Source organism: Mobula birostris, chromosome 14, assembly GCF_030028105.1.
Source record: "Mobula birostris isolate sMobBir1 chromosome 14, sMobBir1.hap1, whole genome shotgun sequence".
Lineage (NCBI taxonomy): Eukaryota > Metazoa > Chordata > Chondrichthyes > Myliobatiformes > Myliobatidae > Mobula > Mobula birostris.
The window spans coordinates 77706222-77976247 of NC_092383.1; the positions used below are offsets into that span (position 1 = coordinate 77706222).

A 270026-nucleotide genomic window follows, 5' to 3' on the forward strand; every position below is an offset into this window, starting at 1 on the left:
AGGATGGACAAGGTGCTGTGAGTCGGCTAACGGGGTCGGACCCCGAGCAGGACTCCAAGGTCCAGGATGTTCGGCGAGGAGAGGAGACAGAGACGGACTCATGTGGAGCGTCTGGTCGACCACCGTTGTTGGTCCCAGGCGGCAGGTCGAGGTGGTCCGAGGGGATCGCAGGGTGAAGGAGGGTCCTGAGCTCCAACTATTTGTGCACGAAGAGATTGAACTTTGATAAGTGTGGCGCCTTTTATTTTCCTTTTATATTTTATCTCTATTATTTATATAGTTCCAGTACTATCGATAAACTGTAATTCATTTAATTTTATCTGGTGTATTGTCTGTTATTTGGCAGGGTGGGGTACATCGCACAGTATCCACACAAATTAATTACCCAGTTTGGCGGAGCCAAGGGCTGTTTTGCTAGACAACAGCGAGATGAGCAACCCTGAGGCTGGCTAGGGGGGCTATATGCCAATATAGATGACCCTCAGCTCACACCTGAGGTGTCGCAGCAAACAAACCTGCTGCTTTGCTACTTCAATAATGCAGTGTACTCATGTCCAGAAGAGAAGGGAACTAATAAACACATTTCAAATTTATATCAACACACTCAAAATGCTGGAGGAACTCAGCAGGTTCAGACAGCATCTATGGAAATGAATAAGCAGTTCACGTTTCAGGTCGAGTCCCTTCTTCAGGATTAGAAAGGAAGGAGGAAGGGGCCAAAATAAAAAGTTGGGGGGAGGAGAAGGAGGATAGCTTGACATTGATAGGCGAAGCCAGGTGGGTGGGAAAGATAAAGGACTGGAGAGGAAGAAATCTGATAGGAGAGGAGATTGGACCAAAGGAGCAAGAAAAGGAGGAGGGGATCTGGAGGGAGGTGATAGGTAGGTGAGAAGAGGAAAGAATGGGGGATAGAATAAGAGGGGAGGGGGGAACAGGTTGGAGGCTACCCAGACAGAATATAAAGTGTTGCTCCTCCACCCTGAGGGTGGTCTCATCTTGGCACGAGGAGGCTATGGACCAACATGTCAGAATGGGAATCGGAATTAAAATATTTGGCCATTGGGAAGTTCCACTTTCGGCAAATGGAGCAGAGGTGCTCGACAAAGCGGTGCCCCTAATTTGTGACAGGTCTCACCAATGTAGAGGCCGCATTGGGAGCACCGGACACAATAGGCAGCCCCAGCAGATGAAGTGTTCCCTCACCCAGCAGGACTATTTGGGGTACAAACACGAGAAACTTTGCTGATGCTGGAAATCCAAGCAGCTTAAACAAAATGCTGGAGGAACTCAGCAGGCCAGGCAGCATCTATGGAAAAGAGTAAACAGTCAACATTTCTAATGAAGGGTCTGGTCGCTAAACATCGACTGCTTGCCCTTTTCCATGGATACTGCCCGGCCTGCTGAGTTCCTCAGCATTTTAGGACTGTTTGGGGCCCGAAATGGAGGTGAGGGAGGAGGTGAGTGGGCAGGTGTAACAATTAGGCCACTTGCAGGGATATGTGCCAGGAGGAAGATCAGTGGAAGGGACAATTTATGTCAGAAAAAAAGAAACAGAGTCAGAAACAGAATGAGAAAATACCGGACTCATAAATGATTGATGAATAGGTGAATGGAATAGGCATCAGAATAACTCTGTAAAAACATGCCATTATCACTCATTTGGAGTGTTGTAGACAGTTGGGCCCGATAGATTGAAGGGGTACAGTAAACATTAGCATGGATGAGTATTTCAGCTTGTATGGCGGCTTCTGGAAGTTTGGTTTCCTGGGAACAGTTAGGTTAAGGTGTTGCTGCATAGAGGTTTGCAAAAGTGATTCTCTCTGGTGAGCACATTGTTAGCTTGAAGCCACTGATTTCAAGTCAGCCGGAGAGATTCCTTTTCATTTGAGACGTTGTTAGAATCTGGTATGCTTGAGCTAATTGAAGGGTGGGACAAGATCCCACAGACAATTCTGAAATGCAGGTGAACAGTTAGAGGACGGAGAGGAACGTGCAAAACATCCAGTTCTTTCAAAGAGCAACCATAGTCTTAACGAGATAAAAGGTCTCTTTCCATACAGTATATTCCTATGATTCTGCAGTTTAAGTTAACATTTCAAGCTGCCATTAAAAGAACTGATAAAGAGGCCCCACCTAGATTGCTGAGATGTCTATTTTATTCACAGACATCACTCGGCCTGCTGACCTTTTTAGTTCCCTGTGCCTCTTTGGCATCAAGATTTAATATAAGGAAGAAAGTCTAAGTTCATTTTGCAGAGACTGGCATTATATTTCTTTGAGCATAGTAAAAGAGGGGTTTTGAGACTGTTATAATAATTGAAATATTTGCCTGGGAGCTGATACAGGGTGAGCGGTATAGCTGTGTGGTATTCGCTGGATGGTGGGGTATGGGTAATCTGGGGTGTCCAGATTAGAACTCAGCTACCCAGGAAGAACTTCCTCACATGAAGAGTAGTTGGGGATCTGGCACTCTCTCACTCACAATGCTGTTTATATTTGGAGCGGGGAGAACGGGGTTAATGTAGGATAAGGGTAAATAGGCTGTTGATGGATGGCACGGACTCTGTGGGTCGAGTGGCCTGTTTCTATGTTCTATCTATCTGTTGTGTATGTGGCCTGGTGACACAACAATGCTATTAATAAAAACGCTGGAGACGGGAGCTAAGGTTCATGGTTCTTTACTGGCAGAAACCGAACTCGACACACACGTACAGATCAATACGTGCCTAATAGCGCATGCAACAACGTGTTACTAATACATAAAGTAGTCCCCTTATTATACTGTAGGCTATACAGTACACTCCTTCCCTTTTTTTTAATAGTGTATCAACTGTTTTTTTTTACTGGGGCACTATGCTAAGCAAATATGTTTACTGTTAAAGAGGATGCTGTCCAAGTTGCATGCCATCTTGGACAATGTCTCCCATCCATTACATAATGTACTGGGTGGGCACAGGAGTACATTCAACCAGAGACTCATTCCACCGAGATGCAACACAGAGCGTCGTAGGAAGTCATTCCTGCCTGTGGCCATCAAACTTTACAACTCCTCCCTTGGAGGGTCAGACACCCTGAGCCAATAGGCTGGTCCTGGACTTACTTCCTGGCATAATTTACATATTACTATTTAACTATTTATGGTTTTATTACTATTTATTACTTATGGTGCAACTGTAACGAAAACCAATTTCCCCCGGGATCAATAAAGTATGACTATGATATTAACATACAAACACCTACACACATAAAAGTTGCTGGTGAACGCAGCAGGCCAGGCAACAGCTCTAGGAAGAGGTGCAGTCGACGTTTCAGGCCAAGACCCTTCGTCAGGACTAACTGAAGGAAGAGTGAGTAAGGGATTTGAAAGTTGGAGGGGGAGGGGGAGATCCAAAATGATAGGAGAAGACAGGAGGGGGAGGGATGGAGCCAAGAGCTGGACAGGTGATAGGCAAAAGGGATACGAGAGGATCATGGGACAGGAGGTCCGGGAAGAAAGACAGGGGGGGGGGGACCCAGAGGATGGGCAAGGGGTATATTCAGAAGGACAGAGGGAGAAAAAGGAGAGTGAGAGAAAGAATGTGTGTATAAAAATAAGTAACAGATGGGGTACGAAGGGGAGGTGGGGCATTAGCGGAAGTTAGAGAAGTTGATGTTCATGCCATCAGGTTGGAGGCTACCCAGACGGAATATAAGGTGTTGTTCCTCCAACCTGAGTGTGGCTTCATCTTTACAGTAGAGGAGGTCGTGGATAGACATGTCAGAATGGGAATGGGATGTGGAATTAAAATGTGTGGCCACTGGGAGATCCTGCTTTCTCTGGCGGACAGAGCGTAGGTGTTCAGCAAAGCGGTCTCCCAGTCTGCTTCGGGTCTCGCCAATATATAAAAGGCCACATTGGGAGCACCAGATGCAGTATATCACCCCAAAAAGTTGCGTTCACCAGCAACTTTTATGTGTGTTGCTTGAATTTCCAGCATCTGCAGAATTCCTGTTGTTTGCGTTTTTAAATACAAACACCTACCATTTGTTTACTTATAACTTAATAATATCAAACTATAACAAAGTAACACAATTATAACAAGCGTTTTTTTTTTACTTTTGGTCTTAGACCCATTTTTAACTCAAGACCCCGGGGGGAGGGGGGTCTTCTTTGCCTCTCCAGGTAACATCTGTCAATAAACTTGTTTGGTTTTAATACAGATTTCCATATAAAAGTCATGAAAAGTTGACCTCTGAGCATAGGGAGTTAAGAAGATGTGCGCCTCCAACTTGCTAAGAGTTCTAGGCAGCAGATCGCCTCCGTATAATGAAGACTCCTCTGTGCAGCTGTCCTAGATATATACGCATCTTTGTCTTCCTTACCTGTATCTCATTTCTTCCAGCTGAGCTAATTACACAGCCAATCTTTGTATTCTCCTTAGAGTCCAAATAAATAGCCTTACCTTTATGACACCATCTCTTATCATAATATAACTTTCCATCTTCTACTTTGTGCTTCATATCTTTGTGCTGGTGATTCAGCAGGAGCACTGGGAAGATGCTCAGGAGAAGACGGAGATGCTGTCACATTCTGTGGAACACATCATTTTGGGAGTTAAAGAAATACATGATAAATTGGAGAACAAGGTTGCATTCTATGCTGGTCAACTTGCAAGGAGTTTGAACAGTAACTCTGAACCCAAGGGCTCTTTCGGGCTGTGGTTCAGGTCCTCAGGGACTGTAAAATTAGTGCAGGATGTCTGTTCTTCAGGTATGATCTGAAAAAAAATGTACTATTTGCTTAGGAGAACTCAACGATCCCATCCTGCTTCCATGTGATCATTTTCACTGTTTAAAATGTATAAAGTGGGGGCTTGAATCTGGACAACGACTCTGCCCACTGTGCCATACTTCTCTAGGTGATGATTATGTACCAGCGGTAACAGAAGAAATAAGTGAAGCTGTAGCAAAATTAGTCCTATTTCGCAAGAGGTGTGATGCATTTTTCGTAGCTTCAGTTTCCATGGTCTGCTTCAAAGATGACTTGTCACCAACAAAGAAGTGGTTGATGATCTGCTGTCTCTGCTGGTTATTCAGAAGTTGGGGCAATCCAACGACTCACAGAAAGATCAGTACATTACCAGTAATCGTTCACCATTTGATGAAGCAGTTGATCAAAATCCTGTTGTTCACTCCATTGTTCTTAAACTACTGTTAAGGTACAGTTTTGCTGACATTAAGGATTACCTGCAGTGCTATCGGTCTGGCTCAAGAGGGAGAATTCCTTCAGGTGCACATTCAGCACAAGTGTGAAAATACAACAATAGAAACCTTACAGATTGTTGCCAGAATTCCCCTCTGTTTTGATGCTGTTTCCCAACTTCTTTGTGAAAAACAAGGCACATTGGCTGAGGATTCAAAATATGTACATGCAAAAGAAACTTCCCTGCAAAGGATTAAGTGTATGATTCTCAATGGAGGAAATGATTGGTTCGAGATTTACCTTGTGTGAAAGCTGTTCTGTTTGAATGGAGATGCTGGTCTTTTCAGAGATTGAAGCTTATTGAGAGTTTGCAGATCTTCCATTATCTGTTCATCTGTTAACAAGTAATTTAACTGCGCAGGTGCAGGTTTTTGTCTTTTGTCGGTAATTGGAATAGAGTCATTAGGTCTCCTCCTTACTTTCCTAGTCGTTATTGACTTTACCTCTATAGAATCTCCTGTGAGTTCCATTGTTAGCCTCTCATTCTCAATCATCTTTTTCTTCTAACTCGATCTTTTTATCTTCAAATTCCTTCACTGCTGCTTTCTCCTCTTTAATATAATTCCTTTCCACTTGTTCTGTCTTCAGTTGCAGAAAAAGCCCTGCATTTCGTGTTCTTTCCTTGTATTGTTGATCTAGTTTCTTCATCTTTTTCTGATACTCCTGCAAAGTGCCTTCCTGTTAACTGCTGTAGCTCTCTTTTGAGAGATGTCCATTTCTCCTGGTACATCTGCTCTTTTACTTCCAGGTAGTCTTCATCATACTGCTTATTGGCAATATCTGTCTCCCTTGCATCCTCTGTACCTTCATCTGAGCCGCGGCCACGGATACTGCATTCGTCTTCATCGGCGACGCTGTCTAGCTCCTCCTCATCATTGTAATAGTCGACAATGGGTGAGAGGAGAGCTGCGGACATCTTCCCCGCTGAGCTGCCCTCCTTTGTTGACAAATCTAGTGCCTTGATGGTGTGCCAATCCAACTGGGTTTTCCTGAGCCATTCCCGTCCCAGCAATGGTGGTCCTCCATTTTTCAGTACATAGAGGTTCACCTGCTGTGTTTTGTCTCTGTAGGTCACTGTCACTTTAATTTTACCTTTGGGATGCACTTTCTGTCCTGTGTAAGTCCTTAGCAGTAGTTTAGTTCGTTTCAGAGGTATGTGAGAAAACAGTCATTTGTAGTCGTGTACAGAGATCACTGTTAAAGCTGAGCCTGTGTCCAACTCCATTTCCAGTCTCACACCTGCCACTTGTGGAGTGATCCATATTACTCTTTGATCATCTATCTCTTTCATGCTGTGAAGTTGCAGACAAGACAATTCACTTGCATCTGAGTCATTTTCATCAGAACTGCTTTCTTCTGTTTTGTATACATTGTTGTGTTTTCCCTTCTGGGGTTTCTTGTTTCTCTGTATTTTGTCCTTTTTCTGCTGTTTACTAGCTTTGCATACTCTGCCAGTGTGGCCCTGTTTGCCACAGTTTCTGCATTCTTTGTCTTTAAACCAACAGTCATCAGGGTCATGTGACAAGATGTGTGTGTGTCACTCCTTTTTATCTCCCTTCTGGGGCAGGCAGACCCTCAGCCCCTGGGGGTCAGCGCCAGCTGTGGTCTCGGCTGGACGTGCTGTGGCTCCGACTGTGTCTCTTGGTTTCCCAAAGTTCCCGACCATGGCTGTGCTCTCGCTTCCCTTCAGACTCGCGGTCTCACTCTGCCTCCTTCTTCCGCCCCTTGGCTCATTCTTTGCGCTCTTCTTCCGAGTGTCGTTATCAGTTAATACACGGTGTTCCGATATGATGTAGGTTCATTAACCTTGTCGCCAAGTTGTTGTGTATGTGGCCTGGTTACATAAAAATGCTATTAATAAAAACGCTGGAGACGGGAGATAAGGTTCATGGTTCATTACTAGCAGAAACCGAACTCGGCACACATGTACAGATCAATATGCACCTAATAGCGCATGCAATGACGTGTTACTAAAACATAAAGTAATCTCTTATTATACTGTAGGCTATACGGTACACTATCTATGATTCTATGAAATAAATTTTTTTGAACTAGGATTGGTCAAAATTCCTTCATACAAATATTCCAAGCAGGATGTAACTAAGAGAGGGGTGATTCAACCATGATCCTGACAAATGGTGAAAGAGGCCAGGAGAATGAGTGGCCTCTTCGTGATATACTGTATTTGCCAAGAGCAACAAGGAGAAGGCTCATAAACAATGATAGGGTCATAAAGCATAGAACATAGAACAATACAACACAGTACAGGCCCTTCAACCACAGTGTTGCAAAAACTTTTTAATCTACTCCATGATCAATCAAACTTTTCCCTCCCACACTGCCCTCCATTTTCCTTTCATCCATGTTCCTATCTAAGAGTCCCTTAAATGGTTGGATTGAGTTGTTCTCCGATGTTGGCAATTTACTTGCAAACGTTTTGTTATCATACAAGGGGACATCGTCAATACACAATTGATTGTGGTCTGTCCTCCGAATGCTTTTCAATCAGCTGATCGGTCGTTATTTCCAAAACTCAATTGTGATGTGCCAGACCACAATGCACAAAGTTCGCCGCACAACTGATCTGCAGTGAGATTCCCTCCCCACATCACAATTGAGTTTCTGAAATGACAACCAATCAGTTAATTGAAAAGTATATAAGGGCCAAACACTTGGAGGAAACACCACAATCAACTGTGCACTGACAATGTTTCATCGGGTGGTGACGAAACATTTGCAAGTAAGTTGCCAAGCTCGGAGAACAACTCAGCCCAAGCATCAACCACACCCAAGCTACATGTCCAGATTATTTCCAGTCTCTTAAATGTCCCTAACTAATCTGCCTCTACAACCACCCGCCAGAATTTACTACTCTTTGTGTTAAAAAAAAACTACCTCTGATATTCCTCCTATACTTTCCTCCAATCCTCTTTAAAGTATATCCTTTTGTATTAGCCATTGCTGCCCTGGGATAAAGATACTGTCCATCTCATCCATGTCTCTTTACAAAATATAGTCATGACTCATCCTCCTTTTCTTCAAAGAGAAAAGCTCTAGCTCTGAATGTGATTCCCTTGTCCACTCACCCTCCCCACTGTTCTTCCTCATGACGCTTATCCCTGTAAGGGAGACCAGTGCTATGCCTGCTCTTCCTCCTTCACCATCATTCAGGGCCTGAAACAGTCCTTCCAGATGAGGTGACACTTCAGCTGTGAGTTTGTTGGGGTCATCTATTATATCCAGAGCTCCGGGTGCAGTCCTCATCTGCATTGGTGAGACCCGACGCAGGCTGGGGGACTGCTTCTTCAAGCAGGCCGCTCTGTCCTTTACTCTGTCCACTGCAAAAGGCAGGATCTCCTAGTAGCCACCCTTTTCAATCTGACTTCCCATTCTGGCATGTCAGTCCATGGCCTCCCCTACTGCCATGACGAGGCCAAACTCAGGTTGGAGGAACAACACCTCATATTCCATCTGGGTAGCCTCCAACGTCTGGCTTGAACATCGATTTCTCCAACTCCCCCCTCCCTCCATCTCTCCTTATCTATTTCCCTCTGAGCCCTACACTCTCACCCCTTCTTCTCACTTGTCCATCATTTCCCTCTGGTTCCCCTCCTCCTTCCCTTTTTTCCATGGTCCACCGCTGCCTCCTATCAGATCCTCTCTTCTTCAGCCCTTTATCTCTTCCACCTATTCGCTCTCAGATTCTTACTTTATCCCCCCCTCCCCAACCCACCCATTTTCCCCCTCACCTGGTCTCACCTATCACCTGCCTGCTCATTCTCCTTCCCTCCCCTCAACTTCATACTCAGGCTTCTGCCCCCTTCCTGTCAAGTGCTGATGAAGCGTGTCAGCCCAAACATTGATTGTTTATTCCCCTCCATAGATGCTGCCTGACTTGTTTAGTTCCTCTGGCATGTTGTGTGTGGTGCTCTCACAGCTTCATAACCACCCTATCAAATTGCAAGCTAACTTTGAGGGAGGCCATGCAGAACAGAAAGTTATCTGGGTAAAAGGAAAAGACGTGAGTGAAAACTTTGTTGCTATTCCCAATTACTACCAGTGTTGTAAGTGCTACAATGCCATCGCAAGTTCCTGACAATGCAATAACGAAAAGTTTGATTTAAAAATTGATCAAAGGCAGAGCTGTAGAGTAAGGCACTACTGGAGTGCTGCCGGATTCCACAGCAACCTGCTGTGCACCCATCTGCTGCCTCTGCCTCCGACACACCATTCACACCCCCTGGGATCTACAGCCTGCAGCCAGTAAGGTTGATGGCCTGATATTCAGGTCTTGATATAAGCAACCTCTCCCTGGAGATGCATCAGGCCCCAGAAGCTCTCTTGCTTTACCCACTCGTTTATCAATTCTTGATATGTTGGCAGCGCTGACAACCATTGCCCATCCCTGGAGGACTTTGAGAAGCTGGCAAAGAGCTCTCCTTTTATAATCACTACAAACTTTCCCTCAATGTCAGTAAAACAAAAGAGCTGGCCATTGACTTCAGGAAGGGTGGTGATGCACATGCCCCTGTCTGCATCAATGGTGTTGAGGTTGAGAGGATAGGGATAATCTGGCCTGGTCCAACCACATGGATACCATGGCCAAGAAGGTCAATCCCTCTACTTCCTCAAAAGGCCAAAGAAATTTGACAAGCCCTTGCCGATCCTGTACCAATTGTTACCAATACACCATAGAAAGTATTTTATCCAGATGTATAATGAATTGGTGTGGCTGTAAAAGACTACGTTGATTTGTGGAAGCAGCTCAGCACATCATGAAATCAACCTCCCCTGCATGGACTCTGTTGGTATTTTTTGTTGTTTCAGGAAAGCAGGCTGTACAATCAATACCCCTACCCACCATAGACATTCTCTTCTCCTCTCTTCCATTAAGCAAAAGCAGCCTGAAAGCACGTACCACTAGACTCAAGAACTGCTTCTACCCTGCCCTTATAAGACTATTGAATGGTTCCCTAATACACTAAGATAGGTTTCTGACCTCCCAATCTACTCGTTATGATCTTACATCTTATCTTTATCTGCACTGCACTTTCTCTGTAGTTGTTACACTTTATTTTGCCTTCTGTTTTTGCTTTATCTTGTCTTGCCTCCTGTTTTTTGCTTTATCTTGCTTCAATGCACTGTGTAATGATTTGATCTGTATGAACAGTTTGCAAGCCAATCCTTTCACTGTATCTCGGTACGTGCAACAATAATGAACCAATTCCAATTCCTCGTAGAGAAGGTGCACCTGAAGTGCTGCAGGTGGGAAGTTCCTAATCTTAGCCAGCATTCCCTGGACAATTCGCCCTACGTGGGAGGGAGAGCCACAATTTCCACCTTGCTGAGGATAGTAGTGCTGAGATTTACTAGCAAAACCAGTTGATTTGAGAGAGAACAGAGACACAAATTCAGTTTATGATACTCCGAATAAATTTGCCAGTTTGCATCATTACTCATGGACTGTTACTGTAATGCCCCATTAGGATGCAAAGGCTTACCTCAATGCAGCTTCATATCAGAGATGTCATGAATGACAATTTTACCTGCAGAGTAACAACTGTTTAATGGACCAGAACTTGCTGACTTGGGAACAGCAGCTTCTCTCGATGTCTGTTTGCATTTGGTCCTGGGTGAAGCCTCTGCATTGGGCACCATGTTTCAGCTATTAACATGCGGCTGTTCAATGCAACGGTTTGATTGCATTTTTAATTGCTGCTGACTTTTCCACTTTGAACTTTACTTTTGGATAATTCTTACAATTCGAGTCTGAGAGGAAGACAGCATGGGAACAGGTTGTTCGGCACAACTCATCCCTGCCAACCATGGTGCCCACCAGCTGGTTCCAGTTGCCCACAGCAACACACCCAAAATGCCGGAGGAACTCAGCAAGCCAGGCAGCATCTATGGTAAAAGAGTAAACAGAGTCAACGTTTTTGGCCCAGACTCTTCCTCAGGACTGGAGAGGAAGAGGAGAAGTCAGATTAAGAAGGTTGGGGAAGAAGTGCAAGGCGGCAGGTAAAAGGTGAAACCGGGGGGGGGGGGCGCTGGGGAAGTAAAGAGCTGGAGAGTTGATTGGTGAAATAGATAAAGGGCTGGCCCATATACCTCTAATCCCACCACCCCCTCCCCACCCCCATCCATGTACTTATCCAAATGTCTCTTGAATGCACCTGCTTCAACTACTTTCTCTGGCAGCTCATTCCATATACACATCACCCTCTGTGTGAAGAGGTTATGCTTGGGACCCCTTTAGATCTTTCACCTCTCACCTTAAAGTTTTGCCCTCTAGTTTTTAATTCCCCTTCACTGGGAAAATGACTGTGTGTATTTGTCCAATTATGCCCCTCATGATATGATGCATCTCTGTAATGTCTCCCCTCAATCTCTTACTTTCCAGGGAATAAAGTCCTTGCTTGCCCAACCTCTCCCTATAACTCAGACCCTTGAGTCCTGGCAGCATCCTTGTAATTCCAGCCAATTAAAGACCATAAGACCATAAGACAAAGGAGCAGAAGTAGGCCATTCGGCCCATAGAGTCTGCTCCGCCATTTTATCATGAGCTGATCCATTTTATCCTATTTAGTCCCACTGCCCCGCCTTCTCACCATAACCTTTGATGCCCTGGCTACTCAGATACCTATCAATCTCTGCCTTAAATACACCCAATGACTTGGCCTCCACTGCTGCCCGTGGCAACAAATTCCATAGATTCACCACCCTCTGACTAAAAAAATTTTTTTGCATTTCTGTTCTGAAAGGGCGCCCTTCAATCCTGAAGTCATGCCCTCTCGTACTAGACTCCCCCATCATGGGAAACAACTTTGCCACATCCACTCTGTCCATGCCTTTTAACATTCGAAATGTTTCTATGAGGTCTCCCCTCATTCTTCTAAACTCCAAGGAATACAGTCCAAGAGCAGACAAACGTTCCTCATATGTTAACCCTCTCATTCCTGGAATCATTCTAGTGAATCTTCTCCATACCCTCTCCGTCAGCACATCCTTTCTTAAATAAGGAGACCAAAACTGCCCACAGTACTCCAAGTGAGGTCTCACCAGCACCTTATAGAGCCTCAACATCACATCCCTGCTCCTATACTCTATTCCTCTAGAAATGAATGCCAACATTGCATTCGCCTTCTTCACTACCGACTCAACATGGAGGTTAACTTTAAGGGAATCCTGTACGAGGACTCCCAAGTCCCGTTGCATCTCAGAACTTTGAATTCTCTCCCCATTTAAATAATAGTCTGCCCGTTTATTTCTTCTACCAAAGTGCATAACCATACACTTCCCAACATTGTACTTCATTTGCCACTTCTCTGCCCTTCTTCCAATCTATCCAAGTCTCTCTGCAGACTCTCCGTTTCCTCAGCACTACCGGCCCCTCTACCTATCTTCGTATTGTCAGCAAACTTAGCCACAAAGCCACCTATTCCATAATCCAAATCGTTGATGTACAATGTAAAAAGAAGCGGCCCCAACACTGATCCCTGCGGAATACCACTGGTAACCGGCAGCCAACCAGAATAGGATCCCTTTATTCCCACTCTCTGTTTCCTGCCAATCAGCCAATGCTCTATCCACGTATGTAACTTTCCTGTAATTCCATGGGCCCTTATCTTGTTAAGCAGCCTCATGTGTGGCACCTTGTCAAAGGCCTTCTGAAAATCCAATGTTACGTACCCTGTAACTGGGTTGCCAAACCAGCAGAAATGGATCACTCAGTTGGAGTCTGGATTGCTAGAACTAATAAAATTTTATTAAAGAAACAAGCAACACAGTACTCTAATCGAAAGGATAATAAATGCAACAGTTCAGCAATGATAAACACACATATGCACAGAATTAAGATAACAGGATCAATCAAGCTCTATCGTTGTCTAGGGGTAAATGACCAAATTCAAAGTGACGCAAAGTTCAGTTCAATTTAGTTCAGTTCTCAGTAATCGTTGCCGTGGCGATGGACAATGTGGGGGGAAGGAGAGAGAGAAGAAGAACGGATAATCATTCAAAATGGCTTCCACTCACAGACCTGCGATATTGCTTATAAGCAGCTTTCGGGCGAGTCCTTTGTGATGTCACCTGAGGTCACCGACTGTGACCCCTCCTCCAGATGCGGTCGATCCTCTGCAGTGAACCTGGCACCCAAGCAAGGGCGGACACACACCAGGTTCCCGCTGATCGTACCTTCCCACCCTGTGCGTCTAAGGCTTGGTTCCGCAACCAGCCTCCCAAATGACTCCCTCCGACTTGCAGGGGGGCACCACTTCCAGGGTCTCGTTACCTCGTGGTGTCGTGTGTGTCTTGCCTTAGCGAACCTGTCCCTTTTTATCCCCCTGCTGGGGTATCGCCTGTCTATCACTTCAAACAGTTCAGGGTTCAAAGGGGGGAGCCGGTCTAGACAGCTCTCTCTCCCGTCCCTTCATTACACATCTCCAAATGCTGCTCCATTGTCTTCCTCATCTCTCTCTCTCCCGAAGACAGGTGGCAGACCAACTGCTGATCACACAGGACAGCTAACATCTATGTGAATTCTTGTCACACCAAATATACAACATCCACTGCATCTCCCTTGTCTAGCCTACTGGTAATTTCCTCAAAAAATTGTAATAGGGTTGTCAGGCAGGATTTTCCTTTAAGGAATCCATGCTGAGTGCTGCCTATCTTGTCATATGCCTCCAGGTACTCTGTAACCTCATCCTTGACAATCGACTCCAACAACTTCCCAACCACCGACGTCAAGCTAACAGGTCTATAATTTCCTTTTGCTTCCTTGCCCCCTTCTTAAATAGCGGAGTGACATTTGTAATCTTCCAGTCTTCCGGAACCATGCCAGAATCTATCGACTTTTGAAATATCATCGCTAATGCCTCCGCAATCTCCACAGCTACTTCCTTCAGAACACGAGGGTACATTCCATCTGGTCCAGGAGATTTATCGACCTTTAGCCTATTCAGCTTCCTGAGTACTTTCTCTGTCGTAATTGTGACTGTGCACACTTCTCTTCCCTGCCACCCTTGAGTGTCCGGTATCCTGCTGTCTTCCTCAGTGAAGACTGATGCAAAATACTTGTTCAGTTCCTCTGCCATCTCCTCATCTCCCATTACAATTTCTCCAGTATCATTTTCTATCGGTCCTGTATCTACTCTCACCTGTCTTTTACTCTTTATATACTTGAAAAAGCTTTTAGTATCCTCTTTTATATTATTTGCTAGTTTCCTTTCATAGTTAATCTTTTCTCTCTTAATGACCTTCTTGGTTTCCTTTTGTAAGGTTTTAAAGACTTCCCAATCCTCTGTCTTCACACTAATTTTTGCTTCCTTGTATGCCCTCTCCTTAGCTTTAACTTTGGCTTTGACTTCTCTTGTCAACCACGGTTGCATCCTTTTTCCACTCGAAAATTTCTTCTTTTTTGGAATATACCCGTCTTGCACATTCCTCATTTCTCGCATAAACTCCAGCCACTGCTACTCTGCCGTCTTTCCCGCCAGTGTCTCTTTCCAGTCAACTTTGGCCAGTTCCTCTCTCATGCCACTGTAGTTTCCTTTACTCCACTGAAACACCGACACATCAGATTTTGGCTTCTCTTTTTCTAATTTCACAGTGAACTCAATCATGTTATGATCACTGCCTCCTAAGGGTTCCTTCACCTCAATCTCTCCAATCACCTCCGGTTCATTACACAATATCCAATCCAGTACAGCCGCTCCCCTAGTGGGCTCAACAACAAGCTGTTCTAAAAAGCCATCTCGCAGACATTCTACAAATTCTCTCTCGAGATCCAGTGCCGACCTGATTTTCCCAATCTACTCGCATGTTAAAATCCCTCACAATTATCATAACACTGTCCTTCTGACAAGCCTTTTCTATTTCCAGTTGTAATTTGTAGTCCACGTCCCTGCAGCTGTTTGGAGGCCTATAATTAACTGCCATCAGGGTCCTTTTACTCCTGCTATTCCTTAGCTCAACCCATAAAGATTCTGCACCTTCCGATCCTATATCACCTCTTTCTAATGATTAGCCAGGTCTCAGTGATGGCCACAATATCATACCTGCCAATCTGTAGCTGTACAACAAGATCATCCACCTTATTTCTTATGCTGCATGCATTTAAGTACAACACCTTAAGACCAGTATTTGATACTATTTGCTTTGATTTCACGGCAACTTTATTGCACTGCAACTCATCCCAATGGCTACACATTTGCCCCATCACCTGCCTGTCTTTCCTGACATCTTTACTGCTCACTATCTTAGATTTATTTCTGTTTTCCCCTTCCTCCGCTCTATCATTCCGGTTCCCATCCCCCTGCCAAATTAGTTTAAACCCTTCCTAACAGCTCTAGTAAACTTTCCCGCCAGGATATTGGTCCCCTTCGGGTTCAGGTGTAACCTGTCCTTTTTGAACAGGTCATACTTCCCCCAGAAGAGATCCCAATTATCCAAGAATCTGAAGCCCTGCCCCCTACACCAGTCTCTCAGCCAGGCATTCATCTGCCTGATCCGACTACTCTTGCCCTCGCTAGCACGTGGCACAGGTAGCAATCCCGAGATTACTACCCTGGAGGTCCTGCTTCTCAGCTTCCTTCCTAACTCCTGGAAATCTCTCTTCAGGACCTCCTCCTTTGTCCTATCTATGTCATTGGTACCAATATGTACCAAGACAACTGGCTGCTCGCCCTCTCCCTTTAGAATATTCAGGACCCGATCCGAGACATCCCATACCCTGGCACCTGGGAGGCAACACACCATGCGGGTATCTCTGTCAGGCTCACAGAATCTCCTGTCTGTTCCCCTGACTATGGAATCCCCCACAACTACCGCATTTCTCTTCACCCTCCTTCTCTCCTGCACAACAGCGCCAGGCTCAGTGCCAGAGACCCGGTCACCGTGGGCGTCCCCCGTCAGGTCATCCCCCTCAACAGCATCCAGAACAAGATATTTGTTGCTGAGGGGGACAGCCACAGGGGTGCTCTCCACTATCCGGGCATTTCCCTTCCCTCTCTTGACAGTGACCCAGTGTTCTGACTCCTGTAGCCTAGGGATGACTACTGACTCCTGTAGCCTAGGGATGACTACCTCCCTGTAGCTCCTGTCTATCACCTCTTCACTTTCCCTGATAAGCACTAGGTCATCAAGCTGCAGCTGCAGATCCCTAACACGGTCTCTGAGGAGCTGCAACTCGGTGCACCTGGCGCAGATGTGGCCATCAGGGAGGCCGGAAGTCTCCCAGGATTCCCACGTCTGACACCCTGAACAAAGCACTAACCCTGCAGGCATGCTATCTAATTCTACACGAATGAAACAGGAAAAATAAGTCTACTCACCCACTTACCTCGACAAACAGACAGACTTTTTAAACCGTTAGCTGTGAGAGCCCTGCTGTTCCTGTCTGTCCGGGCCGTCTGTCTTTCTTATAACAAAACAACCAAAACTGTACACAATACTTGAAGTGCAGCTTCGCCACCATGTTGTACAACAGCAACATACCATGCCAAATCCCTTCTTCACCTCCCTGTCTATTTGTGACGCCTCTTTCAGTGAACTATATATATTTGTACTCCTGGGTCACTTGGAAAAGAAGGGACAACACACATCAAAGTTCCTGGTGAACGCAGCAGGCCAGGCAGCATCTCTAGGAAGAGGTACAGTCGACGTTTCAGGCCGAGACCCTTCGTCAGGACTAACTGAAGGATGAGTGAGGAAGAGTGGAAAAGAAGGGATGTAGTTTTCTTTTCATCTAACATACTTAGCAGTAAAAGTACCACTGGATTTGTCAGGGACAGATGGTGGTGAGTTTGAAAACCACTCCAAAGCCAAGAACCTTCTAAGCTGAAGTTCCCCATGCAGTACCAATGAAAGGTCTATGGTTAAAGGCGACTCTATTACATGAAATGTTAAACTAACATGTGTCTGCCTTCATATCTTAATGCAGGGTCTCAACCCAAGACGTCGACTATCCCTTTGCCGCCACACTGAGTTCTTCCAGCATTTTTTTCTCCAGATTCAAACATCTGCAGTGTGCGGTCTACATATCTGTCTTCTGCAGGTATTCATTAATGGATTCCAAGGAAATATTTCCTGAATTAGTGTTCTCCTTCGGTGGTTAAGATTTAGCCTTCAATAAACATTGCAGATTATCTGTTCGTACTTGCATTGCTCATCAAGGTCAAAGTCAAGTTTATTGTCATACACATGAGTACATGAATACACAGTTGCAATGAAGAATGTACTTACAGCAGCATCACATGCATGTGGTATAATGCAAGCAGCATTTACAAAAGAAGCACAAATTATACAGAAGTTTTACAAGAAATATCACAATAAAAATAGTACATTTAATACAAAGTAAAAAGAGTGGTCATAGGATTTTGGTTCAAGAACAGTGTGGCTGAAAGAAAGTAGCTATTCTTGAATCTGGTAGTGTGAGACTTCAGTCTTGTACCTCCTAGCCAATGGTGGCAATGAGAAAATTTCATGGCCGGTTGCTGGGACTGTGAAAGCTTCTGTCCATAAATAGCTACACTGCAAAAGCAATTGCATTTCTAGAGTACTTCATTGATTTTGAGGTACTTCTAAGTATCTTGAAAAGCTAGCATTGGTACTGACTTGATGGATCAAATGCCCTTTTTTTCTACTGTAAGTACTCTAAAATTGAGATGTTAACTGAAAGATTTGTCACATGAATACAGAAATTTTATAGAGGAGGATAAAAATAAGCTATTGCATTAAATCTGCCCCAGAGTAGTGAAACTAATACTGTACTTTTTAAATGTCTCTTTCTCTCTGTTTCTCTCTCTCTCTCCCTTTCTCCTCTCTGTTTCTCTCTCTCTCTTTCTCTTTCTTTCTAACTCTCTCTGTCTGTCTTTCTGTCACACACACATTTAGCCACCCTACTCCCTCCTTCCCTCCCTCCCCCCACACACACATACATACACATGAGAGAGGCTGGAAGGAGATATAAGTGGTCAGATAAAACAAAGGTGAAGTGTTAAAAGTCTGGAGAATTATTCTTCAATTGAGCAAAATGGGAATTTTGCTGGTAGCAGCATCCATGAGATTAATTTTTAATTCATGGTCTTCAGAACATTTAGAAAACCCATTGCTAGCAAATCTATTATGATTGATATTCTCTTCCTGGGACAGCAGGCCTCTTCTTTTTAGCCAAGCTCAGTTTTCTAAACACAGCAGCTGACTCTTCCAGAGATCAAAGCGTTATTTTTGAATACATTAAAATTCCAACTATATTCTTTTTTTAGCTTCTGGTCGTAAATAGGAGCCAGTCTTCAGTTCTTAATATTGTTACGTACCCCGTAACTGGGTTGCCAAACCAGCAGAAATGGACCACTTAGTTGGAGTCTGGATTACTGGAACTAAGAAAGTTTTACTAAAGAAATAAGTAACACAGTACTCTAATCGTAAGGATATAAATGCAACAGCTTAGCAATGATAAAACACACATGTACACAGAACTAGGGTAATAGGAATCAATCAAGCTCTATCGCAGTCTAGGGGTAAAATGATCAGTCTCAAGTGACACAGAGTTCAGTTCAGCTGAGTACAGTTCGCAGTAATCGCTGTTGTGCCGTTGGAGAGAGAGAGAGAGAAGGATGATATGCAAATCGGATTCAGACAGACCTTGATGTTCTCCGCAGTTAGCTTTCGGGTGAACCCTTTTAATGTCTTCTGTGGTCACCGATTGTGACGCCTCCATTCCGGATACGACCGTTCTTCCACGGTGAACCCGGCACCCAGGCAAGGGCGGACACACACATCAGGTTCCCACCGATCGTACCTTTTCACCTTGTGCATCTATGGTCGGTCCCGCGATCAGTCCTCCAAACTTCCACCAACTTGTGGGGGCACACTGCTTTTCCAGGGTCTCGTTATCTCGTGATCTCATGGTGTCTGTCATGCCTTAATGAACCTGTTCCTTTTATCCCCCTGCTGGGGTATCGCCTGTCCATGAAACTTCAAACAGTTCAGGTTCAAAGCAACCGGTCTGTCAATACTCGGAACTGTGTTTCTTTTTGTTAATCTCTCTCCTCTCTCATTAACATTTTGAACCCTTCTCCATTTGTCTCTCCTATCTCTCTCATCAGCATCAATCTTCTAATAACTTGTTTTTTCGTCACAATATGTAAATCGCAAGAAGTAATCAGCTTGAAGTTAAAAAAATACAGCTTTGTAAACAGATGCACTATCTATGGAAAGGAGGATATTGGGTCACAACACCTGTCTTTTTGCTCAGGAAGTGCAGTATAAGACCTCGAAACTTTGAGGTGGGAGATTTGGTTTACATTCGCCTGAACCCTGCGAGCCGATGGTGGGTGAAAGGGGATGTTGTGGTGAAAGGGGGCTAACAAGTAATTTCAGCACTTGAGGATGCCAACATCTACACCACATCAGGAGATGGCCAAGTGAATCCCTCATTCCCGAATGAGCTAGTGAACAAGACTGGTTAGCCCTGCAACCTAACAAAGCAGAATCCCCAGCTGAAAGCATTGAATCTGGACCAGCAGTCAGTCCTGGGGTTTCTGGACTGTACCGATCAGAACAGACCAGAAACCTAGTGAAATATTATCAACGCAAACACAAGGAAATCTGCAGATGCTGGAATTTCAAGCAACACACATAAAAGTTGCTGGTGAACGCAGCAGGCCGGGCAGCATCTCTAGGAAGAGGTACAGCGGACATTTCGGGCCGAGACCCTTCATCCTGTCGAAGGGTCCCGGCCCAAAATGTCAACTGTACCTCTTCCTAGAGATGCTGCCCGGCCTGCTGCGCTCACCAGCAACTTTTATGAAATATTATCAAGCTGGTTTTGCCTAAAAGTGTACTGGTGGTAAGATGTCCTATCCAGCATGTGAATGTTTATTTCTCTGTCATGTGACATTGCAGGATTGGTTGATTTCAAGGGCTTGTCTATCTATCTATTAACATTTGACCTACAAATCCCTCGTGTGTGAACATATTTGTTGTCTTGTAGGTGACGACGAGTCAAGCAGACCTGTTTGGCTGCACTGGGCACAATAAGCATCCTTAATTGTAACAGTTATTTTATTGGGCTTGTTTCAAAACAGACCACACTGGCCAAGTTGCTTAGTTCAAGGAAGCTTGCAGTCCGAATTAAGACAATTAGCATATCAATAACTGATCTATTAATAAGTTAGGAAGTGTGTATACTCAGGGAGTCAACATTAGTTGTGAGTTGGTGGGAACAGTGTCTCCAACAAGCTTTTAGACTGTTTGTAGAATAGGTATCTGAGGAAAATATTCCATATGTGTGAAGTCTCCCAAGTGGCAAAGAAATGTGAAGAGCCATTCAGGCTTTTTAGGAATGAAATAAGGAACATCAAGAAGAATGACAAAAATACAGGGTGAACTAGAATTCATTCCTCTGGATTCGATTTCTGCAACGGACTATTGGTTCACCAAAATGGTTGGAGTGTCTTTTTAGCTTATAGAAATAGTACTTGTGTTTTGAAAACCCTTTGTGTTTTAGAAATGCTTTGTAACTTGCAAGTATTTATAAGACAGAAGTCCTCTGCAAGTTTTAAATGTGGTTTAAGAACGTTGACTGGACTTAAACGTGTATCACTGAAAATAAATGGACTGTGTTGAAACTAGTTTTGTCAGGCCTGCACATGCTGGCACCTCCTTGTCTCCACCCAGGTACTAGGAGTCACCTGCTGCTCATTTCTAACTCATCATCTGCAGACTATTAATTCCAGTTCTCATCCACAGTCCTTGTTTGCTCATTGAACCAGCCAGAATCAACCAGCTGCTCCTAGTCTTCAGTTACCTTTTGGCCTGTTTAGATTAGTGCCTGATCTCTCTTGTTTTGTGGCCCTTTGTAGCTTGTCATTTTGCAGCCTATTATTAAAGTTATCATGCTTGGGTCAAGCCTCCTCTACGTTTCCTGACAAGATGAGCCAGCAGAGTATGGAAGTCGTCCATTGACGTGAGCACGTCATCCAGAAGCAGCAGGGAACTTCTGACCATCTGCTTACTACTCGCTTCCAACTCTCCGGCTTGATACAGCAGCCCCGCACCAGTCCATCTCCTCCATGTGAGCCCTGGATTCCCAAGCCCAAACACTTCAACAGATCTCCAACCCAAAACTGCAACTTCCTACCACAGTGCGCCTTACACTTTGAGCTCCAGTCGTCTCTGTGAGCTATGGACTCAGTCAAGATTGCTTTCTTCATCTCTCCTTTGACTGAGCGAGCTCTGGCCTAGGCCAACAATAACTGGGACAATCAAACACTATTTGCAATGATTGTGAGGATTTCACTGCTGAGATGAAATATCAAATTAGAAAAATGCCGGTTCCACACACTGGTCATTTCCTTCCTGGATTACGTAATTTCACCCCAGGGCATAACAATGGACCCAAAGAAAGCATGCACCATTGTTGAATGGCCCTGACAGAGCTCCTCCAAATAGCTATAATGCTTCTTGGGCTCCTCCAACTTCTACTGTCATTTCATCACCTCCCTCACCAAGTCACTTACCTCATGGGTAACCTGGTCGGCTTCTGTGGATCTCGCTTTCAAGAAGCTCAAGAGGCACTTCACCACCGCTCCCACTCTCTGCCATTCAAACCCCTCCAGACCTTTTGTGGCAGAGTTGGAAGTATTTTCCATGGGCACTGGGGCTGCCCTCTCCCAGCGAGGAGTGGAGCAGAAGTCATGCCCTTGTGCCTTCTTCTCACACAGGTTCAACTATACACAGCACCGTCATGGAGTAGAAGGAAGGGAGCTACCCGCTATTGAATGGGCCTTGGAGGTATGGAGAGATTGGCCAATAGGAAACACCAAGCCCTTCCTGATCTGGACAGACCAGCATAACCTCAAATCCAGAACCACCAACTCAACCCTCCTCAGCCTTGCTGTGCCCTCTTCTTCGAACAATTTAACTTCAGCACCTCCTATCGACCCGGTTCCAAAAACTGAATTTTGATTGGTTGTTGTTCTGTGGATGACAGCCAGAGGACAAACTCTCTGAGATGTGGAGGAGAGAGTAGAAGACTCGTCAGAAGCGGGAGATGAATTGTGGGCCGCAGTTCCAACACAATAATCTGAGGGAAGCCGTGGAGGCAAACAAAAGTGGTATATTTGAATGCATGCAGTATACAGAATAATGTACATGAACTTTTGGCACAGTTAGAGATTGGCAGGTTGTGGGCATTACTAAGTCATGGCTGAAAGAAGATCATAGTTGGGAGCTTTACATCCAAATGGAACCCATTGTATCAAAAGTACAGGCAGATACGCTTTGGGGTGAGGTGGCTCTGTTGGCAAAAATTGAAATCAAATCCCTAGAAAGAGGTGACATAAGATTGGAAGATGTAAAATCCTGTTACTGCAAGGGTAAAAAGACTCCGTTGGGAGTTGTATACAGGCCATCGAGTAATAGCCAGAATGTCAGATACAAATTATAATAGGAGATAGAAACGCCATGTAAAAAGAGCAAATTTATGATAGTGATGTGGATTTTAATATGCAGGTAGACTGGGAAAATTAGTTTGGTGCTGGATCCCAAGAGAGGGAATTTGTATAATGCACAGGAGATGACTTTTTATAACAGCTTGTGGTTGAGCCCACTAGGGGATCAGCTATTCTGGACTGGGTGTTGTGTAATGAACCACATTTGATTAGAGAGGTTAAGGTAAAGGAACCCTTGAGAGGCAGTGATCTTATAAGATAGAATTCACCCCCTGCAGTCTGAGAGAGAAAAGATAAAACCAGATGGATCAGTATTACAGTGGAGTAAAGGAAATTACAGAGAGATTAGAGAGGAGCTGGCCATAGGTAATTAGAAGGGAATAGTAGTAGGCATGACGGTAGAAGAGTAATGGGTGGAATTTCCGGGGCAATTCGGAAGGTACAGTATAGATACATCTCAAAGGTGGAGAAGTATTGTAAAGAGAGGTTGAGGCAATCATTGTTGTCAAGGGAAGTCAAAGACAGCATAAAAGCAAAAGAAAGGGTATATAATATAGCAAAAATTAGTGGGAAGCTCGTGGATTGAGAAGATTTTAAAAACCAACAGGAGGCAACTAAAAAGGCCATAAGGAGAGAAATGACGAAACGTGAAGTCCAATAATATAGAAGATACCAAAGGTTTTTCGGATAACCTGTATAAAGAGTAAAAGAGAGTAGAGAGTAAATATTGACTGCTGGAAAATGACACTGAAGAGAGCGTAATTGCGTACCAAGAAATGGCGAATGAACATAAATATTTTGCGTCAGTCTTCACTGTGGGTGATATTAGAAATATGCCAAAAGTTCAAGAGTGTCATAGGCAGAAATGAGTGCAGCTGCTATTACTAGGGAGAAGGTGCTTGGGAAACTGAAAAGTCTGAAGGTAGGTAAGTCACCTGGACCAGATGAAGTACACGCCAGGATTCTGAAAGAGGTAACCAGAGATATTGAGGAGGCATTAGTAATGATCTTTCAAGAATCACTAGATTCTGGATTGTTCCCGGAGGACTGGAAAACTGCAAAAGTCACTCCGCTCTTTAAGGGAAGGAGGCAGAAGAAAGAAAATTATAGATCATTTAGCCTGACTGCAGTGGTTGGGAAGATGTTGGAGTCCATTATTAAGGATGAGGTTTGGGGAACTTGGAGGCACGTGATAGCACAGGCCAAAGTCAGCATGGTTTCCTTAAGGGGAAACCTTGCCTGATAAATCTGTTGGAATTCTTTGATGAAATAACAGACCAGATAGACAAAGAAGAGTCACTGAACGTTGTTTACTAGGATTTTCAGAAGGTCTTTGACAAGGTGCTGCATGTTTGGCTGCTTTCTAAGCCAAGAGCTCATCGTATTACAGGAAAGGTACTAGCTTCAATAAAAGCTTGGCTACCTGGCAGGAGGCAAGGAGTGGGAATAAAAGGGGCCTTTTCTGGTTGGGTACTGGTGACTAGTGGAGTTCCGCAGGGCTTGGTGTTGGGACCAATTTTTTTCAAGTTTTATGTTAATAAGTTGGATGATGGAACTGACGGCTTTATGGCCAAGTTTGCAGATGATACAAAGATAGGTGGAGAGGCAGGTGGCATTGAGGAAGCAGGGAGTCCGTAGAAGGATTAATACAGGTTGGGAGAATGCGCAAAAGTGGAAGATGGAATATATTCTAGAGAAGTGTACGGTTATACACTTTGGTAGAAGGATAAAAGAGTAGACTACCTTTTAAATGGAGAGAGAATTCAAACATCAGAGTTGCAAAGGGACTTGAGAGTCCTCATGCACGATTCCCTAAAGGTTATTTTGTAAGTTGAGTCACTGGTAAGGAAGGCAAGTGCAATGTTAGCATTCGTTTCAAGGAGAATAGAAGAGCGAGGATATAATACCGAGGCTTTATAGGGCATTGGTCAGACTACACTTGTAGTATTATGAGCAGCTTTGGGCCCCTTATATTAGAAAAAAGTGTGCTGGCATTGGAAAGGGTGGTGAAATGTGGCCCAGTGTAAAGGGTTTGCCGGTTGATGGATTTACATAATTGTGGATGGGGTGTGCATCACCTGGTTGACTGGGAGGGAGGTCTTGGCTGCCATTCTGTTACATCTCAGATCCATCACTCACTGAGGAGTCCCATCACCCAGATCACCCTGGGTTGTCAGGGGCTGGCCACAGGGGAGGGGACATGCAGGCACCTCCCAGCTAATAGGAGTGGCCTGCCACTCATTTTTAACTCTTCCCCTGCAGCCTATTTAACCCCAGTTCTCATCCACGGTCCTCGTTCATTCATCAAGCCAGCCGGGCTCAACCAGTTGCTCCAGGTCTTTAGTTTCTTTATGGCCTGTTGTGTTTAGTATCTGTTCTCTTTTGTTTTCTAGCCCCTCATGGCTTGTTATTTTGTAGTATGCTATTATAGTTGTCACTCACCGCTGAATCATCTCCAGGCTCTGTTTTTGGTTCAAGCCTCCTGTGCATTTCCTGATACTTTGTTATCTTCTCCTTGGTAGAGAACGGGGGTGGGTGGGGGGGATCCAGCCCTCAAATAGTGGGTACCAGCAGCTAAATTTGTCGTGCAGAATAAACAGTGAAGTGAACTAGTCTTTGAAGATTGGGTAGTTACAGTATGACCTTCCTTTAGTGAGAGTACTCACGGCTATTTATATCAGATAGGGCTTAAGGTCTTCATCTGAGATTAGAACTTCATAGTCAGCAAACTCACTACTATCAGACCATTTATTGCCTTTGAGTCTCGGTGTGATTTGGTGATTAAATCATAGATGCCAAGAATACGCCCTGAGCACATTACAGCTACATATTCACCTGAAAACACAGATATAAGATGATTATAAAAGATCCTGAGGCAACATGTGGTAACAATTTTCATGTTACAAGTTATTATGATCTGACATGCACTACCCAAAAGGCTGTTAAAAGAATAATAACTTTCAAAACTGATTTGGATGAATTTCTTGAAATTAAAAATACAAAAACTCAGGGCAGCAGAGTGGCTCAGCTAGTAGAGACATTAACTCACAATTCCAGACTCCTATTTCAGTCCTGACCTTGGCTGCCATCTCTCTGGAGTTTGCCTACCCATTTTGTGACAATGTGGCTTTCCTCTAGGTGCTCCAGTTCCCGTTTCCTCCCACAGCACAAAGACCTGCGGCTTGGTAGAGTCACAAGGAACAACTGAGCAGAAACAGACCTTCAGCCAATCGAATCCACAGCCGTCAACTGTCCATTTCCACTAATTCTACATGATTACCCTTTTCGATCTCCCCACTTTCTCATCCACACTTAGCCACACTCTAGGGGCAAATTATGGTGGCTAAGTGATAAATGGGGACAACATATGTGGTCGAACACCGTAGTTTGGAGTCGATGGGCTGAAGGGCCTGTTTCTGTGTGGCAGTCCTTTATCACTGTGGAAGTGCTGCTGAGTGGCAATAGACTTCTTCTGAACTGTACCATTCTGTGATTCTACAAAATACGAATGCAAGAGAGTTGAACGATCGAGCAGCTATCAGCTAAACTCCCATTACACTATCCAGAATCTAGTCAGGCAATTTCTTCAAACTGATAATGATCCCTAAGGGAATCCATAATATTGTCTGGCATGGATTGTCCATTTACAACATGCTTTACAGGGAGATTGAAGTGAGGTTAACGTGCCATAAAATTGTCTGTTACTGATGAAGTATTGTGTGATTGGTCAGTAATGAGCACTGATGTACTGCGTGATTGCCTGTATGGAAAATGATGTACTGTCAGATTTGTTGGTGCTGAATAACATGATTGTCCAAATCTGATGTCGTACCATGATTGGCTGGTACTAATGTAATGGTTGATGCTCGACACTGAGAGTTAAAATACTGTGTGATTGCCTCTTAGGAAAGGTAATATACTGTGTGACTATTTGATACTGAAAGTAATGTACTGTGTGAGTGGCTGGTCCTGAGGATGCTTTGTTGTGTGATTTGCTTGTACTGAGTGTAACCCTCAGGCTTGCCCAGCTCGTGTTCGTGTAGGGGAAACAGCCTTCGGCCCTGCCAAACTGGGTAATCGCGTTTGTGTGGATGCTGTGTAATGTACCCCAGTTACAAACCCACAACGCAAAATATCAGACAGCACACTCTATGCAATTAAATGATTGAACTTTATGAATCTTAATCTGAATATAGGGTTAGTAATGAAAATAAACAAAAAAAAGGCCCAAGTCAAGTCAAAGTCACGTTGCAGCACACTCAGTAGTCATTCTTCCACTACCGGTCTCCTCCAAACATTGCCAACCTTCAGACCCTCAGATCTCAGTCCATCCGTCCGGTGGTCTACCAGCTCTCTCCACACGCGTCCTCCCTGCTCTCTCCACACACGTCCTCCCTCTTCCTCTCTCCTCGACAAGAGACCGCAAAAACAATATCCTTCCAGATACACAAGACAAAACAACAATCTCCAATTGGGTAACATGCATACTACAGTCCTGTTATCTCCAGCCATAACCCAAACATCGCTGCTACAGAGAAACCGTTACCTCGGCAGTGAACATTACAGAGAAGCCATTACGTTAGCCTTAGCAGTGAAACTTTACAAAGAAGCCATTACATTCTCCCCCCACCAAATTTAGTCATGTCCTCATGACGTTGAGATAATTCACCAACCCTTCCTGCAAAACACAAAGCGCAATCCAGGTGCAAAAGGCAGTGACATAGCTTCCTAGAACAGTAGATATCACGCCCTGTTCCCCAGGTGCTACATCGGCCAACCTATCTGGTGGTCTCCTAATTCTCTGAGACCTCCGTACCTCCTCACTTAACTCTTCAGGCTCAAACATTGCTGGGGATACTTCAGGTCTACTTGGCGAATCCTCCCTTGATCTATCACTCATGCCTCCCTGCAGCTCGGAGCCCTCTGTCCCATGTCCAGGCTCCGCTTCCTCTCCTTCAGGGTCCTGCTGTAACCCAGGCTGCCCACAGATAGCCCCTCCCCAACTTCACCTGACTCAGTGGGAGAAGGGCCAGGAGTCTCTTCCTCAATCAATGGGGAGTTAGCGAAAGGCAGCATGTACCACACATCCAGATCACCACCCTCTCCCGCTGTGGGCCCTGTAGTCGCCCCGCGTTTTTGCAGAGTCCTCTTACTAGGTGTAGCCTCCAAGTTGGGCTCTGGGTCTACCTTGTCCCAGGGGCAACAGGTGGTTCTGATGGAGAATCTTGACAGGTCCATTCCCCTCCTCTGGTTTCACCCGGAAAACTGGTAGGTTTGGCATCTGACTCTCCACCTCATAGGGTGTGAGCGCCCAGTGGTCAGCCAACTTGTGCTTTCCAGGTAGCCCCAGATTCCTTATGAGGACTCGGTCTCCCAGCAGGAGTTGGGAGAACCTCACCTTCTTATCGTACCTCCTCTTATTTCCTTGATTCTGCTTGGCGGCCGCGACCGCAGCCAATTCATAAGCCCTTTTCAGCTCTCTCTTATATCAGACACATACTTCAGATAAGGCTTCGGTGGTAAGCCACCTTCATCAGTCCCAAAACAAAGGTCAATGGGCAACTTCACCTCACGTCCAAACATCAGATAATATGGCAAGTACCCAGTAGCTCATTTCATGTACAGTTGTAACAGTGAACCAGATGCCCAATATGTTGACTCCACCTTCTCTTCTTGCTGATTTCTAGGGTCCCAAGCATGTCTAGCAAGGTCCGATTAAACCTCTCTGGCTGGAGATCGCCCTGTGGGTGATAGGGCGTGGTCCTCAACTTCTCAACTCCAAGCATGCCCAGTAACTCATAGATGAGTTGGATATCGAAGACCCATCCCTGATCACTATGTATCTGCCTGGGAAGGCCATAATAAACGAAATACTTCTCCCATAACACTTTTGCCACCGTAGTTGCCCTTTGGTCCTTAGTAGGAAAAGCCTAAGTATATCTGGTATAGTGGTCCGTGATGACTAAGACATTCGCCGTGTTGCTGGCATCCGGTTCTATGGACAGGAAATCCATACACACCAGGTCCAAGAGCCCTGCACTCTGCAAGTGGGACAAAGGAGCTGCCCACATAGGCAGTGTCTTCCGCTGTATGCAGCGAATGCATGACTTGTAGTATTCTTCAACCTCCGACTTCATTCGGGGCCAGTAAAACCGGTCTCTGAGCAATCCATAGGTCTTTTCCACCCGCAAATGTCCAGAATCATCATGAAGTGACTTCAACGCAATCCTCTGATACTTCTTGGGCAGAACCTGCTGGCAACACCAAGGTAGGTCCAGAGGTGATGTGACCCGGTATAAGATCTGGTTCTTCAACTCCAACCGAGGCCATTCTTTCAGTATTGGAGGCACCAAAGTGTGCTTCGTCTTCTCTGCCTGAGCCATGTCTCCCTTTTCAACCGCAGACCAAATAGTGCCAATGCCCGGGTCATCTCACTGAGTAGCTGCCACTTCCCCAGAACTCAATTCCGGCAGCCGATTTGTCTTCAGAGCTGTCAGGTTACAGTAAACTTGGGGTATGGCATCATCAGAAGCCCCCATTTGTTCCACTGCTCGATCCTGCCTCTCCTTTTCCTCTGCCTTCACGGTGATGGCAAACTGACACATGGACTTCACCCCAGGGGCAGGAACGCTATCCCACTCCTCGTCCATGTCCAGTCCCTCAAGCATCCGCATCAGTGTTCCGGCTCCCTGGCTGGTACTTCAGGCTGAAATCATAGGCAGGCAATGCTGCCAACCACCGATAGCCTATGGCATCCAGTTTCGCCCAGGTCAGGATATAAGTTAGGGGGTTGTTGTCTGTCCTCACCTCAAACTTGGTCCTGTAGAGATAGTCACTCAGCTTATCCACCACCGCCCATTTTAACGCCAGGAATTCCAACTTGTGCGTGGGATAGCTTCTCTCGGAGGGCGACAAACTCCAGCTGACAAATGCCACAGGCCTCAACCCGGTGCCCTGATCCTGATACAGGATGCCCCCTAAACCCTCTTGGCTGGCATCTGTGTGCAGTATATATGGCAATTGGGGGTTCGCAAAAGCCAGCACCGTCGCCTGGGTCAGCAGCTCCTTCAGCGACTGAAAAGTCTCCTCACATTTTACATCCCACCTCTGTCCAAAGGGCTGTGACGGGTTTAGATATTCTCCACCCTCCTGTCCTTTTTTCCCTTTCTTCCCCAAGGGAGGGTAACCACACAGAAGCTGATTCAAGGGGTGGCTCACTTTGGCGAATCTCCGATAATAACCACAGAACACAAGGAATGAGCGCAGAGCGCTCACAGTCTGGGGCCTCAGCCAAGTGGTCACTGCTTCTATCTTAGCCGGGTCTGTAGCTACTCCATGCCCTGAGATTACATGTCTGACATAGCTAACAGACCTTTTGCAGAACTGTCACTTGTCCAGGGAAAGTTTCTACCCTTCAGCTGACAGGCGGCCGAGCACCTTAAGTAGCCTCACTTCTGATGGAATATTCCCCAGGCTGCTCCATGAGGCGAGAGAAGAGATTGCTGAGCCTCTGGCTAGGATCTTTATGTCCTCGCTGTCCACGGGAATGGTGTCCGAGGATTGGAGGGAGGCGAATGTTGTCCCCTTGTTCAAAAAAGGTAGTAGGGATAGTACGGGTAATTATAGACCAGTGAGCCTTACGTCTGTGGTGGGAAAGCTGTTGGAAAAGATTCTTAGAGATAGGATCTATAGGCATTTAGAGAATCATGGTCTGATCAGGGACAGTCAGCATGGCTTTGTGAAGGGCAGATTGTGTCTAACAAGCCTGATAGAGTTCTTTGAGGAGGTGACCAGGCATATAGATGAAGGTAGTGCAGTGGATATGATCTAGATGGATTTTAGTAAGGCATTTGACAAGGTTCCACACGGTAGGCTTATTCAGAAAGTTAGAAAGCATGGGATCCGGGGAAGTTTGGCCGGGTGGATTCAGAATTGGCTCACCTGCAGAAGGCAGAGGGTGGTGGTGGAGTACATTCACATTGTAGGATTGTGACTAGTGGTGTCCCACAAGGATCTGTTCTGGGACCTCTACTTTTTGTGATTTTTATTAACGACCTGGATGTTGGGGTAGAAGGGTGGGTTGGCAAGTTTGCAGACAACACAAAGGTTGGTGGTGTTGTGCATAGTGTACAGGATTGTCAAAGATTGCAGAGAGACATTGATAGGATGCAGAAGTGGGCTGAGAAGTGGCAGATGGAGTTCAACCCGGAGAAGTGTGAGGTGGTACACTTTGGAAGGACAAACTCGAAGGTAGTGTACAAAGTAAATGGCAGGATACTTGGCAGTGTGGAGGAGCAGAGGGATCACGGGGTACATGTCCACAGATCCCTGAAAGTTGCCTCACAGGTGGATAGGGTAGTTAAGAAAGCTTATGGGGTGTTAGCTTTCATAAGTTGAGGGATGGAGTTTAAGAGTCACGATGTAATGATGCAGCTCTATAAAACTCTGGTTAGGCCACATTTGGAGTACTGTGTCCAGTTCTGGTCATCTCACTATGGGAAGGATGTGGAAGCATTGGAAAGGGTACAGAGGAGATTTACCGGGATGCTGCCTGGTTTAGAAAGTATGCATTATGATCAGAGATTAAGGGAGCTAGGGCTTTACTCTTTGGAGAGGAGGATGAGAGGAGACATGATAGAGGTGTACAAGGTAATAAGAGGAATAGATAGAGTGGATAGCCAGCGCCTCTTCCCCAGGGCACCATTGCTCAATACAAGAGGACATAGCTTTAAGGTAAGGGGTGGGAAGTTCAAGGGGGATATTAGGGGAAGGTTTTTTACTCGGAGAGTAGTTGGTGCATGGAATGCACTGCCTGAGTCAGTGGTGGAGGCAGATACACTAGTGAAGTTTAAGAGACTACTAGACAGGTATATGGAGGAATTTAAGGTGGGGGCTTATATGGGAGGCAGGGTTTGAGGGTCGGCACAACATTGTGGGCCGAAGGGCCTGTACTGTGCTGTGCTATTCTATGTTCTTCCAAGGTGGATCCAAATACACCAACACCTCTAGAAAGTTCATGTCACCCACCGTCTTCTCCATGACCCACCGGAAGGTTGCAGGGCCTCCCGATATCCCCTGGGGCATCCTTTCTGACTGGAAGAATCCCAGGGAACGTATAAATGTCGTCTTCTCTTTGTCGGCCTCACTCATTGAGATCTGGTAATACCTGCTCCTCAAATCCAGCACACTGAACCACTTCACACCACTCAGACAGGCCAGCGCATCTTCAACCCTCGGGACCATGTACTGGTCAGGGACGGTGCGCCTGTTCAGAGTCCCATAGACCACACACAAGCCTACCTTCCCGTTCTTCTTCCGAGCCACTACTATTGGGGACACATAGGGGCTTCGGGACTCAGTGACGATCCCAGCTTCCTTCAACTTACACAACTGCTGCCGCACGTCTTCCACGTCTGCAGGGGCCAGTCGCCGCGACTTCTCTCTAAACGAGGTGTCCTCGGTCACCCGGATAGTGTGACGAGTGCTCTTGGAACAACCCACATGAACTCGCCAATAAAAAAGACACCTTCCAATTTCAACATTTTCTCTACCAGCCTCCTTTCCCAACCCGGCGGCACTGGGGATCCCCAAAGTTGAATGACTCAGCGGTCAACTTCTCCCCCTTTTCCAATAGTTTCTCCCCGGCGTGCCTCACGGGGGGCACTAGACATTACCGTCACCGGGAACAAATGCGCCAGGGGCATCCCCCGCTTGAAGGTGACCTCCCTCTTCGTAGTGTTCCTGACGATCACTGCCATCCTGCACAACTGAGGGCTTCTGCAATTCGGGCCTCACCAGTACCCCAACAGGCAACCCCGACTTCCCTTCATGGTCTTCCGGAGCGTCCACTAAGAGGGCTTCGCCCGCAGGCACTCCGGGAAATCTGGGGCGACCCATCACTCTCGCTACTTCCCTGGGCTGTACCACCATTGGCTTCAACTGGGTGAACCACACAGTCACCTGTTTGAATTCGGTATCCCGCCCAGTGCTGCCACGCACTTCCTCAAAAGGAGCTCGAAACACTGGGTGCACGGGCAATGTCCCCAGAAAGATCTCACCCGCCTTCTCCTTGCAGGCCCCCATGAGCCTCCTCACAAGAGGGGTTTTGGTCCCCACCAGAATTGAAACGTCGCCCGTCTCCACAGGGTCCGGACAAACCAGCACCACTGTATCGAGAATCTCAGACACTCCCACATCAACCTCCGAGAACTCCAATTTCACTGACAAGTAACCGCCGTATGGATAATCACCAGCACTGATACCCCAAATCTCCAGTACACTGAATGGTGTCAAGGGTAAATGCTTCAAATACCGGTTGTAAAACGAAGAGTGTAGTAACGTGACCTGCGACCCGGTGTCGAGTATGGCTTTAGCATATAGTCCCTCTATCAGTAGCGACACACTGGAGTTTGGTCCCACTAAGCCTTCAGGAATAGGGTCTTATGCTTTCGGGAGTTCCTTGGTACATTCCTGGGAACGTGTTCCCCCAGAGACACCAGGCCGTTCCCTCACTGGGTCTCCTCTAAGTTTCCCTTCAACTCTCCCTGCTTTAATACCCAAGGGCTCGCTCTCCGAGAGGCTTCCTGCCACACATTCCTGCCGGAACTGTCCTTCTTCCCCACAGTTATAGCACCCGCTACTGGCCGCCCTTCTTCTCACGGAACCCCGGCCACCCGCTGCCCTCTGCGTAGTCTGTCCCCTTGGCCGGGGGGGAGGGGGTGCCCTCTCTACCAGTCCTATCATACGGAGGGTCCACACCCACTGTTAACACCCGGGACATCTCAGTTCTCAGCTCTGCCACCATTCCCCGGGTTGGGCTGGCCCCGGTCACGTCACCACAAGGGACTACTACTGAGGACTGTACCCTGTCGACGGAGTCCTCTCGCGCCCCCAATGCGTTCTTCTCCTCCCGCACCTCTCCGATCAGCTGAACAAATGAGGGAGGGGGGCACGTTTTACGGGACTGTCGGAGACCCCAAGCAATCATGCCCTGGGGCTGGGCGCCCTTGGCTATCTGGTCCATCCTTAACTGATCCACCTCAACCGCCTGAATGACCCCCACAGCGCCGCAAACAATTTAGCTGTCTCTCTAACTGAAAAAATGTACGCGGAAAGCTTCTCCCCTTTCGCCTGACGCATGTTTTGAACTCCCCACCCCCATGAGCTCCAGTGGGCTCCCTGTCCTACCAAAAGCGCTCTCTAATGCATCTAGATACTCAGCAAGGGCAGCAGAGGGTTGGTTAACTGTCACGCCTCTTACTACATCAGCCGCCAACCCCTTCAAACTTTCAACCAATCTCTGTCGCTTTTCGTCATCAGGGCACTGCCACTCATCTAACAACTGAGAGTTCTGCTTCACCCACCTTTCATACTCCTCTTCCCCCTCGGGGGTGGGCGTTATTCCAGAGAGAATTCTTAGCTTACGGCGGGGACCCACTGCCGGTGCACTGGGCCACTTATTCGCCAGGGAGGTAAGGGCTGACGCCAACTCAGACCCTCACTCTTCACTGGGGGACGAGGACTAATTAAACTTTCCAAATCCGACCACTCTTTCCCCTCACTCCTCAGAAATGATAGAAACCTGTCTCTGAAATCTCCGCCCCAACTGTAGGCAACTCAGCTTGTGCCCCCGCCTGCTGGACTCCCTTCTCCTCCTCCCTGACAGTATGGACAGGCCACGGCCCGACCTCACCTGGGGCACTGATAGATGCTGGCAGTCACACCGCCGTTACGTCAGCACTAGTCTGAACTAAAACAAGGTCTGAGCCCGCCACTTTATCAAACCTTTGCGCTACAATTTCAACTTTGCCAACAGCTTTAACCATACTCAAAAATCGATTTAACAATTCATCTGGGGTACGAGTATCCACTCCACTCAACACACACGCATTGGTTACCAGCAATCCCACAGAGGCACACCACTACTGTACCCCAGCAGCATCCATACCAGCACAGAATTAAACAGAGCAATCACACAGAATCCAGCAGAATCAGTCCCGAACGTAGCCCCCACAATTGTAACCCTCAGGCTTGCCCAGTTTGTCTTCATCTAGGGAAAACAGCCTCTGGCCCTGCCAAACTGGGTAATCGCATTTGTGTGGATGCTGTGTAATGTACCCTACAAACCCACAATGCAAAATATCAGACAGTACAACATATGCAATTAAATGATTGAACTTTATGAATCTTAATCTGAATATAGGGTTAGTAATGAAAATAAACAAAAAAGGGCCCAAGTCAAGTCAAAGTTACGTTGGAGCTCACTCAGTAGTCATTCTTCCACCACTGGTCTCCAAACGTCGCCAACCTTCGGACCCTCAGATCCCAGTCCACTCCGTCCGGTGGTCTACCAGCTCCCTCTACACGCGTCCTCCCTCTTCATCTCTGCTCGACAAAAGACTGTGAAAAAAACATCTTTCCAGACTCACAAGACACAGCAACAATCTCCGATTGGCTATCATGCATACTACAGTCCTGTTATCTCCAGCCATAACCCAAACATCTCTGCTACAGAGAAACTGTTACCTCAGCAGTGAATATTACAGTGAAGCCATTACATTAGCCTTAGCAGTGAAACATTACAAAGAAGCCATTACATGAGCATGAGGTACTATGCGATTCCTTACTGAGGGGAATGTACTTTGTAGTTAGTTAATATTTAGAATGATTGACTATGTAATTTACTAGTACTGAGGAAGAGATAGTAAGGCTCCGATGTTAATTCTTCTTGTGAAGCTTTTAAAACATTCCAATGGAACTTTCCCTTCTGGCTTTTTCAAGAATTAACAGAAATATTATAAAATGTTACTGAATCCCAAATAACCTGGCTGACAATCTTGCAGTAGCTGCTGCTTATCAAATGAGATTCCATTATCCCACTAAAAATTAATTATTAATCCTCCTAATTCAAAATGCAAATGCCTTATTAAGCTCTCAAGATGAGCAAGATAATGGAAATAAACCATCTTCCCCTGTGCTACCAAGATAATGGGGAGAAACCATCTTTTACCGTGCTCGCAAGATAATGGGGAGAAACCATCTTCCCCTGTGCTCGCAAGATGATGGGGAGAAACCATCTTTTCCTGTGTTCGGTGATTTATTTATCTATTTATAAAAGTGAACGTGCTTCACACTCAGCAGGGATAATGCCATGGAAACCAACAGCAGAATTGATGAATTCAGTAAGGTGCACAGAGGCCACTGTTTGGGTTGGGCATCAAGCAGAAAAGAGATGTCCCTTTCCACCTCTCACCCATCCTGTTCAGTTAATGGTAGTACAAGGTTCCACCCGTGGACCATGGCTGGCCACCACCAGAGATCCTGTTCAAAACTGAGGTTTTGATTTCAGGAAACCTAGAATTTATTGGCATCTCTCCCTGGCAAATCACCAATCAACCAGACTGAGTTATGACTGAAAATGAACTTGCATTCCTAGATAAAGTTTATTAATGTCCAGGACATCAATGCCAATGAAGTACTTTATGATGTGTGGTCACTGCTCTGTGGGAATTACAACAACCAATTTGCTTGCAGCAAACTCCTACACCAGTAATATGTCAATGATCTTTTTTCCTAGTAATCTTGATTAAGGGCTAAATATTTGCCCAGGATACTGGATGAACTCTCAGCTGATCTTTATCAGAGAGATTGAGACTGAATCCAGAGATCGAATACACACTCTAGATGACCTTCCAGTGCAGTGCTACACAAACAGAGGAGCTATGTTTTGAATGAAATATTAGACCAGGAAACTTTCAGCCCTTTACTCAAATAAAAGAAGCAGTATTTAGAAGAACACCTGTGGAATTATCCACTGCCTCCTGAAACCCATATTTATCCCTGGAAGAAATATTCTATCAAGTCAATCTTGCTTTGCTACTTGAGGTATCTTGTAGTGCACAAGTTGACTGTCAAACTTCTCTATATATAATAATATGATTGTACTTTTGTAGATGATACATCATTGATTGTGAAGAATTCTGAGACATTGTGAGTTTCTAAAGAAATATTATATGGGAACAAGTTTTTCCTTTACTGAAGATTGGGAGAGTGCTGAGAGGAAATGGCAATTGCCTAATTCAATTTGTTCGCTTAATGACAAAGCTGGTCAGTGCTGGAACAGCCTGATAAGTGTTACAAGCACTGTAAATTGGTGATGGGGTTTCAACAGTTGATTTAATGACAGCGGAGATTGAAACAACAGGACGCAGCCACTTGCTGTTGTGGAGCTGAGCCAAGCTCACAGCCAACTGTTTAACCAGCTTTGGAAACAGTAGGAGAGGCAAGAAAAGTTCCAGGTAATTGCAGAATTCTGCTCTTCCAATCACTTATTAATGAACCATTAGGAAATGTTCATTGATGCAGCACATTATCAGAGTTGATATCTGCTGAAGAGACTAGAAATCTATTCCCTAGAAACAGGAAGGCTGAAAATTGACCGAATAGAGGTCTTTAACATTATGAAAGGTTTCATTAGTATGGATGTTTTCTGTAAAATCACCTAAGAATTATAATTTAAGATCGACTCAGTGACCACTTTATGAGGTATAACTGTACACCTGCTAGTTAATGTAAATGTCTAATCAGCCAATCATGTGGCAGCAACTCAATGCATCAAAACATGCAGACATCGTCACCAGTTGCTGTTCAAACCAAATATCAGAATGAGGAAGAATGAGATTTAAGTGACATTGACCATGGAATGATTGTTGGTGCCAGACAGGATGATTTGGGAATCCAAAAACTGCTGACCTCCTGCAATTTTCATGCACAACAGTCTGTAGTTTACAGAAAATGGTGCAAAAAAAAAAACCCCAAAAAATCCTGTGAGCAGCAGCTATTTGGATGAAAACACCTTGTAAATGAGAGAGGTTAGAGGAGAATGGCCAGACTGGTCCAAGCTGACAGGAAGGTGACAGCAACTCAAATGACCATGCATTACAACAGTGGTGTGCAGAAGAGCATCTCTGAACGCACAACACGTTGAATCTTGAAATGGATAGGTTACAGCAGCAGAAGAGCACTGGCCTCTTTATTAGGTACAGGAGGTACTGAATAAAGTGACCACCGAGTATACATGGTAGTGTAGCAGTTAGCACAATACTTCGCATTACCAGCGACCGGGTTCAACTCTTGCCACTGTCTGTAAGGAGTTTGTACTTTCTCCCTGTGACTGCATAGGTTTCCTCTGGGTGCTCCAGTTTCTTCAGTCCAAAGATGTACTGGTTGATAGGTTAATTGGTCATTGTAAATCGCCCCATGAGTAGGCTAGGGTTAAATCGGGGTTGCTAGGCAGCGCAACTCGAAGGGCCAGAAAGGCCTATTCCGCAGTGTCTCAATAAATAAATAATAAATATAAATTCAGGAGAAATGTTTTTATTCAATGAATAGCTACTATCATAAGAGGTTGAAATAAATATTGCTGGGTTTGAAGGAGAGCAAGATAAACACAGCAGGGATAGAACATGTATGACAAGAACAAAAAGAAATTAAGGAGGATGCTAATGGAATAACAACCTCGATCGGTTGAGCAAAACAACTTATTTCTGCACCATTAATGCACATAAACATATCATAATCTATTCCATTATTGCAAAATGCTCATTGAACCAACTGCTTTTGTGTTCATTGACCTGCATTGACTCACAGAACTTCTAAACTCTTCGAGGTAATTTTCAAATCTCACAGTTACCTTGTTCCTTCCCATTATTGTAACTACTCCTTACAAATTCACTGCAAAGTAAGAACATGATTGGACCATTTTGTCCACAAGCTTGTTACGCTGGTCAATGAGATCATGATTAATTCTTGACCAAACTTCATATTACCATAAACAAAAGAGATCCAATGTAACACACACAAAATGCTGGAGGAACTCAACAGGTCAGGCTGCATTTATGGAAAGGAATAAAGATTTGACATTTCAGGCTGAAACCTTTCATTAGGACTGGAATGGAAGGGGGAACAAGTCGCAATAAGAAGATGGGGGAGGGGAATAACAACAAACTGGAAGGTGATAGGTGAAGCTAGGTGAAGGGGAAGGTAAGTGGATGGTGGAGGTGGGATAAAGTGGGAAGCTGGGAGGTTATAGTGGAAAAAATAAGTGCTCAAGAAGATCAATCTAATAAGAGAAGAGAGTGGACCCTGGTAGAAAGGGACAAGGAGGGCATCAGAGGGAGGTGATAGGCAGGTGAGGAGAAGAATCAGAATCAGGTTTAATATCTCTGGCATATGTTGTGAAATTTGTTGTTTTGTGGCAGCAGTATATTGCAGTAGGTAATAAAAACTTTGAATTACAGTAAATATATACAGTATAAAGAGAACAGTAAATTAAATAAGCAAAGAGACAGGAAAAAATACTGAGGTGATGTTCATGGGCTCACTGTCCATTCAGAATCTGTTGAGTGAGGGGAAGAAGCTATTCCTGAAATGTTCAGTGTGTGCCCTGAGGCTCCTCTACCTCCTCCCTGATGGTTGCAATAAGAAGAGAGCATGCCGTGGGTGATAGGGGTCTTTAATGATGGATGCAGTCTTTTTGATGCTTCACCTTTTGAAGGAGTATTGGATGCTGGTTTTTTTTCCAATCCTGTGCAGTGGTCCCTCCATACCAGATGGTAATACAACCAGTTAGAATGCTCTCCAATGTACAGCTGTAGAAATTTCCTCACATCTTTGGTAGCATACCAGTTCTCTGCAGACTCTTAATGAAATACAGCCTCTGTCATGCCTACTTTGTAATTGCATCAATATGGTGAGCCCAGGACAGATCCTCAGAGATGCTGACACCCAGGAACTCGAAACTGCTCACACTCTCAACTTCTGATCCCTCAATGAGGTCTGGTGTGTGTTCCCTTGACTTGGCCTTCCCGAAGTCCACAATCAATTCCTTGGCCTTACTGACACTGAGTGCAAGGTTGCTGCTGTCACAGCACTCAAAGAGCTGATCTACCTTGCTCCTGTATACCGCCTCATCACCATCGGAAACTGTGCCAGCAATAGTTGTGTCATTGGCAAATTTATAGATGGAGTTTGTCTAGCCGCAGAGCTGTCGATGTAGAGAGAGTATAGCATGAGCTAAGCTAGCATCTTTGAGGTGCACCAGTGTTGATTGTTAGTGATGAGGAGACATTCTTATCCGTACAGACTGTGGCCTCCTGGTGAGGAAGTTGAGGATCCAGTAGCAGAGGAAGTACAGAGGCTCAGGTTTAGGGACTTGTTCATTAGAATTGAGGGTATGATTGTGTTGGACATTGACCTGCAGTCAGTAAACAGTAGCCTGACATAGGTATTAATATAGTTTAGGAGATGCAAGTCTAAGTGGAGTGCCAGTGAAATTGCATCCCCTGTAGATCTATTGTGGTGATAGGCAAATTGCAGCAAGTCCAAGTCCTTGCTTAGGCAGGAGTTGATTCTAGCCATGACCAACTTCTCAAAGCACTTCATCACCCTGCCAGCAACTGGATAATAGTCTTTGAGGCAGCTTTCTCTGCTCTTTTTAGGCACTGGTATGACTGTCACCCTTTTGAAGCCGGTGGGAACCTCCGACTACTGCTGTGAGAGATGCTCTTGAACATTCCCACCAGTTGGTTGGCACAGGTTTCAGAGCCCTACCAGGGACATCAACAGACCCATCTTGTGAGGGTTCACCTGCTTGAAAGATATTCTGATGTTGGCCTCCGAGATAGAGATCGCAGGATCACCAGATGTTGCAGGGATTCGCACAAGTGTAGTTTAATTCTCCCTTTGAAAGCATGGATAAAAAGTGTTGAGTTCATTAGGGAGTGAAGCCCCATAGCCAATCACAACGTTAGGTTTCGCATTTTAGGAGGTAAAGGCCTGCAAACCCTGCCAGAGCTGGAGTGCATCCAATTCTGTCTTTAACCTTGATTAGAATTGGGTTTTTTTTTTGCCCTTAAAATAGCTTTCCGTGGGTTAAACATAGAAACATAGAAAATAGGTGCAGGAGTAGGCCATTCGGCCCTTCAAGCTTGGACCACCATTCAGTATGATCATGGCTGATCATCCAACTCAGAACCCTGTACCTGCCTTCTCTCCATACCCCCTGATCCCTTTAGCCACAAGGGCCTTATCTAACTTCCTCTTAAATATAGCCAATGAACTGGCCTCAACTGTTTCCTGTGGGTTGTACCTGGACTTCTTGTATAGTACTGGATCATCAGTCTTGAGTGCCACAGATCTAGCCCTCAGCAGGCTACAAATCCCCTAGTTCATTCACAGCTTTTGATTTGCGTATGTCTGGTATGTTCTCAAAGGCACACACTCATTCACACGGGTCTGGATGAAGCCGATAACAACTGTGGCATGTTCATTCAGATTTGAAGCTGAATCGTTGACTATTGTCCAGTCCACTGACTCAAGGCAGCCCTGTAAGTGCTCCTCCACCTCCCTTGACCAAACCTACATGGTCCTCACCACTGGCACTGCAATCTTTAGTCTCTGCCTGTACGCCCGGAGTAAAAGTACAGCCAGGTGATTAGACTTTCTGAAGTGTAGGCATGGGGTGACATGGTAAACATTCTTGATGGTGGTTTAACAGAGGTCAAGTATGTTGGCTTCTCTGGTTCCACAGGTGATATGCTGGTAGTAGCTGTGCAGAGAATTTCTCAAGCTGGCCTGGTTGAAATTTCCTGCAGTGATAGGGAAGGCATCAGGGTGCTCAGTTTCGTGCCTGCTGATTATGTTGCTCAGCTACTCCAGTGCCTGCCCAACATTCGCCTGAGGTGGAACGTCCTCCACTACCAGGATGATGGTGGCAAACACCCTCGGCAGATAAAATGGATGACGTTTGACCACTAGACGTTCATGGTCAGGTGAGCAGGACTGAGAAAGAACCACTGCGTTTATGAGTTCATCATATAGCATACTCCACTTCCTCTGCCTTTAAAAGACTGAGCTGTTCTGTCCTTGCGGAGAATGGTAAAGCCATCAAGCTGCTTGCTGCAGCCGAAATGGTGGGGTTAGCCACGTTTCCATGAAACAAAGTACACAGCAGTCACTGATGTCTCTCTGGAACATCTTGCTCTGAGGTCTTCAGTTTTATTTTACAGAGGCTGTATATTCACCAGCAGGATAGTCGAGAGTGGAAGTCTAAGGCCTCTGTATTTCATTCATACCTGTAGACAAGCGCAGTATCACCAATTGAGTTTTCTTAAAGGGGAACCACACTTGCAGTCCAAGTTTTCTGTCCAAGGTTAGTTGATTTTGAGTATTGATAGATTTTTTAAATGTCTTAAAATGATGCTGCTTATAGAAGTACCCATGGCTGTGACTATGATTTCAGCTGCAGTAGTCCTAAATCAGAATATTTAATGATTCGCACCAGAGCTGCACGCAAACTGTCACTACTTAATGTGTCATCTTACTGGAGTCGGGAAGGGGTAAGAGAGAAGCCAGAACGGGGAATGGAAAAAGAGAGAAGGGGGAGGGAGAAATTACTGGAAGTTAGAGAAGTCAATGTTCATGCCATCAGGCTGGAGGTTACCCAGATGGAATATAAGGTAATGCTCCTCCAACCTGAGAGTGACCTCGTCGTGGCAGTAGAGGAGGCCATGGACTGACATTGGAATGGGAATGAGCAGTGGAAGTAAAATGGTTGGCTACCGGCAAATCCTGCATGTTGTGGACAGAGCAGAGGTGCTCAACAAAGCAGTCCCTCAATCTACGACGGGTCTCACCAATGTAGAGGAGGCCACACCGGGAGCACAGGATACAGCAGAAGACCCCAACAGTGAAGTGCTGCCTCACCTGGAAGGACTGTTTGAGGCCCTGAAAAATGCTGAGGGAGGAGGTAAATGGTCAGATGCAGGACTTGTTCCTCTTGCAGGGTTCCAAACAGATTCGCAGGTGGTCTTGCCTCACCTGGAAGGACTGTTTGGGGCCCTGAAAGGCAGTGAGGGAATATTACCATTCTGCTCCACTTCTGGTCTTTTCACTTACCAATATGCATTGCTCCACCAGCAATCGTTGTGACTTTTATTATTTAGATCTTAAACTCTGGATTTCCCTCCATAAACTTCCCCACCTGTATGGGTGGAACTAGAGACCAATATTATAAGACTGTCACTAAGAAAGTCAAAAGAATAGTCCAAAGACACTATGTGAAGAGTGGTAAGACATGGAACTTCATACCATAGGAAATTATGGAAGCAAAGATTAGGCATGGATTTAAAAGAAGGTTGCACCAATACAGGGGAAGCAGGGATTAGAAAATTAATAGATTTAGATGTGGAAAGATGGAAGGTGACTTAATTGACATTCCAATGAAAGGTTACAGACCTGAAACATTAACCCTGTTTCTCTCACCAAATACTGCCTGATCTCTTTGGAATCTCCAGTATTTTCTATTTTAATTTTGCTTTCCCATCTATCTTGTTATTTACTTACTGAGATAGAGTGCAGAATAGGCCCTTCTGGCCCTTCGAGTCACGCCTCCCAGCAATCCCCTAATTTAATTTGAGCCTAATCACGGGGCAATTTACAACAACCAAAGAACTAACCAACCGGTACGTCTTTGGACTGGGGGAGGAAACCGGAGCGCCCAGAGGAAACCTACGCGGTCACAAGGAGAACGTATGAACACCTTGCAGGCCGCAGCGGGATTGGACTGTGGCAGCTGGACTGTAAGGCGTTGTGCTAACCTCTACGCTACAGTGCCGCATAACTTGCATTTGTTTGCTTGTGCAGTTTTTTTTCAGACAGATCCACAAAATCCAAGTAGCTGGATACCTGCAAGCTCTGTTCTCACTTCATTTATTCATTGGTTATAAGGTTCCCTCAGCTCACAGGTTGTTTTAATCACATCTCACATCTCTTTTTGCGTTTCCTGGGCTGCTGTCAGCTTTGGGCTGTCAGGACATCTGACGCTACACAGATGTCACAACGTCATGAGGTGTCTGATACTAGAGGTGCCTGTAAACAAAAGGCTGTCTGTCTTCAAACTGTCAACAAGAAGAACTCAAGAGGCCAAATTTATGGGTGGTACTGCAGGCATGGTGCTTACCAGCATTTAACTAATTTTGTTTGATCGCTTCCTCGAGGTTCCATGCATTGGGCCAGGGAGCAGAGCGAGTTCAAATCTGCAGAAATAGAATCTGGTTGAGGATAGCAGGTCATAATTATCAACATCCCAATACCACACATGAAAGATGAGGACAGGTACCGAGGAAGCAGTCTGCAGCAAGTGACTGAAGCAACATTCTAAGGTCATGAAGGGGAACTAGAGCCCCATGTATGGTTGGGTGGGCATGTGGTTTGGCTGGGGCCTGCATTGTGTGTGTACACACTTGCACACGCACAGGCCCCAATACAAAACACACAACCACTCAGAAAGACACGCAGATGTATTAAATAGAGTATAAATACTAATTATTGGTGTGTAAGCAGTTCTCATATACTAAGAGAAGGTTAGATGTTTAGATATCCATCATCAAATTTATGAACTATGAACCTATGAATGTAACATACTGTTTTTCTTTCTTGTTACACTACTTTTTAATATTTTTTGTTTTAACTTATACTAATCCTTATTATTATTATATAGTTATTGCCATAACTTTAGTATTTTATGTATTGCACTGCACTGCTGCCACAAAACAACATATTTCATGAGATAGATCAGTGATTATAGACCTTATTCTGATTCTGACTAGTTATCTGAATATCAGTCAGCTGCCGTACAGGTTCTGCCTCAGTATAATGTTTGCTGTGGAACCTGGCAGTGAAGAGTGAGTCCCGTATCACTGACAGAATCAAAGGCTACGTGTTTATTTAAGGGATAGAAATCTGGAGTCAGGCTTCAGCCTTGCTACAGACTGATAGGCCAATAATTCTGGGAAGGCAATGCTGAAATTGTACAATATAGCCAAAGGACATGAAAGGAGAGGGGTGCAGTGTGGTTTCACACCCTTCACTCTCCAGTGACTGCTGAAATCGACAAAATAAATCACATTTGGTGGCAGTCTCTAACCAGTTAACAGCTATAATGAAAATGCATCATAGGTCTGCCTGCAATGTGGCACTAATTGGCAATTGCATTCCAGGAGGGCAGATCATCACTGAGCGAACAACGTAAAGGTCACAGTGATCCAGCAAGGGCAGGAGTGATAGGGAGCTTTTCTTTGTCTATTAACACATTCTAATCCTAAACCACTATCAAATACAAGTAGCTATCACAGCACCAGGATTTCAGTGATAGCTTGGCTTCGGGCTTGACTCCGTCAATGACTCCCAGGGCCAGCTAAATTCAAAGAAATTTCCATAAATCAAAAGATTTAAAGTACATTTATTATCAAAGTATGCATGCAGTATACAACCCTGAAAATCGTCCTCTCCACAGGAAGTCACAAAGAAGGACCATGGAAGCAATGCATGCAAAGAGAATTATCGAACATCGAACCCCCTCCCTGCCCCACATGCAAAAAAAAATCACGCGACCGGCAACAAAAAAAGAACGAAAACACAGAATATGAAACACAAAATCAAAAGGCATATTTCAGTTCAGGTCAGCTCAGTGTTTATTATCTGCAGGCTGCACCAATACAAAAATCGCCCAAAAGTAGGAACAAAGAAGAGCGACCATAACTAGAAGCAGAACACATCCTAAAGACAGAATTTGAGTCCAAATCTACAATCTGCGTTGGTTAAATCTTGCTCTGTCACCGTCCGCCAACAGCATCGAGGGAGAGAGAGGTCACTCAAGCGGGAGGATCTTCCCTCGCGAACAGCAAAAGGATGAGCCAGAGACCGCCATGCGCGCAACCGCTTTCTCCGGCAGCAGCGGGCCAGAAGCTGGTCGATGGCGCTGAACACCCATTCACCTTCCGCATCTGCCCCCCCCCCCAGTGAATTCAGTCCTCCCCGGCACTTTAATCGGCGCGATCAGCGAGAGATGCTGGCGACCATAGGCCCGCACCCACTCCCGGCTTCCCAGCCTCCGTGCTGCATAGTTTGGAAAACTCGGCGGCAGCAAAGCGCCAGATCATGCGATGGGCCCCGACTCACGCTGCCAGAATGTAGGCAACAGGCTCTAACAGTATCTGAAATAAAAAGATGTGAAAGAAGTGAAAGGAATTGCTTTGCCACCCGTCTTGAGGATGTAACTTTTGGCATCGTCGAGGTAATAGAGAATGTAAAATGCCTCATCTCTGCAGAAAATGTCCTAGAATCAAGACTGCTACTTAGAGACTTCAAACCTTCAAAGCTTTCTGGTGACTCTATCTGTGCCAGTCTCCAAATGAGCATCTGCAGGGGAAAAGAACAGAATTAACACTCTCTTTGTAATACAGGAGAGTCTGAAGATTAGGGGAGGGATGCAGGCTGAAAACAAAATCACTTTATTCAAGTAGCGATCAGTGGCATGGTCTCCTACAATGAGGGGTTTTTGACTGATGTTCTCGCTCTAATTGCAAATGAAATGACATTGAAAAGCGCCAAGAAGGAATCTGTTTCATTCACATCTCACTGAGAGTGGCGTTCTGTCTAGTGGAACTGTTGCAATACAAAGAGCTGTCAATAAGGGATCGCCATGGCTACGACGACAAAGAAATGATGATTCACACACACACGACTCACAATCATCACAGAAACAGATATTCAGATGCTCTTTGTGAGTCACAACCTGTAGACCAATCTCATCAAACTGATCCCGCACTTCAAAGTCACAAGGCTGAGGTAATACATGCATGAATGTGATACATCTAAAATGAGGCAAGCCCGTCTAATAATCAGGAGCATTTACTGTATACACTTAATGCTACAACAGGGCAGGCTAACCAGTTTATTGCTTTTTATCCCTCTGAATGTTAAGCAGCTTTTGTTTGGTAACGCAAAAGGAGGAACATAAGATCATAGAAATAGAAATAAAAAACATTAAGCCATTCATCCCTTTGATCCTGCTCCACTGTTCAAACACAAAATACTCTGCAGATGCTGGGGTCAAAATGCTGGAGGAACTCAGCAGGTTGGGCAGCATCCATGGAAATGGTCAGTCAATGTTTCGGGCCAGAACCCTTCATCAGGACTGAAGAGGGAAGGGGCAGAGGCCCTATAAAGAAGGTGGGGGGAGGGTGGGAAGGAGAAGGCTGGTAGGTTCCAGGTAAAAAAACCAGTAAGGGGAAAGAAAAAGGGGTGGGGGAGGTGATAGGCAGGAAAGATGAAGAAGGAATAGGGGAAAGCACAATGGGTAGTAGAAGGAGGCGGAACCATGAGGGAGGTGATAGGCAGCTGGGGGAGGAGGCAGTGTGAAACAGGGATGGGGGAAGGGAGGAGGAGGGATTGACCGGAAGTTGGAGAATTCTATGTTCATACCAAGGGGCTGGAGACTACTTAGATGGTATATGGGGTGTTGCTCCTCCAACCTGAGCTTGGCCTCATCATGGCAGTAGAGGAGGCCATGTATGGACATGTCCGAATGGGAATGTGAAGCAGAGTTGAAGTGGGTGGCAACCGGGAGATCCTGTCTGTTGTGGCGGACAGAGTGGAGGTGCTCGACGAAGCGGTCCCCCAATCTGCGTCGGGTTTCACTGATGTAGAGGAGGCCACACCGGGAGCACCGGATGCAATAGATGACCCCAACAGACTCACAAGTGAAGTGTTGCCTCACCTGGAAGGACTGTTTGGGGCCCTGAATGGTGGCAAGAGAGGAGGTGTAGGGACAGGTGTAGCACTTACGCCTACAGGGATAAGTGCCGGGTGGGAGATCCGTGGGGAGGGACATGTGGATCAGGGAGTCGCAGAGGGACCGATCCTTGCGGAAAGCGGAGAGGGGTGGAGAGAGAAAGACGTGCTTAGTGGTGGGGTCCTGTTGAAGGTGGCGGAAGCCACTGTTCAAAGCTGATCTTTTCTCAATTTGTGCACTCTCTCCTCATACCCCTCTGAATCTAATTCCCTATTTCCTTCTTAAGTATATTCAGTAACTTAGCACAACAGACTAGAGGGTGCTCCAGTCAATAGGGCACAAATTTAAGGTGACAGACATAAAACATAAGAAATAGGAGCAGAACAAGATCATTTGGCCCATCAAGTCTGCTCTGTCATTCCATGACTGCTAATCTATTATTCCTCTCAACCCCATTCTCCTGCCTTCTCCCCATAACCCTTGACGCCCTTACTAATCAAGAACCTATCAACCTCTGCTTTATTTAGACCCAATGATTTGTCCTCCACAGCCACCTGTAGCAATGAATTCCACTGACTCACCACCATCTAGTTAAAGAAGTTCCTCCTCTCCTCTGTTCTAACGGGACCTCCTTCCATTCTGAGTCTGTGCCCTCTGGCCCTAGTCTCCCCAAACCATAGGAAACATCCTCTCCATGTCCACTCTATCTGGGCCTCATTCTTCTGAACTGCTGTGAGCCCAGAGCCATCAAACACTCCTCATTTGTTAACCCTTTCATTCCTGGGATCATTCTCATGAACTTCCTCTGGATCCTCTCCAGTCCCAGCACATCCTTTCCTAGAAAGGGGCCCAAAACAGCTCACAATACTCCAAGTGTGGCCTAACCAAAGTATTATAAAGCCTCAGCAATACATCCTTGCTTTTATATTCTAGTCCTCTAGAAATGAATGCTAACACCACCAAAGTAACCTGCAAGTTAACCTTCAGGGAATCCTGCACAAGGGCTCCCAAGTCTCTTTGCACCTCAAAGTTAGGAGGTGGGAGGTTAACAGGAGATCGGAGGGATGTTTCTTCACTGCACAGAGGGTAGTTAGAGTCTAAAACACACTGCCAGAAGAGGGTGCAGAGCAGAGGCTCTTTCAGCATTTAAGAAGCATCTCTGCACTTGAAGCGCTTGAAATGTGGGTAGATAGTATTAACGTAGGTACATAAAGCAAATAGCATGGACGTGCTCTGCAAAGAGGCCTGTTCCTGTGCTGTATGACCCTTTTATTTCTGTGGTGTAAAATTCCACAAGTTCAAAACACTCTGGGTAAAGAACTTTCTGTTCATCTTAGACCAAATGTCTTACCCCACACCCTCATACTTATTCTTGAACCTATCCCTCCCCAGGCAGCAGAAACATCCTCCCTGTATAACCCTGTCTTATGCTCTATGTTTCGAAGCAATCTGCTCTCATTCTTGGAAACACTAGTGATTACAGGTATTGGTGATCATTCTCTCCTCACACCACAGACCCCGTCATCCCAAGAATCAGTCTTTTAAGCCTTCTACACTAAGTAAATCTTTCTTCAGGTAATGAAAGCAGAACTGCATGCATTCCATGTGCACTCCCATCAAAGCTTCTATAATTGCGGGAGTGAATTGGGATGATGTTTTTGCAGGAAAATGTACTATGGACATGTTTAGAGATCTCTTGCAGGATGTTAGGGATAAATTTGTCCCGATGAGGAAGATAAAGAATGGTAGGGCGAAGGAACCATGGGTGACAAATGAGGTGGAAAATCTAGTCAGGTGGAAGAAGGCAGCATACATGAGGTTTAGGAAGCAAGGATCAGATGGGTCTATTGAGGAATATAGGGAAGCAAGAAAGGAGCTTAAGAAGGGGCTGAGAAGAGCAAGAAGGAGGCATGAGAAGGCCTTGGTGAGTAGAGTAAAGGAAAACCACAAGGCATTCTTCAATTATGTGAAGAAAAAAAGGATGACAGGAGTGAAGGTAGGATCGATTAGAGATAAAGATGGGAAGATGTGCCTGGAGGCTGTGGAAGTGAGCGAGGTCCTCAATGAATACTTCTCTTCGGTATTCACCAATGAGAGGGAACTTGATGATGGTGAGGACAATATGAGTGAGGTTGATGTTCTGGAGCATGTTGATATTAAGGGAGAGGAGGTGTTGGAGTTGTTAAAATACATTAGGACGGATAAGTCCCCGGGGCCTGATGGAATATTCCCCAGGCTGCTCCATGAGGCAAGGGAGGAGATTGCTGAGCCTCTGACTAGGATCTTTATGTCCTCGTTGTCCACGGGAATGGTACCGGAGGATTGGAGGGAGGCAAATGTTGTCCCCTTGTTGAAAAAAGGTAGTAGGGATAGTCCGGCTAATTGTAGACCAGTGAGCCTTACATCTATGGTGGGAAAGCTGTTGGAAAAGATTCTTAGAGATAGGATCTCCGGGCATTTAGAGAATCATGGTCTGATCAGGGACAGTCAGCATGGCTTTGTGAAGGGCAGATCGTGCCTAACAAGCCTGATAGAGTTCTTTGAGGAGGTGACCAGGCATATAGATGAAGGTAGTGCAGTGGATGTGATCTATATGGATTTTAGTAAGGCATCTGACAAGGTTCCACATGGTAGGCTTATTCAGAAAGTCAGAAGGCATGGGATCCAGGGAAGTTTGGCCAGGTGGGTTCAGAATTGGCTTGCCTGCAGAAGGCAGAGGGTCGTGGTGGAGGGAGTACATTCAGATTGGAGGATTGTGACTAGTGGTGTCCCACAAGGATCTGTTCTGGGACCTCTACTTTTCGTGATTTTTATCAACAACCTGGATGTGGGGGTAGAAGGGTGGGTTGGCAAGTTTGCAAACAACACAAAGGCTGGTGGTATTGTAGATAGTGTACAGGATTGTTAAAGATTGCAGAGACATTGATAGGATGCAGAAATGGGCTGAGAAGTGGCAGATGGAGTTCAACCCGGAGAAGTGTGAGGTGGTATACTTTGGAAGGACAAACTCCAAGGCGGAGTACAAAGTAAATGGCAGGAAACTTGGTAGTGTGGAGGAGCAGAGGGATCTTGGGGTACATGTCCACAGATCCCTGAAAGTTGCCTCACAAGTGGATAGGGTAGTTAAGAAAGCTTATAGGGTGTTAGCTTTCATAAGTCGAGGGATAGAGTTTAAGAGTCGCGATGTAATGATGCAGTTCTATAAAACTCTGGTTAGGCCACACTTGAAGTACTGTGTCCAGTTCTGGTCGCCTCACTATAGGAAGGATGTGGAAGCATTGGAAAAGGTACAGAGGAGATTTACCAGGATGCTGCCTGGTTTAGAGAGTATGCATTATGATCAGAGATTAAGGGAGCTAGGGCTTTACTCTTTGGAGAGAAGGAGGATGAGAGGAGACACAATAGAGGTGTACAAGATAATAAGAGGAATAGATAGAGTGGATAGCCAGCGCCTCTTCCCCAGGGCACCACTGCTCAATACAAGAGGACATGGCTTTAAGGTAAGGGGTGGGAAGTTGAAGGAGGATAATAGAGGAAGGTTTTTTACTCAGAGAGTGGTTGGTGCATGGGATGCACTGCCTGAGTCAGTGGTGGAGGCAGATACACTAGTAAGGTTTAAGAGACTACTAGACAGGTATATGGAGGAATTTAAGGTGGGAGCTTATATAGCAGGCAGGGTTTGAGGGTCGGCACAACATTGTGGGCCGAAGGGCCTGTACTGTGCTGTACTATTCTATGTTCTATGTTCTATGTTCTAATTGTACTGAGAATACCTCCCTCCCGTACACAAAAACTCTTGCAGTCACAGCCAACATACCGTTTGGCTGAACACAACAAACAATCAGCTGGAGGAACTCAGCAGCATCTGTGGCAGGAAGTGAATTTTAGGTCAAAACTTTGTATTGGAACTCAGATACTATTTGACTTCTTCACTGTTTATTTGTTTTCAATGAATTGTGGACTAACTTTCTCATGGCTGCAGAAACCTGGCATGGAGGTTCAAGCACACAGGGTTGAAAGGAAGCTGCACTGAGGGTTATGGACTCAGCCATCTCCATCACGGGCACCATCAGGACCATCACCATTCAGGACATTTGCAAGATGGCAGCATTTATCATAAAGATAGATCCTGGACATGTCCTCATCTCAGTACCACCATCAGGGAGGAAGTACAGAATGTTTTTATAGGACACCTTCTTCCCCTCCAACATTAGATTTCTGAATGGTTCTTCAACCCATGAATGTTATCTTAACATTTTGCTCTCTTTTTGGACTACTTATTCACTTCTTTAATATATTTCTTATTGTAATTTTAAATGTACTACACTTTACTGCTGCCAGAAACAACAAATTTCGTGGCGTATGTCAGAGATAGTAAATCTGATTCTAATCCTGGTTGTTTTTTTTTCTTTAATATATTGCTCATCTTTCACCTTTCTGAATTTGATCTGTCCAACCATAAAGGTCAAGTCTGTCTGATTACTGTTACATGAGCTCTCAGTTCTTCAGTTATACCACCTCTAATAATACAACCACCATATTTTAGTCAATAAACAACTCCTATCAATGGTTTCAATCCAAATTAATTCTCATTCTATATCATGATCTGCAAAGCCAAGATCTTTCTTTTTACCTTCCCTTATTAACAATGCTACACCACATCTTTTCTCTCAAAAAAAAACGGCAAGTGCTGGAGACACACAAAGTTCCAGCAACATGTACCAAAAGAAAAGTAGAGTTAACATTTCAGCTCATTAGCACTGCGAAAGTGAAAGTATAAGTTAGCTTCAAGTTGCATTATTTTGTTTTTGTTTCATACTTCCAGAATCTGCAAACTTTTAATTTCCACTTTCTGTCTGCTCTTTCAAAGTAAGTTCAAAGTTCAGAGTAAACCTATTATCAAAGTACATACAGTATACAAGGGGTGATTGATAAGTTTGTGGCCTAAGGCAGAAGGGGTCAATTTTAGAAAACCTAGCACATTTATTTTTCAACATAGTCCCCTCCTACATTTACACACTTAGTCCAGTGGTCGTGGAGCATACGGATCTTCAACCTCCAGAAGGTGGTCCACAGCAGGGGTGATTGATAAGTTCGTGGCCTAAGGTAGAAGTAGATGAGGTATACAGCTCTTGTTACATGTACATACAGTTCAACTCCTTGAGTGATTATGCAGAAAGTTTGAAGTTAGTAACTCATCTCCTTCTACCTTAGGCCACGAGCTTATCAATCACCCCTGATGAGTTATTAACTGATGAGTGCATTTTCCCATCCGAAGGTGGTCACTGGGACAAGGCAGCAACCACTCCGATGTCTGAGCCATCCACTTCCACGAAGAAGGGAAGGTTCAGGTTAGGAGACACCAAGATGGGAGCTGTTGTGAACCGCCGCTTAAGCTCTGAAAAGCATCCTCCACTTCAGTAGTTCAGACAAAAGGGCCCATGGATTTCTTAGCGCCATCAGCAGAGCCACCAGGCTGAAGTTCCTGATAAATTTCTGGTAGAGGTTAGCAAACCTCAGGAATCGCTGGACTTCTTTGATACTGGATGGCAGTGCCCAGTCTCTGACCGCCTAGGACTCGTCCATCTTGAGATTGCCATTGGAGGTGGTGAAACCCAAAAATGAAGCAGTTGTCACCTGAAACTCTGACTTCTTCAATTTGATATAAACTCCATGGTCTCAAAGCCTCTTCAAAACGTCCCTGACATGAGCGATGTTCTCCTCCAAGGACTTTGAGTAGATTAGGATATCATCCAGTTAGACCAAGGCATACTTATGGAGAGTATCCCAGAGCATGGTGTTTATAAAGGCATTCACAAGGCCAAAGGGCATGACCAAGTACTCGTAGTGCCCTGTCGGTGTATTGAATGCAGTCTTCCACCCATCACTTTCCCTAATATGGACCAGATCGTATGTACTCGTAGGTCCAGTTTTGTGAATACTCTGCTCCTTGGAGCATCTCGAAAGCCGTTTTTATGAATGGAAGGGGGTAGCGATTCTTGGCCCATCTACACAGCCACAGGATCCCACCCTTCTTTTACAGTGGCGGGTGAAGTGGAGGGCTGAATGAAGCCCATGGCAAAAGCTTCCCTTATGTACTCCTTCACTGCACTTCTTTCTGGGCCTGAGAGGACATTTGATCAACCTCACGGGGGACAGGTACCGGGCAGCAGGTCTATAGCACATGCATAGCGTCACTGCAGTGGAAGACTTTAGGCCTTTCCTTTGCTGAAGACCTCTTCCAAGTCCTTGTAGATAGAAGGAATTTTGACCAGTTTGGGTGTTGCTATACCCTCTGGGCGTTCCTTCGAGGACAACTCCCGAGGCCTCTTAGGTGACAGGGATGATTCAACAGGCCTGTGAGCCCTCTCCCCACGCTCACAAAGTTCCTTTGTAGAAACAGTGGCCAAATAGAGTCCAAATCCCCGTCTTTATCCTCAGGCAATGGCAGCAAGGTGTTATAGAGGGTTCTTGCACCCCCCCACCACCCCGGGGAACAGGCATTAAGGAGTCTTTCACTTCCATGAGACATGGTGACTACATTCCTTAAGCTTAGTGGCAAGTTCCTCAGACTGCTTGGGCATCTCCCTGGACCTTCTCTGAACTATAGATTCCCTCTCTCTAGTTCCAGTGGGAACGCGATTGAACTACATTGGGACTCACCCAGTCCCGTTGGCCCGAACCGGCCTGTCTGCCCTTGAGGACCAGAATAGGTCTCCAGAGGGTCTCAGGTTCCCTGGCAATGAGGGCTGTCTCCTTATTGGGTACTGGTCACGGGAGAGTCTGGGTGTCGGAACACCATGCCGCAAACAAACCCACTCACTATGACTGGACCAAGCAGTGGTTCTGTCCTCCCTCCGGTCCGTGGAAGGGTTATGCTGGGAAAGCCAAGGGTACCCAAGGAAGAATCAATAATGTAGAAACTAATGTCTTCCACATGATCCCCTATTCTCATCTGCAACACCAGTCTATTGCTGAATCTGCCGGACCCTAGCGGGTGGCTGTCCAAGACAGTTGCAGGCGTGGGCTAGTTCAACTCTCTCAGTGGTATGTCGAACTGACTTGACTCCAATGCCGGGACCTCTCCTCGGCAGATAGTCCGATGCCACCAACCTGCATGGGTACAACTGGATCTTGAGCAGGTGATGGGCTGTTCATGGTCCGAGGTTGGAGAGTGGAACTCCATTGTGTAGGGACTGGCCTCACACCGGCCGTCGTCGACCTCCTGGTATGGTCCAACTCTCGTTCTGCCCGACGATTATCAAGGTGGATGGACTGGTCGATCAGAACCTCGAAGTTCTCTGCTGGGTCTCCCAAGGCACGGGCATCCTTCAGTTCATCTCAGAGTTTGTGGAGGCATAGTGTGGCCAAGGCCTCCTTGTTCCAACCACTCTCCCGGGCCAAAGTCCGAAATTTGATCCCAGAGCCTGCAGCTGACTGCTGCCCCCCAGTCAAATCTTCATCAGGAGGTCTAAGATTCGGCTGGCTCTGGTGGGGTGATGAAACGCCTTCCTCATGGCGGCCCTGAATTCCTCCAAATCCGAGCAAATCTCTGTCTAAGTCCCCATTGTGCAGTGGCCCAGGCCAGGGCTCTTCCTGTCAGAAGAGAGATAATGAAGGCCACCTTTCTGCACTCTGAAGGGAACCAAGACGGCTGGAGCTCAAATACTAGTGACCATTGGACAAGGAAACCGCAGAAGAACTAGGATCGTCGTCGAATCTCTCCAGCGTTGGAAGATGTACTGGCTGTGTAGAGCGAAGTTGGCCTCCTCCCTGCAATAATTAGCATGCGGGGATCGTGTATCTTCAGGTTCTGTCTGGAAATTTTCTCGCAGTGGTTGGCCACAGCTGACGAAAGCTCTGATACCCCTCTGGCTGAGTGTGAATTGGACCCAAACACTGGGCCATCTGAAGCAAGGTTCAAGACACAGTGCTACACTGGACCTGAGCTCAAAGCAAACACTAGACAATATCACAAGTAGGCTTACGACTGAGCATCAAACCACAGTTCAGTTGTTGCTTAAATATTCAACTCTTGGTGCTTGAAATGTGATTACCGATTAGTGGGACCATCCTGAACCCTCAAAGGGGCTGTGTCAGCTATTCGTACACCGGGGAGTTTGAACACCTAAATCCTGAAAGCTCGCGTGGTTGGGGGCATCTTGTAAAATATAGATATAACATCCTCAAATTTACAATTTTAACATGTTGCTGCATTTTGTGTCCATTTGCTGCTCGCTTTTTTTTCTGCTGAACATTTAGAGTCAGAGTCAGAGTCAGAGCGCATTACAGCACAGAAACAGGCCCTTTGGCCCATCTAGTCCATGGTAAACTATTATTCTACCTAGTCCCATCGACCTGCACTCCATACCCCTCTCATCACGTACCTAGCCGAATTTCTCCTAAATGTTGAAATCAACCCACATCCTCCTCTTCCACTGGCAGCTCATTCCACACTCTCACCACCCCCTGAGTGAAGGAGATCCTCCTGATGTTTCCCTAAAACATTTCACCTTTCACCCTTAACCCATGAACTCTAGTTGTAGTCTCACCCAACTTTCAGTGGAAAAAGCCTGCTTGCATTTACCCTATCTATAACCCTCACTATTTTGTATACCTCTATCTAATTCCCCTTCATGTTCCTACGCTTTACAGAATAAGGTCCCGAGCTATTCAATCTTTCTCTCTAACTCAGGTCTTCAAGTCCTGGCAACATCTTTGTAAAGACTCAATCTTATTGATATTTTTCCTATAGGTAGGTGACACACTTCTGTCACCTGCCCTGTCTTGTTCCTTAACAGGAGATCCCATATTGCACTCTCTCCAGTTGGGGCCTCTATATATTGATTAAGGAAACTTTTCCAAAGACATTTGACAAAGTCTGTCCCATCCAGCCCTTTAATAGTATGGGAACCCTAGTTTTTGTTCACTTTCCACACTTACTAGGCCAAAGGTACTTTATCAGACAAAAGGTCTGAAGCATCAGTGCTGTGTCTCTTTCTGGATATGCTCCTGAACTATTTTCATGTCCTAGATGTTTGGTGGGAATCTATAAAAGAATAACTATCTTAGGTTTATAGCACTTTTCAAGACCATGGAATATTCCTACAAAACAAACCAGTCACAGAACCATCAGCTCAGGAACGGGGAATTGAGTCTAACTCAACTGTACCCAAAAATTCTATGTTTATTATCAGATGCTCCATGACCCTCCATGTCCGGGGAATTCAAGTGCTCATCTAGACACTTTGCAATTGCTGGTTCCACCACTCTCCCCGGCAGCACATTCCAAGTCCTTACTACTTTCCAGCTAATAACTGTCCCTCTCAGATTCCCTCTACATTTCTTACCCCTTAACCAAAATCTACGACCTTGCTTCAAGGCATGTATTTTGAGCCCTGATGCAGATTTTTGAACCAAAACATGGACAGTTCCTTTCTTGCAGTCTACTCTATTTATATCCTTCAATTTTAACTACCTCAGTCATAGTCCCACTTAACCTCTTTTCCCACAGAGAAAACAGACCTAGCCTCTCCAGACTCTCCACATAATTCAAATGCTCCAAACCAGGCAACATAGATCACTATAGCACAGCACAGATCCTTTGGCACACAATGTGTGCTTACAACCTACTCTAATATCAATCTAACCCTTCCTTCATACATAGCCCTTCACTCTTCTTTCATCCATGGGCCTATCCAAGAGTTTCTTAAATGTCCCTAATGTATCTGCCTCTACCATGGCTCTCGGACACGCACCTATCACTCTCAGTCTGAAAAAGCTTATCTCTGAATTCTCCTGTACTTTCTTCAAATCACCTTAAAATTATGCCCCTTTGTATTAGCCATTTTCCATCTGGGAAAAAGTTTATAGCTTTGCCTCTTATCATCTTGTACGCTTCTTCCAAGTCACCTCTCGTCCTGCTTCATTCCAAAGAGAAAACCCCTAGATCATTCAATATTCCATCTTCCTGGTGTGAAACTGGTGTTATAATAATCTATTTTAGTTGTACTGTTTAGGAAATAAATATTCATCAGCAATGCTACTCTTTTCAAATAGAACCCTTGAATCTTTTATGTGCGAAAGAGCACATAAGACTTTGGGTTAAGACCATATCTTTGGCAGCACTGAGTGTTACAATGGTATAAAGACTTGCTTTTTATGTTTAAAACTCTGAAAAGGGACCTGCCTGCAATTTTCTAATTCAGCAGCAAATGTGAAAGCAACTGAGCCACAAAAGAGCTGAGAAGGAGTGTGTAGAGGGAGATTAATCTGCATTCATTGGACACTTTAATAAGTAACTGCCTGAATCTAATAAATAGGCTGCTGAGTATATGCTTGTGGTTGTCTGCTGCTATAGTTAATCCACTTCAAGGTTCAACATGATACGCTTTCAGAGATGATCTTCGGCACACCACTATTGTAACACGTGGTCATTTGAGCTACTGTCGCCTTTCTGTAAGCTTGAACCAGTTTCCTCTGACCTCTCTCATTAACAAGGCATTTTCACCCACAGAAGTCACGCTCACTGGATGTATTTTGTTTGTTAGTCCATTGCTTCCTCTTGAGCTGAGATGAGGCCACCCTTAGGGTGGAGGAGCAACATCTTGTATTCCGTCCAACCTGATGACATGAATATTGATTTCTCCTTCTGGCAAAAATTTTCCTCTCACCCTCCCCCGCCCCCCCATTCCCCACTTGGGCCTTTCACCTCTTCTTACCTGTCCATCACTTCTCTCTGAGTTCCCCCCTTCCTCCCCTTTCTCCTATTGTCTGTTCTCCTCTCCTATTAGATTTCTTCTTCTCCAGCCCTTTACCTTTCTCTCCCACCTGGCTTCACTATCACCTTCCAGCTAGCCTCCTTCACTTTCCCCCCAACTTTTTATTCTGGCATCTTCTCCCTTCCTTTTCAGTCCTGAAGAAGGGTCCTGGCCCAAAATGTCGACAGCATAGTCATTTCCACAGGTGCTGCCTGACCTGCTGAGCTCCTCCATCATTTTGTGTGTGTTGCTTTGGATTTCCAGAATCTGCAGACTTTCTCGTGTTTTTTTTTGTCTTTCACACCATTCTCTGCAAACTCAAGAGACTGTTGTGCTTGAGAATTCCAGGAGATCAGCAGTTTCTGAGATACTCAAACCATCCACCTGTCACCAACAATTCCACAGTCAAAGTCACTTAGATCACATTTCTTCCCCAACCTGATGTTTGGTCTGAACAACAATTGAACCTCTTGACCACGTCTGTATGTTTTGTATGCATTGATTTGTTGTCACATGCTTAGCTGATCAATTATTTGCATATTTGCATTGTGGACCAGGTAGACTACAGCTCAAGGTTCTAAAAGAGGTTGCTGAAGAGATTGTGGAGTCATTAGTATTGATCTTTCAAGAATCCATAGATTCTGGCATGGTTCTGGAGGATTGGAAAACTGCAAATGTGAATCCACACCTCAAGGAGGGAAGGAAGCAGAAAAAAGGAAATTATTGGCCAGTTAACCTGACCTTGGTAGTTGGAAAAATGTTGCAGTCGTTTGTTAAGGATAGGGTTTCGAGGTACTTGGAGGCACATGATAAAATAGGCCATAGTCAGCACGTTTTTCTTAAGGGAAAATCCTGCCTGACAAATCGGTAGGAATTCTTTAAGGACATAACAAGCAGGAAAGAGAAAGGATAATTGGTGGATGTTGTGTGCTTGGATTTTCAGAAGACATTTGACAAGATGTTGCACATGAGGCCGCTTAGCAAGGTTAGAGCCTGTGGTATTACAGGAAAGATTCTGGCATGGATAGAACATTGGCTGATTGGCAGGAGGCAAGAGAGGGAATAAAGGGAGATTTTCTGATTGGCTGCCAAGTACTAGTGGAGTCTGCAGGGACTGGTGCTGAGACAACTTCTTTTTACATTGCATATCAATGGTTTGAATGGCAGAATTAATAGATTTGTGGCCAAGTCTGCAGACGGTACAAAGATGGTTGGAGGGGCAGGTAGTGCTGAGGAAACAGGGAGGCTGCAGAAGAACTTAAACAGATTGGAAGAATGGGCAAAGGAATGGAGTTGTATGGTCATGCATTTTGTTAGAAGGAATAATAGAGTAGACTACTTTCTAAAAGGGAGAAAATTCAAAATTCCAAGATGCAAAGGGACATGGGAGTCCGAATGCAGGATCTCTAAAGGTTAACTTGCGGGTTGAGTCAGTGGTGAGGAAGGCAAATGTAATGTTAGCATTTATTTTGAGAGGAATAGAATATAAAAGCAAGAATACAATGTTGAGGCTTTATAAGGCACTGGCGAGGCTTCACTTAGAGAACTGTGAGCCTCTGAGAAAGGATGTGTTGACATTGCAGAGGGGTCAAAGGAGAATCACAAAAATAATTCTGGGAATGAAAAGCTTATCATATGAGAAGCGTTTTAAGGCCCTGGGGCTGTATTCGCTGGAATTTAGAAGAATGATGGGAGATCACATTGAAACACATCAAATATTGAAAGGCCTAGATAAAGTAGATGTAGAGAGGATGTTTCCAATAGCAGCAGAGCCTAGGACCAGAGGGCGCAAACTCAGAACAGAGTTATTCCCATTTAGAATGGAGATGAAGAGGAATTTCTTCAGTTAGTTAGAGGTGAATCTGTGGAATTTGTTGCCACAGGCAGCTGTAGAGACTGGGTCATTTGATGTATTTAAGATGGAATTAGGTTCTTGATAGGTTAGGGCATGAAAGGCTATGGGGAGAAGGCAGGAGAATGAGGTTGAGAGGGAAATGGTTCAGCCATGATCAAATGGCAGAGCAGACTTGATGGACTGAATGGCCTAATTCTGCTCCTGTGTCTTATAGTCTTATGGACTTAATGAGCAGGTGTACAGGTGTACCTATTAAAATGGCCACTGAGCATATAATCTGTGTTATCTTGTTTCAAGGAACTTGAGGGTCAGTGCAGATTGGTGTACCTATGACAATGGACAGCTGATGGAAAGGAAGTGATGGGGAAAGATTAATGAAAAGATTAATGTAGCAATTAGTGAAACTTGGCTACAGGAGGGGCAGGACTGGCAGCTTAATATTCCAGGGTTCCGATGTTTCAGATGTGATCGAGGCAGAGGAATGAAAGGTGGGGGAGTAGCATTGCTTGTTAGGGAAAATATTACAGCAGTGTTCAGGCAGGACAGATTAGTGGGCTTGTCTACTGAGTCCTTATGGGTGGAGCTGAGAAACAGGAAAGGTATGGCCACATTAGTGGGATTGTATTACAGACCACCCAATAGTCAACGAAACTTGGAAGAGCAAATCTGCAGAGAGATAGCAGGCAACTGCAGGAAACATAAAGTTGTGGTGGTAGGGGATTTTAATTTTCCATACATTGATTGGGACTCCCATACTGTTAGGGGTCTAGATGGTTTAGAGTTTGTAAAATGTGTTCAGGAAAGTTTTCTAAATCAATATATAGAGGGACCAACTAGAGGGGATGCAATATTGGATCTCCTGTTAGGTAACGAATTAGGGCAAGTGACAGAAGTCTGTGTAGGGGAGCACTTTGGTTCCAGTGATCATAACGCCATTAGTTTCAATTTGATCATGGACAAGGATAGATCTGGTCCGAGGGTTGAAGTTCTGAACTGGAAGAAGGCCAAATTTGAAGAAATGAGAAAGGATCTAAAAAGCGTGGATTGGGACAGGTTGTTCTCTGGCAAAGATGTGATTGGTAGGTGGGAAGCCTTCAAAGGGGAAATTTTGAGAGTGCAGAGTTTGTATGTTCCTGTCGGGATTAAAGGCAAACTGAATAGGAATAAAGAACCATGGTTCTCAAGGGATATTGCAACTCTGATAAAGAAGAAGAGGGAGTTGTATGAAATGTATAGGAAACAGGGGGTAAATCAGGTTCTTGAGGAGTATAAGAAGTGCAAGAAAATACTTAAGAAAGAAATCAGGAGGGCTAAAAGAAGACATGAGGTTGCCTTGGCAGTCAAAGTGAAGGATAATCCAAAGAGCTTTTACAAGTATATTAAGAGCAAAAGGATTGTAAGGGATAAAATTGGTCCTCTTGAAGATCAGAGTGGTCGGCTTTGTGTGGAACCAAAGGAAATGGGGGAGATCTTAAATAGGTTTTTTGCGTCTGTATTTACTAAGGAAGCTGGCATGAAATCTATGGAATTGAGGGAATCAAGTAGTGAGACCATGGAAATTGTACAGATTGAAAAGGAGGAGGTGCTTGCTGTCTTGAGGAAAATTAAAGTGGATAAATCCCCTGGACCTGACAGAATGTTCCCTCGGACCTTGAAGGAGACTAGTGTTGAAATTGCGGGGGCCCTGGCAGAAATATTTAAAATGTCGCTGTCTACGGGTGAAGTGCCGGAGGATTGGAGAGTGGCTCATGTTGTTCCGTTGTTTAAAAAAGGATCGAAAAGTAATCCGGGAAATTATAGGCCGGTGAGTTTAACGTCAGTAGTAGGTTGGAGGGAGTACTAAGAGACAGAATCTACAAGCATTTGGATAGACAGGGGCTTATTAGGGAGAGTCAACATGGCTTTGTGCGTGGTAGGTCATGTTTGACCAATCTGTTGGAGTTTTTCGAGGAGGTTACCAGGAAAGTGGATGAAGGGAAGGCAGTGGATATTGTCTACATGGACTTCAGTAAGGCCTTTGACAAGGTCCCGCATGGGAGGTTAGTTAGGAAAATTCAGTCGCTAGGTATACATGGAGAGGTGGTAAATTGGATTAGACATTGGCTCGATAGAAGAAGCCAGAGAGTGGTGGTAGAGAATTGCTTCTCTGAGTGGAGGCCTGTGACTAGTGGTGTGCCACAGGGATCAGTGCTGGGCCCATTGTTATTTGTCATCTATAGCAATGATCTGGATGATAATGTGGTAAATTGGATCAGCAAGTTTGCTGATGATACAAAGATTGGAGGTGTAGTAGACAGTGAGGAAGGTTTTCAGAGCCTGCAGAGGGACTTGGACCAGCTGGAAAAATGGGCTGAAAAATGGCAGATGGAGATTAATACTGACAAGTGTGAGGTATTGCACTTTGGAAGGACAAACCAACGTAGAACATACAGGATTAATGGTAAGGTACTGAGGAGTGCAGTGGAACAGAGGGATCTGGGAATACAGATACAAAATTCCCTAAAAGTGGCGTCACAGGTAGATAGGGTCGTAAAGAGAGCTTTTGGTACATTGGCCTTTATTAATCGAAGTATTGAGTATAAGAGCTGGAATGTTATGATGAGGTTGTATAAGGCATTGGTGAGGCCGAATCTGGAGTATTGTGTTCAGTTTTGGTCACCAAATTACAGGAAGGATATAAAAAAGGTTGAAAGAGTGCAGAGAAGGTTTACAAGGATGTTGCCGGGACTTGAGAAACTCAGTTACAGAGAAAGGTTGAATAGGTTAGGACTTCATTCCCTGGAGCATAGAAGAATGAGGGGAGATTTGATAGAGGTATATAAAATTATGATGGGTATAGATAGAGTGAATGCAAGCAGGCTTTTTTCCACTGAGGCAGGGGAGAAAAAAACCAGAGGACATGGGTTAAGGGTGAGGGGGGAAAAGTTTAAAGGGAACATTAGGGGGGGCTTCTTCACACAGAGAGTGGTGGGAGTATGGAATGAGCTGCCAGACGAGGTGGTAAATGCGGGTTCTTTTTTAACATTTAAGAATAAATTGGACAGATACATGGATGGGAGGTGTATGGAGGGATATGGTTCGTGTGCAGGTCAGTGGGACTAGGCAGAAAATGGTTCGGCACAGCCAAGAAGGGCCAAAGGGCCTGTTTCTGTGCTGTACTTTCTATGGTTCTATGGAAAAGAAAGGTATGGATGACAGGATGTTAAAAAGAGATAGACTAGAGAGATGCGAGAGGAAAAAGAATAATGGGAAGGGCTGCAGAGGTTAATGGGATTAACAGGTTGACAGCGAGAGAGGTTAGCAGGTCCAGGACCACAGAGAGGCAGTGATTGTTGATGAAAAGGAACACTATTACACAGCACTTTTCATAACCACAGAGCTTTGTAAAGCACATTACAGTCAAGCAAACACACTGAGAGTGTAATCTCAACAAAGCGGATATTGACAATGAAATTCACCATCACCATTTGGGACAAGAGTCTTTGAAAGTCAGGAGCGCAGACCAGACTCTGACATGGCACAAAACTTATGGTCTACAAGGCAACAGTAATCTCTGCCCTCCACTGTATGTTTCTGAGCTCCAGACTATCAGACAACTCAAAACATTCATAAGATGTCACCAATGCCTATCCCCACCAAGTCAGCAACACTCACTGGAAGAATAAGCAAACTGAGCTTAATGCCCACTCCCAGGTCAACATCCACCACTATGAGGCCTCAGTTACATCAAGTTGGCTCCACTGGGCACTCTTCATCACTAAGAGGCCCAATACCTGACTTTGGAAACAGACACTATAATTTATTATATGTGACACAAAGGGTTTACACACAGACAAAGGAACTAATTCAAAACTGCCTTTAAAAAATTGCAACGTCCCCATGAACTCCAGGGAAATTCTAACCTATCACTGCCCAAAGCGGAGAAGGAGTACTCGGGATGGCACTCAGAACTATGAGCCAGGAATACAAAGAAACCCAGCATAAAGTTCAAAGAACTGCACCACCTCCAAAACTACACATCTGTCTGTCCTGATAACTCCTATCCCATTGTGGAGGAGCCTGCTTTTCACTCATTCGTCTCATCAGTCACTTCAGATCCCATGGAGTTGGAGTGGAAGTAAATTATCTTCAATCCGGCAGGACCAAATTTGGCGTTTGAGGAGATTTGCTGTCACTAAAGCTTCCATCAAATTTTTATAGAGATACCATGGAGAGCATTCTGATTGGTTACCTCACCTCCTGTCATGGAGGCTCCAATGCACAGAACTGTATGAAGTTTCAGAGGGTTATAGACTTAGCCGTCTCCTTCATGGGCATAACCCTCCCCACTATTGTGGACAACTTCAAACCATGGTATATCAACAAGGTTGCATCTGTCATTAAGGACGCTCACCAAATGGAGCATGCTCTCTTCTCATTGCTGCCATCAGGGAGGAGATATAGGAGCCAGAAGACCCACACTCAGCATTGCAGGAACAGTTTCTTTTCTCTTGCCATTAGATTTCTGAACTGTCCATAAACACTACCTTCCTATTCCTCTTTTGCACATTTTTTTGTAACTTATACTATTTTTTATGTCACAATGTACTGCTGCCACAAAAAACCGAATCTCGCGGTGTATGCCAGTGCCAGCAAACCTGATTCTGATTCTGATCCTGCCTCTGTTGTAATGCAGGAAATGAAGCAGCTAATTACCACTCAAGAATGTCAGGCGAAGTTTTCTAAACTAGGTTATTAGTCTAGTGATGGAGACACAAGAGACAGGAAATGGTGGAATCAGGAGCAACAAACAAGATGCTGGAAGAACTCAACTGGTCAGGCAGCATCTGCGGAAGGTAATGGACAGTCAACAATTTTGGTCGAGACCCCGCTCCTAGGGTGGCCCACTGAGGTCTCCTACTATTTTGAAAGTTCAAGAAGTTCAAAGTAAATTTTAGATTATGAAGATACGCAGTCCTCTTTTATTGTCATTTAGTAATGCATGCATTAAGAAATGATACAATATTTCCTCCGGTGTGATATCACAAAACACAGGGCAGACCAAGACTGAAAAAACTAACAAAACCACATAATTATAACATATAGTTACAACAGTGCAACAATACCGTAACTTGATGAAGAAGTCCATGAGCACAGTAAAAAGTTCAAAGTCTCTCAAATGTCCCACATCTCACGCAGACGGGAGACGGAAGAAAAACTCTCCCTGCCATGCCCGACCAAAGACCGAATCTGAGTTATCCGAAAACTTCGAGCATCCGATCAGCTCTCCGACACCGAGTACCGTGCACCATCTCTGTCCGAACTATTCTCAGTCGCCAACAGCAGGCAAAGCCGGGGATTTTGAGGCCTTCCCTCTGGAAGATTCTCCTTATCAAAGTACATATATATCACCATATACAACCCTAAGATTCATTATATGAGGATACTCAATAAATCTATAGAATAATAACCATAACAGAATCAATGAAAGACCACCCAGCTGGAGTGTTCAAACAGATTGCAGAAGCCAACAAGCTGTGTGATACAAAAAGAAGAAATAATAATAATAAATAAGCAATAAATATCAAAAACATAAGGTGAACAGTTGGGACAGCACAGTAGAGTGGTCGATATAGCACAGTGCTTTACAGCAATGGTGACTGGGGTTCAATTCCCACCTCTCCCTGTAAGGAATTTGTACGTTTGCCCCTTGACTGCGTGCATTTCCACCGGGTGCTCCAGTGTCCTCCTACAGTCCAAAGTTGTACCATTTGGTCATTGTAAATTGTTTCATGATTAGGCTAGGATTAAATTGGGGGAAGTGTGGTTCAGAGGCCCAGAAGGGCCTATTCCCCACTGTATCTCTATAAATAAGAGTCCTTGAAAGTGAATCCATTGGTTGTGGGAACATTTCAATGACGGGGCAAGTAAAGTTGAGTGAAGTTATCTTGTTAGTTTTTTTTATTTCAAAATATACTTTATTCAAAAATAAATATATACAATAAACCATTCAATAACTTTCCATCCTTTACATACGTTTCCATTATAGTCAGTACATATCCGTATTTATAGCCACCCACATGGCACTCCAGTAGTTCAGCTTACTATATCATTGTTGAGGGGTATACTCCCCACCCCCGACCCCTCCCACTCCCACGGGTGGAGAAACCTATACTGTGGTCCTTCCCCACCGGGCCCTTGTGGTGGCTGCACCGAGTTTCAGTGCGTCCCTCAGCACGTACTCCTGCAGCCCAGAATGTGCCAATCGGCAGCATTCTCCCACAGACATCTCCATGTGCTGGTAGATCATCAAGTTTCAGGCCGACCAAAGAGCGTCTTTCACCGAGTTGATGATCTGCCAGCAGCACCGGATGTTGGTCTCCGTGTGCGTCCCTGGGAACAGCCCGGAGATCAGAGAGTCCTCTGTTACGCAGCTGCTGGGGATGAAACGTGACACTAACCTGTCCATCCTCCTCCACACCCGCTTTGCGAACTGACAGTGTGCAAAGAGGTGGGTCACAGACTCCTGCTCACTGCAGTCCTCCCGTGGGCAGTGGGGTGCGGAGATGACGTTCCGGGCGTACAGGAGGGCTCTGACTGGGAGGCCCTCTCTCATGTATCTTGTTAGTTGAAGTAGTTCAGTGATGTTGTTTGAGGGCTAACTATCATCCCAAAACATCTCCAAAGACCCTCCATACTTGCCTTCAACATTTTGGCACGTCCTCCTTTCAGTCCAGTCAAGAGAGACTAATTTTTAGACTGATTTGAAAGGGGCCTCCTCCATAATACAGCACTCCCACAGATCTTCCCTTGAGAGGGTCAGGCTAGATATAATGCTCAGTCTCTAGTGTTTTGGGGACAGTCTAATAAATGTTGTAATTGTCATTTTATCCAGCAAACCACAGTAAAGACATTTAACATAATGACAGCCTTTCAGCTGTGATTTACAGAACAATGAGGACAATACAGGCAGTACCATTTGGAGTTACAGCTAGTCTCACTCCCCCTATGGAATAATTCCACCTCTGTGGTTCATCCCTGATCACACAGTGATACTCCCTAACACTTATCCGGATATTAAAGTCTAATCTTCTAAGACATCTGAATGTATAATTAATATGAACGTTTTTACTGCACTGTTCCTATTGAATAATTGATGTCATATTCTCGCTTGATAAGTAACAGGCTGCAGATTAAATGAAACGACTTCTGCACCTTAATAGGATTAATTTAAAATAATAAGGAAGACTCGGCAGCAACAAGGTAGACCTAGATTGGCATGAGGTGGATGTGTGCTCAGAATCTGGAAAGTGCCCAAAAAAATAATGACTTTAATAACCGGTGTGTTGATGTCCTGATTTAGATGGGAGTATATTAAATACTTCTGTATTGTGAATCTATTCATGTCAGTTCCGCATATTACAACAAGCAGCGTATTAACAATTGGAAGGTGTGGAGGAAGAACCTTGTGCCCACAGATCAGATAGGTGGCAACCTCTATCCTCCAGCCCAGTCTGACTAAATCCTCTCAGACTTCATCTACAGATAGATGGAATTGTTGCTTGACCCTACTTAAATGTTTCATTTTAACATCCTTCTCTGACAATCAATTCTAAGTAACTCCATTATCCTTTCGGGTATAAAGAGTTTTTAATCATAAGTAGTCCCTCATTCTTAAATAGTACCTCCTTGACTTTGAAACCTTGATTCCCCATTTGTAATCTGATCCTCATTTAGATTTGTCACGAATCTTCCTGTTTCAAGTTGAAGTTTAATTAACCTTCAATCATACATGAATGCAGCCAAACGAAAGGATGAGAGGTGACCTGATCAAGGTGTATAAGATGATGGGAGGCATTGATCATGTGGATAGTCAGAAGCTTTTTCTCAGGGCTGAAATGGCTAGCACAAGAGGGCACAAGTTTTAAGGTGTTTGGAAGTAGGCACTGAGGAGATGTCAGGGGTAAGTTTTTTTACACAGAGAGCGGTGAATGCATGGAATGGGCTGCTGGCGACAGTGGTGGAGGTAGATACAATAGGGTCTTTTAAGAGGCTCCTGGATATGTACATGGAGCTTAGAAAAATAGAGGGCTATGGGTAACCCTAGGTAATTTCTAAAGTAAGTACATGTTTGGCACAGCATTGTGGGCCAAAGGACCTGTATTGTGCTGCAGGTTTTCTATGTCCCTATGTTTCTATGAAACAGAGTCCTCTGGGGTCAAGATGCAAAACACAATACCAACAGTCATACACAGCACAAGGCACAAATAGCACATATAAGATGGCAGTAAACAAACAGTCACACCAAAAGAAATATAACAGAGCCAAGTTCCTGAGTGACATGTTCTGTAAATTGATGGTGTGTGGAATGCAGGAGAATGCAATCAGCAGTTTGCAGACGAACACACGCATGCATGCACACGATCCAGCATGTCTTTCACTGAGCGAACACTGGAGGGCAGCACTAACAGGAGGGGCCAGCCCTCAACTGCGTGTGCCACACCACGCCTCCTGGAAGGCAGCAGCAAGCGAGCCTGCGGCACGAAACCTAGTCTGTCCTCGAACCGAGGCCACATAGCTCCCCCTGCCATCGGTCTCACCAATAAACCAGCAAACCAGACTTGCATTATCCTACGTTACCAATGTCCAACAGGGTCTTGCGATCACAAGAAAAATATCCAAGACAATCACTCACTGCTAGATTGTACATTGCTTTCATGCACTGACTCCAATACCTCTCTATACCAGGCAGCCACAGGGTTTGCACCAAGTCCAGCTCCTCCACTAACAAGCAGCTCTCTGATGGGGTGGACCGGCAGTAGTTGAAGTTCTTAATATCCAACAATGCCTTGCGGTTGTAAAAAAGAAATTTCAAAAAAGACAAAATCGCCTTTGGTTGGCCACTGTCTTCCAACCATGCCACCATCTTATCGGAAGAACACACAAACAAACAAAAAGAAAACTCTTTTATACTTTCCTGAAAAATGAAATTGCTCACCCTCATGATCTATCTTGTACCTTGTCTGTTCTTCCTCCTAAAGGATAGGAGTCATGCCATAGCCAATGCCGTAGGCATAACCAAGTGGCAGAACAGATTCAATGGGCTGAATGGCCTAATTCTGCTCCTATGTCTTGTGATCTTATGAAAAGAACAATGTATCCAGGAATTATTAGATCTCTTATTTAGGAAAATCCATTTCAGCTGGTCTTCAGCTGCTTCCACAGCCCCTTTATCCCCCCACTTTGGGTTTACACTCCACACCTCATACCTACACTGACACTGTCAATGCCATATCATGTTTTCAAGGGCCCTGTGGCTGCCTAGAAGAGTTCCTCTTGCCAAGAGCCAGTCATTTTATCACTTCCTGTCAGAGTCACTTAGGTACAGCATCTAACATCACTTTATGTACGTATAATCAGTCTACGTACTGTATATATGCTGATCTCAGGTTTACATGGCCACACTCAAACAGTTACTTGTACATGGTGCTTTATACGATTACTTTTATATTTATATTTATTGTGTTCTTTTTTGTTTTTTATTGTGTTCTTTATGCTTATTTTCTTTCTTTATGCTGCATCGGATCCGGGAGGAACAATCATTTTGTTCTCCTTTACGCGCCTGTACTGAAGAATGACAATAAACAGTCTTGAATCTTGCCTCATGCTCAAACATGTCATTATTCGAAAAACTTTGCTCTCATTGTATCTCACACCTGGTTACACCACAATCTCATTCTTTCTCCAGCTTCCACTCATTTACACTCTCTACCACCTCACACATACCTAGACCACACACTCACATCTTCTCCCAGCTTTCTCAGTCACAGCAAAGACTCCAACTTTCTCCTGATTGATATTCTGTTGCATTGTGCTCTTTCTCTGATCGAGTATCAGGCTGTTTCGTGTTTTCATCCGTGATTTTGCTCCTTTGCCTGTTAAATACACTTCAGCTCTTTCCATCTACCAGGAGCTGTCACAACTCACCTCTCCCCATCTACCAGGAGCTACCCTTTCCACTGCAAAGGAGTTTCTGTGGGCATATCTCTCCTCATTTCCTGCAGTCACAAGTTAAAAGGACAAGCAACTGAAAGCAGTACCATGCCCCACTAGGAGATGGCTGAGGATGTGCAGGGTGTGTAGAACACAAGCTAGGAGGAGGAATTTGTTATCTTATGTACAAGTACTTTCCAGGGCATAGGGAAGTGAGTTCACTGTTCATCAACTGTAGATACTTCAAGGACATTGGTGAGATCATCCTCCACAACGATTAAATCTTCAGGGCTGAATGGCAGAATTGAAAATTTACTCCTCGTCATTGTGGCTATCCCTCGAGGTCGAGGATGATGGTCTTCGTTCTGAAGAAGTGGCCCACAGAGTGAAGATGCCTGTGCATGTATTTGTTTAACATGTAATTGATGTTACACTCCAAGAAGCACACGATACTTCACAAATCAACCAACTGATTCCAATGGCATGGAAACCACGACGATTGGAGCTGATGGATTTGTTGCGGCCTTCATCCGCCCTCACAGTCGTTAAGTTCGAAGTAACTTCGTCCGCCTGTTCTACCGTTGAGGTCCTGGTTGGATTGTTCTTTGTCAGGGACCTCACCCTCGACCTTACCGCCATGGGTGACCCTACCAGGAGCATAGCTCCAGACGGCATTGCTCTCGGGATCACAGGACCACACAAGTTTCTCCACCACGACAAGGTGACAATCCACGGAGAAGTAAAAATTTACCATGCTGTGGATGTCTGTATATTGTAGTTGTATTGTATAATATACTGTGTATATAGCTGAGCTGCATTCTATATTGAGTTAGAGTTTATACCTAAGCAGGGAGGTGTGTCGTGTATTTAATATTTCAGTAATATTTGAGTAATCTTGTGTGTCTGTATATATATATTGCTTGTGGGCACATGGCCAAGAGGTTAAGGCATTCGACTAGCGATCTGAAGGTCGTGAGTTCGAGCCCCAGCCGAGGCAGTGTGTTGTGTCCTTGAGCAAAGCACTTAACCACACATTGCTCTGCGACGACACCGGTGCCAAGCTGTATCGGCCCTAATGCCCTTCCCTTGGACAACATTGGTATCGTGGAGAGGGGAGACTTGCAGCATGGGCAACTGCCAATCTTCCATACAACCTTGCCCAGGCCTGAGCCCTGGAGAGTGAAGACTTTCCAGGCGCAGATCCATGGTCTCGCAAGACTAACGGATGCCTTTACATATTGCTTGATTAAGCATTCTTGTTTATTTAAATAATTTGTTATTATTCACTATATGTATAAATACGTGAACTGCATATGTCGTCACACTACCACTTGATACGTAAGTGCCCCACTTAAACACGACGTTAGATTCACATTTCTCGTGTCTTCCTTTGAATTAGTTTGAAGTTGCAAAACATTGCAGTATTGATCGTATAATTGAAACTACCTGGTTTCCTTGGCTGCATACATGTAGGGAATACACACTCCAGTCCCACCAAACCCGTGAGATTCAGAGGGCTCTCCTACCCCATACCTCAGTTTGTGTGGATGCTGTGTATTTTGCTACAACTCAGTACCAAGAAATAACAGACAGCACACTGCATACGATTAAAGGAGTTATATTTATGAATCTTCACTAAAGGGTTAGTAAAGAAAGAAGAAAAAAAATGAAAAAGGGCCCATTATAAGTAAACAGTCAAATGTGCACAAATGGAAGCTCAACTCTTCCAAAAGTCATATTCACCGATCCTTGCTCCATCGAATCACAATCCCCCACCGGGTTGAATCTCCAGCGCCTTCCCTCTTCATCTCACACCGAACAAAGGACCCAGTTCACACCGGAGTCAGGCACACAACACAAAAACACACTCCACTCATTGGACAGCTCACATTCCAAAGTACCCATTATCTCTGTGCATAACCCCAACACTGCTTCTACAGAAAGACCATTACATTAGCAGAGAAACCTTTCCCAGGGTTTTACATAATTTAAGGAAGGGTGTTAAGGAAGCATTTCTGAGCAACCTTACTGAGCTAAAACCTGGAATGGCTGGTTGTTTTTACTATACCAGCAAAAAGAAGGTAGCCCAGGAAGGAGTGAGACCCCTTAGGGGTAACCTATTTGTGGAGCCAGGCAATATGGATGAGGTTAATGAATACTTTTCAACTGTATTCACTAAGGAGAGGGACCTGGAAGACAGTGAGTGAGTTCAGGGAAGATCCACATATTCACGAATAATCTAGATCAGGTCAGTATTATGAAGTAGGTGTCAGATGTGACACAACAGAGTTGTTAAGTTCCCAGGGTCAGATGAGCTCCTGCTATGAGAAGAAAGGGAGGACATGCTCGGAACCCTGACAAAGATTTTGCATCTTCAGGTGAAATGCCTGAAAACTGGGGAGTTGCTGCAATCATTCCATTATTTAAGAAGGGCAGCAGGGATAAGTGAGGTAAATATAGACCAGAGAGCCTCATGTCAATGGTAGAAAATCATTGAAAGGGATCCTAAGGGATAGAAATAATGCATGTTTGGAAAGACTGGAGCCAATCAGGGAATCCTGCCTCACCAATTTGAACACAAACAAGAGAAAATCTGCAGATGCTAGAAATCCGAGCAACACACACAAAATGCTGGAGGAACTTGAATTTGAATAAGGTTTTTGAAAATGTAACTAAGAATAAAGCCAAAAACAAGGGTTATACATTGTCTATATGAACTTCACTAAGGCTTTTAGCAAGATTCCACATGATCGACTGGTCCTGAAGGTTAAGGGACATGGGATCCAAGGCAAGCTGGCTAATTGGATCTAATACTAGTGTGGTGATAGGAGACAGAGGTTAGTTGTCATTAAACCGGGAGGAAGGAATTTTAGAGGGAATTTGGGGTTTGAGGGAATATTTTAACACAAAGGTGGTTAGTAGATGAAACTCACTGTCAGAGGAGGTAGTGGAGTCAGGTATAGTTATTATGTTTAAGAGACATGTACACGGGCACTTAAATAAGCAAGGCATGGAAGAGTACAGACCCAGTGAGGGCGAGGGAGATTAATGTAAACAGGCAGAAAGGTTGACGTGGATGTAGTGCACTGAAGGATCTGTAGCTATGCTGTACAAAAATGTGGCTTTCTGTCTCTAGGAAAGACTGAGCTTGTATCTGCTGGAATTTAGACGAGAGGGAGGTGAGTTGATTGAAGCAATTCCTATTTTCTATGTCTCCATAAGAGCTTAATTTATTTATTTATTGAGATACAGCATGGAATAGGCCCTTCCAGTGCACTAAAAATAGTCATCCCTGAACTATCACAGTATGTTCTTCACCCCCAAAACTTTCAAGTCCAATGATTTATAAACTAGTCATTCGTGGAACTTACTTTAGGCATTCAGTTGCCATTTCCTGAACTGTAGAAGTGGCTACACTTCAAAAGTGGTTCATTGACTTTGAAGCACTTGTGATTTTGAATAGTGTAATGGAAGTATAACTCTTTACTTTTCTGAATTCACTCTTTCATTAACCGCTTCCATTGACAACTAACTTTACACAGAATCTTATAGTATGTACCAAATTCACAGTAATAGAACTTAATTTCATTGTTGTTCTAACTCCACCCCGAACTCTAATAACTTCATTTTAACACATCTTTTCTTCTTTTGTTTTATGTTTAAAATATATTTATCTCCCATTAAAGCAGAGAAGAACTGACAGCGATCTACTGCAGATTGCTATAATTTTATTCTTCCAAATTTTGTTCTTGACAGATATTATCTTTCCCATCGTGTTTGATAAGATAACCCCTCAGATTCCAAGCAGATTCGAGAAATCTTTGCTTCCCCTGGGCAGAATAATTCTAGTTTATTATCTGGTGCTGTGATAATCACAAAGTAAAGCAATAACCTCTATTTGTACAATGACTTTAACATCCAAAGTACTTTGCAGGAGAGTTTTCTGGCAACATAAGGAGATATTTAAAAGAGGTGGGGTTTCAAAAGCACCTTGGAAATTGGGGGGTGGGGGGGTTCAAGGAAGGATTTCTATATTTTCCAAAGAGTTCAAGGAAGAAATTCCAATGTCCCAAGGCAGCTGAATGTACAGAGAGGAAGACAGTGAAATCAACAAAGACCAAGAGACCAGAATGAGGGGAGCACCAAGAACCTGGAAGGCTGTAGGCCTTGAAGAAGTCATAGTGGCAGGGAGATAACAAATCATGGAGAATCACAGAATCATAGAATCATACAGAATGGAAATAGGCCATTCAGCCCAACTCACCCATGCTGAGAAATGGGTATCCTTCCATGATGTCCCCTTCACATCACCTCTGAATCACTTCCCCTTTACTTTTACCCTATATAATTCTGATAGGGTATAAGTTTCCTCCAGTCTACTCTGTCAATACCCCTTATAATTTTATGCACCTCAAAGTGTCCCATTTTAATCTTGTCTATTCTACATTGAGCCTACGTATCTTCTCCGTTGTCTCATCATAGCTGTCCTGTTGCATCCCAGACAATGTCCTGGTGAACTCTCCTGCACCCTCTTCAGTGCTACAACATCCTTCCTATAGTGTGCTGACCAGCAATGCATGCAGTACTCCAGATGAAGTCCGACTATGGCTTCATAAAGTTCGAGTAGCATCCCTGCTCCTGTACTCAATGGCCTGACTATTAATCCTGTGTGACTTCCTTACCAGCATGTCTGCTTGTGTTGTCACCTTCAAGAATCTGTGGGCTTGTACTCAAAGGTCCCACTGTTCCTCAATACTTCCTGACCTTTATATTTATGATATATGTCCTAGCTTCACATTTGTCTGGATGCCATTTTTTAGGCTATTTCATCTATAACTGCTCCTAACACTACCTTTCACATGGTTATCAGTTCTATTAATCTTTGTGTCACCTGCAGACATACTGATCTTTCCTCCCAGTGACTCATATCTAACTCATTCATCTATATTACAAATGTCAATGGTCCTTGTACTGATCCTTGTGGGACACAATTAGTCACAGTATCCAATCACAAAATTAACCTTCATCAACCCCTGTAACCTATTGCCAACCTAATTTTGGATTTAGTTTGTTAACTTGCCCTATATTGCATGGATTCTAACCTTTCAAACCAATCTGTCATGTAGGTCTTTGTCAAAGACTTTTCTCAAGTCCGTGTAAGTCAGATCTACTTCCCTGCCCCCATGTTTCTGCTTTGTTACATTTTCAAAAAAATTAATCAAATTGGTCAGATAGGATCTGCCTTTAACAGGACTTGTCAGCTATTGCTTATTAATCCCCGACTTTCCAAGCGATCATTAATCTTGTCCCTCAGAATTGTTCCAGTATCACAGAATCTTTCCATGTTAGGAGGGATCTGAGGGATTAATGAATATTGGTCTGATGTTAGCCTCACAGGGCAACAATTTCAGTATTTGGACTTCTCCTGCTACTTTCCTTGTAAAGGAGCACCACATTTGCTGTTGTCTTCATTATACCTCACATGTGCCCAGTGAAGATATAAAAATCTCAGCCAGTGCCAGCAATCTCTTCACTTGCCTTCTACAACAACTTGGGATAATTCCCTTTTGGTCCTGTGAATTTATTCACTTTTAAGCATCAAATATCTCCACTTTATTTTGGAGACCTGTATGGACATTCAGTGAATTTTCCAGCTACAAAATACATTTCCTTTGTGATTACCAATAAAAAGTAATAATTTACAATCTCACGTGTGTGCCACAGCCCTGAGGAGACACTGGGATTGCGTAGAGGGAGACAGAGCTTAAAAGAAGCAATCAGAGGCAGTTGGCATATTTTGTGCACCACAGACCCATGGAGACATTGGATTGTATAGAGGGAGAGAGAGCTTAGAACAAGTGTGCGGGGCATTCAGCACTTTATTGCGTGCCACAGTTCCCAAGGAGACATTGGATTGCATATAACTGTAGTTAGGCTCTGGGCAAGAAGCAATAAAAAGAAGTTAGGTTTAAGCGGAGCGGACATTGTGTGAGTGGTGTAGGGCAACGTAATGGTGGAAATGTAAACAATTCACAATCACCGACATTGAGTTCAGTTTTTTGATGTTCAATAAATGAGTTGCTACGGTTTTTGTGAAACATAAAATGTCTCTGCTATTTTATTTGTGAAAACCTACATTAGTGCCCCTAATGTTCTAGGATGATTCCAGAGTTATTGAATATGTTGGCCAACACAGTCACTTTAAAACTGCCAGAGTTTTGGAAGCAGCATTCTGTCGCTTGTTTCGTACAAGCGGAGGGTCAATTTGCACTTCAAGAAATCTCTGCTGGCAACACCAAATATTTCAATGTAGTAGCATCACTCAGCAACTCCACAACTGCGAGAATGGTAAGTCTACTAGAACATCCACCTGAACACAACAAATACCGATCACTGGGAACTCAGCTGTTACATACTTTTAGACTATCAGAATCTGAGCACGCCAAACAGTTGCTCTCCTTCACCAGTCTCAACGACAGTAAGCCTTCTGAGCTAACGGACCACATGCTGCCTCTCCTGGGAAATCACTATCCCTGTTTTATTTTTTTAAAAGTCTTCATCCGGCAAATGCCAGATCAAGTTCATATAGCCCTCACTAATGCACCTGTGATGGACCCTAGTGAGCTTGCTAAAATGGCCGATAGTCTACACTTACCTGGGCAACAGTTTACCATTCCTCCTCTCTTCTCTACCTCAATAAGCCCATCAGCAAGGCCCTCAATATAAGGATGTCCGCAGCTGTGAAACAGGCGATGTCGGGCATGTGCTTTTACCATGCTTGCTTTGGTAAGAACACTAGGAAGTGCCAACTGCCTTGCAGCTTCAACAGTGCCAGCTAACTGGGACATCAAAGGTGTGTGAACACCAGGGGTTCCAGTTGCCAGGGTCATCTACATTATGGACAGCCTTTCAGCGCAACACTTCCTGTGTGACGCGGGTGCTCAAGTGAGTAGGTGCTGCCAGCATCACCTATTGATGGGAAGGCAAAGAGCAATGAAACCTCACTGGAGGTTGCCAACGGCAGCAAGATCCAGAATTATGGGACACAACGGGCGATGCTTTGCTTCAGTGGGTGATATTACACATGGGACTTCGTCCTGGCTGAAGTGACTAGACCTCTGCTTGGTGCAGACTTCCTGTGTGCCCAGGGACTATTCGTCAATCTTAAGAACTGCTGAACTGTGGATGTCGAGGACTTTTGCTCATTACCCTGCTCCTCCAGTGAGTTCCCCACAACAACTCTGTCAGGTGCATGTACCATTGTCAAGTTGGATTTCTTTTTCTTCTTTGAACATGTGCAGCTTCCCCACTTCAAAGAGATTGAATGCGTCTACCCGAAGGTTTTTTAACTAGATTCCACTCAATGACCAAAGCAACTTTTCCTTTTTCCTCCGTTTATTTTTTGCAAGTGAGGCATTTTGATAGTTCCATTAGTTCCATCAACCATTAGCCATTAGACATTACTCACTAGTCACTAGACATTAGACATTAGTCACTAGGTGAAAAAACTGGCTACCTCTCCGGACTTTGTAGATGGGTTCCGACCTGCACCTCTCTGCTCCCTAGTAGACCGTTATGTTTTCAAACTGGGCGACCTTCTCGAAGGTTCCCGAGCGCTTCTCAAACCTTGCACCATTTCCCAGAAGCGCCGGCGCGCGATGATCCCCGTGACCTGAAGCTCGCGCTGACCCAAAACGCAGTGACAGCAGTGTTCTTTTCCATGAAACAGTCTCTCAAGTTATTTAAAGTTCAGCATCTTACCGCAGATTCCAACGCTGCTCCCGGACTGCCGCTGTGATTCTGCTGGGTCCCCCCGATGTTCCGGGCAGAACCAGCACTCAGGCAGTGGGTTCCATCCGGTCCATCAGTGGATTCTTGCTATTACTTTTAAATTTTATTTTCTTTTGCCTCCAGGTCCCAATATTTTCTAGAAACTCTAGTTTGACTTGACAACCACCACACGTGAGTTTACTCAACTGCTGAGCGAACTCCCAAACCTCACCAAGCCCACATTCCCCAAAACTGTCACAAAACATGGGGTCGAGCATCACATTCCCACAGCAGGCCCACCAGTCCATGCCCATGTGTGTGGATTGGACCCAGAAAAGCTGGCAACCATGAAGGCTGAGTCTGCCACCATGGAAAGACTTGGCATTGTATGCCAGTCAAATAGCCCTGGGCTTTACCCCTCCATATGATCCCCAAGTCTGACGGTGGTTGCCACCCATGTGGCCATCACTGATGCCTTACCAGGGCCGCCATCCCTGATCGCTACCCGGTCCCACACTTCCAAGACTTTGCAGCACATTTAACTGGGAAGTCAATTTTGTCCAAAACCGATCTAGTTAGGGGCTAAAATCAAGTGTCTGTGTGCTCAGAGGACATTCCTAAAACAGCTGTGATGATCCCACTTGGCCTCTTTGATTTTCGGCATATGCTGTTTGGGCTGAAAAATGCAGCACAGACTTTCCAACAGCTGAAGGACTCTGTATTAAAAGACTTAGATTTTCTTTTTGTTTACCTGGATGACATACTAGCCAGTGCATCCAAATCCAAACACACATCTCGTCTCTGCACACTTTTCGAGCACTTAAGCCAACATGGGTTAATTATTAACCCTGCTAAGTGGCAGTTTGGGTTGTCAACCATTGACTTTCTTGGCCATCGCATCTCTGCAGAAGTTGCGAAAACCCCTCCCGTCAAAAGTAGCCACAATTATGGATTTCCCACCTCCCCGTATTACTAAAAAACTACAGAAGTTTTTAAGCATGATGAATTTCTATCACCGCTTCATTCTATGAGTTGCTGAACTTATGCTTCCCCTGTATAGCACGTTTAAAGGCAATACCCTTAATCAAGTGCTTGACTAGTCAGCCAACATGTTGATACCAAACGAGCTCTTACTAAAGCAGCCCCACTGGCACACTCACTCCCCAAAGCACCCATAGCCATTACTACTGATGCTTCAGACTATGCTGTGAATGAACAGTTGGCCAGAGGCGGGTTGCCTTTTTCAGCCAGCAGCTCCATCCCCCCCGAAAGCAAGTAGAGCACGTTTGACCATGAGCTTGCTCGGTCTCTATCTGGCTGTCTGCCTTTTTTGTTTTCTTTTTGAGGGTCACCACTTCACAGCATTTGCTGACCACAAACCCCTTGCGCATGCGATGGTCAAAATATCATAATCTTGGTCTGCATGGCCTGACCTACATATCAGACTTCAGAACTGATATACAACGTATCAAGGGGAAAAATAATCCCATGGCTGATTGCCTCTCATGCCAGCCATTAAGGCCGTACACAAAGAGGTTGACTATGCCGGCATGGGAACTAACCAAGCTACTGGCCCAGAGGTCCAGGCTTACTGAACAGCAGTCATGGGACTGCGGTTGGCTGACAATAACTTCAGGGAAGCTGAAGTTTCTCTCCTGTGAGATGTCTCAACCAATCGCACTTGCCTCGTCCTGCCCGCAAACTGCAGGTAGACTGTTTTTGATTCCATACACGGCCTCTTGCATCGGGGCCAGAAGGCCTCACAAGAACAGGTTGCACGAAAGTTTGTGTGGCATGGCCTTCGAAAGGATGGGGGTGGTTGGACTGCAGCCTGTGTAGACTGCCACCAGGCAAAGAATAACTGTCATGTTCAGGCACCAACGGCACCTTCTGAGCTCCCTGAGCAACAGTTTGACCATGTCAATGTGGACCTTGTTGGTCCTCTTCCCCCCCACGCGATTTCATGCGACTCCTTACCGTGGTGAATCATACCACCAGCGGCCAGAGGTTGTCCCCCTAGCACTGATGGCAGCCACAGACATGGCTTGGGTATTCATCGGTACCTGGATTGCTCAGTTTAGCACCCCATTTGTTACTTCTTCTGACTGGAGTCCACAATTCATATCAAACATCTGGGCTGCAATGGCCCGGATCTTCAGTGTTAGGCTACATCACACCACTGCATATCAGAGTGCCAGGTGATTTCATTCCTGATGCCACGACCACCTCATCAGCCTCTCAACAGCGTTCCACCTTCTTCAGTAAATTCAATTCCTTTTGACCAATTCCTACCTCCCATCATGGCCTACAGCACTCTTTCGTTCTTGATGACCTACATTCTGCCTCATATGTTTTTGTCCACCTTGATGCACACCAACATCCCCTTAGGGTCCCTTATGGAGGCCCGTTCCATGTTTTGAAATAGGAAGAAAAAACTTTTATCATGTGTAGCCCCCCGGCAAGCCTCAGGGTCACTCGGCTCGCTGTCGTCTAGGGAAACAACACTCGGCCCCGCCAAACTGGGTAATTAGTTTGTGTGGATGCTGTGTGAAGTACCCACCCTGCCCGAATAACAGACAATACACCAGATACGATTAAATGAATTACAGTTTATAGATATTACTGGAACTATATAATTAATAGAGATAACATATAAAAGGAAAGTAAAAGCCGCCACACTTATCAAAGTTCAATCTCTTCATGCACAAACAATTGGAGCTCGGGACCCTCCTTCTTCACCCTACGATCCCCTTGGACCATCTCAACCTGCCACCTGGGACCAACAACGGTGGTCAACCAGACGCTCCACACGAGTCCGTCTCCGTCTCCATCCCCTCTCCTCGCCGAACACCATGGACCTTGGACTCCTGATCGGGGTCCAACCCCGTTAGCAGACTCACAGTACCTTGTCCATCCTCACTCTCTCTCTCTCTCTCTCTCTCTCTCTCTCTCGAGCCTTCTGCCCAAAAACCCGCACATCACAATAGCTTATAGACACACAAAAAGAATAACATCTATCCCAATTGGTTCGTAACACCCTCTTATCAATAACATAATTCAAACAAACTGCTAGCGGGAGGAATTTCTCAGTAGTTAACAAAGAAGCCATTTCAATTATAACATAACAAAGAAGCCATTTTAATTAGCCTACGCAGTAACATAAAAGAAGAAACCCCTTGCACATGGATAGGACGGGATGATCTGAACATACTTCAGTAGATTTCTTTAAACAGGCTCACAAAGATTTGGAAGACTCAGCTACCATGCCCCTGCCTTCACGATGTGCCCATGAGCATGTCAATGTATCTCTGGGTGAGCCAGAGGCACCTGCTGTTTCACCACGCTTGGAACATAGGACCTGAGCCGAGTGGCTCGTCCAAGTTCCAGACAGGCTCACAATGCCGGTTTTAATAAAACGCCTCCGCTATTTTATTTGCAAAAACCTACAGCAACCATTGTGTGAATGGGCCTTTGTTGGAGTGAGGGGTTGAGGCTTTGGCTCATCGTGGCTTAGGAAAGCAGAGCTGTAGGCCATTGGTCGATTTTTTTTTGTTATTTATTCTTAATTCCATTTTATTGCACATTTACGGCAGTGGGGTGTATTCTCAGTAATGACTGGAATAAGCTCTGGCATAATTTCTAAGGTAAGAACATCTTCGGCAGAGCTTTGTGGGCCAAAGCGCCTGTATTGTGCTGTAGGTTTTCTATGTTTCTATAAGTCAACAGAGAAAGATAGGCTGTTAATGATACTGGGGGCTTGATGGCCTAGTGGATAGCACGAAGCTATACAGCACCAGCACCTTGGGTTCATTCCCACCACTGCCTGTAAGGAATTTGTACGTCCTCCCAGTGACCGCAGGGGTTTCCACCAGGTGCTCCGGTTTCCTCCCACAGTCCAAAGATGTAGCAGTTGGTAGGTCTGGTAGATCATTGTAAGTTGTCCTGTGATTACACTAGGGTTAAATTTATTGGGTGGTGCGGCTCGAAAGGAAGGGCCTATTCTGTGCTGTATCTCAATAAATAAATAAAACAATTCAGCAAAGATGTAGAACAATAATTAATAAATCCCTGATTCGCAAACATGGAACTGGAAGATGGAAATTGTAACATCCATTCTGGGGATGCTCCTGATGAGGTAGAGTGGAAATTCCCTTTCAATCCTCATGTATTAATCTGTCAGCACTCCAAGTGGTTTGTGCAGTTTGGCTACTGTATTCCACTCATGCATTTTGTTAAATTCAACAAAATTAAATTATTCCTCATGGATGGAAGCATTGTACAGATGTTGGAATATTAATAATTCTCACAGTTGCCTAATTAGATTTATAGTCACATAAATTCTCAGTCTTTCATCTGAGCGTGAGGAAAGTATATTTATTTTTCAATTCCCATCAGGTCGCCTCTTACGACAACCCAAGTTTCCCAATTGTATTGTTTATTATGCTGTGAGTTTATTCAAATTGCATCAGCCTGGCAATTTAACAAGTAGGAACGTTTAAAGCAATTCATCATTTACACATTATTAAAATTTGTCACAAACCTGGACATTATCCCAATCAAAAATACATTTCACTCAAATGTATAACTGTTCTGAAAACATTAACTCGTGCTCAATAATCTGTTTTACTCCCAGTTTTACTCTCTGTTCAAACTCCACTGCATATCTGCAGGACCTACAGCTTTAAAAGAATAATAAGGTAGTTGAGTTTAATTGACCTTATCTACTCATTTTGGAAAGAGTAAAATATAAAATTCAAAATTCTCCATTTTCATGTTCACCTTGTAAAATCTTTGTACTTCCCCATTCTGGCCTCTTTAACATCCTGGAGTTCATTGTTCCTCAGTTAGTAGGCCTGAATTTTGCTGGCAAAGCCTTAAGCTGTGGAATTCTACCCATAATTCTTCTCACATTCCTTCTCCACCTTAAAACATACCTCTTCAATCAAACCTGTGGTAGTATTTCCCAATGTGGTTCTTTGAAAAGCTTTAGTGTTTTTTTTCCTCTGGCTTGTGGTACTTCTGGAGAAACAGTAATCATTAATTGACCACAAGAAGGTAAGGGTAAATTCTCCTCTTGGACCGTTGTGGTTTCTGGTCATAGAACTATTGGGTAGAGAATTCTGGGATTTTGATCAAATAACAATGAAAGTTTAATGCTTTACTTTGACTTAGATTTAAATGGCATTTAAGATAATAGCATTTCAGTGTGCCTCCTGCCATACTGCTTAAAAGAAAGGTGAAAGTAACTTAAATCTCCAACCAGTGCAACTGTAATGCAAACATTGTTGATTTAATTCATTCGTATTGATTGTGAAGCCCTCTTTTTTTTTACACCTTACAAAATTACACTGAACTGCTGCACTTTCAGGTGGAAGAGGTGTGGGTACAGGGAGGTACTTTTGAAGAAGCCTTGACATTTTAATACAATGAATTTGGCACATTGTGCAAGATGTGTTCTGCTCAGGGATGAAGGGGTATTTCAGATGGTTCCTGTGGTGGTCAAGCATGAAAAATGCTTTGCCAGAACTGTAGAGTTGCTTTGGTGTTGTTGATAATGTACTCATCCAGGTAAGTGGAGAGCATTCCATTATACTCCTAACAGATACTTTTTAAATGGAGGAAAGACTTTGGGAAAGTTAGAAATTAAGCCACGCTCCACAAAATGTCTAATCTTTGACACAAGAAAATCTGCAGATGCTGGAAACCCAAAGTAACACACATGAAATACTGGAGGAACTCAGCAGGCCAGGCAGCATCTATGGAAAAGAGTAAACAGATGACATTTCAGGCTGAGACTCTTCTTTGATCTATCGTTGTGGCTATAGTTACATTCCCGGTCAATAATGACCTCAGAGTGTTTACAGGAGTGGATTTGTGCCCTAGTGTTAATGCCTTTGTATGGCTGGGTGGAGCCGGTCATATTCTCAGGTGAAAATATAGTTTGTTAATTATCAGATCTACATCTGAATATCAAGATTCAAAGTACATATGTGCATGTCACCATATATTACTCTGAGATTCATTTTATTGCAGGCATTCACAGAACAAAGAAATACAATAAAATCAATGGAAAAACTACGCACATAGACTGACCAGCAACAAATGTGCAAAAGACAAACTGTGCAAATACATATAGAAACAATAAATAAATAATACTGAGAACATGAGTTGTAGAGAGTGTGAAAGGGAATCCGTAGTTGTGTTTGGTGATTAGTTCGTTGTTGAGGTGAGTGAAGTTATCCACACTGGTTCAGGAGCTTAATGGCTGAAGGGTATTAACTGTTCCTGATCCTGGTGATGAGGGACCAAAGGCTCCTGTACCTCCTTCCCAAGAGCAGCAACTAGAAGAGGGCATGGCCTGGATGGTGGGGGTCTTTGATAATCGATGCTGCTTTCTTGGGGCAGTGCTCCTTGTAGATTTGCTCAATATGGTTAAACTCTTTGAGATTATGACTTCATTATTTTATAGTTACAAATGGCATTATAAACATTAAGAATAAAGTTGCAGAAGCTAATTGGGCCAAGGGCCCTGCCTCAGGGAGATTCCACAGTGATGTCTTGGGACTAAAGTGATTGCCCTCCTAACAAGCAAAGCCATTTTCCTTTGGTTCAGTTTTACTGATACTCATTCAAACACTGCCACAATGACAGTAGCAATCCCCTCGTATCCCTTCTGTTTGCACCATGATTGTAATGAGATCTGGAGGCAAATTGATCCTGGTAAAAGAGCATTTAAGCATTGGTGCCCTGGTTACTAAAGGCAAACCTTCTGTAAAATATTTTGGAACTTTTAATGGTTCTATAAGAATGCAGTTTGTTGCTTTAAAGAAGATTTCCAGACATGGTACACCATGGAACACCCTCTGAGTGGGAAGGTCAATTGGAAGAAAATGGTGGGAAGTTTAGGGGGGACTGTTTGAAGAAATGTGTTAAACCCTTCTGGGATACAAATTATATTACTTGGAGGTGGAAAGAATGATTCTAAAAGACCTTAGTGAGGCTAATCAATCTTTGCTCACTTAAGTATCAAGGGATGGCTTTATGAATATGGAAAACAGTTGGGAGTTAGTTAGTTATTGATTGATTGGGATTCAGCACGGAGTAGGCCCTTCTGGCCTTTCAAGCCATGCCACTCAGCAATCCCTCAATTTATCAAAAGCCTAACCATGGGACAATTTACAATGACCAATTAACTTACCAATCGGCATGTCATTGGACTATGGAGGAAACCCACACAGTCGCGGGATGAACGTACAAACTCCTTAAAGGCAGCGGTGGGAATTGAACTTGTGTCACCTATACTGTAAAGCAATGTGCTAACCACTACACTACGGTACCACCCCTGACTCTATGCATTATTCCTAAATTTCAGAGCCACTTTGAGCTGAGGCATAGCAGGCTGTCGTTTGGCAGCAATGCTGTGTGTGCTAATTTATACGTGTTCCCAGTTAGCATTCATTTAATAAAAGTTGTTTGACTTTATTCTCATTAAGGTTATGCTAATAACATTATATTAACCTCCAGATGCTCTTGTGCGAGGAATTCAAACCATGCTTGTATCTCTCAGTAAACACCCTCTTCACTCTTAATATTTTATGTGTGGCGTTCATACAGAACAAAAAAAAACTGATTGCTTTCCTTTACTGCAACATTCAAATGTGTTCAATCTTCGCTCTGACACCCACAGAACAAATCCAGCCTAAGAAATGATATTTTCATGTAGAATTTCTTACTGACAGACTATCTTACAGCACTTTTATTAACTGTGATTTTTGTAGACAAATCCTGAATTCAGTGAGTGTGAAATGTTTCAACTGGAGCAGGAATAAAGCCATGCTCTTCGTTTTAATCTATCTTCATAGCTCAAACTCTACCTTACACCCATCACGTCTCTCAGTGGCCACTTTATTAGGTGCCCCCCGTACTGTATGTTCATGGTCTTCTGCTGCTGTAGCCCATACACCTCAAGGTTCTGCACATTGTGCGTTAGAGATACTCTTCAGCACTCCACTGTTGTAACTATTTGAGTTACTGTCACCTTCCTGTCAGCTTGAAGCAGTCTGGCCACTCTCCCCTGACTCTCTCGTTAACATGGCGTTTTCACCCACAGAACTGCCGCTCACTGGCTAACAGGAGACAACCAACCTCTGCTTTAAATAACTTGCCTCCACAGCAATTTGTGGCAATGAATTCCACCCTTTTGCTGAAGAAATTCACACTCATCTCTGTTCTAAATTGATATCTTCGAACTCTGAGGCTGTGCCATCTGCTCCTATTATCTCCCACTAGAGGAAACATCCTCTCCTTGTCCACTCTATCTAGGCCTTTCACCTACCCATCTTCATGTCTACCTTCTCCTCTAATTAGTCTGATTCCATTAGATAACCACTCGTATGCCAGCAATTACATTGGCATGTTTGTGTGAATAATTTATTAACTGGCTCAGTATTCAGTCAGAATTCCATTACTAAACAATCAAAGTGCTCTACCCATTCTGTTCATATTTCTACATAAACCTTTCTGGAATTATGCTTTTATAGCACAAAAAAATGACCATTCTGTCCAACCAATCCATGATAGCATTTATGATGGACTCAAGCCTCTTCTATTGTTTCAAGCCCAGTTTTACAATAGATCCTATTCCCTGTTCCCTGTTCTATTCTCTTCAACCACTCCCTGTGAAAAATGAGTTCCACATTCTCACCACTCTCAAGCTTTCTAACTACCTTATCTTTAAAAATCTTTTATAAAGTTATGAGGGGTAAATGCCAGCAGGCTTTTTCCACAGAGGTTGGGTGAGACTAGAACTAGAGTTCATGGATCAAGGGTGAAAGGTGAAATACTTGAGGGGCACTTGAGAGGGTATTTCACTCAAAGTGAAGATAAAGCTGCCAGTGGAAGTGATGGATGCAGATTCTACTGCAAGATCATTTTGGATAAATACATAAATGGAGGAGTATGGAGTTCTGTGGTGCAGGTGTGAGTCAATGGGACTAGCCAGAATAGCAGGTTGACACGGACTAGATGGACCAAAGGGCCTCTCTCTGTGCAGTAGTGTTGTATGACTCTGTCTCTACATCAATACAACAATATCTAAACCAGCTGAATTCATGCGCACTTCCAAATCACATGCATTTGAACAGCCAAATCTCATTCACACTTGTACTGCTGAATGACATCACTAAATTACACACACAAATCAAACATGCACACACACTTTACTGAGTCACACACGCACATAGTCGCAGCTCTCACTACCCAACCTCACTCAAACAATCATATTTTTACATTGGAATCTCTCATAAACTTTAGTGTGTCCCATACACACCAGTAAATCTTGAAACTTATCACCTGGTGGAGAGCACTGAATGGCCATGTATAATTATGCCACGGAGAATCAACACTATCAAGAAACGGATATGTGTGAGTGGAATAATGATGGTATAAAAATCTGACGTCGTGCTTACTATCTCAATGCTTTCTATTGTTAAGTAGTTCTGGCAGAATGTGTATGGTTCAAGGGTGGACTGACTTTCTCACAGGAATTGTTGATATATACTGAGAAAGTTAATCAAAAAACATCAAATGCAGGCTCTCAAATCCGAAACAATACCTGATTGATTTCAGGCATTGTCTCTGAAGAAGATGGCAGAGTTTGTCATTGAAACGTCGGTTATAACTGATACCTGTACCTGGCTGGAAGCCCGAGAAGAGTTTATCCGTCATGTACACCGGGAAAGAACTGGATCCATTTTCAATACCTGATTTTTGTTTAATTACTAACTGGGATTTGATTGACGATTTATTTTGCAGAGTAATGTATCTTATCAATGAAAAATGTCATCAAGATGCTTTGTGGGGTCACCAGCAATCTGAAGATAACATCAATGCCTGGAACAGATATTCAGAGGCAAGTTTAGATCCTGAACCTGGCTTCCTTTTGCTTTAATCAAGCTTGAGTAATCTAATTGAAGTGAAGTAGTGCACTTCGACCCAATCAGATACTCATGTTTAATCAAGGGGAGGATTAATAATTGCTTAGACCAACGCCATTAGTACAAAGTGTAGGCATTTGTTAATTTACAATTCCCTCAGCATATCCTTTATATTGATTAAATGATGTCATGCAACCTACATTCTTAAAACATCATGAATACAGTAAAATGCTATTGCAATCCATTATCAAACACTATTTGACACCTAACTGGATGAGGAGGTGTCAGGGTAAATGAAGAGATATTAGCTTTAAGGAACACCTTAAAGGAAGAGAGAAAGCAGACAGGCAAAGGAGTTTCGGATAGATTTCCAAAGCTAGGGCAATTGGCAGATGAAAGCACCAAAAGTGCAACAAAGCATATTGGAGATTTGCAAGAGGGCCAAAGTGGAGGTTCAGAGAGATGTCAGGTTATAGGATGGAAGATGTTTCGGAAGATGGGTGAAGGCCAAGAAGGGAATAAGAACTCTAAAATCCAGTAACATGCGGTTTGTCAAGAACATCACATGGTTGGTAAAATAAACCTGATTACCCTCCTCCTTCCTTTCTTCCATGGTCCACTGTCCTCTCCTATTAGATTACCTCTTCTTCAACCCTTTACCTCTTCCAGCTACCACAACCCAGCTTCTTACTTCATTCCCCCTTCCCCACACATCCATCTCCCCCTCACCTATCACCTGCCAGATTGTAATCCTCGTCCTCCCCCCCCCCACCCCAGAATCTTATTCTAGCTCCTCCCCTTTCCTTTCCAGTCCTGACAAAGGGTCTTGGCCTGAAACATCGACTGTTTATTCCCCTCCATAGATGCTGCATGACTTGTTGAGTTCCTCCGGCATTTTGTGTGTGATGCACAATTGGATAGATCAGGTCTATTCAGGAGTCATATTGGAAAGAGAGTGAGTTGAAAACTCACAGATTGCTGCTGTATTTATTCTCTAAAGTGCCCTATTGTTGCAACTAAAGTATCTAAGTCATCCATTGGACTCACAACTTTAGACCAATGTATTTGCAGTATGTTTTGTAACTGACAGTCTAGTGACGACATTACTGGCAAAACCAAGTACAAGAGATTACATTAGCATGACCGTGATTTCAGGATGTTCAGAAGTGAGAGCCTCCTTTACTCGGGAATGACCATGGGTGTTGCATCCTAGCTGTCTACATGATATGGGGAGCCAGCTGTTGCCTATATAGCAGGCTCCTCCTCTCCACGCACCTGATGAACCCAAAGGAATGGCAGAGACCGATACATTTTGACACCAGCGACGTTGCAGGAGCTACCAGTCTGCATTGAACCCAAGCGTGGAACCTTAGCGACTCCAGGCTCTGCGTTTTTCCTCAAGGCTTAATCCCAAAGTCTTCCCCATCAGTTGGTATAACTGCAAGTCAGCGAAGGTTGAGATCAGAGTTTTCCTTCTCCTAGGTGAGTAGCCAACCATGACTGAGGAGCATCATCTGCCCGAAGCGACTGGTTTTAAGGCACCAGTAAGCACCCCCCCCCCCACCCCTTTTCCCTTTCTCCTGTCAGTAGAAATAGCTCCACTGGGCCTAGTAGCTAAGCCACACGTAAGGCCAGGAGCTGGATTTGCTGTCAGAGTCTTTTGGAGATGCACGCCATTGGGAGCATTTAATAGGTAGTGAGAGCTCATCCCCACTACTTCCCCCAGCTATAACAACCTTAATGAACCACTCCAAAGTGATTTGAATTATTTTGTACAAGATTTATTGGAAATATAGCAGCCAGTCTCTGCACAGCAACCAAAGAGAAAGGCACTATAACCGTCGGGTCATAGAATAGACAGAAATAATCTGCCGGCGAATCTCAACATGTTCAGAGGCATCCATGGGAAGGAGGTGAGGAACCGTTGTCAGTTCAGTTTGAAAATCTGTATCAGGGCTCTGTCCTGATGCAGGGATACAGCCCAAAACGTTGACAGTTCCTTTCCTCCCACAGAGGCTGTTCAGCTGACTGAGTTCCTCTAGAAGATTGTATGTTGCTCTACACTCCCACATCTGCAAACTTTTGTGTCCCCATAGAATACCACGCCAGAGTGGAGCAGGTTTGACCCATCAAATCTCTTCTGGCTCCTTGTGGAGAATTCTATTCCATTTCATCATCTTGCTCCTTCCCAAAGCCCCACAAGTGCCCTGCACTGTTCCCCCACAAACCGAGAGGTTTTGGCTTGCCCGCCCTTGCAGACAGTACACCCACTGCACTTGTGTAAAATATAAACACGATACGGAAATCCAGAGCAACACACACAACATGCTAGAGGAACTCAGCAGCTCAGGTAGCATCTATGGAGGGGAATAAACTCAACATTTCAAGCCAAGGCCCTTCATTAGGGTCTGAAATTTTGACACTGTATTCCCTTCTATAGATACTACCTGACTTGCCAAGTTCCTCCATCATTTTGTGCATGTTTCTCTTCTCCTGGGTCTTTAACCCACCACATAGAACCTGCATTCCCTGTCATTTGGCAATGGAAGCAGCTTCTCATTTCTCCAAAAATATATACATATATACAACGCAAACAAGAGGAATTCTGCAGATGCTGGAAATTCAAGCAACACACATCAAAGTTGCTGGTGAGCGCAGCAGGCCAAGCAGCATCTCTAGGAAGAGGTACAGTCGATGTTAAATATATATATTTAATAACATCAATTGAGTGATAAATATTGGCTTGGTCCCCAGGAAGATTTTCACTCTGGGGTGTCACCATAACCGTTTCATTTAATCTCCACCTCAATTTGAATTGTGAACACTTTGTAACTGAATTATCTCCTCAGGCATACTGTTTGGAAAACACACCACAGCAGACAGATACCGTGGTGTGACATTCCTCTGAGGCCTCGATGAAAACAAGCTTTGTGCCATTTATTTTGAACAGTTTTGCATTGGAACTGCAAATTAAGGCCTGTGGCACAGATGCATGAGAAGCTAGGCTGCCAAAAGCAGTAACAACAGATACCAGTGTAATGACTCCATATTTAGTGTAAGTGATTATTAGACCAAGCCTAGTCCATGCCCCATAGGGCAATATGATTTGGATCAATGCCTTGCTGTTACAGCAGCACAGTTAACTTGTGATTGACTAAGAATCTGAATATCTTTCAGCAGCCAAGAAGTATCTTGTACCTTCCAAACCTACATTACATTAAAATACAGCATTCATCCTTGTTTTCAAATGCCTCACCTTTCAAATCTCTGTAACCTTCCCTTTCCCTACAATGTTCCACCAACTTCTAATGCTGGCTTCTCAGCTTTCAATACCACACCAACACCCATTGTGCCTTCAAATGCTTTAGTCCTAATCTCTGGCACTTCTTCCTTCAAAGCCTTTCAGCCTTATGTAAAATGCTCCACAGCATTATTTTAAGCAATAACACAGAGTTCCCAGCACTGAACTGGCCAATAGTTAGCTCTTAACAAACAACTGTTCTGGTCATAACACAGTAAGAGCATAAGATTAAGTGTTGGCCACACAGCCTCTAAAATCTGTTTCACCATTCCAATAAGAGTATTAACTGATCTGATTACAAACAATAGAAATTCTGCAGATGCTGGAAATGCGAGCAACACACACAAAATGCTGGAGGAACTCACCAGGCCAGGAGGCATCTGTGGAAAAGAGTATAATCGATTGTACGCTTTTCCATTGATGCTGCCCAGCCTGGCCTGCTGAGTTTCTCCAGCATTTTGTGTGGGTTATTAACTGATCTGATCTTGGCCTTGGCTCAATGTCTGCTCTTGACTTCCACTGTGTCCAAAAATTCCTTCTTATCCTGACCTTGACCATAATTCAATAGCACAGTCTCAGGAGTTAAGAAGTCCAAAGACTCAAAGCTATCATCTGCATCTTAATGGCTGCTTCATTATTCTCATAGTCTTAGCCATGCAGCTATATAGCATTGACACTGACACTTCCACTGCCAAAGTCCACGTTGACTATCAAGCAGTCACTAACACTGATCCGTCTCTATTCTTCCCATTTTCCCCTCAACTCCTGCTACCTTCCACCACTCACCTACATACCAGAGGCAAGTTACATTGGCCAATCTACCTACCAACTCTCACATCTTTGGGATGTTAGAGGAAACCAGAGCACCCAAAGGAAACACATACAGAATGTACAAATGCCACACAGACAATACCAGAAGCCAGGTTTTGAATCCAAACCACAGAAGCTGGGAGGGATCTGCTTACTAGTTGCATTAATATATAACCCTGAATTCTGAAACTTTGTCCCTAGTTATTGATTCTCCCACAAAGGGAAGCGTCCTCTAAGACTGTGCAGTCCCCTCAGAATGTCAAACAATTCAATAAAATTACATCTCAGTCTTTCAGTCTCAATGAAAGTAGACCTGACCTGTCCAATTATTCCTCATATAACAGTCCATTAACCTCCAATGTAACAAGTGGACTAACCCAGTATGCAATCCTTCAGGTGAGATCTCCCTGGATTTAGTATTCCAACCTGCTTGCAATAAAACCCAGCAATCCATTTCCCTTCCTGAATGTCTGCTGGTTTTGAATGTTAACTATCTGTGTTTTATGATGAAGGACACTCAAATCTCTCTTTAATGTCAGCATTCAGTACTCTATCTCAATTAAACAGCGGTTGTTTATTCTTCACTTGACATGCATAATCTCACATCTTCCCAGATTACACTCTGCCTGCCAAAGGTTTGCTCACTCACTTAACCTCTATATCCCTTCACGGAATCTTTTCGTCCATTGTATAACTTTCATTCTCATTTTGTATCATCAGCAAACTTTGCTACAACGCACAAGATCCCTTCATCTAAGTTAGACTTTAAATAGTTGAGCCAACACCTCCAAGAGGACCACAACCAGGTTGTAGGATTTGGAGGCTGGCGTGCCTCAATGACCCAGAGAGCTATGTTGGTTGGAGTCAGAGCCTAGTGCTTTGGCCCTTGGTAGGATCACCCATGCCAAACAGGGTAGAGGGTAGAGGCCAGACTAAGAGTAGTCCACCAGTCCTCCAGGTTTGGTGGGGCAGCCCAGGGCCAATGACCCTGACCAGTCAAAAAGATTATTATGGAAACAGCAATGAAGAATCCTTCTACATCTGTGTGTGAAGGTACGGACAGACAGAGATGGAGGACCTTCATTGCTGCCCTAAACGCCGGTGTCGTAACGGACAGTACGTAAGTTGGACCAACAGCACTGATTCCTGTTGGACTGTAATTTAACTGCCTGGTTTAAGGAATTCTTGAAAAAGAGGCTTACATATGTGGTCTTCAAGTCCACCAGAATCTTTCTGTCAATCTCAGAAATATTAGAATATGCAGTATAGAAGATAGAACACCTCTGCACAGTACATGCACAAAATGTTGTGCCAACCTCATAACCTACTTTACCATCAACCGAACCCTTCCTTCCTACATAACCCTTCATGTTTCTTTCATTCATGTGCCTATCTAAATGTCTGTAATATAGCTGCCTCTACCACCACCCTGGCAGCATGTTCCACACACCCACCATTCTCCAGTTGGATAAAACATATCTTTGACATTATCCCTCCCCCACTACACTCTCATCCAATTCCCCCCTCATATTAGCTTATGTCCCCTCATATTAGCTTTTTTTTCTGCCCTAGGGGGCAAGCCTCTGGCTATCCGCTCAGTCTATGCCTCTTATCATCTTGTACACGTCTGTGGGGGTGTATAGGATGTCAGGGAGGGGTAGCACCTCTGGTGGGGGAACATGTCATGTCCTTTTCAAGGCAGTTAGTCCACCTTTGGTTCCCACCCAGCACTCAGCTCTCACCTGTGGCTCCCCGTAGCTGGTTGCATTCAACAGCGGCCACGCCCCGGGCAACGGCTTCGACAAGCTGGCCAAACCAGGTGAGGGTAGCCGACGGGTCTCAAACCCTCGGTGAGATAGGGAGATGTCTCTCCCAGCACGTGAAGACAGACTCCAGCGGATTGAGCAGACGAGACCTATGGAAGATCCAACAGTCAAGAAGGCGGTCTCTGCAAGTGTCGTAGAACGTGTAGAGCAGGACAAGACACAGAAGATGTCCTGGTCATCCACTGCGCCTAGTCTCATCTCCAGCCATCTCGACTCTGTCTTGCCACTGGATCCAGATGGGAATTGGGAAGAGAGAGTGAGGCTGATGCTGTGCAACTCTCCCTCACTTAAATCCAAATCACGTGCTAGTCTCGACAGCATCATCATCATAATGGTGTCGAGGTCCTCATCGACATCGGCGATGGACGAACACATGTCTATCAAGTCACCTTTCATCCTCCCAAATATTAGTAGATCACAACCAATGCATCATTTATCTCTGCAGCTATTTCAATGGCCACAGGTTTGACTTCGATGTTACAGAAACGACTGTGCAGCATCAATGGCTTTCGGGACCGCCTGGTGAAGGAAGCCATTGAAGTAAAACCAGAGAAAAAGAATTTTAATGGAGACGGAGGTCTTGCTGTTAAGTAAGAACTGGAATTTGATTGTAAACAAGGTGCGACAGCGGAAACCTGATTGGTTGAGGACTACACAACTAGATGACACAGATGAAAGGGGTATAAATTTCACCTAGACATGGCCAGGCATCATCCCTGATGAAGATGGCAGAGTTTGCCATCAAAACATCGGCTAAAATCGATCCCTGTACCTAGCTGGAAGCTCAAGAAGAGTTTATTCGTCATATACCCCGGGAAAGCACTAGATTCTTTTTCATCTTCTACTTTCCATATGCTTGACAAATTTCTTACTATACATCTTTAGACAAACTGGTTTATTCGCACAACCCATTACCCCGCCCTTTAACTTGTTATTCGTCTCTTGCTGGTTTATAAAATGCTCCTAGTCTTTTGACCCACCATCAAACTTTTTACATTATACACCTTGTCTTTCATCTTGGTACCAACCTAACTTTAACTATTGATAGGCCATCCCTCTCATTGAATATATCTTTGTTGAGAGTAAATTATTTCCTTAAATATCTGCCTCAGTGTACTCACCACCTTAGCTTCTAATTTATTTGTTTTAACCATCCATGTCCTCGCACTTTTGTAATTGTCTTGATTTAGGCTTAAGACACTGGCTTGAGGCCCAGGTTGTACACTCTCAAACGGAACATGAAATTCTTCTCAAGAGAATCCTTTACTGTAAGATCATTAATTAATCCTGTCTCATTACACATGAGCAAATTTAAAATAGCTTTTTCCCTGACTGGTTCTGCAACATATTGTTCTAAGAAACTGTCCTGAATAAACTCTATGAGCTCATCTTCATGACTACTTTAGTCAATTTGATTTTCCTAATCTATATGAGGATTAAAATCGCCCAGAGTTACTCATAATCTTTCTCGCAAGGCCCCTTTATTTCTCGATTATTACTCTTCTAAGAGTGTTGTTATTGTAAAGGGATGATAGAAAACTCCCAAGAGTGAATCCCTTTCCTTGCAATTTCTTACTTCCATTCACACCGATACTGTTGGGAGGAAGCAGTAATTTAGTTGCAGCTATCATATACAAAGCACTGTCCTTCCACAGAACTTCAGTAGTAGGGAAGACCTTCTGAGGGTCCAGATGTTGTGTAGCTTCTAAATATTATTTTTCCAGTCATGGCATTATTATATTATTTCTCCTCATCAGTCTCAAGCCTGCCTCAGAAACTTCATATAACCTTTGAGATTAGAGGCTGTCAACCAACTGGTTACACTGGACAACAAAGATTTTGCTTCCTGAATAGTTTTGGGTATATCTTATGGACTTTGGGCTGCTGGTCATGAAAATCACCATGAAATTTCCCTATCACACACCATTGCTTTGAAATTGCCTATATTTGTTACTTCAATTCATAATTCAAGTCAGAATAACAGATGCCAAGATTAAGGAAGGCATCTTTGTCCCACAAATCAAACAGCTCATCAATGATAGACAATTCAGAGAATTTCCAGTGGGATTGGAGAAAAATCACATGGAAGGTATTCAAGAATGTTGCTGAAAGTTTTCTTGGCACCAAACTACGCGCAATTGGTTGACAACATGCTTCGAGCATACAAAACCAGGTGGTGCAACATGTCACTAAAGATTCATTTTCTGCATTGCCATTTAGACTTCTTCCCTGCAAATCCTGGTGCTGTCAGTGACGAGCATGGTGAAAGGTTTCACCAGAACATTTGGGTCATGGAGAGATGGTATCAGGCAACTAGAATCCATCAATGCTGGTGATTATTGTCGGACATTTAAGTGAGAAGCCTCAGACACTGAGCACAAATGAAAATCATCAACAAAACATTTTAAATTTGTTAAACTATTGCAAAGCATCAGCACTGTTATGCAATTAAAATGCACATTCAATATAAGTTAATTTCTTGTTTCTCCAAATTCCTAATAGTCCGAAATTATATTTGTGTTCAGCTTCAAGCAGTCTATCAAAAACAACAAAAATTCTGAGGAAGCAACACTTTTGAAAAAAATTATTATCAGTGATATTGGCCCAGTCTTTCTAAAAGCATTTTAGTCTTGTTTCTACTGCAAAAAAAATTAATTCAATTATTGCTACCAAATTTAATTTGCCACTACTGGAAACAAAAATCCAAAAGCCTGTCACATATGTTTTAAATGCAATCCCCATTCTCCCTATGTTGTAAATTCGGCATTACATGCATATTACTGCTATTTCCTGACATTCCCAAAATAACTGTCAGACAATAACGTTGAAATAATGATTGATTGATACAAGCTAAACTTGCATTAGGTTTATTTACTGATATCATGATACAAAATGCATTATCATTTATTACAATTACAATAAACATTTTACATCTTATACCTGCAATGCATAAATATCTAAGTACTCACTGAAATACACAGACCAAAACTGGGCAAAAGTACAAAGATGGTTCATTAACATAGGTTAATTTTGGATAACGAATGTGAGTGTGATCAAAGAAGTGGAAATTGGGAAGACGTCAAGGAAAATATCTATAGTCCCTAAGTTCCCTCCTACTAAGAGGAATTTCTGTAGGAGATTCCCAGTCCCTGACTCCTTTTGATCTCTTCATTTGTGGGAAGTGAACAAAGCAAGGAATACAGATTAGGAGCTTCCAACAATTCTACGTTAATCAAGATCTCTGAGGATCTAACCTGGTCCCAACATATCGATGTAGTTATAAAGAAGGCAAGGCAATGGCTATACTTTACTAGGAGTTTGAAGAGATTTGGTATGTCAACAAATACACTCAGAAACCTTTATAGATGTACCATGGAGAGCATTCTGACAGGCTGCATCACTGTCTGGTATGGAAGGGGCTTGGGGGGGGGTGGGGGTGGGGACGGGTGCAGTGCTACTGCACAGGACCGAAAGAAGCTGCAGGGAGTTGTTAATCTTGCCAGCTCCATCTTGGGTGGATGGCATCCGTTAGTCTCGCGAGATCATGGATCTCTGCCTGGAAAGTCTTGCTTCAGTCTCTCCAGGGCGCAGGCCTGGGCAAAGTTGTATGGAAGACCGGTATTTGCCCATGCAGCAAGTCCCCGCTCTCCACAACACCGCAGTTGTCCAAGGGGAGGGCAAGGGCCGGTACAGCTTGGTACCAGTGATGTCGCAGGGGTTGCCAGAGCGAGGTTGAAAGCAACGTCGGACTGCCTTAGAGACTCCAGCTCTGGATTTGTCCTCAAGGTTTACTCCCAAAGCCTTTCCCATGAGTGGGTATGGCCGCAAGACAGTGGAGGTTTGAAATCAGAGTTTTCCCTCTCTCAGATGGACTGCCTTCCCAGGCTGACAAGCTCCATCTACTCGAAGCACTGGTTTTAAGGCACCAGGACCTGCCTTCGCCCCTTCTCCTGTCAGTAGAAACAGTTCTGCCGGGCTTAGAGGCTAAGCCACACGAGAAGGCCAGGAGTTGGACTTGGTTGTCGGAGGCTATTTGAGGTACATGCCGTGAGGAACACTTTTAGGTACTGGGAGCTTGTCCCCACCTCCACTCCTCGGCTTGACAACCTTGGACACTACCTCACTTTCTTTTAAATATACAAGGGGTGATTGATAAGTTTGTGGCCTAAGGTAGAAGGAGATGAATTATATGACTGTCGTTACATGCACATGCAGTTCAATGCTTTGAGTAATTATGCAGAAAGTTTGAAGTTAATAACTCATCTCCTTCTACCGTAGGCCACGAACTTATCAATCACCCCTGATGAGTTATTAACTTCAAACTTTCTGCATAACCACTCAAAGAGTTGAACTGCATGTGCATGTAATAAGAGCCGTATAACTCATCTTCTTCTACCTTAGGCCACGAACTTATCAAATCACCTCTACTGTGGAGGGGACTATGTTGAAAAATAAATATGCTAGATTTTCTAAAATTAACTCCTTCTACCTTAGGCCACGAACTTATCAATCAGCTCTCGTACAGTATTTCTATTCAACATATGTATACTGTAATTGATTTACTTATTATTATTTTCATTTTCATTTCATTTATTATTTTTGTCTATATTATGTGTTGCATTGAACTGCTGCTGCTAAGTTAACAAATTTCACAACACATGCCAGTGATAATAAGCCTGATTCTGATTCCTTTCCTAATTTCAACGGAGATGCCTTTGATATTCAGGTGCTCCCACCACCACCTCCTCCCCATCAGTAAGTCAGGTTGGTAAAAATGTTAAGTCCAAAGGCAAACCATGGACCTGGCATAAAGTCAGCCGGCACCAATAAACTTTTGGCTTCTAGTTTGATTTAATTTACAAAAAAAGTCTACCGGGTCTTGCTTGCAAGGCAACAGGTGGACTTTATTTTAATCTTCCTCTGTCCTTTCTAGTGTGTTTCTAGTTTTCATCTCTCGATGGATTTGGGAGACAGATTAAATGTTCCCTGCACTGACCATGTCCACCTCTTGGAATTACCTTAATGGTGTTTGGGAACGTTGCATTATGCCACCCCACTGGGTAGGAATTATAATTGAATTCTGTGAACCTCCAGTGAGAAGATCAAGCCATCCCTCAGACAATTGAAGAAGAGAGCTAGCCCTTTAAAGGTAAATATCTAGGGGCCATGAGGCTTCATCTCATCACTCCATAACCACCTGTATGTCAGAAGGGAACTTTACACAGAGACAGGCCGTATAAGACATCCAACAGGCCATTGCTCAAATTCTTTGACTATGTAAGGGAAGGATGGTGGAGAAGACACTGTGGATGTGGTATATTTAGATTTCCAAAAGGAACTTAACAAGGTGTCAAATAGGAAGCTGATGCCTAAATTAAAAGCCCATGGTACCAGAGAAAGTGCATCACAATTGATTGGAAACTGGTTGTCTAATAGAAAACAGAGAGTTAGAATAAACCTTTGCAGACCGGAAGGAGCTAACTAGTTAAGTATCATGGAGGTCAGTTCATTGTTCACTATTTGCATTAATGACCTGGGGGAAGGAACAGTATGTAAGGTTTTTGAACTTCCAAAACTAGGTGAAAGGGAATGTTATAATAAGGATTCCAAGAATCTTCAATAGGATTTGGGTAGATTGAGTGAGCAGAAACTGGCAAATGGGGAATAATGTTGGGAAGTGTGAGGTCATGCACATCAGTCAGAGAAATCAAAAGGCAGATCTGAATGGAAAAGGGGGCTGCAAATGCGCGAGGTATAGAGGAGGTGGGTCATTCTAGTGAATAAATCACAAAAAAACCAGCAGACAAGTCCAACGTTTGATTGAGAAGCAAGCAGCATTTTGGCCTTCATTGCAAAGGGGTTGGCATTTAAAAATAGGGAGGATTTGTTACAATTGTACAGGGTGTTGGTGAGACCTCACCTGGAATACTGCATACAGTTTTGGTCCTCCTACCCAAAGTCTTGTCTGTTAATTCAGCCAAGTATGATTGAGTTAGTCCGATACAACTTCTCTCAGATATAGACTTCACTAGAAAAGGTTTCATTTTTATTTTGAAAAAGGTTTTTAGTGTCAATACATAGTCAGGAGACTCAGACCATTTACAGAACAGAGGACAACTTCTCCCAATAAAAGCAGGATAAACGTCCCCAGAGGAAGCCAGTTTGTGCAGAAACCATGTCACAAATTTCAATATGGTTACCACGAGATTGACAGGGGAACTATCCAATCATTCCCCCATTCCTGATTGTAGTGCTCTCACTTTATGGATTTGCATTTAAAGTAAGGTAACTTGTTCACCTGAACTATTCCTGCAGGAGTAAGTTATATATTTAATCAACTTGGTGGACGTAGGCTCTTCTGAATGCCACATTGGATTGACTAGTTTTCAAATAGGTGGAAACATTTTTTACACATACAGTATACTCTATCAACTCTTATCATAAATGTTGAAGTATCTATCAGCCTTTTAGAGTAAAGACTCTCATCATGAACACCAGAATACCTGTGCAGAAGCAAAGTAATGCAGACGCTGGAAGTCTGAAATAAAACCAAAAGTGTTACAAGCATACTACAGACCAGGAAGCAAAAGAGTGAAACATCCCTGAAACTATTTCTCTCCAGGATACTGGAGGAAGCTGATAATTTAAACTGCCCATTGTATTATATTTGTTGCCGAACGTAGTTATAAAGCAGCATTTCTTACTGAGGCTTTATCTACAGAGTTAGCCAACTTCTCTTTGGTGAGTAAGATCCTTCTGTCTGTACTTTCCCTAAGTATTACTGTTAGATGTATAAGAGAACAGATAAACACATGGCATGTATGGTTTGGCATGGATTAGATGGGCCAAAGGGCCTGTTTCTGTGCTGTAGTGCTCTATGACTTTGTGACGCTAAATCTTAAAGTTCAAAGCAAATTTATTACCAAATTACATATATGTCACCATTTACTACCCTGGGATTCGTTTTCTTGCAGGCATTCACAGTAAAACAAAGAAGTACAATAGAACCAGTGAAAAACTGCACACAAAGGCTGACATCCCATGTGCAAAAAAGGCAAGCTATGTAAATAGAAAACAAAAACAAATGATAATTATAATGAGAAAATAGATAGATAATTTTGAGAACATGAATTGTAGAGTCAGTAAAAGTCAGTTCATGGGTTATGGAATCTGTTCATTGCTGAGATGAGTGAAGCTATCCACACTTTTTCATGAGCCTAATGGTTGAAGAGTAATAACTGTTCTTGAGTGGTAGCAACCCAATTAAATATATGTCACATATACTGTGATCATTCCTAGGTTGTTTTTAATTCAGACTACAACCTGCAGTCACTGCCCACACAAATCCTGAGGTCATACTTTTATTAATACTCATAAGGGTTCAGTCAACCTCTAGAACAAGGCAGCAGCTGCTCTGCAAGATGGAAAGATTCATAAATAATGACTCGGCTTAAGGCGATGGATCCTGAGGCCCTGACCCCGTGACTGCCCTGATTGCCTTGTTGCAGATATTGAAAATGTCCTGGTAATTAAGATATAAAATTTAATTTAAAAATACATAGTGGATTTAATTAATAACACACATTCTAAAGATGAATTAAAAACATTAAGGGACATTTGAAAAATAGATTTCTTTACAATTAAGGTCAAGTTCTCATACACTGAAAAGGAAGTTTGCCCTTTGGGTCAATGCTGGCTCTCAGAGCATTCCTGTCAAATCCAGTCCCTTATTTATATTTCCTGACTCCGTTCCTTCTGATCAACTTCCCCCTTCTCCCATCTAACCCAGCGTGACTTTGTGGTATCCAATTATCCGCAATTTCTTTGATAGGTAGGAGGAAACCAGAGGCCCCAGGGAATCCCACAGGGATCACAGGGAGAATGACTGAACTGTACACAGAGAGCAGCTGAAGTGAGCACCAAATGCGGGTGGCCGGGGACGTGAGGCAGTAACATTACCTGCTGTGCTATTGGAGTCCCTATTCCAAACCTGTGCACACGGGCTGTGTCTGATAGAAGGCTGCATGTATAGTGCACCCAGATCTCAGCTCTGTACATTTGCAATCTATCCCTGTGCTCAGTGTGGTGGAGTGTGAGGTCACGTGCCCCAGTCAGATATCCAACTCATCTCTGACTTTTGTCTTGCAGCCCACATGCATCAATCGGATCAAAGTGACCCACATATCTTTCCTCTCCCCACAGACGCTCCCAGAACTGCTGAGTATTTCCATCGCTTTCAATTCATCACCTTCCCAAGCTATTTCGATGCCCTTCCAAGTATAGAAGGACTTAAAAAATTGTGCGCACTATAATACCTGGGAGTGAAAGTCGCTTGATACCCTGAACGTGATGTAAAATGCAGAACAAAAGAACATTACTCTTCGTCCCCAAAAATGCTGATTTTAAACTTAAAGTATCCACCTAATTTACGGTTATCAGCCACATGTCTACTTCCAAGAGCTTCAGATGTGAGGAAAAATATTAAAGATAAAGTCGCAATCATCACGGCATTTTGGTTCACCGCACACGTAGCATCTTCCTTGCCGTTTCGAATGATGCATGAAGTTCTGGTCACCATAATACTAGAGGGATATTGCAGCTTTTGAAAGAATTCAGGACAGAGCAACCCAGATGATTGAGGGGAAAGGGACTGGATTGTGACAAGGGCAAATTGGGCATGTTCTCATTGGAAAACAAAAGGTTGCAAGGTCATATTGCTGCCTTTTTTTAGGATTCTAATGGGATTTGGCAATGTCAAACATGGGCAGCTGTTCCAACTTTTCCAGAGCAGCAGAACCTGCAGCAGACACTTGTGCTTGAAGAGGATAAATTCAAAAACCCTTTGCAAGAACAGCTGGGGAGAAATTCATTTAATTGAAGGACGTGGAATTGTATGTGTAGAGCTGAGTACAATCAGTAGCTGGCACTCCTGCCCACAATTTGCACTGGTAGGCAAGACAGGTTTTGTAGCCAATAATTTAACAAAAGAACGTGGAATCTTTCTGTGGCTCCGCTGTTCTTGTTCGCAGGAATGCACCGAATCCTTGCACAGCAAGGTTTCAGATCTTGAAAAGTGATCATGATCAGATCAACTATTGTCTAGTGATTTTGAATGAGGGTTACTTCGATGAACTCTATTAGTGCCATGGGGATTTTCATGGCCCCTGAGACGACTGCCCTCAGAGCTGAATGATCACGCCTCTGACATGACAACCCTGCCCTCTCACGCTGGACTATGTGCTCGAGTGTCCTGTGTATGTCAGAGGTGCTGTTGTTCAACTCTCGGGTGGTCGAATCGAGAACCTTTGAAATCCCAAATGACCCAATGAGCTGTGGTTATGTGCAGGTACCAAGGAGAATACTATATGAAATTCCAAATAACATCCCACATTGCAGTAATATCCCTCGGGAGTCACTGAACAGTAATTTGTAGCCAGAACCGTGACTGATCTGAAGGCAAATTTTCCCTATTTACCATGACATAATGGACAGGGAAAGATTCTGGGAATCTGCCTAATCCAAGTGAATCAAGCTGAATCATGCATTCGTAGCAACACAATGCAGGCTCGTTGTCCCATGATGTTGTGCATGGGATTTTGGTGGATTCCCTCGGTCACCTCTATTTGGAGAACAATCAACTGAAAGTTAGCTGGCAAATGGATTAACATCAGATTTAGGTTTATTATCAAATTATGTATTAATACGAAGTCAACATTTCCTGTTGAGATTGTTCCCACTGCAAAATTGCCCTGGATACTTCCCGTGTCATTGATGAATGTACTGGGCAAGAGTCTTAGGCACATGCACATACCTAGGGTGCCTAACACTTTTGCAGAGTACTGTATTTGTCAACATGGAGCGGAGAGCAAGTTTGTAAATCTGGCAGCGGCAAAGGATGTTGGGGATGGCGAGGGTGGAGAACTACGGGAGGAGTGTGGCATAGGCGGCGGAGAAGGAGTGCCAGGAGCAGGGGGGTGGCGTGGGTGCAGACACATCAGGTCCTGAGACACCAGGCTAGGTCATTTGATTCCAGACAATTGGTTTATTGATAATTACAGATGTCTCTCTGGTGCTTCACACTCCCTCCCTTCTCCCTTCCACTTTTCCCAATCGTGATTACCCTCTCCCTGCCCCCTTTCCACTCTCAGTCCACAATAGAAACCCATATTAGAATCAGGTTTATCATCACTCACATATGTCATGAAATTAAGTTTTTTTTTTGTAGCAGTAGCACAGAGCAATACATAAAATTTTCACAGGTCTTAAGCACCCTAGCTATATACAGTATATATATGCCTAAGCCTGTAACAAGAGACCTTTTCCCAGTACTGTAACAACATCATTAAAATGCCTGACATTGGTTCACAAAACAGAAGTTTTTGTCTTAATGGTGAAAGATTGGGAAATGTTGATGTTCAAAGGTACCTGAGTGCACAAGTCACTTAAAGCTAACATGCAGGTGTGATAAGTAATTAGGAAGGCAAACATTGAGTGAGTGAGTGAGTGAGTGAGGCCTCCGTCAGTCAGGGTCGACCATGATGTTGCTTCCGAGTTGTCTAGATATGCAAGCCTGGGCAGTACGAGATGGAGGACAAGCTGTTGCCCATGTAGCAAGCTTTCTTTCTCCACACATCTGATGAATCCAAAGGAGCAGCAGACACCAATACAGTTTGGTACAAGTCTATGCTATTTAACTTCCACTGATAATATCTGAGATTTCAATGAGTGGGATTATAACCACATTCACTGCCTCAGACCCCACACTCCCCCATTTACTCCCGGGGCAGTTACAGAACCCTCCATCCTTCTGAGGCAGGATGGTAAGGTCAGGACACTGATTTCATTCCCCAGGAGACTACTTTGACAGAAAGGGAGAGAGTCAAATCTGTCAAAGATCTTAAGGTGTTTTTAATGCCTCCAAGTATCAGAGATATTTTAAAAATATATTAATATTGAAGGCAAATCATTTTATTAATGTAATTAAAATTTAAATTCCATTTAATTAAAATTGTTATACTATTTTCTTTTAAAAGTTGTTTACCACCCTCCCTGATTCCGGATTTCTAATCTTGGAATGCCCATTGAATTAGTGGTGACGCTGACTCTATGTCAAAGCTGATCCTGCCTTAGAATCTGGGAGATGATTCCCTGATATTACGCCAGCCATGTGCAAATTCAACAGCATAAGCATGCAAGGGTAAGGCTTGCTAGAACTTAAATAACTGAGCAATGTCGATTCCAATCAGAACAAGCCACTCCAGCCAGCAATAAAACCTGCAAATCCTGGCAGCACACAACAGGTCAGGCAGCATCTGTGGAAAGGGAAACAGCTGATGTCTTAGATGCAATGATACCTGGAGGATATTGGTGAACCAAGTGGTTTCATAGTAGCCATCCCAAGCACTGGCAGATTCATTAAATTCCCTAGCTGCCACAGTGGGATTTAAATCCCTGTCTTGGGATGAATGCTCTATGATCACTGTTATAATCTTCCAGCATTTTAGCCATAGTGCAACTATACCTAGATTCCTTTTTCACTGCTATTGGTGAACCCTGGCTATGCAGACATTAACTGTTGCTTTCCCTACACAACAAATAACTACTTCTCAAAAGAGCTCAGCAACTCAAAACAGAATGAAATATTACATAAGGCGATAGAATAAAAAATATGCAATTATTTAACCCATAGTATTGCTGAAGAGACATTAATTGGGGCTCTTGGTTCAGCCCCTCCCCATCGTCTGATTAAGTCTTCCCTTGTTTATTGAGACCCTGCCTCTTTAATTCCACGTCATTCTTGCAAAGGTCAGTACTGGGCTAGAACAGTCTGAATCGGAGCAAAGGGTCTTGAAGTCATTAGCTGGGCCCTCTAGGAAAATGGAACCGCGAAATATAATAGTTTGCTAAAACAACATTGGATCAGAGGAGCGGAATTATGTTGGAAATAATGACGCAAAAGAATATTACAATGTATTATGCATCTTAAAATATAAATCAAACGGCATGAATTTTAATAAACCTTTATCTGGCTAACCTTGGCAATGTGCTCCTTCAATACCAGACCTTCTGCAAACTGACTAAAGCTTCAGACAAACAAAACAACTTAAACTGAATAGCAAAGGTTATGGGCAGAGCTGGAATAAGCAGCTAAATGAAAATGCTGCTCCTTTTTACACTGTTCTATGGTCTAATGTATCAATATATTAGCTTTATTGTTACTTAACCATGTATTTTTCTTTTAGCTTTTGCAATAATTTGTAAGGTGGGTTACAATTTCTTAGTTTTATTGTTTATACTGAACTGCATATGGCCATTCAGTCCCTCGAGTCTTGTGTCTATTCCATTAGATCATAGCTGACCTGAATCTCAACTCCATTTACCTGCCTTAGCTCGAAATCCCATGATGCCTTTACTCAACAAAGATCTATCGATCACAGTCTTGAAAGCTCTTATTGATCTGCAGCAACTGCAGTTTTTTGAGGACTGAAGTCCATATTTCCATTCTCCTTTGTGTGAAAATGAACTCCTGAATTGACCTGCCTCTCATTTTAAGATTGTGCCTCCTTGCGCTGCAAACCCCCACCAGAAGTAGGGTTGGCTATTCAGCATTGAAATGATAATTCTTCACGAACACACCAGTAAGCTGGGAGAAGGAATGGGCCTTCAAGTCCCTCAAGGCCACCCTACCGTTTAATATTATTGTGGCTGAGTGATGCTGTCCTCAACTCCCCTTTTGTGCCATTTCTCCACACCCCTTTGTTCCACAATCTATCAAATATCGGGATCAGGTTCATTATCACCAACAAGAGAAAGTCTGAATATGCTGGAAATCCAAATCAACACACATAAAATGCTGGAGGAACTGAGCAGGCCAGGCAGCATTCTATGGAAAAGAGTACAGTCGACATTTCAGGCTGAGACCCTTCTTCAGGACTGTTTGTTCATTTCCTTCGATGCTGCCTGACCTACTGAGTTCCTCCAGCATTTTGAGTGTGTTTCCTTTCATTATCAGTCTTATATAAGACCATATAAGAGATAAGAGGAGAATTGGCATTCCGCCCATCGACTCTGCTCCGCCATTCAACTGTGATGTGAAATTTGTTGTTTTGTAGAGCAGTATAATGCAGAGACATAAAGTTATTATATATTACAAAACAAATAAATAGGGTAAAAAAAAAGGTGAAGACATGGATTCATGGACCATTCTGAAATCAGAGGGAAGGAAGCTATTCCTGAATCATTTAAAGTGCACATTCAGGCTCCTGTACCTCCCCCCAGATGGTAGTAATGAGAAGACAGCGTGTGCAGATAGTGAGGGCTCTTAATGATGGCTGCCGCCCTATTGAGGCACCATCTCTTGCAGATGCCTTCAAGAGTTCCAGAGATTTACAACCCTCTGCCTGAAAAGTTTCTGCTTACCTCAGTTCTAAATGACTGGCTCCTTACCTTGTAGTTACATTCCCTTGTTCAAGACAGTCCCACCAGTGAGAACTCAGGGGATAGTGAATCTGTGAACCTCTTTGCCCAAGAGACCTGTGCAGGCTCAACTGCTGTGGATACTCGAAATGAGGCTGATGGGTTTTTGAATATTAATGGAATAAAAGGGTTAGTGCAGGAAAATGACACAGAGGTAAAAGATCAGCTGTGACCTAATTAAGTGATGACGCGATGAATGATGCTTCATTTTTTATGCATTTATTGGAAGTTTCATCTAAGTCTTTACAGTTCTGCTAGCTTAGCGCACAGCCTTCCAAACTCAAGGAAGTAAAAATAATGTTCAATGCACTTTTTTTTTCCCCTGATAATTAACCCCTTTATATCTATGCAATATGGTGAACTTGTGCTGGACTGCATTTGAAAATAAAACTTTTCCTTGGAAAGAGAAACAGAGCTCTGAGTTCAAAGACACCTCTGAGAAACTTGCCAGTTGAATGGAGATATCAAACTCAGTCAATCAGTCACTTCAGATTAAATTTGCCTCCTATTTGCACCTCCCCAGATATTTCTATCTTGCCTTCACCTGCCTTTAGAAATCTCTTTCAGCTGTCACCCTATTTGTCATTCAGTCATTCTTGCTCTCCATCTTCTCTCATACTCCCCATTTTGTTCCCTCTGCTCCTCCTTTCTCTGAAATTTTAAACCATTTTTATCTCTCACGTTTTCCGGTTCTGAGGAAGGAACTATAAAGCTGGAACATGAACCTTGAGCCTCACCCCACGGAAGCCGCCCGACCCAGTGAGCATACACAGTGCTTTCTGTTTCTAAGTGAATTAATGGCTCTTGGAAATCATATCATGGAAGAATTCAATGCATGTGCGAGAAAGCATCTCAAAATGGCTATGTCCACTGATCAGATAGACGCTGCAATCTGGTTTGACTGGGATCTCTGCAGGCTCATCTATGTTATGACCTCCGTATGTGTGGCTGTAGGCAGGCAGTTATAGTGGGAAGTACTGTGTTTCTCACACCTCCCTTGGCCTTGTCATTGCGTCAGATATTTGGCCTTTCTCTGCATTACCACAGCCAACAAATCCAAAGATGGAGAAAACAGTGTTGAGTACTGTGGTAAACCATGTATATATGTTGTAACTTAGTTACCCGTCTGGACACACCCCTCTGCTGACTGTCCCTGTGGCTCCTCCCACAGAGTCCTGTATAAAGGTGTTCGCCTTGCCCCTCCCCCTCAGTCCGGGGGCAGACACTCACTGTGGAGGTCGTATTGTACAGAGTGTTGTCGTATTGTAGAGAGTGACGCCTCCGACTTTGCTCTGGCTGCTACCCTCAACCAGGCAGGAAGACCAGTGGCGTTCTTCTCCCGTACCCTTCAAGGCCCTGAAATTCGGCACTCTGCGGTAGAGAAAGAGGCCCAGGCCATAGTGGAAGCTATAAGGCACTGGAGGCACTATCTTGCCGGCAAAAGGTTCACCCTGCTAACTGACCAGCGCTTTGTCGCATTCATGTTTAATAATCAGCAGCGGAGCAAATCAAAAATGATAAAATTCTGAGGTGGAGAATCGAACTCTCCACCTACAACTATGACATCATGTACAGGCCTGGGAAGCTCAACGAGCCCTCCGATGCCCTATCCCGGGGAACATGCACCAGCGCGCAGATCGACCGGCTACTCGCCCTACATGTAGACCTTTGCCACCCGGGAGTCACCCAGCTTTTCCACTTCGTGAAAGCCCGGAACCTGCCTTACTCCCTTGAGGAGGTCAGGATGATGACCAGGGACTGCCAAGTCTGCGCAGAGTGCAAACCGCACTTCTACCGACCCGAAAAGGCACCACTCATCAAGGCCACCCGCCCCTTTGAGCGACTGAGTGTTGACTTTAAGGGCCCCCTTCCCTCCACTGACCGCAATGTGTACTTTCTTAACGTAATTGACGAGTACTTGCGGTTCCCCTTCGCCATCCCCTGCCCCGACACCACTACCACGTCAGTTATAAAAGCCCTGCGCAAGCTCTTCACTCTGTTCGGATACCCATGCTATATCCACAGTGACAGAGGGTCCTCGTTTATGAGTGACGAGCTGCACCAAAACCTACTGGCTAGGGGAATTGCAACCAGTAGGACCACGAGCTATAATCCTCGGGGGAATGGACAGGTAGAGAAGGAGAATGGCACAGTGTGGGAAGCCAGACTCTTAGCCCTCAGGTCAAAGGGACTGCCGGTCTCCCGCTGGCAGGAGGTCCTTCCCGAGGCACTCCACTCCATCCGCTCCCTGTTATGCACGGCCACCAAAGCCACCCCTCATGAGCGGCTCTTTTCTTTTCCCAGAAAATCGACCACTGGAACCACCCTACCATCTTGGCTGACGTCCCCGGGGCCAGTGCTGCTCCGGAAACATGCGAGGAGCAATAAATACTCCCCGATAGTCGAGAGGGTTCACTTACTTCATGCGAACCCCCAGTATGCCTACGTGGTTTTACCTGATGGGCGGGAGGACACGGTCTCCATCCGCAACCTGGCGCCCGCAGGAGCTCCGGGCCCCTACCCTGAACACTCTGTGGTGACCATTGACCCCGTACCCACCAATTTATGTACCTACGAGACACCGTGCACCCCAAACCCTATACAGACACCACACGACACTCCCATACCGGGCACGATACACACGCACGGGGGATTACCGACGCCTAACGTGCTGGCACCTGAAGTCAGGCCGGAGCCAGCACAACCGCCATCGCCGGTGCAATCACCGCCGGTGCTACGTAGGTCACAGCGACGGACTCGACCGCCTGATAGACTTAACCTGTAAATATACTTCTTGTAAATATTGTCAGTCACTTCACCCCACGGGACTCTTTTTAAAAAAGGAGGGGTGAATGTGGTAAACCATGTATATATGTTGTAACTCGGTTGCCTGTCTGGACACACCCCTCTGCTGACTGCCCCTGTGGCTCCTCCCACAGAGTTCTGTATAAAGGTGTTCGCCTTGCCCCTCCCCCTCAGTCGGGGGGCAGACACTCACTGTGGAGGTCGTATTGTACAGCGAATAAAAGCCTTTCAGTATTTTACCAAACCTCAGTCTTTTGGAGTAATTGAAGGTGCTTCAATTACATCCAATGTATTCTGCATTGGGGGGGGTTGGGGAGGTGCAAAGCAGGTGCTACACCTTACCCGAGGGTGACCTGCAGGCCGGCGGAGAGAAGCAGCACTGTACGCCTCCTTTGGTAGAGCCATATCTCCACCCTGACACCCACCCAGCAATAGTATGAAGGCAAAAAAGGCAAACAAGATTGTTAGAAGTACCTTTGGAAATAGTGGATGTATTTGCTCCGAATATAAATTCTACAACTGCTCCCAGAGATTGGAAGGGAGCAAATGTAAAACTATTTAAGAATCAAGGGAGAGTGAAAGGAGGAAATAACAGACCAGTTAGACTGACAGCAGTCTCTTTATAAGGAAAAGATAACAGAAAAGAGAAGTCATTTATGGGATTTGGCTCAGTGAAGTGAATTTATGAGGGAAATCATGTTTAACAAAACTTTTAGAGTTTTTGAAGATTGTAACTGGCTAAATATGTAAGGTGGAGCCAGTAGACATGATGAATTTTGACTGTCGGTTGGCCTTTGATAAGGTGCCACACAAAAGATTTAACACACAGCATCATCGCAAGAAAGCAGCATCCATCATCAAGGAAACCCCCCATCCAGGCGATGCTCTCTTCTCGCTGCTGCATCAGAAACAAGGTACAGGAGCCTCAAGATCCATCCCTCCAGGTTCAAGAGCTGTTATTACCCCTCAACCAACAGGCTCTTGAACCAGAGAGAATAACTTCACTCACCCCAAAACTGAACAGTTACCACAACCTATGGACTCACTTTCATGGACTCTTTATCCCATTTTTTTCCATATTTATCGCTTAATTTCTCTTTGTTTCTTGGTATTACTGTCCACAAGAAAATGAATCTCAGGGTTGTATATGTGACATATTTATACTTTGATAATAAATTTCCTTTGAATTTCACTTTGAGATCAAAATTCAAAGTTCAAAGTGATGATGTTCCCTCGTATGGTGACGAAATGTTTACAAGTAAATTGCCAAGATCAAAGAACAATTCAACACAACCAATCAATAATCAGCTATTTGGTCTTGCTGACCAAGAGGTTGTTATGGCACCACTCAGCCAGATTTTCAATCTCCCTCCTACGTGCTGATTCGTCACCACCTTTGATTTGGCCTACAACAGTAGACTTAAATATATCATTAAAATTAACAGTCAAGTATAAGCAATTGAGAAAACAAATGGTCTCTGTAGGACTTGTATCATCTTTAAGTCATCTGAAGGGTGTGAACAGCATGACATAAAATCAAACTCTTCCTTTATTTCAGGGGAAATGAAACCACAAAGAGCAGTGGAAGCCATTAATCTGTGTCTTAATTTGGGTTGCTTCCCTCCTGAATCAATTTTTTTTAAATTATAGAGCTTTAATCTAATCAGTTATTCCTGTCTATTTCTGGCCAAGTGTGTACAACAGTTATTTTACCTTTAGATCAGTTCTGTCTAGTTCCACGCTCAAGCAGATCTGTAAGGAGGGAGATGAGCTATTGATTACTTGAATCATAAGCCAATGACTTGTTCTGTTGAACATCTGGACTGCTGTTGGCTCTTGATGAGAACATGAATGGATCTTGTCGCAGGCACTGAAAGTTAGCTTTGATGTGAGTGTTGTGGCCTTCCAGCAACACTTGAGATCTTGAAAAAAAAAATTGGATGTTCTTTTTCTTTCAAGGATTCCTGGGGCGAGATTCCAGGAAGCAAAATCAATCCAATCTTTGGATAATTGTCAGTCTCTAAAAGCTCGTGTTTTTGAGCAGTCAGTAAAAGAGCATTTCAAATTCTTTGGAGACATGGTGCAAGTTAGAAATTGCCATAGGTCACTGCTTTCACCTTAATCTCTCCACGTGTTTTGTGAAATTGATGTATTTATGTATTAAAATCAAACCCTATAGCAAGCCCTTCAAGGCACTAGAAAAATAACACCATTATTGTCAGTACCAAGTCCTTTAAGTTCAGTAGGGTCGATATTCTAAAACAGACACTCCATTCTGAGTTTCACTGGAGGAGAATAACTGATGGAATGAAGAAAAGATGGAATAATGTCATCAAAGCTTCCTTGGAGAAATGCAGTGCTGCCACTGACTCCTGGTACCTCTGCCTCACGACTACTCAAAGCGGAGAAGTATCCAGGGTGGCATTGAGAACCTTGAGCCTGTGGATCAGGAACAAGGGGGGGCTCTGTGCAAGCAGGAGGGAGCACACTGCCTCTCAACCCACCCACCCGCCCATTCTATCCAGCACCGCCTGACCCATTGGCGGAAGAATCTGTTCTTCCCAAATTGGCCAAATTACCACAGGGTATTAGGTTGAACTACATTACAGCCTAAAGACACTCTTAATGACAAGACCAATGCTTCTTTAATTGACCACAAAGGAACTTGTTATCTCATTCTAACAAATAGTAAATTATTTCTAGAGATTAAAAATCCTTGACTTGCTTTTCCTGTCTTTTTCTCACTCTCTAATTCCAAGCATTCTTGCTCTCTCTATTTCTCTTACGGTACCCAATTTAGTTCTTGTTCATTCTGCTTCCTTTTGTTTAATCTTTATTCTTAAATCTTACTGGTTGAAAAGAGAGACTGATGACTCAGTTGTCCATAGAGGTCCTGGATCATGAATGGAGCGACTTTCAGGAAGAAGATATTTGGAGAGTGAGGGGTCAAGGTCTTAGTATGAGCTGCAATGCCCCTCAGCTAATTCTTGCCACTGACTTAGCCCATCTTGGTCAAACTGCAACTGTTACTGTCAGGCCAGCAATTCAGAGTGTGGAAACTTCAGCTGTGATACAGGAATGGAGAACATCCTGCTGTCATAAGGGGGATAAAGCATGTAAGCATTTCACTTTCCGCAGTTTCAAACTGAACAAGATTAAAGGGGAAACACTAAAACAAGACAGGAATGACAAATAATTATCTGAATTTTGAGATAGTAAGAGAGTTCTTAACAATGATTAATATCTGCATCCTAACTAAGAAAATGAGGAATTGGGAAACCTTGATTCATAAATTTTCTTTGTCGATGCTGAAACTCTCCCTTAAACCTCTCCATGTTTTCAGCTCTACATTTCCCTGTTCTCCTTAAAGACTCTAATTCTGAACCTGATCCCTGACACAATCTCACAATCAGTTCTCCCTACTGCCTTCATTTGAAACATAGAAACATAGAAAATAGGTACAGGAGTAGGCCATTCGGCCCTTCGAGCCTGCACCGCCATTTATTATGATCATGGCTGATCATCCAACTCAGAACCCTGCACCAGCCTTCCCTCCATACCCCTTGATCCCTGTAGCCACAAGGGCCATATCTAACTCCCTCTTAAATATAGCCAATGAACTGGCCTCAACTGTTTCCTGTGGCAGAGAATTCCATAGACTCACCACTCTCTGTGTGAAGAAGTTTTTCCTAATCTCGGTCCTAAAAGGCTTCCCCTTTATCCTCAAACTGTGACCCCTCGTTCTGGACTTCCCCAACATCGGGAACAATCTTCCTGCATCTAGCCTGTCTAATCCCTTTAGGATTTTATACGTTTCAATCAGATCCCCCCTCAATCTTCTAAATTCCAACGTGTACAAGCTCAGTTCATCCAGTCTTTCTTCATATGAAAGTCCTGCCATCCCAGGAATCAATCTGGTGAACCTTCTTTGTACTCCCTCTATGGCAAGGATGTCTTTCCTCAGATTAGGGGACCAAAACTGCACACAATACTCCAGGTGTGGTCTCACCAAGGCCTTGTACAACTGCAGTAGTACCTCCCTGCTCCTGTACTCGAATCCTCTCGCTATAAATGCCGGCATACCATTCGCCTTTTTCACCTCCTGCTGTACCTGCATGCCCACTTTCAATGACTGGTGTATAATGACACCCAGGTCTCGTTGCACCTCCCCTTTTCCTAATCAGCCACCATTCAGATAATAATCTGTTTTCCTATTTTTGCCACCAAAGTGGATAACTTCACATTTATCCACATTAAATTGCATCTGCCATGCATTTGCCCACTCACCCAACCTATCCAAGCCACCCTGCATCCTCTTAGCATCCTCCTCACAGCTAACACTGCCGCCCAGCTTCGTGTCATCCGCAAACTTGGAGATACTGCATTTAATTCCCTCATCCAAGTCATTAATATATATTGTAAACAACTGGGGTCCCAGCACTGAGCCTTGCAGTACCCCACTAGTCACTGCCTGCCATTCTGAAAAGGTCCCGTTTATTCCCACTCTTTGCTTCCTGTCTGCTAACCAATTCTCTATCCACATCAATACCTTACCCCCAATACCGTGTGCTTTAAGTTTGCACACTAATCTCCTGTGTGGGACCTTGTCAAAAGCCTTTTGAAAATCCAAATATACCACATCCACTGGTTCTCCCCTATCCACTCTACTAGTTACATCCTCAAAAAATTCTATGAGCTTCGTCAGACATGATTTTCCTTTCACAAAACCATGCTGACTTTGTCCGATGATTTCACCGCTTTCCAAATGTGCTGTTATCACATCTTTGATAACTGACTCCAGCAGTTTCCCCACCACCAACATCAGGCTAACCGGTCTATAATTCCCAGGTTTCTCTCTTCCTCCTTTTTTAAAAAGTGGGGTTACATTAGCCACCCTCCAATCCTCAGGAACTAGTCCAGAATCTAACCAGTTTTGAAAAATTATCACTAATGCATCCACTATTTCTTGGGCTACTTCCTTAAGCACTCTGGGATGCAGACCATCTGGCCCTGGGGATTTATCTGCCTTTAATCCCTTCAATTTACCCAACACCACTTCCCTACTAACATGTATTTCGCTCAGTTCCTCCATCTCACTGGACCCTCTGTCCCCTACTATTTCTGGAAGATTATTTATGTCCTCCTTAGTAAAGACAGAACCAAAGTAATTATTCAATTGGTCTGCCATGTCCTTGCTCCTCATAATCAATTCACCTGTTTCTGTCTGTAGGGGACCTACATTTGTCTTTACCAGTCTTTTCCTTTTTACATATCTATAAAAGCTTTTACAGTCAGTTTTTATGTTCCCTGCCAGTTTTCTCTCATAATCTTTTTTCCCCTTCCTAATTAAGCCCTTTGCCCTCCTCTGCTGAACTCTGAATTTCTCCCAGTCCTCAGGTGAGCCACTTTTTCTGGCTAACTTGTATGCTTCTTCTTTGGAATTGATACTATCCCTAATTTCTCTTGTCCGCCACGGGTGCACTACCTTCCTTGATTTATTCTTTTGCCAAACTGGGATGAACAATTGTTGTAGTTCATCCATGCAATCTTTAAGTGCTTAAAAGATCTACCCAATGTGGTCCCAAAGCTCAGCAAATTGTTGCACTTCATGCATTTATCCAGCAGTAGGAAGAAATCTTTGCACACTCATTTACAATATTGCTACACAAAGAGACATTAATCTTCCCCATGGTAAATGCTTTAAAATATTACACCCATATGGTTTTCCTATGGGTTTTTCCCATTACAAATCCTTATGTCAACACGCAGAACTTCCTTGGTAAACAGGCAGCATTGTAATTAATCTTCCTGCCAGAGGAGGCGCAGTTTCATTAACAATTCATAAATGCTTTTATAAGAAACCTTTCCAGTCCTCTCTACTCCTCTCCTGTGGTACCCTTGTTCTCCGCATCTATTCCGACAGGATAGAACTATATCACCTTCAGCACTGGTAACTGTGGATTCTGAATCAGTAACTACCAACAAATATCAATAACATGCCCTAAGTATTTTTCACTGGATTGTTTAAAACTTGTGGCAATGTTATCATGATTTTAAACTTGATTTAACTGGTACCAATCCAGCATGGTGGATAAAATGCACTCAATATGACAGGGGTAGGTTTAAAGGAGATGTGTTGGGCAAGTGCTTTTAACAAAGAGTGGTGGGTGTCCAGAACTGGTTGCTAGAAGCACTGGTGGAAGCAGATATGAAAGGAACATTTCAGATGCTTTTAGATAGACCAGGGTTCCCTACCTTTCTAGAGCCCTGGATCCTTACTATTAACCGAGAGGTCCATGAACCCCAGATTGGAAAGCCCTGAGACAGATGCATATGGGTTATCCACCAGTAAAACAGATATTGTTTAATTCAACATCATGTTCCGTGCAGACATCGTGGACCTAAAGACCTGTTCCTCAGTGCATTATCATAGATAAGCTTGGTTCTGTACTGCTCCCAACTGTATAACAACATCTTTTGTCTATATCACGTTTTTAATTGTAGGATGTGCCAAGGTGTATCAACTAAATTTGACATTGAACCTCACAAGAAGCCACGAGCTTAGATTGGCCACAGAGTCTTCCAGACGGAAGACTTTCTTAGCCGGATCATTTAGCGCATAGGGCAGGCTGAGGACCATATTGCCTGTCCCCCTCTTGATCACAATGGCCAAGAACTTTAAAATACTGAAGTTGGCTCCCTGGATATTTGCAACATCTCTGCTTATTGTCTCTGATGCAGAAGGGGAAGAGGACACGGGCTGCCTTTGTTTAGGGACCATTGATTGCATTTCATCCTCCCTTGCCCCGCTATACCCCCTTGGCCTGGAACAGAACCACCAAAAATGTGGAGAGATTCAGCCGCAACCACACTGAGGCTAGAGAATGAACTCTGTCACCCTGAGAGAGGACAGCAGCTCTGTGCTCCCCAGTACCATCACCGCTCCCTTAGAGAGTTACCTCAGTATATGATTGAAACATATAAGATTATTAACGGATTGGACACGCTGGTGGCAGGAAGCATGTTCCCGCTGATGGGTGAGTCTAGAACCGGAGGCCACAGTTTAAGAATAAGGGGTAGGCCATTTAGAACGGAGTTGAGGAAAAACTTTTTCACCCAGAGAGTGGTGGATAGGTGGAATGCTCTGCCCCAGAAGGCTGTGGAGGCCAAGTCTCTGGATGCTTTCAAGAAAGAGATGGATAGAGCTCTTAAAGATAGCAGAATCAAAGGTTATGGGGATAAGGCAGGAACTGGATACTGATTGTGGATGATCAGCCATGATCACAGTGAATGGCGGTGCTGGCTCGAAGGGCCAAATGGCCTACTCCTGCACCTATTGTCTATTGTATCTACTTTGGAGGTCAGTTTGATGAAACCCTGCAAGCCTCTTCAGACACCGGTGTCTGTAGTCACAATGGGAGCAAGCTGTGATTGCATTGAGAACGTCTCAGCTTCCATTTCAAATTAGGATACATTTGTCAGATCCTGCATCACCATTAGCTCCACAAATGTGCTAATGGAGATGTCCATTTAATCTCTGAGTCCTGCACTAAACCCTGTGCAAAGTCGGGGCCATGGTCTGTCTCCTTGACAGCACAAAGTTTTTGATAGGCTTGCAAAGTTCCTGGTATTTAACCGTGCGCCATCTTCTCTAGCCTGCTCCAATGAGTACTTTAGCTGAGAAATTGTATGTATGACATTGCCTTCTCAGTTGGCACTTATGTTACCCTTGCCCCTGCTCAGCCTGTAGCCCAGTATTACACCCCTTGTAGATGCTGTCTCTAATCTGTAAACTAAATGCCAACATCCTCAGTTGCAGCTGTTAATGTGAAACTGAGGGATGGCATACCTTCACCATCACTACCTTTTTGCTCTTTCATCCGGTTGTTCTTCTTCCTTTGCTCGGTCAGCTTGTAGCAGGCGTCAAGATTGGTTTGTAGTGCAAGGAACAAGGTCAGGGAGGAGGCACAGAAAGCATCTGTCACTCCTTATCACAAGATGAGGGATCAGTGGGATGTGAGAAAGTGCATTACATGCATTGTTTCAACGTTGCTGCTGTCTAGTGCCACTGCACTGTCTATTTCAATAATGATATACTCTGTAACCACCAAGACTGTGGAGAGATTCAGCTGCCTCTGTTCCCTGCCAGATATATGCTGAGGCCTCCATCTGTACTCCAGCTTGTCAGGTAAGAATGAGGGAAGGATGCCAGGGAGTTGTCTGCAATGATTGTCTAGTTAGAACTGTAACTGGGAGAAGTACGTTTGAGGCTGTAGTGCTGCTAAGTAGCTAAAAGTGAGACAAGCCACTGAACATTGTTGGCAAGTTCACAGTGATGCTGAGGCAAAGTGGACAGTGACAAGGATTTGTGGGATGCTTCTCCAACCTTGACCACACTTGAGGACGGTAGATTCGTGGAACTGAATCCAGGTCTTTGTGGTTCCACTTTTGGCATAGACCTCCATGGCTGTCTACTTCAACCACCTTCTGAGAACTTGTCTGGTTCCCCTCTGATTAGACCATGTGTCCCAAACTCACACTTTCCTCCAAAGCTTCCAGTATACAGACCCACAGAGTCAGTGCTTCCCACTTGTTGAACACATAGAAAATTATTGAAAACAGAAAACAGTTTGTCCTTCTTCAATGTCTCCCAGAACAAAATGAGATCAAAAACACCCAAGTGTTTGTCCTTTAGGACTGGCTTTAAGTGGGCCCCTGCCAAGACCAATAGATATTTAACTATGTAGTTACTGCTGGCTGCACAAAACCACTATGTCATTTGCTGGACTGAACTGATTTGTCAAGTAATCTCTATCTTAAGTCATAGAGACCTGCAGAAACCATCAGGCACCCAGAGGTTCTAATTTAAATCTACATCACAACTGCTCAGAATGAACTTGAGTCCCAAAGGCCTTAATCTTCCCAATATAAAACTGGAGGTAATCTCTGCTTTTGTATAATAAGGGATATCAGACAAACACTATAATAAATCAAAGTCAAATGGAGGAGACACAAAAAAATGCATCTCACTGTATGTTTCAATGTAAATGTGATAAATAAATGCATCTGAATCTCAGGAGGAGATACAGTAGGTGATCATAATGTAAAGACCAATTACTAATAGGATGGTGGTGCACTCAGATGCAGCGACCGCTCCGAGTCCGGTCACAGGTCCATTTGTTCATCTCGTCAGTCTCAAGTCATTACTGGATACTATGAAAATCAAGTACTGCAGGACTATACCATAACGAGTTGCTCGATAGCAATGGAGCTGGACTTATTGAATATCGTTGCTGTGTTGTCGCCTGGACTTGTTGCTTATCATTTTGCCAAGATGATGCGCAATCCAACAAACGGAGCGGGTGATTTCCTTGGATGTTTTATTGGGATTAGAAGTCCGCCCTCAAACCAAAAAACACCTTGGACGTTTTTTATTGGGACAGCAAGATACCTGTATTGGTGAGATTGGCGGAAGGGAAGCTGCATTACCCCGGTTGTGGCAAGGACTGGGCCTTGGCCGCGGGGTTGCCCTGAACACAGCGGCCTGTGGCAGGCACACAAGGGAGAGAGCAGGGACCTCTGCTGGGTGCACTAGAATTTTGCTAGGTTAGGGGCCAGTCCCCTCCTGTCTGTGCTGTCCTCCAGTGTTCGCGCAGTGGAAAAACAAGCTGGACCCGGCCAATCTACAGTCATGCAACTCAGGGACTTGAGCTACATTATTATTTTTTCTTTGTGACTGTCTGTGTTTTTCTGAAATTGTAATCATATATGCTATTTGTGCTAGGTGTATGCTGTGTGGTGTTTGTAATATGTCATGTGTTTTGCACCTTGGCCCCAAGAAACTCTACTTTGTCTGGCTATATTCAAGTGCAGTTGAATGATAATTAAACTTGGCTTACAGGGTCCTAGTATACTTTTATGAAATGACAGTGAGAGAATGAATGGAGAAGATGGGCCAAATGACCTAATTCTACTTCTAGGTCTATGGTCCAATAGTAGGAGATCAAGAATAAATCCTTGAGAAACCTTATTGTTTGAGAGCTTGGAAAGAAACCATTGACAAACAATCCCATCCAGTTAGACACAGTAGAGAGACAGTTGGAGAGGATGGGGTAGTCACCACTGTTAAAGGCTGCAGGTATTTTGTGATGTATGAAAGTGTACTGGGGGTCATCATCACAAAGAATTATCATTTGTCACTTTAATAAGAGGCTCTTTGGTTCAAATGGCAGGGATTCAGCCATGGAGGACCCAGTCATTGCATAGATGATTTACACATATTAATGGGAATGAAATTCACAACACAAGTCATTATCTTTATCAGACATTAACATGTATTATCTCTGAATTTGTACAGTTATAATACAGTCTAACTTGGTTCTACAATAATCACAAGATTGCATTAATTCTCACTACTCAGTCTCAAGAAGCCAATCAGCAGGCCTGTTATAAAAATAAGGACAGGACCTTCAGTTGTCACTTAATGGAGCAAATGTAGGGCGAGGAATCGTCATAACAGAAGCGAGTTCCCAGAAGCCTTGCTGGGAAGGTGGCCCCACTGAGGCAGGAGGTGAGTTGGATCCAGTCAGGCGTAGAAACTTGAAACTTGTTCAACTTTCACTGTGGACTGAACTGCAACGTAGTTAGTGACAACTTAGCATTGGCATTAATATCCAGTGGATGTAGGAGATGCTATAAACCAGGTAGATGCCCCATTGCTGTAATCAATGGCTTCTCCAGATAGTTGACCTGAAAACCAGAGAGTGGAGTTTCATCGACTAGAATTGAATGGGAAGTGCCAAAAATCCACTGGAATAGTGTAGATCAATACAGTTTCCTTTTCCTTTTGAAGGCAGCTACATATCATGTTCTTTGAAGACCAGAGCTAGTGTTCAGGCTGAGTTGTATCTGGACTGGGAAAAGAGGCAGTGGAGAATTGCCCCGTGTGAGAACAAGGGGCTGGGGGTGAGATGTTCCTCTGATTTCAGTCTTCAGTAGATTGATAGTAAGCTGAGTCACCCATGTCCATACCCCCAGATTGTGTTTGTAAGGAGACTTCATAGACACCGTAGTCTTTGTCCTGACCAGCTGCACAGCATTCATTAGAGGCTCTCCAATGCTTCCTTTCCTCCTGTCTTGTGTCTTGACTGCACTCATTATATCTGACGTTCCTTTGGGAGCCGAAGCGATTCCCATTCGGACAAAAGCAGCTGCTTGGGAACAAACTATAAGTCAGGTTAACCAGTCCAATGTGTGGGCCCCCTCAGTTGAAAGGTGGAGCACTTTTCAGGTTTTAAATATTAAAACACTGCCTCCCGTTTTCCCAAAGGACTATCGAGTAACCTGGAATACAATCAGAGTGAACAGGTAAATGAATGGGATACAGCAGCTTATTATTAAAGAAACCTGAAAGACCGAGGCCTCCACTAGCCTTGGCTCATCTATTAGCATCATTATTGGAATTCAGGAGGTTTATCAAGAGGTTTCATGTTTGAAATTCCTCCAATGAAATGTACTGATTTCAGTGTCACAATACTTGGGTGGCCTCCCCTGTATCAGAGAAGCTAAATGTAGATTGGGTGATCACTCTGCTAGTGTACCTGTACTCAATTCACAGGACCTTCCAGCTGCCAAGCATGTTAATTCCCCATCTCATTCCCATTGTATCTGTGGCCTCCAGTGCTGTTACAATGAGGCCCAATGCAAGTTTAGGGAATTGACTGGGCATATTGCAGCCTGTAGGACGTAGTATTGATTTCTCCAACTTTAGATGACTCGTTCTTTATTTTCTGTTTCAAGTTCCTCCATGACCATAAGATATAGCAGCAGAATTAGGCTATTTGGCCCATCGAATCTGCTCCACCATTTCATCATGGCTGATCCAATTTTTCTCTCAGCCTCAATCTCTTACCTTCTCTTTGCAACCCTTCATGCCTTCACCAATCAAGAATCTATCAAATACACAAAGACTTTGCCTCCACAGCCACTTGTGGCAACAAATTCCACAGATTCACCTCTCCCTGTCTAAAGAAATTCCTCCTCATCTCCATTGTAAACGGACACCCCTCTATTCTGAGGCTGTGTCCTCTGGTATTAGACTCTCCCACCATAGGAATAATCCTCTCCACATCCACTCTATCAAGGACTTTCAGCATTTGATAAGTTTCAAATAAGTTTCCTCTCATTCTTCTGAATTCTAGTGAATACAGGCCCAGAGTCATCAGACACTCTTCATATGACAACATCATACATGCCAATCTGTAACTCTGCTATAAGTTCATCTACTTTATTCCATATACTGCTGGCATTCAAATAAAACACCATCAGTCCTGCATTCACCTTTTCTCGATTTTGTCCACCTTTTACGTTGCAACTTATCTTGCTGACTGCAATTTTTCCCTATCAACAGCCTCTCCTCACTACACCTTGCTTCAGTTTGTAAACCAGCTACTCCATCCTCAGCACTATCACTCCAGTTTCTACCCCACTACCAAATTAGTTTAAACTCTCACGAACAACTCTAGCCAACCTGGCGGGAAGGGTATTAGACCCCCTCTGGTTCAGGTGTAACCCACCCCTTTTGTATAGGCTGCTTCTTCCTCAGAAGAGATCCGAGCGATCCATAAACCTGAACCACTGCCCTCTCTCCCCTGCACCAGTTCCTCAGCCACGCATTCACCTGCCAAATCATCCTATTCCTACCCTCCCTAGCATGAGGCATGGGCAGCAATCCAGAGATTATTACCCTAGAAATTCTGTTTCTCGGCTTTCTACCTAGCTCTGTAAAATCTCTCGTCAGGACCTCCTCATCTTGTCTACCTACAGGTATGTCATTGGTGCCAATGTATACCAAAACTTCTGGCTGCTCACCCTCACCCTTAAGAATGCCATGGACCCAATCCAAGACATCCTGGATCTGGCACCAGGGAGGCAACATTCCATCTGAGGGTGTCTATCGCGCCTACGTAACCTCGTCTCTGTTTCCCTGATGAGAGAATCACCTATCAATACTTCAGTCCTCTTCACCTCTCTGCTCTTCTGGCCACAGCACCAGACTCAGGGCCAGAGACCCGGTACAGTATCTCCCCCTGGCAGGTTGTCTCCCTCAATAGTATCTAAAGTTGTATACTTATTATTGAGGGGAATGGCCACAGGTATACTCTCCACCGGCTCTGCATCTCCCCTCCTTCTCCTGACAGTCACCCAGTTACCTGCAACCTAGCTGTGACTACCTCCCTGTAGCTCCCGTCTATCACCTCTTCAATCCCCCATATGAGTCGAAGGTCATCAAGCTGCACCTCCAGTTCCTTAACCATAAGACAAAGGAGCAGAAGTCGGCCATTCGGCCCATTGAGTCTACTCTGTCATTTTATCATGAGCTGATCCATTCTCCCATTTAGTCCCACTCCCCCGTCTTCTCACCATAACCTTTGATGCCCTGGATACTCAGATACCTATCAATCTCTGCCTTAAATACACCCAATGACTTGGCCTCCACTGCTGCACGTGGCAACAAATTCCACAGATTCACCACCCTCTGGCTAAAAAAATTTCTTCACATCTCTGTTCTGAATGGGCACCCTTCAATCCTTAAGTCATGCCCTCTCGTACTAGACTCTCCCACCATGGGAAACAACTTTGCCAAATCCACTCTGTCCATGCCCTTCAACATTCAAAATGTTTCTATGAGGTTCCCTCTCATTCTTCTAAACTCTAAGGAGTACAGTCCAAGAGTGGTCAAACGTTCCTCATATGTTAACCCTCTCATTCCCAGAATCATTCTAGTGAATCTTTTCTGAACCCTCTCCAACATCAGCACATCCTTTCTTAAATAAGGAGCTAAAACTGCCCACAATACTCCAAGTGAGGTCTCACCAGTGCCTTATAGAGCCTCAACATTACATCCCTGCTCCTATACTCTATTCCTCTAGAAATGAATGCCAACATTGCATTCGCCTTCCTCACCAATGACTCAACCTGGAGGTTAACCTTAAGGGTATCCTGCATGAGGACTCCCAAGTCCCATTGCATCTCAGAACTTTGAATTCTCTCCCTATTTAAATAATAGTCTGCCTGTTTATTTCTTCTACCAAAGTGCATAACCATACACTTCCAACATTGTATTTCATTTGCCACTTCTTTGCCCATTCTCCCAATCTATCCAAGTCTCTCTGCAGACTTTCTGTTTCCTCAGCACTATCTTTGTATCATCACTTATCTTTGTCTCATCAGCAAACTTAGCCACAAAGCCATCTATTCCATAATCCAAATCGTTGATGTACAATGTAAAAAGAAGCGGCCCCAACACTGATCCCTGTGGAACACCACTGGTAACCGGCAGCCAACCAGAATAGGATCTCTTTATTCCCACTCTCTGTTTCCTGCCAATCAACCAACGCTGTATCCACGTATGTAACTTTCCCGTAATTCCATGGGCTCTTATCTTGTTTAACAGCCTTATGTGCGGCACCTTGTCAAAGGCCTTCTGAAAATCCAAATATACAACATCCACTGCATCTCCCTTATAATTTTGTAATTTCCTCAAAAAATTGCAATAGGTTTGTCAGGCAGGATGTTCCTTTAAGGAAACCATGCTGAGATCTGCCTATCTTGTCACACGCCTTCAGGTACTCCGTAACCTCACCCTTGACAATCAATTCCAACAACTGTCAAGCTAACAGGTCTATAGTTTCCTTTTTGCTTTCTTGCCCCCTTCTTAAATAGTGGAGTGACATTTGCAATCTCCCAGTCCTCCGGAACCATGCCAAAATCTATCGACTTTTGAAAGATCATTACTAATGCCTCCGCAATCTCCACAGCTATTTCCTTCAGAACATGAGGGTGCATTCCATCTGGTCCGGAAGATTTATCTACCCTTAGACTATTCAGCTTCCTGAGCACTTTCTCTGTCGTAATTGTGACTGCACACACTTCTCTTCTCTGACACCATTGAGTGTCCGGTATACTGCTGATGTCTTCCTCAGTGAAGACTGATGCAAAATACTCGTTCAGTTCCTCCGCCATCTCCTTATCTCCCATTACAATTTGTCCAGCATCATTTTCTATCGGTCCTATATCTACTCTCACCTGTCTTTTACTCTTTATATACTTGAAAAAGCTTTTAGTATCCTCTTTGATATTATTTGCTAGCTTCCTTTCATAGTTCATCTTTTCCCTCTTAATGAACTTCTTAGTTTCCTTTTCTAAGCTTTAAAACATCCCAATCCTCTGTCTTCCCACTAATTTTTGCTTCCTTGTATGCCCTCTCCTCAGCTTTAACCTTGGCTTTGACTTCTCTTGTCAGCCACGGTTGCATCCTTTTTCCATATGAACATTTCCTCTTTTTAGGAATATATTTGTCTTGCACCTTCCTCACTTCTCGCACAAACTCCAGCCACTGCTGTTCTGCCGTCCTTCCCGCTAGTGTGCCTTTCCAGTCAACTTTGGCCAGTTCCTCTCTCATGCCACTGTAATTTCCTTTACTCCAATTGTCTTAACACGATCTGTCAGGAGCTGCATTTCTGTGCACCTGGTGCAGTTGTGTTTATTTTGGAGACTGGAGGTCTAACAGACCTCCCACATCCAACACACAGTACAAAACACTGCTCCTGGAGCCATTCTCACTGAACTGCTATGCCTCAGGAAATAAGAACAGAGAAAGAGTATTTTAGAAGGTACTTTACCTCAGCTAAGCGTAATGAACCAATGCCACTCTAAACACAGACACACTCAAAGGATGACCACTCTGCTTGCAACCTGTGCTATTTTTATGGGCCCTTTCTAATGAATCCCTCTTGCTTATTGGTCGCTCCCAGACATCCCACCCTGCAAAAACTCATTTCAGGGAGGTAGCACCATCAATTTGCAGGAGACTTCCGGAACTTCCGGGAGAGGTGGGATGTCTGCAATAGAGTAGCTCCTTAGCAGCTAGCCAGCTAATTTAAATAACGTTATCTATGCTAATGAATGAATGACACCTGTTAAACTCACCTCAACATGTCTTTTACAGTTTTTACCCACCTTGGGCAATAGAAAGGTCACTGTTGCAAACAGCACAGCGAGCAACACTGTCATTATTTTTTACCCCTATTAGGCAGGGGTACACTTTAGGGTAGTCTGGGGGTGACATACGTTTTATATTTTCTTTTTTTGGAACACTCTACCATGGCGCGCTGTCGCTCGCTCGTTCTCTCTCTCTATCTCTCTCTCTCTCTCTCGTGGTCGCTCTCGCGCTCGCTCTCTCACACTGTCACTTGCTTTCTCTCGCTCTCTCGCTCATGCGCGCTCTCTCTCGTAGTCACTCTCGCGCTTTCTCTTGCTTTCTCTCACTCGCTCTCAAAAAAATTGATTTCCATGACACAGACATCCCACCCTGCAAAAACTCATTTCAGGGAGGTAGCACCATCAATTTGCAGGAGACTCCCAGAACTTCTGGGAGAGGTGGGATGTCTGCAATAGCTATGTCTCCTTAACAGCTAGCCAGCTAGTTTAAATAACGTTAGCTATGCTAATGAATGAATGACAGCTGTTAAACTCACCTCAACGTGTCTTTTACAGTCTTAACCCACCATGGGCAATAGAAAAGTCACTGTTGCAAACAGTGCAGCGAGCAACACTGTCATTATTTTGACCCCTATTAGGCAGAGGTACACTTTAGTGTAGTCTGGGGTGAAGTACGTTTTATATTTTCTTTTTTTTTGGAACACTCTGCCATGGCGCGCTCTCACTCTCTCTCGTGGTCGCTCTCGTGCTCCCTCTTGCTTTCTCTCTCTCGCTTGCTCGCAAAAAAATTGATTTCCATGATATTGTATATAATTTGCGGGCATCAGGGAGCCGCTACTAATATGTGGGAGATTCCCGGAACTTCCGGGAGAGATGGGACGTCCGGTGATATTGTATATAATCTGTGGGCATCGAGGAGTCGCTATTAATATGTGGGAGATTCCCGGAACTTCCAGGAGAGATGGGACGTCCGGTGATATTGTATATAATCTGTGGGCATCGAGGAGTCGCTATTAATATGCGGGAGATTCCCGGAACTTCCGGGAGAGGTGGGATGTCTGCGCTCCTCAACTCAGAAAATCTGCTGTGAAGCTCTGCCTTTAAAATCTCGGTCGCCGTCCTAATTGGAAGCTAGCCTTATTTTATACACTCCCTGATGTCGATTGATCTTGCCTGTTCCGTAATTTGATGATATATGTACAGGTGCTGAAATCTCTTCACTCATCCATTTCTGACAATGTCTCCTTCAGAAATCTCTATAATTCTGGTTTAACGTTGCTGCTTTTTTAATCACCGACAGGCACCTTAAAGACTGAACACAAGAGATTCTGCAGATGTTGGAAATCTGGAGCAACACGTACAAAATGCTGGAGGAACTCAGCAGGTCAGGTCAGGTCACACTTCAGCATTTCGTGTGTGTTACCTCAAAGACTGAATGTTTTTGTCTCTATTGCCTGGTTTCTCCTCTATCGGTATATTCAGGCCTGCTGGACAATGTACCTGTGCATCAGCCTATACACTTCACAACATTACAACATTAGCAAACCATTACACAGACAAAGGAGCTTAATTATCCCTCGAGAGCCACATTATTTCACCCTACCAGAGAAATCCCCTTTGTTCCTCCTATTGCCCTCTCCCATCTTCTCAGCTATCTAATTTGCTACTCCCTTTGTAAACAAGAGAAATTCTGCAAATGCTGGAAATCAAAGCAAAACATACAAAATGCTGGAGGAACTTAGCAGGCCAGGCAGCATCTATTGAAACACAAAATACTCTGCAGATGCTGGGGTCAAGGCAACACTCACAACATGCTGGAGGAACTCAGCAGGTCGAGCAGCATCCGTGGAAAAGATCGGTCGACGTTTCGGGCCGGAACCCTTCGTCAGGACTGTACAGGGATGGGGCAGAGACCCTATAAAGGAGGTGGGGGGAGGGTCGGAAGGAGAAGGCTGGTAGGTGCCAGGTGAAAAACCAGTAAGGGGAAAGATAAAGTGGTGGGGGAGGGGAAGCGGGGAGGTGATAGGCAGATAAGGTGAAGAAGGAATGGGTAAAAGCACAATGGGTAGTAGAAGGAGGCGGAACCATGAGGGAGGTGATAGGCAGCTGGGGGAGGGGGCAGAGTGAAACTGGGATAGGGAAAGGGAGGGGGAGGGAATTACCGGAAGTTGGAGAATTCAATGTTCATACCAAGGGGCTGGAGACCACCCAGATGGTATATGAGGTTTTGCTCCTCCAACCTGAGTTTAGCCTCATCATGGCAGTAGAGGAGGCCATGTATTGACATATCTGAATGGGAGTGGGAAGCAGAGTTGAAGTGAGTGGCAACCGGGAGATCCTGTCTGCTGTGGCGGACGGAGTGGAGGTGCTCGACGAGGCGGTCCCCCAATCTCCGTCGGGTCTCACCAATGTAGAGGAGGCCGCACCGGGAGCACCAGATGCAATAGATGACCCCAACAAACTCACAAGTGAAGTGTTGCCTCACCTGGAAGGACTGTTTGGGGCCCTGAATGGTGGCAAGAGAGGTGTAGGGACAGGTGTAGCACTTACACCTACAGGGATAAGTGCCGGGTGGGAGATCCGTGGGAAGGGATGTGTGGACCAGGGAGTTGCGGAGGGAACGATCCCCGCGGAAAGTGGAGATATCTCCCCCTCCCTTCCCCTATCCCAGTTTCACTCTTCCCCCTCCCCCAGCTGCCTACTATCTCCCTCATCATTCCACCTCCTCCTTCTTCTACCCATTGTGCTTTCACCCATTCCTTCTTCACCTTTCCTGCCTATCCCCTCCCTGCTTCCCCTCCCCCACCACTTTATCTTTCCCCTCACTGGTTTTTCACCTGGCACCTACCAGCCTTCTCCTTCCCACCCTCCCCTCACCTCCTTTATAGGGCCTCTGCCCCTTCCCTCTACAGTCCTGACGAAGGGTTCCGGCCCGAAACGTTGACTGATCGTTTCCTCGGATGCTGCCCGACCTGCTGAGTTCCTCCAGCGTGTAGTGAGTGTTGCCAACATCTATTAAAAAATGTACATAAAATGTTTTGGGCCAAGACCCTTCAGCAGGACCAGAGAAAAAAAGATGAGAAGCTTTTCCAGTCCTGCTGAAAGGTTTCGGCCCGAAACGTTGACTGTATTTTTTTCCATAGATGCTGCCTGGCCCGCTGAATTCCTCCAGCACTTGTGTGTGTGTTGCTCCCTCTCTTTCTCAGTTCTGATTAAGGGTCTTTGACCTGAAATACTAATAGCTTCTCACTCCTGAGATGCTGCCTGACCTGCTGAGTATTTTTAAAACATTTTCTGTTTTTATTAAAAGCAGAATAACTTCCTTCTACGCAGTATGAATCCGTGATTCCCAGAGGGAATGACTGGTATGTCTGCTCTAAAAGACTTGGATCTGGGGTGGAAATGTCAAACCGACTGAGATCTGATTAAATACCATTAGCAGCCACTCAGCGCATTATCTTGTTACATCAAGGAGATGGAAGATTGAAAAGCTTGCCCTTCAGATTGTCCTTCAATATATCCTTCACTGTGTTTGGCTCTCTACCAATATATTTCTCCCAGTTTAATGCATTGCAACGCAATTTTTCCACAGCCAAAAACACGTTTTTGTTTTATCAAGGCTTTAACATGCTAAACATCTGCAGACCTTTCACGGGAGCCATTAGCAATTAAAATTTTACACAATAATGAGAAGTTAACGAGGGTGATCCCTCAGGCACCTTAAAGGAGCAGGGAAGTTCAACACGGATCATAGGCCATTTCTGGAGGAGACGTGGTCAGAATAAGGGGAGTGAGAAGATTTCAGCATTTGTGGATATCATTAAATTCGAGAAGAGAAAAGGTCTTGAGAATAAAGCTGAGAAAGTAAATTGGAGATATTGCTGGATTGAAAGACAATGCCATGTTATAGGGGAGACAGTGAGCAGAATTTGGTGTTGGTTCAGATGTAACCAGCAGAATACACGATTCTAACTGAAGAATGAAGGAACTTTCCTCAATTCATTACAACACATTTGTACAATTTACCATTCTGGCTAGCACCCAGAAATACAGTCCAGTAAATGTTTTCCACATTCAATGTGGCAGATTATTTGAAGTGGTATAATTGTCTAAGCCAGTCCTGTTAGGAAGGGACGAGACGGAGATGATTTTGATGCAACTGGAGTACTGGGGTGGTATATCACGCTTATTCCCATTATTGTCATGGTTTGCACGTGCAACAACATGGGCAGTGCCCATGAGACAGACCCTGCTGAGAATCAGGGGGGAAAAAACATCAAATTGGTAGTCTACCAGCCTTTTTCTTTCATTTATGCATTCACAGGATATAGATATCACTGACAATGTCAATTACAGTACTGTGCAAAAGTCTTAGGCACAAATATATAGCTAGGGTGCCTAAGACAGTTTGTCAAGGTGGAGCAGAAAGTGAGTTTGTAAATCTGTCAAGAGTAAAGGATGTTGGGAATGGCGAGGGTGGAACACCACGGGAGGGGTGTGGGACAGGTGGCAGAGAAGGAGTGCCAGGGGCAGAGGTGGCACGGGTACAGATACACCTAGACCTGAGGTACCAGGCAAGGTCAATTGATTTCAAACAATTGGTTTATTGATCATTACAGAATATTTCTCTGGTTCTTCCTGCTCCCTCCCCTTTCTCTTCCCCTTTACCCAACCATGATTCCCTTCTCCCTGCCCTCTTCCCACTCTCAGTCCACAAAAGAGACCCATATCAGAATCTGGTTAATCGTCACTCACATACATCATGAAATTTGTTTTTTTTTTTCTGGCAGCAGTACAGTGCAATACATAAAATTACAACAGTACAGTGCAAAATTCTTATGCACCCTAGCTATATTCATGTGCCTAAGACTTTTGCACAGTGTTGTATATTATCTGTCCCTAATTACCCCTGAATTGGCTAGGCATTTAAGAGTCAACCACATTGGTGGTTCTGGAATACCAGTAAGAATGGTGGACTTCATTCCTTGAAATGTGTTGGAGCACCCAATGGATTTTAGCAGTCATTCTCTTCCATCAGGCTTAAGATACAAAGGCTTGAAAGTATGCACCACTAGGCTCAAGAAAAAGTTCTATACTGCTGGTATAAGACACTTGAATACATCTAATGTACTGTATGATAAAGATGAATTCTTGATCTCTCAAACAAGTGCTTCATGGTTTTTGCACCTTACCATATACCTGCACTTTCTCTGCAATTATAACACCATTCTGTTTTTGTATTGCCTCGATGTACCTATATTTTAGAATAATCTGTATGGATGGCAAATAAACAGTTTTATGCTGTATCTAAGTACGTGACTATCAATTACCAATATAGTTTCACAATCATCATTACTGTTTGCAGTATTTTCATTCCAGATTCATTTGCCTACTTGAACTTAAATTCCCAGAAGTCGTGGTGGGATTTGAACTCACGTCTTTCGATCAATGCTCCACTCCATTGAAGGTCAATCCAGTAATTGAAATACCATGCCATAACACCTTTTTGAAATTACAGCCTCTGTACACACCAAAGGCTGACTGAGAACCAATGGCAACCATAAAACATGACTTGCCTTGCCTCAGCATCTTAGTCATTGACTCAAAGTCAATAACGGAAACTGACCATTTGCCCACCATCCATATTGACCATCAAACTCCCATTTTTAGATGACACTCAGCAACACACACAAAATGCTAGGTGAACTCAGCAGGCCAGGCAGCAGATTTGGAAAAGAGTAAAACAGTGGACATTTCAGGCCCAGACCCTTCATTAGGACAATACTAATCCACTGTATTCTCGCTAACCTTCCATCAGCTGCCCCCAGATTTTAGTGCTGTTCTACACACTAGAATAAATTTCCAGTGTCCAATTAACTTACTGACCTGCACAGCTTTGGGACACTTGAGGAATCTGAAGTACCCAGAGGAAACCCAGGTGCCCACAGGGAAAATTGTGCAAACTCCATGCAGAAAGCACAAGAGATCTGAATGGAAAACAAATCACAGATGTGAGTCTTGTTTACACCAAGAACAATCAGAATTCACTAGCTTCAGATCTCCTGAAACCACGTATTAAAATAGCAAACACTAAGACTGTATCGTTTGCCAGGCTCCTCCACTTTCTCTGCATTCTCATTCAACACACTGCTTACACTAAATACCAAGCCTTGCTACATTTTCAAGGAAATTGTTGCACTCAAAACTGACTTCCAGTGGGGACTTGTCAACACACAACCATCCACCTGCTGGATAGTGAAGTGGCATTCTGTACACGATGCTAGAGGATGTAGGTGCAGTCTTAAATAGACATTTCTCATCAGAATCTCACCTGATCCCTCTACACCATCTATTTAGTCAGGAAAGTACAACTGAGCCTCCATTTCCGGAGGAGGTTGAGGCAAGCAAGGCCCACCCATTTCCTCCATTCTAAGTAATTTTTACATGAGCGCCATTGAAAGTGCCCTAACCAGCTACATCAGCAGAAACTGCAGGACATCTGACTGCAAGACCCTACAAAGGATTGTGAGGACTTCTGAGAGGATCCTTGAGCTCCCTCCTCCACCCATTCGAGATATTTACCAGGAGTGTTGTATACTCAGGGCCCAGAGCATTGTCAACGATCCCTCCCATCTGACCAACAATCTCTTTGACCCCCTACCATCAGCAGGAGATACCATAGCATTAGAACAAGGGCTGTTAGGAAGGGAAGCAGCTTCTTCCGCCAGGTTGTGAGACTGCTGAACTCCCTGTCATCACTCTGGTCTCACCATATATGAAGTGCCAACATACGTGTGTCATAAATGCACCTTATCATTTGTTAATTTGTTTGTGGTAATATCACTCTACATGTAGAGTGTGAGTGACGTGCACCTTGGTCCAGGGGAATGTTGTTTCGTTTGGTAGTATACATGTATGCGGTTGAAAAGACAATGACCTCGAACTTGAGAATCAGAACCAGGTTTATTATCACTGATATAGAAACATAGAAAACCTACAGCACAATACAGGCCCTTTGGCCCAAAATACTGTGCTGAACATGCACTTCCTTTCGAAGTTACCTAGGGTTACCCACAACCCTCTATTTTTCTAAGCTCTATGTACCTATCTAAGTCTCTTAAAAGACCCTATTGTATCCACCTCCACCACTGTCACCGGCAGCCCATTCCACACACTCACCACTCTCTGCGTAAAAAAAAAAAAACTTGCCCCTGACATCCCCTCTGTACCTACTTCCAAGCAGCTTAACACTGTACCCTCTCATGTTAGCCATTTCAGCTCTGGGAAAAAGCCTCTGATTATCAATATCTCTCATCATCTTATACGCCTCTATCAGGTCACCTCTCATCCTCCGTCGCTCCAAGGAGAAAAGGCCAAGTTCACACAACCTGTTCTCGTAAGGCATGCTCCCCAATCCAGGCAACATCCTTGTAAATCTCCTCTGCACCCTTTCCATAGCTTCCTCATCTTTCCTGTAGTGAGGTGACCAGAACTGAGCACAGTACTCCAAGTGGGGTCTGTAACCACAGAGTCAACCTGTGTAGCAGCTTTGAGTGTCCTATGGATACAGACCCCAAGATCCCTCTGATCCTCCACACTGCCAAGAGTCATTAATACTATACCGGCATTAATACTATATTCTGCCATCATATCTGACCAACCAAAATGAACCACCTCACACTTATCTAGGTGGAACTCCATCTACCACTTCTCAGCCCAGTTCTGTATCCTATCAATGTCCTGTTGTAACCTTTGACAGCCCTCCACACTATCCACAACACCCCCAACCTATGTGTCATTAGCAATTTAATAACCTATTCCTCCACTTCCTCATCCAGGTCATTTATAAAAATCACGAAGAGTAAGGGTCCCAGAACAGATCCCTGAGGCACACCACTGGTCACCAATCTCCATGCAGGATATGACATGTCTACAACCTCTCTTTGCCTTCTATGGGCAAGCCAGTTCTGGATCCACAAAGCAAGGTCCCCTTGGATCCCATGCCTCCTTACTTTCTCAATAAGCCTGGCTTAGGGTACCTTATCAAATGCTTTGCTGAAACCCATATACACTACATCTACTGCTCTACCTTCATCAAAGTGTTTAGTCACATCCTCAAAAAATTCAGTCAGGCTGGTAAGGCACCGACCTGCCTTTAACAAAGCCATGCTGACTATTCCTAATCATATTATGCCTCTCCAATTGTTCATAATTCCTGCCTCCCAGGATCTTGTATGCAATGAAATTTGTAGTTTTGTGGCAGCAGTGCAAGACATTAAAAAGATTACTATGTTATAATGAAAAATAAAATTAATAAATAGTGCAACAGAAGAATAGTAAGATGGTGCTCGTGGACCATTCAGTAATCTGAGGGCAGAGCGGAAGAAGCTGTTCATAAAACATTCAGTTCCTCCTGTTCCTCCTCTCGGATGGTAGTAATGAGGAGTGGGTGCAGCTTTGATTGAGAGTGTGGTAACAGGCCCTTCTGGTAAAACAGGCCCGCTTTACCCAATTACATCCCTGTGACTAATTAACCAACTAACCTGTACATCTTTGGAATACCGGAGCACCCAAAAGAAATCCACAGATTAACGGGGAGAACTGTGTCCAGTTCTGGTTGCCTCACTATAGGAAGGATGTGGAAGCATTGGAAAGGGTACAGAGGAGATTTACCAGGATGCTGCCTGGTTTAGAGAGTATGCATTATGATCAGAGATTAAGGGAGCTAGGGCTTTACTCTTTGGAGAGAAGGACGATGAGAGGAGACATAATAGAGGTATACAAGATATTAAGAGGAATAGATAGAGTGGACAGCCAGCGCCTCTTCCCCAGGGCACCACTGCTCAATACAAGAGGACATGGCTTTAAGGTAAGGGGTGGGAAGTTCAAGGGGGATATTAGAGGAAGGTTTTTTACTCAGAGTGGTTGGTGCGTGGAATGCACTGCCTGAGTCAGTGGTGGAGGCAGATACACTAGTGAAATTTAAGAGACTACTAGACAGGTATATGGAGGAATTTAAGGTGGGGGCTTATAAGGGAGGCAGGGTTTGAGGGTCGGCACAACATTGTGGGCCGAAGGGCCTGTACTGTGCCGTACTATTCTATGTTCTATGTTCTAGTAACATACAAACTCCTTACAGACAGCGGTGGGAATTGAACCCGGGACACTGGCACCTTAAGAGCATTATGCTAATTGCTACCATGCCATCTACCGTACATTCACCAAGGATCATGCACGCCTACATTTACTAAGGAAAAGAACATTGCATTTGGGGAATTCAACACAGCTACATGTTACCCAGATAGAACTTGTATCGTTAAAAGGAGACGTTAGATGTCTTATCGGGCTTAAAGGTGGCTGTCTCTGATGAGATTGAGTCATGGAAATAAGCCCTTCAGCCCACCATGTTCATGACAACCTTTTTGCCTACCTGCTCCGATCCAATTTGCCTGCAATAGGTTTATATGTTTTCTACGCCTTGCTATTTTAATTGGCCTATCTAAATGTCGCAAAAACATAGTGATCACATCACCACCTCAAATCCACTTTAAATCAAAGTTCAAAGTAAATTTATTATCAAAGTACATAAATGTCACCATATACAACCCTGAGATTTATTTTCTTGCAGGTATACTCATTAAATCTAGAGAATAATAGCCATAACAGAATCAATGAAAGACCGCACCAAATTGGATGTTCAACTACTGTGCAAAAGATCTTCTTATTCTCACCTTAAATCTAAGCCCTCTTGTTTTTGATATCCCTGCCTTGGGAATAAAGATTCTGATTATCAAAGCCCCTCATCATTTTATATAAATCCATCATAAATCCTCAACTTCCTTCTCTCTAGAAAAAATAATTGCAGCCTATCCAATCTCTCCTATTCACGTAAGTTCTCCAATTTAGGCAATATCGTGGTGAATTTCCTCTACCCTCTCTCCAGCACAATCACATCCTCCCGTAGTGTGGTGACCAGAATGGCACAATAACCTAAATGTGGTCTAACCACAACTCCTCAAATCAGCTCGCAAACAAAAAGTACTTAGAAATCCAATAATTGTGGTTCTGTTGGTCTGGTTTTGCTAATGTGGGTTGAGGGAAGGTTGTTGGTCCAGAGAACACCTGTCAAATAGTACCATGGGATTTTCAACATTTCACTGAACTTTGAGAACAAGTATTTTTGAGGCCTCCAGCTCTGTGGGTCAATTAGGGTCGCAGTCCATCAGCGCTGCACTACAAGGTTCAACTTGAGTTGTGAACTCTGAACCCTGAGCATTGAAATGTCGGACCTCGGGATAACATTTCTTATCTCAGTATTGCAGATTCATTAGCCCACATCTGATATGCAGTGAAAAGCAACAACTAAGTTTTACCCTTTGAGTCTGGGTCTCACAGTAGTTTGTGCACAGAGCACTTCGGCTGGAGATTTCTCTGGAGGTGCTCCTGCCCCACCAGTGTAACTTTACAAGTGCTTGGACAGTAACCCAGATACTATGAACGTCAATCGATTTTACTAAACCCGAAGTGGGCTAGTTTCCCATGGGGTCAGAACTTTAACCAGGAGACTCAAGACACTGCAGTTGCTGCAGTCTGATGCAACATACCATCTGCTGGAAGGGCTCAACAGGTCGAGCAGCATCTGAGGGAGGAAAGGATTTATTGGTATATTGAGTAAAACAAAACATCAGGACTAACCAGGCTAAATTTTAAATCATCCCATGCAAATGGCTGAAGATCTTTAAAGATAAAGTTAAGCTTCATTTGTCACATGTACACCAAAACATACAGTGAAATGCATTGTTTGCATCAAATCAAATCAGCGAGGATTGTGCTGGGCAGTCACGTTTTCAGAGCCAACACAACGTGCCCACAATTGACTAATCCTAACGTACTTTTTCTTGGAATGTGGGAGGAAGCTGGAACACATATGGTCATGGTGATAACGTAAAAACTCCTTTCAGACAGTGGCGGGAATTGAACCCCAACCTTACAGCTAATGCTGTAAAGCATTGCACTAACCGCTACACTATGGTGCAGCCGTGGTTTGCCATTGACTATTAAACGTGCTTATTAGGAGCTTCTCAGTGATGATTGGATGTGTTCTATGTAGTAACATGAGGCGTAGAACAAGAATTGGGTCTTTTAACAAAATGGCGGGTGCCAATGAACGTGTAATTTTTCATTTAATCTTTTCAGTGGAAGTAGTTTTCTGGAAATGTTTAACAGCAAAAGAATTGCCATGGTTCAGGAATCCTGAGGTCTGATTACAGACTCACTCTCAGCTTTAAATCAGAACATATCTCCCAGGATTTTATGGTCCAGAAATGATTACTTGCTTCGGGTGAGTAACTGTAAAGCAGAGGAGCTCTCCCTAAATTCATCAATAAGGTCTGAGCCTTCATTCCAAGCGAACTTCCTGGTTTACTCCCAATCTCAATGGAGGAGGTTAAACTTAGAAGGGTATCCTCAGAGAGGCCCAAAGATTTATTGCAAATATTCCAGATCAAAGTCCAATTTAGATCAGATTTGAGATTAATTTTATATCAGATCAGCTAAAGCTGGCAAAGGAAAGATGTTTAAAATTGGGATTGCACACGAGGTCAGAAGTGGAGGGGTGTAGAGATTGGGCAGGGTTATGAACTTATAGGAGGTAACAGATGTAGGGACAAGGTGTGACCATGAAGATACTAGGATGGAAATTCTACAATGTGAGGAGAGGGTGGAGGAGGCTGATGTCTGCACACACTGAGGGAGTCACTAACCTTAGTGGTTTTGACTTTGTTCCCAGTGCTACAGCTCCAGCCACTGAGATCCGGCAGAACCTTGCATTCCTCTCCCTCCAGGCACGGCTCCATATGGCACCACCACTTCTGAACAACAATCGAGGCTGCAACGAGAGAGGAAACGGCACCATGAGAGTGGAGCCCCTCATCGCTTCCTGCCCAGCCACCTCTGGTCCCAGTGCCGGGCTCTGGTAACAGACACAGCTCAGCACTCCTTTGGAACTGCGCACAAGCACCAACCTGGATGAAGGGCTTGATCTCTGTGTGGGGAAGTGAACCCTTAGCAAAGGAAAGAATGCAACCAGCTAGATCACAGCTGAGAGAATGGAAGGGCTGATATGGTGATGATTTACTCATGAATGAAAAGAAAGGCGTATTTCAGAACCAAATCAAATCTCTTGGAGATCATAAGGAGAAAGTTCATGCAATCTCACTTTTGAGCCCATTGGATGTTTCCACAGATGGGGTTTCACACCCAAACTGCTTCCAGACCTTCCATGTTGCTAATCTAGAGACAGGTGCCACCCAGCAGGGGAAAATACAAGGCCACACATGGAGAACCTGCAGTTCACCTGAATCACATCCACACTTCCCAGCATTCAGAAAACATGGCTAGGTCAAAGTCAAAGTAAAATTATTATCAAAGTGCATATATGTGACCACATACAACCCTGAGATTTATTTCAGTTTCCCGTGGGCACACTCAGCAAATCTATAGAATAGTAACTATAACAGGATCAATGAAAGATCAACCAGAGTGCAGAAGACAACAGACTCTGCAGATGCAAATAAAAATAGGTAGCAATAAATAACAAGAACATGAGATAATGAGATACAGAGTCCTTAAAGTAAGATCATTGGTTGTGGGAACGCTTCAATGATGGGGCACGTGAGTGTAGTTATCCCCTTCTATTCAAGAGCCTGACGGTTGAGGGGTAGTATCTGTTCTTGAACCTGGTGCTGTAGATCCTGAGGCTCTTGCACCTTTTACCTGATGGCAGCAGCGAGAAGAGAGCATGACCTGGGTGGTGGGGATCTCTGATGATGGATGCTGCTTTCCTATGACAGAGTTTCCTATGACAGAGCTCAATGGTTGGGAGGGTGTTACCAGTGGTGTACTAGGCCAAATACACCTCCTTTTGTAAAATTTTCTGTACAAAGGCATTGGTGTTTCCATTCTAGGCCATGATACAGCCAGTCAATACGTTCTCCGCTACACATCTATAGAAGTTTGTCAAACTTTTGGACGTCACGCCGAATCTCCGCAGACTCCTGAGGAAGTAGAGACACTGCTGTGCTTTCCTTGCAATAGCACTTGCGTGCTGAGTCCAGGACATGTCCTTTGAAATAGTAACCCGCAGGAGCTTAAAGTTGCTAACCCTCTCCACCTCTGATCCTACTGGCTTTCTTTCTCTGGTTTCCCCCTCAAGTCGACAATTTATTATCAAAGTATGTAATTGTTACCATATACAACCTTGAGATTCAGCTGAAGATCATAAGATTGTGAGAGGCATGGACAGAGCAAACAGCCAAAATCTTGTCCCTGGGTCAAAATATCTAATACTAGAAGGCATGCGCTTAAGGTGAGAGGGGGCAAGTTAGAAGGGTGCGTGCGGGTGGGTTTTTGCACAGAGACTGGAGGGTTCCTGTAATGCACTGCCGGGGGTGGCAGTGGAGGCAAGTATTTAGGAGGCTCTTAGATAGGCCCAGGATTGTGCAGAGTATGAGGGGATATGGACATTGAGAAGGCAGAAAGGATTAGTTTGATTAGGCATTTAATTACTAGCTTAATAACTTTGCCACAACATTGTGCATCAAAGGTCCTGTTCCTGCACTCTGCAGTTCTGTGCTCAATGTTGAAAGGCAGCAAGGGAGGCTGAATTCGTGAAGTAAATGGCTTTGCAGAATCACTTTATGAACAAGAGGAGGAGGAGTACTCACCGTCTCCCACAATCTGCTCTCTCACACTCATACAGGATCTCTACTGACCTGTAAATGGCCCTTAACTACCCTATTCCCTCTCACGTTCACATGCTAATGGACACCTTCTTTGCCTTTCATCACCATCAGGCCCCATTACACATATTTGTGCCCCCAATTAAACAAACATTGGACACTGCAATCTTTCTCAGACTCCTCTGACCACCATCTGACCCCTTTGTTGGATCCTTGCCGATTTCATGATCCAGCAGTTCTTCAGAAGTCCAGTATGAGGTATAAAACTTGTTGGTTACGGCCGTTTATTTAGTGTTATAACAACAAAGAACAAACTAAGAAAAAAGAGTGGTCAGGGCATGGTACATACTGCAGGAGTAGTGGTAGAGGCAAATACATTAGGGGCATTTAACAGACTCTTAGATAGGCACATAGATGAAAGAAAAATGGAGGGTTATGTAGCAGAGAAGGGCTGGACTGACCTTGGAGTAGATTGAAAGGTCGGTACAACATCATGGGCGCAACATCATGCTGTTTCTATGCCTGATGCGAGAACCTACACACTGGATAGAAGCTTCCTTTACTGTGTTATCAGAATTTGGAACAGTCTTCCAGATGCTGTGGTTGGAAACATCTGCGACGATGGAGTCCAAGCCTTCAAGAGTCGAGTGCACAAACACCTATCATCTCTGGGAGGGAAGTCACATGCTTCTTCATAAGCTATCATGAAGGGGACCATGATGGCAATGCTTAGTTGTTGGTAGGTAGGGTTAATACATGACTTTCAAGAGCACTTGTGAGTTATGTTCTGGCTGGACTTTGTCGTTAAACTGCTGGAGAACAGTGCGGAAAGAACAGGCGCTGTTTTCTCCCGGTAGGGATTAGTTTTTAGTTCCAAGTGCTCCTGCCACGTTTTGTCACCCTGCAACCTTATCCTTCAATCTCTTTGAATTATGGAGGACAGCATGTGTATAAATGTCTCTCTCCAGCAGACTTCATCATGATTATCGTGACTCCAGTATTTCTACTATTTTTTAGTGTTTCTTAATTGTAGAGTACATATGATTTTTTTTTTGTGTACTATCGCTGAGCAGCAGTGAACCATCTGATTGGCCTATCAGACTTCTCCTTGGGAACGTTGACTTGATCAGCATTTCTGATCTGGCTATTGTTCACGATTGCACTTAATTAAAAGAAAAAAGCCTGCAGTGTGCTGTGGTGTTCTACCTTCAGTGTGAAGCAAACAATGGTCAAGGTGGCACTCGACATGGGCATGCCAGCCTATATGACTGATACTGATTCCACATCCTAGCCCTCGGTCTGCTGCCCCATAGCTTACAACACATCAAGTGCTCTTCCAAGTACTTGTGAACACTGATTCTGCTTGCCCCATACTTCTGTTCCGATTTCAGAGTGAACAATGTTTTCTCTATCGCTTCTGTAACCCTTCCTCTGCTTGTGTTCCATCTATTTATTGACCTTTGCTAAGGAAATTTATCCTTCTTATTCAAATTAGCTGGACCCCTTATAATTTTACATATATTTAAATCTTACCTCAATCTTCTCTGGTGCCAAATAATCCCAGCTCAACCAATATGTCTCATAAATAAACTCTGTCATCCCTAGCAATATATTTGTAGATCTCCTCTGGGTCTATACAAGTGTTGTCACAACCCTCTTGCAATTTGCTGGCCATAACCATTCACATTCACCCGGATGTAGCTTCTCTAGTTTTTAAAGGAGATCCAACGTGATCTCCTTGCTCATCTATTCTATGTTTTGCACGACAGAGGAAGTATCCCACGAGACTTCTTAACTACCTGTTAGTTTTAGGGATCGAAAAGTCCATGGCTCTCTACACTGTCCAGCAAACCACCCAAAATTTGAGATAAGAGGAAATATTTCCACTTGATTAGGTGTCCAGAACAGGAAAACATAAATATATTATTATCATATGTATCATCATCACATGCCATGTCATGTGACATGGGTGATCATGGTATTTCCATGACCATAATTGTTCTTGGCAAATTCTTCTACAGAAGTGGTTTGCCATTGCCTTCTTCTGGGCAGTGTCTTTACAAGACAGGTGACCCCAGCCATTATCAATACTCTTCAGAGATTATCTGACTGGTGTCAGTGGTCGCATCAATATGTACCAGCTGCTCATACGACCATCCACCACCTGGCCCACGGCTTCATGTGATTCAGATCAGAGGGCCTAAGCAGGTGCTCCACTTTGCCCAAGGGTGACCCGGAGATTAGTGGAGGGAAGGACATATCCTTTGGTAGCGATAGACCTCCACCCTGCCATGCACATCACATTTAAATATAAACATATGATTATATGATCTCACATCTGCAGGTGGTTCTCAAACTTCCTTCCTGACAGGTGGCAGTAGGTGAGACGAGGCAAACATATCTCCATATCCCGCTCACTCAACACAGGTGAGTCCTCTCCCCTCTCCCCTTTCGTCTATACACCAATGGCTGCGTCTCCAGTGATCCATCAGTTAAACTGATAAAGTTTGCAGAAGATACCACCATCGTTGGACCGATCACCAGAAAGTACCACCGGGAAGTAAACAAACTAGTGTCCTGGTGGAATCAGGAGCTGAATGCCATCAAAACCATGGAGATGCCTATTGGCTTCAAGAGAAATGTGCCTCCTCTACCCCCTCATCATCAGCAACTGTACTGTTAGCACCATTCTAACACTCAGGCTCCCGAGCATCATCATTTCACAGGGCCTCATGTGGGAAAACCATTAATAAAAAGGCTGGGCAGAGGATTCTTGTGGCAGTTGGTACAAATTCCAATCTCCCCAAACATACCGGTGCAATTCTGCACTGCCAGCACAGGGGGCATTTAAGCTGAGAGGAGCAAGTTCAAAGATGATGTGCAGGGCACATTTTATTTTACAAAGAGTGGTGGGTGCCTGGGATTCACTGTCTGAAGTTGCAGTGGAGACAAATGCATTAGGACTGTTCAAAACCTCTTGTTTAAGCACCGAAATTTGCAGGAAGTGGAGGGAGATTGGCATTGGGTAGGCAACTGGGATTAGTTTAGTTGGGCATCTGATTACTAACTTAGTTAGTTCAGCATAACATCATGGGCCTGTGCTGTACTGTTCTATATTCTATGTTAACATGAAGAAGAAAGAGTGCCTCTGTATTCAGTGCTACAAATAGAATGGAGAATGTGGGGAATGTTCCCCTCAAGGTAGGGAAGGATAGAGCGAGATTAGGTAGCTCTACAAACTGGTGGAAGCAGATGTAATAATGTCACTAGAAAGAGAAGTAAAAATAAGCTTGAACCATAAGCACCCACAGGGCTCTGGGAATAACTGGGGTGGGGAGAATTAGTGCGATTAATTTCAGACCACTCTTCAATAGTCAGATGCCTACATCAGTGTAAAGGCACAGCTGGTAGAGCAACTGCCTTAAAGCAACAGCATCCCGGTACAATGCCAACCTTGGGTGCTGGCTGTGTGGAACTTGCATGTTCTCAGTGACTGCATGGGCTTCCTCTTGGCACTTAAGTTTCCTCACTCATTGCAAAGATGTACGGGTTGGTTCAAAGGTCAAGGTAATTTTTTTTTTCAAAGCCTATATATGTCACCATATACAACCCTGAGATTAATTTTCTTGCAAGAAGCACAATAGAATCAAAGAAAGACTGAAACCAACAGAACGGACAAACAACTAATGTGCAAAAGACAATAAATTGTGCAAATACAAAATCAAGAAAGAATAAACAAACAAATAGATAAACAAGCAAGCAATAAATATTGAGAACATGAGATGAAGAGTCATTGAAAGTGAGTCCATAGGTTCTGGGCACAGTTCAGTGGAGCAACAAGTGAAGTTGTCCTCTCAGATTCAGGAGTCTGATGGTTGAGGGATAACAACTGTTCTTGAACCTGGTAGTATGAGTCCTGAGGCTCCTGTACTTTTCTCACGATGACAGCAGCATGAGGAGAGCATAGCCTGAAGTGTGGGGACCTTGATGATAGATGCAGCAGTGCTCCGTGTGGATGTGCTCACTGGTGGGGAGGTCTTTACCTGTGATGGACTGGGTTGTATCCACTAATTTTTGTAGGCCTTTCCATTCAAGGGCATTGGTGTTTCCAAACCACGCCAGGATGAAACTAGTCAATATACTCTCCACAACACGTCTATAAAAGTTTGTCAAAGTTTTAGATGACATGTTGAACCTTTGCAAACTTCTAAGAAACTAGAGGTGTTCCCATGCTTTCTTCTTAATGGCACTTACGTGCTGGACTCATGACAGATCCTCTGAAATAATAACACTGAGGAATTTAAAGTTGCTGACCCTCTCCACCTCTGATTTGTCATTTAAGAATGCCTCATGGACCTTCAGTTTCCTCCTCCTGAAGTCTATCATCAGCTCCTTGGTCTTGCTGACATTGAGTAAGAAGTTGTTGCTGTGGCACCAGTCAACAAGATTTTCAATCTCTCTCCTTCATGTTGATTCGTCACCACCTTTAACTTGGTCCATGACAGTGGTGTCATCAACAAATTCGAATATGGCGTTAGAGCTATGCCTCGCCTCACAGTCATAAGTATGAAGCGAGTAGAGCAGGGGGCTAAGCACACAGCCTTGTGGTGCACCTGTGCTGATGGAAATTGTGGAGGAGATGTTATTGCTAATTCAAACTGACTGGGGTCTGCAATTGAGGAAATCAAGGATCCAGTTGTACAAGGAGGTATTGAATCCAAGGTCTTGATTAGTTTTCAGAGGATGATAGTATTGAATGCTGAGTCAATAAGGAGTATCCTGATGAGTGCATCTTTGTTGTCCAGATGTTCCAGAGTTGAGTGAAGAGCCTGCTGTTGACCCGTTGTGACGGTAAGCAAATTGGAGCAGATCCAAGTTGCTTCTCAGGCAGGAGTTAATATGTTCATCAGCAACCTCTCAAAGCACTTTATCACTGTGGATGTAAGTGCTACTGGACAATAGTCTTTGAGGCAACAAATTTCTTGGGCACTGGTATAATTAAAGCTTGCTTGAAGCAGGTGGGTACCTCAGACCGCCAAAGTGAAATATTAAAGATATTGGTGAACACTCCAAGCGGTTAATCAGTCCTGGTCTTCAGTACTTGGCCAGGTATCTCCTCTGGTGAGCTGCTTTCCGTGTGTTCACCCTCTTGAAGGATGGTCTCACATCGGCCTCAGAGACTGAAATCACAGGGTCACTGGGGGCTGTGGAAGCGGGAGACCCAAATATAAGTTGCCTGTGGTGTAGTGGTAGAATCTGGGGGTTGTTGAGGAGAATGTGGAGAGAATTTTGAAAACAAGGTTAACGTACGAGTAATGAGCATCGATGGTTTATGTTCAGCACAGACCTGTTTGTGTACTGTAGGAGTGAAGTGAAAGTTAAATTTGATTCTTCCTTGATATATATTAAAATGTGTAACACATGATGGAAGTTTGTAAGACAAAATGGCGTTAGTCTGGAATGTAGGAATGTTTTGAGAAAATACAAGGGAACCAGTCCACGGCAATGTTTGAACTTAGTGTGAGTACTAGTCTACAGCCCTGACAGCAGATAATGGTGAAAATACATGTTTGTTTGTGAAGGAGTGGATGATTCTGCAGGTGTAAATACCACCCGGTATTGTTGACGGGAAAGTATGAAGGTAAGTATTAGGTGCCATGGAGGCGTAGTCGTTAGTACGACGCCATTACAACTCGGGGTGTTCCGGAGTTCGAAGTTCATTGCCGACACCATCTGTAATGAAGTTCGTACATTCTCTGCGTGAATGCATGGTGTTTTCTCTCAGTGCTTTGGATTCCTTCCGTAGTCCAAAGACATACATCTAGTAGGTTAATTGGTCAGTGTAAACTGTCCTATGATTCGGCTAGTGTTAAATAGGCGGATTGCTGGGTGGTGTGGCCCACTGCACTGGAAGGGCCTGTTCTACACTGTCTCCCTCAATGAAAATATTAAAAAAATAAATAAAATAGTTTATGAAGAGTATAAAAAGGGGCAACTTCTTGGAATTTTCCCTCAGACTGGGTGCTAGGTTAGACAGAGAAGGCTGCGTTAAAGGCTGACGGACAACTGTGGTTCCCTCTGGCATTGTGTAGATCAGTTCAATAAGTGGATCATAAGTATTATTTTGTTTCCTTCTCTGCTTCATTCAGTATTCTTCCTTTTTATATTTTATTCTTTATATAATTCCAATAAAATACTTCTATTTATAAACTTTAACACGTGTACAATGCTTCCTTTGTGGATACCTCTTGCTGCAAAATCAGAAAAGACTAAGGAACAAATTTTTAAAATATTTTCTTCACAATCCGTTAATAAATCTATGATCTCTGTGCTGGAGGATTTGGCCATTTAATGATGTGGCGCTGAGAAATGGAATGAGAGCAAGCATAGACATCATTTTAAATCAGATGGGCTGAACAGCCTGTGCTGTAATTCAGAATAATTATTTGTCGACCATTCACAGGGTAAAGCTCAGAGGTGATTCTATCAACTTCAGAGGAAGGTCCTACCGTCCACGCAGGATGGCGCTGCTCGTGTCGTCCCAGCTACCTGGCCAGGAAAGCAGGAGCACTTCACCGTCTGGGAACGCTCCTCGATCTTGTTCTTGTTGCAGCATCGGTGGGCAGCAATCACCTCGCACGTACCGGCTTTAACATGAACCACTGCAAAGCAGAAAAGACAAAGTGAGGGGCAAGTTACCCAGCACTTCCTTGACTTGTGAACTGTACACTCCTGACACGGAAGAGCCCCGACTGAGATCTGAGAACCCACTCCACGTCTCTCGACAGGGCTCAGCGGGTGGTTCTCTTGCCTGTGGGTCAGTAGGTTGTTCATTCAAGACCTCAGTCCAGAGATGTGAACTCATAGGCTAGGTGGATTATCTACATTCAGTGGCCACTTTTATTGGGTACACCCTGTACCGAATAAAGTGGCCACTGATTGCATGTTTTTGGATTTTTGCTACTGTGGCCCATTCACTTCAAGGTTCAATGTGTTGAGCATTCAGACATGCTCTTCATAATGTGCAGTTATTTGAGTTCCTGTCACCTCCCTGTCAGCTTGAACCAGTCTAGCCATTCTCCCCTGACCTCTCCCATTAACAAGGCATCTTTGTCCACTGAACTGCTGGTCACTGGACTTTTTTTTGTTTATCGCACCATTCTCTGTAAACTCTAGAGACTGTTGTGTGTGAACAATCAGCATTTTCTGAGATGCTCAAACTACTGGCATCAACAATTACTCTATGGTCAAAGTCACATTTCTTCCATATTTTGGATGTTTGGTCTGAAAAACTGAAGCTCTTCATGCTTTTATGCATTAAGTTACTGCCACATGATTGGGTGATTAGATATTTGCATTAAGGAACAGGAGTGCAGGTATACCTAATAAACTGGCCACTGAGTATAGATCATCGTACAGGAGATGCTGTGGTGTGGGAAAAGTCACCTTTTAGATGAAATGCTTAAACCCAAGCTGCCATTTTGTTTTTCAGATCAATTCAAATCATTTCATGACTTCAAAATCATAGGGACAATCTGTTGTCCCATTCAAGATCAGGACTGAACTAATTCCGTATGCAGTAAAACTCTGCTAATCCAGCATCCCATTGCTCAGAGATTTTGATGTTTCTGAATCTGGCTCACTAATTAGCCTGGAACGTGAACTATTCATACAGACAGAAAGTGGCCTGTTTGTCCAGGCCTGTTGTCCATAGATCCTGGCACAGGGTCCGGACTGAAGGTTGGAGCCAGGAATGTGGGCAGCAGGTTTGTGGCAGAAACTGGGATTCAGGCTGCTTATGGGTATTACTGTATTTTGTTATGGATTTATTAAGTATGCCCACAAGAAAATGAATCTCATGGTTTTATGTGGTGACATACGTGTATTGTGATAATAAATTTACTTTGATCTTTTGATGCTTCCTGCTCCCAACACACCAAGTTCACTGAAAAAATTTCTGTACTACAGTGTAAATGTAGAAAGAAATTGTGTTTGGGCATCAATAACATCCTATAGTCTGATAAATTCTCAGGCTGCCAGATCATTAGAGTTTTACTGTACACACTTACATCTTTGGTAAATGAAAATCTAAAGAGAAATATTTAAAGATTAGCTTCATTTGTCTCATGTATATTAAAACATACAGTAAGGTACACAATTTGTGCCAACGACCAAAACAGTCTGAGGTGTGGTGGGTACAGCCTGCAAGTGTCACCACACTTCCGGCACCAAAATAGCAGGCCCATAACTCACTAACCCTAAGCCGTATGTCTTTGGAATGTGGGAGAAACCCGGAGCACCCAGAGGAAACCCACACAGTCATGTGGAGAACGTAGAGACTCTGCGTAGACAGCGCCAGGAAATGAATCAGAATCAGATTCAGTTTAATATCACCGGCATGTGTCGCAAAATTTGTTGTCTTGGCGGCAGCAATACGATGCAATACATAATAATAGGGAAAAAACTGTGAATTGCCGTAAAAACAACACATATATTGATAAGTTAAATTAAATAAGTAGTTAAAAAATAGACGTATAAAAAGTATTGAGGTAGTGTTCATGGGTTCATTGTCCATTCAGAAAGCAGATGGTCGAGGGGAAGGAGCTGTTCCTGACTCGTTGAGTGTGCGCCTTCACGCTTCTGTACCAATAGTACAGAAGATCTCCCAATGTGTCCAGTAAGAATGACACTGCTGCCAGAGGCTTGGCTAATGAATCCAAGGATACTGTATAGGCATTAAACTACAGTACTGTGCAAAAGTCTTAGGCACATATATATATATAGCCAGGGTGCCCAAGACTTTTGCACAGTACTGTAGTAATTTTATATATTGCACTGTACTGCTGATCCAACAAAAAAACAATTTCATGACATATGTGAGTGATGATAAACCTGATTCTGGTATGGGTCTCAGGGATGGGTATGTCTGCATCTACACCAGCCCCCACCCTCGCTCTCTTTCTCTACCGCCTGTCTCTCATCCCTCCTGCGGTGCTCCACCCTTGCCATTCCCAACATCGTTTGCTGCTGCCAGATTCACAAACTCGCTCTCCACTCCACATACATACATACATACAGACACACACACATACACACACCTAAAACTTTTACATAATACTGTACATAAATGGAGTTTGGATAGGTGAGAAATCCACTGCTCTATTGTGTGATCAACAGCTTTGACAGAAAAGACTTCAGAAGAAGAGGACCTAATGACTGATACAAGCTGGTTATGCAGGCAGCGGTAATTGTGCATCTGCTGTGCAAACATTTCATACACTGATCATATGAAAATGATTTTCACAGCAAATTACCTAGTGGAAACTTGCACTGATGGTGAAAATACACCAGCAAAAATACTGATCTGCCCTGGGACCAGCATGTAAGTGCCATTGAAAAGAAGGCACGACAGCTCCTCAACTTTCTTGGAAGCTTGTGCAGATTTAGCATGTCATCTAAAACTTTGACAAACTTCTATATATGCACATTGAAGAGTATCCTGACTGGTTGCATCATGGCCTGGTATGGAAACACCAATGCACAAGAATGGAAAAGCTTACAAAACTTACTGGATACAGCCCAGTCCAGCACAGGGGAAGCTCTCCCCACCATTAAACACATCTACAAGAAGGCAGTATCGATCATCAAGGACCCCCATTATCCAGGCTATTCTCTATTCTTGCTGTGCCATTGGGGAGGAGGTACAGGAGCCTTAGGTCCCACACCACCATGTTCAGGAACAGTTATTACCCTTCAACCATCAGGCTGCTGAACAAGCATGGTTAATTTAACACTTCAATGGTGAACTGCTTCCACAATCAATGGACTTATTTTCATGGAGTCTACAGCTCCTGTTATCAGTACAGTATTATTTATTTACTGTTTATTATCATTATTCTTTTTTTTTGTATTTGCACAGTTTGTCTTCATTTGCACATTGGTTATTTATCAGTGTTTGTGTATCATTTTTCATGATTCTATTGTATTTCTACTGTGAATGTCTGCAACAAAATTAATGTCAAGGCAGTATAGGGTGACATGTACGTACTTTGATAATAAAATTACTTTGTACTTTAAACTCTGAATGTGTTCAGAAATATGTGAATCTTTTGATGTCATAGATATTGATAAATATATAGATAAAACTATATCAATGTAAAAATATTGTTTCGTATCAGCAAGTGGTATGAAAGTTATAGGATTATTTCCACCTAAATCTTCAACATTTATGGAGACTACAGCTTTGGAACTAGGAATGAGAAGTCGGGCAAGATAGGCACAATGTCCCATTGAAACATCTGTTATATATTGACCATGCACAACATAGCAATTTCATTTATGGCTTAATCAATGAATAAAATAAATCAGTTCTTAAACATCAAAAATCTCACATTTGATCCTGCTGGTATCTATGGCATTGAAAAGTGTCAAATAATCTTATCCAATGCAAGGTACAAGTTTACAGTCATCGACAAGAATCTGAAGCAAGTGGGTAAGATTGACACAAATGGCTTTATAGATTATTGAGAGACATCCTGCATTTGTCAGTTTAAAATGGCAAAATGCTTTAATTCTTGTGAGGAAAAAAAGCCACATTTTCTCAATAGGCAAGTCTAAAACCAAACTAGTCAATCAAAGCAATCCCAATGGTGTAATTTCTTCACATAGGGGAAGTTTTCATAGCAAAAACCGCAGAGAGGAAATCTATATAGTTTCAAATCTTGTGTGAACAATGGAGAATTGAACTCACTTCATTTGTATGCATTCAGCAGCAACAGAAAGCAAGTCATTTCAAAATGAAATATATGGTTAAATGGTTCATAATCAATGTGAAAAATGAAGTTCAATTAGGGGTCGTTAGTTAAGTTTGTTCAAGTACCACTAAAGGAAACAGCACTTTATCTGTCAACATGTTCATACAAGGTTTCAAAGGGGCTAGGTTAGCCAATTTATCAATGGTTCTGGCAGTCAGGAGAGTTCCTCTGTGCACATAATTACATACACCTGCACAAATACACAGACACACACAATCAGTCATCATTGATGGATAAAGATTGGCTCAGGAAAATGAATCTTGAATGGAAAGAGGTGTTGAATATGAATGCATCAAAATCAAACTTTTACCTCCTGGTGGCAAAGCATTTTCTACTAGGTACAACATGTTGCAGTGCCCAAGTTATGGCCAAAGCCTAACTACGTAAGCCTTGACCTGTTCTATATGCATTGAAAAAACAAAAGTTTAATACATTAGTAATACACATGAAATGCTGGAGGAACTCAGCAGGCCAGACAGCATCTATGGAAAAGAGTAAACAATCAATTTTTTGGACTGAGAACCTTCTTCAAGACTGGAAAGAAGTGTTGAGAAGTCAGAGTAAGAAGGTGGGGGGGAGGGGAGGAAGAAATACAAGGTAGTAGGTGATAGGTGAAACCGGGAGGGGTGGAAGGGTGAAGTAGGGAACTGGGAAGTTGATTGGTGAAAGAGATGAATTGGAATGTAGTTCTAGTGCAGGGAAGCAAGAGTGACTGGTCAATACCAAATGAAGTGGTACCTGAAGAGGATAAGACTTTCACATGTTTTGTTGATTAAAAGGTGGCATTGCACATGCCAGTTGAAAAACATGGCTCATTTCTCAAGGATCATCATGCAGGCTTAGCAGAACCCAAAGTATTTGCCAGGCTAGATCTGCCACATCATCTGCTCAGTTGAACGAGACCCCAAAGCCTTAGACAATTAGTGCACATTAGGATCTTCATTGCTTCATACAACTATATTACGGTGTGAGAATATCACTGAAAATTCTTTGAGCTACTTAGGGCAAACACTACAAGCGCAGATCATTGCCCTTGGTCATGTGCAAATTGGCATTAGTACAACAGAGAATGTCTCTGAATATTAGAAATGTTTCATCATTAGCTACAATGTAGACTGTAAAAGAAACAAGCGTAAACCGAGCAGAGAGAAAGAGTTTACATTGGGTTAAAAGTAAATACAAATAGATAGAATTCAGTTCACTCCCCATCCCTGTCTTGACATGCTGGTCTGTGGTCTCCTCTACTGCTACAATAAGGCCACTCTCAGATTGGAGGAGCAACACCTCTTATTTCATCCAGGTAGCCCCCAACCTGATGGCACGAACATGGATTTCTCCGTTCCCCCTTCTCTCTTTTTCCATTTCCCATTTCTGGCTCTCCTCTCGTCCCTTCTCTTCTCCTCATCTGGTACTTCTCCTTCTTCCATTTCTCCCACGGTCCACTCTCCTTTCCTGAGAGATTCCGTCTTCACCAAGTAAAAGGTAAAAAGTCTTTTACCTTTTCCACCTATCACCTCCCAGCTCGCACTTCATTCCCCTTTCCCGCCTACCTTTACCAATAACCTGTACTCCTCCCCCTACTCCACCACCTTCTTATTCTAGCTTCTTCCCCCTTCCTTTCCTTTCAAGCAACGTTCTCTCTTTTTATTATATATTGCTGCGCAAACCAATCATTTCTCAGGAAATTTTTACACAGCCTGAAAACTGCGCATCACTTAGTATAAAAGAAAATTCCATCTGCATAACAGCAAAGGCTACGTGTGCGAGAGCATTTCAGTTACTGCGCGGCCACACACCTGTGCAGCTTACAGGGAACAACGCTTTCCACTCCAAATGAAGGGTCTTGGCCAAAATGTCAACAATTTATTTCTCTCCATCGACACTGCCTGGCCTGCTGAGTTTCTCCAGTACTGTGCACGTGCTACACTGGATTTCCAGCATCTGCAGAATCCTGTGTTTAAAACCAGTCAAAGATGAACTGAAATTATTTCAAAGCATCATATAGCAACATGCCAGATCTTGCAACAGTGCTGATGTCACACCATCAGTTACTGAAGAAAGACACAAAATAGAATTGAAGACAAAGAACATCCAATTGCATAGCAGGAACCACGGAAATAGGTCACTGTTAGTTTACTGTGATATAAAACATCTATCGAAGCTTGTATATAATGTTTCAAATTGTGGAGTAGGAATTGCAATCATAGAAGACCCACAGTGATTAAATCACTTATAATCATCACCCTTGCCATAAGAGTGCTCAACCTGAAGAAGAAGGAAGAAAAATTTCCTTTGGAATTAAAGAAAATGTGAATTCTTACTTATGTCACAGACAACACAAGCCTTTATTAGAAATTCCTGGTCTTAAGCTGGCAATGCTGGTAGTGGCTGTAACAAGAACGCAAAGGCCAGCCATACTCATATGTCAATAAGATTGCCTGAGTGAATAGAGAGCTCGGAAACAAACTGCATCCACAGATATGAGTTCAGACACAGGGAGTGAACACGTGATCCTCACAATAGTATTAATAGAAGGTGATCTTATGGCTGCAGCAAAGGAATAGACAGGAAAACAAATAAGATTTCATTCTAAACAAGTCCACAGAAAATCTTTAAGAGGATGGATTGAACGAGACAGAAGTTCAGATGAAGACATGGTACATGTTGTCAATAGAACAAAGTTGTTTTAAATGAGGGACAGGGAGTTTCACAACAAGAGTGTTGAAAAGAGGATTTTTGGAAGAGCTACATGCTGAGTATTCATGTATTGTGAGTTTCAGGACAACTGCCAAAGACCTTAAACATTTGCCTCAATTAAGATATTGTGAGCTCATAGATAAATATATCTTCCATTAAGCCATATCTCTGAATACAGATTTTTTTTGGATTCAGAATACTAATAGAGATGTTTCCAAAGAAATCAGTGATGATTTCAAAGGAAGCACTGAAGAAACAGGTCTTTAAGTTTAATAATACAACAAACATTAGCAAAGTTCAGAATCAGATTTATCATTACTGACATATGACATGATTTTTTTGTTTTGCGGCAACGGTGCAATGCAAAAACTTTAAAAACTATAAATTATACAATAAATAAATAGTGCAGAACAAAGGACTAGTGAGGTAGCGTTCATGGGTTCATGGACCATCTAGAAATCTGATGGTGGAGAGTAAGATGCTATTCCTGAATTGTTGACTATGGATCCACAGCAGGGGTTCCCAAACATTTTTTATTACATAGACCCTACCATTAACAAAGAGGTCTGTAGACCCTGGGTTGGAAACCCCTAATCTAAAGGCTCCTGTAGCTCATTCCTGAAGGTAGCTGGAAGACGAGGGTGTAACCCAAATGTTGATGGTCCTTAATGATGGATGCTGCCATCTTGAGGCATTCCTTCTTGAAGGTCTCCTCGATCATGGAGAAGGTTGGGCTCATGATGGACCTGACTAAGTCTATAACACAATGCTAGTCAGAAATGACACTGTCTGGCTCCCACTCCGCTGCCGTTTATTCCGCATCACCGCATTCAGTTGAAAGGAATCGTCTTGATGGTAAAGTGACTTCTTTCGTTAATTTATTTAGTATTAGTTTTCCTAATTAATTTAGATAAACGAAATATATCCTTGAATAAATACCACTTTTTAAAATTATGTATTTAATTATGGAAATAACTCAGAAAGTACGTAGCTCGGGTGGTTGATGATTGGTTGAGTTGTTCTCCTTGTTACATACACCTGTTAGGGTGCATTCTCCAGTTACCTTATAAGGTAACCATAGTCTTCAGCCAGGAGCAGATGTCATCAGGTGGTTCAACACTCTCCAGTTGATGGTGGCAGTGGTGGCCAAATCACTGCCCGTCTGCTCCTGGTTTCCAGCTTCCCTCCTCTCGCCTACTCCAAATCCAACAAGAGGCTCGTTCTGCCTCTTCCCCAATCCTACGAGCTGCTTGTTTTTTGCTCCTTTCGTCCAGGCCCAGATCTGACAACAACCACCATGCTGATTTGGCTGGGAAACCTCTGCAGCCAATCTTGGCAATCCATTTGCAAACATTTCACCATCATTCAAGGAGACATCATCAGTGTGCTGTTAATTGTGGTGTGTCCTCCAGATGTTTGGCTTTTATATACTTATCAATCAGTTGATTGGTCGTCATTACGGAAACTCAATTGTGAAGTAGGGAGGGGTACTCATCGCTGATTGGTTGCGTGGCAAACTCTGTATGATGTCTGGAATTTTGCCACATTGGTTTATCAACAGGATCAAGGTCTACATGTCTGCATATAGAATTGTTTGCGAAATTGTTTGTGAAACAGGGTGTAGGGTCTTCAGGTTTCAGTCTCTTGACACCACTCCATCTAAAATGAAAGCATTGACAGGAAAACCTTCAGTTCAGTTCAGGACAGCAGGACAGTAACAGGTTGGTACTGCCGCAGGGATTGGACGTGGAGCGCATGTAAGGATGTGCTCAAGCTGTTATACCTCTGCTGAGACACTAACGTGCAGAAGAGTCAGAACATGATTGAGATTTTGTTCAGCCAAGTCTTGAGGGAGAGAGGAAGAGAAGCTGTTCAGTCTGAAACAAAACTATGACTAAAGCCATCAAGGAAAATAACTCAAATGACAAAATAGAGTCCGTGTGTTCACACCACCAAATAACTCTGACACTCAATAATGGAACGTAGGAGGGATAGTTGAAGTACGTGCCACAAAGAAAAGCCTTGCAAAAATAGGAGGCAGAATCAGGAACAAGTGGAATAACTGAAGATGGAATCTCATGTGGATAGGGTGGTGAAGAAAGCTTTTGGTTTGCTGGCCTTTATTAATCAGAGCATTGAGTATAGGAGTTGGGATGTGATGTTGAATTTGTATAAGGCATTGGTAAGGCCAAATCTGGAGTATTGTGTACAGTTCTGGTCACCGAATTACAGTATAGGAAGGATGTCAATAAAATTGAGAGAATACAGAGGAGGTTTACTAAAATGTCGCCTGGGTTTCATCTCCTAAGCTACAGAAAAAGATTGAACAATTTAGGTCTTTATTCTTTGGAGCGTAGAAGGTTGAGAGGAGACTTGATAGAGGTGTTTAACATTATGAGGGGGATTGATAGAGTTGACGTGGTTAGACTTTTTCCATTGAGAGTGGGGAAGATTCAAACAAGAGGGCATGGGTTGAGAATTAGAGGACAAAAATTTAGGGGTAACATGAGGGGGAACTTCTTTACTCAGAGAGTGGTAGCTGTGTGGAATGAGCTTCCAGCAGAAGTGGTTGAGGCAGATTCGATGTTGTCGTTTAAAGTTAAATTGGATAGATATGTGGACAGGAAAGGAATGGAGGGTTATGGGCTGAGTGCAGGTCGGTGGGAATAGGATAGGGTAAGAGCTTGGCACAGATTAGAAGGGCCGAGATGGCCTGTTTCCGTGCTGTAATTGTTATATGGTTATATGGTTATAAGTGTGTAAGTTAAAATTCCAGCAAGAGTTGCAAGAGAACAACGAAGTTAAGTGATCATGAGTATATTTCAGAAGCTGATCCAATGAAGACTGTGGAAGAATTCTATTGAATTGTGACAAGTTATACCTTCTTCATTAAGTCAATGCCAGTAACACATTCCTATGAGGAGATTAACTACTTTCAGAAAACCTCTGAATATGTAAGAAATTTTAATATGAAAATTACAAAAGAGGAAAGCAATCTAGTGCATTTTAATGTATTTATACACAGATCAGGTTGAATGAACAAGATTCAAATGTTTTACAAACACAAGAAAACCTGCAGATGCTGGAAATCCAAAGAAACACACACAAAATGCTGGAGGACCTCAGCAGGCCAGGTAGCATCAATGGAAAGCTTCTCCTCTTCTTCCCGAAGAAAGGCCTTGGTCCAAAATGCCGACTGTTTTCTCTTTTCCATAGATGTTGCCTGGCTTGCTGAGTTCCTTCAGCATTTTATGTGTGTTGCCTTAAATGCTTTAGCAGCTTTCTTTGTCTTTTCAATATCCTTAATCATATCTGTATCACCGACCGTCAGGACTAGTAAGATATGTCAGCACTCCACAGGTACTAACACTCTAGCAATGTGGAGCTCCCTCTGTGCATGTCTCTGACAGTGTGAGGTTCCCTCTGTACAGATTCCCTGACTGCTTGACGCTCCCTCAATCATAACTCGTGCACAGTGTGATGCTCTGCCAGTTCAGAATCTGTGAGCATCTTGCTCCCTCACAATTGACTGTCCAACAGGACAGTTTTCCCTCAACTTCGATAAGCAAAATCACTTTGCTTACTGTACGAACTTTAAAATCAGCCTGCAAATATTTGTATTGTGTTAATTCTCTTTTTACAATTGATACATTTTTTTGGATTGATTATCCCTTCATAAAATTAACCAGTTCCCAGCAAACATTCAGTATTTTATCAGTTATTGTTTATATGAAGTTGATATAATTTTAATCTCTGGGAGCTTGATGTAAAAGACATCATCACTACCTTGGTGACTGGGAAGATGAACTCTACATTGTTCGTTGTTTTAACCTTCATTAAGACATTTTATAAATGGATACGTGTACTAATCATCAATAGATTTCAAGTAAACCAAAGGATCCCAACCAATACTACTGCAGTCTTTGAAGTTAAGTGTCCCTGTTAACTTAAGGTAAGTGAAGGTGAGTTGGTGTTTAACCAAAGATTTCCAACAGACAAATTTTAATGGGCAGATTTATTCCTGTTTCTTTTAGAGAGATTGAACGCACTGATTCAGCATTAATCATTTAGGATTTGCCATAGGTGGTGGGGTCTATGTTAAAAATGCTGGACCCTGAATTCCGACCATGGAGCGCTTAGAATTCAACAAGAAAGCAGCATACATCATCAACACCCCCCCCCCACCCAACTATCCAAGCCTTACTCTCTTCTCATTACCTCCATCAGGTTGGAGGTAAAGAAGCCTTAGGTACCACACCATCAGGTTCAGGAATAGTTATTACACTACAACTATCAGGCTCCTGAACCAGTGTGAATAACTTCAATCACCACTTCTCTGAAGTGATTGTACGACCTACTCATTTTCAAATACTCTTTACAACTCATGTTCTCAGTATTATTTACTTTATTTGTATAGTCTGTCTTCTTTTGCACGTTGGTTGTTTGTCAGTCTTTACCCGTTCTTGTATAGTTTTTCATAAATTCTATGGTATTTCTTTCTTCTAACCTGTAAGTGCCGGCAAGAAAATTAATCTTAATGTTGTATATGGTAACGTATGCTGTACATCCTTTGATAACAAATTTACTTTGAACTTTATATTATGTCCTGTTTAACCAGTTAAGACTTGGATCAAAGTACATAGCAACACACATCAGGAGTATAATCAGACACAATTTGGCGCAGACCACACATTGGGAAACAGTAAGAATGAAGACCAAAAGCTTGGTCAAATGGCAGATTTAAAGACTGTAACAACATCTAAAGAGTCGCTTTGACAGGTAGAATGGTGGAGAGTTGGAGAGGTTTGGTGAGGGAATCCTCACCAATGCCTCAGCTGTCAGCAGTGGGGCAGGAAAATTGTGTAACGTTCCGTTATTTTGGCTCGTGTATGTCTAGGGGAAATCCCGCCCAGCACCTGCTTCAGCAGTCCCCTCAGGGTCAATCGTCGCCCGAATCAATCACAAACATCAATCATCAGCCAGCACACCCAGTAAATTTTAACACATACACTTTATAGATATTACTAATTCTAGGGCATTAATATACATTTGATACAGAGAGGAAAGTAATGAAAAAAAAGCGCCAACACTTATTCAAAGTCCAAGTTCTTCGCGCGCTACCGTTGGAGCTCAAGTTCGACGTCAGACGACCACCCGAATTCCGTCGACCCACGGCTCGGGACCACCCGAAGTGATCGACCGGAGCCTCTCCGCACGTCCGCCGTCCTCCTCGTCTCTCCTCCCGACTCCCCGCCAAAACTCAGTCCACAGTCATATCATACAGCATGGCATCCGAAAACAAAACGATACATAACCACCCATTGGCTAATAGCACCCTCTTATCACCCTCTAAACCACAATAAACTGCTAGCGCAAACTCTCTGCAGCGTTAAAACACAACAAAGCCGCATTCCACAGATTAACATAACAAAAATCGCCATTTTAAATGTAACAAAAGAAAGACCCCGTACACTCTCCCCCCACCTAAAAAAGTCATGCCCTCATGACGTTAACAGAATTCACTAGTACTCCTTGTAAAACACAAAACCCAACCCAGGTGCATAAAGCAGTGACATAACTTTGCAGGGCAGTAGAGATCACACCCTGCTCTCCCGGCGCTATATAAGTGAGTCTTTCCGGGGGATGCCTACTCCTCTGAGGCCTCAGGACTTCCTCTGTGGACTCTCCCTGTTCAGACACCCCAGGTGACCCCTCGAGCCTATCTGTCGGACCTTCCCCTTCACCGGGATCCCTCTGCCCCGGTGAGCCCTCTGGCTCGGGTTCTGCCTCCACCCTCTCCTCCCCCAATGCCGGCTGTAATACAGGCGGCTCTGCAACACCCTCCCTCGGTCCCCCTGACTCAGTGATGGAAGGGCCAAGAGTCTCTTCTCCTGGCACCGGGGAATCAGCGAACGGAAGCAGGTACCACACGTCCGAATCATCATCTTCCGATGACGTATCCCTTCTCGAGGTGGGGACCGGCCCCGTTTTCTTCGCAGCGGCCTCTTCCCGCGCCCCGCGCCCTCGCAGAGTCCTCGTACTAGGAGTAAACTCCCATTCGGGCTCTGGGTCCATCTTCACCTCTCGACCCAGAGGCAACAGGTGGTTCCGATGGAGTACCTTGACAGGCCCCTGCCCGCCCTCAGGTCTCACCCGGTAAACCGGGAGATTCGGCATCTGACTCTCCACCACATATGGGGTGGCTGCCCAACGGTCCGCCAACTTGTGCTTACCCTGTAGTCCTAAATTCCGGATAAGGACTCGGTCTCCCGGCAATAGCTGGACGAACTTTACCTTCTGATCATACCTCCTTTTATTCCGCTGGTTCTGCTTGGTGGCTGCCGCCCCAGCCAACTCGTACGCCCTTTTCAACTCTCTCCTCATATCGGACACGTACTTCAGACATGGCTTCGAAGGTATTTCCTCCGCTTCAGTCCCAAAACACAGATCAATGGGCAACCTCGCTTCCCGTCCGAACATCAGATAGTAGGGCGAGTACCCCGTAGCATCATTGCGAGTACAATTGTAACAATGAACCAAATGGGCGATGTGCTGACTCCACTTACTCTTCCGTCCAATCTCCAAGGTGCCGAGCATGTCCAGCAGGGTCCGGTTAAACCTCTCGGGCTGAGGATCACCCTGCGGGTGATAGGGGGTGGTTCTGGACTTTTCAACCCCAAGCATATCCAGCAATTCATGGATAAGCCTGCTCTCGAAGTCCCGTCCCTGATCACTGTGGATCCGCCGGGGAAGGCCATAATGAACAAAGTACTTCTCCCATAACACCTTCGCCACTGTAGTCGCTTTCTGATCCTTAGTAGGAAAAGCCTGCGCATATCTAGTGTAGTGATCCGTGAGGACCAAAACATTCGCGGTATTGCTGGTGTCCGGCTCAATAGACAGGAAATCCATACACACCAGGTCCATGGGTCCTGCACTCTGCAAGTGGGATAACGGAGCCGCCTGCGCAGGCAAGGTCTTCCTCCTGACGCAACGGCTACAGGTCTTACAGTATTCTTCCACCTCCCCCCTCATCCGGGGCCAGTAAAACCGGTCCTTGACTAATCCATAGGTCTTCTCTACCCCTAAGTGCCCGGAATCATCATGTAGAGCCTGAAGCACAGCCTTTCGATACTTCTCGGGCATGACCAGCTGCCAGCGCCGGGGGTGGTCCGGAGGCGACGTGACTCGGTACAGGACGTGGTTCTTCAGCTTCAACCGGGGCCACTCCTTCAGTAGTAGAGGAACGGAGGCATGTTTCGCCTTCTCCACCTGCCCCATATCACCCTGGCTAACCGCGTACCAGATAGTGCCAAGGCTTGGGTCATCACGCTGAGCCGCCTGTACTTCCTGGTGACTCAACTCCGGCAGCTGCCGGTTCCTCAGAGCAGTCACATTACAGTAACCAGTGGGCAGCGCGTCACCGTCAGCCCCCAGTTGATCTACTGCCCGATCCGTTCCCATCTGTGCTCCTACTTCCCCGTCGCTCCCAACTTGACACATGGCCTTTACTCCCTGGGCAGGGACACTCTTCCACTCCTCGGCCGTGCCCGACTCGTCGTGCGCCCGACGAGACAGGGCATCTGCATCGATGTTCCGACTCCCCGGGCGGTACTTCAGGCTGAACTCATAGGCAGACAAGGCTGCTAACCACCGGTGCCCAGTAGCGTCCAGCTTCGCCGAAGTCAGGATATAAGTGAGGGGGTTGTTATCAGTTCTCACTTCAAACTGGGCCCCGTATAGGTAGTCACTCAACTTGTCTACCACCGCCCATTTCAATGCCAAGAACTCCAGCTTGTGAGTGGGATAGTTTCTCTCAGATGGCGACAAGCTCCGACTGACAAACGCCACTGGCCTCAATCCGTTTCCCTGTTCCTGGTACAGAACAGCCCCCAGACCGTCGTGACTGGCATCAGTGTGTAGAACATACGGCTTCCGGGGATCAGCAAAAGCCAACACTGGGGCCTGTGTCAGCGCCCTTTTTAGAGATTGGAACGCCTCCTCACATTGAGCATCCCACCTCACTCCAAAAGGCTCCCCCGGGTTCAAGTATCCTCCTACCTCCGACCCTCGGTCTCCCTTCCTCCTCCTCCCCACAGGTGGATAGCCACACAGCAGCTGGTTCAATGGATGACTCATTTTCGCATATCCCTTCACGAACCGCCGGTAATATCCGCAAAACCCCAAAAACGAGCGTAAGGCGCTCACCTTCTGAGGTCTCGGCCAGGTGGTGACTGCGGCTATCTTACCCGGATCGGTGGCCACTCCATTTCGCGAGATTATGTGCCCGACATAGCTGACCGACGTCTTACAGAACTGGCATTTATCCAGGGAAAGTTTTAACCCTTCCTCTTTCAGCCGACTCAGCACCTTCAGCAGCCGCTCCTCATGTTCCTCCAACGTAGATCCAAACACTATCAGGTCGTCCAGGTACACCAATACCTCCAGCAGGTTCATGTCCCCCACTGTCCGCTCCATGAGCCGCTGAAAGGTGGCTGGGGCCCCCGAGATACCTTGGGGCATTCGTTCGAACTGGAAAAACCCCAGGGGACAGATAAAGGCTGTCTTCTCCTTATCAGTCTCGCTCATCGGAATCTGGTAATACCCACTCCGCAAATCCAATACACTGAACCACTGTGCACCACTTAGACAGGCCAATGCATCTTCCACCCTCGGGACCGTATATTGGTCAGGAACAGTGCGGCGGTTCAGGGTCCTATAGTCCACGCACATGCGTACCTTCCCATTTTTCTTCCTTGCCACCACTATGGGGGACGCATATGGGCTTCGGGACTCCGCAATAATCCCTGCATCTTTCAACTGCCGCAAGTGCTGCCGCACATCCTCCACATCTGCTGGGGCCAACCGCCGCGACCTCTCCCTAAACGGGGTGTCATTTGTTACCCGAATGGTGTGCCGAGTGCTCTTGGAAAACCCTACATCAAACTCGCCCTGAGAAAAGACATCCCCTAACTTCAGCATCTTCTCCACCAGCCTGCTCTTATACGCCGGCGGTACAGGGGAGTTTTCAAAATTAAAGGCCTCCTCGGTCAGCCGCCCCCCGTCTCCCAATAGTTCTCTTCCAGTGGGCTTCACGGGGGCGCTGGACATCACCGTCACCGGGAACAAGTGCGCGAGGGGCATCCCGCGCTTAAAGGTGATCTCCCTCTCCGTTATGTTCCGTATCATCACCCCCATCCGCCGTGCCTGTACAGCTGAGGGCCTCTGCAATTCAGGTCTCACCAGCGCCCCAGCCGGGAACCAGGACTCCCTTTCCAGGTCGTCGGGGGCGTCTACTAGCAGGGCCTCTCCCGGCGGCAATCCGGGGAATCTGGGGGTTCCCATCACTAATGCCGCCTCCCCTGGCTGTATCACCTTAGGCCTCGCCTGAGTGCACCACACCGTCCCTCGTTTGCACTCCGGGTCCAGCCCCTGGGGGTCACTCACTCCTTCGTACACTCCTCGGAACACGGGGTGTACCGAGAGGGTCTCCAAAAAGTTCTCCCCCCCCCCTTCTTCTTACAGGCTCCCAAGAGCCGTCGCACCAGAGGGGAGTTAGTCCCCACCAACAGGGCAGCACCACCGGTCTCCACCGGGTCCGGACAAACCAACACCAGCGTCTCAAAGGCTTCCGATACTCCCACATCTCCCTCTGAAAATTCCAATCTCACTGACAAGTATCCATCGTACGGGTAATCACCATCACTTATGCCCCAAATCTCCAATGCGTTAAACGGAGTTACTGCCAAATGCTTCAGATATTTGTGGTAGAACGACCGGTACAGTAAGGTAACCTGCGACCCGGTGTCAAGGATGGCTTTCGCAAAGATTCCCTCTATCCGTAGGGACACGCTGGAACGGGGTCCCACCAGCCCATCAGGAATTTGGGCTTGTTCGTTCCGGGGTTCCATAGGGGTTTTCTGGGAACGTGTTCCTCCCGAGACTCCAGTCCGTTCCCTCACTGAGCCTCTCTTAAGTTTCCCGACACCTCTCCCTTCTTGGTGGCCTGGGGGCCCTCCCCCCTCGGCGCATTTCGTCTCTCACAATCCTTCCGTAAGTGGCCAGCTTCCCCACAGTGGTAGCACGCCCCCGGCCACTCACATTCCCGGCGGAAATGCCCCTCTCTCCCACAGTTATAGCACCCACTACTCGCCGCCTCTCTCCTCCCGATACGGGCCCCCGAGGACCCCTTGGATTTCTCTGGTCCCATCCCGGCTACCACCTCCTGAACCGCTGAAGACCGTCCCTGAGGGTCCGAGCCCCCTGGTCGGCCCAAAGCACACTCCTCGGCCCGTACCTCTCGGATCAGCCGTCCGAATGATGGAGGGGAGCTCTGCTTAAATGACTGCCGTACACTCCAAGCCACCCTGTCATCCTCCCGGGAACCGCTACATATCTGGCTCATCCTTAACTCCGCCACATCGTCCTCCCTCACTATACCTCGTCGCAGCAACCCCGTAAGCTTTCCTTCCAGCCTGAAAGCATAGTCGGAGAGCTTTTCCCCTCTTCTCTGCCCCATCCGTTGAAACTCTGCTAAATTCCGCCAGGGATCCCCTGACAGTCCAAACACTTCCTCCAAAGCGTCTAAACACTCCGATAGGGAAGCCAAGGGGCGTGCCGCTCTCAGATCGCGGACCTCCCGGGCTGCCCCGCCCCTTAAGCTTTCCACCAATCGCTGTCTCTTTTCCTCATCCGAAACTGGCCACACCTCTAACAATTGGGATGTATCTTCAACCCAGGTCTCATAGTCATCCTCCCCTTCCGGGGTGGGCTTGGCTCCCGAGAAAATTCTCAGCTTCGGGCGGTGCACCTCAACCCTTCTCGCCAGGGAGGTAATGGCAGCCGTTAACTCGGCAGTCTCCTCAAGCCCATGGGGGCGAGGCCTGGCCAAACCTTTCCACTCCACACCTCTACCTCTTGCTACGGGCACCCGGCCGGGGGCCTCATCTAGCTCCTCCTCCTCCGGCACCTCCTCACTTGCGTCCTCGGGGAGGGTATGGAGATCCCACGGCCCCGCCTCCCCCTGGACATGGACTGTCGCTGGTAATTCTAAAGTCACGACGTCGGCACTCGCCCGCACCAACATCCAGCTAGCTTCCAGTTCTTTCCCACCCCTTCTAGCTACAAGTTCTACCTGCCCGATACCTTTAATCAAACTCAACCCTCGCACCAGTACCTCTGCCGGAATGCGATAATCGACCCCACTTACCACACACGCATGATTCACCGGTACCTCCTCCATTTCACACCAACTTACAATCTTATCTCGCTCCATCTTCACACCACTTACCGCAACCACAAGTACAACTTTCCCGAAAAAAAAATCCAAATCCCGGACGAGCCCCCACTTGTAACGTTCCGTTATTTTGGCTCGTGTATGTCTAGGGGAAATCCCGCCCAGCACCTGCTTCAGCAGTCCCCTCAGGGTCAATCGTCGCCCGAATCAATCACAAACATCAATCATCAGCCAGCACACCCAGTAAATTTTAACACATACACTTTATAGATATTACTAATTCTAGGGCATTAATATACATTTGATACAGAGAGGAAAGTAATGAAAAAAAAGCGCCAACACTTATTCAAAGTCCAAGTTCTTCGCGCGCTACCGTTGGAGCTCAAGTTCGACGTCAGACGACCACCCGAATTCCGTCGACCCACGGCTCGGGACCACCCGAAGTGATCGACCGGAGCCTCTCCGCACGTCCGCCGTCCTCCTCGTCTCTCCTCCCGACTCCCCGCCAAAACTCAGTCCACAGTCATATCATACAGCATGGCATCCGAAAACAAAACGATACATAACCACCCATTGGCTAATAGCACCCTCTTATCACCCTCTAAACCACAATAAACTGCTAGCGCAAACTCTCTGCAGCGTTAAAACACAACAAAGCCGCATTCCACAGATTAACATAACAAAAATCGCCATTTTAAATGTAACAAAAGAAAGACCCCGTACAATTGGAAAAATGGAAACAGCTGGAACTAGAAGGGCATGATTTCCTCAAAGGTTACTTAGGTCAAGGAGATTACAGAGACAGGGAATAAGATGAGCAGAGAATGGGCTGAACACCAGAATGAAAATATTAACAATTAAGACATATCTGAGTCTGGTATCATTGCAGTTCACTAAACATATTGATAGTTGGTTATTAAGACACTGCAAGTCTAGATGAGCTGAGGTGGGGGTGGTGTCAGGTGATGTTATACCTTGCCATTGGGAGGTTATAAAGGCTGACTCTCAGCGTTAGGTTCACTCGAATATCAAGGGTCCAGTTATCACACTCTGCCTGACAAAGTGTCTGGGGAGCAGCTGTTCTAGAAAACTATGGTGTTCTACTATCTTCCAGATGATTCACCAGCTAAACAAATGTCACTCCACTGTTTAAGAAAGGAGGAAGGCAGCAGAAAGGAAATTATAGACCAGTTAGCCTGACCTCAGTGGTTGGTAAGATGTTAAAGTCAATTGTTAAGGATGAGGTGATGGAGTACTTGGTAACAGAGGACAAGATAGTAGAAAGTCAGCATGGTTTCCTTCAGGGAAAATCCTGCCTGATGAACCAGTTGGAATTCTTTGAGGAGATTAAAAGTAGGATAGATAAAGGGGATGCAGTGGATGTTGTATTTTTGGACTTTCAGAAGGGCTTTGACAAGGTGCCACACATGAGGCTGCTTACCAAGTTAACAGCCTATGCTATTACAGGAAAGTTACTAACATAGTTAGAGCATTGGCTGACTGGTAGGAGGCAGCGAGTGGGAATAAAAGGATCCTTTCCTGGTTGGCTGCCACTGACTAGTGGTGTTCCACAGGGGTCAGTGTTGGGACTGCTTCTTTTTATGCTATATATAAATGACTGAGATGACGGAATAGATGGCTTTGTTGCAGGTTTGCAGATGATACGAAGATTGGTGGAGGAGCAGGTTGTGTTGAGGAAACAGGTAGGCCGCAGACGGAGTTAGGCAGTTTAGGAGAATAAGCAAGAAAGTGGCAAATGAAATACAATGTTAGAAAATATATGGTCATGCACTTTGGTAGTAGAAATAAATGTGCAGACTGTTTTCTAAACAGGGAGAAAATCCAAATATCTGAGATGCAAAGGGACTTGGGAGTCCTTGTGCAGAACATCTTGAAGGTTAACTTGCAGATTGAGTTGGTGGTGAGGAAGGTTAATGCTATGTTAGCATTCATTTCAAGAAGTCTAGAATACAAGAGCAAGGATGTGATGCTGAGGCTTTATAAGGCACTGGTGAGGCCTCACCTTGAGTATTGTGAACAGGTTTGGGCCCCTCATCTTAGAAAAGATGTGCTGGCATTGGAGAGGATCCAGAGGAGGTTTACAAGGATAATCCTGGGAATGAGAGGGTTATCATACACGGAACGTTTGATGGCTCTGGGTCTGTACTCGTTGGAATTTAGAAGGATGCAGGGGGATCCCATGAAACCTTTCGAATATTGAAAGGCCTAGACAGAGTAGATGTGAAAAGGATGTCTCCCATGGTGGGAGAGTCTAGGACAAGAGAGCACAGCCTCAGGAGAGAGGGGTGCCCTTTCAAAACGGAGATGCGTGAGTAATTTCTTTAGCCAAAGGATGGTGAATTTGTGGAATCTGTTGCCACATGCAGCTGTGGAGGCCAGGTCACTGGATGTATTTAAGGCAGAGATTGATAGGTTCTTGATTGGACATGGTATCAAAGGTTACGGGGAGAAGGCTGAGAACTGGGGTTGAGGAGGAGATAGAAAAAAGGATCATCCATGATTGAATGGCGGAGAAGGCTCGATGGGCCAGTTGGCCTAATTCTGCTCCTATGTCTTATGGTCTAAGAGTTATAAATTCAAATTCCACGAGATTCTTTATATCTAGTCATCATCAGAAGAGGGGTGTGAATTGGAATCAAAATTAGCTTATTATTGTCATGTGTACCAAGATAGAGTGAAAAGCTTGTCTTGTAGTTATTTATTTATGGAGATACAGCACAGAATAGGCCCTTCTGGCCCTTCGATACATGCTGTCCACAATCCCCCAATTTAATCCTAGTCTAATCATGGGAGTGTGGGCACGTGGCCAAGTGGTTAAGGCATTGGACTAGCTACTTGAAGGTCATGAGTTCGAGCTCCAGCCGAGGGAACGTGTTATGTCCGTGAGCAAGGCACTTAATCACACATTGCTCTGCGACGACACTGGTGCCAAGCTGTATGGATCCTAGTGCCATTCCCTTGGACAACACTGGTGTCGTGGAGAGGGGAGACTTGCAGCATGGGCAACTGCTGGTCTTCCATACAACCTTGCCCAGGCCTGTGCCCTGGAGAGTGAAGACTTTCCAGGCGCAGATCCATGGTCTCGCAAGACTAACGGATGCCTTTATTTATTTATTTAATCATGGGATCATTTACAATGACCAATCTTTGGACTGTGGGAGGGAACCGGAGTACCCGGAAGAAACCCACGCAGTCACTGGGAGAATGTATGAACTCCTTACAGGCAGTGGCAGGAATTGAACCCAGGTCGCCTGTACTGTAAAGTGTTGTGCTACTGTGCCACCCAATGTATTCTTACAGATCAAATCATTATCGATATGTGTAACTAGGGGTGCCGTGCACAATCCGAATTTGATGGGGACAGCCGTGAAGTGCAGAGGAACACCTGGAGAAACTTCTGAAATGCCGGCTTCGCTGCCGCCGCTACTGTGCGATCGAGAATCTCCGGAGACAAAGGCCCCAAATCCTCAGCTTTGCGTATCGCCTGTTGCTGGGGCTGGGGTCGAAATGCTCGGCAGAGATGGTGCTCGGTGTCGAACAGGTGGTCGGAGGCTCGGAGTTTTTCAAACGGACTCGGAGTCAGACTGTGGTCGGATGCTTCCGGGATGCTGCATCGGCAAGTTGGCAGTGCTGGAGGTTCACCGTCTGCGTGAGATGATGGGACTTTCGAGAGATTTTGAGACTTTTACTGTGCCCATGGTCTGTTCTTATCAAATTATGGTATTGCTTTGCACTGTTGTAACTCTATGTTATAATTATGTGGTTTTTGTTAGTCTTTAAGTTGGCTTGTCATGTGTTTTCGTGATATCATTCTGGAAAAACATTTTTATCATTTCTTAATGCATGCATTACTAAATGACAATAAAAGGGGACTGCGTGTCCTCATAATCATAATAATTATACAGAGCATTGAGGTAGTGCAAGATAAAACAATAAAATGTTAAATAAAGTGTAACGGCTACAGAGAAGTGCAGTGCGGGTAAACAACAGGGCGCAAGATCATAACAAGGTAGATTCTGAGATCAAGAGTCCATCTTAACAAACTAGGGAGTAATTTAATAGTCTTACAGCAATGAGATAGACGTTGTCCTTGAGCCTGGTGGTAGGAGCTTTCAGGCTTTTGTATCTTCCGCCTGAAGGAAGAGAGGAGGCCTGGGGTGGGTGGAACCCCTGATTATGCTGGCTGCTCTACCGAGGCAGTGAGAAGAATAGACAAGAGTCCATGGACGGGAAGCTGGTGTCCGTGATGTGCTGAGCTGTGTCCACAACACTCTGCAGTTTCATGTGGCCATAAAAGTTGTCAGGCAACCACAGAAACGTAATTGGTGTTTAAGGTGTACTTCAGAGAAGGGAACCTGACATCACAGTCTACCCAGCCTAGACTTAGCTCGAGCCCATTCTCGAATTCCCTGAAGGCAACAGCTGTTGAGCAATAGAAACATATTTATAAAATCTGTGCTCGGGAACCAATATATTTCTGAGTGGATGCTCATTACCTGTCACTGTGCACCAACCCTGGCTGTCAATGTTTCTGCTGCTGCTTTTTGATAAACAATTTATTTTGATAAATGAGTGGCAGATCACTATGGACCTTTCCAAGCCGGGTCGTACTTGCAAATGACAAGGGCATTGATTGGTGACTTGTTTCAATTGAAAATATTTGTGAACAAAATGAAATCTTTGTGGCAGTGAATTCAATTATGGCTTTTGCTGACAAGTTTTTTTTTAAAGTGGTGAACATGGCGGAACAATCTATCTAATACCTGCTCACACCCACTGGTTTAACAAATGGGGGAAAACTGACCAAAAGATTCTGACTGAGCTAGAAGGGCTTGATGTAAAAAAATCATCACTACCTCGGTGATTGGGAAGGGCCCATGCTGGTATTGGAGAGGGTCCAGAGAAGGTTCATGAAAATGACCCTCGGAATGACAGAATTAACACATGAGGAGTGTTTGATGTCTCTTTGCCATCACTGGAATTTAGAAAAATGTAGCGGGATCTCATTGAAACCTATCAAATATAGATGAGTGGACGTGGAAAAGATGTTTCCTATAGCAGGGAAATCTCAGACCAGAGGGCCCAGCCTCAGAATAGAAGGATGTCCCTTTAGAATGAGGGGGAATTTCTTTATCCAGAAGATAGTGAATCTGTGAAATTCATTGCCACAGACAGCTATGGAAGCCAAGTCAGGGGATACATTTAAAATGAAGATTGATAGGTTCTCAATTAGTAAGGGTGTCAAAGGTTAGGGGAGAAGGTAGGAGAATGGGATTGAGAGGGATAATCAGTCAGCCATGATGGAATGGCTGAGCAAAATCGATGGACTGAATGGCCTAATTTTGTTACTAGGCCTTATGGTCAATTTCTTACATGTGCATTGCATAACGCACTGTTGATCTAGAGACACAAGAGACTGCATCTGCTGGAATCTGGAGCAACACACAAGATGCTGGAGGAATTCAGAGGGGCAGACAGTTCTGTGCAGTGAGATGGATTGTCGAAGTTTTGGCTCTTTGACCCTTCATCTGACAAAAGGTGATGGGAAAGGGTGGGATAAGAGCTGGTAGACAGTAGGTAGATCTAGGTAAGGAAGGGTGATAAGCAGGAGGAGGGAAGAGTGGAAATGGTGACACAAGCTGGTTGGAGGTAAAATGGAGGTTACAAAGGGCTGCAGATGGTAGAGAGGAAAGTAGAGCAAGGAGCAAGCTGGGGAGGTGGGAGGGCAGATGGGAACAGTTTGAGGGAGGTGGGAGGGCAGATGGGAACAGTTTGAGGGGTGGGTGTGTGTGTTTGTGTGTGTGTGTGAGAGAGAGAGAGTGTGTGAGAGAGAGAGAGAGAGAGAGAGAGAGAGATAGATAGATATGGGGACAGATGGAGTGGGTAGAAGAGGGGAAAGAAACAGGGTGATGGGGCCGAGGTGAATGTAGGAAGAACTAAGGTAAATCAGGTGAGAAGAGAAAAGGGACCAAGGAGGAGCAGCTTATCTGTTTGGAAAGGTAAATTCCAGCCATTGAGAGGAGTAAGCTAAAAATCTCATTACCAAGCCATTGCTAACTGTCGTTCTAGCCTCTTGAGCATGTAATCTAGAATACAGTCAAAGCCAATCATAGTTCCTGTTCTCCTGGGTGAGAAGTGCATTTTCTTTCCTTCATAGTGCATGGCCAAACTCCAAAGGTTTTAATCAGGAAGGTGCTAACTGGGAAAAAGTGCAGACGCAGAAGCTGGTTTCATTTCTACTTACAATATCAAGCCAATAACACCTCACTTTTACAATTCTGTGAGTACCTCCCTGACCTCATTCCAACCCTATCATTGCCATCCCCTCCAGCTCTGCAGGTCTCCCAATAACCCTACGCTCCTCCAATTCTGGCCTCTCGTGCAGCCCAATTATAATTGGCTGTTCCAGTTTCCTCCCGCATTCCAAAGATCTACAGTTTGGTAGGTTAATTGGTCACATGGGTAACCGGGCGACATGAGAGCTTCTTGGGCTGGAAGGGTCTATGTCTGTACTCTGTCACTAACTAATTAACTGGATAGATAGATATTATTGTTTCATTATTGGCATCAATGTTTCTTGGGCTCTTTACTACAGAATTCCTTCTCTACTCTCTGATTATGACTACCTCCTTGACATAGATTTTGGGTAACAGTGATCATCTTTCTTTGTGTGACTTGCTAATTAGTTTGCTGATATTCCTGGGACGAACATAGTTTCATGCAAATAAGTCGGCAGCATTTGAATCTGAAATGGTCATTCAGTACAGCAGGACTGTTGCATTGAGACGCCTCATGCAGAGTAATCTCCCCCATGCATTGAGTATCGCAACAGGGTGAGTGGCCACCTATGGGAAGCTGCACAGAAGGAAGCAGACAGCACAGTGGCCTCACTGTTCAATGAGTCACGTTCAATCCTGACCTCTGGTTCTGTCTTAGTGGTGTTTGCATTTTCTGCCATTTCAATGGTTTCCATCAACTGCTCCAATATCTTCCAACATTTAAAGATGCACCAATAGGGGATAGGCTAAAGTAGGGTTCTCCCACTGTAGATGGGTGGGAAGAGAATCAGAGTGGAGTTGGTGGGCACTTGTGAGAGAATAGGTTACAGGAAATAAGTTGAAGAATGGGATTGTTGGGATTTTTCTGTGAGTGAATCTGGAGTTGATTGGCTGAATGCACCCCCTTCTCTGTCATAAGAAATATATGCTTCTGTATAGATAAGTAGTCCTAACACTTCCTCTCTTGTTGCACAGATTCCAGTTTTATCTGGACTAACTCTACAGTGCAGAGCCATAGGAGGCATGCAATTAAAACAGGGTTGCTCAGGAGGCCAGAGTCGGAGGAATGCAGAGATATTGCGAGACTGTAGAGCTGGAGGAGGTGACAAAGATAGGGTTGGATTGAGGCCATGGGGGTACTCACAGATTCGAGCATTTTAAAACTTAATGAAGAGGGGGGTAGAGGAAGGAATACAAAGAGTCAGGTAATAGGCAAGGCCAGGTGAGGGAGAAGGTGGGTGAGTGGGGGAAGAGGGGATGAAGTAAGATGCTGGAAGGTGATAGGTGGAGGGGGCTGAAGAAGAAAGTATCTATTAGTCCAAAGGACATTGGGTCATGGAAGAAAGTGAAAAAGGAGGGGAAACAAAGGAAATTGAAGGGCAGAAGAGAAGGGGTGAGAGAGAAACCAGAATGAGGAGTGGAAAAAAGAGGAGAGGGGGCGAAGTTACAGGAAGTTAAAGAAACTCATATTCTAGACATCAGATTGGAGGCTACTCAAATAGAATATGAGGGGTTCTCCTCCAACCTAAGTGTGGTCTCAAATCCTCTGTGAGATAGGGAGTTGTCTATCCCAGCATGTGAAACAGACTCCGGCAGATTGAGCGAACAAGACCAATGGAAGGTCCAACGGTCAAGAAGACGGTCTCTGCAAGCATTGTGGAATGCGTAGAACATGACAAGACAGAGAGGATGTCCTGGTCATCCACTGCGCCTAGTCCCATCTCCAGCTGTCTCGACTCTTGTCTTGCCACTGGATCCAGACGGGAATTGGGAAGAGAGAGTGAGGCTGACGCTGCACAACTCTCCTTCACTTAAATCCAAATCAAGCGCTAGTCATCATCATCATTAATTGTGTCAAGGTCTTCATTGACGATGACGAACGAACAACAAGTGTGGCCATATTATGGCTGTGGAGGATGTCATGGACAGACCTTCCCCTCGCCACACCTTCTTATTCTGACTTTTGTCCCTTTTCTTTCCTTTCTTGATGCAGGGTTTCAGTCTGAAACGTCGACTGTTTATTCCCCTCGATAGATGCTGCCTGACCTGAAGAGTTCCTCCGGCGTTTTGTGTATGTTGATATGTATCTCAGTCCCATTAATGCATTAGTCCTCTACGTTGATCCTGATAGCCAAACAGATACAATCAATCTCAGTTTTGAAAGCCCAAGTGATTCCAAGATTGTAGCCATTTCAGGGAGAGACTTCCATCTCTACTATCTTTGTGAACAGGAAAGTCATGAATGTATTGGCTCCAATTCCAACACTATGTCTTATTGTTCCTCAAATAGAGGAAATATTATCTCTGCCAATGAAATCATTTTATTCACCTAGATTCTTTCGCTCCTCTGCCTTCCAAACTCAAGACCACTATCTGCAATGCACCCTTATAATTTAACACTTTAAACTCTTGCTGATTACCTTCCCTCCTGATGTGCAGCACCACAACTGACTACAGAACTCCAAATGGGTCTAAATCAGAACAGCCATCCTATTTCTAGATGACATTCACAACTAGAGCATTTGGAAAAATTGATCATAACATAAACACACAAAAAAACTTGTACTTACCTGAGTGGCTGCGGTGATGGGTTGAAGCCAGACTCACTCTTCCTAAAGTAGGTATCAGGCAAATGGTGAACAGAATAATCCATTTGCCCACGTTCCGTATATACTTCCCACTCATCCTGCAAGGAATTTGTAAAATAGAAATAAGGTTTTATTCTTGAAACACAAGAGAAGTCTGTAGATGCTGGAAATCCAAAGCAACACAAACAAAATGCTGAAGGAACTCAGCAGGTCCAGTGGTATCTATGGTAATGGATAAAGAGTCGACATTTTGGACCGAGACCCTTCTTCAGGACTGGAAAGGAATGGAGATGATGCCAGAGTAGAAAAGGTGGAGGGAGATGAATGAGGGTAGCTAGAAGGAGATAGGTGAAGCCAGGTGGGTAGGAAAGGTAAAGGACTGCACAGGAAAGAACCTGATAAGAGAGGAGAGTGGACCATAGCAGAAGGGGAAGGAAGAGGAGATCCTGGAGCAGTTAAGAAGCCAGAGTGAGGAATAGAAAGGGGGTGGGGGGTGGGGGAGGGAAAATATCTTTTACCGGAAAGAGAAATCGATATTCATGCCATCAGGTTGGATGCTACCCAGATGGAATATAAGGTGTTGCTCCTCCACGCTGAGGCTGGCATCATCCTGGCATAAGACAGGGCCATGGACTGACATGTTGGAACGGGAATGGGAATCAGAATTAAAATGTTTGGCCACCGGGAAGTTCGGCTTTTGGTGGATGGAGCTCAGCTGCTCGAGGAAGCCGTCCCCCAGTTTACGAGGGGTCTCACCAATGTAGAAGAGAGCACATCAGGAGCACCAGACACAACAGACGACCCCAGCAGATGTGCAGCTGAAGTGCTGCCTCACCTGAAAGGACTGTTTTGTGCCCTGAACGGAGGTGAGGGTGGAGGTGCATGGGCAGGTGTAGCACTTCGGCACTTGCAGAGATAAGTGTCAGGTGGGAGATTAATGGGGAGGGACAAATAGACAAGGGAATCCTGGAGAGTGCAGTACTTGTGAAAAACAGAGAGTATGGCTAGGTAATGATATGCTTAGTGGTAGAATTCCTTTGGAGATAACCGGAGTTGTGGAGGATGATGTGTTGGATGTGGAGGCTCATGGGTGGTAGGTAAGGACAAGAGGAACTCTATCACTGTTAAGGTGGCTGGAAAATGGGGGAGTGCAGGTATTTGGAAAATGTAGGTGATGCCGTTGAGGGCAGCATCTCTGGTGGAGGAAGGGGAGCCCAGTTCTTTGAAGGAGGAGGACTTCTCTAATATCCTGGAAAGGAAAGCAACATCCTGGGAACAGATCCTGCGGAGACAAAGTAACTGAGAAAAGGGGACAGCATTTTAACTGAGAAAAGAGCATAGTATTTTTGTAAACTGCTTCCTCTTAAAAATTTCTTACTTTAGACTCTCCAATTGAGGTAAAGTCTAAACCAAGGACATAGCCTCAGAACAGAAAGGTATCCCTTTAGAACAGAGATGAGGAGGTATTTCTTTCACCAGATGGTGGTGAATCTGTGGAATTCATTGCCACAGACAGTTGCAGAGGGCAGGTCATTGGATATATTTGAAGTGGAGGTTGGTTGGTTCTTGATTAGTAAGGGCATAAAAGGTTACAGGGAGAAGGCATAGAATAGGGTGGAGAGGGAAAATAAATCAACTATCATCAAATAGCAGAGGAGACTTGAGCCAAATGCCCTAGTTCTTTTCCTGTCTTCGTGGAAAATCCTGTTGCATTTACTCTATCTATACCCCTCATAATTTATCTCTGTCAAATCCCCCTCATTCTCCCACACTCCAGCAAATAAAGTCCTAACCTACTCAACTTTTCCCTGTACCTCAAGTTCTCTAGTCCCGGCAACATACTTTTAAATTTTCTCTGTACTCTTTCAGTTTTATTGATGTCTTTCCGGTCGACCAGAACTGCACGCAACATTCCAAATTTAGCCTCATCAATGTTGTATACAACTTCAACAATAAATTCCAACTCCTGTACTCAATACATTAATTTATGAAGGTCAATGTGCCAGAAGTTCTCTTAACGACCCCATCTACCTGGAACGCTACTTCAAAGAATTATTTTCTACCTCACTAAAGGTGATTAAAATAAATTCCACGAGATTACAGTGATAAAATGCAGACCCAACAATCCATCTTCCTTTCCTATGCTGTAACATTACTTTAGAGAGCAATGATTCTTTTAAGAAACTTTTGAGAGAGGGCAGGGGAAATTTACCAGGACACTGCCTGAATTAGAGAGCATGTCTGACTCAAGGAAGAGGAGAGGTGACTTGATAGAGGCGTGCAAGATGATCAGAGGCATAAATCAAGTGGATAGCCAGGGTGAAAATGCGTAATGTAAGGAGGCATCATTTTCATGTGATTGGAGGAAAGTATAGGGGCAATATCAGAGGTAAGTTTTTATACAGACAATAGTGAATGTATGGATCACCCTGCCAGGGGAGGTGGTAGAGGCAGATCCTTCAGGGGTATTTAATAAACTTTTAGAGAGGCACATGGATGAAGGAAAAATGAAGGGGTATGTGGGACAGAAGGGTTAAATTAATCTGAGAGTAGTTCAAAAAGTAGTTCACAGCATCATGGACAAAAGGGCCTGTACTGTGTTGTAATGTTCTATTGGCCACAGTAGCGAAACACTCCAGTCTATGTGAGAGCCAACAATATATACCATAAAACTTAATTATTTTTGTTATTAAGGTCCAAGAAATATCTCTGTAACATTTCACAAGACAGCCTGGGCTCAACTCCAATTCATTCTCCCTTTAATCCTGCCTAGCTCTTAAAGAAATGCCTGAGATTTTATTCTCTCCATTGATTTTTGTGTATTTTTTTTCAGGAATGATAATAAATGGTTTTGTTGTTAAGAGCTCAGATGCATTTGCTGGGTGATCCCGCACTTTAAATCATTTCCATTCCCTTCATGCATTATAAAGAAGATGCAGTCACCAGCGCACTTCAAAATAAATAAGTGTGCAGTGTAGATGAGAGAAGTCAATGAGCAGCACTGTACCTCTTTAGCATTGCAGTCTTATGGCGTGTACATTAGCCGGTCTCAACTGGATGCTTGCTTGGAGGAGACAAGCACATGGGTGCATCTAGAATGAAGCAATTCAATTAGGAGTAATCCACAGGGAGCCTATGCACTGTGATACCTATTAAATCCACCAAGCAGCTTCCAAAAGTATTGACGATTTCTGCATTGTTACTGTCCAGATCGAATATAGTGTAGGGTTCGCTGGTGAGCATGGTACGAGACTAGCAACACCAATTCTGTGGATTCAATAATCTTGACAGCAGAGAATGATGCTTTTATGCAGAGCTTTTCAAAGCATCAAGATGTCCCAGTGAACTTTACTTTCAATAAAGAGCTATTTGTTAAGAGTAGTCACAGATGTAATAAAGCACACAAGAACACAAGTCATCTATACACTCCATCAAGCCTTTTCCAACATTCCTGAAGATCAAGGCTATTGACTATATTCCCCACCTTAACTCTGAATTCCACTCCCCCCCCATGCAAAAATCAATCAAAGACCAAATTTTTCCAATGCAGAAGGATAGAGAGTTCCATAGATTCAGAAACCTGAAAGAATTTTACCTCACCTTGGCTCGAAACTACCAAGCCCTTACCCTACGACTAATTCCGTCAAGACTCTACATTCCTGGAAGGTAACTTCTCTACATTGACCCCGATAACCCCTCTAAGAATTTCACTCTTCTGATCCCTGCAACATTTAAGTACATCTTATTCATTCCCAAGGTTTTAATCCTCTCATTTCAGTCATCAGTCTAATGAATTTAGTAAATGGAGTGAACTGCATTACCAGGGTAGGTATTTTGTTTGTTACGTGAGGAGACCAGAACTGTACAAGGCATTCCAACCACGGTCTTGCGAAAGGACTATATAATTGTAGCAAATTGGATGACAGGGTAGAGATTTGTCTCTACCAAAGAAGGTGTAAGGTGCTCCTGCCCTCCACTAGCCTGCAGGTTGCCCTTGGGCAAGGTGTAGCCCCTACCCCCCCCACCCCAATCAGGGTCATGTGAAGCCATGGGAGCAGATGGTGGATGGTTGTAAGAGCGGCCAGTGCATATCACAAGTCCTGGTTATTGACCACTGATGCCAGGCAGACAATCTCTGAAGAGTATTGATAATGGCTGGGGTCACCTGCCTTGTAAAGACACTGCCCAGGAGAAGGCAATAGCAAACCACTTCTGCAGAAAAATTTGCCAAGTACAATCATGATCATGGAAAGACCAAGATCGCCAACATTGTACGACATGGCACATAACAGACGAACAAACTGCAACAAAATTTTCTTTAACTATGTACACAATATTCTATAACCCTCTTTCCCACTCACTTTATAGGTCTCCTTGCTTCTTTGCAACTTCTCTGTAAACCAAACTTGTTTGCCTACTTTCCCACCTAACCTTGTATTGTGAGAAAATGGAACCCTCAGTCTCCTCAATTCTGACTAGTTAAGCTCTGGTTCCAATAGTTAAGTTCGATTAACTTGTAAATGACTTATTTATTTCAAATCTCTGTTGTTTATTTGTTCACATTCCTAAATCCACGTTAATACATGACGCCTAATTCCCAGTGTCTGAGAAGAAACTTCAGCGGTAGGATGTGGATACTACAGAGAGAGTGCAGAGGAGATTTACAAGGATGTTTCCTGGATTGGAGATCATGCCTTAAGAGAATAGGTTGAGTGAACTTAGCCTTTTCTCCTTGGAGTGACAGACAATGAGGGGTGACCTGATAGAGGTGTATAAGATGATAAGAGGCATTGATCGTGTGGATAGACAGAGGCTGAAATAGCTAACACGAGGGGCCATAGTTCTAAGGTGCTTGGAAGTAGGGACAAGGCAGATGTCAGAGGTAAGTTTTTTGCACAGGGAGTGGTGGGTGTATGGAATGCACTGCCAGCGAAGGTGGTAAAGGCGGATACAATAGGGTCTTTTAGGAGACTTTTAGATAGAGCTTAGAAAAATAGACGGGCTATGCGGTAGGGAAAACCTAGACAATTTCTAGAGTAGGTTACATGGTTGGCACAACACTGTGGGCCAATGGGCCTGTAATGTGCTGTAGATTTCGATGTTTCTATATTTAGAGATTGGGGCTCTGACTTCTTGGTCGGGTGGCAACGTGCTCAATTGCAGTGGCTTCTGCGGGGCCAGCAAAGGCTATTATTGTCTTTCTTAAACATATTTTTTTTACGAATGCAAGACCCCGCTGGACAATAAGAACGTTGTTACTACTGCAGGTCTACCGCACCAGCAAGTTGCTCTTTGGCAGAGAGACTGAAAGAGCTGGACTTGCTCTGGCTCGTGCTGCTGCCCACATCAGAGCAGCGTCAGAGAAGTCGGTGCGCAAAGGCGGCGTGCAGCCTAGCAGCAAATGATCATCTTAGTGGCTTTTCCTGTGATTGCAGGACACTGTTGGACATTGTTAATGTGGAATGCCACAAGTCCGATTCAATGATTTATTGTTGGAACGGGGAGAGCTGCGTGGCCTCGGTAATAGCGAGGACCAGGCCTCAAGCTGCAGTGTCACCTATTTACAGCCACCTAGGAGAGAGGCAGTGAAGTCAGTGAGCTCTACCGGTGTGTCGAGGGCAGTGTGGTGCAACATCTAAGCTGGAGTTGGTGCTTCCCCTCAGTGTTGGCGCAGCAGAAGACAAGCCATATTGTTTTCAACTGCAGACTGCTGCAACATTCATGGACTTAGGGTCCTGGACTTTTTTTTGTGTGACTGTATTTTACTGGTATCTTATATGTGCTTGCTACCTTATATGTGCTATATGTGCCTTGTGCTGTGTATGACTGTTGGTACCGTGTTTTGTTCCTTGGCCGCAGAGTAACGCTGTTTCGTTTGGCTGTATTCATGGGTATTCATGTATGGTTTAATGACAATTAAACTCAAACTTGAAATTGAACTGGAAGGCATGAAGAAAAATGGTAAAATAATGGAAATTGGGAACCTACAATTTATATCGAGACTGTGAAGGTTGCAGAAGGTTACAGCGAAGAACGTATCCACAATCATGAAGAAATTAGAAGATGCTACGTTTCAGATTGATTAGTGTTTGGGCTCGGTGCCATCCGGACACTACCCAGCCACCGGAAGTTGCTGAGCTACTGACGAATAACTCAAGAGTTCTTGCTATGCCCAAAGTGAAACAAGATGTCAGATCTCAAGAATCAAACCAAAACTTAATAAAAACATTTGCGTATTTGAGTCACTGTAAATATATTTGTGAATGATAACAGCGGCATTGAATTTGAAATTGCAGTGGCGCAACTTTGACAAACTGCTATAGGTGTGCAGTGGAGAGTGTATTGACCGGCTGCCTTACAATCTGGTATGGGAACATCAATGTCTTTAAACAGAAAATCCTACAAAACATAGTAGATTTGGGTCAGTACGTCAAGGGTAAAGCCCTCCCAACCATTGAGCACATCTACATGAAATGTTGTTGTGGAAAAGCAACTTCCATAATCAGAGATCCTCACCACCCAGGTCATGCTCTTTTTTCACTGCTGCCATCAGGTAGAAGGTACAGGAGTCTCAGGACTTGCACCACCAGGTTCAAGAACAGTTACTACCCCTCAACCGTTAGTCTCTTGAACAATAGGGGACAAGTACACTCATCTATTAAGATGTTCTCACAACCAACTGTCCCAGCTTAAGGACTCTTTATTTTGTGATTTCATGTTCTTGTTATTTATTGCTATTTATTTGTATTTGCACTTGCAGAGTTTGTTGTCTTCGGCACTCTGGTTGATCTTTCATTGATCTTCTTATAGATATTATTCTAGGGATTTGTGGAGCGTGCCTGCAGGAAAAAGAACCTCAGGGTTGTATGTGGTGTCATACATGTACTCTGATAATAAAATTTACTCTGAACTTTTAAAGAACTTTTATAACATTTTAGTATAATATATATTCCACTTCATAGCTAGAACGGTTCTTTGTAACCAACTGGGCACTTTTGATGTATGATTCATTGAAGTCTCTCCCACAATATAACATCCCCCTATGCACGTTCAAGACCTGTCAAAAGCAGTGAGATAAATTATCTGCTCCAGCAGTGATGACCAAGAGATGATTATGGACCAGGACACTGTGCACAACCTCCCTGCTCTTTCCATGATGGCTGTGAATTTAATTACATTCACCCGAGAGAGCAGAGGGGGCTTTAATTTAACTTGGTTTCACATTTGCACCTCTAACAGTGAAACCTTCACTCAGCACAGCTACAGAAAGATGCCCAGCAACGGGAGAGATATAGGTGATTACTTAGTAAATTCATGCAGAATCTTCCACAAAGCAACTTGTGTTATCTTCCAAAAATAAAAATGGACCGATGTAATGAAGGCAAAATAAGGAATAATTGAAGAGCTGATTCTGAAAGGCCAGTGTAATTTTCAGTTAATTTCTCACAGACTGGTTATGGGTGTTGCAGATGGGTGGTTGTCAATGGCAACTCCTCATAGACCTCACTCAGACTGACTGAAACAAAAATACAAGTTTAGGAGAGCTGGCTGGGGTTGCATTCACTGGAACACAGTTCAATTGGCAATGCTGTCCATCACAGGTAAGGTTGTCTCTGATCAAATTCCTTATATCACTGTTCACCCTCAACTTACAAACCCTGTTTCCTAAATACAAGAGATTTTGCAGATGCTGGAAATCCAAAGTAACACGCACAAAATGCTGGAGGAAATCAGCAAGTCAGGCATCGTCAATGGAGAGGAATAAACCATCGACGTTTCAGGCAGAGATCCTTCATCTCTTCTGCATTTTTTTCATAAAACTTAGAACAATACAGCACAGGAACAGCACATTCGGTCGACCAGGTCTACATCAACTATAATAGACTAGATTATGAGGATACGCAGTCCTCCTTTATTGTCATTTAGTAATGCATGCATTAAGAAATGATACAATATTCCTCCGGTGTGATATCACAGAAACACAGGACAGACCAAGACTGAAAAACTGACAAAAACCACATAATTATAACATATAGTTACAACAGTGCAAGCAATACCATAACTTGATAAGGAGGACGTGAGCACGGTAAAAAAGTTCAAAGTCTCTCAAAAGTCCACATCTCACGCAGACGGGAGAAGGAAGAAAACTCTCCTTGCCATGCCCGACCACAGTCCGGCTCTGAGTCGTCCGAAAACTTCGAGCTTGACACCGAGCACCATCTCCGCCGAACGCTTCGACCCCAGCCCCGGTCGCCAGCAGCAGGGAAAGCCGAGGATTTTGGGGCCTTCCCTCCGGAGATTCTCGATTGTACAGTAGCAGCGGCAGCCAACCGGGCATTTCAGAAGTTACTCCAGATGTTCCTCCGTGCTTTCACGGCTGTCTCCATCAAATCAGAATTGTGCATGGCCCCTATTTAACAGATACGATATCATTTCACCGGAGAGGCTATGCGCGCTGCATCGTGCCGCCATCTTCTCCTCCCTCCATTCTAAGTACCATTCTAAACTAATCCCGCCTGCCTGTACATGGTCCACGCCCCTCTAATTCCAGCCTATTCATGTACTTGTCAAAATGACTCTTAAACATTGCTGTGGATCTGCTTCTAGTCCCCTGACAGCACATTTCAATGGAGAAAGCTCTCCCCCAATCTACTCGTATTCATGTATTCTAAACCTATCTCAACCTTGGCCTTCCATTTGATCTATCTCTTTCATGCAAGGAAGGGGGATGATCTGAAAATTACGACCTGTGTAGCTGGTGGAAACAATGCCAAGCAAAGCTTCAAAAAGGGAACAGGCATCGGAATAATTAGATTGTTACAACCAGGAGCTTAGGATAGGAACTAAATGGATTGCTCTAAAGGAAGCTGGCACAAGTTTGATGGGCAGACTTAATTACACCATAACAAGTTATGTTTCTATGAGATTTATAGGAAGACATTGTTTCCTGCTTGGCATCGCTGCCTGCCGCACCTCCAACAGAGCCCTGGTGTCAGCTGCAGGGTCATCAGCCAGGGACCACCACTCAATGATGTTTTGCCCCCTTGGCCCTGGTATATATCCTGGTGATGGAGCACTGCCACCCTCTGCAGCTTCCAGTGGGGGCAGTCGGTCCCCCTGTTTCTGTCCTTCCTCCTTGGTCACAGCCAAAAGCTGCCCTTTTCGGCCTCTTCAGCTAACTCTCCAGTGGCCCTCCACAGCCTCACTCCTCTCACTGCCATGTCATGGAGCAAACTTGTCGTCGATGCACCAAAGAAGCCCTGGCATCCTGCTGCCAGCTCTGAGTACTTCAGCCTCCTCCACTCATGGGAAGTCTCCACTCCTTCCTCCCATTGGATGGTTTACTCAATGAGGAGGACTGTCTTGGCAGCTGAGGACCACAGTACTATGACTGGGTGGAGAGATGTGGTGGTGACTTTTGTGAGGAACTGTAGCTGTTTGCCAAGATCTGTCCCCGTGTTCCACTCCTTGCCTGTAAAAAAGAGTCCCGAAGGAGCATTCAGCGCTCTTACCAGCCTTAACCAACGGGCAAAGCAGTTGTCGTCCTGCTGGGGAAGGACTGTTTCTCACATCCCACCTTCAGGTCTCTAGGATCTCTGCCAGCTTTTTTAGGAGCTGGTCATTCCACCATCTGTAGCACCCTTGGGACAGTGCAGTCTTGCATTCCGCCAGGACGTGTTGGAGGTTGGCATTGGTGGTATCACATGGGGGGCAGCTATTCTCACTGCCGAACCACTGGTGAAGATTCTGGGGGCAAGGCAAGGTATCATAAGTGGTCCTGATGATGAAGCCGAATCTGGTTTGTGGGACCTTCCACAGGTCAAACGAGCTGAATGATCTGATGCTGGTGCCCTCCCAGGTTGTCTATCTTCCCCAACAGCCCTGTGCCACTGTCTTCACCCTGTTGCACTCCTAGTCTGTCCTTTTCACTTCCTCCACTACCACTCTCTTTCTTCAAGGCCTTGGACCAGAATCGTGCGGCCTTCCCCAGCCAAGTCCTGCATGTCCAGCCTGGACTCTGCCGACAACCTCTTGGTGCCGCAGCCTGCTGATGGCCTGGTCTGCTTCAGCTTGAGCTCTCCATTTATGGCCGGTAAGGACTGGGGCGTTGGCACCCCTCACCAGTGGGTCAGAGTACTCACTCAGCTCAATGTCCAGTCGGGTACATCAGACTGATGGATCTCAGTGGAAGCCGCTACATGTTCTTCCCGAAGAGGCCAGTGTCGGAGAAACACTGAGGCAGCCCCAGCCATTTCTGGATGTAGGTGTTGGCTATCCCACCCAGCCTACCGGCTGTTGATGAGGGGATTTTACACATTTTCAGGGGCCACATCACTCTTTGGTACACTGTGAACTGGTAGCACCACACTTTATAGTTTCTGGGTGGTTGACTCCGGTCAATTCCAGCCAGACCCTCTGTGAGCTGTTTCTGTACTACTTCTCCGTCAGAGAGCTCTGCAGTGTACTGCCTCCCAAGGCTTCAGATGGGCAGCCTGGCCAACACAGGGTTTCCTCACCTCCTACTAATCCCTTGGATTAGTTGGTTCACAATGGCAGACATTCTGTCATTCTCTTCTTCAGCTTCTCTGCTGCTTTTTCTCCTGTAAGGTGCCTCTCTCCAATTAATCAGCCCTAATTTTGTGTGACTCTGTGGTAAACCATGTATATATGTTGTAACTCGGTTACCTGTCTGGACACACCCCTCTGCTGACTGCCCCTGTGGCTCCTCCCACAGAGTCCTGTATAAAGGTGTTCGCCTTGCCCCTCCCCCTCAGTCCGGGGGCAGACACTCACTGTGGAGGTCGTATTGTACAGCGAATAAAAGCCTTTCAGTATTTTACCAAACCTCAGTCTTTTGGAGTAATTGAAGGTGCTTCAGACTCCAATCGAGTTTTGTTTACAGCGCACATTTAAATGTTTTACTCTGTGAAAGAGCTGTAGATGGTGCTGCATAAAGCCACTTAGTCAGTACTGAAATACAACACTGAACGTAGAACAGCATATCACAGGAACAAACCCTTCAGCCGCAATGCCTATGCCAAACCAAATGCTACTCTGTATTAAACCTATCTCTTCAGCCTGCACATGATCCATAACCTTCTATTCCCTGCATTTCCATGTGTTAGTCTAAAAGCAACTTGAATGCCTCTAGTGATTAAATGAATAATGACCTCAGTTATGTAGAACCTTGGTCAGATTCAAGTACAAGTTAAATTTTATTGTCATTCAACAGCTGAATGAAACAACTTCTCTTTAGGACCAAGGTGTGAAACATGGTACATATCTATATACATGTATAAAACAAACCATTTTTAAAAATTGAACAGATGTACAAGTTGACATAAAGTGCATTTACAACTTACAGTTAAACATATCACAATGTTACAGGTGCTGTCATAAATAATGTGTACTGGGTAGTAGCAGGGTGTTCACAAATGTCACAGCCGTGGGGGAAGAAGCTGTTGCCCAGCCTAATAGCCCTTGTTCTTATACTGCGGTACCTTCTGCCTGACGGTAGGATGCCAAAGAGATTGTCGGATGGACAGGAAGTGTTCCTCGACAATGCTGAGGATTCTGTGAAAGGCAGTATGTATCTGCCTCAACATCCAGGAGTTATGGTCCCTGGAAAGGGTGCTGAGGTCATTCTCCAGAATTATACCAGGCATTTAATTATGCTACATAAACTAGGCTTACATTTACTTGAATTTAGATAGATTGAATGGGGTAGTTGATTGAAGAGTTTAAATTATTAAAAGGATTCAATAAGGTAAATATAGAGAATCAATTTTCTCTGTTGGGTAAAATCAAAAACAAAGCAACCTAATCCTAAATTTGAGCTCGGTTCAAAATTGAAATCGGGAAACTGCTTTTCACACAAAGGGCTGTGAATGTTAAAAGGACAAGGCAAACTCTGATGGACTTGTATTGAATAAAAGTATCAACAGACATTGGAACAGAAGCAACATACAGACCCGTTACTATTTAATTTAGTGACAAATTAAAATGAATGACCTGGCTGATTTCCTATTGTTCCCAATTTGATTTCTCAGGCAAAGAAAAACATGATCCACAGTATTAGTTCACCCATCAAATTTCCTTATTTCACCATCAGGATAATGGGCCAGGAAACAAAAGTCAATAAAAAAGCTATTGGGTCTGTTTAAATTTATTTCAATGCTAATTTTAATGCTACATTAACAGCTAGGATTAAGTGCCATTACACTATTGACCTTGAGAAGCTGATCATTTTTTTTGTGCCACGTAATCCATGGCACTGAAGTTTCACCAGTTCTGAACTTTAAAGTTTTGATTTAAATATCACAATGAAATAGCCAATGTATTTCAAAGTCAGGGTGGTTTGTGACATAGAGCAAGACCTGGAGGTGGTGGTGTTTCCACATCTTTGCAGCCCTTGTCCTTGCATGTCATGTGTTGAGTGCTGTCGAAGCAGCTATGCTGATCTGCTGCAGATCATGGTGTAGGTAGCACACTACTTTTGGACAAATGAATGCTTAAGGTAATTATAGAGGATGCATTAGTGTACACTGGAGATGGGGAAGATAAAATTGTTATATTTGATCATGTTTATGCAAACAAAACACACACCGAATAGAATCAGTTTGATCCTGACCCATTCTTACACAGAGGGCTATGGGGCAAAACATTGGTGGATGGGACGAGCTCGCTGGGCAACACAGCTGGCATGGATTACTCGGCCTGAAGCAGCGCTGGTTCCATGCCACCTGACTTTAGACTCTCATCTCAATAGACTTTACATGTTGCTAACATGTCCACTTCAGCTCGAGCTCATTCCAAATACACACCATCTTTTGTGTGAAGAAGCTGTTCCTTTCAAATCCCTCGCCTCTCATCTTAAACCTATATCCTCCTGTTTTGAGCAAACCCTCTCCAGGAAAAAGACTACATGCTTTCATCCTGACTCTACCCCTCATGATCTTATATACCCCTGTTAGGTCACTCCTCACTCTCTTACATTTGAGAGAATAAAGTCCCAGTCTGCATAACCTCTCCATGTAACTTAGATCCTCAAGTCCACACAACATCCTGGCAAATCATTACTTCACTCTTTCTGGTTTAATAACATCTTTCCTACAACAAGGTGACCAGAACTGTATAGAATGCTCCAAAAGTGGCCTCAGCAATGGCTTATATAACTTCCCAACTTCCATACTCGATGCCCTGACTGAAGAAGACCTGTGTGCCTTCACCAGCTTGTCAAACCTATACCCCATCACCTAGGACATGCCTCTTCTTATTGCTAGCATCAGGGAGGAGGTACAGGAGCATGAAGGCACACACTCGCAAGATTCAAGAACACCTTCTTCCCCTTTGCCATCCAATTTCTGAATAGACATTGAAACCATGAACACTACCTCACTACTTTTTATTTGCTCTGCTTATTTAACAATATATTTGCATTCAAATCATTTACAGAACCGGAGAACTGCATGCTTAAGGAATAATGTATTTGCACTAGAGGCAGTTCAGGCAATCGTTACTTTTGATTGCTGGTATGAAGCGTTGACATATGACGAGAATGTAAGCAAATTAGACCTAAGCTCATTGATAGTTTAGAAGAACGAGAGGTGATCTTATTGAATCACGTAAGATTCTGAAGATGGACACAGGGAGAAGGTTTCTCCTCATGGAGTCATCTAAAGCTAGAGGTCATCATTTCAGAATAAAGGCTTGCCCACTTAAGACAGATGTGAGGTGAGATTTCTCTCAGAAGATCATGAACCTTTGGTATTCTTGGCTCCAGAGAGCCGTAGAAGCAAAATCATTGAACATACTCATTGAACTGGGGTTGAGGAGGAGAAAAAAAAAGGATCAGCCATGATTGAACGCGGAGCAGACTCAATGGGTCAGATGGCCTAATTCTGCTCCCATATCTTATGGTCTAACGGCCATCTGGACTAAGCCAGCTTTTTATGTCTGTGCTCTAACATTCCTAATAATGTTCAAAATTATAAGAACCTTGAATAGGATAAGTAAGAAGAAATTTCTTCTACAACCCAGCTGGGAGGGAAGCTTTATGATACTTGGTAACTAGAACGGTGGCTTTATGATACTTGACTCCATCAGCAGATGAAGAGAATCATAATATCACCTTGCTGATCCAGAATGATCTGCTTAAAAGCAACTTCAATGGAAACTTTCAAAAAGAGTACTGGATAAACATTGAATGGAGGGAAAATTGTGCAGTTATGGCTAAAGGGAAGAGACTAATAAAACTAACTAGATATCTCTAAGAGCTGAGTAGCCTTATTCTACACCAGGTGGTTCTCGAAGGTTGTGATAGCTGGGGTGATAGTGGGGATGAGCCCCACTACCTATTAAATGCTCCCAATTGCTTGTGTCTCAATTAGCCTCTGACAACCAAGTCCAGCTCCTGACATTTATATGTGGTTTAGTTACTAAGCCCAGCAGAACCGTTCCTACTGACAGGAGAAAGGGAAAAGGCAGGCTACTAGTTCCTTAAAACCTGTTGCTTCAGGCAGAAGGGCTCATCAGCCTTTGTCGGTAACTCATATTGGAGAAGAAAAAAATCTGATCTCAAACCGCTGCTGCTCTTCACTCATGGGAAAGCCTTCTGAAGTAAACCCAGAGGAACAGTCTGGAGTCCCTAAGGCATTCCTACAATGAGTTCAAGGTTGACTGGCAGCTCCCGTGACACTGCTGGTGCCAAACTGTATCAAGTCTCTGATATTCCTTTGGATTCATCAGCTACTTAGAGAGAGGGAGCCCCCTATGTGAGCAACAGCCATATTGTACTGACCTGGCTTGTGTATTATGTAGACCGCTAGGACGCAGCATCTGTGGTCAACCTCCACAAATGGAGAGCCTCATTGGGTTCTGCAAACCATGAGCTTGAAGCTGAATGAAGAGCTCATTAAGTCCCATCCTGTTCATTAAATTCACGTGGCATGTTTATATTAAACAGAATCGAAAAGAAGAGCCAGTCATGTCTATGCTGGAGGTAAAATGGCATTTTAACATTTCAAATGGAATGCAAAGATTAATATTGGAACTTTCCACTAATTAACTTGTCAGTTCAGCCAAATGTGAAAAGGAGCCAAAGGAACCCATAATTAGATAATGTGCCTGGTTTTCAGTTCAGTTATAGTAATTATCATTAAAAACATTAATTAATAGTCAGAGTTAATGGCTGCAAATGTTACTCAGCATTTAACCTTTTGGTAACTAGTCAGTTTTTCGTCTTGTCCTGTGCTCTATAACTCATGCTTATCACCCTAGGGAGGTGACCCCTGCACTACAATATGACCTCTGCTGCTTCAGCGTTCAACATGGCATCACAAATTATCAGGTATGAAGATAACCCTAAGTTCAGGAGAATACTGGTCCATATAACTCACTGTAATCACTTCATCACCGTATCCACCTGGTTCCCATTGGTTCTGCAAACCCACTGCCCCCACCACACAAAACAAGTACAGAAGATTTTACTATATTTTATTTAGAGATACAGCACGGTAACAGGTTCTGCCAACCCGATGACCAATTACCCGACTAACCCCTACGTCTTTAGAATGCGGGACGAAACCAGAGCAACCAGAGGAAAATCAGGCGCTCGCGGGGAGAACGCACAAACTTCTTCCAGAGAACAGCGGCAACTGAAGCAGCTCGTTGGGGCTGTAATGGTGTTACACTACCATGCTGCTCTGAAGACATATAACAGCACCACCCTTCTCCTCAATAGCAAACAATACGCCGGAGGAGCTCACAGGTTGAGCAGTATCTGTGGAGGGAGGTGGTGAGGGGAGGGAGCTGCTGACATTTTCGGTGGAAAACCAAAATCAGGACCCTTAACGTTGATGACACCTCCCCTCCCACAGATGCTGCTTGACCTGCTAAGCTCCTCCAGCAGTTAGCTTGTCGCGAGATTCCAGCATCTGCAGTCTCATACATTGTTCTACTTCAGATCACTTGGAAGGAAACATGAAAGAGCAGATTATTATTTGATTGGGAAAAAAATTGCAGCACGCTGCTGTGCAGGGGGACTTGGGAGTGCCTGTGCATGAATCACAAAATGTCGGTTTGTGGGTGAACCAGGCTTTCAAGAAAGCAAATGGAACGTTGGCCTTCATTGCTGGAGGGATTGAATTTAAGAGCAAGGAGGTTATGCTGCAACTGTACAGGGTACTGGATAGGCCGCACCTTGAGTACTGCATCCAGTTCTGGTCTCTTTACTTGAAAGAGGATATACTGGCTTTGGAGGCAGGGCAGAGAAAGTTCACCAGGTCGATTCCAGGGATGACAAGTTTAGACCATAAGGAGGGATTGAGTCACCTGGGACTGTACTTGATGAAGTTCAGAAGAATGAGAGGAGATCTTATAGAAACATATATAATTATGAAAGGGATAGGTAAGATAGAGGCAGGAAAGTTGTCTCCACCGGTAGGTGAGATTAGAACTAAGGAACACAGCCACAAGATGCGGGGAGATTTAGGACGGAGATGAGAACGAACTGCTTTTCCCAGAGAGTGGTGAATCTGTGGAATTCTCTGCCCAATGAAACAGTGGAGGCTACCTCAGTGAATATACTTAAGACAAGGCTGGATAGATTTTTGCATAGAAGGGGAATTAAAGATTAAGGCAAAAAGGCAGGTTGGCAGAGATGAGTCCCTGACGAGTTCAGCCACGATCTTATTGAATGGCGGAGCAGGCTCGACAGGCCAGATGGCCCACTCCTGCTCCTGCTTCTTGGGTTCTTATGACACACACCATTTTGACACCATTCTCCATTTCATCAACACCTCACAACTGTCGTGAGGTGAGGGCCTCCATCAGCCAGAGCTGACCGTGGATATGGTGATCTAACTGTCTAGATAAGAAAGCCTGGGCAGTACGATATGGAGAGCAAGCTATTGCCTATGTGGCAAGCTCCCCCTCTCCACACATCTGATGAACCTGAAGGAACTGCAGAGACCAATATGGTTTGGCCAGCGGCATCGCAGGAGTTGCCAGTCAGCATTCAACTCAATGTAGGACGGCCTGAGGGATGCCAGCGCTGAATTTTTCCCTCGTGGTTTACTCCTGAAGTCTTCTCCATGAGTGGGTATAGCCACAAGGCAGCAGAGGTTTGAGATCAGTTTTCCTCACAACGTAGGTTACGGTATTCAATACATCATCAAATGGTGGTCAATAACCACCACCCTTGAGTGTGAAGCTTGTATCCTGAGAAGGAATACTTAAAAAAAGAATTTTTGCATCTTATTTCTTTCCCAATAATCAAAACTCTTCAGGCATGTTACTGGCAGCAGGACAATCAAACAATGTGTCCTCTCTATAAGGGCACCTGTAGTGACCTGTGCGAAGAGAATAAACAATAGTGTGCCTCCTTAACAAGCAAACTACTGACGAATGCTTATCGAGTAGCAAAGAGCACGAACTGGGAAAGAAGTACTGAGTGATCAAATTCAATGCAAAAGCACATATAGAAAGAATGGGGTGGGCGGAGCAGGAAAGAAAAATTGAATTTAGAGAAAGAGGGTCAGAAAATACTTTTTTTTTAAATCTCCAATTTTTTAAACTACTTTTGTTAAGTAGTTGGGTGGCAGGGTGGAGATACCTCTGTACAAAAGGAGGAATAAGGCACTCCTTCCCTCTGCTAGCCTGCAGGTCATCCTTGGGCAAGGTGTAGCACCTGCTTAGCCCCTTGACCAGAGTCACGTGAAGCCATGGGAGCAGGAGGTAAATGGTTGTATGAGCAGCTCATGGCAGTAGAGGAGGCCACGGACAGAGAGGTCAGAATGAGATGGGTGGCAACTGGGAAATCCCACCTTTTGCAGTGGTGGAGAGAAGGTGCTCGATGAAGCAGTTCCCCAGTCTACGTCAGGTCTCGCCAACGCAGAGGATACTGCGCGGGTGGCAACAGATACAGTAGGTGCCCTCACAGACTCGCAGGTGAGGTGTTACCCCACTTGGAATAACTCTTTGGGAGGGAGAACAGTGGGAGGGGAAGAAGTGGGCAAGGAAGTCACACACAGTGATCCCTGCAGAAAGCGAAGAATCAGGAGGGGAGGGAAAGATGTGCTTGCTGGTAGGATCCTGCTGTAGATGGCAGAAGTTACAGGTAATGATTTGATGGATCCAGACCTCATGGGATGGTGGGTAAAGATGGTACGTACCTTATCCCTTTAATGGTCCCGGGAGGATGGGATGAGACAGATGTGCAGGAAATAGAGGAGATATAATTGAGGGTAGCATCGATGGTGGTGGGATGGAAAGGAAGGGAAGGAGGACACATCAGTTGTTCTAGAGTGGTAAGCTTCATCCTGAGATGTGGCAGAGACAGAAGAACTGAAAAAGGGAAATAGCATTTTTTTACAAGTAACACAGTGGGAAGGGCTTTGGTCAAGACGACTGTAAGAATCAGTAGATTTATAAAATATATCAGTAGAGATGGAGGCAGAGTGATCATGAAAGGGGAGAGAGGTGTCATAAGTAGGCCAAGTAAACTTGAGGATAGGGTGAAAGTTGGAGGTTAAGTTGATGAAATTGACGAGAGCATGGGTGCAGGAAGCAGCACCAATGCATTTATCAGTGTAGTGTAGATAGAGATGGGGAGCATTACCAGTGGATGCTTCCAACATGGACGGTTCCACATAGCCGACAAAAACATAGGCATAGCTGAGGCCCATGAGGGTGACCATGGCTACACCTTGGGTTTGGAGAAAGTCGGAGGAGCTGAAAGAGAAACTGTTGACGGTGAGAACTTTGTTCATCAGATGGAGGAGGAAGGTGGTGGAGGGCAGCTAGTTAGCTCTGTTGTCCAAAAAGAAGCAGAGAGCTTTAGGGGAGATAGAAGTTTATCAGGATTGAACATCCTTAGTGAAGAAGAGACAATTAGGGCCAGGAAACCTAAAGTGATTGAAGTGATCGAGAGCGTGTAAAGTATCACACACCAAGGGGAAACAAAATAGAATCGAGGGGATGCAGATATGGGTTCATTGTGGCAGGAGCAGACAGAAACAATGGACCTAAGTTCGAGTAATTTCTCTCCCTTCTCTCCTTCTCTGTACTCATTTCCCATTCTAGTTACCCTTTCACCATTTCTCTTATCTCCTGCCCAAAACCTTCCTATGATTCCCCTCCTCCTTCCTTTTCCTCCATGGTGTTCTGCCCCCTCCTATCAGATTCCTTCTTCTCCAGCCCTTCACCTCTTCCACCTATCACTTTCCAGCTTCTTACTTCATCCCCTCCTCCCTTACCTGGTTTTGCCTGACACCCGCCAGCATCTTACTCTGGCTTCTGCGTGCGCCTCAAATAGCCTCTGGCAACCAAGTCCAGCTGCTGGCCTTCACGTGTGGCTTAACTACTAAGGCCGGCGGAACTGTTTCTACTGACAGGAGAGTGGGCAAAGGTGGATTACTGGCCCCTTCAAACAAGTCGCTTCAGGTAGATGGGGCTTGTCAGTTATGGTTGGCAGCTCATCTAAGAGATGAGATGACATTGGTTCTTAGCGGGAATGGGACCCGCTCTCCAGGTCTCACGACTGCCCGTTATTCGATATACCATGGAAGCAGCTAGAAAATCAGCATGCCTTTGGGGCTTCAGGATTTTGTGACTGTGGAGGCGGGCCGACTCGAGGTCAGTGCCTCTGCTGGAAATTTTTGTGTCGTGGGAGATGGAAGATCAAAACCAGCAAGCTGGCTGCTGGCTGTGTGCCCAGGGACCTGAGTTCTTTGGGCACAGAGCTCGGAAAAAGTGCCACAATGGACTTTTAACATAAATCAGTGAGTTGTTTGTTATGTCTCCCCTCTCGCTGTGAAACGGAGACATCTCTTTTTCCCTTATTAGAGAAAGGGAGAACCTGTGGTATGTCGAATTACCGGATGAATGAATAGTCTTTGGGGTACTGCAAGTCTGTGTCTTTATTGATGCTTTGCTGCATGGTTGAGTGCTCAGCAGGGGGCTCCGATGCTTTTTGCTGGTGGGGGAGGGGGATGCTGTTGCTTTGCTGCTGCTTATGCGTGGGAGTGGGGAGTTGGGGGGCTTTGGGGTTCTAACATTTAACTGTCATTCGTTCTTTGGGGCACTCCTCTGTTTTCGTGGATGGTTGCAAAGAATGTACGTTTGTATATTGTATACATTTCTCTGACATTAAATGCACCTTTGAAACCTTTAAAACTTTGAAAAACTCTGATCTCAAACATCTGCTGTCTTGCAGCTATACCCTCTCATGGGGAAGGCTTCACGAGTAAACCCCGAGGGAAAAATCCAGAGCTGAAGTCCCCAGGTCAGTCCCATGTTGAGTTCAACGCTGACTGGCAACTCCTGCTATGCTGCTGGTACCAAATTGTATCGGTCTCCGCCATTCCTTTGGGTTCTTCAGATGCATGGAGGGGGGAGCTTGCTACACAGGCAACAGTTTGCTCTCCATATTGTACTGCCCAGGCTTGCATATCTAGACCCTGGCTGACAGAGGCCTCACTCTCTCCTGTCCCCTTCCTTTCCAGACCTGATGTAGGGTCTGGGCCAAAGCCATCAGCTCTTCATTTCCCTTCATAACCCACCTGCTAAGTTCCTCCAGCATTTTGTATGTGTTGCTCAAGATTTCCACCATCTGCAGACACATCTCTCGTGTCTCTGTGAAAAACAAGCTTACCAAAAGAGCAAGGCGCTTGGGCAGCAACTTCAGGACTTCTTCCACGGAAAAAAATTGAAAACTTGCAGAGAAGGGGGCTGTTCAGCCCATTGGGTCAATACTGCTCCTAAAACAGCAATCCCATCAGACTAATTCCCTCCTCCTTATTTCTCTGTAGCCCTACAATTTACTACTTTTCACAAAGCATCTCCTTTGATTCTTTTGGCACTCACTTACATTAAGTGACAATTAACCCACCGGTGTATTTTTCAGGTGTAGGAGAAAACCAAGCACCTAGTAGAAAGTCACAAAGTCGCTGGGAGAACATGCAAACTGTACACAAACTACAGCCAACATCAAAATCGAATATACACTCAGTGACCACTTTATTAGGTACACCTGTACACCTACGCACTAATGTATGCATCTAATCAGCCAATCCTGTGGCAGCTACTCAGTCCATAAAAGCATGCAGACATGGTCAAGAGGTTCAATTGTTGTTCAGAGCAAACTTCAGAATGGAGAAGAAACATGACCCAAGTGACTTTGACCGTGGAATGACTGTTGGTGACAGAGTGTTTTCAGTGTCTCACGAACTGTTGATTTCCTGGGATTTTCACGCACAACCGTCTTTAAAGTTTACAGAGAATGGCGCAAAAAACAAATAACATCCAGTGAGCAGTAGTTCTGTGGCTGAAAATGCCTTGTTAATGGGAGAGGTCAGAGGAAAATAGCCAGACTGGTTCAAGCTGACAGGAAGGCAACAGTAATTCAAATAGCGACACGTTCTAACAGTGGTGTGCAGAAGAGCATCTGTGATGGGTCACAGCAGCAGAAGTCCACAAATATGCACTCAGTGACAACTTCATTAGCTACAGGAGGCACCTAATAAAATGGCCCCTGAGTGTAAATCCCTGGAGCTGATGGCAGCAGCTCTAACTCCTGAATCACCATTGCTACGTTATTTTTCACATAAAAGACAGTGAGCACTGTCAAGCAACAGACCGTCTTCACGGGATGAGGCAGCATTCACTGTAGCTCAGTTCTTGGAAGGGTCAGAGCACAGAGAGGGTTAACAGGATTTGTAGTTCAAAAGATTTACCAATATCTCATTGAGCTTCAGTTTCAGAAAGAAGTGGAATTCATAGATGTGGGACGGGATAGAATTAATTTTAGTTGAGGTTCATGGAGGGGAAAGCTTTGAAAATTCAGTTTATTATGTATTGCGATGTACTCTGCCACAAAGCAACATATTTCACGATATATTCCAGTGATATTAAACTTAATTTTGATTCTGATTCTGATTCATATGGTTTTATCTTTTTCTCGCACGCAACATCCCCAGTATCCAGAACCACTATCACACAAAACCAGCAAGTTTAGACCATAGCAACATACGCAAAATGCTGGAGGAACTCGGCATCTATGGAAATATTTAAATGGAAAGACTCTAATCCCCCTACTACATTTCAATGGTTTTCCCAAACTATAATATGTTTAAATTTGGAAAAAATTAGGAGTGGTACCACTGATCCTTCGGTTAAATTTGAAGAAACTTGGAGGCCATTTATTCAACATTTTCATATGATGTAAGTTGACCTTCTCCAAATCCTTTTTAATAACTTTTTGTTTGTGTATAGAGGAGCGGAGTTAATGACAAATAATGATCTTAACCGATGAAATATGACAGCCCAGTTTTGTTTTGTTTTGTTTTTTTTAGTGAAGGGGGTAAAAACTTTTTTTTTGAATCTTTTTCATGTTCAGCTATTAAGAGATTGGGAGGTTTAAATTAAATATGTTACTCAGAGACTGTGTCTGTATACGTTAACCGTTATTAATGTAATCCCGATCTCTTTGTATCATTATCATTGTTATGTTTATCATTTTGAAACCATAAAAAGATTGAAAAAGAAAAGGAAATTAATAAACATTTCAGGCTGAGACCCTTCTTCAAGTTCAATCTACACTCATTATTGAAACAAAGGAACACAAGGGCTAAAAGTTAGCCAGAGCTGAATACGATGTAACTGTAGGGAGATGGTCAGTCAGGTTAGTTCTTTATGGCTTGGAACATAGGAGAATGAGGGACAATGTCACAGGAACATGTCATATGAGAGGCATTGAAAAAGTGGACAGTAACAGTCTTTGCCCCAGGGTAGGGAAACTAGGGGCAAAGATTTAGGGTGAGAGGGGAAGTACATTTGTATCAGAAAGGGTCCTGAGGGACAACATTTTCATGCAGGGCATGGTGATTATATGGAATGAACTGCTAGAGGAAGTGTTTAGGCCAGGTACAATAGTATCGTTAAGCAGAACTTGGATTGAAGTAACACACACAAAATGCTAGAGGAATTCATCAGAGTTACTTTGATTTCCAGCATCTGCAGATTTTCTCTTGGTCGTAGGCAAATTGAGGGGGGTGGGCTTAAAAGGATATGGGCCAAATGCAGGAAATTGGGACTAACTAGTTAGGCAATGTAGTTGATTCATTGGACTGAAGAGATGTAAACTTCTAGGGCTCTATACCATGTTGCTTCTGGACACCCTTGGCGAGGGTTATAAAGAATTATCATCACTGCAGGGAATTGCAGCCTCTGGTGGCAGATCTCAGCATTACACCATCATCTAGTTCTACTGCACAGAGAACTTTCCCATTTCAACACTGCCGATGTCTTTATAAAGTAAGAAGAGTTCAGAATGTTGAATAAGTGAGCTGTTGCAACAATGGATCAGCTCAGCATTTCTTCCAACCCTATATTCCAATTGACAGCTTTGCCAGCAAGCAGACACAGAATGCAGCAACAAGCAGCTGATGATTGACACTGCGGGTTTAAGCATGTTTAAGCACTTCAGCTATTAGTCAATTAAACACATATGAAAAAAATCCAATGCTTTTTAATGAAGAATTCTGTCACTCACAATTTTGTTTTGTTTGCTTTATTTCTGTTTAATTGATAATCCCTAACCTCTTTCCTCCGAGTCAGAGATTAGGTATTCCTAGTTTTGTTGCTGCATTTTAAATGTCACTTGACATTCACTTCAATATTGAGGAGGTGCTGCACTGACAGAGGTGTCATCAGCCAAACCTTGTCAGCATTAGTAACATATCTACTCGTTACTATTCTCTTTGAAATATTTCATTGTGTAGCTTGTCTTTCCTACCCCAAGAAGGGAAGAAGGGTCTCAGCCCAAAAAGTCAACTGTTTATTTCCAGAGATGCTGCCTGACCTGCTGAGTTCCTCCACCATTTTGAGTGTGTTGCTTTGGATTTCCAGCATCTGCTGAATCTCTTGTGTTTATGATTTGCCATTAATATCCTTGCTGTGATTATGACCGCCTGATTAGTCCAACAACTTAAACACACTATTTTAATTAAAAGTCTGTCTCCTTTGAACAGGAAATTAAGTCAATGAAATTTGAATCTTTTCTGAAGACAAAACTCTATGAAAATAAGTTCAATTTTCCTGCATTCTGTCTCACTGAAGTGAGTTGCTTTTGACCTCAATGAGGGATCCCTTGTCACTATTTTTAAAGAACAAGAGAGTTTCAGTAGCCTAGTTAATATTTATCGCACACCAATAACAATGGAGCAGATTGCTTAGCAAGTTATTGCATTTATGACTCTTGCTGGGCACAAACTAGCAGCTATATTTGTCTGCTTAACGCAACTAACCTTCAGAAATGTTTAATTATCATTAAGCATTTTTGAGCGATCCCATAGATTTGAAAGGTGCAACATAAAGACTCTTCCCATTTTGATTTCTTTTTGACTCATTAGCTCTAGAACAAGCCTATTAGATATCAAGCATTCCATACATCGCTATTCACTTGCAGATTTTTTTTAAATGTCATTTAAATATTCATGTCAAAGGCTGTAAAGTTCTCCTGTTTAAAGCTGATCTCCCTGTGATATGCTCAGCACGTTCCTCAAATATAAATTTATTTAAAGAGTTCGACCTTTATGTAAAAATCACCGGGGTTATGATTTATGATATGTCATTGAAGGCTTGCTGTGTCGTTTTCAACTAGTCCAAAGCAACCAGCTTTAGTGAGACAAAATGAAGCAAAACTGAACTTATTTTCATAGAGCTTTGTCTCCAGAAAGGATTCAGATTTCATTGGCTTAATTTTCTGTTCTGTGGAGACAGACTTTTAATTAAAATAAGGAGTTTAAGTTGTTGGACTAATCAGGCAGCTGTAATTACAGCAAGGATATTAATGGGATAGGAGAGACAATCGACACCAATGAATTATTGTTTGGCCCTTGGAAGTGGAGAGTACAACGGTACATGGTAGTAGTGCAGAGCAATGGGTGTGCACGTTATAATGATCTTGGCAACTCCATCGGCACAGACGGAAGGCTGAATTATTGAAGGGCTTTAATTGTGCATCTGCTACCCAGCCACTACTTGCCTCCTCTGCTTCCTGATCAGAGGCTGTGACAGAAAAAGCAGTGACTCTTTGCTTCTATCCCTAACTAAAACTCTGCATGAAGAGCAGGAACTTGCTGTGGGTTGCCTGAAGTAGGAACCGGCATCTTAGCCGTCAGGTATCGCAGAATTAACACAGCAAGGACACAGCAAATATCGCCCATCAAACCTGAACTGTTGTCTCCACCACATGTTTAGTCTCACTCCATCTTGCTCTCTCCTTAGACCTATCCATATCCCACTTGCACTAGCCGATACTCAATGAAATTCAGAAAAAAACGAAGTTATATTAAACTGCATTTGATGTAAATAGAGCTATAGAGTCATACAGCAAGAAGAAAGACTCTTCAGCCCAACTGGATCATACCTGTTGTGGTAGTTAATAGTATCAATCCTACGCCACTCAGTCAGCCACTCCCACGTGGAAGGAGTTCACATATTGTACAAGCAGTGTTATCTATAAAGTTCAGTGGAATACCCTGCATGCTGGCATCCTGGTGTGCTCTGCACTCTCCCTCAATATCAAGCACAACAATGCCGACCAAGATTCCTGTCTAAGCTAGTCTCATTTGCCCACGTTTGGCCCATATCCTTCTAAATCAGAGGTCCCCAAACTGGAGTCCACAGACCACTAGCTTAATGGTGTTGGTCCATGGCATTAAATGGCTGGGAACCCCTGCCCTAAACTTCTCCTAACCATGTTCAAGAAAGATAGAAGGGAGTAGCTATTCAAGAGCCTTTTAAATGCTGTCAATGTATGCTAATGCCTTAACCAGTTCTGCTGGCAGCTCATCCCATATACAGACCACCCTCTGGCTTCCTATTAAATCCTTCCCCCTCTCACCCTAAGCCTCCTAACTTAAAAAACTTAGTATCAGCCTCTCCCAACCTTTAAATTCTGGCATCTTCCCCCTTCCTTCTCTGTCCTGAAGAGGAGTCTTGCCAGAAATGTCGACTATCTATTCATTTCCATGGATGCTGCCTGACCAGAGTTCCTGCGGCATTTTGTTTGTGGAACAGTTGACATCTCAGGTCTGGGACCCTCTGTCATCTCTGGTAAAGGGTCCTGGAGCTGAAATAATAACCTTGTTTCTTTCTCTATTAATCTCTATTGGACCATGCCATCATCCTGCAGCTAGAAAAAAGCATGAGGTTTAGATTAGATTAGATTATGAGGACACTCAGTCCTCGTTTATTGTCAGCCCCAAGTCCCACACCAGCAGGTTCAAGAATAGATATTTCCCTTTTAATTCTTGAACCAGCCTGCACAGCCTCAATCTCTGCAACACGAAGACCACTCTGACAACTTGCCACTTCAATCAACTTCCTCTCTTTGTGCTCTTTCGCATGAAAGTTCTGCAAAATCTATGTATAAATTAGACCCCTCTTGTGAATGCTGCTACAAACACGTTTTTCACTGAAGCTGTGCATACGTATACGTGCTCATGACAAGAAACACAACGTTGACTTTGCTCTCTGATCCACTGAGTGCTTCCAGGATCTTCTACATTTAATCACACAGGCTCAAGTCCCATCCAGCGACTGAGCAAGTGATACCTCCTGACACCTCACTGTGCATTACTGAGGGACTGCTACACTGCTCAGGTTGCATTGTCTAAGATAAGACAAGAGCACTGGTCTTCTACCTGTTTTCCAAGGCTTTAAATGACCCCATGGCATAAAAGAACCAGAATGTTTTCTTCATCTGGTAACTATCTTTTGCCATTTGTGGGATCTAGCTCTGCCTAACTTGACTGTCTACATGCGACACCACTTCAAAAATATTTTGGTATTTCTAAAGCAGCTCAGGGGAGGGGTCAAAAATGCAAACTAAAGTTTCCATTGATAACAAGTCTCTTAGAGCTTTAGACTCACAATTACTCAACTCAAGGCCAGCCAGAAGCATTATTGTTAGGTCAGCCAGAGAGGTAATCCTATCTCACCATTTGAGTAGCCACTGTATGTTTGTTAAATTTGAATTAAAGTACCCAATATTTTTGCGATATCATTACAAGCTCCTCAGCCACCTCCTGGCTGTTGAGTCAGGGGTAGGTATACCAACACTCTTGCCCTGCAGTTTCCAGGAACAAAGAACACTGCAAGCAAAAGCACAGCAGGAGATATGGAAAGAGTTCAGTTTGTTCTGAATAGTGAGGTGATTAGGAAAAGGCTACTACGCTGGCAAATATAAGGCTGGGATTAATATGCTTAAACCCTCAAGGATACATCCAACCAGGCTTGCTAAACCAAACTATAACCTATGGATGTGTAGGTCATCTTTCTCCTAGTATTGGTTGGAAGTTAACAGCAGCGGAACACAACACAACTCTGGGAGACTATTGGGTAAGGAATCAGCAATTCAAGTTGCAAGACAAGATTGGGTCTCATCCTTATAACGTTTTTGATCCTGAAATTATGGTCACCATATTGTCCGAGCAATTGTTATACTTGAGGCCAGAAGCTGGACATCTTGCAACATACAAACTGGCAATTACAACTGACCATCCTTTGGCCAAAAAATACCCATGTCTTTTGCATTCAGTTGGCTAACGTTCATCTTTACAATCAGCTGCAAATGGGTCCTTATGTAAATGTAGAAACTAAGCAACTCCAGAGGAAGATCAACTTTTGGAGAACATCAGAAATAAATCTATTAAAAACATGGATGAAAACCATTTAAGTAGAGCCTGACTAGAATCTACCGCTAACATTTTACTGTCAAAGGAAACAGTTGCGGTGGAAATCCCAGCCAAGTTTGAGGGGAAGGGTTTGAGGAACAGAGGAATATGGTGATAGTGAGATGAGCTAAGCCAGGAGGAGATTCATGTAGGACACTAGTTCTGAAGAAGCACAAAAAAGCCTGACCTTAAACTATTGTTTTTTTTCTCCCCCTTCCTAACCACTAAAAACACATTCTTATCATCACACTAGATTCTCACTGCAAATCCTCAAAGGGGAGAGGAGGCCTGTTGATAGAGCAGAGCAGAGTGAAGCAGATGCTGAGATGATGGCACAAGATCATGGGGACATGCTTAAATGCTCGGTGCCCAAAAGAGTCAAAATTAAAATCATATTTCAGAATCAGATTAATTATTCCTGATATATGCCGTGAGGCGTCTTGTTCTGTGGCAGTAGAATAGCTTGGAGGCATAAAATTACTATCCATCACAAAAATAAATAAATAGTGCAATAAAAAAGGGAGTAATGAGGTAGTGTTTAAGGATTCATGGACCGTTCGGAAATCTGATGGCAGAGTGGAAGAAGCTGTTTCCAAATCATCGAGTTTGGGTCTTGAGACCTTCTTCCCTACAATAGTAACATGAAAGATGGCCTTGTACTTCAGACAAATGTTGCTTGCTTCTGATTTGTGTGGAGGTTTTTAATTTGTGTGAAGCATATACTCAGGCGGATTCCAATTGGAACATAAGACGCGTTCTGTAATTCCATAATTTCTGGCATTTCATAAAATTCTAACTCCTACAGCACTGGAATTTGAACTCACAGTCTCTGGATTGTAAATTAGTAACAAAGCCATTTTTCTAATGCAGCTGCATTAATGAGTTAGAAATCACTGAATGTGAATACTGAAGGCATTGCATTTTTATTATTATGACAGTGCTCTCAGAACATTTTGAATTTTGACACTTGAGTAGGTGCAGATATTGTTATTCTGGAACACACTCAGTGTCAATCTCACTGTCTCTCTTTTTTTTATTCGGTAAAATTCATCATTGTTTCAAACCCCCTCCCTTTTACTTCTGAAGCTTGGCAGTTTGGTTTGTTCAGCAAGAGAAATTGTCAAATAAATTCCGTTAATGCATTCACACCTAGAAACATTTGACATGTCTCAAACAAATAATTACAACCAAAATTAAAGTAAATAAACTCTTATATAAGACAACAGTAAAGTATGTCCCAGAAACTTTCATTTTATTAAAATGAAGAGCTCCTGGAAATGTTGCTCGAGTAAGAAGAAAAGAGAACTGGTGTTCTTACAATGCTTTCCATGACCTTAGAATGGCAGAAAGCTCTCAGCAGCCAAGGAAATACATTTGGAATGTACTCACTTTATTCGTGTAGAATGAAAGCAGAAATTGTTTTCACACAAGGTCAGAGGTAGGGACATTATCATTGATCATACAATGTTTGGTTTCAATTGCAACTCCTCAGAAAATAAAGCAACCTGAGTAACACTAAGGCAGACCCTGATATATGACAAGTATCTAGGAATTCTACCTGCATTAACCATTCAGTTCAAAATGTGTCAATAAAGCAGTCATTCAAAGATCTGCTGCTGGGGAATGCAAATGAAAAAAAAAACCCACAAGGGCCAAGACATTGCATGCCGCTGAACAGGAATTAGATGCTAGAGCTTACAAAGTAGATCTAAATACGGGTTCCTAGTGTGGAAAGAGGCCCTGGAAATATGATGTTGAGTTGAGGTCGGGATTGGTAAATGCATGAGGCAGCGTGACTTACAGGGGTCGGAGTAAAGTTTCTTACGCAGGAATTTGTAAGAGTCAAAAAATGGATTGGTGTTCAAGAAGGATTTTTTTTAATTATATGATCAGCTGTTAACTATAGTCAGTGGATGGATTAACATAGAAGCATAGAAAACCTACAGCACAATACAGGCCCTTTGGCCCACAAAGCTGTGCCGAACATGTCCTCACCTTAGAAATTACCTAAGGTTACCCATAGCCCTCTATTTTTCTGAGCTCCATGTACCTGTCCAGGAGTCTCTTAAAAGACCCTATCATATCTGCCTCCACCACCGTCGCTGGCAGCCCATTCCACGCACTCACTACTCCCTGCGTAAAAAACTTACCCCTGACATCGCCTCTGTACCTACTAAGTAATATTCAGATATTGGGTCACTCCCTTAGGGTTGTTGGGAGAGGATCTGGCTAGACGAATGGACAGGTTAGGGAATGAGCCAAGGATCATGGGCTGAGAGACCGCTGCAACGACTCACCAAGTCTTCTTCCACACCACCTCCAAAGTCACAACTTCTGCCATCTACACGTCAAGGATAATGGGAAAATGAGAACATCACTACCTGTAAAGCCATCCTTAAATCCCAAACTACTATACCTCACTCAACTTCCATCATTTCTTACAGGAACTGATTTCTGTCATTATCATTACACACACACACACACACACACACACACACACACACACACACACACACACACACACACACACACACACACACACACACACACACACACACACAAACCTAACCATCCGGTAAAGATTTTGAAGGATTAGCTTTATTTGTCATATGTACGTTGAAACATACAGTGAAACCTGTCATTTTGCGTCAACAACTAAGACACTCGAAGAATACGTTGTGGGCAGCCCACAAGTCTTACCAGGCTTCCAGAACCAACGTAACATGCCCACAACTCACTAACTCTATCTTACACTTCCTTGGAACGTGGGAGGAGACCGTAGCAAACAGAGGAGACCCACACAGTTACAGAGAGAGCATGCAGACTCCTTGGAAATTGAACCCAGATGGCGTTACGCTACCAAGACACTCCATTGTGATAGAGCAAAGTACAAAATGGTAGGGAAACTCAGAGGGTCAGGCAGCATCTGTGGAAGGATCACAACAGTTCATCCAGAGTATTTCCCTCCATACAAACTGCCTGACCTGTTCAGTTCATCTGCCATTTTGTTTCTCACTCCAGAGGATCTCTGAAGTGAGCAACAAAATGGCAGATGAACTGAACAGTATCATCAATCTCTAGTGTCTCCATTATTAGGACAAAGTTGTATTGCACAGAAATGGGCCCTTTGGCTCAACCAATTGCTGACAACCTTTATCCCCATCTACACTAATTCACCCTGCCCACATTAGGTCCCTATCCTTTAATGCTATGCCTATCCAAGATCCTGTCTAAATGTTCCTTAAACATATTGTATCTCATTCCACCACCTCCTCTGGCAACAAGATCCAGATATCAATCATACATTTGTTTCTACTGTGTAATCATGTTAGGGGAAAACAACTAAACAAACACATCTGTAACTGGGGCCCTGGAACACCAGACTTCATTGTAAATAGAAGCACAACACTGAGTAATAGCCGATCGACCAGAATTCCAGTCTATTTGCTTTCAACACCCTCCAGTGATCCAATCTGTTGATACAGGCAGTTTTTATTAAGAGTGAAATATAGTGATTTTTTAGAATATTTTAATATCAATGGCTGGAAGGAAGATAACCCAATATTTTTCATAAGACCTCAAGACATAGGAGCAGAATTAGGCCATTCAGCCCATTGAGTCTGTTCTGCCATTCTCTCTTGGCTGACATTATCCCTCGCAATCCCAGTCTCCTGCCTTCCCCCTCCATAACCTTTGACACTCTTACTAATCAAGAACCTATCAACCTCTACTTTAATACCCAATAACCTGGATTTTAATTCCACAAACTCACAGCCCTCTGGCTGAAGTAATTCCAGAGAAATTAGAGCACCCATTTGGATGGCTAAGGAATAGTGGCTTTCAAAGGACAATTCCTTGTGCATCCAAATAGGTGCTCTAGTTGAACACCCATTTGAGGGTGTCCTCTAAATGCACTCTGTTGTGCACCCAATTGTGTAGCAGCAGGGTACACTAGTGTGAGCTGCAGTCTTGTTCTGCAAATTTCAGCAGTTCTTCAGGCTCAAGTGTTTAAGCAGAGCTAAAGGTTGTTGTTTTCTTGGTGGCGGATAACATGCCACCCAAGACTGATGCTTTGGTCTTCTGAGCAAGTACATTGTGGAGTAGATACATGGGTCAAGGCCATAGACTTAGGTTGTGGATCAAGCCCCAAGGCTAAAATTGTGAGTGTGATGCATAGCCAGAGAGAGAACGTGTCCGGCATAGGAACAATGACCAAAAGCCCAGGATGGAGAGGTAACTGGTTGACTATCAGGACTTTAGATTGAAGACCATGAGGGTGAAAACTGGTGCAGCTGGAAGCTCAGAGGATAAACTAATAAAACCGGAGAGGCCAGGCCTTGAACAGCAGGATCTATCTGAGAGTTATGGCTAATAAAACCTAGGTCTCAGCCAGGTTCAAGAGCCAGCTGCACAAGTACAGAGGTCACTGATGTAGCTGGGGGTAGTGAGGATAGTGCAGCACCCAAAGAATGAAAAGTAGGCATGGGGCATACATTAAACTGGTAACTTGTTTTATTAGTGTTAATTGTACTAAGGTACAGTGAAACACCTGTTTTGCATGCCATCCATTATAGATCACTTCATCCCATCAGTACATAGAGGTAGAGTACTACAAGGTTAAACAATAATAGAATGCAGAATAAAGTGTTACAGACAATGTACAGGGTAGACACCTTGTTTGTCTACCCTGTACATTGTCTGTAACACTTCATAGTGAGGTAGTTGAGTTGAGTCATTCTCCGATCTTAGCAAACCATTTGTAAATGTTTGTCACCATCAGAGGAGACATCAACAGTGCACTGATCATTTGTGGTGTGTCCTCTGAATGCTCGGCCTTTATATACTTATCAATCAGTTGATTAGTCATCTTTATGGAAACTCAATTGTGACGTAGGGAGGGGGATCTCATCACTGATCGGTGCCGAGGCTAACCCAGTGCATTGTCTGGAATTTTGCCCACGTTGGCTTACAAATGGGATCAAGGTCTACGTGTCTGCTTATAGAATTGTTTGCAGAAAACCACACTTCTGGGAATTCTTTTGCAAGAGAACAGCGCACCGATAATGTCTCCTTGCATGGTGATGAAACATTTGCAAAATGGATTCCCAGATTGGAGAACAGCTCAACCCAACCATTAACCAGTCGAGCTACACATTATCCCAGTTACTTCCATCATAATGAGGTAGTTTACAGGATCACACTTCAAACCTGTGGTAATTACTTCTCAAGACAATTAGGTCTCTAATTTTCCCCACAATACTCCAAAAAGAATATTGAATAGATAAGTTACATCTACTTATATGCTACTTACATGAAAAAGATGTTAGTGAAATAGTCCTGATGAAGGGTCTTGACCTGAAACGTCGACTGTACCTCTTCCTAGAGATGCTGCCTGGCCTGCTGCATTCACCAGCAACTTTGATGTGGGTTAGTGAATTAAGGCTGATTAATTCTAGGAACTGGCCAGTGAAGTTTCCAGTACAATACATAACAACCTGGAAATAGTCATTTTATTTTACTCCAAATTAGGTAGATTTTCAATGCATTAGCCTGCCACATTTTCAGGCCAATGTACGGATATGGTCTGGATGGTATACTTGCTTCTGTCTCAAATTTAAAAAGTGCAAAATATGGGTGGGGAAAATTAGACATTTTCTTCAAATGAACAGGTGGCACAGGTATGATGGGCTGAATGGCCTCTTGCTGTGCTCCAAGATTCCATGTTGAATCATTCACTTTCCATGAATACAAGCCATCCACCATGCAAGCTTCTTTGTGCTAGTGGACAACTGTTCTAACCTAGACCAATAGGATCAAAGGAGGTACAGTGGACACTCGGGTGATAGAAGCCATGGGAGGGGGGCGGTCAGAATCAAAAACCATTCAGATTCTTGAACATGTTGCAGAGAGAAACTGCAACTACAGACAATCCCTGTTCATTTTTTTTTAATCCAGTACACTTAGCCAATAAGTTTCATCCATTTTGATTTATTCAAGTTCTAATAAATGGACCTTTGAATTCAAGGAGTGGATCTTAAAAAGAAACAAGATGTTTCTCTAGCCCAATTATCAACTCCGCTGCAATCAATAAAGATATCCTCCCCTGATAAGATGAATTTCTTTTAGAGAACTACACTGCAACTTGTATAATAATAAGGTCTGAGTTTTCACTAAATTGGAGCTTAACTTTACTGCTTAGCTGATAAATAAGAGGGGTATCCTGACTGATTGCATCACGGCCTAGTATGGAAACAGCAACGGATACAGCCCGGTCCACCACAGGAAAGGCGCTCCCCACCACTGAGCACATCTAAGAGGAGCAATGCCCCCATTATCAAGGATCACCACCAACCAGGTCATGCTCTCTTCCCGCTGCTGCCAATGGGAAGGAGGTACACAAGTCTTAGGTCGCACCACACCAAGTTCAGGATCAGTTATTACCCTTCAACCATCATCGATAACTTCACTCATCTCAACACTGAACTGATTCCACAACCCAGGGACTCACTTTCAAAGATTCTACAACTCGTGTTCTCGGTATTATTTATTCACTATTTATTTATTATCATTATTATTTGTATTATATCTGCACAGTTTTCCTTCTTTTGAACATTGATTGCTTGTCAGAATGTGTCTGTGTGTTGCTTTTCACTGATTCTATTCTATTTCTTTGTTCTACAGTCAATACCTGAAAGAAATTATTCTCAGAGTAGTATACGGTTGCATATATGTACTTTCTTCTCCGTGGATTGTCACCTTGTCGTGGTGGAGAAGCTTGTGTGGTCCTGTGATCCCGAGACCAATGCTGTCTGGAGCTATGCTCCTGGTGGGGTCACCCATGGCAGTAAGGTCGAGGGTGAGGTCCCTGACAAAGAACAATCCAACCAAAACCTCAACTGCGGAACAGGCGGATGAAGTTAACTTCAAACTCAATGGCTGTGAAGGCGGATGAAGGCTGCAACAAATCCAATAGCTCCAGTCATCATGGTTTCCATGCCATTGGAATCAGTTGGTTGATTTGAGAGGTATCACATGCTTCTTGGAGTGCAACATCAGGTACACGTTAAACAAATACACGCACAGGCACCTTCGCTCTGTGGGCCACTTCGTCAAAACGAAGACCATCATCCTTGACCTCGAGGGATAGCCACGATATGTACTTTGTTAATAAATTTACTTTGAACTTTAATCTGAAGTTTACAATAAAGAAACTTCCTCTCGTCTTATTGACCGTATGTGTGAGACAAGGCAAAAGATATCCTTGCTGAAGTTCTGTTGAAGACCTATCAAGCTATATATAAGAAGTGAAATGAGCCTAAACAGAGCAGCAATCTGCAAACTTGTCTCTTCATAGACTCTGGACACAAACCTCTCTGCAACTCGGAGACACAAAGACTGATTGCCACCTGTCAAATGTGGCAAAGTACCACCACCGTAGGAAAACATAAAAACAGTGTTTATTTGAAGCAAAACATAAAATATCAAGGAGGAGACACTGGAATCAGTATTCAGAAGAGTAAAAACAGAGTGAAAAGGGATTAAGATGCAGGCTTTAAAATGCTCATGGTTCTAGGGAAAGGGCAGTGAATGGAGTCATCTAACGTCTCTTTCAAAGAGCTAGCACAGTCACGATGGGCTGCATGGCATCTCACTCTCCAGTGCATTGTTACATGTGTTGGGAATAGAATCTAATTGTAGGATGTACCATTATTGATAGCTACTTTATTGATATTTCCGGAGTGACCTGCTTTTATTACGAGTTTATTTTGATCGGTGTAGGAGGCTCAGGGATTTGATGGGTGCACAGAGGGAAGAAGAAAAAAGGTAGCAGAGTTCCACCGCCCGGTATCTTGACTCATTGCTCCTGCTTGGGAGGACTAGAATATAAAAGCAGGGATGAAAGGCATTGGTCAGTATGCACTGGGGGCACAGTGAGCAGTTTGGGCCCCTTATGTAAGAAACAATGTGCTGGCACTGGAAATGGTTGTCAGCAATGATCCCGGGAATGTAAAGCTTAACATAGGACAAGCACTTGATGGCTCTGAGCCTGTTCTCACTGGAGTTTGGAAGAATAGGGTGGGGAGGGGGGTGATCTCATTGAAACCTATTGAATATTGAAAGGCCGAGATAGAATGGACTTGGAGAAGATGCTTTCTATCACAGGGGAGATTAGGGCTGTCTCAGAATACAAGGATATCTCTTTAGAACAGAGATGAGGAGGAATTTCTTTAACCAGAGAGCGGTGAATCTGTGGAATTAATTGCCAAGTGGTTAAGGTGTTCGTCTACTGATTTGAAGGTCGCTAGTTCGAGCCTTGGCTGAGGCAGCTTGTTGTGTCCTTGAGCAAGGCACTTAACCACACATTGCTCTGCGACGACACCGGTGCCAAGCTGTATGGGTCCTAATGCCCTTCCCTTGGACAACATCGGTGGCGTGGAGAGGGGAGACTTGCAGCATGGGCAACTGCTGGTCTTCCATACCACCTTGCCCAGGCCTGCGCCCTGCAAACTTTCCAAGGGGCAAATCCATGGTCTCATGAGACTAACAGATACCTATAAATTGTGACTCTGGAGACCACGTTATTGGGTACACAAAGCGGAGGCTGGTATGTTCTCGATCAGTAAGGGGCACCAAAGGTTACAGGGAGTAGGCAAGAACATGGGTTGAAAAGCATGATAGAATGGTGAGGCAGACTCATGGGCTGAATGGCCTAATTCTGCTCCTATGTTTTATGATATTAAGCTCTAAAGGCGGATTTACAGATTAATCAGACTGGAGCCAAAGGCTCCTCAAGAGTGAGAGAGGGGAAAGAAACTACTTGATGTGAAGAAATAAGTTAAGTCATTATGTTTGTTTATGCACATTATTGATGTCCGTACCGATACATAAATATATCAGCTCATTTGCCTGCAGTGGTTAGGGCTCCCTGATGTCTAACAGATGCTGCAGAATGTTCTTTCGTAAAATCTTTCAGACCTCAGCAGGGTTTTATACCCAGAACATTTAATTTGCTTCGTTACAGGAAGTGCAGGGTGCTTCAAACCAATGATGCGGCACTGTTTATCCCTCTGCGTAGATGCTGAGTTCATTCAGTGTTTGTGTTTGTTGCTTTGGATTTCCGGCATCTGCAGGACCTCTGGTGGAAATGAATTAGTATGTTTCATAAACAGAGCACATCGTACTGAATGGTGCAAAACTGAATTTCTTTTACTACTGAGTATGGCTAGACATTCACTTGAGAATCCTGCTCTCACTCATGGAAAACTGATCCCAAATGTACAATGTTAATGTGCCTAATGGTGATTATTTTCATCCTTCCTAATATAGTTAAACTCCATGAAGTATTCTGTCACAACATGACACCTCTATACTCTTGGAAAATGATGATTTTGCATCCACTGGTCTAAAACAAGAATTACTTTGACTATTGTTCCCGTTTTATTGCCTTCTTTGGTGACGTCAACTGGAATGCCTTTCATGATGAGGATGTCTCCGAGTTCACAGAAGGGGTGGCGAGCTTCATACAAAAGTGTATCGAGGACGTTGTCCCCCAAAATCAGTCAGGGTCTATCCAAACCAGAAACCCCGGATCAACAGTTCCGTGCGCGCTGCACTTAACGCATGAGACAGAGCTTTCGCCACCAGTAACCAACAGGAGCTCAAGAAATGCGGCCACGATCAGTGAAACGACTATACAGGGACAAGATCCGGACACAACTCTCCACCAACAACACGTAGAGCTTGTGGCAAGGTCTGCACACCATCGCGGACTTCAAAGCTAGACGGAATGGTGCTGCCAACATCGCTGCCTCTCTCCCAGATGAGCTAAATCTTTTTTTTACGCTCGGTTCAATATCGCCAACACTGAGCCTCTGAGGAGAGCCATCGATGCAACCTGCACCTCAGTCATCTCCGAGATTGAAGTACGCAGGTGTTTCCAATGAGTGGCTGCGGGACTGGATGGCATCTCAGGGAGGGTACTCAGACTGTGCACTGCACAACCGGCTGGTGTGTTTGCAGACATTTTTAATCTCTCCCTCTCCAAGTGCCTTCCTGCTTGAAAACATCCACTATTGTTCCTGTACCCAGAAAGACCAAGGTACCATGTCTGAATGACTGGCGTCCCGTCACACTCACCTCAATAATAAGCAAAGGCTTTGAGAGGCTGGTCAAGGACTATCTCTGCAGCACGCTACCACCCACACTGGATCCCTTACAATTCACCTACCGACACAACAGATCGACAGAAGACGCGATAGCCACAGCTCTACACTTCGCCCTTACACACCTAGAGAAGAGGGTTGCTTATGTGAAAATGCCGTTCTTGGATTCAACACCATAATTCCCTCCAGGCTTGACAAAAACCTCTCACCCTCAACACAGGAGCCCCCCCCCCCCCCAGGGTCCTAAGCTTCCTCCTTTACTCTCTGTGCACCCATGTCTGTGTCGCCACCAACAGTTCCTGTCTAATTAAATTTTCAGATGATACTACATTGACTGGCCTTATCTCAAATAATAACGAGACAACCTACACATTGTGGTGTCAAGAAAGAAAACAACCTCTCCCTCAATGTCGCAAAAACAAAGGAGCTGCTTGTGGACTACAGGAGGAACAGAGGCAGGCTAGCCCCTATTGACATCAAGGGATCTGGGGTTGAGAGGGTAAACAGATGTAAGTTCCTTAGTATCCACATCACTGAGCACCTCACTTGGCCTGTACATAACGGCTGTGTGGTGAAAAAACTACAACAGCGCCTCTTTCACCTCAGATGGTTGAAAATGTTCGGCATGAGTCCCCAAGTCCTAAGGACTTTCTACAGGGACTCAACTGAGAGCATCCTGACTGGCTGCATCACTGTCTGATATGGGAACTGTACTTCTCTCAATCGCAGGACTCTGCAGAGAGTGGTGCGGAGAGCACAGCGCATCTGTAGATGTGAACTTCCCACTATTCAGGTCATTCACAGCGACAGATGCGTAAAAAGGGCCCGAAGGATCATTGGAGGATCACTGGAGACCCGACTCACCCCAACCATAAACTGTTCCGGCTGCTACCATCGGGAAATGGTTCCACAGCATAAGAGCCAGGACCAACAGGCTCTGGAACAGCTTCTTCCACCAGGCCATCAGACTGATTAGTTCATGCTGACACAATTGTATTTCTAAACTATATTGACTACTTGTTACAAATGACTATAATTCGCACATTGCACATTCAGATGGAGACGTAACGTAAAGATTTTTACTCCTCATGTATGTGGAGGATGTAAGAAATAAAGTCGATTCAATTCTTCCTACACCTATTCTGTAAAGCTTAAGCATTGCTCTTGAGCATTGCAAGCCTCTCAGATTCTGTAGTTCACCTTCCTTGAATGACAAACCTGCCTCTGAATGCTCGTGATATTTTTCGACGACCACAACATTTCCAAAGCACTTCAGTATATTACGCCATATAAAAGAAACCTCGCTGTCTTCTGCAACCCAAGGAATACAGTCCTGGACAGGGATTATCAGGAAAAATTAACAATTAGCACCCAGAATGGAGTGGTGGGAGTCCGGTGCAGACAGAAAGGATGAAACACTTTCTTCTTACAGAAACATCTGTGACTCAACAAAAATATTTGGAGCATTATAGTTATTGCTGAAGGCAAAGCCACAGAAGCCTCGTGGAAAGGGATTAAATAAATGCCCCACATTTCATTGTAATGTTGATCGAAGCAAACTGAAACACCCTCGTCTTTTTTGAATAGAGCTGCAAGGTCTTTTATACTTGTCTAAACAGTGGATAAATAGTGCTGTGAGATAACAATATAACACCAAATTGATAGTGTTATTAATTCCCGACTTCATCGATAAGTGTCGGATACTCCTGTGTCAGAATGGCACAGGTTAAATATAGAGTAAAAATCCATTTATATTCTTTTACTCTCAGGTTAGGTTCAGATTAATTCTTCTTCCACACTACACTTCAACATAGATGGGTGAGTGCAGTGCGGTTAGATGCAGAGCAACCCTCCTTCCAAGGCAGGTACACCAAAGTTAGATATAAATTGAAGTTCCTTATGTACCTATCGTCATCATAATGTGCCGTATCATGTGACAGCAATCATGGTCTGATAGTTCTTGCCAAATTTTTCGACAGAAGCGGTTTGCCATTGCCTTCTTCTGGGCAGTGACTTCACAAGGATGACCCCAGCCATTATCAATACTCTTCACAGATTGCCTGCCTGGCGTCAGTGAACAGGACCTGTGATATGCACCAGCTGCTCATCTCATACGACCATCCACCATTCATGTGACCCTGATCAAGGGCTCAGCAGCTGCTACACCTTGCCCAAGGGTGACCTGCAGGCTAGTGGAGGGAAGGAGCGCCTTACATCTCCTTTGGTAGAGATGTATCTCCACCCCTCCACCTGACCTTATATACTCACCTATCAAACCCTTCTGAAGCAAGCAAACTTTGAAACATTGATACTAGATAAAGCTCTATCTTCATCACTGCTGCAAACATTTCCAAAAGAGATATGGCCTAGATTAAATGAAGAATAAACTCCATCAACTTCATCTCAACAAACCCCCTCAGGGCAAGTAGAACCTAGGTTAGATACAAAGGAAAGATTGTTCTACACCATTCTCCAGTTTGCATCCTTTTTATCTCATCAGTGCTTTTTGTCAGTTGGTGGTGACTTGCCTTGGAATGAATTACCCATGGTTGAGGTTCAAGAAAATGTGTAGGGACCTTGAACTAATGGGCAGGATTTTGAACCTCCACATATCTATTTGCTAACTTGGCAATCTGCCCACTCAAACATTGTGAGTAACTCGTACCCCATTAGATTTACCTAGTTATGCAGGTACAACTGTTCCAATGTTAGCTTGTTGGTCTTCGCACACTAAAAAAAAGACTGTTTTATTTTGACTAGGAAAGGAGCAACGAGTATTTAGCAATCTCAGCTGTGCGATAACTTCATTTGAACATCTAATATCTGGTGCAGAGTTTTGACACCGTATCGCTGCCTCAATTTACACTTACGACTCTGTGTCTCCAATGCTGACAACACCACTGCCGTAGGCCAAATCAAAGGTGCTAACAAGTCAGCATAGAGGAGGGAGATTGAAAATCTGGCGGAGTGGTGCCACAATAATACTCAATATCAGCAAGACCATGGAGCTGGTTATTGACTTCAGGAGGAGGAAAGCAGAGGCCTATGAACCAGTCCTCATTAGGGGAATCAGAGGTGGTGAGGGTCGGCAACTTTAAATTCCTCAATGTAATGAAACCTGATCTAGTGTTGTCCCGGCATATATAACAAATAAACTCTTCTTGACTTCCAGCTGGACACAGGTATTGATTTTAACCAATATTTCAATAACAATCTCTGACATCTTCTTCAGGGATGATGCCTGGGCATGCCTTAGTCCAATGGTATTTATACCCCATCGTCCGTCCCTCCTGATTGGTTAGTCCTCATCGAATCAGGATTCCACTCCCTTACTTTGTTTACAATTGAATCCCAGTTTTTACTTAAAGCAAGACCTTTGTCTTTGTTAAAATTATTTTCCCCTAGTTTTATTCAATGGTTTCCTTCACCAAGCAGTCCCAAAACCAATCAGATTGGCTCAGTAGTTTTGGGCCAAAGTCAATCCTACAGCCATTGTGAATGCAACGTTCTGTTACCGCCGGTTCCCCCGAGTAACCCATTCGGATACACCTCCGGTGCTCCCAGATGCAGGATTCCACTGTGGGAACATAGGGAAGACGGAAAAAACCAGGAAACCTAACAACGAGAAGGAACCCCTCGCTACCGCCTACCTTCCCTATATTTCCAGTTTCCGGAAGGAACGCCAGGATCCTGTAAAAATACCCGATAAATACCATCCACAGATCCGTAAGGAAGTTCAAATCACAGCTTATGCGAGTCAATGATGGCCTGGGACTCTGAATGGCTGGTGTATACAGGATTCCCTGTGAATGCAGAGCGGCACATATCAGCCAGATGGGACGATTGGTGGAAACCCGCATCAGGGAGCACAGGAGGTGTATCCGTTTCGATTACCCAGGGGGAGCAGAACATTTCATTTACAATGGTCATATGATTGACTTTGACTACACAAAACTACACAAAAAGCCAATGGCTTTTGGGAGCGCCTGGTGAAGGAACCCATTGAAATTAAACTAGAGAAAAAGAATTTTATTGAAGACAAAGGTCTCGCTCTAGGAAAGAGCAGCAATTCAATTGTAAATAAGGTGGGACAGCGAAAACCTGATTGGATGAGGACTAAGCAATCAGGAGGGATGGACGACGGGGGTATAAATACCACCAGTCTAGACATGCCCAGGCATCGTCCCTGATGAAGATGACAGAGTTTGCCATCAAAATGTTGGTTAAAATTGATACCCATATCCAGCCAGATGCCGAAGAAGAGCTTATTCCTCAGTGTTAACGTTTCAGAGGACTTGTCCCAGGCCCAACACACAAGTCCAATTACGAAGAAAGCAGTACCTCTACTTCCTTATAAATTTGCTAAGACTCGGCATGACGTCTAAAACTTTGACAAACTTCAGTAGATGTGTGGTGGAGAGTACATTGACTGACTGCATCACTGCCTGGTATGGGAACACCAATCCCCTTGAACAGAAAGTTCTTCACTAAATAGTGGATATGACCCAGTCCATCACAAGTACAGTGCTCCCCACCATTGAGCACATCTACGCGAAGCGTTGTCACAGGAAAGTAGCGTCCATCATCAGAGACTCCCACCACCCAGGTCATGCTCACTTCTTGCTGCTACCATCAGAAGCTTTAGGTCTCACATGACCAGGTTTAGGAAGAGCTATTACCCTTCAACCATCAGGCTCTTGAATCAGAGGGGTAACTTCACTCCATGCCCCATCACTGAACTGTTCCGACAAACCATAGACTCACTTTCAAGGGCTTTTCATCTCATGTTCTCAAAACTTATTGCACATTTATTATATTTTTCTCTTTCTTTCTTTTTGTATTTGCAGTTTATTGTCCTCTGCACACCGATTGTCTGCCCTGTTGGTACAGTCCTCCATTGATTCTATTATGGTTATTGGATTTATTGAGTATGCCTGCAAGAAAATGAATCTCAGGGTTGTGTATGGTGACATATACGTACTTTGATAATAAAATTACTTTGAACTTTGAAAGGCTGAACCATGAATTTCAGAAAATTATAAAAGCACTGAAATATATAAACGAAGGAGGCCGTATGGCCCATTCTGCTTGTGCCAACTTTTTGCTCCTCTCCTGCCTTTCCCATTGGTTTCATTTATTCCCTTCATGCATTCATTCCATAGCTACTGGAAAGTTACCAGCATACTTTTGCAGTGATACCTAGCCTTTTTTTTCATCCACAACTCTGTTTGATGGAATTGCCAAAACAGCCAGAGAGAAGAAGGCTCTGTTATTCGATTGGGAATGTTCCACATGGAAATGTGACGGTATCCGAATCAAAAGTAACATTCAGAGAGATCTGGATACGGTCAACAGGCAAGAGTTATTTCTCTATCCAGGCAAATTAGTAATAAGGAAGTCACAGGTTGATAGACAGGTTGTTTAGAACAGTGGGAAAATATCTTCCACAATAAACTAGTGCTGGTCTGGAGCTTTGCCTGAAAAGGGTGGTGGAAGCAAAAGCTTTCGTCACTTTAAAATATACCTGGGTGATAATTAATTTCCAGTAAGGCACCAAGAGCTGAGACGTGTCATCTGTCTGACAAGTTCCATTTCCAGCAGGGACAGAATGGACCAGATAATTACCTCCTACATCCATCATCAACCTATGATTTTATGATTGTCTGAGAAGATAGAGGGGAAAAAAATATTTGAAAGGGGAAAATGTAAGGACTATGGGGAAAACAGGGAATAATTGGGATAGCTTTTTCAAATACTAATGGTCGGATGAGTTACTCTGTACAGTATGTCTTTGTTCACGTTGCATATGGGAGACTGCTAAAGTAGAACTTCTGGGAAATCTTCCACTTTAAGAACTTTCTGGGGCAGATTTAACTATTTCTTGCAAATGATCATTTCCTTCAAATGCAATTGCAGCTATGAGGTTGGGATTAGTAATTGCATCTTTGGTAAGTTGCTTAACTGGCAAGCATTCTGTTGGATTTCCAGTTGGTACACCGACATAATTGCTGCTGATTTGTTTCTGTCAGCTCGACCACAAGGATTTTGTGCAATCATACAATGAAAAATAATTATGTTCAAGCATTTAATGAAAGAATCAAGGGAGAACTTCCCTTAATGCTGTGTCTTGTTCTCATCTGAGATGCACTCCCTGAAAGAGCAGTGATAGCAGATTTACTAACATTTGGAAAAGAAATGTTTGTACAACTACGAATATTTCCAGCACCATTGGGGAAAATACAATGGAGAGTTTAATTGGATAGCTCTCTCAAAGAGCCTCCATAGGTATAATGGGAGAATGTTCTCTTTCTTTGCAGATTATTTTGTAAAAAAAATATAATTCAGTTGAGGAAAATAACATAGAACAAATACACACAGTAGCAGGAACAAATAGACTCATTCAAATAGTAAGACAAGAGCCTGCAAAGCACACACTCCACAAAAATATAACTTACAGGCCTTGCCAAAGGAATACCAAGTGAAGAAAATTTACTACCTATCTCCATCGACTGCATGACAATTTCCAAAAGACACCCTTTTATTCACTGTCTTATATACCGTATTAAAAATCATCACTTTAGAAAACTCGTAATTAAGAAATTCTAGTTAGCAAAATCATCCTGAAATCTATTCCTTCTTCTGTTTTTAGAAGATTGACTGCACCGATCACTGGTTTTGGTATTCGTGTGTTTAGTATGGCTAGGTGCACGAACATGTTTTGTTACCTGGTAGAGCACTTTTACAGAGGTAGACAATGCGTCTTTGACAATAAGTCATTTGCTGATAGGGAATTGTTCTCTGTTGGACAATCATCTGATTGTAAATCGCACTGTAAAAGACAACTGCTCTCCAACAGACAATTTCTAACACTCAGTCGTCCCCTGGTACACAATTTTAAGCATTCATCTGATCTGGATTAGACAATTTCTGTTAAACAATCTTTCTCTGATGACATACCTTTTCCGTTAGTTAATCCATCTCTTTTAGATAATCGACCCCTGACGAAAAATTGACCTCTAATAGTCAACAGTTCAGATAGTAAATCAAACTCAGATGTGTAATTTCTAATAGACAATTGCTTTCTGATAAACAGTCATTCTAAAATAGCAAATCATTCTCCAAGAAGGTATTCTGAGTCATCCGTTCTCCGTTGGTGTACTGCAGTGTGATTTGCTAACTGTTTTCTGGAAGTAAATCAATCTATAGTAGACCAGTGCTCATTAATAGATACTGTTCTATAATTCTAACTCATTCTACATTAGCTTTTGACCATCATTCAGTCTCTAATGGGCAACCATTCCCTGATGGATAGTCATTCCCTAATGGCAGTTATTCTTTGATAGATAATTTTGGGTAGGCAACTGTTGTCTTCAATACCATGGCTGCCTGGAAGTCAGAATAAATTGTTCCCTGACAGTCCATGCCTCATGAACAATCTTTCTTTGGTACACAATCATTCTCTGATGGCAAATCATTCTCCTAGAAACGATAATTCTTCAACAATTTTTCTCTCATGGAAACACTCCCGCAGCTTTGGTACACTCATCTCCAGCTTCCTTCTGCTTGTAGTCCATCATAATCACTGAACTTCTTTGTTTCCCTGATGGTGAGAGTTTCAGCTATTTAAACTAGTAATATCCTGGACAAAATGCCACTAATATCTTTCCACCACTCAAAACATGCCATTAAACTGAAGAAAAGTCACAATCAAGCTCCAAACACAGCGTTCTATATAAATTGTTATATAAACACTCACTCAATCAGAACTAACATTCACCATTTTACAGTCTAACCTGCCAGTTCCTGGTCCTTAGTCTATCAAATTGCTTACCTCCTTAATCTCCGTCTTCTGGCTGAGTGTAGCTTTGGCTGCTGGGTTACATCTGAAGAAAATCTGCACTTATTTGAAAGGAGAGTGGAAAGAGATTGGATTATTGCGAACCATTATGTAAATTGTGCAGGTTCTCATTGGAAAATAAAAGGTTGAGTTCCAATCTGGTTGGTGCTCTTGAGACTTCAAAGTGACTAGATAATATGCTGACCACCATAACCTGTTTCACCTTGTCCAGAGCAGTGGAACTAGAGATCATAGACTGAACTTGAAATGGGAATGAATTTAAAATTGAACTGCGGAAGCAACGTTCTGGCGAATGAGCGGTCCGGTCTCCTCTGGGAGGTAGTATTGATTTATTCAAATACAAATTCGAGAAATAATATTTTGGGTAATATTATATGAGTAATTTGAGGTATGACATATGGTGTGTGTGTGGAAAAAAGATACAGGATAGACTTAAACCAGACTGCCAATTCACTCTTACCTGTTTAACACTAAATGTCAAAATTACCTACATAAAAGTGCAAAAATTGAAAGGGGTAAAGTGGGTTTTCTGTTTTGATAAAATGAATTCTAAACATCAAAGTTCACAAAAGCTTGGTTTAGAAACCAGCACAAGGATTTTATGCAATCATAAAAAGAAAATTAATTATGTTCAGACAATTGACAAAAGAATCAGGGAGAACTTCTTTTTCTAATGCTGTGTCTTGTTCTGATCGGCGACGCATCCCTTAAAGGGCTGTGGAAGCAGATTTAATAATAACTTTCCAAAGAGAAATGGTTGCATAAGTACAAACACTTCTAGCACTATTGAGGAAAGAACAATGGCAAGTTTAATTGCAAAGCTCTCTGAAAGAGCCACCATGGGTCTGATGGGTGTATACGCTCATTCTTTGCAGATCATTTTACAAAAAATATAACTCAGTTGAGAATAATAACACAAAACACAGTGCACACAGTACCAGGAACAAACAGACTCACTCAAATAATGAGACAAAAGCCTGCAAAGCATAATACCTGATGTCAAAAAGATTTATTCTGCTCTTTGAAATGTAACCTGAATTCAACCATCCTGGGATTTATTGGGGTGATCGGCTGATTGTGCTGCAGTTAAAGAAAGGAGAAAATAATGCCCGAGGTAATGGTTTACAGAGACGCGTTCAAAATCAAGAGATTTTCAGGGAATAGTGAGGAGGCCAAGGATGTTAGGGGAGAAAAAATAAGTTTGAACAGGAGGCTGGAGTCATGAATTATTGATGATCTAATTGACATTTTTTTTAAAAATATGGCTTATTAATAGGAGTATGGTAGCAGCGCGTTAAGCTAATGGACTACTATCCAGAGACCTGGACACTTGATCAAAAAACGAGTGTTTGTAACCCCAGTCAAAGAATTTAAAGTCACATCATTTAATAAATTTGTAATGAAAATCTTATATCAGCAGCTGGAATCATTCTAACTTGTATCAAAAATCCCATCTGGTCCAGAAATATTTGTTGGGGATAGAAATCTGTCATCCTTATCTGATCTAGTCTACATGTGGCTTCGTATCCACAGATGTGGTTAATTTTTAATGGCCTTCGCAAACCACTCAGCTCAAGGGACAAATACGGATGGACAATAAATACTGGCACAGCTGATGAATGAATAAAAAAAATCTTTTATCTGTTCTTTTGCTTAGCATGTACAAAACCATTCAGATTTAAAAGGCGACAGTCACACTGAAATGGCTAGCAGAGTAATAACAACTCAACCTGTTGTGTTCAGGCAAACAATATTTTTAAGCTTGTTGGATGGGCGCTACACCACATCAAGGCGATTCAACCTCACGAGATTTTTAAGTTCAATCAACCCAATTTCCCCACCTATAACAATCTGCTTTTATAAAGATAATGAGAGCTTTATTTGTCATATGTACATCTAAAAATTGAAACAAACAGTGAAATATACTTTACTTTATACTTTATTGTCGCCAAACAATTGATACTAGAACGTACAATCATCACAGCGATATTTGATTCTGCGCTTCCCGCTCCCTGGAGAACAAATCGATAGTAAATAGTAAAAATTTAAATTATAAATCATAAATAGAAAATAGAAAAATGGAAAGTAAGGTAGTGCAAAAAAACCGAGATGCAGGTCTGGATATTTGGAGGGTCCGGCCCAGATCCGGGTCGGGATCCGTTCAGCAGTCTTATTACAGTTGGAAAGAAGCTGTTCCCAAATCTGGCCGTACGAGTCTTCAAGCTCCTGAGCCTTCTCCCGGAGGGAAGAGGGACGAAAAGTGTGTTAGCTGGGTGGGTCGTGTCCTTGATTATCCTGGCAGCACTGCTTCAACAGCGTGCGGTGTAAAGTGAGTCCACGGACAGAAGACTAGTTTGTGTGATGTGCTGCGCCGTGTTCACAATCTCCTGCAGCTTCTTTCGGTCTTGGACAGGACAACTTCCATACCAGGTTGTGATGCACCCTAGAAGAATGCTTTCTACGGTGCATCTATAAAATTAGTGAAGGTTTTAGGGGACAGGCCAAATTTCTTTACTTTTCTCAGGAAGTAAAGGCACCGTTGGGCCTTCTTGACGGTGGACTCTGCTTGGTTGGACCAGGTCAGGTCATTTGTGATATTGACCCCGAGGAACTTAAAGCTTTTGACCTGTTCCACTTGCGCACCACTGATGCAAATTGGGTTGTGCGGTCCACTACTCCTTCTGAAGTCAACAACCAATTCCTTCGTCTTGCTGACGTTGAGGGATAGGTTATTGTCTTCGCACCATGCCACCAGGTTCTTAATTTCCTCTCAGTACTCAAACTCAACATTACCCGAGATACGGCCTACAATTGTTGTGTCATCAGCAAACTTATATATTGAGTTCTATGGAAACTTGGCTACACAATCATGTCAAACACCAACACACTCCGAATATGAGCCACGGTTCAGTAGTTTAAAGCAGCTCTTAGTGAAGTAGAAGCTAACAGTGCCAGCAATACCACAGGTCCACAAGAAAAGTTCACTACCTCAATAGCCCTTTGGCATTTTAGATAATGAGAACACTCAGTTCTCTTTTATTGTCATTTAGAAAGGCATACATGCATTAAGAAATGATACAATGTTTCTCCGGAGTGGTATCACAGAAAACAGGACAAACCAAAGACTAACACTGACAGAACCACCTAATTATAACATATAGTTACAGCAGTGCAAAGCAATACCATAATTTGATGAAGAACAAACCATGGGCAAAGTAAATAAGGTCACAAAAGTCCCGGGTCGATCTATTCCTGAGTCCCCGATAGCAGGCGGCAAAAGGGAGAAACTCCCTGCCATAAACCTCCAGGCACCGTCAACTTGCCAATGCCTTGGAAGCAGCCGACCACAGCCGACATTGAGTCCATCCGTCCGAAAACTTCACGCTTCCGTCCAGCCCTCCGATACAGCCTCCCGAGCGCCATCCTCTGCCGAGCGCCTTCAACCTCATCCCGACATTTGCATTACAGGTTACAAAATCGAGACAGGTAGATGAACTAAAGGACTTTGCCACCATGATTTATTTGATTGAGGTTCTGACTGGCTACTTTGCTTCCTCTGCTCCACGTACAAATACATGTACATACAAATTAGGAGACAGAATACGTAAAGTTCCCCCTTAAGTCATTAATCTGCCATTTAATAAGACTACGTGTGACCTCTTTATTACACTTCCTCCTACCCAGAGTAATCTTGCTTATCAAATTTAGATACGTTGCATCCGGAGTTTCTCCGGTTAGCGGACGATTTCCCTCCACACCTCTCTGATGTAGTGGGGAACCGCGTACGAGGCAAGTAACAGCAGTGGTTTGCCATTGCCTTCTGCCGGGTGAGTTTCCAAAGAGGTCACCAGCTCGTAACCCAGCACGGATGGAAGGCGTGCAGGGGAGCCGGCTGGATTCGAACTCTAGACCTTTCGTCCTGAAGTCCGGCGCTGATGCCACTACGCCACCAGCCGGATCGCTTATCAAATACCTACTGTATATACCTCAAAAATATTCAAGGACCATTTTTATTGCTTTTTGAGGAAAAGTTTCAAATATTCAGGAACTTCAGAAAGAAAAGATTTTCTCATCTCTGAACCTGCCTTAAATGGGTGACCTCTTATTTTTAAACAACACCCCTTAGCTTAAGATCACTCTGCGAGTGGAAACATTTTCTCCACATCCACCACGTTAAGTCCATTAGGATCTTGTGTTTCTATGAATTTCCCTCGCACTCTTCTATACTGTGCGAGTACAAACACAACCCACCCAATCCAAACCATTAAAAAAGCAGCAGGAAGCACCCAGTGGGTCAAGCAGCATCTGTGGATTCAAAGAGATGGCCGAGGTTTCGGGCCAAGGCTCTGCATATCCTAATACTATGGGGCAGCACGGTAGTGTCACAGTTAGCACAATGCTATCGCAGAACCACACTAACCCGAGTCCGTTCCCACCACTGACTGCAAAGAGCTTTCACGTTCTCCCCATGACTGGTGTGTGTTTCCTCCAGATGCTCGCGTTTCCTCCCATGTTCTAAAGACGAATGTGTCCGCAGATTAATTGGTCATATGGGTATCAACGGGTGGCATGGGTCTGTTGGGCCGGAGAGGCCTGTAATCTGAATATTTCTGAATAAATAAAAATCAACTTGAAATGATGACCATGTTGCTGGCATAAATGCTACTTGAATTCCTCCAGCGGTTTGTTTATGCTTCAGACTCCACTGTCTGAATTCTCTTTTGTCAGCGATACAGATGTTAGTCCAGTTAGTATTCTTTAAACGACTTCTGATGCATTATATCCTATACTTCCCAATGCCGCTTATTACCTGGTGACATTAGTATGCTGGCCTTTATAAATCAGAGCACTGAGAACAGGAGTTAGGACGTAATGTTAGAATTGTACAAGGCATTGGTGAGGCCAAATTTGGAGTATTGTGTACAGTTCTGGTCATTGAATTATAGGAAAGATGTCAACAAAATAGAGAGGGTACAGAGGAGATTTACTAGAATATTGCCTGGGTTTCAGCACCTAAGTTACAGAGAAAGGTTGAACAAGTTAGGTCTTTATTCTTTGGAGCATAGAAGGTTGGGGGGGCGGGTGCCTGATAGAGGTATTTAAAATTATGAGGGGGATAGAGTTGACGTGGATAGGCTCTTTCCATTGAGAGTAGGGGAGATTCAAACAAGAGAACATGAGTTGAGAGTTAAGGGGCAAAAGTTTAGGGGTAACACGAGGAGGAACTTCTTTACTCAGAGAGTGATAGCTGTGTGGAACGAGGTCCAGTAGAAGTGGTAGAGGCAGATTCAATTTTGTCATTAAAAAAAAAATTGGATAGGTATATGGACAGGAAAGGAATGGAGGGTTATGGGCTGAGTGCAGATAAATGGGACTAGGTGAGAGTAAGCGTTCGGCATGGACTAGAAGGGCCGAGTGGCCTGTTTCCATGCTGTAATTGTTATATGGTTATATTAGTCTTGCCTTAACTATCAGAAGGTTCACACCCCACTCCATATAAAAACACTGCCTCATCAGATACTTTGGTGCAATGAATCACTTCTGTGGTGCTAATATCTGTCCTAAGATTGGAAGCTCACTGCACAGTCTGTGCTGGGGAAATTGAGATAAGAACAGAGCATTTTCCTCTCTTTTGGATTATTTATTGGATTATTTCCTGAACACATTAGCTATTATTGCTTTCTGCCAGATACAGGAACATAAATTATGCTTTATCAAGCCAGCAATATTAATAAACAACTGAGAATGATTTTTGTCAAGTGAGATGAACATTAATATGATACCAGAATTGAGAGATTATAACTATTGGGTCGGAATAAACAGTCTGAAGCTCTTTCTTTCCACTATACATTTAGTGGCCACTTTATTAGGTACACCTGTACCCCTGCTCATTAATGCAAATATCTAATCCCCAATCATGTGGCAGCAACTCAGTCCATAACAGCATGCAGATGTGGTCAGTTGTTGTTCAGACCAAACATTAGAATGGGGTAGAAACATGATCTCGATTTTGATCGTGGAAGGATTGTTGGTGGCAGATGGGGTGATTTGAGTATCTCAGACACTGCTGATTTCCTGTGATTTTCACACACAACAGTATCTAGAGGTTATGGAGAGTGGTGCAAAAAAAAACAAAAAGAAAAGATGTGCAGGTATCAGAGAGGGTGCAGAGGAGGTTCACCAGGATGGGGCCTGGATTAGAAAGTATTAGCTATAAAGAGAGTTTACACAAACTGAGGTTGTTCTCTCTGGAGTATTGGAAGCTGAGACTGATAAAGATATTTTATGAGAGATGGGGTAGACAGTCAGTAACTCTTTAGCATTTTTGAAATACCTTGTGCTAGAGGGCATAGGTTTGAGATGAGAGGGGAAATAGCTATTTGGACAGGAAAGGAATGGAGGGTTATGGGCTGAGTGCAGGTCGGTGGGACAAGGTGAGAGGAAGAGTTCGGCACGGACTAGAAGGGCCGAGATGGCCTGTTTCCGTGCTGTAATTGTTATATGGTTAAAACATCCATTGAGGTGCAGTTCTGTAGGCAAAAGCATCTTGATAATGGGAGAGGTCAGAGAAGATTAGCCAGACTGGTTCAAGCTGACAGGAAGGCAATAGCAACTCAAGTAACCATGCATTACGACAGCAGCGTGCAGAACGTCTCTGAATGCACAACGTGTCGAACCTTGAAGTGGATGTGCTAGAGTAGCAGAAGAGCATGAATATACAATCACATGAATATACAATGGCATGAACATCGACTTCTCTAACTTCCGCTAAGGCCCCACCTCCCCCTCGTACCCCATCTGTTACTTATTTTTATGCACACATTCTTCCTCTCACTCTCCTTTTTCTCCCTCTGTCCCTCTGAATATACCTCTTTCCCATCCTCTGGGTCCCCCCCCCCCCCCCCGCCCTTGTCTTTCTTCCCGGACCTCCTGTCCCAAGATCCTCTTGTATCCCCTTTTGCCAATCACCTGTCCAGCTCTTGGCTCTATCCCTCCCCCTCCTGTCTTCTCCTATCATTTTGGATCTCCCCCTCCCCCTCCTACTTTCAAATCCCTTACTCACTCTTCCTTCAGTTAGTCTTGACGAAGGGTCTCGGCCTGAAACGTCGACTGCACCTCTTCCTACAGATGCTGCCTGGCCTGCTGCGTTCACCAGCAACTTTGATGTGTGTTGCTTGAATATACAATCACCAACCACTTTATTTGGTAATGCAAATATCCATTCAGCCAAACCTGTGGCAGTTACTGAATTCATAAAAGCATGCTGTCACAGTCAAGAGGTTCAGTTGCTGTTCGGGCCTAACATCAGAATAGGGAAAAATGTGTCCTAAGTGACTTTGACTGTGAAATGATTGTTGATGTCAGATAGGGTGATGGGGTATCTCAGAAGCTGCTCATCTCCTGGGATATTCAAGCACAACAGTCTCTAAAGTTTATAGAGGATGATGCAAAAAAAAAAACAGTCTCTGGCTGGCAGTTCTGTGGGTGAAAACACCTTGCTAATGAGAGAGGTCAGAGGAGAATGGCCAGACTGGTTCAATCAGACAGGAGGGTAGCAGTAGCTCAAATAACCGCGCATTACAACAGTGGGGTGCAGAAGAGCATCTCTGAACGCACGACATGTTGAATCTTGAAGTGAACGTCCTGCAGCAGCAAAAGAGCATGAACATACAATCAGCAGCCGCTCTATTAGGTACAGGAGGTAACAAATAATGTGGCCGCAGAGTGTAATTATGAAGGGGGTAGAGAAGAGAAAACTCGGTGCATATTTCTGCTGTGACAGATTTCAAAACTATTCCATAACCCTACAGTATTGTTGGAAAAAATCCAATAAGGAAATCAAAACAGAACGCCATCAGCCAGATTAGTAAAAGACGTATTTAGGGCAACAAAGTTAGGGAAGTAGAATGATGTAGGGAGTTACCCTGACGGGAATGCAGAACATTAATTAAGAGAAGGCTTGTGTGGCAGAATCAGGCTTAATATCGCTGACATATGTGATGAAATTTGTTGTTTTGTAGCAGTATTACAGCACAATACATTAAAATATATAAATCACAATAATATATATATAATTCAAATTCCTGAAGGTGCTGATGCTTTTTTGCAGAAGTGGGTGGTGGTGGCGGGAAGTCTTTGCTTTGCTGTTGCTTGTGCATGGGAAGGGAAGGGAGCTTTGGATTCTAATGTTGTTACTGTGATTCATTTTTTTGGGCACTCTTCTGTTTTCGCATCTGTGAAGAAAAAGGATTTCAGGACGTATATTGTATACATCTTTCTGATATTAAGTGGAACTATTGAATATAGAGAGTAAAACGAGTGAGGTAGTGTTCATTATCCATTCAGAAATCTGAGGGTGGAGGGTTAGAAGATGTTCACGCTCCTGTACCTCCTCCCTGATGGTAGCAATGAGGAGAGGGCACACCATAGGAGATGAGGGCCCTTAATGATGGATGTTGCCTTTTTGAAGCATCACTTTTGGAAGGTGTTCCCCGCTGCTGGGGAGGCTGGTGCCCATGACGGACATGATGTGCATCAACTCCAGCAGAAACTAATTGCAGATCTGCCATTATTTAAAGGGAATATGACGTTTATACCTTGAGCATTAAGATTTGATGAACGTTATTTACTTTAGTAATAGCTTTAGTAGCTACTTGAACAAGTTGGTTTTCAGTTCTGATTGAACAAAAACTATCGAGTAAATATTTTATGTGATGCACGTTTCTGGGTCTGTTGGGATTTGTGAATTTGATTGACAGCTTTGTCTGGTATGAAAATATAGGTCAGGTTTATAAGAGAGACAAGGGCTGTGAGCCTGTTTTATCCCTTTTGAAGGACAGATTTTCAGCAGGTCTTCTGACTGCTGACTTATCTTTGACCTTTTCTCCCCATGGACATTATAGCACGGGAACCAGTTTGTGATTCTCCTCGAGTCCAAGCCCCGTTCACAAAAACGATGGAATGTAAGAAGCAACTGATATCAGAAAGATGCATTTTACAACTGGGACTCACACAATTTCATGAAATATCGTTCAAAGCAGAAATGAACTTCAAACCCATGCAACGCCTGGTTTTCATGATCAGAATAAGGGAGTATTTAATGTTATTATTAACCTGTAAATTATCCAGCAACTTGATCATGGTGAGGCAGAAATACAGATAATCCCATAACCATTTCTAGATAATTTACACTTCCTCACTACTAGCCTCCTAAAAAAGCAGCTGGTCCTAAACCCTCCCCTGAGTTCCACAAATTTACTGCACCAGCATATTAATTACCAATTAACCTGACCACAAATGTTGGAAAAATTGTACATTTATAATGAGATTTTTGATCCTACAACATCGTTCAACCTCTCCACACTGAAAGCAGCACAACTGAATCAATGGAAAAGCAATCCTTCATTTACAAAAATATTATTAAATAACATTGGTCATGTTATTCAAATTTTCAGGGTTCCATTTTTTTCCTACTTTTCATTCATGGCCTTTTCCCCATTTTCTCTTAATTTACTTTTTCTTTCACCCTTTTTGTTTGTATCATCTCCAGTTCACTTTACTTTCTCTTCCATTATTCCTATTTTTTTTTTGTCAAAACTTAAATTTCATTGGGAAAGTAAACTGGCCTTTAGTCTTAATATTTTCAGGCTTCCCAAATGGTCCATTATCAATTTGCACTTCCAGCAATTAGCAGATCAAAGGGAGTTCAAATCATAGTTAGAATCCCTGCCTGAGCTAAACACGAGTTATTATTTTAATATATTGACTAAACCACTGGATCTCTCTGCAAATTTACGCTGTTAAGCAGCTTCCTGGTCAGGGTACAATTTCTTCCATTAGATTGTTTACCAAAGTTGTATAGTTACCTTTATCTAATTTGAAATAGTCCCAGCCAAGTCTCAGACAATAAAACAGGACCCAGTAGAAAGGTCTCCTGCCCTCACTCAGTGCATAGACATCAAAGAGCTTGAGGACTTAATGCTGCGGCTTTACAAGGCATTGGGTCAGACTGCATTTGCGAGAAGTTTGTGGCCACCTATCTAACATGCTGGCTTTGGAGAGGATACAGAGGAAGGTCACAACAATGATTCCAGAATGAGAGGGTTCATGAGTGGGGAGTGTTTGATGGCTCTGGGCCTGTACCCACTGGAGTTTAGAAGAATGGGGGGAGGGATAAATTCAAACCTTTTAAATATTGAAAGACTTGGATAGAGTGAACGGAGAGGATGTTTCCATTAGTGGGAGAGTCTAGGACAAGAGACCTCAATCTCAGAATAAGTCCTTTGGAACAGTAAAGTAGGAATTCCTTCAGCCAGAGGTGGTGAATCTGTGGAATTCATTGCCACAGACAGCTGTGATGGCCAGATCATTAAAGTGAAGATTGATCGGTTCTTGAGTTAGTAAGAGTATTAACGGATACCAGGAGAAGGTAGGAGAAGGGGGTTGAAAGGGATAATAAATTAACCATAATCGACTTGCCTAATTCTGCTCCTATATCTTATATCTTATATCTTATATCTAAAGACCCTGAAAAACACGTTTCCACAGCCGTTTAATTCACTGGATGAAACCAAAAACTGCACTAAGTGACATATATAAGTATGTAACTGCTTGCTCTCACACTCATTTTTATTCGGCTATTTGGTATCTACCAGTTCCCAACATTCCTCATCTGCCGAAGCATATTGGAAGGGTTCTCAGAATTAATGCTGTAGCATGCCGGATATCTACAAGCTGCAGATATCTGCTTGTTCCTTAGATTGAATCCAGCTCTCCACATGAGGAAAATAAACATCCCTCTTTGAGCCTATCTTTACTCTTTAGTGTTTAGGACAGGTTGGTGAAGAATTGGTGAAGAATCAGTGAAGGACTGGGTATTTTATCTCTATATCAGCCTTTTTACTAACCCAATCTTACCGATTTGGAATTCCTCTAGTATTTCACTTCTCATGTCCTTTGCAGATATGGCAAAGTCCTCTTCAGAAACAACACTGCAAGATTTAGCCCCCAGCCATACCTTCAACCTTTACCAACAGGTTGCTATTTTAGTTCCTAATTGGCCCAGCACTCATCTGGTAATTTTTTTTAAACTGGCAATAAGGCTATAGCACTCCTGTGGAACAGAAACCTGATCACTAGACCATTAATCTGGAGCATGAATTTAACTCCTACTGTGGCAGGTGGAGAAGTTAAATTCAAGTAATTAAACTGAAAATAAAACTGACACCAGCAATAACAAGCCTCATCTCAGCACATAGCTATGAGACAACTAGAGAGTAGGAGAGTGAAGGGAGATTTGATAGAGGCATGTAAAATGATGAGAGGTATAGAAAGGGTAAATGCAATCAGGCTTTTTCCACTGAATTTGGGCAAAGCTATAACTAGAGATCATAGGTCAAGGGTGAAAGGTGAAATATTTAAGGGCATCTGAGAGAGAATTTCTTCACTCAGAAGGTGGCATGAGTGTAGAATGAGCTGCCAGTGATGTGGATTTGGATTTGATTACACCATTTAAGAAAAGTTTGGATGATATATAGATGGGAGAGGTATGAAGGGACCTAGTTTGTGGAACTAAAGAGGTTGACAGCTTGGCACAAACTGGATGGACTAAGGGGCTGTTTCTGTGCTGTAGTGCTCTATGATTCTATGACAACCAAAAATGTCTTTCAGGAAAGGATGTGTTCTAGACTATATGCATCTACAGACTAATCAACATGGTTGACTTTAAATTCTTCAGCTATCAGCATCCTATGAATACATAAAAACATACACTTATAAAAAGATTATTCAGTCCATCAAACATATCTCCCAGTCAGTCTATTTCCATGACTGTCTGGAATGTCTCTTCTTTAGCATGACTCTCATGCTGCTCATTCTGATGGAACGAGACATTATTCCTCATGAAAATTCTTACTTTGCATTTCCAAAGCATGTGAACCTGAACGAAATTTACGCAGGAGAAAGCATGGCTAAGCTACCTCTGTTCCCAAAACTACACTGGGACAGCAGTTCACAAGGTTTTCAGCCAGATGCTGGAACTGAAAAGTTTTCAAATGAGAAATGAATCCAAAGTTTCTTAATAACTGTTGTAATCTGAGAAGTATTGTGATATATTTTGAACAGTATTTGGATCTATAAATTCCTGAGGAAATTGAATTACAAAGTCAGTAGAGATATGGTAGGTGAAATCATTTCTTTCACAACTGTAGGGTTTTACCATCTGTTTACAAAATTGCCTTATTTCGTATAGATAGAAAATGCTGATTAAAACTTGGGCCAAGTAAAGCAAGTGTAAAATGCATCCCGAGTAGAGTGACACCACTTACTTTTTATCCTCTCATGAACATAGCAAATATTAAATGGAGTACAGATTCAAAGATCTTCCCAAATTGAGTATTCTCATTGTGTCTGTGCCTCTGCCTAACTTGACTGTCCAATGCAGTGTTATGCTAGTGCTAACAATATGTTTGGTGGAAGGCTGCCTTCGGAAAATGAAACCAAATTGTGACTACATAATAGCATAGTGATTAGCATAGTGTTTTACAGTGCCAGCAATACAGGTTCAATTCCTGCCACTGACTGCAAGGAGCTTGTACTTTCTCCCCGTGACCACGTGGGTTTCCTCCACGTGCTCCAGTTTCCTCCCACATTCCAAAGATGTACGGGCTAGTAAGTTGTGGGCATGGTATATTGGAGCCAAAAGTATAGCAATATTTGCGGGCAGCCCCCAGCACATCCTCAAACAGTTTTGGTCGTTTACGCAAGCTACACACGTCACTGCATGTTTTGAAGATTTGATGTAATGTGACAAATAAAGCTAATCTTACTTTATAATCTAATGTTAATCTGCTGGAGGAAAACTTGTTGGACCATGGAAGGGCAAGACCAGAGCTGCAATGATCTTGAAAAGCAAAAACCTGTAGACGTGGGAAATCTGAAGTCACAGTGGACATCTACGCCATTGGATGCATTTAAAGCAAAGATTGATAGGTTCTTGATTGGTACAAGGATTAAGGGTTACAGGGAGATGGCAAGAGAAAGGGATTGAGAAAATAAAAACAGCCAAGAATGCTCTAATTCTGCTTGTATGTCTTATTTAATCCCTATGTATAGTTAGGCAGCTCATGAAGTGTGGCCATGAATGAGTGGGTAATGACAATTCACCTGCAAAAACTTCATGGAACTATAGATATACCATTTTGATTGGCCAGTTTAGAAGTTTTATGAACTCTCTAACCTCATCCTTACTCAAACACCTCCAAAGCTTTTTACCTATTGTTCAAGAGACAAAGCTGTGGGAGCGGGGAGGGTGAGAGCAAGAGGAATTTAAGGAAAAGTAGAGGGGGGGAGAGAAAGTAGAAAAGAGAAAAGAGAAAGAAGGTAAGAGGGAGGAAGTGAGGAAAGGGAAAAGGGTGAATGAGAAAGAAAAGAGGAAGGGGTGAAAGAGGGATGGAGACATGAAAGAGGGAAGGAGTGAAAGACAAGGCCACCCACCATGTTGACAAGCAGGATATAGATGAGTTGAACTTCCTCCAAGGTTGGTAACATTAAACACATGTATAGGTGCCACAAACAAAATGCTGGAGAAGGTCAATGGCTCAGACGGCAGCTCTAACAAGAAATAAACAAGCAATATTTTCCACCACATGCTGCGACCCACTGATTTCCTCCAGCTTCTTGTTTGTTGCTCCAGATTCCAGTATCAACATCCTCTTGTCTCTCTACAAATGGACAGTAGTGTCAGCGCGTCCTACTCTGCCTCCAAAATGCACTCCATTAACTGGTGGATCTGTGCAATTCATTGCCACCGGCAGTTGCAGAGGCCAAGTCACCAGGTATATTTGAAGCAGAGGTTGATAGGTTCTTGATTAGTCAGGGCATCAAGGCAGGAGAGAAAACAGGAGAATAGAGTCCAGAGGATAATAAATCAGCCATCATGGAATGGTGGAGCAGACTGCATGGGCCAAATGACCCAATTCTGTTCCTACATCTCATGGTCTTACATTTGTATATTTAGCAATAACAAGCAGAAATATCTAGGATTGTTAAACACACCCTAATGCAGTCAGAAATAGAACTAATTTAGTTTCATTACCACTTCAAGCATCTTTACGTCTGGGTCTATTGTAAGAACAGGTCCGATATTATACATAGACTTCATTTATTCTCCTGATTGCAGAAAAGGTTAAAGGAAAACTTAAATATTTCAAGGGCTGTTGACAGGGATGAACTGTTTCTAACCATAGCCTGGAAGAGCGTCAGGGGCAGGTTCAATGGTAACTCTCAAAAAGATTATTGAATGATGGAGAAGCCTGCTTGGCTTTGAAGGAAGCGGAGGCCGGGAAGGTGGGGCCCTCTGGAAAGCTCTTTCACCGGGCCCGCACAGGAACAAGGGGACGAATGCTGGCCGACTTTTTTTTAAAAAAGGACAAACGTTGCGGCTAAAAACGTATTCCTAGTAAACTTAAAGGAAATTTTATTATTTTCCTCGTCGAGCGGTCGGAAGTAAGTGATCAGCCGTGGAGCTGGTTGCTAATAGACTGATCATACGTGCACACACATAGGGCTAACACTACCGCACAGCGAATACTAGAGCGAACTTTAAAGTGAAAGTCGATCTACAGATTATTCCTATTTTAAAACTTCCCTTAGAAAACGTGTTATAGAGCCGCCGAGAATGAACCTCCAACTAAAAGGTTCATCAGTTTCCGCTAGTTGCATAGCGTGAAGTGGAAAAAATCCAATTGTTCATGGGCTGGACATTTGCTAGCGCTGACCTCTCTCCCGTTTCCATCGATAGAATCCGAAGACTTAAACTGGAATTAGTTATCGCAGCACACTGCAATGGGTGTTGAATATCATTTTAAGTTCCCAAAGGACACAGGAGCCTCGGGTAGCATCTTCCCCAGAGCCTCCTCTCGCTTACCTGTTGTGCGGGGTTGAGCCACCAGTCGCCCTCCGTCCATTCAAGTCGTCCCGGCAGCGCCGATCATTCTGGGTTAGTCTTAGATGGGCACTGACAATGCCACTTCCTCTGACTCCACTCCTCTTAGTAACCGGGGGATATTCGCCCCCAACCACGCCAAGCGCAGAATTTTGGAAGGGATGCTTTCTGGAATATAATTTCTTCCAACTTTCAATATTTCACAGCGGCGCCGCCTCTCTGAAGTCTTGACTTAAATCTCCGGAAGAAAATGGAAAATCGTACACACAGGAGGGCGAGTGAGTCCAACTTCTCTCACTGATGATCAGTGGTTGGAATTTGCGTGAGTTTCCCCTGCGTGGCGAGATGTTGTAGATAGGGGGCCGACGTTGGTTTCACTGTTTGTATGTCAGTACTGTTTACTGGAGGAAATAAGCTCCTTCAGATGCTGACCTTGGAGCTGTTGTGTGATGTGTGATCTGTGGTTAGAGAGAGGGTGAACGGGAGGGAGTAGGGTTGGGCTACGCGGCTGTTGCTGATGTTGTCTTCGCAAAGGGACTCCCCGGAACTTCATGCGCTGGGGCACAGTGCCACTCTAAGCCCGTTTTAGCAAAGTGCAGCCAACAGAATCAATCCTTACCGCGAGCAAAAAAAGAAGACAACTCACATCGAGTATCAAGGATCACAGATCAACTTTATTCGCCATATGCATTAACATGTATTAAGGATTCGCTGTGGTGTATTAGTCAGGGCGCGACGAGCAACAAAAAAATCAGCATTCAACAATTATAAGCACTAGGTATTCTGCAGATGCTGGAAATCCAGAATAACTCACACAAAATGCTGAAGGAACTCAGCAGATCAGGTTACATCTATGGAGAGGAATAAACAGTCGATATTTCGGGCCGAGACCCTTCATTAGGATCCGGGTCTCGGCCAAAAAAGTCAACCATTTTTCTCCCTTCCCACACACTCCTCTATCTATTACCCCCGTCACTGCTCATTTCTGCACTGTGGACACTTTAAACCACTGGTTTATAATGCTGTTACATTGTAAATACATGCTGGCATTTATTTATGTACAGTATGTGCATTGTACTTCACATCCATCCTTAAACTCTCACTTTATTAGTGTATATATAATTCCTTATTCTTTATAATTGTTGAATGCTGTTTTGTTGCAAGTGGCACCCCGACCAACTCACCACAACAAATTCCTAACACACGTAAATATGTATGGTGAATAGAGAGGAATCTTTATCCCGGTACATGCTTTGCACATCCACTCTCTTAAGAATTATATGTTTTAATCTAGACCTCTCTCACACTTCTAAATTCCAAGAGATAAAAGTCTAACCTTTCCTCACCGAGCAACTCACCGTCTCCAGACCCAGGTCTGGTAAACCTTCCCTGAACCTTTTCCAGTGTATTGACCCCCACCCCCAATTAAATAAGGAGGCCGACTTTGGACAGCGTTCAATGTGAACTTACCAATTCCATATATAACTGAAACACAACCTCTCTATTTTTACCAGGGGTGATTGATATATTTGTGGCCTAAGGTAAAAGGAGTCATTTTTTTTAAAACCTAGCACATTTATTTTTCCTACACTTACACACTTAGTCCAGCGGTCGTGAAGCATACGGATCCCTTCTTTGTAGAAGTCGGCGTCCTGGACCTCTAGTAGTGGTCCACAGCAGGGGTGATTGATAAGTTCGTGGCTTAAGGTAGAAGGAGATGAATTATTAACTTAAAACTTTCCGTATTTTCACTCAAAGAGTTGAACTGCACGGGTATGTAACGAGAGCTGTATAACTCATCTCCTTCTACCTTAGGCCACGAACTTATCAATCACCCCAGCTGTGGACCACCTGGAGGTCCAAGATGCTCTCCTTATATTCAGGTGAGTTCAACTCTTTGAGTGATTATGCAGAATGTTTGAAATTAATAACTCATCTCCTTCTACCTTGGGCCACGAACGTATCAATCACCCCTGGTATGTTCAATTCCCCTAGCAATAGAAGTAACTTTCTGGTATCTTTCTTACTAACTTTGTGTTCCTGAATGTTAATCTTTTACAAAGCATATACCCAACTTCCTCAGCACCACAGAGATCATAAGCTTTCTTTCGTTCTACTGCATTTTTATGCCAAAATGGACAATTCCACTTTTTCCCATATTCCCAGCTGCTGCTGCTGTGCTCTTTCAAATATCTTAGCATGTCCATCAGTTCACTTGACCCACAACATTATGTTCTATCTTCAGAGAGGATGGATTCAGAATGCACGCCAGTCCTCATTGAGGGGTCAGCAGTAGAAAGGGTGATCAGCTTCAAGTTCCGGGGTGTAAACATCTCAAAGTCTCAAACCTGGCCCCAACATACTGATATGGTCATGACCAACGCACGTCAGTGGCTATGCTTTATTATGAGTTTGAGAAAATTTGGAATAGACCATAAGACAGAGGAGCAGAATCAGGCCATTTGGCCCATCAGGTCTGCTCCGCCATTCAATCATGGCTGATTCTTTTTTCTATCTCCTCCTCAACCCCAGTTCCCAGCCTTCTCTCCATAACCTTTGATGCCATGTCCAATCAAGAACCTATCAATATCTGCCTTAAATACACCCACCTACCTGGCCTCCACAGCTGCATGTGGCAACAGATTCCCCAAATTCACCACCCTTTGGCTAAAGAAATTTCTCTGCATCTCTGTTTTGAAAGGGCGCCCTTCTATCCTGAGGCTGTGTCCTCTTGTCCTGGACTCTCCCACCATGGGAAACATCCTTTCCACATCTACTCTGTATAGGCCTTTCAACATTCGAAAAGTTCCAACGAGATCCCCCCTCATCCTTCTGAATTCCAGCCAGTACAGACCCAGAGCCATCAAACATTCCTTGTTATGATAACTCTTTCATTCCTGGAATCATCTTTGTGAACCATCTCTGGACCCTCTCCAATGCCAGCACATCTTTTCTTAGATGAGGGGCCCAAAACTGCTCACAATACTCAAGGTGAGGCCTCACCAGTGCCTCAGCATCACACCCTTGTCACCAAAGACTAGCAAATTTCTACAGATGTACTGTGGAGAGCCTTCTGATTGGTTGCATCAGTACCTGATATGGAGGCTCCAATGCCCAGAATTGAAAGAGGCTGTAGAGGGTTGTAGACTCAGCCTCCTCCATTGCAGGGATAAGCCTCTCCACCATCAATGATGTCTTCCAAAGGCGGTGCCTCAAAAAGGCGGCATTAATACTTAAGAATTCTCACCTTCCAAGACATGCCATCTTCCATTACTGCCATCACGTAGAAGATACAGGAGCATGAAGACAGACACGTAACATTTTAGGAACAGCCTCTCCCACTCTGCCATCAGATTTCTGAATGGTCCATGAACACAACCTCACTATTCTTCTTTTGCATTATTTATTTTATATTTTATAGAGTATCAATTTATGTCTTGCACTGCGCTGTGGCCACAAATACAACAGATTTTGTAATACCTGTATATGTCAGTGATAACCCTAATTCTGATTCTGAACCCCAATACATGACTTTCCTTTCACAAGACCCTGGTGACTCTGTGTCAAGTAGAAAATCCTCAAAATTTTCATGAATTGTAAAGACTGACAACAAATAACAAACTCCAATTTATCAACTCAAGACATCTTGTGGTGGTGACATCCGTTAGTCTCGCGAGACCATGGATCTGCGCCTGGAAAGTCTTGCTTCAGTCTGCATTAGAGCAACGTCTGTTGTGGCTGTAGAGGCCCACATGGGAGTGACAGTCTCAGCTGCAGCAACTGCACTTGAAGGCACAGTCCTTCAGTGTTGTCTTGGTGCTGTTTTTCCGACGAGTGTGCTTTTCTTCAGCAGCAAGCCTCAGCTTCTCTTCTCCTCCTTTTAGACCTCTGCGTAGTTCCAGCCTCCAGTGAGAGCGATCGCTTGCAATGTCCTCCCACCTCTCGACGTTCATTTTCAGTGACTTCATGTCTCTCTTGCAAATGTCTTTGAAACGAAGATGGGGCCGCCCTTGTGCTCTCTTGCCAGAGGCCAGTTTCCCGTACAGCAGGTCTTTCAGGATCCTCCCGTCTGACATGCAGTGTACGTGGCCCAGCCAGCAGAGATGGTGTTGTTGGAGCAGGGTGAAGAGGCTGGGTATCTGGGCATGGGTCAAGACCTCATTGTTGGTGACTTGGTCAGTCCACTTAATGTCCAGGATGCGTCTCAGGCTGCGAAGGTGGAAGGTGTTGAGACACCACTCTTGTCTGGAGTAGAGGCTCCAGGTCTCGCTGCCGTAAAGCAGTGTGCTGAGGATGCAGGCCCTGTAGACTGCAACTTTGGTGTGCGTCGTCAGCTTTCTGTTCTCCCAGACTCTTTTTGTCAGCTTGGCAAATGTTGAGGCTGCTCATCCGATCCGTCTGTTGATCTCGGGGTCTAGGGAGAGAGACTGTCTGTGATGGTGAAGCCAAGGTATGTAAACTCGTGGACTACCTCCAGCTCGTAGTTGTTGATGGTAATGGCAGGGGGGTGCTCAATGCTTTGGCCCAATACGTTGGTCTTCTTCAGGCTGATGGTCAAGCTGAAGTCCTGGCAGGCTCTTGAGAAGCTGTCCATGAGGCATTGCAGTTGCTCTTCAGAGTGTGTTGCCAGTGCCACGTCATCTGCAGACAACATGTCCCTGATGAGTACTTCACAAAGCTTGGTTTTCACCCTCAGCCGGGACAGACTGAATAGCCTCCCATCTGATCTGGTGTGGAGGTAGACACCATCAGTTGATGTTCCAAAGGCGTGCTTCAGCATGACTGCGAAGAAGATGCCAAACAGGGTGGGGGCAAGCACACAGCCCTGCTTCACACCGCTGCGGATGTTGAAGGCCTCCGAAGAAAAGCCATCGAACTGAACGACGCCCTTCATGTCTGTGTGACATCTTACAAGCAAATTAACTACCTTTGAATTTTATTTACTATAACATAAAGTACTGCGCAAAAGTCGCATACACACACACACACACACACACACATACATATATATATATATGTGTGTGTGTGTGTGTGTGTGTGTGTGTGTGTGTTTGTGTGTGTGTATATATATATATGTGTGTGTGTGTATATATATATATATATATATATATGTGTGTGTGTATATATATATATATATATGTGTGTGTGTGTGTGTGTGTGTGTGTGATCTGAAGGTCGCTAGTTCGGCCCTCAGCTGAGGCAGCGTGTTGTGTCCTTGAGCAAGGCACTTAACCACATGTTGCTCTGTGACAACACTGGTGCCAAGCTGTATGGGTCCTAATGCCCTTCCCTTGGACAACATCGGTGGTGGCGTGGAGAGGGGAGACTTGCAGCATGGGCAACTGCCTGTCTTCCATACAACCTTGCCCAGGCCTGCGCCCTGGAAACCTTCCAAGGTGCAAATCCATGGTCTCACGAGACTAACGGATGCCTATATATATATATATATATATATATAGCTAGGGTGCCTAAGATTTTGGTACTCATACGGTACTGTAGTAATTAATGTATTGCATAGTGATGCTGCTGGAAAAAAAAGGAAATTTTATGACATACGTGAATGATGATAAACCTGGTACTGATATGGGTTTCTATTGTGGACTGAGAGTGGGAAGGAGGCAGGGAGAGAGGAATCATGGTTGGGAAAATTGGAAGAGAGTGGGAAGCACCAAAGAGACATTCCGTAATCAAATGACCTTGCCTGGTATCTCAGGGTTAGGTGTGTCTGCACCCACACCATCCCTCGCCCTTAGTACTCCTCGGCCACTCGTCCCACACCCCCTCCTCCAACGGCAATCCACTCTCACCATTCCCAACCTCCTCTCCTCCCACCAGACTTACAAACTTGCTGTCCACTCCATGTTGACAAATACAGTTCTGTGCAAAAGTTTTAGGTGCCCTAGCTATGCACATGTGCCTAAGGCTTTTGCACAGTACTATATACAAAGTATGATCAGCAATTTAGACCACAGCAAGATGCAACAAACAGAAGTGTGTTCATGATCAGATGGTAATGATGTTTAGTGGGTGATTATCCAGACAGTACCTCTGTTCTTTGAATGGGACTACATTACTTTACTCATCCAGCTGAGAGACCAAATAGGGCTTTGACTCACATCTGAAAGAATATAGATTAGCTTCATAGCTTCATTAGTCACATGCACATTGAAACATACAGTAAAATGCGTCATTTTCATCAAAGACCAACACAGTCCCATGATGTGCTGGGGGCAGCTCGCAAATGTTGCCATGTTTCATAGCATGCCCACAACTTACAAACCCTGACCTGTATGTCTTTGGAATGTGGGAGAAAATGTGAGGACTTCTTACTGACAGTGGTAGGAACTGAGCCTCGATTGTCAATCTCAGGTGCTGTAGAGTGTTACATTAACCACTACATTAGCATGCCAAGCTGAGTATGTCTGCCAAGATGATCTGATTAAATCTCTGCAATGTAACCTAAACAATATCCTAATATCTGTTTAGCAAATGCGGTCATCCACATGTTAGAAAAACACCCAACTGCACAGATAATGAGTTGAATGATTCCTGTGAAAATTCATTGATAGGAGAGAAGAAAACAGCGTGTTCTGAGGGTCGTGACTGCTGATCTGTATCATTGTTCAAGTTCAAGTTTAACTGTCATTCAGACATACATGAACACCCATGCATACAGCCAAACCAAACAGCATTAATCTGGGGCCAAGGTGAGAAAAACACAGTACTAACAGTCATACACAGCACAAGGCACACATAGCATACACAAAACAGCAGTAAAATATAGTCAGTCACACAAAAACAACAGTCCAGGTCCCTGAGTCCATGAATATTGCAGCAGTCTGCAGTTAAACACAATACATCGTGTCTTCTGCTGGGTGAATGCTAGAGGATAGCACTAATTCCAGCATGTACGCCGTGCCACACTGCATTCGGTGGAGCGTACTGACTTTGATGCCTTTCTCCCTGGGCAGCTACAAGTAAGCGACACTGCGGCGTGAGGCCCAGTCTTCATTTATTTATTGAGTCAATAACATATCGCTCAGACTCTTGAGAGGTTCTTGTCGTCATTCTCCCTTTCAGCGATTCTCTCATGCATGATCATCTTTTCCTTCTTCTGTGCCTAATTATATATATTTATTTCTTTTTCCATGTGACTGAAGCCACACACTCAGCGATTCAGAACAGCTTCTTCCCCTCTGCCATCTGGTTTCTAAATGGACATTGAACCCATGAACACCACCTCACTACTTGTTTAAAATTTTAATTTCTGCTTTATGCACTACTTATCTTAATTTAACTGTTGAATATGCATCTATATACTTACTGCAATTCAGCTTTTTTTCATTTATTTATCATGTACTGCTGCCGCTAAGTTACCAAATTTCACTACATATGCTGGTGATATTAAACCTGATTCTGATTCCTTCATTTCCTTTGACATTTCTTGGCCCCTCTGGGTTGGTCACTTGTTCAGTAATCCGTATCAGTTTCTCCCTTACTCTTTTTTGTCAGTCCCTTTATTCCTGGATAGGAGATATTTAGATAGGCCAATCTAGAGAGCAAACTTGGTCAGCATCGACAAGTTGGGCCAAAGGGCCTATTTCCACCTATGACTATATGACACTCAGACTGTAACTTATCTTTATTCAGCATCTATCTCCCACCCATCTCTCATTTCCATATCCATTTATTTCCAATTTTCTACTTGCAACTTTCACTATTTTTCTCCATCTCTTTCCCACAGTCTATCACTGCTGCTTTCTCTTTCTATGTCAGACTCTGTATTAACAGCTTCACTTGCTTCTATCTCGATCACTGACTGTGATTCCTTATTTCTTTATCTTTTACTCTGCCTCCCGCATTTCTTTCTATCATTCAGACTCCGTCCCTGGGTCTTATTCAGTTGCTCTAATTTCTACCTCCCTTTCTGCGAAATACATGCAAATGCTGTCCTTTATAATATACTTTGAAAGCAACAGAATGAAGAGGATACATCTTTTAACTGGATTAGGAAATGAAGAAACCTTGCTGAGCCAGGACATAGGTCATAAAAAGTGGCAGAACAATTAGATAATAATATAAAATCTGAGAATTGACATCCTTCATATAACATCTAGAGGTTTTGAATGTGAAAATAAGGAGATAATGAAGCAATTACAAAATTGTAATTGGATCGCACTTGCATTATTGAGTGTGTATTTGCACGTCAACTTTGAAAGCAATTGAGAAGTAAATTCACTAAGGTTGCGCTAAGAATCAGAGATGTTGGTGTATTGGAGCTTCATTCATGGGAGTTATAAAGTTAAAGATGACCTGATCTAGATCCTCTGGCCCTCAGAGTGCTGGTCAGATAACTTTCTTGGTGATCAGGGAGATAGTGCAGCAAAGCAGATTCCATCGTTGTTGAAAAGGGAATGGACATTGCACAGATTCTGTAAGGGGTGCAGTAGGTAACATGTGCAAACGGGTGGCACGATAGTGTAGAAGTCAGTGTAACACTTTACAGCAAGCAGTGATCGAGGTTCTCCTCATGGCTGTGTGTGGTTTCTCCGGTTTCACCCACATTTCAAAGATGTACAGGCTGGTATTAGTGAGGTGTGAGCGTGCTATGCAGGTACCAGAAGCACGGTGACACCTGTAGCCTGCCCTCGGCACGTCCTAAACCCATGTCGGTGGTTGACAGAAACAATGACTTTCACTGTATTTTCAATGTTTCGGTGTACATATGACAAATAAAGCTAATCTAATCTAATCGTCAATTACATAATGTTGAATTACCCCAACACTGGCCTTGGTTCAGCAGTAACACTCCTCCCTTGTCATTATCCGAGGCTTCCAAATGGTGGCCAAACATTCTAATTCCCATTCCCATTCTCGTTCCAAAGTGTCAGTCCATGGGCTCCTTTTGTGCCAAGATGAGACCACCTTCAGGGGGGAGGAGCAACACCCTATATTCTGTTTGGGTAGCCTCCAACCTGATGGCATGAATATCGATTTCTCTTCCTGTTTAAAAAAAATTCCCTCTCCCTTCCCTCTTCTTCTATTCTTCACTCTGGCCTCTTTCCTCTTCTCACCTGCCTGAAACCTTACCTTGGATCCCCTTTTCCTCCCTTTTCTCCTATGGTCCACTCTCCTCTCATATCAGGTTCCTCCTTCTCCAGCCCTTTACCTTCTCTACCCGCTTGGCCTTACCTTCTAGCTATACTCCTTCACCTCACCGCCACCTTTTTATTCTGATGTCTTCCCACTTCCTCTCCAGTCCTGAAGAGGGTCTCAGCCTGAAACACCGACTGTGTATTCATTTCCATAGATACTGAGCGATCTGCTGAGTTCCTCCAGCATTTTGCGTGTGTTGCAAAGAATAAGGAATTCATTCAGACCGCACTTGGAGGATTGAGGGCAGTTCTGGGCGCTCCATTATAGGAAGGATGTGGAGACTGTGGAAGGGTGGAGAAGAGGTTTACCAGGATGCTGCCTGGATTAGAAAGTATAAACTACAAGGAAAGATTAGACAACTTGAGTGGTTTCCCTAGAGTGTTATAGGGCGAGACAAGACCTGATAGAGGTTTTTAAGATTATGAGAGGCATAGATAGGGTAGAAATCAGAATTGTTTCCCCAGGGTAAAAATGTCAAACACCAAAGAACATGTTTGAAAGGTTGGGGGGGTGGGGGGGGGGGCGAAGACTTTTTTAAACACAGAAAGTGGTAAGTGAATATGAAAGGAATGGAGGGATCTGGGTGATACACTGGAAGAAAAAATGAGAAGAGAAAATCCGCAGATGCTGGAAATCCAAGCAATACACACAAACCAAGCAATACACACTGGAGAAAGACACTTAATATAAATTGATTATCAAGACCAGCACAACATTGTGTGCTGTACTGTTCCATGTATGCTGACATGTTTTTTGCACGTGTGCACACCCATACTGTAAATGCAACCATATGCTTGCATTTGTACACTTACATGCTTCCATTTGGATGAAGAAGCAATTGGAAATATAAAACACAGGACAAAGGAAAAAGTGGGCGATAACATACAACATCCTGTGTTCACCGCTGGGCAAAGTTAATATCTACCCCACTTTCTTCACAAGGGAAAGAATAAAAGGTCATCATCAAAAGCGAGTTTAAGCTTCGCCAGCTGTTTGGCTCTCGGTGTCTTGCTGCCCCTGTGTGGCCATCTCATGAATTGCCTATAGGAATCAGCGGGGATTCATTCCAAAACCTGATGTAAAATAAATGTAATTTGCAGCAAGAAAAATTCGGTAAAACTCAGCAGGAAAAATATGTTCTTCTAGCAAAGGCCACAGTATTAAGTTAGGAATATCAAAGTCTCATGATAAATCTACCAGCCTGCAGTTGTCTGCAGTTCTTTAACAGCAACATTTTCACTGTAAAGCTGGAAATCCAGTGTACAGTTTTGAACAATAGACATACTCTGTTTTATTTTCCTGCATCCACTATTATGAATGACATTGTTTCCACAATATTTCTCTGCTCTAGTGTCACCCTAATACAAGATTCCCCTTGCCACCTTGGGTCATGGTATACATTTCTTCCTCCTCCTTCCTGTCCAGTCATCTCAGCTCTTGCAGCTGTTGTCTGCTCACTTCTAACTTCGGTGGTTCTCGAAATGAAAAGATAAAACAACAAGATCACGTTGCATAGACTAAGTCTGTAGTACCTTGACATTAGATTAAAGGACGCTCCAATTGTAAAGTTATGCATTTCTGAGGAGTTGCTAAGATTAGGAGGGAGAAATCGCTTCCTCTAGTGCATGGGTTCCCAAACCTTTTATACAGTAGAACATTACCATTAAGCAAGGCGAACCCCAGGATGGGTACCCCTGCTCTAGTGGGATGTGACCCCAGAATTCTGTGATTATGTTAAGAACCATTTTTTCACACAACAATCAGAAAGAAGTGTCTGGATCATTCTGTCCCACCCTAAAAAAAATCCTAACTCTTTCATGGATGGCCCAAGCCTGGCAGTGAAATGAGGCGTGTTGGGCATAGGGCTAGTAACCCAATCTTGCATAAAACCCATTGCTACAGAAATGCCAACAGAAACTCCAAAGACCTCCTCCCAGGGAGAGGAGGGATGGTCAAGATGGGGTACACCTGGGGACAACTTGAAAGACAAGCCCAGGACAGAGCACTCTGGCGAGCTGCTGTCAGTGGCCTATGCTCCAGATCGGCTTAAGTAAGCAAGCAAAAAAAATCCTCTTGTCTTGAAGAGGAATGATTAATAGAAAATTTCAAAACCAGGGTGATGCTTGTAACTAAACAAAGTGTACGATGTACCCACTGCTCAGGATACTGTGTCATGTCCATCAGTAGAATATCTCAAATAGAAAGAGATAAGTCACTCTCTCTGTGTTAATGGCTTGGATGGTAGAGAGCAGAGAGATAAACGATGAGCCACCTTTGGCTGCTTGCTGACGTGCTGAGGATAGGAGCGGGGTGTTGGTGTGATGGATAGGTGAATCAGGGTGTTGTTCAGAGAACAGTCCTTTAAGAATGATGAAGGAGGAAATGTTGGTGCGAGCAATAGACTGGAAGTGTCAGAAATACTGGAGAGAGATCTAGAGCTGATGTCGGGGAAGATGACACAATGAGAAATTCTCTGTGTCTTCGGGACAACAGGCAAGCTACAAGAGCAGAGATATGGGACTTTCCACCTTCCTAGTTAATGGGGTCCTTGCTTGTGCAATCAAAAAACCCTGTTAGCTAGACGTTGGGGGGAATGTCTAAAGTGGAGCTTCAAAATAAAACTATATCATCAGAGAAGATCAATGGAGATGGAGAAACCCTCTTAAAATCTTTCACACTGGTTTTCAATCAAAGGCAGAAAGATCCCAAATCCTGGGTGTTGCTGAGCACGCCGCTTTGAATAATCTTTTGACTCGTACCCCACCCAGACACAATCTTCCCTCTTGCTCACAGAAAGTGGAAGAGAGGTAACTTTACAATTCTGATTTTAACAAAATATATTTTCTTTTTACCCAAGAATTGAGCATCCCTAAAGTTAAAGAGTCGATGAGAGGAGTGCAGAGAGAAAAGCAGCTGTTCACTGCCCTGCTTTGTCTGGATGTCTGTGACGAGGTACTGATGTTGTGCTTCAGCCCTGACCTCTTGCACACCATGCGTTTCTTCAGTCCTCTGTTAGTAGCCATCAGAGGACACTGCAATAAAGCCTCAGGGTCTGGAGGGGATTCCTTTAATCTAAGTGCCTCCCTTTCCTTTTAGAAGACTCCTCAGATGCTCCCTCTTTAAATAAGCTTCAGATTACATGCTTGGTATCTACTTGCGTCTCACTATTGTCCTTCTTCCTGGAAACTCTCCGTCAAGGAGGATTCTGGTTTTAACCAGCTGTATTGTTGCAGGAGCCATGAAATTCCATTGCTTCTTCTGCTTTGTGTACAATATACAGTACTGTACGAAGTCTTAGGCACACATACATAAATATGTCTAAAGTGTCTAAGACTTTTGCACAGTATTGCAATAAATTTTATATACTACATTGTACCTCTGTCACAAAAAAAATTCATGGCAAATGTGAGTGATGATAAACCTGGTTCTGATATGGGTCTCTATTGTGGATGGAGTGTGGGAAGGGGGAAGAGTGGGAGAGGGAAATCATATTTGGGAAAATAGGGAGGGGAAGGAACACAGAGAACCAGAGAGACATTCTGTAATGATCAATAAACCAATTGTTTGAAACCAAATGACCCTGCTTGGTGTCTCAGGGCTGGGTGTGTCTGTACCTACGCCACCCCTGCTATGGCACTCCTCCTCTGCCACCTGTCCCACACCCCTCCCGTGGCGCTCCACCCTTGCCATTCCCAACATCTTTTGCTCCCGCCAGATTTACAAACTTGTTCGCTGCTCTACGTTGACAAATGCAGTACTGTGCAAAAATCTTAGGCATCCTAGCTATGTAACAGTATGTGTCATTCTCCGCAGTGTGTCCTACATTTCTTTTTCCTGGTGTGGTCCGACATTTGTCCCATCCCCCAATGAAGACAGAACAAATACTTCAACCAACAACTCCTCCCCAACTTCTTTTCCTTTATATGTTGGGAGATATTGGATAGGCTGGGCTTGTTTTCCCTGCATCAAAGGACAATGAGGGGGTAACCTGATGAAAGTATGTAAGATTATGGGAGACATGGATATGGTAGATGATCAAAGTCTACTTTTCCCCTTATAGAAGGGGTATTAGAATAAAACGGCACAGCTTTAAGGTGAGAAGAAGGATTTTTAAGGGGGATCTGAGGGGTAAGTTTTATTACACAGAGAGTCGTTTATACCTGAAGCACGCTCAATCATAATCAGAAACAGGTTCAGGTTGATTAACACTGTTGTACATCGTGAAGTTTGTTGTTTTGCAGCAGGACAGAAGATATACCATAAATTACAATATATGCATACACTCAGTGGCCACCTACAGGAGTGGAACTCGCAGTCTTCTGCAGCTGTAGGCATCCAGTTCAAGGTTCAACGTGTTGTGCGTTCAGAGATGCTCTTCTGCGCACCACTGTTGTAACGCATGGTTATTTGAGTTACTGTTGCCTTCCTGTCAGCTTGAACCAGTCTGGCCGTTCTCCTCCGACTTCTCTCATTGACGGGGCGTTTTCGCCCACAGAACTGCTGCTCACCGGATGCTTTATGTTTTTCGCCCCATTCTCTGTAAACTCTAGAGACTGGAGTACGTGAAAACCCCAGCATTTCAACAGTTTCAGTGATACTCAAATCATCCCCAATAGCACCAACAACCATATGGTCACTTAAATCACATTTCTTCCCCATTCTGCTGTTTGGTTTGAACAACAGCTGAAACTCCCGACCACGTCTGCATGCTTTCATGCATTGCGTTGCTGCCACATGATTGGCTGATTAAATATCTGCATTAATGAACAGGTGTACCTAATAAAGTGGCCACTTATACTGTACATAAATTAAATTATTCGTGCAAAATGAGTACAAAATAGTGAGCTGGTGTTCATGAGTTCATTGACCGGTCAGAATTCTGAAGGCGGAAGGGAAGAAGCTGCTCCTAAAGCATTGCATGTGTGTCCTGAGGCTCCCACACTTCCTCTCTGATGGTAGAAATGAGCATGTCCCAGGTGATGGGGGTCCTTAATAACGGATGCTGCCAGAGGAGGAGGGGGAAATCAGATACAATTATTACTTTTCAGAGACATTGAGATATGCACTTAAGTAGTCAAGGCACAGAAGGATGCAGTTCTAATGCAATAAGTGGGACTAGTGCAGGCAAGCAAAGAAGGAGGACATGGACACAATGGGCTGAAGGGCCTCATTTCTGTGCTGTACAACACTATGACTTGCTGTGATTTTCCCAAACTGAGTTTGAGGTGGGTCACTGATGGGTTTCAGGAAGAACCCACAAATATTTAGTCGGTCGAGGTTGGTTACCTGAGAGTTTGTAAATTCAGTCTGGAGATTTGAACACTCTGAATTATTTATAACAAGAAGCAAAGCCTACAAATCATTGACAAATCTGCTCTCCTGAGTCATAAACATTCATGAGGATTCTTTCCAGATACAAAGGTTCTGAAAATCCGACTCAGTAGTTTGCCAAATTTTAATACTCAACAGCGTGTGAGCAGAGATGGATAGGAGCTGATGGAGGGGGGATTTAACCCTAGCTACCAATGGAAACAGGACTTAAAAATCCGTTTGGATTACTTACCAATCCCTACGTATACAGGTCTGGATTGACAGTCAAGGAGCACACCCTCCAACCACAGCACGCTTCGCCAACATTGACGGCAATTTTAACCCAGGTCCGAGCAGGAAAAACTGGTCTTGGATTCCTGTCCGAGCAGAATGACAACAACCCACGTTCGCATAGAGCCTTTGGTGTTGCAAGGGAGCCCAATCAAAGTCACAGAACACCAAATCACATCTCAGCAGAGGTTGGCAAAAGAGTGATGAACAGGTAATTTTTTAATAAAATTCATAGAGGAAGAGGGAGGGATGGAGAGATGAGGGGGTGAATACTTAGAGCCTAGACAGTGTGTAGGAGAGTCACATGTACATTAATGATAATACAATAATGCCATCAACTGTAGTAGACTGAAATCCCCTGTAAATGCAGCAGGGGCACAATTCAATTAAAGATGGTACTTCACTTCTCATTAACCATAACACAGTAACACTTTCATTTACTGCAGTAACAGTGGCAGACCCTTTCAACTTATAACCATAGTATATGCATTCCCCAATTAACAAGGGGAATTGCAGAGGTAAGTTTTTCACACGGAGAGTGGAGTGTGTGTGGAATGCACTGCCAGCGACAGTAGCAGAGGTGGATACAATAGAGTCTTGTAAGAGACTCCTAGATAGGTACATGGAGCTTAGAAAAACAGAGGGCTATGTGGTAGGGAAACTCTAGGCAGTAGGTTACATGGTTGGCACAACAGTGTGGGCCGAGGGGCCTGTAATGTGCTGTAGATTTCTATGTTCTGTGTTCTAACTGGAGTACAGGTGCACCTCTATCAAACCTGTTGGAGGCACATGTCCTTTAACTGTAGTACAGTCACACCTTTTTCTACCTGTAGTAATCACACCTCTGCTAACGGCAGATGAGACACTTCCATTCATCGGAGCAGAGTCACAGCCCCGTTAGCTGTAGTGGGATCACATCCCTTCTGACTATCCGTTATGCTGAGGTGCAGTTGCAATCTCATTATGGTATTGGAATTAGAAAGGGAATTGGTTTACAATTGGCACATGTACTGAGATATGGTGAAAAGCTTGTCTTGCATACTGTTCATACAGATAAGATCATTACACAGTGCACTGGGGTAGAACAAGATAATATGATAAGAATGCAGAATAAAGTGCAACCGTGCAGGTAAAACATAAGAATGAGAATCAGGTTTATTGTCACTAATATACAGTATGTCATGAATTTACTGCTTTGTGGCAGCAGTACTGTGCAAGATATAAAAAACACTATAAGTTGGAATAAAAATAGATAGATAGATGGCGTAAAAGCGGAATAATGAGGTAGTGTTCACAGGTTCATGGAGCATTCTGAAATGTGATGACGGAGGGGAAGAAGCTTTTCCCAAAAAGTTGAGTGTACATCTTCAGGCTCCTGTACCTCCTCCCTTTTGGTAGTAATGAGAAGAGGGCATGTCCAGTTGGTGAGGGATCTTAATGATGGATGCCACCTTCTTGAGGCATCACCTTTGGAAAATGTCCCCGATGGGAGACTCGTGCAGCAAGGTGCAAGATCATAATGAGGTAGACAGTGAGGTCAAGTGTCCAACTTACTGAATTAGGGAAAGCCACTGAAGAAGTCACATCTCCATTAACTAATATAATCACACATCTGTAACTGTAGCAGAGAACACTTCCATTAAAGGTTAGCTTTATTTTCTAACGAGTACATTGAAACATCGAACCTTACAGTGAAATTCGTCATTTTGCGTCAACAACCAACACAGTCCGCGGATCGTGCTGGGGGCAGCCCGCAAGTCTCGCCGTACTTCTGGCACCAACATAGCATGCCCACAACTTAGTAACCCTAACCTATATGCCCTTGGAACGTGTGAGGAAACCAGAGCACTTGGAAGAAATACGCGCAGTCACGGTGAGAACATACAAACTCCTTACATGTAGTGGTGGGAAATAAACCCCAATCATGATAACTGGAACTAACACAGTGATACTGTCTTCAGTTGTTGGTTGTCATGGTCACACCACCACAGTCTATGGGTTGGTCACACTTACGTTAACTGAAGTATTTATTTCACCGTGAGCAGCAGTCTGTCACACCTTTGTTAAGAATATCTCTATTAACAATAGCGGTGCCACATAGGTTCCCTGGGCATTGCTGGCAAGGCTAGAACTTACTACCTACCGTGAACACTCCCTGAAACATTGGTGGTGAGCTGTCTTCACGACTCACTGCAGTCCTTTCAATGAATGCAGTCCACATTGCTGTTGAGTGGAAAGTTGCAAGATTTAGACCCTGGAATAATAGATCAGCAAGTTATTTCTATTGCAGTTTGAAGGGCAACCTGCAGGTGGCAGTGAGCCCATATCCCTGCTGACAAGATTCAAGTTTTTTTTATCATGTGTATATCGAAACTTACAGTGAGTTGGTTGCATCGACAACCAACACACCAAAGGGTGTGCTGGAGAAAACCCAAGAGGGTCACCACTCCTTCCGGCACCAACATAGTATGTCCACAATGCTTGGTAGAACATAAGTAACAGAACATCCTAAGCAAACCAAGCCCCATTTCTCACTCATACCCAAGCACATACACAGTCTTCTACACCCAAGACAGGATAAATTCTTCAACTTCCAGCAGGCTCGGATTCAGACCCAGACGTGCAGGCCATTGACAACCCCAACGGACTCACAGAGACTCACAGACCTGGGACTCATTCCAATGAACCTCGACATCCGGACTTCCAGTTTGACCCTCAGGCCTCAAACCGGCCGGTCACCAAACACCAGGCCTTGAGCACTGGATTCGGTGATGACAGCACCCCAAACGCCAGGCCTCGAACTCCAGTCTCACCAATTCACAAACCCATGGGGACATCGGACTCCAACCTTGCAGGTGAAGTTCAACCCGGAAAAATGTGAAGTGATTCATTTTGGAAAGTTGAATCTGAAGGCAGAATACAGGAATAATGGCAGGATTCTTAGCAGTGTGGAGGAACAGAGGGATCTTGGGATCCATATCCATAGATCAATAATCAAGGAGGCATATAATGTGTTGTCTTTTATCAGTCAGGGGATTGAGTTCAAGAGCCACGAGGTAATGTTGCGGCTCTATAAAACCCTAGTTATACCACACTTGGACTATTGAGTTCATTTCTGGTTTCTTCATTAGAGGAAGGATGCAGAAGCATTAGAGAGAGTGCAGAGGAATTTTATCAGGATGCTACCTGGACTAGGGTTGGAGCGAAGGATGATAAGAGGTAATGATAGAGGTGTACAAGATGATAAGAGACATAAATGGAGTGGACTTTTTCCCAGGGTGGAAATAAAGGGGTATAATTTTAAGGTGTTTGGAGGAAAGTATAGGGGGGATGTCAGAGGTAAGTTTTTTTTTAACACAGAGAGTGGTGGGTGTGTGGAACACCCTGCTGGGGCAGTGGTAGAGGCAGATACATTAGGGGCATTTAAGGAACTCTTAGATGATGTTACATACCTCATGGATATCTTGTGACTGTCTTATGACCATGACGTAATTGAGTAGCTGATGAGCATGATGTAATGGTCTTTTGGAGGTCACCTGAGGTAATTTTCCCGCCAATGTGAGGTCACGTGATGACATGTTCACCACAGGTATAAAAGGAGACCCATTTGACTTTGAGAAAAGGTGGAAACACAAGGAATTCTGCAGATGCTGGAAATTCAAGCAACACACATCAAAGTTGCTGGTGAACGCAGCAGGCCAGGCAGCATCTCTAGGTTGTTCCTCCAACCTGAGTGAAGCCACACTCAGGTTGGAGGAACAACACCTTATATTCTGTCTGGATCCAACCTGATCGAATGAACATTGACTTCTCTAACTTCTGCTAATGCCCCACCTCCCCCTCGTACCCCATCCGTTATTTATATACACACATTCTTTCTCTCTCTCTCTCTCTCTCTCTCTCCTTTTTCTCCCTCTGTCCCTCTGACTATACCCCTTGCCCATCCTCTGGGTTTCCTCCCTCCCCCTTTTCCTTCTCCCTGGGCCTCCTGTCCCATGATCCTCTCGTACTTTTGCCAATCACCTGTCCAGCTCTTGGCTCCATTCCTCCCCCTCCTGTCTTCTCCTATCATTTTGGATCTCCCCCTCCCCCTCCCACTTTTACATCTCTTACTGGCTCGTTCTTCAGTTAGTCCTGACAAAGGGTCTCGGCCTGAAACGTCGACTGTACCTCTTCCTAGAGATGCTGCCTGGCCTGCTGGGTTCACCAGCAACTTTGATGTGTGTTGAGAAAAGGTGGGGCTCTTTTGCCTGCTACTATCATTTGATTTGAGTTAATTAAGATGGTTCCCTTCTGATTCTTGGGTAAATGGATTTGGTTGGCGGATTGATGTCTTTTTTTTATAGAAGCTTGTATGGCGTATAGCTCCGAGTTTGTGCTCCAAATGGGTTTTTTTTCTCGTTTTGTTTTGTGAGCTGGAGTTTACTCTTTTTGTTTTAGTTAGTAGGGGTTCTTTTTTCCTTCTTCCTTTTTTCAAAAAAAATAGCTTTAACATTTTTTTAAATTATTATTATTGATATACTGTTTAGCTTGGTTAATAGTTTGACTCTTATTATACATATTGATATATTGACTTGATTATTTTATTTATTTTTTGTCAATTTTCAATAATAATTAATAAAAAGATTTAAAAATTAAAAAATGAAAAGCAGACCCCTGGAGTGACACAGTTAGTTTTCCAGTTAGAACGTCGGCCAGGTAATCCGCTCCGCTGCATATTTGCCTTATGACGCAGTTTTGATTTAAAACGGAGTTTTACGTTCTATTGTAAGGTACCGAAGTGTTGGGCCGGCAGTTTAACCAATTGCTGCCAGGTTTGTTGATGTATCTTTTCAGTAGCATTGGAGAGTGAAGACGGGAACCTGAAGGAGTCGTTCGGCATTTCTGGATAGTATCGACTATTATTGAATTCGTTCAAAAAAGAGTGATCTGCATGAGATAGCCTCTGCTAAAAGCAGCAGAAAAGGCTGTGCAATATCTAGTATCCAGAGGGAAAGGTCAGTGCCTTTAAACCATTTTACTTCCGTCGTCATGAATCCTGTGGACAAGGCAGGATCCGGCTGAGATCGGCAGTGACGTTGTGTTTTCGAGGAATTCTTTACTTCGGGAAAGTCTCACCTAATTGACTGTATAAATCTCTTGGCCTTTCGAATTTACCATTCTAAGAACTGTTTTTGAATTTACCACTTTAAGAACTGTTTTCACATTTATCGCTTTAAGAACTAGTACTGAGTGGCAGTTTGTTAAATGGCCACATAGCAGTTTACTTCGGGTTAAGATTTTCGTTTGTTTATTTTTTTTAATATTGAGCAGAGTTTAATAAATGTTTGATTGTTTTTATAAAACCTGACTCGATTGATATATTCATTGTTGCCAATCACGTGCCAATGAGAAAAATGAAGGGCTCTGTAGGAGGGAAGGGATAGATTAACCTTAAGAGTGTGCTGTAAGACCAGCACAACATTATGGGCCAAACAGTTTGTACGGTGCTGTAGTGTTCTGTTCTATGTTCTGTGTTGCCTGAGATGGAGCATTTGAATTATGAGGAGAAGCTGGACAGTCTAGATCTGTCTTCTCTGGAACAAAGGAAGTTAAGTGGGGTCATGACTGGGGTATATAAAATTGAGGGATACAGGTAGATTAGACCGCAAGAAAAAATTGATAAATCTAGAAGACAGAGAAGACTGCAGAAGCTGGAATCCAGTGCAACAAACAATCCTGATTGATCTTAGAGTAGGTTAAAAGATCGGCACAACATTGTGGTCCAAAAGGCCTGTACAATAACGTGATGTTCTATGTTCTATATTCTTAACACCTCATAGTTCACGTGCGTATCTTCTAACCCAACGATATGAACACTGAACTTTCCAAGTAACCAATATCCCTTGTGTTCCTTCCCCAATCCAACCCATCCACCCAGGTTCTCTCCCCTATTGATCAACTTTCCACCCACCCCCACCCAACTCTATCTATCCATCCTCGCCCCTCCCCTTCTAGTTTGACCTGCCACCTACCAGCTCCTGTTCTACTCCTCCTACACACTTCTATATCTTGGCTACCTGTCTTCTTCCTCTGCCATGTCTCAACCCAAAACATCAGCACATACATTTTGCCTCCACAGATGCTACCTGACCTGTTGAGTTTTTCCAGCAAGTTATTTATTGCACAAATGTTATAGTGTTACCCTCCACTAACTGTAGTGCAATCAAATTTCTAGTAACTACAGAATCGCACTTCCTTAAATGCGTACAATTGCACCCCCATTAACTATATGTACAATTATATCCCCATTAGCTCTAGCATAGTTACAAAGTATAGAGTCACAATTGCACCCACATTAACTCTAATACAATCACATATCCATTTACTGTAAGAGTGGCATTCCATTCAAATGTATTATCACACCTCCATTAACCATAGAGGGGTTAGACCTCTCTTACTTCATTTAATTATACCGCCATCATAACTATGATGTGTTGGGCATGTGGCCAAGTGGTTAAGGCGTTCATCTAGTTATCTCAAGGTCGCGAGTTTGAGCCTCAGCTGTGGCAGCGTGAGCAAGGCACTTAATCACACATTGCTCTAGTCTGTGCGAGGAGTGGCGCCCCACACAGACTTCCAATCTGCGCCTTGTATGGCATGAAAATGCCTGACGCAGGCCTCTCATGGTCTGAGTCGACGTTCCCCTCCCCTCCCCATGACAATGATAGTCAAAACTCCATTAAGGCTGAAGATTCAAGATTCAGATTTATTTATCACATGTACATTGAACCATTAAACATTGCTACAGTAACAACCGACACACCCAAGGGTGTGCTGGGGGTCAGCCCGCAAGTGTTGTCACACATTCCGGTGCAAACAACGCTTGGCAGAACAAAACAGGACACAAGGGACAAAGCAACAACAGCAAAACGAGCCCCTTTCTTCCCTTCCACCCACCCAACCGAGCACATACATACTCCCCCAATCCTAGGACAGGCCGCCTTCGGCCTCCGACCTCCACCCAGCAGACTGGGACTCGCAGATATTGGGCCTTTGACATCCCCGATGCACTTGCAGAGATTCACAAACTTTTTTTAACTGTAGCAATGTTAACTGCGGTGGTGTCACATCACCACTAACCACTGGAGACAACCCTCCTTTGAATCAGAGTCAGAATTGGGTTTAATATCACTGGTATATGTTGTGAAATTTGTTAACTTAGCGACAGCAGTACAATGAAATACATGATAATATAGAAAGAAAATTAATTAATTACAGTAATATGCATATTAAGTAGAAATAAAAATACTGCAAAAACAGAAATAAAAAGCTAATGAGGTAGTGCTCACGGGTTCAATGTCGATTTAGAAATTGGATGGCAGAGGGGAAGAAGCTGTTCCTGAATCATTGAGTGTGTGCCTTCAGGCTCCCATACCTCCTTTCTGACAGTAACAGTGAGAAGGGGGCATGTCCTGGGTGATGGAGGTCCTTAATAATGGACGCCACCTTTCTGAGGCACCACTCCTTGAAGATGTTTTGGATACTACAGAGACTAGTACCCATGATGGAGCTGACTAATTTTACAACTTTCTGTAGCTTCTTTTGATCCTGTGCAGTAGCCACCCTCCTCCACCCTGTACTAGACGGTGATGCAGTCTGTCAGAATGCTCCCCACGGTACATCTGTGGAAGTTTTCCAGTGTTTTAGGTAACATACCAAATCTCCTTAAACCCCTATACACACCTTCATTACCTACAGTACAGCCAAACATCCATCTAGCATGGCAGTCACACCTCCATTACTTGCCTTAATTAGCTGAGGAACAATCACACTTCCTGCAGCACAATCAAACCTGTTAACTGTGATATAGTCACACCTTAATTGACAGTAGTGGAGTCACATCTTCAATAACTGTTATACAACCATGCCTTCGCTTATTGTACAGCTGACTCAATTTAATTATTCATACAACTTTAACGTTATTCAGTCATAGATAGCTATGTCAAGTACAGAGTAGCCACAGACCATTAACTGTAGTGATGATCCCCTTGACATAGAGCGCGACAGAAGTAATGAGGTAACTGGAATTAGAGTAAGTAGGTAGGACATATCTCCACACTGCAGCTCTACCAAAGGAGGTGCAAGGCGCTCCTTCCCTTTGCTAGCCTGCGCACCACCTTCGGGCAAGCTGTAGTACCTGCTTAGCCCCCCGTTCAGGGTCACGTGAAGCCATGGGAGCAGGTGGTGGATGGTCACATGAGCAGTTGGTGCATATCACAAGTCCAGGTTCTGCGACCACTGACGCCAGGCAGACAATCTTTGAAGAGTACTGATAATGGCTGGGGTCTCCAGGTTGCCAAGAACAATCATAGTCATGGATAGACCATGATCGCTCACGTCTTGTGATGATGAAGAGGTACAACAGTTAGCTTGGGTTTGACGGGCTGAATGGCCTTTTTCTCTGCTAGATGACTCTATGACTCTTAACCCAGGGAAACACCCACTGGCCACATTTAATTAGCAGTAGTACAGTTACAAATCCCAGGAGCTGCAGTACAACTTTGACATGGGTGTAGCATGGGCTCGTTGGGTTGGAAGGGCCTGTTACCATTCTAGTTTTCTAAATAAATAGATAGATAGATAAATAGACAGACTACTGTCCTCATTTAGGACAGCCACACAGCCCATTGTACAATCTCACCAACATTGACTGCTGCAGACTAACCCACACCACCCCCACACCAATAACAAGCGTACATCCATATCCCTCATTAACTTGAGCAGTCATGTACCCCCCATACAGTCACACACATTCATCATGTTAAAGTCTTGTACCACATTAATTATAGTTCAGTCACACCGATTAGTTCCAGTGAGTTAAACACACTATTATAGTCCTGCCCTTCTAAGTATGATACAGTCACACCACTATTTTCAATTCAATCAAGAAAGACCAGCTGACTTCTCTTCAGCTTCCAACATCAGCTGCTGAAATTGTCCCAGACCATAAACAACAGGAAGTAATTGGGAGCATTTCATAAGCATAAAAGTTTCTGAGTTTCAGTCCATTGCTGTAACAGCCAATGGCAGGCACATTTCTGAACAACTAACCTATGCTTATAAGGTTGTTGCAAGAAAGAAGCTTGGGAGAAGCTGTGCTTTTTTGGCGGGAAAATCAAACAAACCAGAGCTGAGGTGAAAGGATCAGAGAAAAGAGCAGCAGCAGCTGATGAGGTACATTGCAGGATAGGGAAACGGCTTACAGTAACCAGCTGGCTTAAGTTGTGGCCCTTCCAATTTAACACCGGAATTACAGCTTAAAACCACCAACTACTGAGAAACCAAGTGAGTATAATTCTGCATGGGTTTCCTCTAAATGTTCTGGTTTCCTCCCACATTCCAAAAACATACAAGTTAGGGTTAGCAAGCTTCAAGCGTGTTATGTTGCCACCAGAGCACGGAGCTACATGAAGGCTCATCCTTGATACAAATAGTGCATTTTATTGTACATTTCAATGCTAATGCATGTATTTTTGTCTCCACAGTCCACTACCATGACACCTTCCACAATGGCAATGCTCCCAAGCACTTGCCGTCATTCTTCATGTCCTTTAGAAAGACCTAGCATAAATGCTATCAAGCACAATGGTTATTTTGGGCATTTCAAACAGCTGTTTGCAACTTGTTACTCTGCAGTTGCATTCTGTTAAGTCCTTGGAGCAGTAACTCTCCCTTTGTTCTGCAAAACTTCTGCAATTGCTGCTTTCAAAGTCAAAAGTCAAAGTCGAGGTTATTTCCAAATGCAGAGGTGCAATGAAAAACTTACCAGCAGCAGCGTCAGAGGCACGCACACAGGAAAAATATACGCAGGAAAAACATAAAAATAAATTATGCACAATTATGCAAATATATAATTAGATTTTTTTTTAATCTATTTTAATGCAAAGTGGCCAAGGTGTTCATAGTGTTGTTAAACTGTAGTGATTAGAACGCAATATTGAGGGACTTAAGGCTTCTGTACATTGTTCTCTTTAATTTTCCTTTACAACTGTGTGGACCAATCATTGCTCTGAGCAGGAAATTTTTTATACAGCCTGAAAATTGAGGCACACAAGCCTCCAGACCACAACAAGGTCTTTAGTAATGTTATATTGAGCTTTCAGAGTTATCTTGGAGCCCATAGGACTGCAGGAGCCAATGCCTTCAGAATAAAACATTTGGTTAGAAGGGTAAACACAAGAGATTCTGCAGATGCTGGACATGCGGAGCAACACACACAAAGTGCTGGAGGAACTCAGGCACGATGTTACCTGACCTGCCGAGTTCCTCCAGCATTTTGTGTGTGTTCCTTTAGTTAGGAGAGATAATGGTCAGAGCATGAGTGGGGTTTGGAGATCACTAAAAAAGTACTGGAATAATTTGATCTTACCAAAAGCCACCACAAATCAATGAGGCGTTTTTAAAGAGCAGCCGTTTTACCATTTGTTTTCACAATAAAGGTTTTACTAGCAAGACTTGCTTTAACGCCTATTCCAGTTTGCTCTTGTAAAGGGGCTCCTTTTGAAATGCTGCAGCCCACTTGTGAAGATCCAATTACTTGGCGAATTCATCATTCTCTGAATGATCCAGCATAATTCAGTGATAAAGCTAAACGGTGATTTGGAGGGAAACATGAATGTGGTGTTCAATCCATTTGTTGCTTTTTGGTAGTGGAGATTAATGCCACTGAAAAAGTGAACAACTGCAGCAAGTCATTAGGTTGTATCACTGGTTGCCATGTGGAAATATATCCAGTCCCCAACATTGAAAGATTTGACCTGCACTATTTAACAACTTGCCACTACATAGTTAATATCCAGAGCTCTTTCTGAAAATTGTGCTTTGGTTTTCCTCTTGCAATGTTTCCCCACTGATGATAATCTGACACTTAACATCTACTGGCAAAAGGAGATGTGGGCACTAATAACTACACTGGCACTCGTCCCCACATGCCCTATTGTTTTCAAAATATAACAAATCACCTTGTCTGATTCATCACGAACCCATTGTCTTCCCTTTCAACAATGTCTCAATTATAAGATACCCTAATTCCTTCTTAGCCTGGCACTCGCCATTTCTGTTTCCTCCCCCAACTTCACTGACCTTATCTAATGCTAGTCTTTTATGCATCCTCCACTGCAGCACGGAGTACAGTTGTTGGCAATGTTACCTCCCAGCTTGAAGGATTGGTGTGATCCTGACCTTGAGTGTTATTAGCAGGGATTCTCTCCCTGACCGTATGACCGTACAGGGATTCTCTCCCTGACCGTACGACCGTACAGGGATTCTCTCCCTGACTGTATGACTGTTCAGGGATTCTCTCCCTGACCATACCGGGATTCTCTCCCCACCTGTACGACCGTACAGGGATTCTCTCCCTGACCGTACGACCATACGACACAGGAGCAAGATTAGGGCATTTAGCCCATCGGTCTGCTTCGCCATTCAATCATGGCTGATTTAATTTCCTTCTCAACCCCATTCTCCTACTTTCTCTCTGTAACCTTTGATGCCCTTACTAATCAAGAACCTAACAACCTCTGCTTTAAATATACCCAATGACTTGGCTTTCAGAATCTGTGGCAATGAATTCCACAGATTCACCGCCCTCACACTAAAGAAATTCTGTCTTATCTCTGTTCTAAAGGGACATTCATTTATCCTGAGGCTGTCCTCTCTGGTACTAGACTCTCCCACAATAGGAAACATCCTTTCCACATCCACTCTGTCTTGGTCTTTCAATGTTCAATATGTTTCAATAAGATCCCCCTCATTTTACGACAGGCCCATAGCCATCAAATGCTCCTCATGTTAAACCTCTCATCCCAGGATCATTCTTGTGAACCTGCTTTGGACCCTCTCCCTCTCCCCTCTCTACAGTCTGAGCAATGCCTTATAAAGCCTCAAAATACATCCTTGCTTTCATATTCTAGTCCTCTCAAAATGAATACTAACATTGAATTTGCCTTCCTTAGTACCAACTCAACCTGCATGTTAATCTTTGGGCACTAGGACTCCAAAGACAATTTGCACCTTTGATTTCTGAATTTTCTCTCCACTTAGAAAATAGTCTATGCCTTTATTCCTTCTGCAAAAATGAATGACCATACACTTCCCTACACTATACTCCACCTGCTACTTCTTTGCCCATTCTCCCAATCTGTCCAAGCCCTTCTGCAGACTCCCTGCTTCCTCAACACTACCTGCCCCTTCACCTAACTTTGTATTATCTGCAAACTTGGCCATCGATTCTGTCATCCAGATCTTTAACAAACAATGTGAAAAGTTGTGGTCCCGACACCAAACCCTGCGGAACACTACCAGTCACCAGCAGTATGGGCCTCCCTGCGGGTGCCTTCGTTTTTTTTCCTCTCGGAGGCAACAGGCATATTGATGACAAGACAACTGGCCACCATATATTGCCCCTGGAGAAAGCGGGTGGCTGAAGAATCAGGGGCGGGGGGGTGCAATTGACAGGAATGTGAGAGGAAAAATGAGATTAGTGTGAATAGGTGTTTGATGGTCAGAACAATTGCAGAGAGCTGAAGGATCTGTTTCCATGCTATATGACCCTATGACTTCATCTACCAACAACCGGTACCAGTGTGTTCAGGCACCTAGGCCCCATACACTAATATCCTTGGTCTAAAGCATTCCTTCTGCATGCCTTCTTCCTTGGAAACCTTCTCATTAACTAAGTTCTGCTAATTATGAGACACAACATCCATTTTTTTCCAAGATAGATCCTTATCTTGATGTTGAATCATTGTGGATAGAACTAAGGAACTGCAGGGGTAAAAAGACCCAGTGGGCACGTGACCAAGTGGTTAAGGCGTTCGATTAGCAACCTGAAGGTTGTGAGTTTGAGCCCCAGCCGAGGCAGCATGTTGTGTCCTTGAGCAAGGCACTTAACCACACATTGCTCTGCGACGACACCAGTGCCAAGCTGTATCGGCCCTTGCCCTTCCCTTGGACAACATCGGTGTTGTAGGGAGGAGAGACTTGCAGCATGGGCAACTGCCGGTCTTCCATACAACCTTGCCCAGGCCTGCGCCCTGGAGAGTGAAGACTTTCCAGGCGCAGATTCATGGTCTCGCAAGACTAACGGATGCCTTACAGACCCTCAAAAAATAGTAAGGATGTGGCCTACAAATTACAACGGGAGATAGAAAATGCATGCCGAAAAGGCAATGTTACAATCATCATGGGGGATTTCAATCTGTAGGTAGATTGGAAAAATCAGGTTGGCGCTGGATTCCAAGATGGGGAATTTCTAGAAGGTCTACGAGACAGCTTTTTAAGAGCAGCTCGTGGTTGATCCCTCCTGACTATCAACTATTCTGGATTGGGTGTTGCACAATGAACCAGAATTGATGAGAGAGCTTAAGTTAAAAGAACCTTTGGGGCAAGTGGTCATAATATGATCAAATTCACTCCACAATTTGAGAAGGAGAAGCTACAGTCAGATATATCAGTATTACAGTGGAGTAAAGGAAATTACAGAGGCATGAGGGAGGAGTTGGCCAAAATTAATTGGAAAAGAACACTGGCAGGGATGAAGGAAGAGCAGCAATGGCTGGAATTTCTAGAAACCAATCGGAAGGTGCAGGATACATATACATCCCAAAGAGGAAGAAGTATTCTAAAGACGAGATGATACAATTGTGGCTAACAAGAAGTCAAAGCCAGCATAAAAGCCAAAGAGAGGGCATATAATAGAACAAAAATTAATGGGAAGCTAGAGGATTGGGAAGCTTTTAAAAACCATCAGAAGGCAACTAAAAAGGTAATTAAGAAGGAAAAGATGGAATACAAAAGTAAGTTAGCCAATAATATTGAAGTGGATGCCAAAAGTGTCTCCAGATACATAAAGTGTAAAAGGCAGATATGTCACCTGGACCAGATGGACTGCACCACAGGGTTCTGAAAAAGGTGGCTGAAGAGATTGTGGAGGCATTAGTAATGATCTTTCAAGAATCATCAGGTTTTGGAACGGTTCTGGAAGAAAGAACAATTGCAAATATCACTCCACTCTTCAAGAAGGGAGAGAGGCAGAAGAAAGGAAACTATAGTCCAGTTAGTCTGACCCCAGTGGTTGGGAAGATGTTGGAGTTGACTGGTAAGAATGTGGTTTTGGGGTACTTGGAGGTACATGATAAAATAAGCCATAGTCAGCATGGCTTCCTCAAGGAAAAATCTTGCCTGACAAATCGGTTGGAATCCTTTGAAGAGATAACATGCAGAATAGACAAAGGAGAAATGGTTGATGTTGCCTTCTTGGATTTTCAGAAGACTTTGACAAGTTGCCATAGATGAGGCAGCTTAACAAGTTAAGAGCTCATGGTATTATAGGAAAAATACTAGCATGGATAAAGCAGTGGTCGATTAGCAAGAGTCAAAGTGTGGGAATAAAGGAAGCTTTTTCTGGTTGGCTGCCAGTGACTAGTGGTGTTCCATAGGGTCTGTGCTAGGATCAATTCTTTTTACGTTATATGTCAATAACATAGATGACGGAATTAGATTAGATTAGATTATGAGGTCACGCAGTCTTCTTTTATTGTCATTTAGTAATGCATGCATTAAGAAATGATACAATGTTTCTCCAGAATGATATCACAGAAACACATGACAAACTGACTGAAAAATTGACAAAAACCACATAATTATAACACATAGTTACAACAGTGCCAAGCGATACCATAATTTAATAAGAACAGACCATGGGCACGGTAAGAAGTCTCAAAGTCTCTCGGAAGTCCCATCATCTCATGCAGACGGTGAACCTCCAGCGCTGCAAACTTGCCGATGCAGCATCCTGGAAGCATCCGACCACAGTCCGACTCCGAGTCCGTCCGAAAACTCCGAGCCTCTGACCAGCTCTCCAACACCGAACACCGAGCACCATATCTGCCGAGCGCTTCAACCCCGGCCCCGGCAACAGGCAATAGGCAAAGCCAAGGATTTGGGGTCTTCCCCTCCGGAGATTCTCGATCGCACAGTAGCAGCGGCAGCAAAGCCGGCATTTCAGAAGTTTCTCCAGGTGTTCCTCCGTGCTTCTCACGGCTGTCTCCATCAAATCAGGATTGTGCACGGCCCCCTAGTTAACACATACGATATCATTCGGAACGGCTGCGCGCGCTGCGTCACACCGCCATCTTCTCCTCCCTCCTCTTTTGATGGCTTTGTTGCAAAGTTTGCAGACAATATGAAGATAAATAGAGGGGCAGGTAGTTTTGAGTAAGTAGAGAGGCTACAGAAAGACTTAGATTAGGAAAATGAGCAAAGTGGTGGATGGAATACAGTGTCAGGAAGTGTATGGTCATGTACTTTGGAGGAAGAAATGAAAAGGTAGACTATTTTCTAAATGGAGAGAAAATTCAAAAATCTGAGGCACAAAGGGACTTGGGAGTCCTTGTGAAGGATTCCCTGAAGGTTAATTTGCAGGTTGAGCTTGTGGTGAGAAAGGCAAATACAATGTTAGCATTCGTTTCAAGAGAACTAGAATATAAAAGCAGGGATGTAATGTTGAGACTTTATAAAGTGCTGGTGAGGCCTCACTTGGAGTAGTGTGAGCAGTTTTGGGCACCTTCTCATAGAAAAGATTTGCTGACACTGAAGAGGGTTCATAAAAATGATTGAATGACTGGTCATATAAAAAGCGTTCGATGGCTCTGGGCCTGTATTCACTAGAATTCAGAAGAATGAAAGGTGACCTAATTGAAACCTAATGAATGGTGAAAGGCCTTGATAGAGTGGATGCGGACAGGATGTTTTCTATGGTGGGAGTGTCTAAGACCAGAGGACAGAGCCTCAGAACAGAGGGGCATCCTTTTAGAATGGAGATGAGAAGGAATTTCTTTAGCCAGAGAGTAGAGAATCTGTGGAATTCTTTGTCACAGGCATTTGTGGAGGCCAGGTCTTTATGTATATTTAAGGCAGAGGTTGATAGATGTTTGATTGGTCAGGGCATGAAGGAATAAGGGAGGGAAGGCGAGAGATTAAGGCTGAGACAAAAATTGGATCAGCCATGAAGAAATAGCAGAGCAGACTCAAGGGGGCAAATGGCCTGTTTCTACTCCAATATCTCAATATACATGGTGCTTTATTACAAGAAAAATAAGCAAATTCAAGTATAGTATACCCTCAGTGGCCATTTTATTAAGTACGCCTGTACACTTGATCATTAATGCAAATAATTATCAACCAATTATGTGGCAATCATGGAGCATGCAGGCATGGTTGAGAGATTCCATTGTTGTTCAGAATGGGGAAAAAATATAATGTACAGTGCCTATGAAAAGTATTCACCCCCTTGGAAGTTTTCATATTTTATTGTTTTACAGTATTGAATCTCAGTGGATTTAATTTGGCTTTTTTTTGTCACCAATCAACAGAAAAAGACTTCTTCTTGTCAAGGTGAAAACAGATCTCTAAAAAGTGATCTAAATTAATTACAAATATAAAACATAATAATCGATTGCCAAAGTATTCATCCCCTCAAGTCAGTATTTAGTAGATGCACATTGGGTAGCAATTACAGCCTTGAGTCTTTGCACATCTGGACACTGCAATTTTCCCCCATTCTTCTTTACAAAACTGCTTAAGCTCTGTCAGATTGCATGGGGATTGTGACTGAGCAGCCCTTTTCAAGTCCAGCCACAAATCTTTAATTGGATTGAGGTCTGGACTCTGACTTCACCACTCCAGGACATTAACTTTGTTGTTTTTAAACCATTCCTGTGTAGCTTTGGCTTAACACTTGGGGTCATTGTCTTGCTGGAAGACATATCTTCTCCCAAGTCACAGTTCTCTTGCAACCTGCATCAGGATTTCCCTATATTTTGCTGTATCCATTTTACCCTCTACTTTCACAAGCTTTCCAGAGCCTGCTGCAGTGAAGCATCCTCACAGCATGATGCAGTCACCATGTTTAATAGTAGGGATGGTGTGTCTTTGATTATGGGTGGTGTTTGGCTTATGCCAAATGTAGCATTTAGTCTAATGGCCAAAAAGCCCAATTTTGGTTTCATCAGACCTTAGAATCTTCTTCCAGCTGACTTCAGAGTCTCCCACATGCCTTCTGGCAAACTCTAGGCACGATTTCATGTGAGTTTTTTTTTCCCCAACAGTGGCTTTCTCTTTGCCACTCTCCCAAAAAGCGCGACTGGTGAAGCACTCGGGCAACGATTGTCTCCCATCTCAGCCACTGAAGCTTGTAACTCCTCCAGAGTTGTCATAGGTCTCTTGGTGGCCTCCCTCACTAGTCCCCTTCTTGCATGGTCCCTCAGTTTTTGAGGACAGCTTGCTATTGGCAGATTTACAGCTGTGTCATATTCTTTCATTTCTTCATGATTGACTTAACTGTACTTGAAGGGATATTCAGTGACTTGGAAATTTTCCCGTATCCATCTCCTGGCTTGTGTTTTTCAATAACCATTTTGCGGAGTTGGTTGGAGTGTTCTTTTATCTTCATGCAGTTGTTGGACCATCCAGATACAGGTATATTTTTACTACAATCAATTAAAACACCTTGACTGCACACAGATGTCTAAAATCTATTTAACTAATTATATGACTTCTAAAACCAATTGGCTGAACCAGTGATGATTTGGCGTGTCATATTAAAAGGGAGGTGAATACTTACATAATCAATTAGTTATGTTTTATATTTGTAATTAATTTAGATCACCTTGTAGAGATCTGTTTTCACTTTGACATGAGAGTCTTCTTCTGTTATCAGTGTCAAAAAAGCCAAATTAAATCCACTGCGATTCAATGTTGTAAAACAATAAAACATGAAAACTTCCCGGGGGAGGGGGGTGAATACTTTTTATAGACACTGTAAGTGACTTTGACTGTGGAATGGTTGTTGGTGCCAGAAGGGGTGGTTTGAGGATCTCAGAAACTGCTGATCTCCTGGGATTTTCATGCACAACAGTCTCTAGAGTTTATAGAGAATACAAAATACAAAAGTACAAAGTAAATTTATTATCAGAATACCTACATATCACCACATACAACCCTAAGATTCATTTTCTTGGGTTGTGAAGGAAGCAAAAAAAAGCAAAGTGACTGAATTGTGGGCAAAATTGCTAATAAGAGACGTCAGATGAGAATGGCCAGACTGGTTCAATTTAAGAGGAAGGCACCGGTAACTAAAATGAACAGTCATTACAACAGTGATGTGCAGAAGAGCATCTCTGAACACACGTCAAACCTTGAAGTGGATGAGCTACAGTAACAGAAGAGCATATACGTACACTCAGTGCCCACTTTATTAGGTACAGGAGGTACTTAATAATATACAATATAAGTAATACAAATAATTAAACTATATTGTTGGCAACACGCAGAAAATGCTGGAGGAACTCAGTAGGCCTGACAGTATCTATGGAAATGAGTAACCAGTCGACGTTTCGGGCCAAGACCATTCATCAGGTCTGGGAAAAAAAGATGAGAAGTCAGAGCAAGAAGGTGGGGTGGGGGTGGGGGGGAGGGGAGGAAGAAATACAAGGTGGTAGGTAATAAGTGAAACCAGGAGAGGTGGGCCAATCTATTTTGTTGTCTACTTCACATAAATTAAATGAGCATTAGGATAAGATGTAACTTAGCGGTTGACTTCCCCGAGGACAGAAGGGTACGAGAGGAAACAAAGAAGCAAGAAGTTAAAAAGGGAAGCGAAAATTGCTTTGAGATTCCAACATGAGGTAAAGTATAATTACCCCACTGAATTCTAATAGTTCCTCTTTGAACATTTCCAATAAGCCTCCTCAATCAAAATAACAATTTAGGATATTTTCTGCCGAGTGTCCAGACTTCAGTTGATGCTATAGTGACTGAGGAACTCAGGGCTATTTGGAATTTGCTGTTTATTCTCAATTCGAACAGCCAGAGGAAAAATTTCCTGCAGAAAAGGTTTGCTGCTCTGAAAAAGTAAGAATAGTCTCTGTTGCAACTGGGTTCTCAAAAGAGGAACATTAGCTATCTCAAATGCAATACTGTGACTGTTCAGTGTTCTCCCAATTCTTAGATCTCAGTTATGGGAATTGTAAGGATCCCACAAGCGGCCAAGAACTGAAGGTCAGCAAGGAGTCCGGCGCTATCACTATATAATGAAGTCTACTGGTTGAGGACTCTCTGCTTTTCCCTCACTCCTCAATCTGTCCTACCCCAATTTTGTTACAGGTTCTTTCATATCCTCACTCTCTCCCTCCTTCCTTTCAGAATCAGAATCAGGTTTACTATCACTGACATATATCCGGAAACCTAGTGTTTTGGGGCAGCAGTACAGTCCAATACATAAAACAATTACTATAATTTACAACAAGAAATATATAAAAAATAACTAAGTAGTGCAAAAAGAGATCAAAATAGTGAGGTAGTGGTCATGAGGAGAAGAAGCTGTCCCTAAAACATTGAGTATGTGCCTTCAGGCTCCTGTACTTCTTTCCTGATGACAGCAATGAGAAGAAGGCATGTTCTGCATGGTGAGGATCCCTAATAGTCATAGTCATACTTTATTGACCCCGAGGGAAATTGGTTTTCATTACAGTTGCACCATAAATAATTAAATAGTAATAAAACCATAAATAATTAAATAGTAATATGTAAATTATGCCAGGAAATAAGTCCAGGACCAACCTATTCGCTCAGGGTGTCTGACCCTCCAAGGGAGGAGTTGTAAAGTTTGATGGCCACAGGCAGGAATGACTTCTTATGACGCTCTGTGTTGCATCTCGGTGGAATGAGTCTCTGGCTGAATATACTCCTGTGCCCAACCAGTACACTATGTAGTGGATGGGAGACATTGTCCAAGATGGCATGCAACTTGGACAGCATCCTCTTCTCAGACACCATTGTCAGAGAGTTCAGTTCCATCCCCACGACATCACTGGCCTTACGAATGAGTTTGTTGATTCTGTTGGCGTCTGCTACCCTTAGCCTGCTGCCCCAGCACACAACAGCAAACATGATAGCACTGGCCACTACAGACTCGTAGAACATCCTCAGCATCATCCGACAGATGTTAAAGGACCTCAGTCTCCTCAGGAAATAGAGACGGCTCTGACCCTTCTTGTAGACAGCCTTAGTGTTCCTTGACCATTCCAGTTTATTGTCAATTCGTATCCCCAGGTATTTGTAACCCTCCACCATGTCCATACTGACCTCCTGGATGGAAACAGGGGTCACCGGTACCTTAGCTCTCCTCAGGTCTACCACCAGCTCCTTACTCTTTTTCACATTAAGCTGCAGATAATTCTGCTCGCACCATGTGACAAAGTTTCCTACCGTAGCCCTGTACTCAGCCTCATCTCCCTTGCTGATGCATCTAACTATGGCAGAGTGATCAGAAAACTTCTGAAGATGGCAAGACTCTGTGCAGTAGTTGAAGTCCGAGGTGTAAATGGTGAAGAGAAAGGGAGACAAGACTGTCCCCTGTGGAGCCCCAGTGATGGATGTCACCTTCATTGCCTATACCACTTCATCTCTTTCCTCCACCACCCCTTTCCTATAACATCTCTCTACTTTGCCTGCTCCTTTGCTCAGTGCACCTTGTGCAACCCCTTCAATCCCTCACCTACACTCAAGCCCACAATCTTCTGCCCTGGTAATTCCTTCCCTATCCCTTAACCCCAACCAAATTCTCCCTAGCCCTACTGTTGCCTTCCCTCATCCTTCCATTGAATGTTCACTCTGATTTGTAATGACCAATGTCTGCAAAAAGTTTGTGCTGTGCAATTTTTTGCCCAGTGACAACAACATGTGCGCACTGAATTTTATATATAGAGGTATTAATTTTAACAGCTAGCAAACTGTTATCAATAGGAACTTTGACATTCTCTGGGTTTGATAGTTTTCGCTCTCATTTATCTGCACTCTAACAAAACATATGTAGCAGGCCTGTAGCAGGTAATGAAGGATTTTTTTCGCGGGAGCTTTTGCATACTGTCCATATGTGATTTGCTTGCTAAAAGACACTTTAAAAAATCAAGTTTCCAAATATCACTCCCCACTTGCAAATTCTCCAGCAACTTTTGCATCGCGACAATACACATAGGTACAGCACTTTCTGTATTGTACCTAAATATTTCTCGTAACTGTACGTTCCTGACCTCATGACCTTTTGGAGTATATAGTTTCTACTGTTTCATTAAGCCATTCTACTTTAAATGAAATAGCAGTTCTTTTGCGCATTGCTTCTTTGGAATTTAACATGGTGAAACAATAATTTCTTCAATAAAAACAGTATAAATAAGCCAGTTCTAAAATCTGCAGACAAATCATCGCAGACTTCACATTGGCAACACCGTCCGCATCCGAAACCG

General features: G+C 43.8%; 1 protein-coding gene across 1 annotated transcript; it reads right to left on the minus strand.

Annotated features, from left to right (window-relative positions):
- Positions 1-121157: 121157 nt before the first annotated feature.
- Positions 121158-234077, minus strand: tafa3b (TAFA chemokine like family member 3b). The gene is made up of 5 exons (XM_072277788.1): positions 233905-234077; positions 173200-173315; positions 146093-146245; positions 137607-137731; positions 121158-121185 (listed from the first exon to the last, which is right to left on the minus strand). The coding sequence occupies exons 2-5, from the start codon at positions 173312-173314 to the stop codon at positions 121174-121176; spliced, it is 405 nt and encodes a 134-aa protein (XP_072133889.1). The 5' UTR covers position 173315; positions 233905-234077; the 3' UTR covers positions 121158-121173.
- Between the last annotated feature and the right edge of the window lie 35949 nt (positions 234078-270026).

Bases quoted from the DNA above. Each gene is read 5' to 3' on its own strand.
- tafa3b (XM_072277788.1), bottom strand. From the start codon at position 173,314: ATGAGTGGGAAGTATATACGGAACGTGGGCAAATGGATTATTCTGTTC. The intron at 146,246-173,199 runs GTAAGTACAAGT...TCTGCTTTGCAG, and splicing joins CCATCACCGCAGCCACTCAG to TGGTTCATGTTAAAGCCGGT. The intron at 137,732-146,092 runs GTAGGACCTTCC...CTCTCGTTGCAG, and splicing joins AGCGCCATCCTGCGTGGACG to CCTCGATTGTTGTTCAGAAG.